This window comes from Mustela putorius, unplaced genomic scaffold, assembly GCF_011764305.1.
Source record: "Mustela putorius furo isolate JIRA1106 unplaced genomic scaffold, ASM1176430v1.1 tig00000450_pilon_pilon_pilon, whole genome shotgun sequence".
NCBI lineage: Eukaryota > Metazoa > Chordata > Mammalia > Carnivora > Mustelidae > Mustela > Mustela putorius.
Genome location: NW_025421385.1, coordinates 7,244,063 through 7,509,016, shown reverse-complemented (window position 1 = coordinate 7,509,016; position 264,954 = coordinate 7,244,063). Strand labels below are relative to the sequence as shown.

Here is a 264,954-nt window from a genome sequence, read left to right as displayed (position 1 = left end):
AGTAGTTCTGGCTGACACAGATGTAGTCACTAATGATGACATTCCCCAAGTTTTCCGGGGGATGAGAGATGGCTTGGGAAATGTGCGCATGCAGGATATGAATATGGGCTTTTTCAGAATTCTTCTTTTTTCAAGATCTAAGATAATATCATTTCAGTACGGACAGAAAAATCTCGGTAAGAATGGCTGTCTACGAGAAGACCTTTGGACGGGTAAGTGGCGATGTGTGGAGCCGGCAGAGTTCTGGGTTACGGCCGTTGATGTGGGAGTCCTAGCTGGTGCCTGGTGGTGGGAGCCAGGGCTGTCTAGGAGCCTCGGGGTACCCGAGCACTTACATGATTGAAAGCCCGGGCACAGGGATGGAGGGCTTCCCAGAGCTCAGCCGGGTTGGTTTCCAGGACTGTTGTCCTCTGCCCCCACACATCATTCAGTAGCAGAATCCTAAGATTCTGGGTCACAGAGTGCAGGTCTCCAGATGGGGGGCCAGGAGAGGAGACTGCTTAGTCAGAAGGTAGGGGAGAGGGGAAGAGAGGCAGCCCAAGGACAGGGGAACCTGAAGGTTTAGTCTCCGTTTTGCCAGGACTAGTCTTGATAGAAGGCAATCCTCCTGTGCTCTGCACTTGAGGAAGAGCGTTCATGATGTAGGGTTTGTTGTGTTCTAGGCTTGGCAGGAATGGTATGAAATCATACAGTCGTATCATACACTGATTTTCATACATCGGTATCTTGCTCCACACCTTCCTGTCTTGAAGAAATTGTTGCTAGAGATGTCTAAATGTGGATGTGAGCCTCAGATCCATTTGTCTGATGATGTCAAGTAGAGTTGTTGCCACAAAGAGGTCTTTGCCCAGTCACTTTTGATTCCAGAATTTAAAGGGGTCACTCAGGCTCACAGTTTCAGCGTTCTTGTTATAGATGCTAAGATTTACCAAAGAAAAGAGAAGTGTTTTATTCTTGGCATTTGCTCAGGGTAGCTCTTGGACACATTGTCTTACTCATTGAGACTTGTGTGAGAAAAATAAAGGTAATTCTATGTTTTACTTAAAATATTAGCACTTGGGCTCAGGAGAAGCTGGAAACTGGCCTCTCTACTTAGCTGGCTCACAGGATTTTGCCTCCATGATGGTGGTTAATTTTGTGGGTCAGATTGACCGGGCCTTGGGATCCCCAAATTAAACATTATTTCTGAGTGTGTCTGCAAGGGTCTTTCTGGGTGACATTAGCATGTGAATCAGTGAACTCCATAGACTGTCCCCTCCTCAGCATGGGTGAACATCACCCAATCTGTCAAAGGCCTGAAGAGAACAAAATGTGGAGGAAGAGAGCATTCCTCCTTTCCTTCATGCCATCCTCTCTTCCTGCCTGCAGGAGCTCAGACATGTTGCCCGGGGAAGGGCACCATCAGTTCCTCTGGTTCTCAGACCTGCAGGCTTGGACTGAATGAATGGCACTGGCTTTTCTGGGCCTCTTGTTGGCAAATAGATCGTGAGACTTCTCAGACTCTGTAATGATGTGAGCCCATATTTCCTTTTATGTATAGATACAAACATACAAAATTGTACTGGTTTATCCTACATGCATACATCCTATTGGTTCTGTTCCTCTGCAGTACCCTGACTGATACATTTCTCTCTGTAAAACCACCTGACGAACCCTCAGCTCTGGCTAGGGGGCAACATTCTGGAATATTCACCCATCTGCATCTACCAGCTGAGTTATAGGCTGATCAAGAGCCAGTTACATTTGTTCCTACCTCTGTTTTTTCTCACTGAACTTGCTATAATAAATGCCTAATTTGATGACATTATGTAACCTGATAAAACAGGAGTGTAAAAAATGAATTATATTTTTATTGTAATTTGATTAAAGTAAGTCAATGTTTTCCTGATATTCAATAAAAATGAGTCACTAAAAATGTCTAAATGTGAGCGAGTCAAATGTAAAAGAAAAAGTATAGTAAAAACCCTGGACTTTGCATTTTAGACCTAACATTTAACATCATTGGAGCCAGTTGTTGGGTACTGAGATATCAGTTCTTAGAAGACAAAGATTTTGAAGAGGTATGGGAGGAAGGAATACATTTTATAAAATGTTACAAGAAACCCACAAGTGACCTTTGAACAGTAGGAGTGTTAGTGTGCTAAAAATCTGTAATGGACATTAAGGGAGTTACCAGACAGAGAGAAAAAGAAAAACACATGAGCTTGCCCAGCAAGGATTGCAAGAGATTTGGTCCTTATCAGATGGTTGTTGCAGTTTACATTCCTTGTTGGAATGTATGTTGAACCATACTCAGCAGGTGTACGTTGAACACCTCTGTTCATGGTCAAGGCAGGATCAGAGGCCATGCATACCGACAACTGATCTATTTTCCTCTGTCTTTTTCCATGACTAGATCTACTGCCTTGTCTTGATTTATAAACAAAGCCTGGAAAACCTACAAAGAGAAGTGTTTTGTGGTTTATCTAGGAATAATACAAAAAATATTGCTGTTATTTTTGGTGAAGAAAATCAATTTTGTATAGTTTATTTCAACTTAAATAAAATGTGAACTTTGTTTAAAGTTCAAAAAAAAAAAATCCTGGACTTTGGATTCAGATTGTTTCAAAGTGTTCTGAGTGCTGGCTCTGCTTTAAAGAAGGCAGAATGCCAAATTATAAACAATGTGTTATAAGTGTGGTTTATGCAAGAAGAGCATGGGGAACTCCCATCAGGAGACCTACTTTTATTTATATATTAATTTATTTTAAAAAATTTATTTATTTATTTGACAGAGAGAGAGAGATCACAAGAAGGCAGAGAGGCACGCAGAGAGAGAGAGAGAGAGAGGAGGAAGCAGGCTCCCTGCCGAGCAGAGAGCCCAATGCGGGACTCGATCCCAGGACCCTGAGATCATGACCTGAGCTGAAGGCAGACGCTTAACCCACTGAGCCACCCAGGTGCCCCAGGAGACCTACTTTTAAAGAAACACCATTCATTAAAGAAATATAAATATATTCTTTTTGTTTTAGGCTAAATTAAATAAAATTTCTTTTTACTAAGTGGGCATTAGGTAATGGAGATTCTACTAAGCGTATCTTGAATAATATGGAGAGAGGGGTCTGCCAGCCCTCCACTTGCAAGTCACCTCTCAGAGTCTGCATGGCCAACCCCTTTTTTTTCTTGTGTGGGGGCCTTTTGGCATCACCATGCCCTGAGCACATCCAGAGGTCCCTGGTCCTAGAGGTGGCAGCCCAGCTCATCTCAGTGCTGTCGGGAGAAATCGACACAGAAGGCCATGCCCCCAGAGGGCTGAGCACAGCCCACACACAAAGGTTCTCCATAAATGTGAGCAGTTTTTCCTTCCAAATCACTACCTTTCTATCTCCTTGCCTGCTTGCCTGCTTACAGAAAATGACGTTTAATTCCAGGCACACAGAAAGAGAAACTCAGAGTCTAGAATATTAAGAGTATCGCCTTCTCTGTGCTCTTATTATTTTTTTATTCCAATACTCCTTCTGGCTTCTAGAGGTGGAGTTCTACCCAGAGGTCACCAAATTTTCTCCATGAGGGGCTGGGTAGTCAATATTTTAAGATTTGTGGGCCAGAGAATATGAAGCTATTCACTCTGTTGCTCTGATTATGAAACAGCTGTAGACAGTCTAGAATGAATGGACTGGGCTGTATATCAATAAAACTTTACTGAGAGAACAAGCAGCAGTCTGGATTTGGCCTATGGACTGTAGTTTGCTGAACCTAGTATCTATAACAAGCATTCTGAACTGAATGAGAGATCAGGAAAATCTGGGAGACTGTATGCAGATTTTGGGTATGTATTTTTCTGTACAGAGGAATCATAACTTTCTTCAGATTTCAAAAGCATTTTAATCAAGAACTTTAAGAAACATTGCTCTAAAGAAATGGTCTCTTATAAGCCCCCATGGCATTTAATTTTTAAAAAATACTGTAATTTTCATGATCTGTTTTTGAAACTTTATTTTGAAATAGCTCTAGAGTCACAAAAAGTTGTACAGATCGTAGAGAAGTCCTGTGTCCTTTTCACCTAGTTCTCCCAGTGGTTACATCTTACATAGTTACAGTATACTATTGAGACCAAGAAATTAATGTTGGTACAATATGTGAGTATAGCTCTCTGACATTTTATAACATGTGTAGACTTACGTAACCACTGTTGTAATCATTTTCCATCTCTGTAGATATTTTTCCTTTCATGAATGACCTTGTGAGATTGGCTTTTATCACTCTACATAATACCCCTGAGATCCACTCAAGTTGTGTATCATTAATTTGTTCCTTTTTCTTACTGAATCGTATTCCTCAGTATGAATATACCACGGTTTGTTTAACCATTCACTCATTGAGGAATGTTTTGGTTATTTCCAGATTTTGGCTATTATACGTAAAGCTGCCATGAAAAATTGTGTATAAGATTTTGTATAGACATACATGCCTACCTCTAGGATAAATGGCCGGGTGTGCAATTGCTGGATCAAAGGGTAATTGCATATTTAACTTTTTAAGAAAGTGTCAAAGTGTTTTCCAGAGTTAATAATTTATTTTTAAAAATGGCATGAACATATGTCATGAACATGCATAAGAAAACATAAAAATGTAAGAATTTATATCTAACAGAAATAAGCCTTTCCTTGGGATGCCTGGGTGGCTCAGTTTGTTAAGCATCTGCCTTAGGCTCAGGTCATGATCCCAGGGTTCTGGTATCAAGTCTCACATTGGACTCCTTGCTCAGCATGGAGCCTGCTTCTCCCTCTGCCTGCCACTTTCCCTGCTTTATGCTGTGTATCTGACAAATAAATAAATTCTTAAAAAAAAAAATCTCTCCTTATGCACTGTGCAGTCTGGGACTTCCTCTTCCTAGTTCATTATTTCTGTATTATTATTCCAAATGTTCTTCATTGTGGGGGGTCTTTCCATAGAGTAGATATAAATTGTTTTCAGTCCTTTTTAAATGATGAGTAGATATACCATAGTTTATTTGAGCATTCCTCATATTTAAAAACTGGTTATTTCCAATTTTGGCTGTCATCAGGAAATGACGGAACAACTTTCTCTGAGATGCTTCTGTGTGCACACTTGTGTTTCTCAAAGGCATACATTTCTGATATTATGGATGCTACCAAAGTGCCTTCTTAAAGACGGTATCAATCATGTATAAGTGTCTTCACACCCACATCCACCCTCAATATGGACTTTATTAATTTATATTAATTTTATTGATTCATCTGAGTGCAGAATATTTTGTTGTTATTTGTATTTCCCTGGTTAACAACAAGGTTCCACATTTTTTCTTGATAACTTAATTAACCTTTTTATGTTACATCTGTAAATAACTATTTGTACTCTTAAACAATTATTTTTTCTCTTACTGTCTTTTTCTTATTGATTTTAGTAGCTCTTTATTTCTGTTGGATATTAACCTTTTGGAAATTTTTTATATATATAGTAATTATTTCTTCAAATCTGTCACTCGACTATTGAATTTGCTTTTGGGATGTGTGTGTGTGTGTGTGTGTGTGTGTGTGTTCATGTGATATGTGTGAGTTACACAGCCAGCATCATTTAGTTTAGTTTTGTTTTGCATAGTCACATAGGTCAGTCTTTTACTTTACGTCTCTTAGATCTTATTCTTGCCCAAGAAGTCCTTCTTATTTCAAATTATGGAAATATTCCTTTATATATTTTCTAATGTTTCTGGCCTGAAAACTACTGGAACTAATGCCAGGTGTTTCACCTGGTACATTAAACCTGGAATCTTAGATTAGAGCACCCATCTTGACAAACTGGACCTGATTCAACATTATTTCATCCTCCTGGGCTTGGTATCACTACAATTCATTCTTAAATTTTTCCCCAGATTTCTGCCGATGTTACAAAATCTTGAAATTCTTTTTGTGTGTAAGGTATCTCTTCCCCAGACTTCTTATTTCTCCTCTTGAGACATGCTGGAATCTACTCTAGGCATATTTGGGCACAATATGGTGGGTGGGCTAAAGGTGTCTTGTCATCCCCTCAAGGTCACTGTATAAGATGAGGTCATTAAAACTCTTCAAACAAGGGAAAGTGGTTTTGTTTTACAGAAAGGAAGAGAAGCACTGCTTCTTTTGGCCAAGGAGGTTCAGGGGACTTGGGGGCTCAAGATTTTGATTCATTTGTGTCCACTTACAGCTTCCATTTCATTGCTCAGGAGTCCACTCCTTCCCATCCATTCTGCAATTCACATTTCAGAGGCATGTCTAGGCTCTGAATTTAATCTGAGATATAATTCTTAACACATAAGTTTAAATTTTGAGACTGCTTTTCAGTGGTATCAGCCTTGCCTCTACAAAACTCAAGGTCTCGAAAGGCCGTCATAAGGACCTCCCAATTTCTCTGGCAATGCCTCAACTTGACACTTGAAAGACTAAAGTTTTTATGTTCTGTTTTAAAATTTCTCCATTGGAGTCAGAAGCAATTGGCTCTATCCCAGAAATTCTGTGGCAACAGACTCCAGTGTGGTGATGAAATCCAGCAGACCCTTGGCCTCCCAAAGTCTTGCTTTAAATAGGTTCTTCATTTCGGGTAGTCACAGCTTAAATTTAAGTAACTGTTTTGTGACTGAATGTCGTAGATAGATACTGTCAGTATCTCACTTTTCCCTGGCGATTACGGCACCAATGTGTTCAATCCCAATCACATCATTTAACAAACTACAGATTTTCTTATTTGGATATCTATTTCCTTGGTGTGGTCCCAAAAAGAACATTAATTTGTGCTGAATCAACAAAACAGAAACCACTGTAGGTATTTCAGAGAGAGACAATTTGATACAGGAACTCACTTACAAAATTGTTCAGCAAAAGAGAGAAAGCTATGCTAGAGAGAGAAGAAGGTGTATACATAAGACCGGGAAACAGCAATTGTTCCTGGCTGAAGCCTGAGACCCTGTTCTTTTTTTGTTTTTTGTTTTTTTTAAATCTTTTTTAAAAAAATTTATTTATTTTCAGAAAAACAGTATTCATTATTTTTTCACCACACCCAGTGCTCCATGCAATCTGTGCCCTCTATAATATCCACCACCTGGTACCCCAACCTCCCACACCCCCGCCACTTCAAACCCCTCAGGCTGTTTTTCAGAGTCCATAGTCTCTCATGATTCACCTCCCCTTCCAATTTACCCCAACTCCCTTCTCCTCTCTAACACCCCTTGTCCTCCATGCTATTTGTTATGCTCCACAAATAAGTGAGACCATATGATAATTGACTCTCTCTGCTTGACTTATTTCACTCAGCATAATCTCTTCCAGTCCCGTCCATATTCTTGCCTTGAAGTCAATGAGGCAATGATGTTCCTGCTGCTACTGCTGTCAAAACTGCCCCACTACCATCGAGCTGTGACCAGGAACCCACATTCCTTTGGTTCAGGTGGCCAGCAGCTGTTACTGCAGCTGCCCAAGACACCTTCATGATATGGAAGAAAGACCTCTCTTGCTCCTATCTTCCTATCTGGCCAATGCTACCCATTGGTAGAGCCTTATAAGAAGCCAGGTGGCAAAGGGCCAGGAATGTGTAGTTGTAACACCTAGTGTTACAGAAGAGAATTTAGGACAAGTATGTGCTCTTTCTCAAGACAATACTGGGAGATGTGATTCCTCAAAATGAGGGAGAAGACCAAGAATGAGGAAGACTTCTGACCTATGACACAGGGAATCCCACCCAAGAAAGAGGCACCGGGATTGCTCAGGAAGGTGGGGAATGGAGAGCCCAGGACAACAGCTGGGCAGTAGACCTTAATGTCAGCCAGGCTACACTGGACCAGAAGGGCTGCAGGCTCCAAGTGTGTTTAGAAAGTGGGAGGGCTCCCTGGAAGAAAGAGATGTGTTTGAATGCACTGAGAGATCTATTGTTTTATCAGAGAATTGGGGGGAAAGTGATGGTGCATATATAGAAAACAAGCAATAAAAACCAAGGCCCAAGAGAAATAAAATGCTGTGAAAGAGTAGAGGTGATCATTATATATGATGTGGCTCAGCTGTTAAAAATAGTGACACAGCCATAACAATGTGAATGTCAACTTTTGATTGAATAAAAACGTGATAACACAGAGTTTGAAGAGAAGAGAGAAGTTGTGTGTTGGGATGAGGAGAAAGCTGAAGAAAGCTAAGCTTTTATATTTTATATAAAAAGATCAATAGGTAATGTAATATTTAAACCTAAGAAGGCAAACACTGTCAATTTAAAGCTAGTTATTCAGCTATATAAAGATAAATGACAAGGGGGAAAAAATACAGCTAAAATAGTTGAAAATTATTCCAGAGGCATTGATAGAAGAAGAATGGAGTAAGGAACTTCCGTTTTTAATTATAGGCTTTGAAATATTTAGCTTCTAAAAGCTTTTATTTACTATATTATCTTGGTAAAATATTAATATAATTTTTTAAACCACAAATTTAGAGCAATTTTTATCGGAGTGAAACATTACTGTGTTGGTTTAATAAGCCAACTTCAATGCTGCTCTTTGTCAAAGTCTTCTCAAGATATTTTGTAAAAAGCACACATTTGTACTGATTCCATCTAAATAGAGGAGATTTAGTGATTACTCAGGTTGCATTTCTGATTCTTTCACTTTAGGTTCCTTTAAAGTATAACCCAGATAATAATGAATGTATTTTAAAAATTTTCACACATGACACTGAAAGGCCAATTTAAAGTTCCTGATGTTCCAGACAACTTGATATTGTTTAACTGTATTATAGGTTTAAGAAAACAAGGTCTTTATGTTTCCACTTAATTGTTTTTCAGATCTTTTCTATTTTGTTTTCCTGGCCCACAATACCCCTATGTGTTTTGGTTTGATACCATTGTGGAGAAAGGAATAAAATAAAGAAATACAAAGATGAAAACAATTCCTAGCACCCCAATAGCACTGTCCTGGGAATGCTGGGAGTGAGCTGGTAGGGTTTGGTAGGATCTGGTCCTATGGGAAGATTTTAATACAGTAGGACAACAAACTCTATTTGACTATAGACCTAAGTTAGTAGGGTTCAAAGGGGAGTGAGGTTGAGTTCCATTGGCTCTGTGGTGCTTGGAGAAACAGCTGTTCTGGACTTGTATCATCATAGCAAGGCCATGGCAAGAGTGGTCTCTCTTCTTAGTTTAAAGGAATGTCTAGTTTCTTGACTTGGAGATAAATCATCTTTTCTTTATTATTTCTTGGTCTGCAGTAATAAAAAAAAAAACATGGAGAGGGGATAAAGAAATTGTGAGGAGGCTAAAAACCAAAATAAAGAGGTAAGAAATAAATGGAACAACAAATGGATGTAAACTTTGTCTAGGCACAGTATTGCAGTGTTCTGAGAGGTGATTCCTAAAAAGAAAATAGACAGAGCTTGGTGAGTAATTTATGTGATGGAACAGTTCCAAAAATGATCTTCTGGAAATAGGACTGGCCTATGTTCCTTACTTAAAGTGGTCACTTTTCTATGTAATAAAGGAGGCAGATAATGACTACATTTAATCTTATATCAGTTAAAAATGATGATTGCAAAATCTAGACACTGTTGTCATCAGTCTTTGCAAATACAATTTTAGAAATTATTCTTACCATTGCTTATTTACTTTCCAACAGTTGGGCAAGTGAAAAATCAAATTGCAAATTTTCTCAATCATCTTATCTTTATGAATACCAGGAAGTTGCAGATACTCATTATAGAAATGCTGCTTTCTTCATCCTGCTGTTCCCTGTCATGCCCTTTGGACATGCTCTGCCTGATAATAGTTTTAAAATCTGGAGTGGGTCTGCTCCCATGTTCCCCAGCTCCTCACAAAATTTTCCCCACCTGGTGGTGCTTAGTCCTGTCTCAGCTTCTGGGCCAGTCTGAGACAGGGAGTATAGCAGCAGCCCACCCAAATCCCCAGGCTATGCTGGGGTTCTCTCAGGCTCCAGATTTAGGGGCCCAAGGAAGTTGGTGCTGCTCCCAGGGTCTCTATGTCAACAACAGTAACAACAAAAGCAGCAGGAGCAACAGCAGAAACAATAATTACAACAGGAAGACCAGCAACAACAGAAATAATGCCAGAAACAGGAGCAGCAGCAGTAACAATAGTAACAACAGTGACAATAGCAGCAGCAATAGTAACAATGGCAACAACAGCAGCAACAATAGTAACCATAACAATAGGAAAAACAAGAGTAACAATAGTACTAATAACCACAGCAACAACAGGAGCAGCAGCAGCAACAACAATAGTAACCGTAGCAACAACCATAGCAGCAACAATAGTAACAAGAACAATAAAAACAGGAATGATGGCATCAATAATAGTAATAACAAAGCAACAATAGCAGCAATAATAGTAACAACAGGAAAAACAGCAATGATAGTAACAACAGCAACAACCGGAATAATAGGAACAACAACAGCAGGAACAACACCAGGAGCAATAATAATAGTAACAACAGTCAACAGAGCAACAACAGCAGCAATAATAGTAACAACAGGAACAACAGCAACAACAGGAGCAACAGTAATGATAGTAACAACAATAACAACGACAGGAATAATGGCAGCAGTAATAGTAATAATAGGAACCATGGCAGAAATAATAGTAACCATAGCAACACCAGCAGCAACAACACCAGCAGCAGCAGCAACAATAGCAACAGCAGCAGCAACAACAGCAACAGCAGCAGCAGCAACAGTAACAACAACAGCAGCAACAGCAGCCATAATAACAATAGCAACAACAGCAGTCATAGTAACAACAGCAACAAAAGCAACAACAGCAGGATCAGCAGTCATAGTAACAGTAACAACAGCAGCAGTCATAACAACAATAGCAGCAACAACAGCAACAATAGCAGCAGCAATAGAAACAATGGCAGCAACAACCATAGTAACCACAGCAACAACAGGAATAGCAGCAGTAAGTACAGCAGCAGCAACAGTAACAATAACAACAGCAGCAACAATAGCAACAACCGTATTAGCAACAATAGTAATAAGAACAACGACAATAGGAACAGTGGCATCAATAATAGTAATAACAGGAACAACAGCAATGACAGCAGCAACAAAAGGAACAACAGCAGCAGTAGTAGCGGCAATAGTAACAACAGCAACAGCAACAATAGCAGCAGCAACAGCAACAACAATAGCAGCAACAGCAGCAGTCATAACAACAGCGGCACGAATCTTCATAAAAGTATCTGTAGATCACAGAGAAGATCTACACATAAAAGTATCTGTAGATCACACCAAGAGAAGGCATATAAACCAACAGCAGGAATAATCTTGGTGACATCTCCCAAACCAGATGAACCAGCCTGATGGGAAACCTCTTACAAGTAGACATGTCTGTGTCTCTCACAGAGCCATGCTTCCCTATCTCAAAACCATTCAGAATATGTTTTAAAATTTGATTTCCACTCAGTCATCTAGGGACAAAGTCACCTGTTTCACAAAGCAGCTATGGAAACTTCCATGAATAATAGGATGGCTATTGGACATTTCCAAAGAGCCAGGCACTTTCCATGCATGTATCTCATTACAAAAATCCAATGAGTAGAAACTGTTGTCCCCATTTACAGATGAAGAAATCAAGGCTTGGAAGAGTTAAGGCCACATGATGGGAAATGTCAGGACCTGGCCTAACAGGCTCCTCCTCACAACACATTACTGCCTTCCCAGCTTGGAGCTGCTGCACAAGCCTGGAGAGTCCACGATTAGAGATGCTGTGGAAGGAGCTCAGCATTTAGTCCACAGCTCTATGGGAAGCACCTGGTCTGTGCCGAATCCTAGGGATACAACAGTAAATGCGGTATAGTCTGTGTCCAAAGGGAGGCTCATGTGCATGGGAAGGTTCACTGAGATAGAGATTTGGGGGGCTGGGGGACAGTTGGTCTAGATCAAGGATCTCAAGCTCAAATGTCTGCATGCACCAGGCAGAAATAATAAATGTGCTAGGCACGAGATAGCAGGGAATGTAGCTCTGGGCCTCCTCCAACAGGCATGACCTTCCAAGCCTCCAGCCAACCCTCAGCTCCTGCAAACTACCAGTAAGAGGAAATGCCTGCTCTGGGTTACCAAATCCCTGGAATTTTTTTCTTTAATAGATCCTGGAAATCCAGCTTATGTGGAATTTCCCACTTTAAAAATACCATGTGTGTCAAGCAAAGCCCTTGAGGCCCTGCTGTCTTGTGGGTCACCAATGTGTGACCTCTGGCTGAGCTCAAAGGCCTTTTGTAATGTTGAGCTCCAAGTTCTAGGAAAAACCTTGGGCCACAGCTATTCTTTGCAGCGCCATCTGCATGGGTGCCGAGTGTGTTAAATGGGAACATTGTGTAGAATGGATAAAATTCAGTTCAGTTCATGGTCCCAGCAAGCCAGAACTGGAATACAATTAAAATGAGTAAAAACATCTAAGCATACCGCATAAAGAAATTGTGGGCAGTGTGTCCTATGTTTCTCTTCATTAGACTTTCTTAAGTTTAATTTTTGAATAGGTTCCCATGGTCCAAAATTTGGAAAGTAGGAAAAGGTATGCACCGGAAATCCCTCCCACCTGTGTTCTACAGCCATTGAACCCACAGACTGCCAACATTCTGGCTCTTGCATATTCTTCCAAAGACACAGGTAAAGATACAGGTAAATATATATATTTATCAAGTAGTTGCCATATGCCGCATGGAGGCCGATGTGGGGCTTGAACCCAGGACCCCAAGATCAAGATCTGAACCAAAATTGAGTCGGATGCTTAATGGACTGAGCCACCCAGGTGTTCCCCTTTTAGTAATGTATCTTAGGGGACTTTCCTTATCAGTGTGTATAAAGCTGCCTTCTTCTTTTAATGGTTGTATAGTATTTTACTAAATGACATACCATAATTTTTATAACTGGACTCCTAATCAATGTGCATTTAGGTTGTTTCCAATCTTTCGTTACATAAAAAAATTGTCTTTAATAGTAATCTTGTATATATGTCATTTTGTACATGTAAATTCCTGGAAGTGTGGAATTGCTCGGTAAAAAGGAACACACAGGGGCACCTGGGTGGCTCAGTCGGTTAAGTGTCTGCCTTTGGCTCAGGTCGTGATCCTGGGGTCCTGGGATCAAGCTTTGCGTCAGGCTCCCTGCTCAGTAGGGGGTCTGCTTCTCCCTCTTCCTCTGCAGCTCTCTCTGCTTGTGCTCTTTCTCTCTCTCTCTCTCTCAAATAAATAAATAAAAATCTTAAAATAATAAATACACATTTTTTATACTTTTGTCAATTTGCCATCATAGAGATTTCAGCTGTGTATTTCCGCAGGCAATGTAGGACACTGCTTCCTCACATTCTTCCCCAAAACAATGTTACCAAGTGGTTTGGTCTTCAATAATCTAAGTTGTGAGGAGTGGTGTTCATTCGTATTTCTCTTGTTATGTAGGAAGCGAGCATATTTTCATATCTTTAAGAGCTGCTTTTATTTTCCTTTCACTGAATTATATGTTCAAACCCTTAACTCATTTTTTCTTTTGTGTGGTTCTCATATGGATTTGTTAGAGCTCTTTCTATATTAAGAAAATTAGTCCCTTATAGAGGAGTAAATATATTCTCCACATTTGTTATTATTATTATTATTAGTAGTAGTATTTTAGCTTCTGTTAGTTTTTCAATGCAGAATTCTTTGTTTTTATAAAAGCAAACTTATAGATCTTTTTAAAAATGAGTCCTGGATTTTTTTTTTCTGTACTTACAGAGAGACCTTCCTCACTATGAAAGCATGAATATTTTTCTATGATATGTTCATTATTTTACTGTTTCTTTGTCTCTTTTCCAGTCTTTGATCTCATGTGACTTGATCTCAATGGATGGTATGAGGTATAAATTCGACCTCAGATTTTTTTCCAACTGGCTACAGAGTTGGCCCAGATGTGTATGGAGGAATTTGAGCTCCCTACCTCTGCATGTTTTCAGCTTCGTCAATAGTCTCAGGCAAAGCCTTCCCTTTGGTCTCCGGGAGCAGCAACACCAGTCCCCCAGCAACCAAGCCAACCACCCCTGGAAGCCAAACAGACGCGAATCACATTAAGAACTAAAACATGCAGGCTTTATAATAGGAACTTCTTTTAAAAATTACTACTTCTTAAAAAGATTTTGCGTGTGTAATTTTCTATACTTACATATTTCTCTTTTATCTCTGACTATCCTATAAATATTTTGCTGATTCTAAACTCTGTTGGATTATAATTCCTTATAGGGAGATGGAATACTCAACATTTCGAGTCAGGGTTATTCTAGGCTAGAGAACATTGCCATAATATTAAGATGCATTGGAGTTAGAAAATAACTCAGAAAAAAAAATCAACTCTAAGGAAAGGAAGAACATAACGCTGCCAGTATAAAGCACTTAGTAATGAAAATTAGTCAGAAACTTGGAGCACGACGGGAACCCAGAAGTCGTGAATCACATATCACTATATCATGGCTTTTAAAAATCATAGCCAGGCCTATACTTTTAGTTCTTATTCGGGTGTTCAAGCAATTCCTTTTGTTCCTTTTTCCTTTGTCAGCAGCTGTAATGTTTTAACACATGCTGGGGAGTCATAGTAAACCTTCGAGTGTTTATGTGTCTTTAAATTCCCATTAACATTTTGGGATTTTAAAATTATGTTTTATGTTTTGTGGTAACAGAATGCAGGAAGTAGATGTGGAGCTTTCACTGGTTTTGGAGTTCCAAAAAAATGCACACTGGCCTCTGTTTTTACATCTTTACAGAATGACAGGAATCGGGGCCACGGAGAGAAGTTGCGGACTCTGGCGGCGCTCTGGGTGTCGGAGTTCTGAGCCCCCACTCACTGGTCTCAGAGCCCTGGGAAATTTGGCACCAGGCTCGTGACCATAAAGTGGGTTGATACTCCCACCTCACACGCTTGTACTGAGACTGAAATACACGCCTGCTTGTTACATGGCAGAACTTGTCACAGAGTTATGAATGAAGTAGCCACCTTCAGAGTTTCTCCAAACATGTAAAGATTTACTTGGTTGTAACTTGTGCAAATTTTACACGTATTTGCTGGCTTTGATTCTCTGCAGTGAGTGAATTAGGAAGAGAATATATAATAGATTCATTGAAGGATCATCTCTTTAGCTTTTTATATTTGCAAAGATAAGCCTCATTAACCAGGGTATTTAAAATTTTTTTTTATTTTAACTTTTTTAAATTTAAATTTTATTTTATTTTTTAATTTCTTTTCAGTGTCATGGTATTCATTGTTTTTGCACCACACCCAGTGCTCCATGCAATCTGTGCCCTCTCCAATACCCACCACCTGGTTCCCCAAACCTCCCACCCCCCGCCCCTTCAAAACCCTCAGATTGTTTTTCAGATTGCTTTCACATCTACAGCAGTGGAAAATTTCTCCCTCACACATCCCTTGAGAAGAGGAATGAGCAGAGGTACTTGTGTGTGACCAATGCGTGGCATTAGGAGAAAAGCCAGCTGGAAGTGCCCCCAGTGTGCAGAGCATCTTGTCTTCCCTCCCCACAAATTAAGTGAGGGTTGAGGAAAACTGTTCATGTCTGTTTAGACCCACTGAAAGAAGGCTGAGCTGGGTGTGTTGAGGCCTTCTGGCTAGCTCAAGGAGGCGAATGCTGTGTGCATGATTCCGGACACCCCTTGCACCCCTCTGTGTGGCCCGCGGGGAAGGTCTGTCCCATTGTCCACAGCTATGGGGAAAAGAATGGACATGAACCAATGGGAGTGTGCATGATTCCCAGACACCTTCCGCAGTCTATAGACGTCATGTTCAACATTGGCCTCTGCATGTTAATTGCTGAGAGTTAGGTTTGTCCCTGTCACCGTCCATGCTGCAGGTTGGGCAGTGAGGGGAGAGGGAGGGCTCCGCCCTGGTACATTCCTTCAGGGCTGGAGGAAAGGGCTGTGCCAATCCTCCTTAAATCTAATTGCCCAAGGGATTTGGGGAAGGGGCACCCAACACCAACACAGGTTTGCAGTGATGCCGATGCATTTCCTTAATTGTGGTCTTTCAAAACCCCCTGGGTTTTAACCACTTTTTGTTGAAGTAATGAAGTGAAAAGTTTTGTATTTTCCATGTTTGGCCATAAAGGAGGCAGAAAAAGTGAGCTCTGTGACAAAGAGACTCAAGCAGGGGTAGAAATCGGTGAGGAAAGAGTTAAGGGTGTTCTTCAGGCAAACAGCTTTCCACCTCTCTCCTTCTTGAACTTTGTATCACTGAGGCTGGGAGTCCTAGTGGTTCCCATACTTGAGTCTTAGTAGGCACCAAGAGTATCACCTATGCTATTACTAACACTGAGAGAAGTCCTAATTATTATAACTGAATGCCAGTTATAATACTGGCACTGATACCTATTTTGAGATGGAACAGTGGAGGTCCCTAGAAAAAGAGGTTTTCATTTAAAGATATGTCTGAGGATTTCTCACCAAAAACCACCAGCGGGAGCTCATGCCAGACATCAGTGAGCCGGTAGACCAGGAACGGTGTGATGATGCCACCGATGTCACACATGGAGGAACAGACAAGGACACCCAGATTCCTGAAATACAGGCAGCTGATTTAGTTTCCAGCTTCTACCATAGAGTACTTATTCCCGCCCCTCCCCCAAATAAATCCTCCTCAAATCGCTAAAGTGCCGTGCACTGAAAAAATGGTGTTCACCTTGTTTTCAACACACATAAATGGTGCATGATTCATAATTCCACTCATATTCTGTTGTACTACTTTTATATTAGCCTTTTTTGAAGATTTTTAATGGGGGGAGCATTTTTCACTTTTTATTTTGGTCATCTGTCTTCCCTGTACTGTTCTAGGGTCCTGTTCATACTGTTTTATTTCTTTTCTTTTCTTCCTTTTTTTTTTAAAAAAAATATTTATTTGAGAAAGAGTGAGTTGGAGAGACAGAATGAGCTGGAGAGAGTGAGGGCCCAAGGGAGAGGGAGAAGCAATCTCCCTGCTGATCAGGGAACCTGATGTGGGGCTCGATCCCAGGACCCTGGGATCATGACCTGAGGCAAAGGCAGACACTTAACCTACTGTGCCACCCAGGGACCCTTGTTTGTGCTGTTTCTGATCACTATTGCCTATGGCCATTTGGTAATACCTCTCTTGAAATCAGTATCTTCTTTTCTCACTACACAGTAACTGTATTTGACCCTACCCTGTGACTGTGAGATGTGGTCTGGCTACTGCCTTTAAATGTTCTTACCCTCTCTCGCCCTGCGGTTTGTTTTGGTTTTCAGGTTTTCTTGCCCTGTGTTTTCAAAAGGAAGGTGCCATCTGCTGGCACTTGTAGTTCTAGCCCATAAGCCAACACCCCACCCATCTTCTTCATGTTGAAGAAAATGTGCTCACCTGATGAACGTGGGGTAAAGCTCTGCATTGACCAGGCAGACCATTTCGAAGGCCATTGTAATCCCCATTCTACCCAAACACGCAACTGTAACTCTTAGCCAATGGAGATCTGAAGGGCAAAAATGCACCAATCACACACATCGTACACAATCCCTGGTCTGCAAACAGTGCTCCGGATGGGAGAGTCCACATTCCAGAATGGGATGAGAATGCAATATTCTTCTCTAAAATCAAGACTTTTGAGCAAAATTTCCCATCTCTGATAGTTGGAACCTTGGACAAGATTCTAACACTCCCTTTAGACCTCAGTCATTAATGACAACTGGATTATACCAGTTTACAAAGCACCAACTCTAATTTATACAGGCCATCCCCCCCAAAACAGCAAAATATGGGCATATTTTAAATAAATGCTCATAACTACAGTGCTCAAAGAAAGCTCCATGTTGCCAATAGGATTCTGTTGTATAGGTTTTTGCTTCTCCTAATTGAGAAGGCATTTGAAAAGGGAAGAAAGGAACTGAATAATTGTGCATTGGTTACATTTCCTTAAACTTTCTTATTTGTTCTGCAGGATGGTGCAGGGAGTTCAAGGGGGGTTACCTAAATAGTATCTGGAAAATGCGGGTATAAGACTTTAAGCCTGGGCCTGCTCTACCCCAAAGCCTATGCTCTCTGCTCTGAGCCAGATCAATGGCCTACGGCATATGTCCTCTTAGTCTCTTGTTATAGCACATTAGAGAACAATCGTGATTATATCACAGCAAGCAAATGTTAGGTATAATTGTTCTTAAAGATAGGGTGACCATATGAGTTTGCTCAGGAAGGTCCCAGATACTGTGTTCATTCTTTCCAAATTGACTTGGAGGATGAATTACATCATCTTACTATCAGAAGGTTGTGACACCCCCTCTTCTTGGGGTCTTGGAAGACAAGACGCCATCGTGGCTTGACACTTACCATCAGGGATGAAAACTGAGGCGAGACAGGCTGCCCCGGCCACCATATTTGATGCAGCCCATGGATACCGACGACCTATACGATCAATGGTGAGGATGATGATGAGGGCGGCTGGGAATTCCACCAAGGCAGAGAAGAAGAAGTCCAAGTAGATATTGCTCCCCGCAAGGCCCATGTGCATGATGAGGCCTTGGTAGAGAACAGAGCTCGTGAACCTGAGCAAAGAGGAGAAGCTCAGGTCAAGCCAAGCTCCAGAAGCAAGTCATCAAAAAGGAGAGGCTTCTGGAAAAAGAAGAGTTGATCATGGATCACCTTTCTGTGTCATCTTCTTATTGCTCTTCCCTTCATTCTACTGCTTTTACATGATCTGGCCCACCACAGTGGCTGACTGGGTCCCCAGAACAGGGCCAGGAGAAGCAATCAGAATAGCACTCCCTGGCCAAATTGAAAAGTAGGAAGACATGTCTTTCTGAAGTGACTTAGTTGGTAAAACTGTCTCAGGTTATTAGTGGTTGTTAATTATTTCTTTCTTGGTGGTCTTCTAATGGAACTGGGATCAAAGGGATGAGAGACCCAAATGGGTACCGAATCCCCAAATGGGTACAACGTCCCTTCTTGCTGATTTCTTCTCTAACACAATACATAGCATTTTGATGGTGGTTTTTGGTTGTGTTTTGTTGACTGGAAGTGTTCCTTATCTATAATGACAAATAAGAGGATGCTGGGCAAGAGTCACAACTATCCAGAAAAGGAAAGAAGGGTACAAAGCCAAATTTCCTGGCTGTATTTTAAAGGCAGTATTGATAAGGTTGCTAAGTGACTTCCTGTGGAGCCTTGCTTCTGTCTGTGATTCCAAATCTTCTTGTGGCCAGCATGAATCCTGGGACACACTAAAAAGAAAGCGAGCTGCACTGAGGAAGGCTTGGTGCTGAGTGAACGGCTCACAGCTCTAGGAACAGCCTGCAGATAGCAGAAATGATCCGGCATCACCACTGGACTGTAGAGCTCGTGGATTATTCCTTGTGGTTTTTTCTCCTTCGTAAGTTTACTTCTTTCTCCAATAGACAAGAAAGGGAAAAGAACCTTTTCTTGCTAGCCCTGTGCAGTAAGGAGAGATCTATACTCATTATAGGTGTAGAACCAGTAGTTCTCAGGTTGGGCTCTATATCAGACTCACCTGGAGAATGTCAAAATATTGGTGCCTAGACCCTTTTCTTGACCAATCCAATCAGTATTTTCTGGGGCTGGGGTGGGGGTTCTGGCGTTGGTATTTTATAATCTCGCAGGAGATTCTAAAGCAATGCCAAGGTTGAGAACATACTTATCTATGCTTTGAGACTGTAAGCTGATTTCAAACGCCTATCTCAAAAAGTGGTCTCAGAAAAAGGGGCTATAAACGAGATCCCTTGCTGTCCACTATCCATACTTGTACTGGATCTAGGCTGTGTGACAGGGCTTTCTTTGCTCCTCCCCTAATGTGGATGATAGGGATTTAAAATCAAAAAAAAGAAAGAAAGAAAGAAAGAAAGAAAGAAAGAAAGAAAGAAAGAAAGAAAGGGATTTTAAAGTAAAAATTTTTCCTTACCAGTTGTACATCAAGATCAAAGTATGTTTCCTTATCTGAGGGGTTCTGACCAAGTCAAGAAATGAAGGATTCAGCTTCTTGTCAACTTCTTCATCAGGTCTGAGGCTCTAGGATAAAAAGAGCAGGAACAGCTTTGTGTGGTGAAAGACGGTATCCGTGGGTAAGACAGGGAATCACGACAGTACCTGCCTGACACCTGCTGAGGGTTTCTAATGAGCCTTTTACACTACTAGCTCATTTAACCTTGGCTATCCTGGAAGTTCATTTCCATCTTTTTTTTTTTTTTTTTTTTTATCCCCTTCCAGAGAAGGGGAAGCTAGGCTAGGGGGAGTTAGGACACTCATGCACATATGTCCAGCAGCACTGGTCAAGCACAAGGGGGCAGAAGGAAGCCCGGCTCAGGGGTCCTGAGGGCTGATGGCACTGGGCATGCTCTTTGTTGGACCAGGAGGCTCTGCTCCGGGACCTTGGCATTCAAAACGTCTCCGTATCACCTAGAGCTTGTTAGAATGAAAGACCCGGGGCACCTGTCCAGACAGGCTGAACCACTCTGCATTTCTGCAAGGTCCCCAGGGGCATCCTGTGCACAGATATTAATTAAAGTTTGAGAAGCTCTGTGCTGTAAGAAAACAGTAGGTGGTGGAGTTGAGATTCAATCTCCAGGGTTCGGGAAGCAAACCTTTGCGAAAACCACTCCTTCCTACAGCAACATGGGTGTGGTGGTGGTGGGAGGGGGGGGGGACTCTGCAAGTCTGAGGAGCGAGGCAAGAACGTTCAGCAGACTCACGACGCTCATGTGAGTGAACTCTGCACGTTGGCCAGACAGTGATTCACGCGTGCTTTAGTCCCTGACCGATTTCTGAAAGGATCTACAACTTAAGAATCAAGGCTATGCTGGTCATCCAGGGTAAAGAGGATCTGCCCAACCACCCAGAAACTGAAGAGGAAGTTTCAAAAAAGGGGGGCTTTGAGTCCCCAAATGCTCACTCTGAAGTCATGAAAATCATAAATGCTTACAGGTAACCTAGCTTAGCTCCTGGCACAGAGACGATTACTCTTACTTTGATGGGGTTTTCTAATCAGCTTGATTTTCACTTTCCCAGCCCCAGTTGGATCAAAAGGCTTCAGCTAAAGACGATGAGGTCTTCCAAAGGCAAAACCACGAAACGTGGAGAAAATGGACGGACACCCCCGGGATATGTTTTATTTCAGAAGGCAGGAGACTGCTCAGAACATTCTGGGGCAAGTTTCTATCAAAAATATTTAAAATTCCAAGAAATTATTTCTGTCTGAAGACTCTTCCCTCCTGGAAAGAGCCCCCTCCCTGAGCATATCAATGAATACCCAGGGGAGGAAAGACACGGGGTACCTGGGTACCAGTGACCCCACAGCCTTGGGCTGCACACAATAGAAGCTTCGCATTTGCCTTTAAGTGATTTTTACTTTCCTTTTAGTTTTATGTTTTTGATTGATTTAGAATTTTTGACCAGGAACCATGAAGCCTAGTACAACAGAACTACCCTATTGCCTGTGGTGAGCCCCTTCTGTAACTCCCCACTGAGAATGGCTTTCTCAGACCCTCCTGTCACTGTTCCTTGATATGAGAGTTCAGCTGCTTGCTCACCTGAAGGGAGGCAGGCAGAGGTTTTCCATTTTTCTTTGCGATGTACTTCATGACCCTCATGGCTTTAGCACTTTTGTTCTGGGCGATCAGCCACCTTGGAGACTCCGGGATGCACCTAAGGTTTAGCACAAGTGTTATCAGTGCTGTTCAGTGTGGGATGTAGGGGTCTTCCTGAGCCTCTGTCCCTGTGAGAGATCTTACACAGTGAGGTTCGGTTGGGTCTACAAAGGAGATAAAATTGTGCAGGAGCTGCCCAGCAAAGGAGAGCAACAAAATGAGAAAGCAGCCTACTGGATGAGAGAAAATACTTATAAATCATAGTAAGGAGTGAATATTCAAAATATACCAAGAACTCATACAACTCAATAGCAAAAAAAAAAAAAAAAAAAAAAAAAAAAAAAATCTGATTTAAAAATGGGCAGAGGAGGGACACCTGGGTGGCTCAGTGGGTTAGGCTGCTGCCTTCAGCTCAGGTCGTGATCCCAGGGTCCCAGGATAGAGTCCCGCATCGGGCTCCTTGCTCAGCAAAGAGCCTGCTTTTCTCTCCCCCTCTGCCTGCGTCTCTGACTACTTGTATGTTCTCTCTCTCTTTCTGACAAATAAACAAATAAATAAAATCTTTAAAAAAATGGGCAGAGGATCCTAATACACATTTCTCCAGAGAAGACGTTCAGATGGCCAACAGATGCGTGAGAAGACATGCAGCATCACTCATCACCAGGGAAATACAAATTGAAACCACAAGGAGATGTTACTTCACATCTCTTAGAACGGCTAGAATAAAAAAGACGAGAAATAACAAAAGCTGACAAAGGTGTGAAGAAAGGGAAATGCTTACACACCACTGGTGGGAATGCAAACTGGGGCAGCCACTGGGGGAAACAGTGTGGAGGATCCTCAAAAGATTAAAAATAGAGTTACCATGTGACCCAGCCGTTCCACTTCTGGGTATTTATTAGAAGGACATGGAACTACTTAATTCAAAAAGGTATACACACCCCTGTGTTTCTTGCAGCATTATTTATAAGAGCCAAGTCATGGAAACAACCTAAGGGTAAACAACCTAAGGGAAACAACTACACACACACACACACACACACACACACACACACACACACACACACATATATATATATATATATATATATATATAATGGAATATTATTCAGCCATATAAAACAATGATGTCTTACCATCTGTGACAACATGGGTGGGCCTATAGGGTATTTTGCTAAGTGTGTAAGTCAGAGAAAGACAAATACTGTAAGATCTCACTTATACACTGAACCTAAAGCAAACAAAGCTCATAGATACAGGGAACAAATTAGTGGTTGTTAGGGGACAAAATGGGTGAAGGGGTCAAAAGGCACAAACTTCCAGTTACAAAATAAATAAGTCCTAAGGATATAATGTATAGCATGGCGACTATAGTTAATAACACAATATTGCAGGGGGTGCTTGGGTGCCTCAGTCAGTTGGGCATCTGCTTTTAACTCAAGTCACGATCCCAGAGTCCTGGATTAAGCCCCACATCAGGCTCCCTACTCAGCGGGGTGGGGTTGTAGTATGTGGGTTTTTCCGTCTTCACCTGCTGACTTCTACTCAGCCTTATACAGGAACCTTGCAGGTCCCCTCTTCAGAGAGTTCCCAGTTGGACTCTGCAAAGCAGAAGTCAACTGAATATCCACCCAGCCCTGTGCTAGAGGGAGGAGAAGTAGGTTGGCTTGGCTAGAGCTTGGCAAGTGCTGAGAGGTGACAGCTGGGGGGCAGGGGTGCAGGTGGAAGGATGCAGTTCCATTCTGGGGGAAAGCAAGCATTTGCTTTACATCTATTATTCTGAGAGCTGATTTCTCAAAGAAAGGGGGTAAGAGTTTGAGGCAAGCTGGTGGATCTGGCCAGACAGGGAATCCCTGTATCTCCTTGAGCAGGATGCTAGCTGCTTGGATCTGTGTTTGGAGAGCACTCTTGGAACAGCTGCTCTGAGAGATGGGGCTTAAGGGAACTCAGGATGGAAGTTTGTGGGAGTGCAATGGAGACAGGAATCAATACAACTGATTAAGACTTGACATTAGGAATGGAATTGTGGTGAGCTCAGCCACAATCAGTTCACAGCTCACAGAGTACATCCTTTCTGTTGAAACACCATAGCGTAAATTTCCTAGATCACATTTGGTGCACAGGTTCAGCCCAGTCACCCACACCTCAGGAAGCAGAGTCAGTTCAGCCCTTTGTTGCATGAGCTGAAGGGCCAAGGAGGTGAAAGACTTGGGAACCAGATCAGAGAAGACAGGAACCATAAATGGCCAATCCACAGGGGGAAAGTCTGGGCGGACTCTTAGAGGCATATCCAGATTGTTCAAGAACTTCCTGGGAGAATAGAAATGACTTTTTTTGAAGCTCTAAGTGAAGAATTTGTAGCTCTGGGTACAGTTTCTGGGAATGTAACTTCTGTCTCAAAAAGAAGTCTCTGGAACATGAGCTTTGGGTTCTACAGTAAAGTGGCTTGCTTGAAGATGAAGTAGGAGTTAGCCATAATAGTGCCCAAGTAGAGAGTGAATAATCATCTGCTGGGGGCATGGCTATGGGGCTCTGGCCCTGGACAGGAAACTGAGCCAGAGGGCCCCTAATGTTACCTTCCCTCTGACAGCTGACAGCCTACTGGGACAGACAGACAAGTCTCTCAATATCAAGTGAACAGTGGATTCCCAAAAAGCAGTAAGACATGAGGGTTACAGAGATGTGTGTGTAATGTCACTGGGCAAGGGACAGGAGCCCCACCTGGGCAGCCTGATTAAGGCCAGCCTTCGAGGAGTCCCTCCTCTGGTGACTGCCACATCCCCTCTGCCCCCGTATCTCCCCCCTTCTCATCATGGTAACCCCCCACACCCCTGCCTTCTTCTGTCCTGGCTCCTCAGCGAGGCTTTCAGGATTTGGCGTTTTTTTCATGATCTACCCCATTCCCTTCCTTTCCTGACTCTGCTCACTTTCTCTGAGTGATTGCCTCCATCCTGTATCTACAGCAAAGTCGGGAATTTTACTTGAATTCCTGATCTTTAAGTTCAACCGTGCCTGGCTACACGCACGTTCATATCCTTTCCATATCTCCAATCCGGCATATCCCAAGTTTGCCCCATCATCCCACCTTCCAAACCCACTCCTCCTCCTGTGTTCCTCATCTCTGAATGGTGCCCCCAGCACATACAGACACACAAGCCTCTGCTCCACCCTCAAGGCACCTCCTCTCTCTAAATCCTCACATTCAGTCTCCACCAAGCTCTGTCATTGCTACCTGATGAAATGTATTGACAGTGTCCTTCACTCGCATTAATTCAGGTCCTGTCCTCTTTTGCAAGGATTATGGCAATAGTCCCTTACCTAATCTCTTTATCCCCACTCTTCCCTGCAAACACCTGTTTTCTACTCTACATCGCCGGTGATCTTTTAATAATGTGGTTGCATCATGGAGGTTGCCGACTTGTAAGTAAATTAAATTTGATTCTGTTGAGTAAAAGTGGTAAGAAGGAAGGCTCCAGAGGTGGTCAGAACTTAGATAATGGGTGTGTCTTTTCTGTTGTGCTAAAGCATCAGGGAAACAAAACTGTTGAAAGACTTTGAGGGCAGGAGAGGAACATGGTGGATCTGGATTTTGGAAATGCAGTATGAAACATGGATTGGAGGATGGAAGAGCAAATGTCTAAGAGACCAGAAAGAGTCCATTGCAGGGTGGCTTCGGAGCCATAAATGAGGAAGAATGGATATGGGAGGGGGGTAAGTGTTGGTCTCAGAGTTTGACCAGCTTTTGGAGGAGACAGGCTTCCTGGGAAGGGTTGAAGTACTTAATTCTTGACAAGACGACTATGGAAGAACAGGTGGATACATCCAGAAAGTAGTTTGTTGAAAGGGAGAGGGATTAGCTTGATAACCCAGTATCCATCTTGCTTTATTTCAGGTAACCTCGCATTAGGGATTTCTGATAGTTTTTGCTGTTTCCATTGCTTCCAATGTCCCTCAGCAGGGGTGACAAATGTATTTCACATGCCTTGGTGACTCTGATTGGCATGGTCTGTCTGGGGTGCCATATTGGCCTGATGTGGGATTGGGACTGGGATTGATTGGCGATGTCTGCCTTGGGCAGGGATGTAGAGAAGAGGTGACACAGTGCCACACTCCATCTTCTCTTACACTAACGTCTCCCCTGGGACAGAATAAGAATACTAATACTGCCAATCTCTGTCAAGGGCATCACAGTCACTAGAAGTTAACTGAAACACCACAAAAGTTGGGGCACCTTGGTGGCTCAGTCGGTTAAGTGTCCGACTCTTGATTTCAGCTCAGGTCGTGACCTCAGGGTCATGAAATCCAGCCCTGCATTGGGCTCTGAGCCCAGCGAGAAGTCTGTTTGAGATTGTCTCTCTCCCTCCCATTCTGTCCCTTCCCTACCCCATGTGTACTCTCTCTCTCTCAAAAGTGAATAAGTAAATCTTTAAAAAAATAAAATACACACCACATAAATAATGTGAAAAGATTCAAATCTAAAACTCTTAAGCTCAAAGTAAAAGGACATTCAATTTCCAGAGAGGGAGATCCATTGGCGTTTGTGGTTTTGTTATTGTTTTTTTTTGTTTGTTTGTTTTTGATTTTTTTTTTTTTTTTATCCCTGAAACATGGACTTGGGCTTTTCATTGAAAGGAAAGAGTGAACAGCACCTTGGAATTTGGAAGGATGGTGTGCATTAAGGAGGCAGCCTTCTCAGTAAATGAAATAGTTCAAGTTATTTCCTTTTTTTGTTCCAAGTGCGCTTACCAGTAATAGAGCACAAAGCAGACGTTGGGCAGAGTAACCGTGAGCTGCAGCCACCTCCAGTGCGGAAGCACGTAAGCCACGCCAGCCAGCACCAGGAGCCCAACAGTGAAGGCCGCTTGGTAAACAATGCCCACTGTTCTCCGATAGCTCAGCCCGACAAATTCTGTAACTGCAGAGAGAGCCCAGATGGTCAATGCAAGTCGGTATGGCAATGAGTTGGCTGTCCAACCTTGGGGAGACTAGCATGACAACCTCAAAAAAGAGACCAAATTCTAGAATTTTTTAAAACAACTTTCCAAAAATTTAAACGTTCTTTGGGTTCTATTACTGCTGTCACGTCAATTAATATAAGATCTTGTAATTCCACATTGGGTAGGGTGAGAGGATTGCTGATGTGAGCAAAATGTTGGATTTAGAGAATAATTTCAAGGGCAAATGCAACTGATTTTGGATACATGCAAAAAATTTTTCTGAAGCAATCCAAAGTTGTTTTTATTTTTTTTTGAATTGTCTTTGCCTTTTTAAAAAAAGTAATCCAGTTGTTTTTATTTGCAAAATTTTGATCTAGAGTAAGAAGGCAATGGTAGTTTAAGACCTGAATAAAGGGATCCAACATTGACTTGAGACTGTAGGTGGTTTTAATGTAGGTGAACATCTCAATATAACTCATTTTCTTATATGAGTTAAATATTCTCTGGGCAATCGTGATCATGTGTGTAAATGGCTTGGAAACCTGGTGGGTTTCCATACTGATTGGTTAGCTGGTACTGGCTTGCAAGAACTGATTTTTAAATTTCCAGGAATTTTACAATTTTGTTATTAAGCCCATTTTTGTCTTAAAGTGGGTTATGGTGGGGGTATTTACAATTTAGAAATCAGACAACACCAAAAATCAGGGGTTTTATTTTCCAAAAACCAGTTATCAGCACCCCACTGCAGGTGGTAAAATAATCAGCTTTCTCCCATTCCATGACTGCACCTTGACAGATGTGTGAAGCCCGCAGTACATGGATTTACGGGATAGTCATTTCTATATCACAAACATATTAGAATTTAAATTCCAGGTATTCCATGAGCCACAGACCTTTGGGTTTAAACATTCAGTAATCAAGTTAAAGACTTCAACTATTTATAAATCATATAGAAATGCACCTGAAAAATATTTCTATATAATACTGCAAATGATCAAAAAGTATTTAAAACAGAGTTAAACAAAAGTCTGTAAGAGCTCAATAAATAGAAATATCTTGAAGTGGTTGGATTCACGGACAAGGTCTGAGGGTCGTGGGGCAGAAGGTCAAACAGCAAGTTGTACCTCAAGGACATTTAGAAGGACTGGAGGGGAAATTAATGGGCAGAAGGCTGAAATTTATACAATTAACTTATACATATTTCCACACATCATGTGTTCTAAAAACCAAATTACTGATTGAATAACTGTACATTAATTTCTTTGCTGCCCTCACATAGATTAGATGCCTACCGAACAGCCTCCAGCATCCTTCTTCTGCATTTCACAGAGTTCCCTGGATAACCTTTACCAGGTACAATTTTAAGCACACTATTCTAGATCTCATGGATAATGAAGCCTTTATGATGGTGATGATTTCAATTTCAAAGCATCCATTTCCTTTCATATGCTATTTGAATGTTACCAAGGGAAAGATAGAGTTCATTCCCAAGATCTAATTAGGATGCTAATTTTTCTTAATATGGCTTTAAAGATGCTATGCTGTTAGGATTCAATTGTTCTCCTATACTCCATGGAGCTCCCGTATAACTCTGGCTACAGTAAGTGTTTCCTGGACAGACAAGTGGCTGGGGAACTTCGATTCCCCACAGAGCTCATATTCTCCCTTATGGTACATATAGTTTGAGGTAAGAGTGACTTCCTAGAATCCATTTATGCAAAGCAATAAAGTCCCTTGTAAATCATAACTCTCACTGCGAATTTTCTTTATGTTCAGGCATAGTAGGCTAGATTTCCTCTCTGTGTAACACCCCAGGGTACAGAAAACCTTTTCCTAAGAAGTTATATTAGACTCTGGGTGGTATGATGTTTACCCTCATTTCTGCCTTCATTGCTTTCTTTAGAGGAAGAATGGAAAATGAGTTGACTGAATAGATTTTAGAGATCCTCTGATACAGAAAAAAAAAAAAAATCTCTCAACATTTTTTTGAGGCGGGGTCTATTTTGGCCCCCTCCTGTCTCCTGAGCGTTTTGGCAGCAATGTGGCTTTGTTCCCACAGCCACAGCCACACGCAAGTCTTACTCTGGATGTAGCCTATTAACCAGCCTGCCTTGCTGACCAGCCCTTGGATCAAACGGAAAATTAACACCCATGTATAGTTTGGGGAAACGGCCATGAGAACTCCAGATGCAGCATTTATGAGGATCGTGACCAAGAGGCAGAGCTTGCGGCCAAACCTGCAAGGGAGAGAAAGAGAGAGAACACAGAATTAGATTAGATTCATGAGGATTGTAGAAAATGGCATGGAAGCTATGGAAATCTTAAGGGGTGGTTAGCTCTGAATTATGCAAACTCAGGAGGCTCGGACTGGTGCCCACCAAGAGAATCACTGACTTCAGGTCAGTTCGCTTCAATACTTTTCCCAGGGCATTCTGTGAAAATTCTATTCACAACGAGCCCCATTCAGCCCACGGCTAGCGAAACTTCTCAGTCCCACACTGTGGAGGGTATTCAGGCAGGGGGTGATTATTCCAGGCCACACAGTGCTGAATGCCCTAAGGGTCCGTCTGGGTCTTCCGTCATCATAGCAGCTGGGCCATTGCACTAACAGTCTCAACCAACTGCCCACCCAAGAGAAGTTTTTACTTGAGGAAAAAGAAAATTCCATGGTTAATGTAATCCCCCATCCATTTTCAACACTGCTTTTGGACTTTGTGGTATTTGCCCATCTCCATGGAAGAGGTCTCTGATGTCAGCTGTGAGGTGGGAGTTGGGGGTCTTTGTCATGAAGTACCCCAGCAGGTAGCTTCCACCACACCTTCAGTCAGAGGGACTTGGGTTTCATCAGCTGAGGGACCTGGAGAGTGTACCAGGACACAGAGAAGGGGAAAACTTAGAAATCTGGTTGAATCTTGGCTTTACTACTTACTATGACGACGGCCGATTACTCAACATTTCATTTCCTCATCTGGTAAAGACCTATCTGACTTAGCTGACAAGAGGATTAAGTGAGATACTACATGTAAAGAACTATACACTTGGTGTCCCCCATTTCCTGCCTTCTATCTGTAAAGTAGGGTCTCTGAAACTTGACTTGGGACAACTTGTTCATATCGTCATCATGTCCACCTTGTTTTGTTCCAATTCGTCTAATTGGCCATTAATGGATAGTTCAAAGATTCTTCATAGAAACCAGTGTTTTATTTAATCCTTGCTTATCTACTTCAAACTGAAGAGTCACGTTTTATGTCATTTGCTTTGCGCATTTGATGGTGGATGAACATTTTTTACTAGTTGCTCTGCTTGGAGGGAGCTTTGTTCTAGTGACCATTTCAATATTAACTGACTACGTGAATATAATCCACAACATCATTAACAATTATTTGGGATGTGAATGTTTTAAATCTGAAATTTAGAGATCACGTAGTCTCATGAGTAATTAATGTAAATTGATAAATTTTTAAGACCCTGTTTTGGCAATTCATTTCTTAATTTTCAGTTTATGGTTCCTTACTATAAACATCTGCTTCGTTGGCCTTTTTTCATTTTTTTTTTTTTTAAGAGACAGAGAGAGAGAGAGCGAGCAAGCAGAGAGAGGAGCAGAGGGAGAGACACAAGCAGACTCTGCCCTGAGCATAGAGCCCAACGTGGGTCTCAATCTCACGACCCCGAGATCATGACCTGAGTTGAAACCAAGAGTTAGAGCTTAACTGGTTGAGTCACCTAGGCACCCCTGCCTCCTTGGCCTTCAATTTAGACTTCCCAAGTCACATTTCAACAAAGTATTTTAGCCTTTCTTCTCATCTTCTCCCACCAGACCCCTTCCTTTTCCCTTTAGGAGTTTATAAACATTTGCTCAGGTGCTAGCTCTCTAGCTTCCAAAGTTGACTTGGGCATATGATACTAGTCATGCTCCTGTAGGTGAATAAAATCCTGTGGCTGATAAGAGAGTATATTTACCATCACAAACTTAGAGCATGGAAACCTTCAGAAAATCAAATCTATGATGAAAAATAACTTCAGTGGGGGACATGTTCCAAATAAGGACATAATGTTATTACAAAAATATGGAATGGCTGGAAGAAGATTTGGAGATCTGGGATTGCATTTTAAGACTTTTTCTCCCCACAGCAGAACCACATAAGTGATTAAATGAAAAACAAAGAGATAAAACAGGGGAGAGGGGTGGATTCCAGTACTGCTGGCTTCATAAGTCTATTAGCTACTTGCTACTCAGTGTGGCCCAGGACTTATCAGCATCACCAGGGAAAGGCTAAACACAGGCTTGGACTCATTCTAGACCCACTGGATTAGAATCTGATTTCTAACAAGATCTGAGTGGTTTATATGCACACTAAAATTGGGAGGAACCACTTTCATTTCACTGAATTTCCTCATTTGCAAATTAGGGATAAGAATATCATTTTTAAAAGGCTATTAGTGGTGCAAAAACAATGAATCTTAGAACACTGAAAAAAATAAAACTAAATTAAAGGTAAGTAAATAAATAAAAAATAAAAGGCTGTTAGGATCCTAAATGACATAGAACACATCAGGATGCCTAATACAGTGCCTGGCACATAGTCAGTGGTGGAGAGCTTATTTTGGAAGATTTCAGATAGTTGGGTAAGTTTGATGATGACCCTCTGGGACTCTGATTATGCTCTGATCTAGTTCCATCATGAAATATAGACAGAAGGTGCTGGCTCTTGATAGCTGATTACTAGGCTTTCAGAAAACTTGACAGCTAATTGTTAAACAGAATCATTGTTAAAAATTCTATCATGCACTTAAGTAAATTATGTTAAAAACATGTGTAATAAATATTCAAAAACATTGCTTCCTAATTATTTTACCATGTTTGAACATTATCTATGCTCATGAGATTATTTACCTCTGTCTGTTGTATTTGTACAGTGGAAATACTATAAAATGGTGCATATTTCTAGCCAAGCCTGTGTTCAGTGACCTCAATTTGGTAGCTAGAAATTACCATGGTGGGATTATATACACCATGGAAATCAGCAAGTGCTATACATCAGGGCTTTATCCTTCAGGAGGCCAGGCATTAAACTTTTACAGGTATGCCACTAAATACAGAACATATAATTACTGATCAGTGGAGTAACAAATCTGGAATTGTGAGAGATTACTTTTTTGTGTTAGGTGATACTACAAAAAATTCCTTAGGAAGTTTGAATGATGATATCAATGAGATATATTATAAAAGGCTTATTTTCCGATTCTCTACCACATTCCCATTCTTTCTTCCTTCAGTCTATTTACAAACTGACTTTCAGAAAGTTGACATGGTGTAAACCTCAGGATCCTTATTTACAACCTTTTCATAATATCCTTCTGGTTTTTCTCTTAAAGGTACCTTAATCACTGTTCATATGTTTTGAAAACATCATAAAAGACAATCTGTTTTGTTTAATATTAGTTTAATCTGTAGCATAAAATGAGCTTCCATGAGATTCTTGCACCCTTGTATAAAATCTGAATATTGGAGGGAGGTGGGGTTATGGACATTGGGAGGGTATGTGCTATGGTGAGTGCTGTGAAGTGTGTAAACCTGGCGATTCACAGACCTGTACCCCTGGGGCTAACAATACATTATATGTTAATAAAAAAATCTGAATATTGTCCAGAAATAGGCATTAAGTATGCAAAAGATAACTTGATCTTTCTTTTTCTCCCTCTGGCTGTTGTCTTGTTGCCCACTCTCACATGCATACCCGAGTAGAAGAGAAAAGAAGAGGCAACAACCACCCAAACTTCAGACAATTTAAGAAAAAGAAACGGAGTTTTGGATATTGTTTTTGGGGAAGGATAATGAGTCACCAGCTTTGCATAGGATATTTCAACAATAGGAACAAAGTAATGAGGTCATCCAAGAGGGTGGATAATTGACTGAGGTTTATAAAGCAAGAATGCACTGTCAGTGGGGAATTATAACCGGTCTCCTACTCCTTGAGTGGGATGAGAATAATTAACTCATTTATTTAACCAGCCATGAGGCTCAGTCACCTATTTGCTCACTTCCATCCTGGCAGCTAAGTGTTAGTATCTCCGCCTTGCAGGGAATGTGGGAGAGGAGAGGGGGTGAGGAGCCAACGGGCCAGACACTGCGGAGCAAGGCAGACTCTGGACTGCCCCTTGCCGGCAGCTCTCCTAACTTACAGAGTCATCTCCAAACCACAGACCTCACTTGTAGGGCAATAAAAATAAAAACCAATGACCTTCCCCTTTACCTCACAAGCCTCCCACACAAAGTCCCAGGAAGAACCCTTGAAGGAAGGCTAAGTAGACAGCTAAAGAAGTAAAGAAGTGTCATGTAGGACATGAAGGATGGAGCTGCCCTGAGGCCCAGTGGCCTCAACGGCCTCCTGCTGCCACAGAGGTGGTAGGTGGGTGGTGAGGTGAGCAGGTTGTGAAACTGCAGATGCTCCTGGGAGAGGATAGATTAAGCTATTGTTATTAACCTTTAACTCATTTGCAAGTTTTCCTCCAGCCTAAAAATACAGCGCAAAGAAAATATTCGATTTACATTTAATATAATGCTCATAGGTTTGGGTTTATTTGCACCACAGATATAGTTGGGGAGAGCAACAAGCATAAAGTGTATTTGCCTTTATTTCAGAATTAAATGTATATTTATATTTGTAATAAATGAAAATTTATCTTGTAACAAATATAAATTTATTAAACATATTAGACTATATATATTTATTCTATAGTTCTATATCACGAGCTCCTGGGTGACTGGTTATTAAAGAAAATGATACTGTCCAAACAGTTGAGCATGGTGCCTGGCACATGGACCACACCCAATAAATAGTATTATGAGTGCTAAAGTATCAACTACAAAGCAAATTTTTCTGTTCTTTTCCCTTTTCCTCAAAATATCTAATTGGCCATCAACCTGGTAAAGATACCTGTTATAAGGAACTTTCAGCACAGTTAATCTGGGATTCCAAAGTGATGAAAAAGTAAGACATAAAGGCACAAATGGATTCACATGACTCACTGAAAACTAGCTCCCTGAAGACACAGAACATCTAAGAGGACCATTTGCTGTATGTTCTACACAGGGAGGTCTTTTCTCATCTTTCTTCAGGGACACTGACGTTTTGGGTGTGGATATTTACATCTGTCACTGTAGATGAACCCAGTTTCCCTTTTACCAGATTGTGTCTGGGTTCCACACCTCTAATTACATCTGGAGCCTGGGCCCCAGTTCAGGACTCCTGCAATGCCAAGGGCCAGGCAGGGACACCCACAGGGAGAGGCTATACTGGCTCTGGGTATAGAAGCAGCAGGCAGTGGAGAGAGAGCTCAGGGACCCCACAGGCTCACAGATGGGGGTGATGATGATGAGGCCAATGAACTGGGAGTCACAAAAAGGATCGAGTCATCGATGACTTTCCCTTCTGACCCTAGGACTCTGAATAACCCACAAGGAGAAACTGCTGCCTAAGATAGAAATGGTCCTCTATGGCCCCAGGAAATTAGAAAATATTCGCATCGGTTGTGCTGGTGGAAGCAGGAGAAGAAACTGCAAATTGTCAAGATGACTGACACGAGGCCAGGAAACTGCGGTCTTCGTGTTTGGGGAAAGGATACTATTCAAGCAGGGGCAGGTGAACCCCAGTGCTTTCCAGACCAGAGGACGACTCAAAATTCCACCACGTTCGCGGGGCACCTACCTGTCTGCGAGGTAGCCGATACCCACAGAACCGATAAAAAATCCTACATTCACAGCCGACTGAAGCAGGTCCAGCATCCAGGAATTGGCACACACTAGGTTAAACTGCAGAGGGGTGAGAGGTTTCCCGGGTCAGCAGAGAAAACAAAGTCCTGTTAGATACAACTCAGCCCCGAGAACTCACTGAATATTCCTGCTGCATGGCATGGCAGAAAGCCAAGAACTCGTCTCTTGCTTATATGAATTTTCCTCAGACGAATCTGAAGATTTGTCCCGTCATTTATCCAGCATTCCCTCTGGACGTGTGTCGTCAAGCCAAATTCTGTTGGCTAAATCAGCTGGAACCAGGTGAATACTCCACTTTCCCTTTCTTTTTAAAAAAGATTTTATTTATTTATTTGAGAGAGAGAGGCGGGGAAGGGGTAGAGGGACAAGCAGGATCCCCACTGAGCAGGGAGCCCCAAGCAAGCTCCCTCCCACGACCCTGGGCTTCTGACCTGAGCAGAAGGACCTGAGCAGAAGGCAGAGGCTTAGCCGACTGAGCCACCCAGGTGCCCCACACCTTCCCTTCCTAACCTGAATACCCAGAAGCAAATGGGTGTGTACAGAGGATATAGAGACTGCCCCGAGGAAGCTGGGCTTGTTCAGCTTCCCTTCACTGTCTCTTTAATGGCAGGGGAAGCAGAAGCGTCTTCTCAGGCTCTTACATTTGCTCTCATTTGGAACAAGAGGCAATGTTGAAGGAAGAACAGGTGCTGGGCCGGAAGTGGGGGGATCCGATTTCTAGAGCGAACTGCTAGCTCGCACTCTGTGGCCTTGGGCAGAATTTTTCTCTGTTCTGGGCCTCAGCTTCCTCATCTCTGCACGAAGGGATGAGATTAAGCCCTGCTGGATAGCCTCTTTAAATTATACGGTGTTGTATCTCTGACCCAGGCCTATGGTTTCATGTAACTGTTGGACCCCTGAAGAGAGGCCGCTCTGCCTAAAAGTCTGTTCAAACAGAACGTCTTCTCATTATCCAAGCGCTCCTTTTAAATTAAGCCAGGCAGCTGGCTTTCTCTGGATTTTTAGAATAATTGTACCCTCCCATTTTTGCTTTGTCTCCAATAAAAGCAGGCCTCCACTTTTTTGGCTGTTTTCTCTATATTTATTAAAATGAGGCTTCATAATGAGATGCTAATATCAGCTGGAGTTTTTAATAAAGGAATTAGTGCCTTAGCAAAAGCTCCAGCCCTTGATGGTTTTATGCAAACGTTTTGAGCAAATCAAAGAGAGCAAAACAGCCATCAAGGGAAGAACATCTCCTGTCTCAGTGAGGCAACGTTCAGGTGAGTTCCATGAGTGCTCACCTGTCCATCTTTTGTACAGCTGCCAGAATGGAGGGCTTCCAGAAACAAAAGAGGAGGCTTGACAATTTTCCTTTCCCTGGAATTATTTCCAGGAATTCTGCTTGCTTTTGCTTGTTTCTTACCCCTGAAACTTGCATGCTCTGGAATCATTATTGTCAGAATTTGATGAAATTTAACTACCTCACCTATAGGCCAGGCAAATAAGAGGCTGCATGTTTTTGTTGGAAACTAGGATTTTATAAGATCCTCTGAGTCCAAAGAGCGTGTCCAGACATTGTAAGAACCAGGCCCTACCGGCCTCTTCCTTAAGAAAAGCTTTTTCCTAATGCAAAGCTTGCTCTCGCTTACCTCGGTCACGATGGACGAGCCGGGCGTGTCGTACACCCAGCCGTGCCGACAGGGCCCCAGCGGCAGGTGACTCCTATTGGCGGCCAGGCCGGCCAGCGGGTCCACGCAGCTGAGGCCGCTCCGGTTCCAGTCCACTTCATAGCCGTGGCACTGGTCGGGGAAGGTCTCACCAGCAGCCCCCGGGCCGGGCACCGTGTAGTTCAGCTCCTCCGCCAGGCTCCAGCCACATCGCCGGCTCAGCTCGGCCACCCCGGGGCTCAGGCAGCGGTGATCCGGGGTGAAAGCCAGGAAGACGATGCCCACGTAGATGGGGGTGAACGCTGCAGAGAGTAGAGCTAAGAGGAAAAATGTCTGTTTCTGGAAGAAGTTAAATTCCCCGATGTGCTCTAGAATGTCATCCACAGTTGGCATTATTACTGGAGACAGGAGAAGCCCTGACGCTTTTCCCTGGGCTGCTACGAGTGTCCTGACCCAGGCTGCGGCCAGCTCAGCACAAGAGTCAAATGGTGGGAGGGAGCTGACTTTAGAAAGTGCCCAGCCTTTGATCCAGACCTTTCCTTGCTCAGGCTAATTTCCAACCATGCCCTCCTCCGGGGGACGTGCGTCCTGCTGCTCTCCCGAAACGCCCCGAGCAAGCAAAAGGCCAGATGTTGTGTTCGTTGTAACATCACTCCCGGCAAATTTGTGTTACCTCATACCTGCACCACAAACAATCCCTCCTCTGTATCACTGGGGGAGCAATCAGAGAACGCTCACGTATCGCAGACCTGTTAATCTTTCCCTAGTCCACTCAGTGTCCAGGAAATTAATATATTCGTATCTCACCCACACAGCCAACCTTCTCTCTAAGGTGCTACAGAGAACGGACATGCATTTGCCTAGTGTAATGTGAATCATGGTCTTGGGTCAGAGCTCTCGTCTGCAAAGGGGTTTGCAAATTCTGCCCCGGGCCTCATTCTACAAACAACAGCGAGTACACTAGGGATCCCATGCTGTGGCTGCCTGTTTTGATTTTTTCCCCACAGATTTTATAATTCTGCTTAGTTAAAGATTTTAAAGAATGCCGATCTGGCATTCTTGCTTTTCAACCCTTAGGTGTCCGTCCCCTGACCCACTGGTGAGGAAGGAAGAAAATGTTCACTGCGCGTGCAGGTCAAGTGCGAGAGCCAGCCAGAGTATCTTCATTCTTCTTTGGTCCTAGCTATTTCTACCTGTGGTTTAGAATGGGGTTGGGTGTATCCAAACACAAGACAAGCAGCCCGTCTTTCCTGGAGTGCAAAAGGATCCTTACTATAGAGGGAAGCTGCCCCATAGAGAAGGTGGCCTGTTAACAGATCTTCAATTTAAAATACCAGAAATTTAATCCAGTTTTCCTTCTTCCTTTTCTTCTGTTGAACAGTCAGTGGGTATGATAGCCTAGGTCTAAAATTAGTGGCTCCTCAGGATTCTCTTCCTTGCTGCAGCTTTGAAAGTCTTGGTTTTCTTGAAAAAGCAAGAAGCAGGAGCCTGTCGGGCCCCTGTCAACATCTGTTGCACCTTCATTGGCTCACAAGGGCGCTCAGCTGAGTGACATCAGGCCAGGAGGATCACTACCTCTGCTGGCCCCAGTTTGCCACTGGCTAGGTGAGTAGGTTAAGCTCTGTAGATCCAAGGGTTTGGGGGAGTATATTTCTGGCACAAAAGGTATAACGACAAAGCTCATCAGCAATTATACCCACTGACTATTCAGTTGAAAACAGAACAAAACTAACAAGAATGGATGACATTTCTGGTTGTATCGTGACTATCCAAGGCCAGGGGTAGGCTGCAGAGAATAGGAATCTCACCTTCGGGAGATTTCCAGACTTCTGGAAAGCTGTGGCTCATTCTGTGGCCATTGCAGGTGCCGGAAGCATTTATGCAAGATGAGGCTCGTGGCTTCATGTGGCCATGAATCTGAAGCGCTGGAACTCCCTAGATGCAGAGATAGTTTTCAAATAAAAATAAAAAATCGTTGATAGACTAAAGGGAAGATAACGAAATAGCACCAACCAGCAAAAAGATAAGACAATGTTAAACAGGAAAAGTACATGTTTAACTTTTGCTTCCAGGGAAAATGGAGTAGGTGCACTTTTCTTTATTCTTCCCACTGAGTACAACAAAAATCCCTGGATACTGTTCATGAACCAGTGATAAGAGATGCAACGGTAGAAAGAAGGCCAACTGGCTATGGACCTCCAGGCCCAAAGACTCGGTGGTGAGTTTCCTCCCTGGGTTTTCTTTCTGCTTCCCATAAACTGACTGGGTGCTGGAGCAGCTGGCAAGCCAGGAATACCAATGAGCATGAACATCAAGAGCCCCAGGTAAAGCCTGCTCTCTCTAGAGTCCCAGGAATAGGTTAGGGATTTTTTAAATGATCCCTGTGGGCACCTCGTCTCTCTTTTAAGTGTTTGGTCATTCTTTTGTTAACTTCAAATCATGTTTCTCTCCTAAATGTCTCTTAAAATCATCTTAAAGGAATGTCAGAACTCCATAAACACAATATTGCATGAAAAGTTGCTCTCTGCAACCCTGCAGTGTGATCTAGTCATCTGAACAAAGATGCTGAGCACCATGAACGTTAATCCCCCTAGCTAGGAAGAATCAGCAGGGACCAGTTACCACCTAGACCAACCTCTGTCAAATGTATGGATCCCTCAGTAAGATCTTCAACACACACAGCCATTTGAACTTGGAGGCTGCCAGCTTCATTGTCCCAACATTTTTAGCTAATGGGAAAGTTCCATTTTAGATAACACTGGCGCCTGTCTCTGTACAATCTCTACCTGTTGGACCTCGTTGTCCCCTCCAGGATGACCAGAACCAGGACCCCTTCCTCTTTGATGCCCATCACATGATAGAGGTCTGTACCATTGCAGTGGCTGACATGAAGAGATTGAGGTGGTCTGTGGTTTCTCCTAGGAGTCAAACATGGCCAGCTGTGGCTTTGGTCTTAGCACCACAACCTCCACCTCCAGCCTCTTCTCTGACCCCAGGGAACTGATGATGGAAACCAGAGGTGGACTTAATGAGCACCACTGCTCATGGCTGCAAGCATGGCAGGGAAGAGGGGGAAGAGGGAGCTCCGTCTCTGGAGCATGTGTCCTGCTCCACACTGTCTTTGAGGTGTTGTGTTCATGTGACTTCTCTCCTGTAATCTGAAGAACATCCCTGGGTGCTGATGTGAATGCTCCTTTTTCACAGTCAAGAACACTGGGGATCAGAGCAGAATAGGAACTTCCTCAGTGTCAGCTAGCCAGTTGAGGAGGAGTCAGACCCTGATGCTGGGGTGCTCCCTTCCTCTGCCTCCCCTCGTTCACCAGAAATGCTGATAGAGTAGAGTGAGCTCTTCAAAAGTGACCAAGGTCATGACACTTGACTCCAATCCCAGGAACCCAGAGGTGGTCCTGACTGCCACTTACTAGCACATTTTACAAATACTTGCATCCTGGATTTGACTCATTGACATGATCCATTTCAAGACACCAGGTCTTCATGCTGTGAGCAAGAGGGCACCAGGTGAGAGGCAAAAATGAGTGTAGTTTGCCAAGGAGAAAGGATATTGAAATTCACTATGAATTACTTAGAGTAAGCAATCAGGTAAGGAGAGGTAAAAGCTCATATCCCTTACAGCAGTTGTTTGCCTGCCATCAACAGTTTTCCATTGACTACAAACATAGGGGCAAAGCCCACAGCATGGCTGCTGTAACATCCATCCTTGGCAGGTGACAGACTAGACTCCTCAGCAAAGCCATAAACAGTTGAACAACTAGATGAGAGAAACTACAGAATGAGGGTATGGGGGTGGTGTAAGATAGAACTAACTCAGAGTTACAATTTGAATCTGGTCTCTTGTGCACTATCACTCCTATTTGTGGTGGGGGGAGGTGGGGAGTTGGTGCTATACTTACAAGTATGATAAGGGGCTAATCTGATCCTATGGGGACTGATCATCTAATCCACATAATCTGATGATTATTGTAATTAATACCATAAGTATTTCTCAATCTTTTATCAGGTTCCTTTGCATGTAAATAAATATTGTCCCCAGGCTGCTATCTTCTGGAGGAAGGCTGCTTGTGTCTACACTAACTTTCTCAACTCTCCCTACTAGAGGACAAGAACTGGTTCAGGTGTTCAGTTAAACTCTTACCCAGCAGCAAGCCAGGATCCTTGGAAGTTGACAGGGCAGAAGCTAGTGACCCATTAGCAAGGGAGAGGGGGTTTCTTTGGTCCCATGCTATGCAGGATGGCTTTGACACTAGATACAGTGAAAAAGCAGGATGTGGTTTTGGGTCACCTCTGCCCCTTGGATATGTTGGTGTCTACCTGAGACAGGGATGGCTAAAGAAAGATGGTCTCACAGGGATGGGTGTTGTGTACTCTCTGTGGTTCATGGGGATAATGACAGGAGGCCAGGCGGGGCCAGGAGGGGCAAGTCCATGTAGCCTGGACTGTGGTCCAGCCTTGTCCTAGAGCATCCATGTCATCTGGGCAGTCTCCTAATTTGTAAACTAGTGACTGTACCCACATCAGAGAGCTGATGAGAAGGAACACACAGGGCTACTCAGCACAGTGGCTCACAATGGTCCAGAGTCACTTATGAGACCTCCCCCCAACCCCGTTCTACCCCCTTCTCCCTTCGTTCTCTCCTCCTTGTGCCCCACCCCATTTTGTACTTGCTGGGGTCTTCTGCAGTTCCCTGCTGCTCATCACTGCCAGCTGGTTAGGGATAGGCCCTGTGGCTAAGCATAGTGGCAAAAGATCTGCCTTGACCCAGAATATCCAGGTGAAAAGGACCTCAGAGGACATCAGAACAGCACTGTGCTTACATTCCTCAGAGACATCTGTTCCAAATAGTTCCACGCAAATGCTTCCTATGTCAGGTGAGCCTGGTCCATTATGGGATATTACAGATTGGTGGAAAGATCTTTCTCATATTGTATCAGAGCTTGTCTTCCAGAATCTTCCACACACATGGACATTTGCTCCCTTTTAAGGTCAGGTAAGTTAAGTTAAAACTCTCCAACACAGAACTTCAGAGATTTGAAGATGATTTTCTTTGACCTTGGCCTCTTCTGTCTTCTGGAGTAGGTCACCCCATTCCCACAGAGCAGGTGTTCAATTCTCCCCACCTACAGCCCTGAAGTGCACCATAGCTCCTTTCTTCCCTTAATGCTTTGCCTCTGGGACCCTGCACACAGCTCCATTGGTGGCCACTTACTGAGATCCACAGCCAGGTGGTTACTTTCCAAGCAGGGATGGGGCCGAGGCCAGCAGAGGAGGTCACTCCTCAACCAGCCCACTGTAGTGACTTTCCTGCTGAGGCTGGCTGTAGGAGGGCTGGTGGGAATTGCCTTTGGGCTTCCTTCATCAATGACGTCTTTCATTTTGTTTACCTTTATTGGTTCTCTTCCTTACAAAATGAGGACCTTGTGCTTATTTCTTTGAAGTACGGACGTCAGAGTCAGATGGGCATGAGGTCAGGAGACCTTGGCCAGGTGGGCGCCTTCCTCCTGTTGCACTGTCTCTCTCCTCGCGCATGCTCGGCGTCCATGCCCACGTTAGTAGCTGTGGGCGTCGTCACAAGAGGCCTAGACCCTGTGCTTCGAAATACAAGACACATGCTTGACACTGAACCGCAAAGGCAACAGGGAAGACTTAGCAGACTTAATTTGGAAAGCCACAGGGAAATTCTTTTTTTTTTTTTTAAATTAACATATAATGTATTATTCTCCCAAGGGGTACAGGTGTGTGAATCATCAGGCTTACACACTTCACAGCACTCACCATGGCCCTTACCCTCCCCACTGTCCAGCATCCAGCCAACTCATCCCTCCCCGCCCCCTACTCCAGCAACCCTCAGTTTGTTTCCTGAGATTAAGAGTCTCTTAGGGTTAAAACACCCAGACAGTTAAGTACTCAGTTTCCTTCTTCACAGACAACACTTGTCTTTAAAGAGTGTTTTGTTTCTTATGTAAAATTAAATGCAGAGTGTTGGTTTGGCCTTAGGCTCCTAAGTCAGGCTGAACAAGCAGCTTCACGCTTGGGACTTCAGGATTCAGAGCTCTTTGATCATCTGGCAGCTTAGGACCCTCACACAGTTTTGCTTGCCAAAGCAAACACCCGATTAATATCTAAATGCAATTAAAACTTTCATGGGTGTTTGACCCCTCCAAAATCCAGGAAAGAGTGAACTGGGCTGGACTGCTTTCTTCAAAGAGAGAGTGAATCCAGTTGAGATGTACATTTCCATAATTCTGAGGATAACAGCATTTGTAACCTCTCAGTTGCTTATGATGTGGGAATTTGGACACAGATATACGTGCCCTAGTCAAAGGGCATACCTAACACTAATTTCCATTAATCCCAAACTGAGTAAAACAGACAAACAAGCAGCACTTCTAAGACCCATCTTTTAATTCAGAGCAGACCCATAAGCTTTGACGCAGATACCTGAGGGCAAAGAAATCTGGTTAGAGAGGATGATATAATCAGTTAAGGTGAGGCTACTGGCGTAGGGTGGGCCCTTAAGCCAATATGACTGATGTTGTCCTGAGAAGAGGAATCCTAGGGAGAAGACCACCTGGAGACAGAGGCAGAGACTAGGTGCTGCTATTGCCAGCTGCCACCAGAAGCTAGAAATGGCAAGAAGAATTTTCTCTTAGAGACAGCATGGCCCTGCTGACACCTTGATTTCAGACTTCTCATCTTCAGGGCTTCAAGGAATACATTTTCGTTGTTTGAAGCCATCCAGTTTATGGCACTTTATTACATCAGCCCCAGCAAACTCATACAGCTAGCAAATGGGGGGAATGGCATCCATATGGCAGTTATTCTTGGTCTAGTTCATGTACACGAGGACCTGATGGGTTTCTCAGAAGTCTTCTGGACCCTCACACTTACACTATCTCTGTTTCCAGTGATGGAGCCCAAACTCTTCCCTCCTTGGCTTGCACCACTGCTCCCCTCTTGGTTAAAGAATGGAGAGAGACAAGTGGTACCCAGTGGCCCTAGATTGACACAGTTGACATATACGTCAGGGAACTTCCTGGGTTACGCCCTCCATTGTCCTCCAGCACCCTGCAGGCCTGCTTTGCCCCACTGTCCTCAGTCTTTCTCCTTCACTGTCTTCCACCTGACCCTCACCCATACCCAGAGAGTGAAAATGCCCTCCTTCTTCCATTGTACCCAAGTGAGTCCTGATGATAAGTTTGGATTTTGTTTTAAGGAAAGGACTTCCAATGTAGAGTGGAGTGTGGACCATTCTGACATGTCTACTCCATACTCATCGAAGTATCTATTCTCATAGCATTAGGTTATGAGTAAGAAAGCACAATAATATTTGGGAGAGGCAACATGTCTTATTAGAAAGTGTAGAATGAAACCACAAAAGACTTGAGAATAAGAAAAAGAAAAGCCATAGGATCCATTGACATTTCTAGAAGAACTTACATAATTTGTGTGTGTGTGTGTGTGTGTGTGTGTTTAAGATTATATTTATTTATTTCAGGTGCAGGGGAACATGGAGGGAAAGTGAGAGGAAGAATCAGATTCCCCACTGATCAGAGAGCTCAATCCCAGGACCCTGAGATAATGACCTGAGCCGAAGGCAGACACTTAACCAACTGAACCACCCAGGTGCCCCAAGAACTTACATAATTTGGTGTCAGCACTGGGAAGTTAGTCATACTCATTTTCATCTTCCCTGAAATATTCATCGAACTATTTCATAATGGTAGTTTTTTGAAAGCAGAAAAGGTTTTATCAAAGCACTTTTACTCTCCAGTATTTCCCAAGGTTTAGTCACAACGTTTAAAACACTTTTCTGTGTATTTTTCACTCTGCTATTCGGTATTCTTGCTAATTTTGCAAACTTGAATTCACAGAAGTCTCCAACATAAAAAAATTCTCCCAATTCATAGATCTAATATGGTGACTTTATTGTAAAATTAGTGAGAGAAATTTTGCAAAATATATTGTCTTTACTTGAGGTCCTGTAGCTAACCCAAGGGTCATACAGTAAGGGTTCAGTAAGTGTTTTTTGAGTGACTAACTGAATAAAATCCCAAAGTCCGGAGAGCTTGAACACAACGTCACCAGTTGGACAGCCTGTACTAAACATGGGACTTTAACTTCATTTATTTATTTGTGAGAGAGACCTGAGAGAGAGAAAGTAACATGTCTATTTAAACCATTGTTATTTTTGATCCATATTATCTTGCCACTTATCACTTAGGAAATTCCAAATGTCTCAGTTACTCATTTATCACGTCAATACTAATTCAGCAGCTCATAGTCTGAATGGCCATTTGAGAAAAAATTTAAATTGGGTATCAGAGTAATTCATTATAAAGTTTGGGCGATAGGATCAAATTCCACAGGGTTTTTGAAGTGATGGAAACGATTTGCTGATGTCCAAATTAGGGTTATGAAGTCAGTACCCAACGTTGGAGCCAAAAGGAGCCCAGTGAGCATTGTGTGGTACGAAGGTATATGTACTGGACAAGAAAAGAATTTGCCCTTTGTCCCAGATAGGCTATAACTCACCCAGTTATTTAATGGGTCTCAATTTCCTCATCCATAAATAGAAGAGAATGAACCAAATCTCTAGGAATCTTATAAATGCTATAATTTAAGGACTTTGTGATTTGCTAGTGGTAAATCCAATCTTTTATGTTGCACACAGATGAAGAGCCTTATAATGCTTACTTTGCTATAGACCTACCGGCACGGCATAAGTATATCTCAATACTTCCCTCTTTCTCTCAAACTTTCACTTTAACATAGGGAGAACCAAGTTGCTTTGGGCAAGGTGTATGGGTCAACAGCTACTCACATCCTCTTCATTTCCTTGGATTATCACTCTCACTAATTAGGAGAAAAAAAATATCAAGCATATCACCGATATAATTCCTTCCTCCAGAAACTCTTCACTTTTTTTTTTTTTTTTTTTTTTTTTTAAAGAAAGACAAATTCAAGTAGAAACGTAGGAAAAATCTGTGGACTTCCAGTTGCAGCAAGAGAGGATGGAAAGTGATTGAAGTGTTTTGTTTGTATTTGAGATTCCCTCAAGACCAGATCTCAGAGTTTAGATTTCTTTGATTCAGGAATAGAAAGAACAGAGAGCCTAAGGCCATAGTTTTCATAGGATTGGAAGAAAATTAGGGGATCAGCAAGCCAAATCCATTTACCCAGAGCAAGCAAGAAAGGAACACGATGTGAAGTGTGTAATGGAAATTTTAAAAAAAATTTAATTTTACCTCTTTTCTTCATATTAATGGGTAATTAGTTCTTTGAAGAATTAATTTGTTCTAAAAGCTAAAATCAGTAAGTGTGAAAATGAACAAAAACCACCCAAATGAGAAGAAGCAAAGGTTACTGATTCAGCGCTTGCTTGTAGCAAGGGAGTCAGCCACCATCACTTGTGATTTGGTTCAAAGGCAGGAGAGTGGGTTTTTCATAGATGGCTTTGATGGTATTGAGGTATGTGCCCTCTATCCCTACACTTTGAAGAGTTTTGATCAGGAAGGGATGTTGTACTTTGTCAAATGCTTTTTCAGCATCTATTGAGAGTATCATATGGTTCTTGTTCTTACTTTTATTGATGTGTTGTATCACATTGACTGATTTGCGGATGTTGAACCAACCTTGCAGCCCTGGAATAAATCCCACTTGGTCGTGGTGAATAATCTTTTTAATGTACTGTTGAATCCTATTGGCTAGTATTTTGTTGAGTATTTTCGCATCTGTGTTCATCAAGGATATCGGTCTATAGCTCTCTTTTTTGGTGGGATCCTTGTCTGGTTTTGGGATCAAGGTGATGCTGGCCTCATAAAATGAGTTTGGAAGTTTTCCTTCCATTTCTATTTTTTGGAACAGTTTCAGGAGAATAGGAATTAGTTCTTCTTTAAATGTTTGGTAGAATTCCCCCGGGAAGCCGTCTGGCCCTGGGCTTTTGTTTGTTTGGAGATTTTTAATGACTGTTTCAATCTCCTTACTGGTTATGGGTCTGTTCAGGCTTTCTATTTCTTCCTGGTTCAGTTGTGGTAGTTTATATGTTTCTAGGAATGCATCCATTTCTTCCAGATTGTCAAATTTATTGCCGTAGAGTTGCTCATAGTATGTTCTTATAATAGTTTGTATTTCTTTGGTGTTAGTTGTGATCTCTCCTCTTTCATTCATGATTTTATTTATTTGGGTCCTTTCTCTTTTCTTTTTGATAAGTCGGGCCAGGGGTTTATCAATTTTATTAATTCTTTCAAAGAACCAGCTCCTAGTTTCGTTGATTTGTTCTATTGTTTTTTTGGTTTCTATTTCATTGATTTCTGCTCTGATCTTTATGATTTCTCTTCTCCTGCTGGGCTTAGGGTTTCTTTCTTGTTCTTTCTCCAGCTCCTTTAGGTGTAGGGTTAGGTTGTGTACCTGAGACCTTTCTTGTTTCTTGAGAAAGGCTTGTGTACCGCTATATATTTTCCTCTCAGGACTGCCTTTGTTGTGTCCCACAGATTTTGAACCGTTGTGTTTTCATTATCATTTGTTTCCATGATTTTTTTCAATTCTTCTTTAATTTCCCGGTTGACCCATTCATTCTTTAGAAGGATACTGTTTAGTCTCCATGTATTTGGGTTCTTTCCAAACTTCCTTTTGTGGTTGAGTTCTAGCTTTAGAGCATTGTGGTCTGAAAATATGCAGGGAATGATCCCAATCTTTTGATACCGGTTGAGTCCTGATTTAGGACCGAGGATGTGATCTATTCTGGAGAATGTTCCATGTGCACTAGAGAAGAATGTGTATTCTGTTGCTTTGGGATGAAATATTCTGAATATATCTGTGATGTCCATCTGGTCCAGTGTGTCATTTAAGGCCTTTATATCCTACAGCCACATGCAGAAAAATGAAATTGGACCATTTCCTTACACCACACACGAAAATAGACTCAAAATGGATGAAGGACCTCAATGTACGAAAGGAATCCATCAAAATCCTTGAGGAGAACACGGGCAGCAACCTCTTCGACCTCTGCCGCAGCAACATCTTCCTAGGAACAACGCAAAAGGCAAGGGAAGCAAGGGCAAAAATGAACTATTGGGATTTCATCAAGATCAAAAGCTTTTGCACAGCAAAGGAAACAGTTAACAAAATCAAAAGACAACTGACAGAATGGGAGAAGATATTTGCAAACGACATATCAGATAAAGGACTAGTGTCCAGAATCTATAAAGAACTTAGCAAACTCAACACCCAAAGAACAAATAATCCAATCAAGAAATGGGCAGAAGACATGAACAGACATTTCTGCAAAGAAGACATCCAGATGGCCAACAGACACATGAAAAAGTGCTCCATATCACTCGGCATCAGGGAAATACAAATCAAAACCACAATGAGATATCACCTCACACCAGTCAGAATGGCTAAAATCAACAAGTCAGGAAATGACAGATGCTGGCGAGGATGCGGAGAAAGGGGAACCCTCCTACACTGTTGGTGGGAATGCAAGCTGGTGCAGCCACTCTGGAAAACAGCATGGAGGTTCCTCAAAATGTTGAAAATAGAACTGCCCTATGACCCAGCAATTGCACTATTGGGTATTTACCCTAAAGATACAAATGTAGTGATCCAAAGGGACACATGCACCCGAATGTTTATAGCAGCAATGTCCACAATAGCCAAACTATGGAAAGAAACTAGATGTCCATCAACAGATGAATGGATCAAGAAGATGTGGTATATATACACAATGGAATACTATGCAGCCATCAAAAGAAATGAAATCTTGCCATTTGCAACAACATGGATGGAACTAGAGCGTATCATGCTTAGCGAAATAAGTCAAGCAGAGAAAGACAACTATCATATGATCTCCCTGATATGAGGAAGTGGTGATGCAACATGGAGGCTTAAGTGGGTAGAAGAATAAATGAAACAAGATGGGATTGGGAGGGAGACAAACCATAAGTGACTCTTAATCTCACAAAACAAACTGAGGGTTGCCGGGGGGAGGGGGTTTGGGAGAAGGGGGTGGGATTATGGACATTGGGGAGGGTATGTGATTTGGTGAGTGCTGTGAAGTGTGTAAACCTGGTGATTCACAGACCTGTACCCCTGGGGATAAAAATATATGTTTATAAAAAATAAAAAATTAAAATGCAAAAAAAAAAAACAAAAAACAAAAAAAAAAAAAAAACAAAGGCAGGAGAGTGGGAAGGCTTCTTAGGGAAGAAAGGAATGTCTTTAGGCATGCACTGAGGAAGGCTGCTCTGTCTCTCACAAACTAGTCATTTTTTAGAATAAGCTTTAGCTATTCTATGCAAAGAAACCAAACCAGCATTGGCTGGGGAGACAGAACCATGTGATGGGGTTGTGGTCACAGAAAATAACATGGTGTCATGTTTGGGGGTGTGGTCTTCAGACCTCCTGAGAAAAAGCATCAAGAAAAATACAGATCTCAGAGTAGAGAGAATTTGCATGGAAGCAACTTTCTTCTAGTCTCTCCCAGACTTTAGGTCTCTGAGATTGTAATAATGCAATCAGGAATCAAATTCTCCTGTTTCACTGAAGAAAAAGAGCCCTATCAATGTGAGGGGAGAAGTCTGGGAGGGGTCTTGATTCCAAAAAATTCTCTACCTTTTTTCCCTTCAAATATTACCTCTTTCCCCCCCCCCCTTTAAATATTATTTCCATTCCATCTCTTAACTGGAGTCTTTTCATAAAAATAAGTTGATGTTTTTCATTCTTTCCTTCATTTAAAAAAAATTGTTTTTCCATCTTATTTCTCTGTATTAAAGTCTGTTATGTTCTCATATATATTTTCCTCTGATTAGTTTCCTCTTCGGCCTCTTCTGCTGTGTTTATTTTACAGTTTAACTTAAGAAATTTTATTTTAATGGCTAAATTTCTGTTTGGTACCTTTTCAAGTTCCTTGTTCTTTTTTTTTTTTTTTTTTTAAGATTTTGTTTATTTATTTGACAGACAGAAATCACAAGTAGGCAGAGGGGCAGGCAGAGAGAGGGAGGAGGAAGCAGGCTCCCCGCTGAGCAGAGAGCCCAATGTGGGGCTCTATCCCAGGACCCTGAGATCATGACCTGAGCCAAAGGCAGAGGCTTTAAGCCATTGAGCCACACAAGCACCCCTCCTTGTTCTTTTTAATGTTATTTTGCATTCTTGCACTTGCAATATATATATATATATATATATATTCACCTATATATATATATATATATATATATATATATTCACCTATTCAAAATTTTAAAACATATGCATTTAAAAGTATTTTCTCCTTATTTTTGTGTTTCTAGGGGTGAATTATCTCCCATTTTTAGATTTATTTTGGGAACTCAGTTTCAGCTGCTCATCACATACAGGGCTTAAGTCCACAATTTGCACTCTTCCTTAGGCAGTAAATTCCAGTGCCAGGGGGTTTATGGTACCCCATGGGTTCAACTCATGTTGAAACTCAAGAGCCACGTCTTTGATTTCAAATTCCTCGGTGACTCAGGCCTCTAGGGATATCCTTTCCTTGCTTTTGAGCTTGGCTCCCTACCCAACAACCCCATCCAACATTTCTCTGTGCGAGGAGCAGTGAGATCCACTAAGTCTGCCTTACTGACCACTGTCAACTAGTATTTATGGTGTGGCTGCTGTAGACCTACCGTAGGTGCAGACGGTGAGAAATAACAAAAACACAGCTTTCTTCCTCAGGACAAGCAGAGTCCAGAGAGCCAGGCAGACAAGTGAAAATTTTATAATAAATACAAGAAGTCTAATGCTGCAAATATCTTGGGGTGGACCTGGGAGCGGGGTATCTGACAAAGAAAATGCATATTTTTCTAAACAAAGGCTCGACTGGAAAAGATGAAGGTGTATGACATTTGGTAGGGAAAACATTTTCAGCTTTATTTTATTTTAGAATCTGTGTGTGGGCCCAACACCCACAATCCCAGACAGAAGGTCTTGCCTCCCTGGATCCCACAGTCTGGATATTCACAAGCTTCCTGTTTCTTTCAGCACTGAAGATATTATTTGATGACTCATTCATTTGGCGAATATCATCCCAACAACTATTAAGGTAACTTCCCAAAGGATTAATTTTGCTGCTGGGATATAGGTTGCATCCTGGAAGACTGAATCATTGCCAACTGTCACTAAATATTTATTAGGAGGATGTTCCCAATGACTATGAAGCTTTATTCTGTTGTTGCTGTTAAACATCAAAAAAGCACTTATTATGCACACATTTTTTGGTAACATGTGAAATTTAACATTGTTATTGAAGATAAATAATTTGGGACAATTTAAATAAGGGGTCTGCAATGGAAGAAATATGTTGAGCTGTCTCTAGAACCAGAGGATGTTAGTGCTGGATATTACTTTGTTGAAAATCTGCTCCAATCTGGTTGAAACCAAGGTTTCTCAATCTAGCAGCATTCCTGGTCTCTTACCTACTAGATGATCTCTGCTCTACCCACACCCTAAGTCATGACAAATATTCCAGACACTGCTGTATGTCGCCAGTCCCCAGAAGCTTTTTTTTTTTTTTTTTTTTTAATTTTACAGGTGAGAAATGGAGACCCAGGGAGGGTAAGTGATGAGTCTTAGATTTTGCAGCTAGTTGGAAACAGACCCTGAGAGAGGCACCCTGGTCTTCCACTGCCTCTCCTCAGGCTGTTTGCACAGAAATTGCAACAAGAGCTGCCATCTAATATATTGTTAACCAAGCCTTCCCGTCTGTATCAGAGCCCTGGGTTCAGACCCTCAAAATACCGTCACTTCTACTGAAAAACTCAGGCTTGGCAAGTTTGTACTATTTGAGTTATCTCCAATTCACTTAAGTACTAGGTTTTTTTGTGAAATTTCAATGAGACTCATTGAGTTGATTCTAAGTAACCAGAGTGTTCCTTCCAAGGTCACATTTCCTTTGTGAGAAAATATCTCTTCCCTACTCCTTCACTGGAGAAAAAACCAATGCCCTGAGCCCGTCTCTGAGGATTTTTGTATACCTGATCATTTTCCATGGGACTGGTGATTGGGGGACTGTATGCTCACCGAACGGTAAATAAATCCGTACCCAGCTTCTGTTTATCTGATACATGGTTGTAATAAATACAGAGTTAGAGTTTGTTTCATGAAAACGCCCCGTTTTAACTGAGGTCTTGTCTTCTAGTCAGTACATTCAGATGCCTAGGGGGAAAAAAAAAAACCCAAATTCACATTTTGAAGCCCTGAGGTCCTGTCATTTGCTTCTTAGTCACCACGTTGACGAATAAGGCAAGGAGACAGCAAAGGGTGAATGAAAGCAGACTCCAGAATGTTCTTCCTTATCCTTAGAGATCATACCTCTGTGAACCAGCCTTCCCTGTTCAGTGAGAAGCTTACTCGCTTCTAGGTTGCTTGGGGTCACTTGGCAGGCCCGGCTTGGATTCTGACACCGCAGAGCTGTTGTCACTGACTCCAGAGGCCTGCGGCTGGTAAAGACCGGCAGTGACGTTCTAGCTCTGCTCCAATTTATGTCAGTGTGCCAGTGACAAAATTCACAACTTTTCCTCTGCGCTGGCAGCTATCTGTCTGACGGGGCAAACACTCAGGGACAGCCAGTGCCAGTGGCCACAGCAGGTGCTTCTTGCCCTTCGCTGAAACGGCCTGCAGCTCCGGGAGACAGCTCAGGAATGCTGCTGACGCCATCCAGGGCTCAGCACCCTCACCTGCTTACACTGCAACTCTGCCCGTCCGCAAGAGGAATTGCGTTTCCATATTGTGAGACGTCCTCATCGCACCAGATGATGAATTCTGTGCTGGCTTTGTGCAGAACCCAGAAATATCCAGAGTCAAATTGATGTCTGCTGGTGGAAACACGACCAGGTCAATGCTGCATGGTCAGCAGAGCCAGAGGCCCTCCAGAGCACCCATCCCCTTCCCCTGAATTACTACATTCTCGGTGCTGTTCCCCGAACCATGTTGTGCCTGAGGTCTATCTCCTGGTCTCTGTTCAGGCATAGCCCAATCTCTGATGCAGTAATGTGGCTCCGTGGGAGAGCAGGAGGATCACGAATGGAGACTAAAGGTCTGGATTCCATTCACGCTCGGACAGTTTTTATGAGCTTGGGTAAGAAGCTCAGTTGCTGGGGGCTGTGTTTCCTCTCCACTGTCTGGAACTGTGGCTTCTCACTGCTTTGGAAAGTCGAGTGTGCTAGCTCACGCAGCTGGGCCCTTCCCCGCAAGAATCTGGCCAACAGTTAATGTCACTTCTTTGGCTTCTGAAAATGTGGTTCGTTCAGACACTCCAGTTCCTAAGATTGTAATTTCGCTGCTTTATTTTATGTCCACTCAGGGTCACATCACATCTTTCGTGAAGAGCCAGCACTGTCGCTCCTAGCCCTGCACCGCAGAGCCTTTTCATGGGGACATGATATATGTATGTATGTATGTGTGTGGAGCTATGTTCGCAATGTAGAAATGTGGAGATTCTTGGTAATAAAACCTTCATTGTGAACCAAGATTTAGAAAAGATAAACATTTGGGCAAAATGATATATCTTCTGGAGGCTTGGGAGCAGGAGTCCGGTCCTGATTGTGTGAACGTGGAGTAAGGACAATGCGGCCCTTACTGGTCATCTCTCTGATACTCTGGAATCCTCCCCGCACATCCATTGTGACGATGTGTCTTGGCTTGGAGAGCACCTGATCACATGTCACTGAGGTCACTTAAAAATATGGGGCAGCTGGTCTCTGCCCCATGGAAATTTTTGCAATGACTGCAGTGTGCTGTGTGTTTGGTATCCAGGATGCTAGCAAGTGGCCGCCAGTAGCTATCGACCCTTGAGATGTGACAAATGCAATTGAGGTACCTGGCTTTAAATTTTACTTAATTTTAACTAATTTAAATTTAAAGCTATACAGACATGACCATACTGGACATCTGTACTATTTTTACTGTTTTCTATTTCATTGATCCGTTGTTCTTGTTCTGATTTGTAGTATTTCCTTTTTTGGCTTACTTTGGGGTTAGTCTGCTCTATTTTTTCTAGTTTTTTAGGCTGAGATCTGAGGTCGTTGGCTTGGGAACTTTAATCCTTTCAAATATAGGCATTTAGTGTTATAAATTTCCCCTAAGCACAGCGTTGGTATTAGTCCACAGAACTGGTCTGTGATGTTTCCATTTTCATAAAGTTCAAAATAGTTTCTAATTTTCCTTTCGACTTCCTTACTAATTCATGGGTTATTTGGAGAGATCTTATTTAATTTCCAAATATTTGAGGATTTTTTCAGTGGTCTTTCTGTTACTGATTTCCAGTTTAATTTCACGATGGTCAAAGAACATACTTTGTGTGACTTGAATGCTTTTAAACTTATTGAGATATATTTTATGGCCCAGAATAGGACTGTCTTGGTAAATGTTTGGTGCATACTTGACAGGAACATGTGTTCCATGATTGTTGGTTAGTGTATTCCATAAATGTCAACTAGGTTAGCCTGGTTGTTAGAGTTTTCATGTCTCATATATTCTTCACTTTCTGACTGCTTGTTTAATCAGTTATTGAGAGAGTGGTACGTAACTCTCCGACTATAATTATAGATGTGTCCGTTTCTCCTTCTATGTATACCAGATTTTGCTTCATGTTTTTTGAAGTTCTGTTGTCAGATATAGAAACTTTTAGGATTGTTATAGCCTCTTGATAGATTAATCCTTTATCGTAATGAAATAACCTTTTCATCTCTGGTAATACTATTTGCTCTATATAAACTTATTTTGTTTGATGTTAGTATCCACTCTAGCTTTCTTTTGACACTGTTAGCAAGTCATACTGTTTTCCACCCCTTTTCTTTTCACCTACTGTTTCTTTATATATAACGTGTACTTCCTATAAGAGCATTTAGTTGGTGCTGCTGTATTTTTGCACTCTGACAGCATGTGCCTTTTACAACTCTTTTAACTGAGCTCTTTAATCATTTACATTTAATGTGATCACTTCATTGCTAGATTTAAGTCTATCATCTTTCTCTTTCTCGTCTTTTTGTTATTTTCCCTATGTTCTTTTTTCCTTTGGATTATTTATTATTTTTCAGTTTAATATATCGTGTTGACTTCTTAGCTAAAACTTCTTGTTTTGCTATGTTAGTGATTGTTTTAGAGTTTACCATCTACATACTTCAAGAGATATTTTGTGACTCCCATTTAAGCATGTTGATACAGTACTATATACAGAACTCTATTTTCCTTTTCCTGTTTTCATGGTATTGTTGACATACATTTTTACTTAAACCCTAAAACATGAAATTCACATTTTTTGTTTTGTAGCTATTAAAATGCTAAAAATATCTTTTGTTTTAAAAGTTGAAAATTTAAGATTTAAATTATTTTTGCCTAAAAAGTCAGCTATCTTTTAGAATGATTCTTTTTAAATAATCTCTATGCTTAACATGGGGTTCAAACTCACCACCCCAAGATCACCCCCCAAATTAGCTATCTTTTAAAGAGATTTAAATAATAAGAAAAAAATCTGACATATTTACCAATGCTATAGCATTTATGGTGCCTCTCATTTTTTTGTGTAAATCAGTAGTTCTCAACTGGATGTGATTCTCAATTGGGTGTAATTTTGCCCACTGGGGACATTCAGCAATGTCTGGATAAAGAATTATCCATCCCCAAATGTCACCAGTGCCAAGCTTGAAAAAACACTAGTATGAATCCATGTTTTCGTTGTTTCAGTTTCCTTTAGCCTGAAAGACTTCCTTTAACATTTCTTATAACGTGAATCTGCTGGTGAGGAATTCTTTCAACTTGTTTAGAGTTTGGTTTTTTATTTTGCCTTCATTTTTGAAAAGTACTGGGTGTAGAATTTTAGATTAAGGTTTTTTTTTTCCTTTTTTCTTTTAGTACTCTAAAGATATTGTTCCACTATCTTCTTCTTTACATTGTTTCCAAAAAGAAATCTGCTGTCTATGTGTCTGTTTTTATGCCAGTACCATGCTGTCTTGGTGCTCACAGCTTTGTAGTAAAGCTTGAAATCAGGTAACGTGATGCCCCCCCGTTTTATTTTTGTATTTCAACATTTCCTTAGCGATTCGGGGTCTCTTCTGATTCCATACAAATTTTAGGATTATTTGCTCCAGTTCTTTGAAGAATACTGGTAGAATTTTGATCAGATTGGCATTAAAAGTAAAGATTGCTCTAGGCAGTATAGACATTTTAACAATGTTTATTCTTCCGATCCAAGAGCATGGAATGGTCTTCCCTCTTTTTGTGTCTTCTTCAATTTCTTTCACGAGTGTTCTGTAGTTATTCAAATACAGATCCTTTACCTCTTTGGTTAGGTTTATTCCCAGGTATCTTATGGTTCTTGGTGCTATAGTAAATGGAATTGATTCTCTAATTTCCTTTTCTCTATTTTCATTATTAGTGTATAAGAAAGCCACTGATTTCTGTACATTGACTTTGTATCCTGTCACGTTGCTGAATTGTTGTTTGAATTCTAGTAGTTTGGGGGTAGAGTCTTTTGGGTTTTCCGTATAAAGAATCATGTCATCTGTAAAGAGAGTTTGACTTCTTCATTACCAATTTGGATACCTTTTATTTCTCTTTGTTGTCTGATTGCTGTTGCTAGGACTTCTAATACTATGTTGAACAAGAGTGGTGAGAGTGGGCATCCTTGTTATGTTCCTGATCTCAACGGGAGGCTGCAAGCTTTTTCCCATTGAGGATGATATTTGCTGTGGGTCTTTCATAGATAGATTTTATGAAGTTCAGGAATGTTCCCTCTATCCCTATACTTTGAAGTGTTTTAATCAGGAACGGATGCTGGATTCCTCATCTTTGCTACTGATTGTGTCTTTTTCCTTTGGCTGCTATCCAGATTTTATCAGCGGTTTGTGCAGTTTGAATATGAAGCAACTTTGTGTGATCTTTAAATACTTCTCATTCTCAGGATTAGCATCTTGAATCTGTCAATTTACACTGTTCACCAAATTAGGAAAATTTTCATCTAATGCTCTTTGAAATAGTTTTTCTGTTGTCCGCCTCTCTACTCTTCTTTAGGAACTCTAAATATATGTATATTGGGTTATTCGAAATTGTCCATAGTTCAATGATTTTATAATTTTTTAAATTTCTTTTTTTCATTGCATTTTATTTTAGCATGCATTGCTATGTTTTTGAAGTCACTTACCTTTTTCTTTTGCAATGTCTGTCTGATCAGCTGCTAATCACATCCAGTATATTTTTCATTTAATAATTTGTAGTTTTCATCTCTAGAAGTTTGATTTGGGTGTACTTAACTTCTTGAACATCTAGAATGCAGTTATATGTAGTACTGTTTTGTGTCCTTGTCTGCTAACTCTAACATTTAATCAGTTCTTGGTTGGTTTGGACCAGTGGGATTTTCTCCTCATTATAAATACCTTCCTATTTCTTTGCTTGCTTGGTGAATTTTACTTTGGTGCTGAATATCTTTGTCTATCTGTAAACATTTTTAAGCTTTGTTTTGGGAATGCAGTTAAATCACTTGGAAAAAGTTTGATCTTGCATTTAAGAATTTAAGAATTTGATCTTGCATTTAAGAATTTTGGATCTTGCATTTAAGAATTTAGTTGGAACAGAGCAGCATTCAGTCTTAGGCTAATTATTCCACACTATTGATAAAGGACTACTTTGAATAGCCTTTCCAATAACCATTAATTATGAGGCTTCTAGTCTTGCTGTGGGGCAGGCACTTTTTTCTGGCCCTGTCAGAGTGCTTGGCACTTTTCCCTCAAACTCCTTCAGACAGTTCTTTCTCCCACCGCAGAGTTTCCCCATGTGCATAAGCCTATAAGTACTCTGCTGTATTCTTGAAGGGTTCCCTCCATATATCTCAAGGATTCTCTCTCCCCACAGCTCTCTCTTCTCTGGCACTTTATTCTGCAAACTCAATACACCTTGGTCTCTTACATTTTCAGCTCTGTTTAGTCAGTAGAGCTGTGTTTACCCAGGGAGTCCTTGGGTACCACCTGGATTCCCCATCCTGCACTGGGGCCTGCAGACTCTCATGGCAGTGAGCTAGGGTGATCATAGGGCCCACCTTTTCCATTTTCCATCTCTCAGGATCACTCTCCTTCATTGTCTGATGTCCAGTGCCTTGAAATCTGCTGCTTGATAGATTTCATTTGATTGTTTCTGGAAGCAACCTGGTCTCTGTTACTTCATCTTTGTTAAAAGCGGAAGATACAAACAAGTTTTATTTCCTTCTAACAAAGATGTATGCATGTGGTTATGATTTTACGTTGTACATGTTTTTAAAAATTGATGCTAGTTTTTTACTGGAACTGAGCAGATGAAAATTCATGGGGTTTGTCTGCCAGGTAAATCACACCTGCCAGGTACTAAATACATTAGAGACTTCTGTATCTGCAGGTTGTTGGTTTGCATTCAGAAACCTCTTATCCTATGAAGGGAATTATTCTCTTCTCAATGAAATTCTTCTTTGTTCCTATTAACTACGCAGTTGAAATTTACTTAAGTTCACTCTAAAATTTCACAAGTAAGTGACTCTCTCTGCTTGACTTATTTCACTCAGCATAATCTCCTCCAGTCCCATCCATGTTGATACAAAAGTTGGGTATTCATCCTTTCTGATGGAGGCATCATACTCCATAGTGTATATGGACCATATCTTCTTCATAAGGAATAACATGGAGGACATTGGGAGATGGACAGGAGAAGTGATTTGGAGGAAATCAGAGGGGGAGACGAACCATGAGAGACTGTGGACTCTGATAATCTGAGGGTTTTGGAGGGGAGGGGGTTGGGGTTTGGGTGAGCCTTGTGGTGGGTATTAAGGAGGGCACGTATTGCATGAAGCACTTGGTACAGTGCATAAACAATGAATTTTGGAACACTGGGGAAAAAATAAAATAAAAACCATTGTCACAACAACAACAACAACAACAAATTATCAAAAAAGAAATAAATTTCTATTGTTTATTAAAAAATAAAGTAAAATTTTAGTTTTTGATCTTGAGAATTTTATGAACTGACTTCTCTTAAAGGGACTAGAGCACACTTCTAGTTTTAAAAATTTAAGCCTAAAGTAGTACAACTTCTCAAAATATGCTTACCGTGATAAAATTCTCAAGCATGGAAATGTCTAGATATTTTACATAGATATTCGGTAAGTAAATGGTTCACATGTCAATGGTGGGATTTCCATGGAAGGTGTTCCTATGTCTCCAGGGGGTACATGGGCACAGTGATCTTGGAAGCAGAAATAGGAGCAGGACAGACCATACCAACACAGAAATAGTCTGTTCTCTGCAGGAATGGAGACCAAGGCAAAGCCAGTACATTTTAGGAAGTTGCAGATTTATGCCAATGATTTTTTCCCAGCTTATTTTTGGTCTTTTTATTTTAAGAATTTTTAACTTACAAAGGTAATTAAAATTTAAATAGATATTTTTATTTTATTTCTTCCAGTGTTTTTGTGTCTTGACATTCTTTGATTGGGGTGTGTGATAAGAAAACAATATTTTATTTTCCAAAATGTCAAGAAATGTTCCCAGCATTATTACTTTAAAAATACTCATCTCTATTGATTTGTTCCTTTTTTTTTTTTTAAAGATTTTATTTATTTATTTGACAGAGAGAGAGATCACAAGTAGGCAGAGAGGCAGGCAGAGCGAGGGGAAAGAAAGCAGGCTCCTTGCTGTGCAGAGAGCCCAATGCGGGGCTCTATCCCAGGACCCTTTAACCCACTTTAACCCACTGAGCCACCTAGGCGCCCCTCTATTGATTTGTGTTGCCATTTTTGTAAAATTATACTTCTTGGATATACTAAGACCTGTTATATTCTCATTCCTTTCATCTATTTTCCAGGTGCAATTTATGTTCAGCTTTTTCAGGTTTGAAAAAGAACCCACTGTTAATATTTTCTTTGGGATTAAATGGAACATCTCATGTCTTTGGGAGAAGAACATTCTTACAATACTTTAATCTTCTCAATCCTCCTATTCAGAAATTTGTGCAACTTGGTTATGTAAATATCTAAAATTATCTTTATACTTACTGAAATTAGTGTATGTTTCCTGTGCATTTCTTACCAGCTTTTCCCCCTGTGTTGTTTTTGTTATTATTGATAGTGTGGCTGAGAACTTTGGGTTTTAAACTGATTTTTGCTGGTTGATAGGAATGACATTGATGTCTGTATGTTTTCCATCAGATCACTTTAATCATTCCCTTTAATGTTCAGTAGGTGCTAGGTGGTGTTTTCTTTAATCAAGAGGCCACTTGAAACTCTTAATATTCTCTTGATTTAGATTCTGGGTAATGGCACCAGGGACCTCTATGAAATGCTGAGCTGGAGAGGGGGCCAGCACGAGCAGCAAACTTCTGAAACCTCCTCACTCCGTGATGCATTTTGCTATAAAGATCCTGGAATTCCTCAGGGATGAGTAGAACTTAAGGTATAAGAAGTTTAACTCTTTCATTTTCAGAGACCAAAACATAGTCATCAATATGTAGCTGTTGTAATGCCAGATGCTGGGAGTGGGGGCAGGTTGGAGAAAGAAACATTAGCCCCCACCTTATAATGAGCCATCATCACAATTCCAGTACATTCCAGTATGGTTACACTTTTAATGTAACCATTTTTTTCCTTCAGTGATTTCAGCAGAGCCCCATTTTGACTCAAAATGCAGAGCAGAGGCAGAAAGAAAGGTTCCACTAGCTCCCCCAGGCTGTTTTTCTAGGCTGTTTTCTCAGTCCACATGCCATGGGAAATCCTTCTGCACTGGCCACATCTCAGGGAGTGTCCGTGATGGCCAATGCAAATAGACTATGAACCTGCAAATAGAAACTCAGTGCTCTAGAGTCACGTTTGTCTGGGGGCTTGGGGGTGGGGGAGGGTGAGTGGAACTCAGGCCAGCCCCACAGGAATAGACCCTGATGGGAACTTGTACCCTTAAAACCACTAAAAATCCTTTAAGGACCTCTGCGTGTGCACACCCTGAAGGATGGGGAAATTCAGATCCCCGGGAGGGAGCCAGCTTTGCACAGTGGTTGCTGAGAGCCCAGAGATCAGGACACAAATAAGAAAGACTTTTTCACAATCTCATCCTCTTCACATCATCTTTGCTCCTGTTTTGGTTGAAACCCCTCTGAAAAAAAATTTCCTGGAGGGAGAAATGAGCTGATCAGGGTCAGCCAGGCTGCCCTGTTGTCCCCGAGGACACCTCATTTTTGCAGCTTAACCTCCAAAGTTCACAGAAAAGGGGAAAGGAACAGGTTCTCTAGCTTCATAGAAAGCATTCATTAACTTATTCAACAGCTACAGAGTGAACTTGTTATGTGCCCAAGACTTTGAGGTACAGAGGACGCAGGAGACCAGGTCACAGGCATCAGGGGAATCATTAACTAAGTGTGTCCAGGAAGTAGGGAGAGATCCCCATTCAACTCCAGAGACTTTATTATTTCCACCTGTAAATGCAAGTGTTGAGCACTGAGTTAGAGGTGAAACATGTACAGTTAGGGGGGACTAGGTTATCAATGAGCGCAGTGGCCCTTGTGTATGCATACCACGTGGGGAGTTCATAACGGGCGAAAACTAGTGGCATCTATCCGAACACCAGGGCTGAAATCTGTGCTCTTACCACCCGTATGATCTGGAACACCTGGACGTCAGTTTCCTCTTCTGTAAAATGGAAATAATTGCATTTATACCATAAAGCTACGGAGACATTTATTGAGAAAACGTGTGGGTAAGAGTTTTGTAAACAGAAGCTCCCCCGCCAGTATGGGTCTGAGTGGTAGGTTCTGGCAGAAATAGCTTAGTTCAAATTCACCAACATTTGCTGTCACAGTGCTAACTACCATCAGAGTGAAGCTCCTGGAAGTGTATAATGAACAATTGGTATTATAAGCGTTTGCGGCAATTTATTTTCCTAACCACAGGTTAAGATTATGATCTTATATGTATATTTTACAGATACATATATGTATATACACATAGGTCTATTTTACAGAGCCTGTGTATATAATCTCTATTCTGCCAGGCTCAATAAAACTTCCCCCGAAAGAGCACACATCAGTCGGGTAAACCCTGGCTTTAAGGGTTTAGAGGGAAGACTGACTATTTTGGTGGCTGGTGGACCTCGGTAAAGTGTATACAAACCATATGCATGTGTGCCAAGTGGCTCCCAAGTGGGTTATGTAAGGCAGGATGACTCAGGAAGACGTGCTGGGAGAGGTGGTTTCTGGCAGAGGTGAGGGGGGCAGAGCCCGGAGGAAGCCTGAGACACACACTCGCACCAGGAAACTTTCTACTTTTTTCTTGGGGTGGTGGAGCACGCCCTCCACACTCTGAGACAGGGGTCAGTGTCCTGGTGATGGAGTCATTCAGACACTTGGCACACAGAGTCCCCTTAAAGGTACAGGTATGTGGCCATCTGTGCTGTTGCCATCTTCAATTACAAAGCAGGAAAAGAAGTGTTTTCCAATGAAAACAAAGAACCCAGACTGTGGTTATTAGCCACAACCAGGACTCAGCCCTTCCTGCTTAAGCAAACTTTAGAACTTGAGTGTGTTGTTTCATGGATTATCAGAGACCTGGCCTCAAGGTCTCAAAAGAAGAATTGTCTCCTCCTATGGGTCCATTAGATTGGATTATTCCATAGCCTGTACCTCTAAATATTTTTGATGAATAAGTTAATATTCCAAATTAGTATAAACCAACTGGTTTTATCTGTATACACCCATGGAGTATGTGTTGACTGTCCATGCCTCCTGGGTCACCTCTTACTAGATCCTGAGCCGGGCGAGGGTGGGCAAGGTTGATGCTGATCACCTGTGTGCTCAGTCCGGACCACTGCGCCGGGAATGGGGTAGGTTTCCATAAAGGTCTGAGTGAGAGAATGTGGAGAAGGTAGAAGAAACGGGGCACGTTCCCTGTCCACTGTGAGCTAGTGGCTACTGGGCCGCGCTCGAAGTGGCGGCTTCACGCATCTGGTCTGGGCGGCTGGCCGAGCAGGGCGGGTCTCCCTGCCACCCCACTTTCTGCAAGGTGCCGGAGGGTGGTGATCACACGTGGCAGGGAGCCTGCACTCTGCTCAGGGGCAGAGCTCCAGAGCTCTCTTTCTGAAGGAGGCTGAGCCCTTGACTCCACCGTGTGGTGTCTGCGGAGAAGACCCGAGGGGAAGCAAACACAGCCAGAGGCCACTCAGGAGTGCACTTTCCAGGGAGGAAGACTCTCGAGGAGGAGCTAGGGGGCCAGTGAGATTTGGTTACAAAATTCCAGAATCCAAAGCTCCCAGGAGCTGTGGGCTCTGCTCCCCTGATCTAACCTCACGGAGCAGCGCCCCTGGTGAGATGGCCAAACAGGCTAGTAAAGGGTGCGGGAAATGCTGTCTGATGTCCCCTGGAGAGTCCAGCGGTGGAACCGACTGCCGTGAGGGTGGCTTCCCTATCCTCGTTTTCCCAGTGAGTGATCTGAGGGTCAGAAGAAAGTGCTGAGGGAGAGGCGGATGCCGGGGTCCCTGCCTTGCCGCCAGCCCCCACCTCTCCATCACATGACGCACCCCTCACCTCCTGTTTGCAGGAGGCTCTGCCATCAGTGGGCTCATTCGTGTCCGATCCACAGCCTCACTGGCCGTCCAGTGCAGACATAAGCAGGAGCGCCCTTGTCCACAACACAGGTGCGGAGCTGGACAGGTGGGGTCGTCCATCGAGTGAACGGCAGAGCGGGGCTAGACCAGGGCCAGGGCTCTTTGGGCTCCGCCAGAGGCTAAGTGTTTGGAATCCATCCGCTCCTGCTGCCGTGTGCCCTCACAAATCATCCACACTCCCAGCCCCTGTTTGGTTTGAAGAATGAAACAATATATGACCGGTACAACTTCGTCTACTTAGCAGAGCTATGTGGGGGACTCGATTTCCGTCTACTTTGGGGATGGCCCATTCCACTGGAGAGACTGCTATAGGGAAAAGGAGAGAACTGCAGGTTTATCAGAGACATTTCTCGGGCCAGCCAAACTCTTCCCACATCTCTGCACATATGACAAGACAGGGAACTGAGACGCCGTAACACCAAATCCACAATGAGCATTCCAAGGAAAATGCAGATTTTGTTTTGTTTTGTTTTTAATAAATCAGGCTTTGGAAACTGTGTATTTTCTTTCTTTGGGTTGTGTTGGGCTGTTCATTCAGCATGGGTGTATGTGGGACTTTGTTTTGGGAGAAGATAGTTCCAAAGGCATAGAACTGACCTAGGCAAAACCAAAAAGTGTAGGGGAAAGAAATCTAGGTGGGGACGGGGGGCATGAAGTTGTCTTGAAGATCTCAGAGAGCGATATACGGGACAAAGGCATGATAAGAGCAAAGGTATAAACTTCAGGGCAAGTTGCACTGTTATTGAGTGGCTGACTTGTGACCTCCCACCATTTCACCCCAAACAGAAGAGGACTCTGGCTGTAGTTTCATAAACGTCCTGTTATCAGAGAGGACTACCCAAACCCTCATCATTTACTTAGTCTGGATTTACCTAAAATGAAGAAAGACTCACTATTGCTTTCAATTGGAATTAAGAAAACTCAGGAAACAAACCTGTAAAAATATATCTTTTTTTTTTAAAAGCACAAGTCACGGGGGTGCCTGGGTGGCTCAGTGGGTTAAAGCCTCAGGTCATGATCCTGGAGTCCTGGGATCGATCCCCGAATTGGGCTCTCTGCCCGGCGGAAGTCCTGCTTCCTACTCTCTCTCTGCCTGCCTCTCTGTCTACTTGTGATTTCTGCCAAATAAATGGATAAACTTTAAAAAAATAATAAATAAAAGCACAAGTCACCAAATCTTTTTCAACAAGAAATCCAGAACTAGTCCTAATGGATGCTTGCTCAGACTGGGAACACACGGGTTGATCAGGCCCGCGTGCGCGCACACTCACACGTATTTGTACTGATTTGGGCTGGGTCCTGTCCCTCCCACATTTTTCTGTGGAAGTTCAAACCCTTAGTACCTCAGAATGTGATAGTGTTTGGAAACAGAGCCTTTAAAGAAGCAAAAAAGAGGCTATTAGGGTGGTGTTTTTATAAGGAGGGAATTTGGACACCTACAGAGACCCTGGGGTTGCACATGTGTGTGAGGAAGGACCGCGTGAGGGGGAACACAGAGAAGACAGCTGTCTGCAGGTCCAGGGGAGCCCTTTGAATGACACCAACTCTGCTGACACATCAATATTGGACTTCCGGCATCCAGAACTATGAGAAAATAAATCCATGTTCAAGACACCCAATCCGTGGTGTCTTCTTTTGGCAGCAGACCAGCACACACACATTATTTTATATTAAGTGAAGATAATGATGGTTTACACAACACATTTTAAATTTTTAATGTCGTCTTCTTCAAGTTCTACTTGTGCTTATTCCTTCCCTCTTTATTCCCGCTGCCACCCAAGGTGACCCGTACAACTCATCACGTAGGAGTCCATATTTCTCTGTATTGTCTGCATTGAGCAACACATATATCCTTGTATCTGTTATGTGATTGCGGGTCCCTGTTTTACACCGTTAGGATCATGTTTCACACAGTTTTTAACATCTTGCTTTGAATTACTCTTCACATCTTTTATATTTTGAAGCAATTTCAAACTTACCAGAAGTTGCAAGTGCGATACAAAATATCCATTGTTGTTGTCTGTAAGCCCTGATCCGTTCGGACTTAGGGGCAGCCGTGATGGCTCATCATGTGAGCTTACTTTGGTGCGCGTTTCCTGCGAACAGGTTGGTGTCGCTGGCAGGAAGATTACGGAGAGGATGAGGGCTCCTCTCTCGGAGCCCCATCTGTGGCGCCCGGGTGCACGGACCGTTACTGACATTCACTTTGATCGCTGGATCAAGATGGCATCTGCCAGTATTTTTTCTTTTTCTTTTTTCTTAACCATGCACTTTTCTCCTTTGTAATTAATAGTTTGTGCAGAAGCATCTTGACAATGAGTAAATATCTTGTTTCTCGTCAAATGTTCAGTTTATTCATTTATTTATGTCACAGGATTCAGTTTCCTTTTGTATTTAATAGGTCATAATCTGTTAGCTATTGTTATATATTTTGACCTTCCTGTCTGTGTCCTTTTGGCACATCCTATCTTTGGTTGAATACCTTCTTGTTTTCTCATGCAAGATGTTTCCGGCCCATCTTGCACTTTTCCCCAGCGTGGGATCTTCCCCTTCTCTAAGGATCTTCGCTTCCTTTTGCAGAGGTGGTAGTTAGAAGCCAAGATCTGGGAATGCTTGGGTAGCTCATTGGTTAAGCGTCTGACTCTTGATTTCTGCACAGGACATGATTTTGGGGTTTGTGAGACGGAGCGCTGTGTCGGGCTCTAGGCACTGGGAGTAGAGCCTGTTTAAGATTATTTCTCTCCTTCTGCACCTCCTCGCTTGTGTGTTCTCTCTTTCTCTAAAACAAACAAACAAACAAACAAACAAAGTTAAACAAAAAATAAATAAATAAAAATAAAAGCCAAGATCTGGGTGCTCAATGCTCATTGTTACAGGTGGGTAGCTGTCCCCAGTCAGTAGAGTTAGAGATTACATATAGATGTATAGATGCACACACACACACACACACATGCATTCATATAGAAGTGCACACACATATGTATCCACAGATACACACATTAGAATCTATATTTATCATGTATATTGACAACCACGAACTCACATTAAGACCTCTGCTTCCAATTTAAAACTGCTGGGTTTACTGCAGTTTCTGAGGATTCCTATCTGTAAGCCCCATCTCTTACAGGGAGGAATATTCTCAATATGCCTTCTTGGGTGACAGGTCCCCTTGCATGTAAACCGTCTCCCATTGTGCGTCTACATCCTCACTCCCCACCTGCACACCACATTATGCCCCTGCCCCCTCCCCCAGCTTGGGGCTCCAGCACCCACATGCTGGGCAGACTCCCTCTTGCCCCATACTGGGACACATCCATGCAAGCTCTTCCTCCCCCTTCTGGGGCTCTGAGATCCCAGGCCAGGCTCCCCCTGCTGCAGAACCTCTTTTCCACTGAGTCTCTGACACACCTTGCCAGGGTAACACTTGTAAATAGATGCTCTTCTCACTCCCTGAGGTTCGGACCCTCCCATTGGGCCACCCCCTTATGTGTTCACCCTCCTCTCTCTGCGTAGGGTCTCCGGTGCATGGACATCCTCCACTCTCTGTTCAGAATCTGACTTGTCCCACAAGGATGCTCTCCTCCCCTTGACCAGGCCCCAACATCCCAACATGTGTGGCTGGCCGCCCACCGTGCTCAGCTCCACCAAAGACTTTAGGGCTGATTGCTCTGGAAGAGACGAGAAGGGCAAGGGAAGGGAGAAGCACATCTTACCGCTCCCATTCACCAAGATGTCAGGCAAATCATACCCAGTCCCTTTGCGGAGGTAGGGCAGTCCTCTCCCCAGTAGCAGGTGCGCCCTGTGGTGTGGATCCATCACAGCGGCTCTGTGTGGACCCATCAATAGCATTCCTGTTGTTTCCAGTGTTTTACCACCACAAACGAAGCTGCAACAAACATCCTGGCTTATGACTATTGTTACGTACTTTTATTTCTATGGGACAGAGTCTCAGGAATGGGATTTCTGGATCAAAGCTAAAGATTTTAATAATGTCTGGCTATCGGGGCACCTGGGTGGCTCAGTGGGTTAAGCCTCTGTTTTCGGCCCCGGTCATAATCTCAGGGTCCTGGGATCGAGCCCCGCATCGAGCTTTCTGCTCAGCAGGGAGCCTGCTTCTGCCTCTCTCTTTCTCTGCCTGCCTCTCTGCCTACTTGTGATCTCTGTCTCTCTTCAAATAAATAAACAAAATCTTTAGGTTTTGTTAACTGTTTCCTTTGCTGTGCAAAAGCTTTTGATCTTGATGAAATCCCAATAGTTCATTTCTGCCCTTGCTTCCCTTGCCTTTGGCGATGTTCCTAGGAAGATGTTGCTGCGGCTGAGGTCAAAGAGGTTGCTGCCTGTGTTCTCCTCAAGGATTCTGATGGATTCCTTTCTCACATTGAGGTCCTTTATCCATTTTGAGTCTATTTTCGTGTGTGGTATAAGGAAATGGTCCAACTTCATTTTTCTGCACGTGGCTGTCCCATTTTCCCAGCACCATTTATTGAAGAGGCTGTCTTTTTTCCTATGGACATTCTTTCCTGCTTTGTTGAAGATTAGTTGACCACAGAGTTGAGAAAATCTTTAAAAAAAAAAAAAAAAAAAGTCTGGCTATCCCATGATGGTCTCTGAGAAACCGAGGCTTCAGTTCTTCATGTGGGGACACTGCAGTGCTGAGAGCTGTCTGAGATCCTTCGTAGCCATCGAGCCTTGGTAGTGCATAAGCCCCAGAGATGCTGGAATTTTTTCCAGTGGCCATGCCGGCCAAAAAGGGTTCTCTCTAATCCTTGTAGGTTCACAATAGGGGAAGAATACACCCCCCACTCCAACATTCAGCAGACTGTGACTTGAAGGCTGACTGAATGCTGGGCATGGAGCTGGGCACTGGGGAACAGACCTACAGGCTCGCTGCCCACTGGGGAGGTTGACCAGCAAGCCAATCCTTGTTCCTACCTGTGCCACGACTATGGGGATGCAGGACAGGGGCAGGTGAGATACCAATGCTGGCAGCAAGGTCAGCGCGGGCTCCCTAGAAGAGAGATGCATGATCCTGGTCTTGAAGATTGGATAGGTGCCAGCTGGGCAAAGGTAGACGCAGGGTGTGTTCCTTGGAGCAAACAGGTGGGAGGGAGCGGTGGCCCAGGATAAACGCAGGGTGTACACCCTCTACTGAGATGCCAGGGCCTCAACCTCCTTCTGTACCTCCCTCCACCTGGGCCCTGCTCCTCAATGACCCCCGAATGCAGTAGCAGGCACCCCTTAGCCTCCCGTCTTTACTCCCACCTTTCTTCCCAAGCAAAGCTACTTTCCCAAGACTTGGCTCCCAGCTCTCATGTGAAGCCTTTCCTGGCTGCTGCAGGTCACACTTATCTCTTGGCCCTGGAACAGCGAGTCCAGTGCCTGGCACATGGTGTTTATCCAACCCTGCAGCACTTACCCTTGGGAACTTGCCTGTGCTGCAAGGCGGGTTTGAGGTTTCCTGCTCCCCAGCTAGAGAGAAGCTCATTGAGAGGCCAGCCGTCACTGTGCGCAGATGGGGCTCAGCTGGCTGGGTGCTGAGAAGGAACAGCCCAGTTCAGTCATCTGTAGACATTACAGACGCCTCATCTTCAGAGAACCTTCTACACTGCTAGAGCTTTTGCTGGGAATGTGGATGCAGGGGCTAGAACCTCCTCCAGCTTTTGTTGTTTGCAAAGTGATCCAATCCATCTTTCCATCCAAAGGGCTGGGGAGGGGAAGCAATGCTGCAGCCATGGAAAGAGAAGAGCAGTTTTCCTTCGTGGCTTCTCTTCCAACTAAGACATAAAGGAACCAAATGTTGGTGAGCTGAGAAATCCCTACCTCTCATGAGCTTGTTAGGATTCAGCTTAATTATTTGGCTCAGGGAACTTTCAGGAAGTTCGGAAACACGTTGTGAATACAGCTTGTCGAGTTAGCACAACCCCAAACTGGTGAGTGGAGGAAGCGGGGTCAGGAGTAACCCCACTGCTGGGCTCCTCTGGTTCCAGAGATTTCCCTGCACTGTGCGGGCAGCCCTGTGCTTCCAGTATGTCACTGTTGACTGACCAGCCGCTGACTACCATCTGCCAGTGATAGTTGAGGACAGCTGGGACCTACTCATACTGCTGAGACAGAGCCCATCTGGCATTTTTGAGGTCTTCCCTTTGAAACGGTTACAAAACTTGTCAGTAAATCTGACTTCTAAAGGCCATTTTCTGTGGTCAGTATTTTACGGTCTAAACCAAAGTTGCACTGTATCTTAAATTGAAATAACAAAAATAAAGTCCAATTTGTTGGTGGAAGTCATAGCATAAAAAGGAATAAGATGTTTATGCTAAGTATGTGCATCTAGGGCACTGTGGTTTGAAATAAGTGTGTTGGGCTGCTCAAAAGGATTAATGAACTTTCTGAAATTATTAGACATTGAAGGCCTATTCTATTCAGAGGGCAGACCATTTGCAGGTGCAAAGTGTGTGTGTGTGAGTGTGTGTCTGTGTGTGTAGGGGGTATGATTTCAAGGATCCAACTAAGGACCTGCCTTAGAAATGGCTAGCTCATGGGGCACTGGGTGGCTCAGTAAGTGAAGCAACTGCCTTTGGCTCAGATCATGATCCCGGGGTCCTGGGACTAAGCCCAATCCGGTCTCCCCGCTCTGCAGAGTCTGCTTCTCCCTTTCCCTCTGCCTGCCCCCTCCCCTTGCTTGTGCTCACTATCTCGCTGTGTCAAATGAATAGATAAAATCTTTTGAAAAAGTAAAGAAAGAAAAAGAAAGAAAGGAAGAAAAAAAGAAAGGAAGGAAGAAAAAAAAAAAGGCTGACTCAGAATTTTGATGAGTTCCAGGAAGAGGCAATTCGTAGGAAACTGCTCAGCCTAGTAGCCAATCTCTCTGAGGACTCTTTATCTGAGAGGCGTCACCTGATTAGATTCTGAAACACCCAGTAGGGGTTAAGTCGGTGCAGTGAAACCAGTGGGAGTTTCTCCTGGAAATTGTGGTGGGAGAGATGTGTGCGCCCCGTCACTGACACTGGCAGGAAGAGATAGGCGGCTGGGGCTAGTCCCTGCTTTTCCCTGAACCAGCTTTGCAACCTTGGGCATATCACTTAGCCTCCAAGACTTTTTTCAGTCCTAAATGTTCTGATTCATTAACTTTTCGGAGGCACTTACAATGGATTGTGTAGGGGAAAACACGGCTGAGGAGAAAAAGAGAAACGTGTATTCAGTGCAGGTTTTGCTTTCTATCCCGAGCTGGTCCCATTTCTCTGTATTAATGTTATCAGGCTGTAATCACGTAGATTACAGTGACTGGAACAGGGTGCAGTAATTCAGGAAAGGACTGTGATAATAAGCAAGTCTTCACCTGAGTTTAGAGAGAAGGGAGGAGCCTAGCCTGGAATGGGAGGGATATTCCAGAAGGGGATTAGTTTATCTGGTGCCTCGGAGAAGCACCAGCCTAGTGGGTGCTAGGGTTTGAGTGAGGAGGGAAAGATTGAGGGACTGAGGTCATAGTAAAAGGCCTTTAGTTAATTTGCTGAAATAGCACACAGACTCGTTGGCAACAGGCAACAGTGGACTTGAATGAGAAATCCTGTGCTTTAGATTGAGAATTTCTAAATTCTAAATGAGAATTTAGAAAAAGAATAAATGCAGCTCTAAAAAATTTCAGCAACATTGATTTTTCATATCTTGTTCACATTTTAACAGAAGTCAGCAAAAGCTGTCAGAGGCCAGCCCCATGATCAAAGTGACCCATTTTACAGACAAACCGAAGCTGGGAGACAGACTCTCCCACAATGTACCTTTACTTTCATGTAAGTTCTCCAACTTACAAAGCAAGATCTCTGAAAAGAAAGATGTGTCTGGCTTTTATTTGCAGGAGATAGTTGCGGCGGGGGTGGAGGGGTACTTTGCGAGAGATCTAGACTTCATACTCTCTAGCTCTAAATCCTGAAGTATCTGGTAAAGTCAGAACCTTTACCATAAGACTTGTGTAACTATGGAAATACGCAACCTCGCAGGTCTAGTTTCTCTTCTCATTTAGTGGATGATGAGTTGATGGAGCCTGTGGAGATGTAGTCATGGTTGGTTCACCTTGGTTTCAGACCCAGAGCTGGACATGCAGGCCCACACCAGAGCTCAGAAGCCATGTGCTGACCACTGGTGTTACATTAAAATGATTACGATTAATAGTTGTGGGGAGGGGGAGCATATCCAGTTGGAACTTTTCTATGTGAATGCTTATTGTAGAAACACATTAAATGGAGGATAGTTTAAAATCATTACAGCAGCACATTGATATCTGTGGAAGAACTCTAAGGTAAATGTCCCACAATATTGATGTGCTACACTAACTCCCTTTTTAAAAAAAAATTTTTTTTAAGATTTTATTTATTTATTTGAGAGAGAGAGAAAGTGCACAAGCAGGAGGGTGGCAGAGGGAGAAGCAGTCTCCCTGCTCAGCAGGGAGCCCAGGGCAGGGCTTGATCCCAGGACCCTAGGAACATGACCTGAGCTGGATACAGATGCTTAACCGACTGAGCCACCCAGGCTCCCCAACTTCTTAATGGAGCTGGCTAAGGACTACAGGCAGTAGCATAGGGGAGAGTGGACACTCTCCAGCTCACCTGCTGTGTGTTCCCTGGGGGAAAGGACAGGGGCACTGGACAGTAGGGGCAGGCAGGTTGATCCCCCAGGATGCCAAGCTGGGTCTGTGCCAGCTTGCAGCCAGCCAGACAACCCAGCGGGGCTGTGGAACTTTCATAAGAACAGAACACAGAAGGATCATTCTAGGTCTCCCCCATGGACTGGAAATCGTTACTCACACCACACGCTGCTAAAGGAAGCCCTGCCTTAAAAAGAGGAACACTTTAAAAATAGCAGTCATACCTCGTGCATGGAAAGTACCTCTGCTAGACTAGACACCATCACATCTGCCTACTTATTTGATCCCCACAATGACCCAACAATGTTGATAGGGGCGTAGAAGCTGTCCAGGAGAGGGAGTAACCCATTTCTGGGCCAGGTATCAGGCAAGAGCTCGGCTAATGCTTGAGTAAAGGAAGAAAGGGTGGGAGGAAGTGAGGGAGTGATTGAGGATGACACTGGTGTCCTGATTTTACAGGGGAGGAAACCCCCTCGGGAGAAGGTGATCTACCCAGTGTGACACCACTGCTTGCACGGGGAGCAAGGTGGGGCTGTGGACTCCTGGTCTAGTGCTCCTCTTTCCCAGGACCCTTCCAACGTCTCTTAGCAATTTGCTGACAGGTGCATTTGGGGTGATCTTTTAAGTAGTTTAGCCCACAGGGTCCCATGTCTGGGACTGATGTCTGTTAAGGGGGTAAATCTACCCTTCTATAAAGTACACAGAGGCCCAGCTGTTCCCAGGAAATGTCTCAGAGAGAGCAGCATGGTGGCTGTGTGATGTGACCAGAGGATTTCAGGTTATGTCCACTCTGTGATATAAGTGCACAGTGTGTCTTGCCAATCTCTGACCCTCTCCGGGTCATAGTTTTCTCAGGGATATAATCATGACCACCATATTCTTCATGACCACCATGTCCTTTCCAGTCTCCATCCTCTGCCTCTAAAGTCCATCCTGGGTGCCTTCCAGAAGTGTTCCATCTTGCTGATGGCCAAGTCTCCCACACTCTGCCCAGCATTGACCCCCGGAGAATGCCGTGTTGGTGGGGAGAGAAGGCTGCCCTATCCTTGGGGTGCATATCACCATCACCTCAAAAGTGTCTGCTGCCCTCCCTTCTCCTGTGGCCTTTTTGGCGTAAAAGAGATCCTGCAGCCAACAATCAACATCACTGGTCCCCACAATAAGATCGCTTAGTGTTCAGACTTGTATATATAAAATATATGCAAAAAAATTAAAAATATATATACAAAAAATATAAAAGAGTTTTTAAAGATTTTAAGATTTCTTTTTTTTTTAAGATTTTATTTATTTATTTGACAGAGAGAAATCACAAGTACACTGAGAGGCAGGCAGAGAGAGAGAGAGAGAGAAGGAAGCAGGCTCCCTGCTAAGCAGAGAGCCCGATGCGGGACTCGATCCCAGGACCCTGAGATCATGACCTGAGCCGAAGGCAGCAGCTTAACCCACTGAGCCACCCAGGCGCCCCAAGATTTTAAGATTTCTTAAGGTTTTATTTATTTTTTAAAGATTTTTATTTAAGATTTTAAGATTATATTTAAGATATAAAAAATTAAGATTTATTTTTTTTAAGATTTTTTTTTTAAGATTTTAAATTTCCTGGAAACTCATTGTATGCTGGGTTCTGAATGGACCCACAGGAAGCTTTCACACATGTGGCAGCCTTCACCTTCACAGAGTCATGAAGTCTTTGGCCAAACAATAACTTGCTTATGAACGGAGTAGAATTTATCAGCCTGAGAAGCTGCTGAGAAATCTGAGCTCCACAAAGATGATGGAGAGTGGCTGATGCTGAAAGTCATGGGCAGCCAGGCAGCCAGAGTAGAGAGAGCTCACCGAACATCCTTGCTTTCAGCTAACGCATAGGAAAGGCCACACTTACAAGCACGGCTACTCTGGTTAGAGTATGGGCTACTCTAAACTCATCCTAATCAAGTTTCAAATCAAGCCTCATAAGAATCAGCCTGATCTACCAATAAATTAACTGCCTATTGGCACAAAAATAGATAGTTGCTAGATGAAGTCATCAAAATTTGGAGTCTTAACAATGCCGCATTCATAATTCTAGCATAAAGTCATAAATCAAGGGACATGTGATAAGCAGGAAAATGTGACCCATAATCAAGACAAGAGAAGCCAATGGAAAATTATCCTGAAATAACCCAAATGTGATAACTAGAACGAAACAAGGAATTTTAAAAAGCCATTATAAATATATTAAGGAATTAAAGGCAAAATTGCTTATAATAAAAAGATAGTTACAATATTTCAGTAGAGTAATAGAAACTGTAAAAAGAACCAAATGGACATTTTACAACTGAAAAGTAAAATATCCGAAATGAAAATTGGATAGACCTAAGCGCAGATTACATGAAACAAAATAGTCAGTGAACTTGCAGATTGATTAATGAAAACAATTCTAAAAAAACAGAAGAAATGGACTGAAAAGATGTTAACTTGTGAGATGAGATAAAGCAATCTAAAAATGTGTAACTTAAGTGCTAGGAGGAGAAATGTGGGGCAAAAAGATATTATTTGAAAAACTAAAAATTGAAATGTTTTCAAATTGATGAAAACCCATAACCTTATAGATCTGAATAGTTCAGTGAACCAAAGATGGATGAATACCAAGAAACTCACACCTTGGCATGTTGTAGTCAATCTGCTGAAAATCAAAAATAAAGAGAAAATCTTGGAAATGGAAAACAAACCAAAAAACCAAACAAGCCCACAATTACTATAGGGAAGCAAAAATATGAATAGTGACTGACCTCACAGCAGAAAAAATGGAGACAAGAGTATAATGGAGCAACAACTGGAAAGTGCATAATAAAAATACCAGCCAACCAAGAATGAATGAATGAATTAATTAATTACTACCCTTCAAAAACAAAGGTGAAGACCCTTTCAGATGTCTGACAATTGACAGACTCTGTTACCAGCAGATCTACATTATAAGAATTAGAAGATGTTCTTCAAGCTGAAGAGAATTGACCCCAAAGAGCCATTTAGAGCTACAGGGAAAAAAGAGAGAGAGAGAGCACCAGGAATAGTAAATATGTCAGAAAGTATAAAGGAATACCTAGTTTTAACTCTCTTGATTTCTTTAAAAGACTTAATATATGTACCCCTGTGGGGGTGGTTATAAAGGATGTAGCTGTGACAACAATAGAACCAAGGATGGTGCTAAATGGAACAATAGTGCAACAGGGTTCTTATAGGTTCTAAGAAGTGGTGGAATACGAACTCTGAGTAGATTGTGAGGAATTTAGGGTTTGCTTTGTAATCCTACGGGAACAGCTGGAAGAGAGAAAACCAGTGGAGGACTGACAGATGCTGAGCTGTGACTCCTACCTGCCCCTTCAATGAGAGGCTCATTGCCCCAGGGGCTGGGAGTGCCATTGGCAGATGTTACCTACTGAGAGCCGACTTGCCCTCCCCTTCCTTGGGCAGCACATGTGAAATGACTGATCAATTGAGAAATATAAAGTTCTGGCTAATTTGTCCCACTCAGGAGAACTCTGGAGGACCAGTGTAGTTCTAGAAGTTTCTGCGGGTCTTCTGAGGCTGCTATTGGACCAGCAATGCAGCTCAATCTCTCCCTATGCTCCATTCTTCTTCTTTCTCCTTTCTTCCCCAGGCATCGCTCTCACGGGCATTCCTGAACAAGCCCTGTGCAAGCTAGATTTCATCACAAAGACTTTTCCAGGGAACCCGATCTGCAACAATCGGTAGCCAGAATGTGCTGAGCAAACAGGTGGGAAAAGAATGGAGTTTTGGAGTGGGCACACTCACTTGTCTGGCTGACAGTGAGGACCCCTCATAGCCCCTGGCAGAAGACAATAGTCTAATGGTTTAAACTTTCTCTGGTGGTGGACTAGGTTGGCATAATAGGAAGAGAGATGTGCTATAATATAGGTGATGTGGTATATCAGGTATTTAAGAGAAAAATACAGACTGAGATTGCTTAACAAGCAACTGAAAACCACCTTGGGTAACATACCAAGATGCTCCCATCTCCTGCAGCAGCAGGGAACACAAAGCTGAGCTATGACAACCCAAACTTAATTATCAGAGTAGCTAAGCTCCAGAGAAGGTTAAGTGCAAACCAAGGCAGGATGTAATGCCAGACTTGGGAAACTCACAGGAAAGAATATGACCAGGCAGGACTCATGGAATAAGGACAAGAAGTCAGTGTTCCTCCAAATATTTTTAAAATATAGATCAAAACATTTTTTGGAGATAAAATCGCCATCATAATGATTTTGAGTCTGCAATTCAGTGGTATTTACTGTATTCAAAATGTGCATCCATCACCACAATCTAATTCCAGAATATTGTCATCATACCCAAAAGAAACCATGCCACCCCCAATTTCCTCTTCCTCCCATGCCCTGGAAACCCCTAATTTACTCTCTGTCTCTATAAATTTGCCGATTCTGGACATTTCATACAAATGGAGTCTTATGAAATGTGATGTTGGAGCTTCTATCATGTAGCATAATGTTTTACAGCTCTTCTAGGTTGTGGCATGCCCCGGGTCACTAAAAATTACACCCACATTTCCTCCTAAGAAGTTTATGATTTTAGGTCTCTCTTGAGGTCTCTGATTCATTTTGAGTTAATTTTGTATATGGTGTGAGGTGAGACTCCAAATCCATTCTTTTGCAAGTAGATTTCCAGTTGTTCTAGTGCCATGTATTAAAAGATTCTTTTCTCCTTTGAAGGTCTTGGCATCCTTGACAAAAATCAGTCTATCAGATGTATGGGCTAATTTCTGGACTTTTCACTTCTATTCCATTGGTTTATGTGTTTATTTGAAACCCATATCACAGTATTTTGAAAACTGTAACTTTTTAGTATGTTTAGTATGTTTTGAAACATATTACTTTGTTCTTTTTTAAAATGTCTTTCAGGTAATTGGGGTCATTTATATTTTCCATGTGAGATTTAGGATCATCCTGTCCATCTGCAAAAAACATATTGGAAATTTGATAGAGATTGAGTGGAATCTGTGGGCAATTTGGAGAATATTGTCATTCTAACAATATTAAGTCTTCCAATCCACAAAAGAGATATGTTTCCATTTATTTAGTTCTTCTTTAGTATTTTGCAATAATGTTTTATAGTCCTTGACGTACAAGTTTTTGGCACTTTTGTGATTACATTTATTTCTAAATATTTTATTATTTTTGCTGCTGTTATAAGAATTTTTTAAACTTCATTTTTGGGTTGTAGATTGTTAGTGGATAGAAATACAACTGATAGTTGCATATTGACCTGGTATCTTGCCACTTTTCTGAACTCACTTATTACCTCTTAATTTTTTTTTTTATTTGTCTGTAAATGTTTTTGACAAATGCTTCCAGAGAGTGGCTTTAACTCTAGGTGTGTTCCAAGTCAGGCCCCATGAGGGAAAGCATTTTGAGCTGGTCTTCCAGGGATCCAGCAGACTGATCAGAACAATTAATACAATTCTTTGTGAATAAGTCTGTTCTGCTCCCGCTGTACTGTGGCAGGGATACAGGATGGGGTTCTCAAGGCTATCACTGGCCTGGGGCATGGTGGGTGGGATTTGGCTAAATTTAAAAGCCACAAAGCTTGTCTTTTTTTTTGGCCAAGATTTAACTGTTTTTCTTGAGTAAATGTTCCCTTGGTTACTGCAAGCTTTTCGTTAGTTTCCAGAGTTCCGAAACGCTGATTCTGCTAGTTTTTGTCGGTTTTTTTCATTGCTTTTATGAAAGGATGGACTTTTGGAAGTTTCTGCTCCACCATTTTTGCGGAGATCAAGCTCCCTGCCACGCCCCTCCTCCCCTCACCCCATCTTCCCTCATCTTGAATCTGGATTCTTGCGGATTCCTCTGAGCCTATGGAAGTGGCTTACCCTCCCTTTTATTTGCAAACAATGAGGAGGCTGCTGCCTCATAAGACAATATGTGGCCCCTCAGCTCCATAGCCACCTCCCCTCCTAGCACCGGGTCTATAGCAAGGTTCAACTGCAGAGCACAGAGACAAGGGGTGCACTGATTCTGATGAGGGAGGAAAGGGATTACCCCAAAGAAGAATGATCAGCACGGTAAATGTGGGAGCTGGAAGGGGACACCTAAGACTAGATTCTGTGGTTTTGAGCAAAGAGGCCAAAACCTAAGTTTGGACAAAGAAGAGTTCATTGATTTTAGAGCGGTTTTCCAGGTTATAAGATTTAAGACTCTGGCAAGGACCTCAGAATATAGTGTGAACTCACTACTGTGGGGATTCCAAGAAGCCTGGAAATAGTGATGGTCCATTCCAGGTGATGGTCAAAGCCAGTACCATGGCTGATGTCGGAGAAGATGGAAAGGCTCAGAGAAGTGGGTAGGCTGGGGTGGATAGACTCTGTAAGACGGGGAACCCACTAAATGTAAATGTGCCATGGGATGGTCTTGCCGATTTGCCAGGACCATGAGGAGTGCACTGATGAGGGGCACCAGGGTCACTGACAAATCTGATGGACCCCCTCCGTAGGCCAGGGCTGATCTGGGGAGAGGTTGTGACAGAATTTGGCTCACTGTATCAATGGGGAAAGACCCCAAATTGGTCATCCTCACTTTCAAACGCTAGCGGCCCACTGAGAGATTTGGATGGCGAGGGACTTGTGAGGGAGTTCACCTGAGAATCAGAGAGATTTATTCCTCACTTAGGAGTCGTCCATGTCATTGTCCACATTAAAGGTCTTATCATTCTTGATGGAGGGTAGTAAAAAGGTGAAACATTAGGGTTGGAGAAATGCCAATGGTCTTCTGTGGTTGAGCCAGGAGACATGCTCTAGGATTCTAGGACAAGAAATAGAGACGAATAGCTTTATTTAAATAGGGAAAATGAAATTATTCTGTAGTCATAAAATACTTAGAAGATTATGGGAGAGGAATACTTTATCTTTTGCAGAAGAAGAGGGTCAATGGACTCTGCCAAGATTTGCTAAACAAGAAATGGAAGCATAGGCTTATAGTTGCACATTACAGTGGTAACTTCCAGTAGGACTGAAAATGGAAATCATTAAAAATGGTCAGCTCTGGGGGACATGGAAGGGTCATGTGGGGAGATTGTTCCCCCTTTCCCTTCTGTATCATTTAATTTTCTTCCATGTGTATGTATTATTTTAACTAAAAATTTTTAAATGAAAAATTCCAATGGTCAAGTGTATTTTGGGGGTAGAAGTAAAAGGTCAGAGGAGGCAGTACAGTCATGAGTCGGGCCCCCTGGCTCTCCCTCCCAGTTCCGGGTATCAGGTACCTGTCCTCAGAAAGGACAACTTGTAATGGGCTCAAGAATTCTTGGAAGGTTTTCAGTGTCATGGAGTTCCTGGTTGTACTTATGCTCAAGAACCCACATCTCACAAAGCCACCTTTGGAAGCACCAAGGTGTATCCGCGCAAAGCCTGGGCTTGGATCGCCAATCTGTGAAGACAGGAAAAACAGGAGAATTTACAGATTGACGAAAGCAGCCCTTGAATGTGGGATACTTGTAGATAAGAATAGCTACCCTGGTGAAGTGTAACTGCTCCTGAGTTCATTCAAGAAGATACCACTGGCATTAATATTGGTAGCATTTATGGGCTTGCAAGACACCAGAGAACCCTGGATATTTTTGACATTGGGAGGGCTAATACATTTATTTAGAGAAGAGTAATTTCCATCCAGTTTCCTCCGATTTTCTCTCTTCCTCCCCACTCCATTTAGATTTCCTTTCAGAGGTGGATTTGGAGACCTAAGTTTAATTCATTGGGGGCTACGTAGTTGTGCCTATCAAGCACTGAAGTGAATGGGCCTTTCTACTAGAGGCTGCAGAAGCATGAGTCCAGAAATGCAAGGATCTATGTGTTGTGCAACACTTTTGGGGGTGAAATTCTATTTTCTGTATTCTTGGCCAGGTTGACTCGAGAATTCAGGAAGTAGCAATTTGTCATTTAGAGCAGTAAAGGAGGACCTTTCCTGAGACTGAGCCAAACAGAGTGTGGCTGACATCGGCAGTGATCCCTGGGCTTTCCCTGGGGCTCTGTCTGAGTCCCTTTTGGTCAAACGTCAATTACTTTGCACATGTAGAGTCAGGAACTTGGGAAACTCATGGTGAATGTTGATAAAGATACAAAATAGACTAATATAAAAAGGACTTTGAACTTTGGTTGCAGACTTATAAAACTGAGTCTGAATCTCAACACTATCTCTTACGGATGGTTGAGGAACTTCAACCATCTTGTTTGAACTTCAGTCTTTCTGAAAGAGAAAAAATAGCACGACCAGGTGGGAAAGCCATCAGATTTAGAGTCTGACAGGCTTGGATTCTGGTTCTGTCCTTGTTATGTTTTGGGTGAATTAATGGTCTCTAAATCTTGGTTTTCTCTGTTAAAAATAGCATAACAGTTTAAATGAGATGAAGTGTGTGAAAAATATCGAGAACATTCCAGTTTCTATTCCACCAAAAGTGGTAAGAGTAGAGGGAGTACAAACAAACAAAGATTCTGCCTCCCAAAATGAGGTAGGAAGAGGGAGTGTGGGAGGAAGAGAGTGGTGAATCTGGGGACATGAGAGGACAAGGCTCTGAGGTGCACCTCGAATGTACAAAAGCAAGCACTCATTAGCTCTGAGCCACGGTATATTTGGGGTACATTTGCTCCTGCAGCCACCACTGCCTTAATATGAATAGTTGGAGCCATGGGGCTGTTGAGACTGCCCAAGGAGAGTTTTAGAATGAGAAGAGGAGAGGAATTTGCAGGGAAGCCTGTGGCATGTCCACGTGGAAGGAGGGGACAGGAGGAAATGACCCAACAAGAAGTCTAAGGAGTGGGTTTGGGGGCCTCACAGAATCCTAGGGAAGGAAGTGCTTCCAGAAGGAGGAAGGGTTCAGTAGCACCGAAGTTGGCTAGGAAGTCAAAGATGAATGGAGTTCTTATTCATTGGATTTAGCTGAAAAGATTTTGTAAAATTCCGGTGTAGTTAACATACAGTATTATCTTAGTTTCAGGTGTACAATATAATGATTCAACACCTCCATACATTACTCCACACTGGTCGTGATAAATGTCCATAAACCTCCATCGTGTATTTCCGCCATCCCCCCGCTGCCCTCCCCTCCCCTCTGGTGACCATCTGTTTGTTTTCTATAGTTAAGAGTCTGTTTCTTGGTTTGTCTCCTTCCCCCACTTTGTTTGTTTTGTTTCTTAAATTCCACACATGAGTCAAATCATAGGGTATTTGTCTTTCTCTGACTGGCTTAATTCACTTAACATTGTACTTCCTGGGTCTACCCATGTTGTTGCGAGTGGCGCACCCAAAGGAGGTCCTCAATGATCTTGCCATCACAGTCTTAGTGGAGTGGTGAGTCCCAGGGAAATGACAGCAGTGGAGGGCTGAGTTGGGGAGAAGGGGCGGCCAGGCCCAAGGAGGGGCAGCGCCCTGGAGGAATGGGGTTTTAGGAAGCTTGGCTTCTTCCTTCTTCCTCCGCTCTTTTCACCCTTTTTCTTCTCTTGATTCCCTTCCATCTCCCTCCCTCTTTTCCTTCTCTGAGTAGAGAGACTTAAGCATGTTTAAATACTAATGAAAAAAGAAATTGAAGATATAGGCAAACAATTTCCCAAGCTCTGACCTGCTACCCAGACGGCTTTCTCCTATAACCCGTAAATTGCCAGTGAAAGAGCTCCATCTGGATGGAGCTTGAAGTTCAACATGCCTACAACAGATTTTCCCCTTCTCTCCTAGCTTCCTGCTTTTTTAGGCTCTTGACTGGCACCACCATCCATTCCCCCAGCTGCCGAGTCGAATGCCTGTGGTCACCCCAGATTCTCAGTGCCTTCCTACAATCTCCTCAACATCCCTCCCGTCCTTCAGTCTTCTCTGTCCCCGCTGCCATTCCTAAGTGTAGCTCCCACTTCCTCTCGCTTCTCCCTCGGACCCCCTAAATGGCCATCTTGCCTCAAGTCTCATATCCTTAAAGAAATTTCCCTCAATTTAGCAACCTCATCTTTCAAAGGAATTTCTTCATTCTGAATCCCAGCTGTAGGAAGAGTTTGCAGCCTTCCAAATGTGACATGTGGCTTCCTTGTCTTTGCCTTTGTATGTGCATCCTCCTCAGTCTGGAATGCCCTTCACCCCATGAGTCCCACGCAGCTGCAGGGGTTGTCTGACTCCCCGGGCGGAACTAACTGACACGCCTCCTTATGTCACCTGTGCTCCTGCCTCTGATCTGAGGTCACGTGCCTCTCATCCTTTCTCCTGTAGAGAGTAAGCTCCTTAAAGTGAAGAATATTATTTTATTTATCTCTGTACCTCCAGCACTTGGCCCAATAATGGGACTCAATGAATGAGTGAATGAATGAATGAAAATGAAGACAGGGCTAATTGTGATTTTGTGGAACTGATTCCTCATCTCCCTTTTTGGGCTTGGTTCTCTAACGAGCCATAAAGCCACCAAGTTACATCGGTGCTGTCCCGCCATACTTCTCTTACCCACAGGAGACTGTCACAGACGGTGACCTTATCAAGCTATTTGCTGCATTGTGTGTGTGATCTGTGCTAGAAGGATTCCCTAGTCAACATAAGTAGCCAAGACCATGCACACCACATTCCCCTCTTGGTAATATACAATGCACCCTGAGGGCCCTGAGAAGTTTTACAGTAAAAAAGTAAAACTGGGTTAAAAAGCCTGCGCAAATTTATTTGAATCCTTTTTTTCCTTTCAAGTCACACCTTGAAATCTTAATATCTTTTAAAGCTTGCCTAAGAGAGTCTTACAGTTTACTGACACAGTGGGGTTATTCTAGTAACATCAGAGGTGATTTGTATTTGACTCCGAGCCCCTGATTTTTTAGTGGCATCTGGCAGTTTCTATAATATCTATTTTACAAAAAGCAATGTATTTTGAGATTATGACAAGTTTCAGAAATTAATGATTTTTTCCTCCATTAGGAAGAAACTATGCCTACCCAAAAGATTCCACTTATTTTGTAAAGTTTGTGTTTGTTCTGTACAAAACTTTTTGTTCTTCCCAATGGCTTGGGAATTCAACAAAATAAGATCTATAAGGTTACTATGTTGATTTATTTGAAATGTCAGTGGGTTCAAGTCAGGTCTTGCCTCCTTTGGGGTTTCACGCCAGCCTCCGTCAGAAAGGACAAGAATTATTTTCCAACATGTCTGGATGGCAGACTTTAAACCTAAACATTTTAGGTATTTAAATTGGAGATTTCGGAAATCTAGGGTGTATCTACATGTGCCTCCAAAACCATAATCCATAGATCCTGTTTAAAAGTTGAAAGGTACTTCATCATGTAAAAAAATCCACCCGCCTAGCTGATTCCTACCGGTGAGCTAACACCGTGTTAAATGGCTCACGCTCTTTATTCCCCCAACGCCGGGACCGTCTCCACTGCGCCCATCCATGAGCAGTGCTTTCCTGAAAGGATAATGCTAATCTCAGCTCCCACCGCAGAGCTAGTAGTTCAAGCTCAGTTTCACATTTTTTTTTTCCCCAGGCCACATTTCCTAAATATTTGTGTTAACAAATGCCATGAAGAAGGGACTGGCCCTCTGAAAAGTCCTCCTCAGAATTATGATTCCCATGGAGTTTGCGTCACCGAACATCTGAGCTGGGATTATGCTAATCACTTCAGACAAACATCTGCGGAGATTTGTTTGAGGTTCTCCAGCGGAGATTTCACAGTCATAAAATAGCCGACTGGGACGCGTTCTCGAAAATCAGCTTGTCTGTCGTTGTATCTGGTGCCTAAAAGGCGCTCCTCTCCACCGACATCTACCATCAAGGCAATCGGAGGACCTCCCAGACTGGGTCTATATAATAACCTGCAAGGTTGCTAAGGCATAAATCACCCGGCGCCCTGCCAAGTTTCCTTTGTAACTTGTTTTTTGGCGTTACCAACTCATGACGGGCAGATCAGAAGCACATCAGAAAACGTCAGTGGAGCAATAATTAGGAACAGCGTCAGGCATCTGGGCCCATTTTGATAATGTGAGCTCATGGCTTTCTTGCTCTTGGATAAACAGGGAAGCCTGGTCTCTGGAAACCACAGAGGACTAATTTGTTTTTCTCACTTGTATCTAGGCGAAAGTATTATTAAATCAAAGTCTTAAAAAAATAGTGTTTCAGAGAATATGAGTATGCGGAACGATTAACTGAAGGGGTCATTCAGTTTCCCTTAAAGAGGCACAGAGACCCAGTGGATTCTTTGTAGAATACCTTGTGAAAAGTCCAGCATTACGCTGGGAAATATATACGAGAGAATTCCAGAATGCAGTATTGTTCGTCAGGGAGGTTAAGGAGACGCTAACAATTTGCAGGGCACGGTTAGAAACAGTACCTCCTGCCAGGTGCTGGTATTGAGGGTGGGCACTAGGACAAGGCGGTAAATGCCCCGGAGTCCAGAGAAGTAAATGTAGGTAGGAGACTGGAGGAGGCAGGATTGAGAGCAGCCTAGAGAACAGTTAACATGGAACCCTTCCTTTTGTCCAATGCCGTGCTAAGCAGTCAGCTTCCAGGTTCCTTTTATTTCTCCCTATAATCCTGTGGCCTTGATACTGTTCTTTACCCTCATTTCAGTAAGAATGGCGCTGAGACTCAGTGGAGGTCTGTGATGTGTCTGAGACACCCAGCAAATAAATGACGTAGAATTATTGTAGGGCCATTTCTAGAAGTGAACTACCTTGCTATGGTAGCTTGCTGTGTTATGAAGGACATGGGGATGTGAATAGAGATGTGTGTGTGTGTGTGTGTGTGTATACACAACGTACCTTGTACATATATATTGGATGTGTGTTTGTGTGTATATATAATGTATATAAATATATATCCTATATATATAGGATGTGACATAGGCAGAAGACAGTGATAGAGCATTTCAGATGTAAAGGAAGGATTAAGCGTAACTAGGAGAGTAGTTGGCGTGGGTCTGAGGAGGGATCTCTGAGGACACTTCACTGAGTAACTGGAAAAGAGGCCTTGCCTTGGGAAGGATTAGAGGCTGGGGGTTGGCTTATGGAAGACCCAGGCAGAAGGCCCGCGTTAGCATGTGACAGGGAGTTTGGGCTGCGTCTAGAGCTGAGATTCAGGTATGTACTGGCTGGCCAAAAAGTAGTCATCCTAATTTGTCTGTGCGCTTTGGACACATGGACAGATTATTTAGGGACAAATGCCCTGGCATGCCCTCTGATTTGACTGTACCACAGGAGACCTGTGGCAAAGAGCTTGAACCCTGACTGTTTGGAAGGATAAAACACATGCAGACCTGAGGGATAAGGCAGAGGTGGGGAGCAGTGGAAATCAGGGGGAAGCTGACACTTGCAGAGAAGCCCCATCTAGCCTCCCCTCAACTCTCACTCAGGAAACAGAGGCCTCCAGTGAGTCTGGACCAGTGCAGTGGTCCTTCCCTGGTATTTGCGAGCTTCCCAGGGGCACACATCACCATTCTCCTGCTGTAGTTCCCAGCAAGATGATCCCGCAGTGCACGCCAACACTCCACTTGGTCCCCGACCAGAGGAACCATCATCTGATCTTGTTCTGGAGCGCCGAGAAGACTCTCAAGCAAGATTTTTGACTATATGCTCTTTCCTCTGTGTGCTCTTTCTTGAGAACAGAACCTGTGAGTAAGATGTACTTCTCCAGTGAGAATGCCCACCCCACCCTACCACAGTAATAGAGATTCTTGCGGGTACACGAAAGGGAAAGTTCCAGCACTGCCAATATGGTCTGTGGGGTGCACATAAAAGACAGCACCCAGGGATTCCCAGAAAAGCTTGGGGTTGGGACCTTCTGCAGAAATGGGGGTGGTGGTGGCGGTTAAGGCTGCAAAGATAATCCTGATGGCTGCATTGGTGAGCCCGGGCGGAAGATGCCCAGGACAGCCAGCTTATCAGATACAAACTGTTCTGGTGTGTCTCCACAAAACCCTACATACATGTGTACGTAAGGACAGCGAGATCACCAACGCCAAGGACTGCCACAGTCAAAGAGCAGAAGCAACAAAAAGACCTTTTTTAATTTTTTGTTTGTGCTTTTGTTTTTTGGTCACAGACTTCTTCTAAGACTTGGGCTTTGACAAGATATAATTGATCACCTATTGGCCACCCTTCCTTCTTTGTCCGTCCCAAGACAAATGCTCATTTCAAAACGGAAGAAATCCATAGCTTATGGTTTTGGTTTCACTTGCCCTTTGCACTGAACCCAAGGTCACACTCAAGACAGCACACACACAAAACAACCCTCAATTCACAAATGGGCAGGGCTCCTAAAGCGCACTTGTAAATTGGGCCCCGGAGCACAGGAGCGTTTCCTCAAGGACGTAGTGGTAAGAAGGAGTTCTCCACTCTAGGCCAGCCTGTACCACTCTAGTTAACCCCCTGAGGTTTGAAGTTGGTTCCTCGGGAGACAGAGGATGGAGCTGGGCCAGGGAAGGGGGGTGCTGGGTTTGGAGTGCAGGGATTGTCCTGTCCTTGAAAGGAAGAACTCAACGGCACAGTCATTTTGGACACAAAATTTTCAGGACCAGTTGTCATAGCAATATATCAATACTTTTTCTAAAAATAACTTTTTATTTTGAAATAGTTTAGGACTCATGAGAAGTTGCAAAAATAGGACGGAGAGTTTCTGTGTTCCCTTCACCCAGTTTGTCCCATGATCATACCTTACATAACCGAGGTGTATTGTCAAAACCAGGAAGCTAAGGTTGTCACAGTCCTACTCACCCAGGTAGGGGGCTTACTCGGATGTGCCCAGTCATCCTTCTTCCCCACCTACACAAACATAATGCTTTGGAATTACTAAACTCATTTTATTTTTCTACTGTTACAAATGCTAAGAATCTTTATTTTTGCAACAAAATCTCCCATTTTTCACCATAAAAAATTTAACTGATAATGTTATTTCAATGAAGAATGAGTAGGCTTTATAGTCATACAAATTAATTTTGACATTGAAAGGCAAAGATTTTTAAAGTTTCTAGAATATGCCATATTGGTAGTCAAAAGAATAATTTATGAAATGACAGCTTCACAAGATAAGCTGAGTCAGTGCTTGATAGGAGAGTGTGGGCCGGGGTCCTGCTCCCAGCGGTCCACAAATTGAATGAAGTCCTGTTAGCTGAATTACTTATCTCTTTGGTCCTTAATTACTTGATTGCAAAATAAGGAAACTGGACTACACGACTTCTTCTTCTTCTTTTTTTAAGATTTTATTTATTTATTTGATGAAGAGATAGAGCTCAAGTATGCAGAGCGACAAACAGAAGGAGAGGGAGAAGCAGGCTCTCCGCTGAGCAAGGAGCCTGATGTGGGGGGGCTCCATCCCAGGACCCTGGGATCATGACCTGAGCCACCCAGGCGCCCTGACTACACAACTTCTAAAATGTCTTTCAGTTAAAACAGAACCCCCACAATAGCTTTTGTGAGAAGTCTTGTACAGAGATCATTATAGAAAGCAAAAGATGGTTTTACTTAAAACAAAACAAAAACAGATCCAGGTCTAAAGCAAAAGCAAAAAACGTCTTGTGCTCACATGAAGGTCATGAGAAAAGTACAAAAGCAAATTGCGAAGGCAGCATCTCGGCCATGGGGACGAGGAGGCCCATCTGCAGGTGGCCGGGGACGCAGTAACAGTCTGCATTCCCCGTAAGCTGCTGACACTTGGGGGACATTTGGACAAATGATGCTCATCTTTCCAAGCCTATGTTTTTCCTCTGTCCAGGGACCATATTCCTGGGTGAGTGTGGTTCTCAGGAGCAGAAGGGATGTAGAGGGGAAAGCCACAGCTTGTCCTGGGCAGAGTCTGGGTCCATAAATGTTACCAGAGAGCCTGAGTGTCGGGGGTGAAGGGGTTAAAGACAGGCTGGGAGAGGTTTTCATTTAGATGGAAAGACTGAAAAGGAACAGTAGCCTGCCTTTTGGTGCAGTGAGCTTCCGTGGGGAGCCTCTCGAGGACAGCATGTTATGGGGCCCAAAGGGGGGTGTCACCCTGGCCACTCACTGAAGCCGGAGTCTGAGCTGAGGAAGGTGACGGACCTTCCCCCACGAGGCACGAGAGAGTCCCATGGTCTCAGCGACCCTGACCTGGCAGAGAGACAGAAATGAGTAACACAGAGAGCTCTAATCTGTTTTTAGGACAAGTAAACATGTCCCACGTACTTTTTATCTCACTGTATGTTCGGGATTAGAATTTAGACTCCAGATTCCAGAGTGTGAGACATCTTAACAAGAAAACGCATCGAGATTTATTATCCTCTCTCCATCTTGCTGCTTAGACGAGTTTCCTATCTATGAACATCATCTTTTCCGCCTGGCCTTTTCTCCTAATATTTATAGTGGTGTCTCAAACACAGCCACGCAATTGCTATACTCAGGATAGATGGTAAAATCACGTAGACCACAATTAATTCAATAAAAATATAAGAAAAAAACCCAGAAATATTTGTGTATACTCCTGTCCAGGAGCCATGTATCATTTATATAAAAATTTCATCCTGGGAATTCTTATACTCCACTTATTATTCCTTTAGGCCACAGTTTAAAAAGGTTTCACTTTGAATTTTTTGGGTAGCTTTCACCTTTTCATGTTAAGACAGAGCTTTAAAATCTCACAAAATTGGATATTCTATCTAACAGCATTCCATAACCTGTCTTAGAACACCAGGGTTAATACACACAGGCAAACTGCACTAAAAAGGACCCAGATAACTGCAATTGATACATTTTGTCTTTAAAGGAATTATTCAAAGGAAAGGAGCACTTGAACTCATTGCATCTTAGCGCCAGGAAAAGATCTAATGATCTTCATTTTATTGTACTTTTAGAAAGAAATCACTTATCGGCCCAACCAGAACTAGAAATTACTTATTGACTTCAGTATGGACTGAGAAAGTAAACATCTGTGATTTAACAAACAAAAATTAATTCCAAAAGGAAAGTAATCTACACATAGAAAGCCTTTAGCTCAGGGAGCCTGGGTGGCTCAGTGGGTTAAAGCCTCTGACTTCAGCTCAGGTCATGACCTCAGGGGCCTGGGATTGAGCCCCGCATTAGGTTCTCTGCTTGGCAGGGAGCCTGCTTCTCCCTCTCTCTCTGCCTGCCTCTCTGCCTACTTGTGATCTCTGTCTGTCAAATAAATAAATAAATAAAATCTTTAAAAAAAAAAAGGAAAAAAAAGAAAGCCTTTAGCTCATGAAATCAGCTAAGCATTCAAATGCCCTTGGTGTGACTTTGTGAACATGGAGATCACCCTTCTTTCATGCATATGTACACTCTGGAGATTTTGTTCAATCCAGAAATACTTGCAGGAGGCCTGCAGTGTTAGAACATCTATTTGTGTACCCAGGGTACAACATAGACCTCTCACGGAAATATAAATATAATGTTATTTTACCAAAAACTGGCTGCGTAGACTATACTATTAGACCCGGTCTATGAATTGCTGCCTTCAGTCTGCATCAGGTTGGTACAGAGACTGGGAGTAAGCCTTTAGAAACTTTTATACACTCTGACATCACCATGAAGTGAGTGACTAGGCCTCACAGGCCTCCTTGAACAGGGTGTAGACCAGTCCCGATGTTGAATTTGCCTTGGGGTTGTATGTGCTGTGAGCTTCAAGCTACTCATGCTCAGTAAAAACACATTTTGGTCTGCGATAGATAGGAAACAGACAACCACAGGGAGGTCGAGGAGCACTGATCTCAAATGCAGTCTTCGTCACCTGTGTCTTCTATGGAACGGGTTGTGGGCATCCTAACTATGTTTCTAGAATGTCATTTTCAGTGAAAGTGTTATTCTTCAGATTTTAAGTTTGATTCATTGAGAGGTGACTTGAGTTTTAATGGACACTTGCCTCTTTCCCAAGACTGCCTGCTCTCATTTGAAGATTGCATTAATGGGATTTATGTTTGATGGTACTGAGATTCAGAAACAGTGTGTCTCTCTTGAATGTTCAGCCCAGGGGAACCACTTGCAAACTATCAAAGGCACCCCACTAAAGGACAATTTCATCCATGAGGAGGTTCAATAGCAGAAACCTCTGGATGATATTTTAGCAATTAATCGCTACAGTGACCTTTCATTAAGGTGGAGACCCAGAGGGAGTATTCTGGCAATTTGGCACTTGTCAGGCTGCACTGGCCCAACAGAAGGATGACCACTGTTTTACACTTGTACCCAGTCCCCCTCTCCTGTATCTGACATTACCAATCAATCATGGACTGTTTGGGACTCAACTTCAAAGTTGTCCTCAATAAAGGTATCCTCTAGATAACTTCTGCCAAAAGATGGGGGAGGGGAGGACATAAGAAGGAACCCACTTGCCATTCCTCGACTGAAACCATTTCTGATGAAAAGGTTTCCAAGAGTTGCAATGCACTTCACCTTGCACTTGTGAGAACAGCACAAAACGCACAAGTACTGGAGGGGAAGTGGTGAAGGGTTTGCTGCCGTATACATTAGCAGAGTAAACAGGAACTCTCCAAGTCTCTGGTTTCACTAACTTTTTCTACCTTGTCAAAATTCAATTCTGGAATATTTCACCAGATTTTTTTCCAAGGCTATACCTTCTCTAAAGAGGGTTTTAAGTCTAAGTTCCTAGATGATCAAGTATAGAATGATCATTGATTTCAAAAGGATAATAGTATGTATAATGGTTCCCCCCAAGCCAGAAACTTTCTTATAAGGAAGTCCAAATTGTAATCAACCAGCAAACTGTAATCAACCAGCAAGTAAACCAGCAAGAGATGGATCAGAAAAAGACCCATTGAATAGCGCTCAATCTAAATCAATGTTAGGGTTGGTATTTAGGCCATATAATAATAGGAGTGACTTGTAGCTTTTACTACATTCACAAACTACATAAGTTAAAAAATAGCTACTCTGTGCCAAATATGGTAAGAATGAGAGTGTTTCAGATATTCTTACCTATTTATTAAAAAACAAGAAAGAAAATACAATTCCTATTTTTTTTCCTAAGCCCTGAGCACATGTACAAATTCCCTTGCTCAATTTTCTTTCAATGTACCTTTTTGAAAAGTTTTATGTCAAGATTTACTATAGTATTCTTTTTTTTAAAGATTTAATTATTTCATTTGACAGACAGAGATCACAAGTAGACAGAGAGGCAGGCAGAGAGAGAGGAAGGGAAGCAGGCTCCCCACCAAGCAGAGAGCCCAACACAGGGCTCAATCCCAGGATCCTGGGATCATGACCTGAGCCGAAGGCAGAGCCACTGAGGCGCCCCGAGATTTACTATAGTATTCTTAAGTAAACCAATTTTTTTGTGCTTTACAAATAGCGTAAATGTCACTATAACATATTTTAGTACCTCAATATGGGGTAAATATACTCTACTATTTGGTATATCCACTCGAATGCAATAGTAAATTCCAACCTTAAACTTTAATGTGAAAAACCCCAAAAATTATCTTTTCAAGAACAAAGTCTGTATGTTTTAAAAAGGCTGAAGATTATGGGCCAATTGATTCTTACTGTGTCTCTTCAGGAAACATTTAATGATCACTGTGTCTAGATCAGCCTGCCCAACAGAAATTCCTGTGGCGATGGAAATGTTCTGTATTGGCTTAGTTCAATATGATGGCCATTAGCCACATTGACTATTGAGCACTTGAAACATGGCTCATGAAGAACAGAATTCTTTATTTTACTTAATTTTAATTAAATTACATTTAAATAGTCACATGTGCAGATAGAAAATAGATACCAATGGGTTAGTATAGAAGGATGAAAATGATTTGGAATTTCTCTCAAAAATCTACAAAGCAATGGGAGAAATAGCATGCAAACAGAGTTCTACCTTGAAATCCCAGCTGAACTTTTATGGTCCTTAATAAAGTAGAGATTTTATATGGAAGAAAAAAGCCCCCAAATCACCACGATAATTCTGAAGAGGAACAAGGTTAGGGAGAGGAGGTGGGACTTGCCCTACGAGATAATCAGAGTTTTTCTAGAGCTCTCATAATTAACAAGGAAATATTGGCACAGAGCTAGTGTAGTAGAACAGAATGAGAATCCAGAAACATTTATGCAGGATTTTCTTTTTTTAAGCAAAGTACAAAAAAAAAGGGCTATAAGGAAAATTAATATATTTTATTATATCTGAAAAACTATTTGTAGTTAGCAAGACACTATAAACAAAGTTAACAGACTGAGAAGACAGAATCTACACTGTTGGTAAAGGAGTAGAATACTTCCTTCCTTCCTTTTGTAGAATACTACAAAAACTTCCCAAAAGTTCAATAAAAAAAAAATAACAAAGAGAATGCAGGCAGAGGATATGAAAGGGCCTCTCCCAGAAGATGAAACCTGAATGATGAGTAAGCATGACTATATCAGGGACTATATCAGGGACATGCAAATCAGAACAATGAGACTGCGTATTCTACCCAGAGCATCTGCTAGTGGGCTTGAGTTTAACAAAGCCAAACGTCAGCACAGATGTGCATGCTGGCAGAATGCATGATGGGACCACCCCTCCGAAAGCAATTTGGCAATGTCCGGTGAAACTCCAAATATGTGCACTCTAGGCCCTGCTAACCTATTTCTAGGCATTTGCCTTCTGTCAATTCTTGCACAAGTGCACAAGGGAACTTGCACAACAAGTTCACTGCAGTGTTACTTGTAACTGTGGAAAATTAAAAATGAGCTAGATGTCTCTCAGTTGGGGAAGGATAAATTGTCGTGAGGTCATTCAAAAGGTTGACCCATAGCAGATGCCCATAGCAGGTGGAGTAAATGAGCTGGATCCGCGTTCATCGAGGGTGATGGGTCTCAAAACTATAATGTGCTGTGAAGAAGAGAAGTAACAGGAAAAAATAGGAAGTATGGGACCACTTTCATAAATGTCAGAGCACCCCAAGTACTATGAATTTTTCGCATGGGATACCTGTGTTTTAAAAGGATGAAAACTGGACAAGATGAATATTAACAACTTCATGATAGCTACACCTGGACAAGAGAGGTCTTGTGCCTTTGGGAGTGGAGCTCTGACCTTCCAGGGCTAAGGGGTTGTACCCACCTGAGGCCCATCTCCGCTCCGTCTCTGCAGTGCACCCCTCCCACTCCCACCCTGGGAGCTGGAACCCCCAAGATTCCCTGTCCAATGGTCCAAGGCCTCTTCCTGGGCCTGGGTAGGACTTTCCCCCTGGCCCACCTTCTCAAGAAAGGGCCTGGAGTCTGCCTCGGAGGCAGGGGCAAGGAACAGGATCTGAAGGCATCTGAAGGAGACTTCAGCTGTGTCTAGGAATGTTAGTTCTTCATAACCATATACCTAAAACAAACACAACAACATGACCTTGCTAATTCTGGGGGTAGGGATTGTTTTTTTTGTTTTTTTGTTTTTTGGCTCTTTTTAATAGCTGACTCATATATATCACTTACCATGTTTCAAGTACTATTCTAAGTGATTCACCTTTAAAATTAGATAGTTTATTACTACTCAGTTTTATGGAAGACAACTAAATGACTTGAGGAGGTCACTCACTGCAAAAGGAAGGGAATCTGGACCCAGTAGGTTTGGCTTCAAATTCCATTATATTAGCTATATTCTAGGTCTACTTGACCATACACTACATTAAAAAAAAAAAAAATTAAAATACTCGAACAAATACAACCCAAAGGAAAAGGTAGTGAAATTTTGTGAGAAGGTTCTTAGATGTGTGAAGAGCACAGACGAAGAGGGCTTTACCTGGGAAGGAAGGCGGCCGCGGGGGTGGGGTAGGCTTCATGGACCGGCTGCCCCCTTCCGGCCCGGCCTTGCTGGGCAGTGGGCAGGGAAGGGCAGGCGAGTGATATGCCAGGAAGAGGGAACTTTGTGTATACAGGGATCAATTTAGGAAAGTTCAAGAAGGATTTGAGGATTAGCAAGTAGCTATGTTTGGCTGCTACAGGAGGGGACCAGTGGTGAGGGACATAGGTTGGGACCTTTAAAGGGAGGGTGAGACAAGATTTAACCTGGAAGGCAAGACAGGCTCCGCGAGCTACACCGTGGCCGTGGCCCACAGGCCAGCTGCTGGTGAGGAACCCCCAGGGGCTCTGGTGGGGGACCCTGAGGGGCCGAGTCAAGAAGCAGTCAGGTATGCTCACCTCCGGTGAACCGGGCATTCTTCAGGTGGTGGGAGCATGGAGTGAACAAAACAGAAGTTTCTGCCCTCACAGAAGCTGCATTCTAGTGGAGGAACACAGCTAAGATAAACACGTGGGATCTACAGCAAACAAAGGGATAGGGAAATGCATCTGCGAGACGGAGAAAGCAGGGAAGGGCGCTAGGAAGGACGGCCTGTGCGCGTGTGTGTGTGTGTGTCACGCGTGGGGCGGGCGGTGGAGCGAGCTGAGGTGCGGCTGGAGGAAAAGCCTGCACACTCAGGGGGGCTGCGAGGGTCCGGAGACTCAGAGCCTGGGGCTGGGCCACCGTTACACCACAAGGAGGGGCAGGAGGAAGAGCTCGGTGGGAGGAAGACAGATTGAGTCTGGGGCCCAGGGGGGCAGTTAAAAATAGGGGCCAGAGCCCCGAGCGTGAGACACATCCACCCAAGAGTGACTGCTAACTTGGTGATGGATGGTGATAGATATGCTTTATTTTAGTAGCTAAGATCAAGGAACAAGAGAGCAACAGAAACCGGCAATCAGAGCATCCCCGCTGTGCGCCCCCCATTCTCTCGGGAGTTTTAGTCCACACAGCACCTGTAATGCTAAGGACTTCCCTGCGGCCCACATAGAGTTAATTCAGCACAAATAACACCAGCAACAGTAGCCCACCCGAAACAGGTTATAGACTACATGCATGAGACACTTTCCCGGCCCTTTATACATGTTATAATATGTTAATTCATTCCGTTTTTACAGAGACCCAGGAGGGTACTCATTGGCCTCATCTGACAGGTGAGAATGCCCCGCTGGCCCGGGGAAGTTGCCCAAGGTCACAGGCTGATGAGGGGGTGAGGGAAAGGTTGAAGAGAGCCTCCTGGCTCCAGAGTTCTTGTTCTGGAAGGAGGGAACCTCTCAGCCCTCCAAGAAAAGCAAGCTGAAGGCACAAAGCCTTTTTGAGGATGGGGCGTGGGTCTGGGGAGAAGAGCTAGAGAGATTCTCAGGTGACAAGGGCGAGCGAGGAGGCCGGGCCGGGCAGGGAGAACGCGGTCAGCTCTGCAGCCCGGGGGCGGCCCGCAAGCCGGCCGGCGAAGACCGAGCACCGAGCACCGCGCACAGCAGCGCAAAGGGACGCAAGCAGAGTCCCGGAGGCCGGAGGCCCGTGCGGACGCGCTCTGTGGACCTCTGGGAGCGGATGAAGAAGTGAAAACCAACCCTCAAACCAACCAAACACCCTTTCTGAGCGATTTCAGGCCCGGAAAGTCAGTCTGAAGGCCCCGGCTGAGAAAACCTGTTTCCCTCTGGAGGTCCCTTGTCACTTTGAATCTGAACGAGAGGCTTAAACTCTAGATTGCCCAGCTGCGTCTTTGAAAAAGTTGGGCGACCTCTTAGATGTGACCAGAATCCACCCCCGCCCCCGGATCCGGCTCGGCAGTGGGTCGCCAAGCGGCCTTTGAGCACTGAGGGCTGGAGGGGGTGTCCCCCGGGCACAGGCGGGACCCGGAGCGCACGTCCTTCGTCCCCCGCCCTCCCGTGCGCCCCCTCCCCCCGCTGCCCTCGAGACCTCCGAGAGGCCGCGACCGAGGAGCCCAGAAAGTCGTGGGTGACCCTGGAACTTTCCGATGGGGCGCGCGACCCGGGGCGGAGCGCAGAGCAGGCTGCTGGCAGGGACCGAATGGAGCTCCGCGCCAGGCCGGAGGCTGTGCCCGTCACTCGCAGTCCCGGGCCGGGTGGCCGGCGCGCGGTGGCGCCGAGCCAGGCCGCGCCGCCCGGGCACCGCCGCGCGCCCACCCCGACCCCGCCGCCGCCGCGTCCCCGGGGAGCGCCGCCCGGGCCGCCGCGGGCGCCCGAGGTCGGGAGGCGGGGGCGGCGGGCGCGAGGGCCCCGGGGGCCGCAGGGCCGGCGACGGCTGGCGCGGCGCCCGGGGCTGTGAGGCGGGAGCGCCGTGCGGAGGGGGGTGCGGGGGGGGGGAGGTGGGGAGCGGCAGGGGTGAGGCGGCGGCCGGCGGGGCCCGCGCTCACTCGGAGGCCGGGCGGCCGGCGGCAGGACGCGCTCGCGGAGTCGGGCCCGGCGGCGGCCGGCCGCGCGCACCATGCCGTCCTTCGACGAGGCGCTGCAGAGGGCGGGCGAGTTCGGGCGCTTCCAGCGGCGCGTGTTCCTGCTGCTGTGCCTGACGGGCGTCACCTTCGCCTTCCTCTTCGTCGGCGTGGTCTTCCTGGGCAGCCAGCCCGAGCGCTACTGGTGCCGCGGCCCGAGCGCCGCCGCGCTGGCCGAGCGCTGCGGCTGGAGCCCGGAGGAGGAGTGGAACCGCACGGCGCCCCCCGAGCGCCGCGGCGACGGCAGCTGCCGGCGGTACCTGCTGGAGGCGGCCAACGCCAGCGCCGCGCCCGACGCGCTCAGCTGCGCCGACCCGCTCGCCGCCTTCCCCAACCGCTCGGCGCCGCTCGTGCCGTGCCGGGGCGGCTGGCGGTACGCCCAGACCCACTCCACCATCGTCAGCGAGGTAAGCGGGTGGGCACGGCGGGCCCGCGCGACGGGACGGCGCCCTGCTGCCCCCCGGACGCGGCGAGGGCGGGAAGCCGGCCTCCGCGGCCGCCGGCCCGGGGAGGCTGGCACCTGTTGTGGCCTCTGGGGACCGACCGGGGGCAGCCCGCTCTCGAAGCGCCGCGCGCGACAGGCCGGGGCAACGTGTCGCTGATTGCCCTCTGCGAGCGAGCGGACCGAGAGATGCTTGGCTTTCGGGTGTGAACCACGGGTGGGGACAGGGGCTAAGTTCGCGGATGCTCCGCACGCACCTCCTCGGGCATCCGAGCGTCCCGTACGACGGACGTTGTCGTCGGGGTGGTTAGGGCAAAAGTGGGAAATTACGGTCCCACTCGCGGTGGAGACCCGCGGCCCCTGGGGCGAGAAACTTGGTTGGGCCGGGCAGGATTGCTCTGTGGTCTTCAGGGGCTAAAGGAAGGGCGGAACGTCAACTGGTTGCCCAAAAGATGATCGGAAGTGCACGGGGACAGAGGTCAAGACTCTCCGTGGGCATGATTTTAGCAAAACTGCTCTGGGGCAAAGAGCAACATCTCAGAGAAATTGGGAAAGCTGTGGGTTTCCATGAAGGGTTTTAATTTTAATTTAATTTTTTTCGTGTTAGTAAATTACAGGAAGGCAGCAGAAAGGGCTACAACCTTACAAGGCAGATCCCCCTTCCCAGGGTAGCCGCCTGGCTGTGTTTGGGACGACAGCGCGTTGGTTAGCGGCCGCTCAGCCTTGGCCGAAGCACTGTTGCCACGCTGGGCTGGGATGACAGTTTCTTCCTCATCTTTGTGCCTTAGCTGTGGGGACTGCCTCCATGGAGGCTGGGTCACAGGAACCAGCCGTTTCTTTGAACTTCATGGGCAATCAGAGATCAATTTAATTTCCTAAAAAAATGATTGAATGCGCTCTGGCAAATTAGGAAAGAAACATTTTTATCTTCAGTTATTGTCATAAACGTTTTTTAAGCACTTCCTTGAATAAGAGGGAAAACTCTAGATATGAAATTAGTGATGCCTCTTCCATCACTGTTCATAGTGACCTCATCTCTCTGGTGTTGGGATTCTAGATCTTTGAGGTCACGCATGTTCTATAGTGCCATGTGTGTATGGTCCTATGCTGAGTGGTGTGGAGATAAAACCTGTGGCCACCCAGCCAGGCAGTGTGTCTGTGTATTCGGGGTAAAACCTGTGGCCACCCAGCCAGGCAGTGTGTCTGTGTATTCGGGGTACTTTAATTTCTACTTGATCTGTGGGTAATGATGGCAACTGCTTCATAAACTACGTGGGGTTGCTGTTAGGGATTTCATAGATGAAATGGACAGGGTGTGGACTACAGTGGGACCGGGCATTATCCCTAGTACTTCCTCCGAGCTGTTTGATGGCTGCTGGTATCCCATTTAGCATGGCTGCTTAGTCCTTACTTCCCAGGAAAGTTAGAAGATAAGCCTTGGAGAGAGGACACCGGATTTTTGAAGACATTTAAGCCTCAGAGAATAAAATGAGCCCTCAAAGCGAAACGCACATGCGCTCAAGTGGGGTTTCTGTGAGCCAGTGTGATCCCTGGACATCAGAGAAGGGAGACATAGAAATCTGTGAGTTAGTGCCCAGACAGATACTTGTGAAATATTCTGGGGTTCTGGGGTTGTTTCAGGTGACCTGGGGTTATTTCAAGGAGGGACAGGTGATCTTATGAAGGTCAGTGGCTCCCAAAAGGCAATGTGGAAAGTGGAAGGTCAGGAGACCTGGTGTGGTACTGTCTGCAGCTAGTTGTGTGGCTTGGTTAACCTCTCAGGGCTTAGCTTTCTCATCTGTAAAATGAGAGGCTGGACTAAGCCCTTTATAGTCTTACAGATGCCACCGGTGTTATGGCTGCATGGATGCTCAGGGTGCCCAGAACAACAATGAAAATTTTCAAGGAAAAGTAGAATGGCACTCAGCATGCACTGCTGAAGGCCACCAACAGGTCTTTGAAGTATATTGGAGAGATTTTTTTTTTTTTTTAATCCCAAATTGGTCACTTTTTCTGGTTTGTTTTTAATGCTTTGATTCTTAGGAGAACCCCCTCCCCCACCATCCATTCAGGAAATACAACCATTCAGAGCAACTCATTCTCTCTCAGAGTTCTGCCTGGCTCTCACTTCACTGGCTTTGGTTTTGAAGATGGTCCATTTAGTTTTTGTTTTTTCATATTCCATCGGGATTAAAGGAACTTTACTTCTATCTCTGGTTCACACTGTACCCAATGTGTTTCTACAGATTTAAAGATTAAGGTATTAATCATGGAAAGGAGGTGAATTGAAAGAGTTTCGAAGATGGAAGGGCAGACCAGATTCCAGAATGTCCCCATATGGCTATTCCACTTCATCCTTGCACCCGTGGGGGGAGATATCATTGTCCTAGCCTTGTAGAAGAGGTACCTGAGTCAGGAGATGTGGAAGGACCTGCCAGAGTCCCAGACCTTCTAAGTGGCCCAGATGGGTTGAGATCCATTGTCATGAGGGTGAATCCTTCTCCGTTCCTCTAGGTAGTGCTCAAAACCTTGGGGACGAGTCCACCCAAAATAAGCACGCGCACTTTAGAAGCTGCAGGAAATTACTTGGAACCTTCATATTTACTTCTTTCTTCTGGCCAATCTGCCATTGTATTTCATTTCGTAGCAGGAGGAGCACAGTCAGCCATAATCATCCAGACCAGCCAGGAATGTCTTGCTCCTCTTGACATGAACAGTACTGAGTGGACACCTGAAACTCACCCACTGTTTTTCCATCTTACAAAGCGAAATGGCTCCAAGGAATGAAGTCAAAGTCAATGCCTAGTGCAGGGCTGTTTCAGTCCAGCCCCTCTCTTACTCCTCTTGCTCAAGATGAGGCAGTAGATTTTTCACTGATAGGTAACTTCCTCAGGGCGGACTTTCTAATGTTTGCATCTCAGCCTTGCGTGCTTGTCAGGTGCTGGCCAGCGTAGAGCGTGACAGAACGCAGGAAAGTCTGAGCCTCCTCCACCCGCACACTTCACTTCCTTGCCTAGGAGTGAGTCTTTGAAATGGATGTTAGGACTTTTAAATGTCTGCTTGTATGCCATAAATGGAAATTTTTTTTTAAAAAGGAGAAAAAGAAGGAAGGAAAGAAAAAGTGCCTCAGTGAACCTGGGTTCAGAGCACGTTTTAAAAATAGTCCGAATCAGTCTCATTTTTCCTTTCCAGGTCATTTCCCCCCAGTAAAAGGAACGCCCTTATGAGGGAAGTAGCTGCCACACTGGAGAGTGGGGCAGCTTGGCTTTGTAGGGCTTCACGTGTCTCTGCTTTGCTCTAACTCGTCTATCCCACGACACAGGCCAACGCAGTCGGTTAACCCACAGACATCAGAGGTGCCAGCATCCTCTCTTTCCTGAATGTCAAGCGTGGCAAGTCTCTCCAGACCCACATTTTAGTCTGGGCTCAGTCTCTGCTATGCTCTGGGCACTGGAGAAAGATCTTGCTTCGGCACCGCTTTTATTGCTAGTTATTATTGGGGCCTCCCTCGTTTCTTGCTGAATCAACCTCACCAGGAGGACATCTGCTTCATCATTACTTCTAAGACCCACATAGGTCACTGTTCCTTTTTATCTCATTAATTTCTCCTCTTTATTATTTGCTCTTGTTTCCCAGATTGACTTTTGGGATGCTTCTTTCAATGGAAGTTTGATGCATATCTCAGTTATTTTCAGCTTTTCTTCTTTTGTAGCATAAATATTTAAAGCTATAGATCTCCTTCTGTGTACTTTTTTGGCCATACCTGACAAGTTTTGAAATGCAGGTTTCAATTATTATTCTATTCTCGGTATTTGTAATTTCCATTATGTTTTCATCTTTGGCCCGTGACGTTTTTTATCTTTTTTAGTTGTTACCTTGCAGTTTAGCTTTGGTGTGTCAGAGAACATGGTCTGTGTGATGCTGCTTCTTTGGACTTCATTGAAGTTTGCTTTTTGGCCTTTAAGAGGTCAATTTTCATAAATGTTTTCTGTACATGTTCTAGAAGAATGTGCAACCCTTAGCTATTGGGGGCAGGGTTTATAGACATCCCATATTTGAAGCTTGTTTCTTGTGCTGTTAAAATATTCTAGATTTTAATTAACTTGCCGTTAGCTTGGTCTGTTGAGATTAACAAGTACTGGAATTAGCCATTATGTTGGAGCATCTGTCAGTTCCTCCCTGTATCTCCAGCAGGCTTAAAAAGTTACATACATGGGGCAATTTTATTGGGTGTGTGTATCTACAAATTTAGATTTTGCTTGTAACCTACATAGTGAATTGAACCTTTTGTCAGTGTTTGGAGACCCTGTCTAAAATCTGTGAATTATATTGTCTTGCTGTGTATTTTGTCTCATACTAATGTGGCCACTTTACCTTTCTTTTAGTTAATATTTACCTGTTGGATCTTTTGTTTCCTGTTACTTTCAAACTTCCCATGTTCTAAGAGTTTAGATGTATCTCTTATAAAATGCATATAACTTGATTTTGTTTTCAACTGGTACACATAGTCTCGTTACATTTATTTTATTCATTGATATATTTGATCTTGTTATATTATTTTTCATATTATATAATATATAGAATTTTATATATTATTTTTGTATGTTTTTCATATTTTCTCATATTTTTCTTATATCATATTATTCTACTATACATATTATTTCTATGCTTTTTTCCTCCCTTTAAAAAATGATTTTTCAATTTGTTTTTCTTATTCTATTTTGTTCCTTCCTTTACTTATTTGGAATTTAGATCCTTTATTTCAGCTCTTTTAGTGGTTATCCTTGACATTTTACTATGCTTACTTAACAGCACCTAAATTTAATACTGCAATCTTCTCAACAATTTAGGAAGTTTCAACACTTTCACTCAGTCTCTCACCTCGTGTATCACAGGTGTTTGTAGCCAATATCCTAGGTCTTTCTTTTTAGTCTTAATTTATGGGCTCTGTGTAGATCACACATGCTTGGGTTTACACTGCTCATCATTTCATACAATATCTCCATTTCCCCCTTCCTTTTGATATAAATCTTTAAAATTTTTCTTTAGTGCATATCTCTAGGTGGTCCATGTTCTCAGTTTTTGTTTATATGGGAATGTCTTTGTTTCCTCATTCTTAAAAAAAAAAAAAAAAATAGGTAATCTCTACCCCAACATGGGGCTCGAACACACAACCCAGAGATCAAGAGTCACATGTTCCACTGACCAAGCTGGCCATTATTCACCATTATTCTTGAAAGACTGGTTTTGCTAGGAAAATAATTCCATGTTGCCAACTGTTTTCCCTCAGCCCTGTGAAGATGTTAGTTCTGTCTTACAGCTTTCATTTTGCTTTGGAAAAATCTGCTGTCAGTCTCACTGTCCTTTCTGCTAAGGTTGTATTTAAGTGGGTATTTCTTTTCTTTGCCCAGATTGGTGCATATTGCCCTAAAAGGCATCTGGCACATAATAGACATCCAAAAGATAGTCACTGGATGAACCAATTGTTGTATTACCTTTAACTGAATTTTGGGAAATTCTCAGCCAGTGTCTCTTCTGTGTTCCCTTTTCCTGTTCTCTTCTTTCCTTAACTAGACATAAGTGGGACCTTCTTTAGCTATCCTTCATGACTCTTAATGTTTCCCTCATATTTTCCACTTCCTTATCTATATATATCATTGAGATGTTTTTTCAGACCTACCTTCTAGAATACTGCCTTCATATTCAGCAGTATCAGCTCTGCTATTTAATTCATCCACTCAACTTTGTAGTTCAACAATTATCTTTCTCATTTGTTGAAGTTATATTTGTAATCTATCAAATATGCCTGGCCATTTATTGGTAGTCTCTTATTTCTTGCCCATTTTTCAATTTCTTTAAGTGTTTTATACATGATTACTCTAAAGTTTGTATCTGGTACTTATACTACTTGAAACCCTTGGGGTTCTAAATCTTTCATTTGCTGTTTGTCATATGTTTTGTGATTGGTGTTTGTTGATTGTAAGCTCTCAGGCAGTTGATCTCTTTGGGAAACCTGAGAGGATTTTCCTGTGGGGGAAAGGAGCTGGGGGGCAGTACTGATCTGGAATCATTTTCTCCCTTCCAGACTTCCTGGGTGAGTTTACAACAGCTGAATCTATCACTGTTGTTTGTTTATTTTTATCAGAGGTGTGTGGTTTTCCCCCACTTCCTGAAACACCAGTAATTCAACACAAATTATATTTTATGCTGAACCTTATTTTTCATCACCAGTGAGGTGAGGTGATAGGTGTAGTGAATGGATACCTTCTGAGTGACTATAAATCAAGGCAGAATGGGCACTGACCTTGACCTCAACCTCAGAGGACAAGGAGGAATGGGAGAGGAATATATGAGAAACAGGATGTTCATTCTCTCCCTCTCTTGTCTTCATTATCATTTTCCCTGTAGCCATTTATTAAATGCCCTCTGGAGCACTGGTTGGTGTGTATTCCTGGCACCCACCCACAGAGAGTTGGAATCAAAAGATTGAGGTGGGGTCAGGGCATCTTCATTTTTCACAGGCATACAAAGCCCATGCAGGTGGTCCATGGGAACTCGTGGAGATGCACTGGGTGTTTCTTTATGAGGAGTGTGATGAGAATGTCGTGAGTGGAACTGCTTTATGTGTGACTGAAACAAGTGCCGGTTCCCCTGAACTCACTCTGTAGACTTTGGGACAGAAGCATCGTCTCTTTACCTGAAGGCAGGAGCCCCAGATTTTATCTGGTGAAATGCTGCCATTCACCTACAGAAAGCTTGAAGCTATCTACAGATAGCTTCAAGACCAGAAGTCATGTGCAGAAGTACTGGTTTCTGTTAACATGTACAGACTCTTGAGCTGGGTAGGGGTAATGGGCAGAGAGGGAGGGAGTGGTGTGCGGGCTATAGTTTGCTGAACTCAAATCTATCAGAGACGGGCTGGCCAGATATGGCTGACCATAAAGTCCTGTAATTGATGAGAGTAGGGTGCCCACAGCTGAACCACACTCCCGGCGAGTTTTGGCACACTGTAGAGTGGAGCTTTTCACAGAGGCAGGGGCACAACTAAGTGGGATATCTAACAGATAAGACATTGATATATGTCTATATGTTTTGATGTATCTTTGGAATTCAGTAGATCTGGCCCTAAATGTCAGCTCCTCTGTATTTCAACTTCAAGGGCAAGTCACAGAACCTGCCTCAGCCTTGGTGTCCTCAGCTCTAGAACGGAAGTCATAACACCTACCACAGTGCTTGGTCTGACATCTACATCAGAGTGCCTGTCATTGTGCCTGGCCAGAAGTCATGTGCAGAAGTACTGGTTTCTGTTAACATGTACAGACTCTTGAGCTGGGTAGGGGTAATGGGGAGAGGGGGAAGAAGTGGTGTGTCAGATCTGACCCTGGGGCTATAGTTTGCTGAACTCAAATCTAGCAAAATTAACTTGCCTTAAATATTTAAACAAAACAAAACACATCTCTTGGACACTAATTTGCCCTTAGTGCAGAGAATACCCTGCATTTTACCTTCCTGACCCAGAACCAGGTCGTATTTCCCAGCTTCTCTTGCCGCTGGTGGGTCATGAGGCAGAGTCCTGGTCAGTGAAGTTGGGAGAAGTAATATGGGGCACTGTCAGGCCTGCAGCCAGACAGCCTTCCTTCTGATAATCCCACTCTCTCCCTTGCTTCCTTCACCTGCCAGCAGAAAGTGCTGAAGCGCTCAGATGTGGTGGAGTCCTTAGACAGAAGGAGATCCATTCCTGAAAGCCTGTGGGGAGGGGAGTCCCGGTCCTCCTCCCTCCAGCTCCCCTGCATGGGAACGGGAAATTAATGAGAAGTAAACTTTCTTGTATTAAACCACTGAGATTTGGGGTTGTTTGCTGCAACTCTTAGAGTGAGCCTACTCTGACTAATACAACATTTGGGTATATTTCCTGTAGGCTGCATGCACCTGATTAAATGGTATGGAAGCTTGTTCCTTCAAGACAATGCTCCCCTTGGTCTGGTCACGGGGCCACCTTGTCCTGGTCCATGGGCGTCTATGGCCCGACAGGCCCCTGGCCTCTTCAATGCCCAGTGCTCCAGCCCCTCTGGGACATGTCCAGCTGCTCTCCCCAGGCTTTGGAACATGCTGTTTCTTTTTCTCAAAATACCTTGTTTCTTTCTCCATATGACCATTCCATTTTTTTTTAAGCTTCTTAAAAATATATTTTTAGAGAGAGAGAGCAAGCAGGGGGAGGAGAAGAGTGCAGAGCCTGATGCAGGACTCGATCTCACAGCCCTGAGATCATGACCTGAGTCAAAACCAAGAGTCAGACACGTAACTGACTGAGCTGCCCAGGCGCCCCATGACCATTCCATTATGCAGCTAGGAGTTACCTGTTCTAGAAGTACCTTCATAATTTCCACCCGCCCCCTGCAACCCTCCCCAGACACCTGCTGATTGTGTTCATCATGACCTCCCTTGTCAGACTGCAGGTTTCTTGAGGGTGGAGACCATGTTCAGTAAGTATTTGTGATGAAATTACATGGTGTGTAACAATTTTTTGTGGGTCAGTTAGTGAGTCAGTGTGAAAAGGGTTAGGTGACAAATTTGACCCCTTTTATAACGTTGGTTAAGCCAACCCTGAAATTGTTTAATCTTCATAGATTAAAATAAGCTCTTCTCCCCAACAGGGCTGCTCCTTGTTCTTTCTCTTTCACAGTACTTCTATGTTTTGATTTAGAGAAAATGGACATTTTAACAACTTTGATATATTGAATGTGATATATTTGATATCATTTGAATTGAAATATTGCTGCATTTTCTTAGGCATAATTCAGTTTCTCTCAGCAGTGTTTTGTTTTTTCAGTGAGGATCTTACACAAATTTCACTACTTTTATTCCCAAGTGTTTGCTGTTTCATGAATAGCATTGTACATACGGGCTTCCCCTCACACCCGTGATTTCTGGCAAATCCTCAGAGGCTACGGCCCTGTAGAAACTGCCTCTTCCCCCCAACCCCCACCCAGAGCGGAGGGGCAGCAGACCATACCCCTGCCCCTGTCTCTTGTCCCCAGAATCCTAGTTTGGGGGATGTGACCTGGAACACAGAGGGAACCAGGGACTAGAACTGCTGGCTCTTTGGGGCCCTAATTGTTATGTGCTGACGTTCACTGTGCAGAAAAGGCTATGTGTTCAGCTGTCCCGGCACTTTTTGGCACATCTGTGTCTTCAACCTAGCCACACTCCAGAAGCCTCTGGGCACAGGCACAGGGCCCGGGTCAGCAAGGGGCATACGGGGGCCTGGCTCTCAACAGTTCAGAGACCAGGTGCTAAGCCCTCCAAAGCTGGCGGGGGGGGGGGCGGGCAGACACTGCTTACCTCTCAGAACAAAGTAAAACCTTTCTAACACTCTTCCTCCTTTTTTCCTTTGTTGACTTGTAGCCAAGGAAGGACGTTTATTTCTCCTCTAGGAGGAAAAGGCAGAGTTCCTTAAGGTTCCTGATGGAGCTTTCTGAAACGACAGATGTGGTCCGTGCCATGGTGTCTGGCCGAGGAATCCGTAACATGGGTTTTTCAGGGACTGGTCTGTGTTTGGAATAAAACAAAGCAATTTGGGGCCTGGCACTTGTGTGGTATCAAGAGGAGCATTGTGGGATGCAGTTTAAGGGCCAGTAAGGCGAATGAGAGACATGATTTTCACAAATTCTTGCATGAAATTCTGCAGGTAGTGGGGGTCCTGTGAAGCACATGATTCGAAGTGTAAGATTGATTCAGTAATATAACTTCAAAAACTGTGTTTAGGGGAAATTAAAAATGAATGTCAGGGAATAAGCATAATGATTATTGTTGGATATTTTTAAAAGCTTGGACCGAGGCCTCTGATTACTCATTGAAGCTGATCCAAGACTCAGAGCCCCATCTCGGTTTACTGCGGGCTACTAGGGACAGTGGGCAACATCAGCAGGACCTCTGCTTCCTCTTCAGAGGAAAGCAGTCAACTGCCAACAGATTTCCAAGGTTCCTCTGTCCTGGTTACTCTAAAACCAAATTCACTTTTGGGTTCCTGATGTATTTAATTCCTGAGCTCACAGTTGTCACATTCACACAAGAGTGGGAATATGTCTTAGAATGAAGCTCACTTAAAGCCTAGAGGTGTTAGTTTCTGGAAATCAGGATGGATCCCCCCCCCCCAGGGCACCTTTCTTCCTGGTGGGCACGGTGTGGTGTGAGTGATGTCTGCAAGGAGCAGAGGGGCTGCGGGGGATGTGTGTCCCTTCCCTCTGAACCAGGTGCCCATCCTGCCTTCTTTCGCTTTGACTTTAGTCCCTGGGGCCTCGGGGGGAATCTGAAGGGGGTATACCATGGGCCACCCACACACTGAAAATGCCCACGGGAGGTAGGTTGGACTTCAGAAACGTAGGTGATTAGGATGCTGTCAGATCCTGTCTCAGGAGGCAAGTGACTCCTTGTAGGATTGCTGTAAGGCAGGAGCAGGGGAGATAACCAAGTGACAGGTGCATCTCTGGCTTTCCATTTTAACAGCGATCCCTGGGGTCAGAAGTGGGGACAGTAATATGGAAAAATGAACCGGAGTTTCACCAGCCTGTCCAGACTCACAGCCTTTGGCCTCAATTATCTGATCATTAACACTCAGCCATTAAAACTTAACACTGAAAGCTCAACATGTTAAAACATTTAAGTATTTTAAAGAAATTCTGCCAAGGTTTAGAGGGGAATATAACATTTCTTTTCTGGGTTTTGTTTACTTATGTTGTTCTTATTTGTAATAAAAGCTAAAAATAAGAGTGGAAGTCTGTGTTTTCTAGAAAATAGTTATGAGACAAGCTTCGGAGGTTTCAGAGAACATGAGTGTTTGATGCACACGCCCTCCCGGGTACAGAACATGAATGTTTGATGCACACGCCCTCCCGGGTACAGGTGACAGGAAACCAGCACTCTCTCTCTCCACCCAAAGGATCGGGGAGTTTTCTCTTGTTGGGGTGCTGTCAGTCATTTTCGCAGTTCTGTTTTGAGATAGAATTGTTAATTTTTCTTGACTTCATAATGCAGAAATAAGAGTTTCACCTCTAAGATTTAAATGAGCATCTCATCGTATGGGATACCGTGTTATTTTCTATGGAATCAAAGTGTATTTTATGGCTGCTTGCATAACACAGAGGCAGGTTTTTGAAAAACGGTGGTTTTCTATGAAATGCCATCAATCCAGTTATACCCGGCTTGAGAGGCCCAAGTAAGGTCTCTCTAGAAGTTAGAGGAAGCTAAGGCCTTGGCAGGTGAGGATGGGAAAGAGATTACTAGCCCTGATTCTTAGGCAGTAGGGCCCACGAGGCTGTTGGGTATTAACAAAATCTGAAGCCTCTGAAAGTTTTTGCTGGGGGTGTTGTTGCGATTCTGGAATCACAGGCCACCTCCTCTTGAGCTAAAGAGGCCGAGGGTAGTGCAACCCTCCCGAGAGAAGACAGGATATCCATGATGTGCTTGGGTACCTGGACAGTGCGTCCCTAAAGCCACCCAGACCCCCTCCCAGGAGCGGGATGGAGGCTCCCCTAGGAGCACAGCTCCTGTCTTACGTGTCCTCCTCATCTTCCCCGCTTGACAGTGTCTCATGTCTCAGACGCCTTTCTCAGTTGTTGCTTAGGTCCCACGTACGCACAGGGCGGCTCTGATTTCACGGGGCTTCTGCCAACTGGACGCGTTGCGCTGCCCACGGCACAAGACGAAAGACAGCGTGTGTGTCTCCACTCCCCGGGAGGGACGCCATAAGCCAAAGCCTCGGAGACACAAACAGAAGGGATGGGTGCCAGGCCCTCCTCTTCCGAAGATGGATTGTAGTACATTTAGGGGAATTGAAAGAGTGTGGGAGCAAACAGTGTGTGCATTTACTAGGGATGATTTTCTAGAATCAGTGTTTTATAGACATCTATTGAGAAATTAGTTCCCTTTCCTTGTTCTCAAATGAGTGTTTTCAAAACAAACACTCATATGGAAGTCATGGGGATAATTAAAAATATTAACTATCCAGGGTAGAGGAGAAAATTATTTTGAAACGAAAATTAATGTGGCCTCAACTTTTAAAAAGTCAAAGAAAGAAAGAAATTTTGGAATTCCTGTAGAATAAAAGAACTTGTTCCAAGATTCTACCCCACAGAAGTTCTTTGTGTCCTGGTAACTTTGTAATGAGGTGATAGATTGATCTGGGGCCTCCTTTTCTTGGTCACGCAGCAACCTAATAGGATTTCTGTGACCCCTATCCGGTATGTATGTGTATAAGGCACACGCAGAAGAATTTTGATTTTAAACGAAACCAAGTGAAATGTGTTATCAAACCACATGGGATTGCCTTCTTATTTACTGCTGTATAAATGCTTAGATATGACCATTTATGGTTGCAAAATTCTATGAAGAAATGATCACATTCTAGATCTGAATGGGCTTAGTGAGGCCTATCTCGAAGGCATATGAGTGGGTGAGAACATCGCCTTGCTGGTTGTGTGAAGATGGGCAGGTTGCTGTTAGAGATGTTGCCAAGCTCAGATTCTTACAAAAGGGAATCCTAGCTGCTGTGTGCCATTGATGGGAGGCTTATACACTTCATGCGGGCACAGCGCTTGTCCCCTTGTCAGCCCCTCCCTCCCAAGCGCTGAGTGACCAGTTGTTGATGAAGATACTTAGGAAACTGACGCAGAGACGCAGCTTGGGTCTGGGAATTAGAGGGAACAACACACGTGTAGGTCCAAGGAAGCTTTTGTTGGGCAGGCCACCAAGATTCCAGCCCTGAGAGACATGGCAGGGATCCACTGTCTGGAGCTGCTACAGTGGGGACTTAGTAATAAAGACCAAGGAAAGATCCCGGGTGCAAGGTCAGAGCTACCAGCTTGGGCAAAACTTCCCAGGGCTCCTTGTTCCCGTCTTGACCTGGAATTGACACTCTCCAGCCCCGTCTCAGTGGCTCAGGGGGCTACTCCAGGTCCTGTGCTTAGGGAAAGCCCTGAGCCTACATCATCCCCGACTTCTCACTCTTTGTCGCTAAATTGACCCCCAAGTCCTGAGTGTGCCTGGTCTGGGCCGGGGGTTGCGGGACCCAGAGTGACTCAGTCTCCACGGGCTGCTGCGGACAGAGCGGAGAACCGCTGGGCTGGGATCTTGAACTTCCCTAAAACAGGGCACGGGCCGAAAACCTGGCAGTATCCAAGGCTGGTTTAACGTGCATTTTTTGTAAAAGACCTTTCCCGATTGAGGTTGTAACTGTTTTATTTGTTGCTGTTTGTGGGTAGGAGGCGTTGTTGGAGGCAAGTGACGGCTTGAGCTGTGTTGTCGGAACTGGTGTGTTCTGTGTCCCCACAGGGCAGGTTGCTGCCCAGGGAGCGTCTCTGGTGAGTGTAGGCAGATAGTCAGAGGCACCCACTGCAGCCCTCCGGCCCCAGGCTAGAAAGTGCTTCTTCTCTGGTTCTCTGGCTGGGTGGGATGGTAGCCTGGCACCTGGGATGTCCACAGCGGCCAGTTCCCTAGGTCCCATATAGCTCTGGGGGGAGAGGAAGGTCACTGTGCATGGTCACTCAGAGCCGTGCACACAACTCTGCCGACTGCCACCTCCCCTGGCCCTATTTCGAGTGAGGGGTTTTGAGAAGAACTAAAGCATCATCATAACATGAAGCCTTCTCCGTCACATGCTGCCCTTTGTAAGTACCAGAAATCCTTCACTAAATATGCACAGTAAAGGTTCCCTAAGAGGATTGTGTTGGAATGCACCAGTGCGGGTCATGCTTACTTTCCCGGCAGATCAATAAGACAAATTTGCTTCGGAGCGCCTGGGTGGCTAAGTCGGTTGGACATCTGCCTTCAGCTCAGGTCATGATCCCAGGGTCCTGGGATCAAGCCAGTGTCGGGCTGCTTGCTCAGTGGAGATCCTACTTCTCCTCCTCCCTCTGCTGCTCCCCCTGCTGTGTTCTCTCTCTCTCTCTGTCAAATAAATAAATAAAATCTAAAAAAAAAAAAAAAAATGAAAGAAAGAAAGAAAGATTTGCCTCATATTTTTGGGCAGTTTTCAGTCGCTGTCTCGTGTCACAGTTTGCTTGTCCTGTCGTGAGAAAGTGGCCTCAGAGAGAAAAGACCAAAGGAGTATTCCCCAACCTCCTGCCGACTATGAAAAGAGCACACGACCATGGTGGGGGGCAGTAATCATAAATACTGGGATTCGGGTTGGGGTTGAGGTGAATTTGGACTAAATTGCTTTATATATTAAGCAATCCAGTCTCTTGACATTGAATAGACACTAAAATCTAATCCATGAAAGTAGCATAATTCCCAATAGGGACACAAAACCATACTGTAATCTACTACATATAACCTTATAGTTATTAGTGCACCTTCCTGCTTGGAATTTTTTTTCTTATTTAATTACCAAAAACATTAAAACATAGTAAATAGCCGACTCACTTCATCCTCATGCACCTTCCTTTGTAGGGAAGGAAAATAGGATACAGGAAGATTAAGTAACTTGTCCCATATATGGAGCTCTAGAAGGGAGAATTGGAAAAAATATTTTTGATGTCTGAACCGACAAGAGATTCACTAATGTCTCTAGAATATAAAAAGGACTTCTATAAATCAACAAGAAAGAGGTAACAAGTCTTATAGAAGAACTGACAAAGAGTATGGACGGTTTTCATGAAAGTAGATCGTGAAGGCCCTTAAGCATAAGAAGCAATGAAGATCCATTCATGATCAGAGAAACAAAAATGCAAACAAGACAGTGCTTTGCATGCATTAGGCCTGTTAGAAACTACAGAGCCCAGCGATGACAAGTGTTACAGGGTAGCTGCTAGAGGACGTGTGCAGCTACTTTCCACAATAGTCCTGAATTACTGATGCCAGTCAGGTGTCCACATATGTGTACTGTGATCCTGTAATTCCACTCCTGTGCATAAGTCCCAAAGGAAATTCTCAAACCCACCCATCCGTTCGTCCATCCATCCGTCCGTCCATCCATCCGTCCGTCCATCCATCAGGAGTCAGACATGTTCTTTGCAGCATTACTTGGGTGACAGAGAGTTGGAAATGATCTGGGAGAGAGGGAATGTCAAATGCAGTGGGTACACCCCATGCAGTAGGCAGAAATGATGGGTTAGATGTTCACATAGCATCACGGATGGCCTGTAATGCATAGGGCAGAATAAAAAGTAAAAAATAGAGTGAGGTATAGGATACAATATCATTTACATAAAATTGAAAGTGTATGCGTATAAAACAGGATCAATTCTACAAGAAGACAAGCAAAAGATACACCTTAACACATCAGGATGATTGCTTCGTGGGGATGGAATGGAACTAGGAATAGCAATAAAATGGAATCAATCTATAAAATAAGATAGGGGTCTTCTATAACCAGTGACTAAAATACCTTATGATCAACTCAACCTTCTTCCCTTAAGACTATTTTTGTGTGTGTATTATGTTAGTCGTCATAAAATACATCATTAGTTTTTGATGCAGTGTTCCATGATTCATTGTTTCTGCACAATGGTCCGTGCTCCGCGCAATCCGTGCCCTCCTTGATACCCACCACCAGGCTCACCCATCCTCCTGCCCCTCTCCCCTCCCAAACCCCCAGTTTCCAAGTCCACAGTCTAACATGGTTCATCTCCCCCTCTGATTTCCTCCCCTTCGTTTTTCCTTTCCTTCTCCAAATGTCCTCTGTGCTAGTCCTTATGCTCCACAAGTGAGTGAAACCGTATGGTAATTGACTTTCTCTGCTTGACTTATTTCACTCAGCATAATCTCTTCCAGTCCCGTCCATGTTGATACAAAAGTGGGGTATTCATCCTTTCTGATGGACCACATCTTCTTTATCCATTCATCTGTTGAAAGGCATATTGGCCCTTTTCACAGTTTGGCTATCTTGGACATTGCTGCTATGCACATTGGGGTGCACATGGCCCTTCTTTTCACTACATCTGTATCTTTGTGGTAAACACCCAGTAGTGCAACTGCCGGGTCGTAGGGTAGCTCTATTTTTAATTTTTGAGGAATCTCCACACTGTTTTCCAAAGTGGCTGCACCAACTTGCATTCCCACCAACAGTGTAAGAGGGTTCCCCTTGCAAAAGACACAAGGGGGTAAAAAGAAAGAAATGGATTCTTTTGCAAAAGACCTTGAGGGGGTCTTGTAAGACAGATTCCTTAGAAACCACCTGGCCCTTGGCCTGTTGGATGGGTTGGCCTGTAACTTAGAAATCTAGATAGGATCTCGCTAGGGTTGTTGCAAACTGTGTTGGTCCAATCTTTGGCTTTGCCATACCCACCTCTTTCAACAGAGTAATTCTACTTCTACCAATTTTATTTTGGTGGTAAGATTGTTTTGTTTTCTGAGGGAGCCAGAGTTCTTCTGTTCCGAATAACACGGGATAAATCTTCCCCAGGATCCATTCCTGACCTAAAATTCTACATTTTAATTAAAACAACCAATTTAACTAAAAGTGTCTTAAAACTTGGAGTCTGAAGTGTCAGGCCCACATGTGTTTGTATAGAAGACATTTTCTTGGGATGGTGTTGGGCACTCACTATTCCTAAAGTTTGTTCCGTTTCTCTCTGTTCCAGGACGCCATGGAACATTATCATTGAAAGTGAACCTCTGCATAGATTTGCACCTTGGAGACTAAATATGTCTCAAGTGTCCTGAAACGGCAGGTCTCTTTGTCCGCTGTGACAGCTGGCCTTACATGTCGCCCAGAGCTGTCTACCTGTGCGGATCAGGGACAGCGCTGGTGAAGGACAGAGGGGACTCACTGGTCCCCTGGGGATGCTGTGTCCCCAGATGCAGACCACTGGGGCAGACAGAAGGCCTTTCCTGAACACATCACATGGAAGATGTCTCTCGGTGTCTGTCTCAAAAGCCCAATATAAAATGTAACAATTCAATCAAGTCTAATAGTGGCAGTCCCAACATTGCTTTTAGTTAATCCACAGTTTTTATTATGCTTTTATGTGTTCTCAGATATAGAATTCAAGGCATTGCTTTTGTCTCCCATGATCATATAATCTTCCTATTTAGGAAGACCAAGGAAGAAGATACTGTTCAAAATCTTCAGGAGAACTGGGTTCTCAAAGTCCTGTGACTGGGAAAATCTGTAGGCCTTCCAGAAACAAGACGTTCTGGCCTGTCATTACTTTCCTTTTCATCGTCTTTGATTCTTCAGTGAGGGACTGTCTTGGTACCTCTGAGTTGCCGAGAAAAGTCTGAGACGAAGGTTTGCGTATGCGCTATTTAATGCGTTAAGACAGCCAGGGAACAGAAGTGGGGGAAAGAGAGTGAAGTGAGAAGGGAGTATGCCACCTCACCATTACATCTTGTAAGCCATGTGCCACCTGTCCCCAAGAACCAGGCCAAGAAGGGGGGAACAGAGAGCACTGAAAGAGAAAAGGGGAAGACTTCATCCAGTGGCTCCTGTCTCCCAGTGGTCGGTTTCCCTCTGCAGGCATTAACTTGCTCAGGCTTTAAGGATACCAGGCAGAGAGTATGGGGTAGCTTGGAGGTTGAAGGAGGTTGAAGGTTGAAGGTATAGGGCAAGAACAGGAAGCCGGGAGCTGGGAGAGGGAGCCTGCATCAGGCAGTCAGAGCTCCCACAGGGCCGGTCAGGAGGCAAGTGAGCCTAGAAGATTGGAGGGGTGCAGAGAGAGTCCAATCCCGAGACCTGTAGATCATTAGGTCCTGCACAGATGCTGTCCTGAAACCGTAGTGGGGCCCTACTCACTGGATATTTGCCTCTCTCGTCCCAAACCTGGGTGTGGTAGATCCCGGCCACCATCTTTGGCCCAACTTCCTGTTAGACTCCCTTGTCCCCCCCCACCCCCACCCCACCGGCCTCCTTGTGGAGAGCTACCTCGGATCCCCCAGTTTTCTTGTGGAAACTCTGGAGTTTTCCCCTTATAACACTGTGATCTGCATTCCAGCCCCTACTTTGTTCTACCGTTTGCACCTGGGGCTCTACTAGGGTGACCAGCTCTCCCAGTTTGCCTGGCATTGAGGGGGTTTCCTGTGATGTAGGACTTTCAGTGCTGGATCTGGCAGAGTCCCCAGCAAGCTGGGACAGTGGGGCATCTCGGGTGCTCTACAGGCAGAAAAAGTGATTCACAAAAGGTATAAAAAATGAAAACCTGTGAACAACTTGGTTGTGTAATAGGAGGGGATACAGTTAAATAAACACAGTGTCCCATTTGATACACTATGACAGAGATGATAAAACTGTGTTTACAAAGTAATAATGTGGAAATGCTTATGCTACAGTATCAAGTTAGGATATCAATATATACAGTATCAAGTTGGGATATCAGTATGAATCTATTGCATGATTTCAATCATATATTTAAAACCTCTGCCTAGAAAATCAGTTGTTGAAAAGCAGGGACTGCCTTATGCAAAGGCCTTGGAAGGAGAGACATTTATTGCTCCTTATATTTCTTAATTGAGATATTCTCTTGCCAAAGTCACTGCTAAAGTGAGATAAAGCCAAGTTGTGGTCATGCCACGTTTAAAATTGATGAGCAAATGAATGTAGATCATTCAAATTAACTACAGTGTTTTATTGTTGTTGTTGTTCAACTTGATAGGATTGCTGAGAAACAAGTCAGACTGCAAAAACTTAGAGCATGTGAGTAAGACTAGGTTTTCAGCAAAGGAAAAAACCACTATATTCCTTCTCAATAAGGCCCACTTACGAGGGGTTGTGAAATCCTATAGCTAGTGAAAGAACACTATTCATAATTTCTTATCCAAAACAATTATTTTGTTGCTTACTTGAAAACCTCCAGAAAAGAGGGGAAAGTTTAGAGAAAATAGCCTGGGGAGAACAACCCTCTGGCTTTGCCAATCCAGAAACTGTCATATGGTGACAAGAGGACTTTTCTTCACCCAACACAAGATCAGAAAACAAACCTAAACCTGTACTTGCCTCGCTTGCTCTGAATTATCAAAAAGGGGATTGCTTCACTTAGCAGGAATTAAGGTTGAGTCAGACCTAGCTTTAATATCTAATCTGTTTGCATGTGTCAGAGACCTTATATTTTGCATCGTCCACTTTATATCATTTTATATCAGTAATTTTTTTAACTGTGTGACAAGCCTCCTTTACTTGACTCATAAACCACTTATTTATGTGTTTGAGATTGTGTACTATTTGGGGTGATTTTGGTTACCGAATTTTATTTCCGTCATGAAATCGTAGTAGCTAAATGTGTTCTGGGGGCTTTGAATATATTATGTTAGCGTCAAAATAGTCTAAATGATGGAAGTAGTTATTTTCCTGTTGCCAAAGGGTGGAGTTGCCACTGTGAAGATAGGCCAGTGTGAGCTGGATTCCTTCTGAGGTCAGCCTCACCCAAACCAATGACATGTCCCTAACCACCTGTCTCCAGAACAGTGGCTCGCAAAGTCTAGAACCACCTGGAAGGCATGTGAGGACTGAGACTGCTATACTCCACCACAGAGTTTCACAGAGAGTCAGTTGGGCTAAGGAGGGCCTGAGAATCTGCATTCTCAGAGACCAAGTCTCCATGTATTACTGATGCTGTGAGCCCTAGGACCACACTTTGAGAACCACTTGGTCTAGAAGGAGGCTGGCTTTAGCTCATGATTTTTCATTAGGTGATGACTGGCTATCATTACACTTGAATGAAAAACATGACTCTTTTTTTTTTTTTTTAGATTTTATTTATTCATTTGATAGGCAGAGATCACAAGAAGGTAGAGCAGCAGACAGAGAGAGAGAGGGGGAAGCAGGCTCCCCGCCAAGCAGAGAGCCCAGTATGGGGCTAGATCCCAGGACCCTGGGATCATGACCTGAGCCAAAGGCAGAGGCTTAACCCACTGAGCCACCCAGGTGCCCCAAAACATGACTCTTTAAGTAAGCTTCGTATGAGGTTTGGTTCTTCTTAAAAATGCAGCTTACTGCTGCTCCTCGATGTGGGTTCTTTCTTGGTGGTGTTCCCTTCTAGCCCAGCGTGCATGTCACCAGATGAGTCCCATGCACACAGCATATTGGTCACAGCATGGTTCTATTCACAGAGCCACCAAGGCTCCCTTCTGTCCATGAAACAAAGCTCAGGTACTGGAGTCTGGCGTTGATCTCACATGCCTGTGAGTGGACGGTCGAATGTGATGGAGACTTCCTCTGCTCTGACAAGGACCGTGTCCAGGCCAGCTGCACTGCGCCCAGAGTTCACCACCCAAGCTATCCCAGGAGCCCTGTATCCCCTGGAATGTGGTTCTGGGGGAGATATCTACAGAGTGGCCAATGTGGGCCAGATGTGTCCTGGGTGCTGGACGCCCCTTGAGCAGGACATGTGGACCCTCACCTGCACACCTGTTGTTACAGGCTCCAACTTCCACTGGGTCTCGAGCCTCTGGTACTGCCTGGTCTCCCTCACTCTGGAGACTCCTCCCAGCTGTTCTCCCCATACCCACCCTTGCCTCTCAGTCCTAGCACTTTCCACTTTCTGGACATAGAAGACTTAGAACAAGACACTGCTTGAGTATTCTACCGCCCATATAAGAACTCATCCATGTGCGCTCTTGTCCTTTCCTCCTGACACCGTCCCCAAGGAAGGTTGCACCCCCCCACTCTGGTCTTGCCCACTTCTCAGGATTACTGCCTCCACCACCAGCCTGTCTCCTTGTGTCCTTCACTAGCATTTTTGCCCACCCACATTGAAAGGTGCTCAAGTGTATCTCGTCTGTAGAACACCCTTTCCAGTGCCTGAGTCTCTCCGCAGCTGAGGACCCATATTTCCCTGCCAGAAGCATATTTCCGGAAAGGACCGTTGTTCTCATTGCTCCGCATCCCCACTGCTCTCTCTGTGCCCGCCATCTACAGAATCAGCTCTTACTGAGGTCTCCAGGGACCCTGGGGCTGCTGTTCACTCCACCCTCATTCCTGGTCCCGTGTATCACACCAAGCATCATTAGTGCTTGAGGGAGGGGCAGGATTTGTACTCTCAGTGACCCTGCTGTCATGGTCACCAGTTCATATTTCACTGTTCTGCGCATCCTGTACCCTTAGTACCTCTGTCTAACCTCTGCCCGCTCAGCCCACTGTCTGCTGAGGCCAAGCGCATCCACACAGATGGGCACAGCCAGGCGAGGGGCTCCCATCTGCTGCCTCCTCCATACTCTCAGGAACCACGATCCGAAATCTGGAGACAGTCCACAGAAAATATTCAATTCAGTCGAAGTAATTAAGTTAACTATCATGGGTCTTGCTATCTCCACCATTGCTGATATTTCTGAGTGCCTGCTGGGAACGTAGATGCTCTTAGGAGATTTTCCTACTGATGATTTCATTTTCTTACTGTTCTTTACTTTTTCATTAACACTGCATCTGTAAACAGCCCAAGCCACAATGACTGACTTAGCGTATTAGCGAATTATCCCCAAATGCCTGTGTTTACTTGTTTAACCTTCTCAGTGAGGCCAAAATCCATTAGCATTTCAAAAAAATCTTGTAAATCATGTTGCTGTAGCATGCTGACATTATCCAGGCTACTAGGAAACTCTTCCATTCATGTATAAGGAATGGGAACCAAGACGGGACTACCACTGTGTGGCACCATTATTGGAACAATTCCATTGACAGGTGCTTGGGACGCTACGGGGCCACTTTATGGAGACTTTCATCTCCATCACTGAGTCCTTAAGAGCACAAAATAAAATACAAAGAGCCTTACATGTGAGTCTTTTGGAATCTGTTTGTTTTTTAATGTTAGCCTTTACAAATTTAGTGGAAATTCTGGTAATTTGTATTTTTTGTAAACTTTTCAATGAAAAAATACAAAATTTTAAACATTCACGTATCACTGTCCAAAACGAACAAATGTCAGTATTTTGTCATATTTACTTTAGTTTTTTTTTAAAGAAATAAACCATTACAGACCAGTGTGAGATCCCACTTAATACTGCTGTTTAAGAAATTATGCTAAAACCTAGTGATTTGTGACAACCGTTGTCTTGTAGTCATAAATTCTGTGGGACAGAGGTTCAGAACAGACCCAACAGGGCATGCTCGTCTCTGTTTCATGTTGCGTGGCTCCAGATAGGAAGGCTCGCAGGCTGAGATGACCTGATGGACAGCCCCAGGAACCCTCTGGCAGGTAGAAGTGGAACCAGAAATCAAACGGATGAGAAACCCACCCCAACAGGGGTGCACCGTTGCAGCTACCTAAAGACTGGCCCATTTGTAATAATTGTCTGACATAGGTGGGCGTCCTCGTGAACGTCTTCTTGTTGTATCTCCATCTTTCTAAAAATGAATCCCTGAGAGCCATGAACAGCCAGGCATCGTTAGTGCTCTCACATCAACCATGGCAGGGGGAGCGTAGCATTAATCAGGTCATACGTACATCTGTCGAATTACACTGTATTCTCTACTTTCCCACACTCTCTATCGTTAGTAAAAGTATTCCTACCTTAGTGTAGTGTTTTACAGTGTTTACACGACATTCACATTTATTTCTGCAGTTGAGGTTTGATGAAAACCAAAGTCATTTGAATCTTAAGGCTTATGTTTGAAACAAAAATGATGGAGGATAAAACGCTTTGGGAGCTGTACAGAGCTACGAAGATGCCCCTTGCTATTCAGTCTCTTGGCCACGCTTTCTGGCGAGTGAGGTCTGCACTCCAGTCCTGCCCGACCCTTCCCCTCCGGTAGCTCCTTGCCGGCCCCGCCTGCTTCGCTCCCACCACATCTCTGTGCACCCACCTACGGCCAGCTATTCCTGGCCTGGCTCAAATGCCGTCTCCTCCAAAGCGCCTTTGCCGCCATGTGTGTTCCAGCTGGAACTCGTCTCTGTGCTGTGCTTATGCAGCGTTCTGTGGGTCTCTTAGGGCATTTAAACACATTCCACTTTGTGTTCTCTTTCTTAGACTGCATCACTGATGCTTCACTGGAAGCTTCTGGCAAACCAGAGCCTAGCCATGATCTCCTGTCAGTGCACAGCAGTGTGCCTCACAGCCCGGAGCAGTCCACAGATGTCTTTTGAATGAATGAGTGAGAGAAGGAATGAATGAACCCTCTTGATACCAGGCTTAGCTCCCTTGTACCTCTCTCAGGCTCGGACCGGACAAGGGCTGGGAATATTATCACTGTGGCGGTATCTGCTGGGACACAGGAATCCTCCCTGGCTTACCCCGGATCCCACAGCTCTAGTGAAAATGTGCTGGCTTTTCTGACACCAGCCTTTCCCACGGCTCACACCTTCCCGGCACCAGGGCTCTCCTCTCTGGGGGCTCTGGTTTCCAGTTTGGAGTAGATGTGGATTGGGAAAGGCCACAAAAAAGAAAAAAAAGACTTGGGAGCTGGGAGGTCATTTAGGTTTTCTCTAGGCTGGGTGCCAACCTCTGGTTTAAGCACTAAGTTATTAAAGGAAATGAGTGTGTGTCTTGTCTCTTCGCACTTGTGGCCTCTGCGGCGTCTCAGTGTCCCAGGTACAGCCCAAGTATTGACCACGAGTGGAGGCCACGTGACTAGCTTTGGAGGTCCAACACCTGCTGCTTTCCCAAGTGGGTAGGCAGACAGCACCACAGGAAAGACCACAGGGTCACCTTACACCTTGGTGGCAGCATCTCTTTCCAGGAATCTATCAGACCAGATAGGAATCAGATCTGGCTCACAAATGGCCAGATCCACCTCCGTGCCCAGAGCTAGCATGACCGCCTTTCTGAAATGCCTCGTGAAGTTTCAACATTATAAATACAGCCTTACAGATGCCTGTAAGCATCTGTAAGTCAAGCCTTTCTTGACTTCTGGGTCAAGAAAAAGATATAAACAGCCAAGGTGACACTCTACTCTAGACCTTTCTCTCCTTTTCAAAACAAACGTAATTTTAAGACCAGGGTGCATAACTCTTGTAGTCAAGGGCTTGCACCTTCTTTCCCCCAAGCAGTTGGTTCTAAGAGCAATATCAAGCTGCTAGAACAGCATTTGAAGATAGTGAGAAACCAGGCTGGTACAATACCAACTTTTCTTTCTTTCTTTCTTTCTTTCTTTCTTTCTTTTTTTTTTTTTTACATTATACCAGTTGCAGAAAATTTTAGAGCAAATATGAGACAATAGTCATTTGGCAAAAATATGATGGCAGTAGCTCACTTACTAAGAAGAGATAATTTAATGAAGTCTATGTCATTATTAATGCTTAGTTATTTAAAGGAAAATGACAAGAGTTTTTTAAAAGTTGCCCAAACAAGAGAATTTGGGGTATTTGCTGCACTATACATCGATCCAAGTAAAACCAGTTTAAGAAGGATCTGTAGCACCTGCTTAAATAAAGAATGTATATTTCAGCATTTTTTTTTTTTAAATTTCAGCAATTTTTTAAAACTGCGTTTCCTTGTAAAAGGCTGCAGGGGTCAAGGGTTGGCTGTAGTCTGGGGTGTACTTGGGTGTGAAGGGGTGGGTTTGATAATCCGCCTACTGATTAGTCTGAAACTGCTGACTCACTTCCTGATCTCTAAAACCAGTTTCCTCAGCTGTACAATGGTGGTAATAATCACATCTAGCTCACGGGGTTGCTGGAGGGCTTCAAGGGGGCAGCGTGTACAAGCTAATCAAAGGCCTGGGGCACAGTGAATGCCAGGTGTCAGTGGCAATCAGTTTCAGCCCCTGGATTCCAGATGTGAAGCCTGCCCCCGTCCTATAGTCAGGCATTATCTGTGTCCTTACTCCCCCGGGAGCCTGGATGTGTAGAATCATGGGGCCAGGTTGTTGATGCTGCTTACTTACTCTGCTTACTAAATTACTATTGTGTGTTTGGGGGCTCTCTCTATCCTCAGTGATACCTTCTTGAAAGGCCTTAAAACAAGGTCTTTGTGAACTCCGTCTATATTTATGGTTTCAATAACTCCAAGTAATCCTATTGAAAACAATTTGTTTTAAATATGCATTAAGAAGGAAATATTTTCTTTTTTTAGATTTTATTTTATTTGAGAGAGAGAGAATGAGCAGTGGGAAGGTGCAGGAGGAGAGAGAGAGAAAGAGAGAGAAGCAGACTCCCTTCTGAGCATGAAGCCCGATGTGGGACTCGATCCTAGAACCTGGAGATCATGAGCTAAAGGCAGATGCTTAACAGACTGAGCCACTCAGGTTCCCAAGAAGGAAATATTTTCAACTCAGGGCCTTGTAAGACTAAACATAACGTTATCTTGCATCCCTCGACATACGAGAATGGCTGTCCTGACGCAGCCAAGGTCAAAGTGCATCCCAAGCCTGGAAGGGGAGCTGGGAGGCCTTTCATGTCTTCCTTCTAACCCTCTCAGCACCTGGGCAAGGACAGTGCAGGGAATCCTCAGCGCCTGGGGACAGACACTGCTGGGCACGGAGGGTGCATGTGTGCTAGAACACTTAGAGAGATAACCAAGTTGGGTCTGCACCTGAGGTCAAATAATTCTAAACTTGACAGTCACAACAAGGAAACCTTTGCAGAGCTGTGCTGTCCAGCAGGAGCTCACTCAATGATCCCTTTGTCCCAGGACTCCCCTGGAGCTCTCTACCAAAAATCCTGGCCAAAACTCTCCCAAGATAAAGCATTTCTCAAATCTCTTTCCTGAATCCCAACGACTGGAAATGTTATGAAAATAAATCTCTTGTCAAGTCCCATTTATTCTTGCTTTCAAACACAAACCACCAAGAGAACAAAAAACAAAGTAGAAGAACACAAGACACAAAAGAAGGCAGAGGCCCTCCGCACCGGCTGCTGAGAAGCTCGGGTTTGGCTCAAAGAGCTCCGGTTGTTTGTTTGAATCAGTTTTAACCTACTGGGAATTTGTCAACTTAACACAGACAACAGCTTCTGCTCTTCCCGTTGGTTTATTTAATGCTGTGTTTCTCCTCAAAAACTTTTCATTGTCAGTTTCTCTCCTAATCAAAGAGCAGTTATTTTAAGGATGTGAGTAATGTGGTGTTTCTCTTCTGACACTCGCTCCACATTCGCAGAATCGGAAACCATCTGAATAGGAAAGCTCAGACCTTCAAGAGTGTCTGTTGAGTGTCTCCAGTGGGAGGTGTGAACAAAACGAAAGCCTCGATGATTCTAGAATGGAGAGTCAAAATCAGAAAGGTGGTAATAGGATATTCATACCAAAACCCAGTGATTTTTTAAAGAAGTTTAAGAAAGATACATGTTAAGCTGGGAAAATAACCAAAGATTTAAAATCTGTGAGCTACCTTTCATATTTTGGGTAAGTCAATTCTTCTGTGGCAACGTTGCTGTGTTTCATCAGCTTGGCCAACTATGTCATAAGAGTGTGTTCTTAGAAAACACAGGCTTTGGCAGACTTTGAAACGTGTACATGTTACTCCATGTTCAGACTAGATTATGAAAATCTTTGGCAATCATGATTTCCAAGTGGAGAAAACATGGTGCCAACGATTTTGAAACACAGAAACTAAAATCTAGTAAAATGTGCTGGGTCTCCTTCCCCACCCTGGAATTTCTCCGTAAGGAACATTTGATGGGCTTAATATATATCAGGAAATCTTTGACAATCAAAATGGCAGATTTCTAAAAGGAACTAGAGTCTAGCTGTGCTGGGAGAGGCCCCAGTAGTTAACAGAACCCATATCACACCCTCATATATGAGGTGGGGAAGGGGAGTCTGTCTTTCTTTCCAAAGGACAGATAGAAAATGTATGTGTTTATGTTTCTCAAAAGGGATGGTAAAGTTCATTGTGGGATTTATCATCATTATCATTATTTGGTTTTCCTCTGTTGGTTTCACCCAACCTATACTCAGATGGCTTATGACATTGTTCCTACACCTTTCAGATGTCTCTTACAACCTAGAAAGCTGTCCAAATATCACTTTTGTTTGCATTTGAGAAAATTTCCAGTAGTGAAATATTTCTTGGTGCTGTTTTCAAAATTCCAAGTAGATGTGATAGCACTACTTTTGGTACCCATAAATATCTCCAAGCCTCTTACTGCATAATAGGTTAATTTGGTACCTTCTTTTTCTGAAACCAAAGAATCATAAAATGCAGCCAGACTTCTATTATTATGATTACTTTTAAACTTTATAATGTTTCTAAAGATAAATCCTGTGTGTTTTTTCCCCTTTAGTAGTTACAGTTATCAAACAGTTGGTCTATTTTTGTGCTAATTGTTGTGAGATTTCAAATACAAGTCAGTCCTTACTTGTAATTGCGGTTAGAGTTTATGAGCAAGGAGCTATGATTCATGCCAAACACTTGCCATTGTTTCTGAGTCTGTCTCATCAATCACATGCAGATAAATATATCAAAAGTATATGGGCTGAGCATGTCACATGTTTTTATTTTTCCCATCATCTAGCCTAGAGAGCCTGTTTCCAAAATATGGAGTCATTTCATAGATACTGATCATGTCCTTTACATGTCTTCATATCTCCTAATTATTTTAGAGGGCTATTTTCTCATTAAGGGTTATAGAATCAGTTCCAGGAAGAACCTGTGGTTCTCACTAACACTGAGACTAATCTGGACAGACCCTACATTTAAATTTTTTTTTAAATGGGGGTGAGAAGCTTTGTGAGGGAAAAATAGATTTCTAGGAAAATTGTGCATATTTTATTTAGGAGTCAATGTAAGATTTTTACCGAAGAATCCTTGATCCATATAAATTTTGCAAGTTACTTTACATAATCTTTTTAAAAACTTGTTTTATAATCATTTGGGATATGGGAATGTATTTTCTTTTCTCTGGCCTACTTTATTGTAAGAATATAGTACATAATACGTAAAACATACAAAATAGATGTTAATTGACTATTTATATCATTGATGGGGCTTCCAGAAAACAGTAATAGGCTATTAGTAATTCAGGTTGAGGGGAGTCAAATGAAATGAATTTTCAACTTCACAGTGGATTGTACCTCTACAATTTATCATACTTTGGTGCTAGTAGTAACATAATACCTACATGATAATAATGAATTTTCCACATTTAAAGACCACATGAAGTGAGCTTTCAGGCTATAAAATAATTGTAAAAGCAGTGTTTTCTTTTTTTTTTAAGATTTTATTTATTTATTTGACAGACAGAGATCACAAGTAGGCAGAGAGGCAGGCAGAGAGAGATAGAGGAGGAAGCAGGCTCCCCACTGAGCAGGAAGCCTGATGTGGGGCTCGATCCCAGGACCCTGAGATCATGACCAGAGCCGAAGGCTGAGGCTTTAACCCACTGAGCCACCCAGGTGCCCCAAGTGTTTTCTTTCATAAGAAGACTCGGTAGCGCCTATGGATAGGGATCTGGCCTTCACAATTTTCGATTTTAAAAATTGTCTCTGTTCCACTGGACTCATGGGAGATAGAATTGAAAGAAATGCAATGCAGTTACATGCAACATTTTATCACAGAGTAGAGAGCTTTCCAACCACCACAGAACCCAGCTAAAAGAGGCAGCTGCCAGCAATGCGATTGAGTTATCGTGTGTTACACTGAATTAATGTATGACTGAGTTAATGTATGTACATTGCAAGTTACTGTTCAGTGGCTCTACATCCCAGGGGTGTCAGAGTTTGCAGTGGGAGCCCAGATAACTTCCTACCAGAACAAGAGTCTACAATCCTTAGAGAGCACAGAGGATTCAGAGAGGCTGCAGTGACTACTACCTACCAGCTTGAAGCCCTGTCCTTTGTCATCTCGAGCAGCAAGACATGCAGAGAAACAGGAAGTGTGATCGTGCTGGAGGGCAGCGGGTGGAGAAGAGCAGCCAACAGAGACTCACTCTGATGGTCCCGGGCATTAGATGGAGCAGGCGAGGCCTTCTCAGTGACGGTTATCAATAAATACATTCAACCAATTATATGACGTTCAAAGAATTAAAGGAAAAGTGGTCTTGATGAATGAGCTGAAAATCTCAACAGAGGAATGGAAACTGTTTTTCAAAAGGAAATTCTAGAGCTGGAAAGTGCAATAACGGAGACGAGAAGTTCACGACACGGGCTCAGCAGCAGACTGGAGATGGCGGAAGGAGGAAGAAGTGATTGTGAAGGTGGATCAGCTGAGACAACATAGCCCTAAGAAGAGAAAGAGAAAAGACTGAAGACAAACAATGCCCCCAGAGACCTGGAGGATAGTATCAAAGGTCCAGTACACAAAATCCCAGTTCCGCCTGAGCATTAGGCTTCAGACCAGGTAGGAATGGCAATGAGAGCGTGCTGCGTTCTGCCATGAAAGCTCACTTTCCAGAACTGGATTTGCCAGGAATAAGAATGGGCTTGCCTTCGGCATCAGGGCTTCAGCTGAACCTTAGGAGAGGTTCTTGATTTGTGTTTCTGCATTTTTAATGATTTCATATATATATATATGTATATATATATATATATATACACACACACACACATATATATAATCTTCCCACCTGACTCTCACACATCCCTAATTCTATACTAGGAATTATCTCAAACATAATTACTGGGAAGAGCTCCCCACTCCACCCCATACCAGCCTTTGACAGACAGTGACATCCAACTCTGGAAACCCCTTCACCTTTCTTCCTCTCACCTTGCCGTGCTTACATTACTTCCCTCAACCCATCTCCTTCCCCACCCTTCTAATATGTAGCTTTATAGTCAGTATAGAATTTTTCCAAAGTGGGCATAGTTTTATGTTTTTCTAATAAAAGACATAAAAATAGTACATGCTCAATGCAAAAACAATTGAGAAAACACCCAAAAAAGTATGAAAACAAAATTACCTATCATCCTAGCACTCAGAATTTTTCAATTAGCTTAATGACATTTTCTGTACATTTGCATAAATACAGATTACTTTATGACCATTTTTGTATTTTATTAGACAAGGACGTTCAGAGAGACTTGATGCGTGAGAAGGGCTTGATACAGCATCACAGGCTTTGAAGGTGGAGGGGACCACACGGAAGGGGCCGGATAGTAGTCACTAGCTGCTGAGAAACAACTCTCGGCCTGCAACAGCAAGAAAACAGGACCCCAATTCCACAACCACAAAGAACTGGATTTTTCCAACAGCCTGGATGGGCACGGAAGCAGATTCTTCCCAGAGTTTGTACATGGGAGCCCAGGCAGGCTGATACCATACGTATGAGAGACTGAGCAGGGAACACAGCCAAGCCTGCCCAGACTTCTGACCTACAGAGCTGTGAGATAATGAATGGGTGTTGACCTATGCTGCTGAGTTTGTGGTTAATTAGTCACACAGCGACTGAGGACTAATGCAGTAAGCAAAACTAATACAGTGCCTGTGCATTCCTTTAAGAAGCCTGTAGCAATACCCCCTTGGCTTCCCCTTGGCCAACAGTCCATGTCAGAGTGTCCAATCTGAAAAATTACTAATGTAAACAGTATGTTAGAGTCTGTGTTTCTCAAACTTGAAATTATGTGCAGCAGAATCCCCCCAGAAGTCTCGGTCAAACACAGATTTTTGGACTCTACCCCAGAGTTTCTGATTCAGAGGTCTAAGGTAGACCCCAAGAATCTGCATTCACAAGTTTCCAGATGATGTTGTTGCTGCTGGTCCAGCCAGACACTTTAAGAACCACTGTGGTAGGTCACTTAAATTATGAAGAGAATGGCTTACCAAGATGCTGTTTATTTCTAAAGCTGTACTTCAATGGTTTATTTTCTATTAAAAAAAATATATCTAGTAAACTGCTCAGAAAGGTGCATTTCACTGTGAGCCTAATCCCCATGTGGCTGTTGCTCTATGTTATTCTTCTGAATTTAGTCATCTTTGCCTTTGAGGACTATAATCCCTCTTCTTCATTATTTTTATTTTCTTAGAAATCAGCTTTATCAGAAAGCGTGGCTATGTTATTTGGGGACATAGCTTAAGAAGTCAACAGCAATTATGTGCAATAAAAATAAACATCATTAAAATAAAAATTTACCCGATTGCAGTTATTTACTAAAGACCAAAGGTAAAAAGAAAGAATAAGTGCAAAGCCTCATTGTGTCTGAATAGTAAAGGTATGAGACCTGGATTGGAAAATATAAGACTAGCAACATGGACCTATGGGGCACTGGCTGTCAGTCATCCCAAGTCAAGAAGCAACTGCCCCCCCACCCTTAGGCTCCCACAAAAGTTAACGTGTTAGATATTCGTTAGCTAGTTCATTGTTTTGTTCATCTTCCCAGAACATCCATTGTCAAGTGACATAATGAAGTACCTGAGACTGTAGACACTCACTTGATTAAGAAGTCTTGTGACTTGGTTCTGACAGTTGATCTTCAATCATGAGACATTTCGTTTAAGTCTTATACTAATATTGATTGCCTTACACCATTTTTATTTTGAAATAGCTGACTGATGAATCAGTCAGTGAACAAACATCTATTGAGTGTTTGCAGAGTGTCAAGCAAGAAAATACCGGTTCTATCATTTAACCCTGAGCCCAGCTCAATTCAGGCCATGTGGTAGCTTTGGCGAGGGGAGGCAGAACACCTTGACTGATGGTCCCCATTGCTGTTCAGTGTGTGGGGCGGGGGGCAAGTTCCCAGAAGTCAGTCAGGCAGTGCTACCAGGGAGGCATGAATGGATGCTGGGAGGCAGAACAGCTAATGTGTCCTGCATGTGAGGCCAAGGTGAGCCTGGGCACCTATAATTCTGCTACGAGTCTCTTCTAGCCCATGGGTCTAGCAGGTCAGATACAGGTCCCTTCCTGACCATTCTTGCTTCCACTGTTGCGGGTGCTCATACACAGATGGTCCGAGCCAGGGTGAGTCATTTCCTAAGTCATGTCCTGATTTAGCACAAGGGCCCCTTTCTAGAAAGGGGAACACCTGGTAACATCAGGTTTGGGGCCACAAGATCTGCTGGCCAGCCTGGTGTCAGGGGATTTACTCCTGAATGTCCAGAATTGGCTCCAACACGGAAGGCCAGGAATCCAGAGAGTGAAGTCTAGAATGGCTGCTCCTGGATGAGACTTTGCATGGGCCTTTCCTCCTGGATGGAACTGCATTAAGTCAAAGTGGCGACTGAAGATGGTGAATTCATGGAAAATAAGAGCTATGATTGGCACTATTTGTTTCTGCAGTAATTCAAAACTGATGACTCACCTGTTAAAATGTATCATTTTGAATAGACTCCTCCGCACCCAGAATCGTGAATTTAAATAGAGGAGTGCTTGTTGAAAGGATCACGAGTTGCTGCCTAAGCATTCCTTAACCTGGGTTCCCTTGTCCCCTAGGACAAGAGCTTGCTTACTAATTCTTTATCAGGACCTGCAACCCCAGGGAAGGGACAGTGAAGGAGGAAAGAGAAGAATCAGGGACGGGGGAAGGGCTGTTCACAGGGGCGGAGCCCCACGCCCCCCACGCCGGCCACAGGTCCACAGCAAACATTGCACAGTGCTCAGCCTTCAGGTGTCTCCCCTGAGGTCATGTGGACCAGCGACATCTCAGAGCAGCCACGAAGGGGTAGGACTCCTCTCTTCTCCCATCTCCCACTCCGTGTTGGTCAGTCTGAACCAGGAGGCTTCAGTTCCTTCCCGTGTCTGGGTTATCATGCTCTCTCTGCCTGGGCAGCCAGCACGTTGGAAGGCTCAGGCTGGCCCCTGGGCGGGTGTACCACACTGTACACAGAAAACCTTCATGCTGGATTCCTCAGCCCACGCACCGTGGTGGCTGTCCTTTCCAATGAGAGAAGCATCCGTGCTTTCTTCAGGATGCTAGACCAGGGAAGCAAGATGGACCTGTGAGGGAAATGCAACTGTGCAGATCTAGATCCAGTACGAAGCTCACCCCTGAATTCCAAAGGGCAAGGATCAGGAAGGGAGAGCTGTCTTTTTTTTTTTTTTTTTTTTTTTAAAGATTTTATTTATTTATTTGACAGACAGATCACAAGTAGGCAGAGAGGCAGGCAGAGAGAGAGAGAGGAGGAAGCAGGCTCCCCGCTGAGCAGAGAGCCCGATGCGGGACTCGATCCCAGGACCCTGGGATCATGACCTGAGCCGAAGGCAGCGGCTTAACCCACTGAGCCACCCAGGCGCCCCTGTCTTTTTTTTTTTTTTAATGCTTCATCTTATGCGGAAACTTTGAAAATATCCCAATTGATATGTGTGTTAGTTTACTAGGGCTGGCATCACTACAATTAATACAGACTGGGTTGTGTTAACAGCAGAAATTTATTCTTTCATCATTCTGGAGGCCGAAAGTCTGCAGTCTGATTTCAGAGGTCTGCTCCCTCCAGTAGCTCTGTAGGGGAGAATCTGCACCTTACCTATTGCCTTCTGGTGCTGGTGGCTCTGATGGGCTGAGATATATTCATCCCCCCTCCCAATTCATACGCACCTCAGACTGTGCCTGTGTTTGGAGACAGACAGACTCTTCAGGAGAAAGCAAGCCGAAATGAAGTCGGAAGGGTGAGTTCTAATCCAGTGACAGTGACCTTATTAGAAGAGGAGGTCAGGACACAGAGACACACAGATGGAGCCCACACAAAGGCATGGGGAGGAGGGGGCCGTCTACAGGTCAAGGCAAGAGGCCTCACCAGCCCTGCTGATGCCTCCGTCTCAGACATGCAGCCTCCAGAATGCTGATAAACTAAATTTCTGTGGTTTCAGCTATAGCCTGAGGTGCTCTGTCATGGTAACCCCGCAGGTGAATACAGGTGATCCTTGGTGTTCCTTAGCAGCACCTCCTACACCTTCCCATGCTGTTCTCCCCGGGTGTGTGTCTGTGTCTGCTTTCTCTCTGTATAAGAACACCAGTCACGGATTAGGGCCCTCCTGATCTAGTATGACGCCATTCTAACTAATTACATCTGCAAAGAGGTCATATTCTGAAGATCTAGACAGACAGCAATTAGGGAGAGGCACTATTCAATCCAATATAATATGCAAAATATGCAAAGATTAACTGTCCCCCAGCCGCTATTTACATAGCTGAGAACCTTGACACCCGTGGGTTCCCATCGTGGCTACTCATTAGACTAGATTCCCACTGAATTGGTCTGGAGGGGGCTTAGACATTGTTTTCAGTTATCCTAGTGGTTCTAATGAGCAGCTTGGAAAACCGTATCTTAAAACCACCAGGAATGTCATTTACTAATTTTTTATCATTATCATTATATCATTATATCCCTATCATTATCATTATCATTATCATTATATCCCTAATCCTAATGCAATTGGTAACGTTTATCAGACATTTAATATATCTCAGCACTGAGTAAAGTACTCTATTTTATTTCAAAGACATCATCATTTCAATCCTTACCCTCATTTTATAGATGGCAACACAGAAGGTCAAAGAGGTTGGGGCTAGCAGTGGTGGACAACCAGATGGCTGACCCCAGCCTTGTGGCTCCTCTGCTCTTAGATGTGCACAAATGCAGAGACTTTCATCGTCCTCTGGTCTTAGATATCCTAGGTGATGTACAGAAATCATAAACACTTTAAGATGAGTAACTGCACATCTTCTCTACAAAGAAATAAAATGGTTTGAGCTTCTAAGATTGGAGAGTGAGTGGCGGAGCATAACTTAATAAACCACCAGGAACTATTACTATTAATTTCAGTTTTGCATTTTTCTTTATTTCACAAGCCCAGACAAAAAGCCATGCACTTAAAGAACATCTTTCCATTATATTTTGAGGTTATCTGGTTAGCTATACCTGAAGGCATGGCTACTGTCACTCTTAGAGGACAGCTTAGGTGACAGCCTGTATGAGCCTCTTCTCATATATGGTGCCTCTTCATGCCAGGTGATGTGACATGCCAGGTGTTCTAGGTGACCGTGGCAGATGTTAGCTTTCCTCTCCTGGTCTTGCTCTCATCTGCCTGGAATCTTGTGCTGTCTTGGAGCCAGAACATCTGCTCTGGGCTTTTCCATTTGCAACGTTGCAGATTCTTCCTCTGTCCTCTGGAACTTCCTCCTCCCTCTGTTCTGAAATCTCTTGATGTCTCTGGTTTCCTGAGAAAGAAACTTTCCCACTCCTGGGATTCGCAGGGCATTCCCTGTTGGGTGGAGGCAGTTCCTCAGCTTCAAATTGAAGCTTGACACTCCCAAGTGCTGTAAGCAGACCTAAACCTGTTGACATTCATGCTTCTGTGCCTTGGGCTGCCCATCACTCTGCTCGAGTACCTTCCCCCTTCCCCTTTTTTCCGTCTAAGTCCAGCTCATTATTAAAGAATCTGATTATATCCCACCTTCTTCATGTACCTGACTGCTTTGGACCCACCAGTCATTTCTTTTTCTGAGCCTCTCCTGCATTTTATAGTTAATCCCTTTCAGCAATACATTTGCCTCACATACGTTGACCTTGGCTCTCTGAACTATGTAATATAGGAATGCAAGCTGGTGCAACCACTCTGGAAAACAGTAGGGAGGTTCCTCAAAAAGTTGAAAATAGAACTACCCTATGACCCAGCAATCACACTACTGGATATTTACACCAAAGACACAAAGGCACTGATCCGAAGGGGCACGTGCACCCAAATATTTGTAGCAGCAATGTCCACAATAGCCAAACTGTGGAAAGAACCTAGATGTCCATCAGCAGATGACTGGATCAAGAAGATGTGGTATATATACACAATGGGATACTATGCAGCCCTCAAAAGAAATGAAATCTGGCCATTTGCAACAATGAATGGAACTAGAGGGTATTATGCTGAGCAAAATAAGTCAATCAGAGAAAGAAAATTATCCTATGATCTCCCTGATATGAAGAATTTGAGAGGCAATGTGGGGCATTTGGGGGGTAGGGAAGGGAAAAATGAAACAGGATGGGACCAGGGAGGGAGACAAACCATAAGAGACTCTTAATGTTACAAAACAAACTGAGGGTTGCTCGAGGGGAGGGGGTAGAGAGAGGGTAGTTGGGTTATGGATATTGGGGAGGGTATGTGCTATGGTGAGTGCTGTGAAGTGTGTAACCCTGGTGATTCACAGACCTGTACCCCTGGGGCAAATAATACCTTAAATGTTAATAAAAAACAGTTTTTTTAAACTATGTAATAAGCTCCTCACAGAGGCAGACACAAAGTGTACAAATCACTGGTCTTCTTCGAGCCTCATCTGTCTACACACACCACTGGAAGCTTCTGTAAATACCTAATGCTTAGTTCTTACAGCTACAGTTAATTGTGATGGTTTGTACATGTCAGAAAATCATTAACTGTTTGACAGTAAGATGCCCATATGAGGCCACTTAAGTAGCTCAGTCGGTTAAGTGTCTGATTCTTTATTCCAGCTGACTTTATTTCAGCTCAGGGTCATGAGATCGAGCCCTGCATTGGCTTCCGCACTCAGCACGGAGTCTGCTTAAGATTCTCTTTCTCATTCTCTGCCCCTCCATGCCCTGCTCACACTCTGTCTCTGTCTCTGTCTCTCTAAAAAGAGAGAGAGAGAGAGAAGAAGAAAAAAAAAGATGCCCATGTAAGTAATCAGATCATGTTAAAGAAATTTTCATTATGACCAGAATTACTAACAATAAATAACCTTTCCCCTCATGGAAGCCCAGCCCATATCATTTTCTTTATGATGACAATAAATTTTAACCATTATTAGGCTCTGTTAACGGTGGCTTGGTGTTGACTAGCAATGAAACCTTCCCGTGGAGATGGATGCGTAATTGGCCAATGCTAAATGTAGCCTGGGGCACCCCGTACCTGACATCAAACCAAAGGCACACATGCAGATTTGAACACTGATGAAGAGTTCAATGGCCACTAACTTCGAACTGAAAGTTGATTGGGAATGGTTTGATTAAGAGCTCTTCCTTAGAAGATAGGAACAAAGGCATATATGTCTGGTCATTTGACGTCAGAGACATCCCTTTCTCTCTCCCACAGCAGTATGAACAGCTCATGAGGACTGTTCCTCATGGATATGACTAGACTCAGATAATGTGTTGTCCTCTAGCCTTAGACCCTCTTTCCTGACAGTTTGTCCCATAGACATCTGTGGAAAAGCCAGCCTCTGTGTCCCCTCTCTGTGGCTTAAGGAGTAGGCACGCCCTTTCCAGAGTTTCTAAGTTTTTTTTCACACCTGCATTATTTTTACCTTGCATATTACCTTTGACCTTTGTATACTGGAGATATTCTGGTGCTCTAGTCTTAAGGATAATCTGGAAATCAAAACTTTAACATGTATCTAACAGTAACTTTTTCCAGCATTTTATCATTATAGCTCAAATTAACATAATGTCTGCTTGGATTGTAACAACTGGGAAAAGCAGAGAAATACCCCTGGTTAGAAGCCTTTCAAAAGTATCTCATTAGGCTGGAGTTGTGCTTTCTATAAAGTGAAGCAGTGTAATCCTTCTGGCATTACATGAAGAGTTATTTGAGTGTTTTATCCGATGGGCTTTCTGCTTATGCCAAGCAGAGTAATTTCTTTTGTGTAAAAGTGATTTTGAAGATTAGGAATGAACAGACTGGATACACATGGATTTATGAGTATTTAAAAATAATTTTTAGATGTCTTTGCATGTACACACTTAAAAAATAAAAAGGAGATATCTCACTTTTTTCTTGATAAATTGCCTTAAGAGAAAGACGTAAATGCTTGTGTCCTTGATTGAGACTTTGGTGAGTCTGACAAGAGGTAGGTTTTAGGTCTCTCTGGGAACTACAACAAACCTTATTTCAGGAAAAAATCCTTAGCCTATGAAGCTCGTGGTCTTCATTGCCTGTTAACCTCTCTTTAAACATGAAAACTTATCACAGACCCAGAGCTATTGCCATAGCAGGCAATGAGCTCAGAGCTGATCAGAAATGCCAGACCCAAGAGGCAGTGGGTCTCCCTCCTGGATGTAGGAGTAAGAGCCAAAACCAAGCCCCTGAATCCTTGCGTCTGCTGTGTTGGTCCCTGTACTAGAAACACAAGCGTGTGTTTGTGTGTGTACGCATTTCCTTACATGTACATAATTCAAGCTAATTTATTTTGTGCTTTGACAGATAGCAGGCTCCCAGTCATAAAGCCAGAAACCAGGCTGGGTACTTCAGGCCGGAAGGGATTTAGGAAAAGGATCTGGATTTGCGTTGTTTTGGAAGGCTGGTAAAGCACGGAGGAGGGATCAAGGACAGCACCTGCAGAGCCCTTGCCCTGCCCTCGCCCTGTGACCCTGGGCATTACAGAGCCAGCATCCCTTTGCTCTCATGTGGATGGGGAGTGGTTAGAAACGCTGACTGAGGGGCGCCTGGCTGGCTCAGTGGGTTAAGCCTCTACCTTCAGCTCAGGTCATGATCCCAGGGGCCTGGGATCGAGTCCCGCATGGGGCTCTCTGCTCGGCAGGGAGCCTGCTTCTCCTCATCTCTCTCTCTGTCTGTCTCTCTGCCTATTTGTGATCTCTCTCTCTCTCTCTCTGTCAAATAAATAAATAAAATCTTAAAAAAAAGAAAAGAAAAGAAAAGAAACGCTGACTGACCTCTACAGCCACCAGCTGCTGTTGTCACTGCCACTATTAGAGCTGGAACTGCTACCACATCCAGAAGCAGAAGCACCACTACCTCCTTCTTGTTTTCTGATCTTGCACTTAGTCTCCCCTCCCCAACTAGCAGAACCTAAATAGAACCTTGCAGGCAAGGGATTCTGGGAAACGTAGTTTCCATACCTCCAGCCCCTGGGCTGCAGAACAAAACACAGAGAGCTGACAGTATGTAGCCCAAATGGCATCATAGTAGTCTAGATATTGTTATTGCAGAACTTTGGCCACTTGGACATTTATTTTCAGTTAAAACATGAAAAATATTTATTTTAATATGAAGTATAAAAAATTCTTTTTGACAGTTTCTCTTATGGGAGAATGAAAAAGATAATCAGTTTTATGTTAAAGAATATTTTGTGTATTTAAAGACTATGGGAGGGATATTTTAACTCATACAATTCAAGAGCAGCTGAACAAATGCACTGAAAGGATAGCTTTTGCTGGACTTCGCTAGGTCATCCGTGAAAAGCTTTCCTGCCTCCCCGGCTAATCTGAAGTCCAGCTGGAGGAGGCAAATTCTGCTCTTTGGGAATTTCTGTTTGACACTGGCTGCTACTTTTCTGAAGCAAAATGTTTTCTCTGGCAGTTAAATTGCCTGTTTGGTTTCTGAGATGTGATATACTTTTATTCTTAGTGCATTTTTTTTTATTCTTAGTGCATTCTTTTGTGTGTTTGTTCTTATGAAGTTTGTATCTTAATTCCAGTGTAGTTAACATACAGTGTAATGTTACTGTCCGGTAGACAATATGATGGCTCAGCAGCTCCATACATCCCTGGAACTCAACATAACAGGTGCCTTCCTTCATCCCCATCACTTCACTTCATCCCCCATCCCTCCACCCATCTCCCCTCTGGTAACCACCGGTTTGTTGTCTAGAGTTAAGAGTTTGTTTCTTGGTTTGTCTCTCTCTCCCCCCTGTTTCTCTCTCTCTCTCTCTTTTTGTTTTGTTTCTTAAATTCCATATATGAGTAAAATCACGAGGCATTTGTTTTTCTCTGATTGACTTATTTTGCTTACCATTATACTCTCTAACTCCATCCATGTTGTTGCAAATGGCAAGATTTCATTCTTTTTATGGCTGCATAATATTCCGTTGTGTGTGGATACCACATCTTGTTTATCCATTCATCTATCAGTGGACTTGGGCTGCTTCCATAGTTTGGCTATTATAAATAATGCTGCAATAAACATTGGGGTTTATATATACTTTTCAACTAGTGTTTTTGGATTTTTTGGGTAGATACACAGTAGTGAATTACTGGATGAAAAGATAATTCTACTTTTAACTTTTTGAGGAACCTCCACACTCCTTTCCACAGTGGCTGCACCAGTTTGCATTCCCACCAAGAGGGTTCCTTTTTCTTTACACCTTTGCCAACACTTGTTTCTTGTGTTTTTGATTTTAGCCATTCTGACAGGTGTGAGGTGATATTTCATTGTGGTTTTTAAATTGCATTTCCCTGATGATGAGTGATGTTGAACATCTTTTCATGTGTCTGTTGGTCATCTGGGTGTCTTCTTTATTTATTTATTTATTTTGGATGTGTGTTCATGTCTTCTGCTCATTTTTATAATTTTTAAAATTTTTTAAAAGATTTATCTATCTGAGAGAGAGAGAGCGTGCTCAGGGGAAGGGGCAGAGGGATAGAGAGAAGCAGACTTTCCTCTGACTGTGGAGCCTGATGTGGGGCTCAATCCCACAATCCTGACATCATGATCTCAGCTGAAGTCAAACACTTAACGGACGGATGCACCCACGTGTCCCCCATGTCTTCTGCTCATTTTTAAATTGGATTATTTGTTCTTGGGTTTTAAGTTTTATAAGTTTTATATATATTTGGGGTATTAACCCTTTATCGCATATGTCATTTGCAAATATCTTCTCCCATTCTGTAAGTTGCCTTTTAGTTTTGTTGATTGTTTCCTTTGCTGTGCAGAAGCTTTTTATTTTGATGAAATCCCAACAGTTTATTTTTGCTTGTATTTCTCTTGCCTCAGGAGACACATCTACAAAAATGTTGCTATAGCCAATGTCAGAGAAATTACTGCCTGTGTTTTCTTCTAGAATTTTTATGGTTTCAGGCCTCACGTTTAGGTCCTTAATCCATTTTTAGTTTATTTTTGTATATGGTGTAAAAAAGCCATCCAGTTTCATTCTTTGGTGTGTGGCTGTCCTCTAATTGCATTCTCTGTGCATTTAATTCCAATGGGAAATTATTTCACATAATTAATCATCTGCAAGTTTACTTAAAATAAAACTGTTGTGTCCTGAGAAAGTAGTACCTACATGGATGATAAAAACTCCTTTAAATCACCACAGTTCCTACTAACGTGTGTATATGTAGATCTTTTTGACTTTTTTAATCTCCGTAAGTCTTTCCAGCAGCTCTGTGAGGTGGGCTAGCTACTCATGCTCCTGGTTTTTTCCAGCTGTGTTAAGTGACAGATCATTAGCCATAAAACCAAGACAAGAAGTTGGGTTCCGTAAATAAGTGTGACAGTTTGCTAATGAATGTGTATTTACTAAAGGTCTTCAAGCTGGGGCAAGCTTGCCATTTGGAGGTACACAAAGACAGTCACAGGGTGGAGCGTCAGGGTACTTTGAAGCGAGTCCATTGCCAAGAGCCTCAGCTCCTATAGGTCCAAAATGGATCTTCCTGAGTACAATGAAGATACAGGTCCTTTTTCCTAATGAGCTTCTCCCACTTTGCTAAAGGAATCCTACCTCTCTCCTGCCCCTCTGTGATGCACCAACCTGAGGTTTAAAAACCTGTGGGGAACCAAACAACAGGACAGTTTGGACTGTTGGTTTGGGTACTAAGAAGGTAAAGAAGAAAGTAAATTGCCTTAGTATTTGATGAAACAACTTTTTGTAAGTGTGGTGGCTTCCTTTTCCTTCCATGTAGCAAAATTATAGGAGAACTTAAATGGCCTGTTAGTTAACAGAAAAGTAAAACTGATTTTGATGAGCGATTGCTGTGTGAGTCTCAGCATGTACCTGAGAAGGAGCCAGAAGAACTGAATGATGTTGCTTTAACTAAACTCTCACCATTCTCATTAATTTACTTATACAAACAAGTTTTTCTGGCACACACATTTTTAAAAATGAAAAAAGGGAACAGAATTGGTGTTTAGCTTTAAGTGGTTCTGGTAATAAGCAGTGTCCCTCTGCAGATTACATGAACTAGCTGGAAAACCCCAGCTTTTCTTAACATTCTTCTAGAAATACAGAGGTACATTTCCAATAAAATGTTATTCCCATGCAATAAATCTTTTTCAAAATTCCTCATATTTTGTGTTTTCATCCATTGTGGCCTATTAACTGTAATTATAACCCAATGAGAAAGGATGCAGATATTTAGAGACAGTGTCACAGGGAAAATTTTTTAATTGAATGTCAATTTATGTACATAATTTTTACGCACAGAAGTATTTATTTACCTCACCATTAATGCCATACACATTAATGCAAAATACAATAAAACATGTTCTACTTATAATATTAGGATGTAAGTATGTGGGAACAAAAATAAGAATTCAAAGAGAAAAAATAATTGACTTCAGATTGAGAATATTGAATAGCTTGCTTTTATGGGGTGATGGTGGCTGGCTAACGGCTCCAGTATTTAGACTGTTGGATACAGTGAGTTACATCTTTGGCTGTTATTGAAACTGACAAAACATTTATATATCAATATAAGAATATGCATGCGATACATTTAAAGTTTTAAGGAGTGTTTGGGCAAATATTTAATGATCGTTGACTGAGACAGAAGATCGGGTGTCTTGAGGATAAGCAGGGTCACGTATCTCCTGTGTATTTGCTTTGTTTTCCCAGTTTGACCTCGTGTGTGGCAATGCTTGGATGCTGGACCTCACACAAGCCATCCTAAACCTGGGCTTCTTGGCTGGAGCCTTCACCTTGGGCTATGCTGCAGACAGGTAGGCGCAGGTGTGATAGCCATCGACAGCACTAGAACATGATGCACACGTGTGGAGGTGGAAATGTTTGATGTTAACCATTAGAAAACAATTTCTGCTAAACTTGGAAAAAGTCTTAATTTTACTACTTGGGACATTCATGCTGATTTGGTTGGACTAATTCTCTCCTGTTCAGCTCCATCTCCTCACTCCTTGAACTGCACAAAAGGATGGGGCTGCTCCCGGTGGGACTGCACGCATCGGAATGGAAACCCACACCAGAAAGGCAGTCGCTTCATCGTGGGGCAGATGCTGGCTGGCCAAACCCTGGAGAGTCGATTCTGTGTGCTTCCAGTCTGGTTGTGGCCTGATTAATTTAGCCAAAGTCTGCCCCTTCCAAATACGTTTTACTTAATGTTTTTTTCAAAGAAATCCCTGTATTTTATTCTACAAGTTAAACAAGTTAAAAAGTTAAAAACCCTACGAAAAGAGTTTTTCCAAAGACCATTAAAAGAATTTTATCTGTCATTTAATATTCGTAAATATACCGGTAATGGCAGACAAGGTAAGTGTGTATACTGAGGATAGTCATGCTTTTTATTCAAATATTCCTGTTTGAAACATTATTGATGTTGGTTATTTTCTTCATTCCATTCCTTTATGCCAATTCTAACTATGAAAATATGGGCAGTAGCTTATTCCTTCTATGTCCCTTAGGACAGGAGTAGGAAGCTTTGGCTATTGGCCGTGTCTGGCTGATTATCGCTCCGGTCAGGCTAGCCCAGCCCAGGTGGGTCCTTGTGGCCATGCTCGCGGGGCGCAGTGCTGAGGGTATGTCTTGGAGAACTGCCCACTGCTATTAATTAGCTCATTGGAGACAATAAAAATGCCCCAAATGTTTTAGCCAATCGATGGTCTGCGTGTAACCAGACCGGGACTTCAGAGCGGGTCGAAGCCTTGGTTTCTTTCTCTGCTCCTTCATCAGTTTTCTCTTGCAGCCCCTGACATCCTCTTCTGCGTGTGACTTTCTCTTTCTCTCTTTCTCTCTCTCTCTCTCTTCTTTCTCCTGCTTCTCTCTCACAATTAGCAAATATATTGTCCAAAGAAAAGTGACTCAATTAAAAGGAGGGCTTTTCCCACCTGTGTCCCAGCAGGGGACTGAGTGGCTGTCCTCAGAGATGACTCAGCGCTTTGGAGAGGAGGACAGTCCCATGGATGAGCTTGCCTCACCGCCGGCCAGCCATCCGTCGGCTCCTTCTCTTCTTCAGGTCGTTGAAGGAAAGGACAAGAAACAATTTAATAGACCACATAGCTAGGAGAGGACAGTGTAGGAAGGACAGACGGTGAATTTCAAAACCTAGATAAACCAGGACTACTTCTGTCTCCACTCCGCTGACCAAAGCAAGATGCTGCATATGTGAACTTGGCGGGAATTTCTATGGGAAATTTTTTTTTCAAATATCTGAAAGGTCGTGGATAACAGACTTCCACCAGCCAATAATTTGGCACAACTATACCGAACCACTTAATATCAGAATCCCAGAATATGGCACATAATGATCTGTGCCCCTTGTCTATGCTTCTAACCATAGTTATGTAAACAGTGAGGATAAAATGCCGAACTTAAGAAGAGCTCCCATTGTTCGTGAAGTCCGTAGTTTGTAAGGAGCTAGACAGCAGCATCTCATTTGAGCCTCTACACCCTCATTGTAGAAGGGGTGGTGGGGGGGGGCAACCCACAAGCAAACAAACAAAATCTGAGTCTTGGATTGTTGAAGACATGGACCCAAGGTTGCAGGGCTGGCTGTTGACTGAGCCAAAACGGAAGCCTGGGCCTGGAGCCTTCTCCCTTTTCCCCTTCCCACCCCACTCACAAAAATGCTATAAAGTGTTCAGGCTGTGCCACTGGGGGCACTGGACATGATGGAGAGCGGCATCTTTGTGGAAACTGCAATCCCGAAGATTGCATTCTGAGCCTTACATTTTGTCATGTCATTTCAGACACACGTGTTCTTATTTGCCCTGGTTTTGCTATAAAATAGAACGTAGAATTTTCAACAATCCTGTACCTTGCAGTAATGCAGTCTTAAAAACAAAATTTTTTGTACTTAAACCTCTTTTCACAACTTTCTAATGATAGTCTTTCTCACTGTGTTGAAGGAAACGTTGAAGGTGACTTCTTCCCCTCTCTTTCTCAAAAAGGTACGGCAGACTAGTCATTTACCTAATCTCCTGTTTCGGTGTCGGCGTCACCGGTGTTGTGGTGGCATTTGCACCCAATTTCCCTGTGTTTGTGGTCTTCCGCTTCCTACAAGGTGTGTTTGGAAAAGGGACATGGATGACCTGCTACGTGATTGGTAAGACATTGCTACGCCTCTGTGTCTCTGTGACAGCCAGGGGCAGGTGGCTGGGCGGTGCTGGCCAGTCAGCCCTCCTGGGGCTCGTATGTGGAGGCTTGGCGGCTGCCACTGTAATGATCTCTGCAGATAAGAAGGTGAGGGGGTGAGATTCTGACTCTTGGGAAACTAAACACCACCTTGCCAAATATGGAATATCACAAAGTACTTGGGTGAACCAACCACTTTCTAGCATGGCCGTACCACTAACACCTTACTGCTTTGCTTCATTAGAGTTCAATTTTTATAAAAACTTCAGTGGTTCTTAAAACACTTTTAATATGCATTTTCTGTGTATTTCTGTGATAGGGTTTGAGATGACATTCCTGTGTTCTCAGATACTATTTCTTAATTCTACTCCTTTTGCTCAAGTGGAGAACTTGTTACCGTGAAGGAGATCTGACCTAAAAACGTAACTAGAAAGTTTGACCTTCAGGGTATGAAAGAAAGAAAAACTTTCCGTTGCTCTTTGCTCATTTTATTGAGAAAAGTCCTGGCTGCTACTTTGCTTCTGTCTCTGGGGAGGTTCAGGACCAGCTACCTGCTCTGAGGGTCACGGCGGATTTGTGAGTAGGGAGATGCAAACGCTTGTTTTTGATTATTGCTCCAGATCGTTAGGCTTCTAGTCCCTTTCATTACTGCTAGACAGTTCATCCCCAAGCAGTGCCCACTTTGGGGGCCCTCTGAAGATCTTTTCATGGGGAAGGAGAGAGAGTGCTGGGCGGTTGCCTGTCGCCGGCTGGAGAGAAGGGATGACTTTGGAATGTGAAGTATTTTTAAGGAAATTTTAAAAGTTGTGATCTTAGGGCACCACTAAGGTAGCACATCCCAGGATTGTCAGAATAGAATGAATGACAGATACAAAAGGATGAGTTTGGGGGGATAGAGGGGGAGAAGGTATGCAGTAAAATCCCCCCATGTGATTTTTAAAGAAATATCACATAAATGGAAAGTCCAGTGCTGTGGGGAGAATTATCATTTAATAGAAACTATGTGGTGATCTTGAAAAAAATTATTTGTAGGATTATAATGCTCAAAAATGCTTACAAATAATCTCCTAAGGAGACTACAATAGGAAAATCTTTAGAACTACTGTGATAGAAAGCTAGCCAGTTGATTCCAGTTCTGTGTTGATAAAATAGTCATCACGTACGCTTTCCTAAAATCAACACATATGTTCTTTGTATACCCAGAAGAGTGCTGGCCTGGGTATGTGGGATGAGTGTGGCACCCGCTCTCCTATAACTGGCAGAGGAGAGAGGGAGCAGAAAGCATAGTGCCAGCACGTATGGAAGCCGTGGTACCTTTCAGAGTTTGGTAGCATTCTAGCAATACCAATGGATATGACAGATGTAATGTCTCTGTTTGTTTATTTTGGAGCTGGTCTTCAGCTTCCCTAACCTCTGTGTTTGTTTTCCTTCAGTAACAGAAATAGTAGGTTCAAAGCAAAGGAGAATTGTGGGAATAGTGGTCCAAATGTTCTTCACCCTTGGAATCATAATTCTCCCTGGAATTGCCTACTTTATCCCAAATTGGCAAGGGATCCAGCTAGCCATAACGCTGCCCAGCTTTCTCTTCCTCCTTTATTACTGGTAAAGTGGTTTTGGTCATTATTGAACTTATTCTTATTCCAAAGAATTGTAGAGTCTGCACTTCTGAACCACCATGAAAATGAAAGCAACTAAGATTTCCTAACATCTCCAGAGTGACTATGGGCTTTGAGTATTTCTAGAGAATTGAGAATTTATAGAGATTATTATTTGACTCATAGTTGTTATTAAAATAAATTAACAAAGTATCCAAGCAGAAAATCTAAATAAAGTGTTAATTATGTTTTGCTATCTTGTAATATCTTCTTGAACACTGTAAGGCAACATACCATATCTGCCAATATTTCAACATGCAGATTAAATGCAATGAAATTTATTTGCTTCTCTCTGTGTTCTATTGAGCAAATTAGTATTATTTGGGAATCTCCTGAGGAATATGAAAATGTTAAGAGCATGAGAAAATTAAGCTATCAGAAAACTACAGGTTATATGCATTTGACTCTTATTGTAGTGAATGTATTTTGATCATTCCTTTAATTTAATTTTAATATATAGGGCAATCAGTTTACATGAATTGGGTCTTCATCTTTTCCTAAATGCTCATTAAATCCCAGCTCTTTTCGTAATGTATAATCAAGGACACTTGATTATACATTATACATTTCATAATGTATAATCAAGGACAATGCAATATTGATTATTTTTATTACGACCAATGATTCAGTTATCAAGTGAGCATTTTTCCCTTCCATTATAAAATTTTTTAGATAATTTATGTTGCAGAGAGTTTATTCTAAACTCTCAGAATCTCCTAAACTTATACCTAATCACAAGATCCACTTTGATAGAGAAATTCAAGCCATTAACTTTTAGGTGTTGAAATTACTAGATAAAACTCAAAAAAGTTCTCTTCTTGCCAGGGTGGTTCCTGAGTCTCCCCGCTGGCTGATTACACGGAAGAAAGGAGATAAAGCATTAAAAATCCTGAGGAGCATTGCCAAGTGCAACGGGAAATATCTCTCACCAAATTACTCAGAGGTAATCTTACTTATTACTAGTAAGAAGCATTATTAAAGTGGGTGAATTGATTTGTCTCTAATGTACATATTATCAAAGAGCTGATTAAGTCATTTTTAGTTTGGCTTTAAAAAGGGAGAAAAGAAAAACCTTTGGGAAGAATCACAAGGTGCATTAAAGAAGACATGGTTGTGAAATGGTGATAGCACCAGAATGAAGGCCAGCTGGTCCCTTGGTCCATTTTTCAGTAGGTTGCACCACGTTCCTTGGATAATTACACTTACTGTGTATTTACTTGCTGTGGCCCGATACTATGAAGTCATTCATTCATCTTAATTTACACAAACTATACATCTTTTCTTGACATTCAGGGTAGTCTAAAGATTTGTCTTTAAATGTAATCTTGGAAATACTATTTGTTTGAATGAAAGCACGAGCAACGATGTAACATTCAGCCTTCAGACTCACACGTGCTGCTGGTCTACCTTCCCCACCTCCCTCCTTTTCTTCCTCCATTTTTTTCTTCTTTTTCCCAGCAAAGGCTTTTTTGATGTTTCTGTACCACTACACTAAGAGAAATGAGGGACTCAAGTTCATTCTTTGCTCTTGGGAAGATTTGCTATGCCTTTGAAGACAGAGATATATCTGAGGCCACACCTGAATAATTAGAGAATAATATATAAAAATATATGGCAGTGCTTTCCTGCAAAAACAAAGTAACAGAAGGATTATTATAAAATGAATATTAGAGAACAGTTTTTGGAAGATTGAATCTTTGATGAAAACCTTGAAGAATGTTAGGTTGCTAACATCAGTTTTTTTTTTTTAACCACTCAGCTGATTCTGATAGAACATTCTGATAAAAAAATAATAATAATAAGCTTTGTTAGTTTTCGTGTCATATCCCCAACCTCCCAGAACTTGGCCAGAGAGATCTGGATTTCTACCTTTTTCCTTCATTCTTACATTCAGTGGCAAGCGGTAACCTCTGTATTTACAGAGGTTTCAACTAATCAGTTGACATTGGATTATAAGGATATGCCTTGGGGTTTGCAGATCATGCGTACACAATGCAGTAAAGGTAAAACATGATCTGTTTTACCATGAAGATGAGCCGATCCTTGTTCTTTGAGCATATTTGGGCTGTGGATTCTTTTTATGGAAAAAAATATCCTGCTGCCTTCTGCCCTGGTCTCATCACATTCACCTCGGTCTTCCCAACTGGATCCAATGTATGATAATCTGCACTCAGTTTCATGGTCAAATAAATATTTTTGCTTTTCATTCAGCAGTATCCTGAAGACATTACACGCGTAATCCCAGAGCTAAGCATATGTCAGATCAACATCAAGGTTTTTAAAATAGAGAAAAAAACAGTGTGTGCTGGTGGCTTAGGAAGGCAAATAAATACCACTTAACTAGGCATGTGGTGTGTTGTCGTGAGTACTGCTGAGTGGTCACAGGATGAGTCCCAGAAGCAGCTGCTCTTACGTCCCCAGGTGTCTGGTTCAACGCTGCTCCCTGCCACCCACAGACCCACTTCTAATTCACAAGCACTCTAGAGACATTTCAGTGGGGAAGCAGTTCAAGGTGCGACCTGGTGGTGCTCGTGAAAGATCATGGAACCTATGGCCTCCAAGACATGTTAACTCTGGTTTTAAGCAGTTAAATGATCCCCATTTGAAAGTCAGGTTTGAAGTCAGACATGAGTTTCTCTTGGGAGTTCAGCACCCAAGCCACCACTATGCCTGTTGATTGTGTACTGGGATGGGCTGATAAACCTCTGGTCTCTAGTCGGTAGGTTCCTGTTCTTTTCTTTTCCTTGCAACCTTGGGGGTAAAGAATGTTAGAGTTTCTTTTTGGCTTTTTTCTGTAGACTTTTCTGCAGTCTAAATTGGGGTTAATTTTATCCTTAAGATCCTTTAACATGACCCTCTGTCTCTTGTGTTCCCTGACAGTCGGCAGGTAGATGTAGAGGTAAATCAGGTTTAGATGCGATCCTCTAGGCAATCCTCCTTCGTAACTGACTTCGTATATTTCCGTTAAGAAACATCTCATGTCTTCCCGTCTCTTCTTCTGCGGTGTAAGCTGCTGTGGATCATTGTTGCCTGCATTTATTAATTCATCAGAGGTTGCAAATGACAATATTGATAATATTCCCATTTTATCATTATGTCTTCATCTGTTACTGGAATACGCACATAAAGACTAACTTCTCCCATCATTTGTTTGGTCACTCTGAGCTACAGTTCTTACAGGAAAGGCAGGATACATGTGTAATTTCTTTTCAAAATAACGAGTTGGTTCCCTGCATTCTCCAACGGCAATCAGTGACTTGTGTGTTGTGGGGTTTTTTGATGCCTCCTTCTGAATGTCTGGATTTAAACCTATAATTCACTCTTTCACAGGTTTTGTTATTATCTTTATTGGTGCTCAAATTGCCCCATTTTTGGGCTCCTCTTTAATGGTTCTGGGGTTCTTCTGTCACACCCCTCGGAGTTCCAGAATGCTTCTTTGCTTCTTTAGCACGATGATATTTTTCCAGGCTTATCTTGTAGGGTCTTACTCTTGAAATCACCTACTTCTCAAAGGGTGCTTTGAGTTTTGGACCGATCCATCTTCAACTTTTTAAACTGTAGAACATAAGCAGAAAAGCCAAGTATTATCTTCACAAAGAGAAGGAATTAACATTTCAGTTTAAAACTCCTTGCTAATAGCGGAAGTCAGTCAAATTATAGGCTAAACCATGATTTTCTATTTCAGAGATCCCAGTGTTCCCACAAAGAATAATAATGTGCAAATTACCTCTTTACATTACTCAGGAGTACTGACCAATAGTGCAGGCTTTGTACCCCAAGGCCAAAATCAGTCATGTTATGACTTCTGCATACCACTATCAATTACTCACTTTTGGTGACTCAACTAACTAATTGACCACATCAGTGTTAGGGTCGTCTTGAAACCTTGTGTCTATATAGTCCCTTCAAACCTTCTGCATCCTTTGCTGCCTTAGCTGGTACCCCCGCTTCTGGATATAACCTTGAGGGCTCCCATGCTCAAGGCTAATTATCCAGTGCTCTGCCTTCACGTGTCATAGAACCTCTTTTCAATAAATCGTGACTTTTGAGAGAAGTTATTATCGTGTAAGTTACCACATCCTGCGAGACCGGTCCAAATCCCTCCTCATCCTACGTGTTGATCACCACATCACAGATTGCCGTGAGGCCAGAAGGAAGTGGAAAGGATTTGCTTGATGCACGTGGGAGGCCTGGCAGTGATGCTGTCTTTCTTAGCCACCTCCCAACCCCAGGCTGTTCCATCCCTGATACCAGTGATCCTCATCTATTTTAGGATGTTTAAATTGACTAGCTTAAATTGACGCTCTGTATTACAGAAGAGAACCTAAATTCACCACAATCTAGGGCTACACCGGTCCCCTGGGCTTTGTGAATAGGAGGAGGATATGGGAAGAAATAGGTATGATGGATTTCATTGCAACATTCAACCAGGTGGGTTATTCTGAGGGTTGGCCGCCCAGCAAATAATTTCAGTTATATTTCATATGGACGTTACTCGTTTCATGGGCGAATAAACTCTGGATGTCTGTCTCACTGGTCTCTAGGCTTCTATTTGCCAAAATTCCCAGCTAGCTTCCAACTTGGTTAAAGCCACAGCTAGAAGCTAGAAACACAGGTGATGAGAACGTCAGGCTCCCTGAATATACCAACAGTGCAACTATTATTCCCTGATGAGAAAAGTCCAAAAATGTAAAATCAATGCAAATGAGGCAGGTGGGTAGAACTTAGAGAAAGTTGAAGAAATACAGAAAAATGGAAAGAATCAAAGTGTATAGAAACTGGAAAGAATCGAAGGGTGGGCTGAGTGTCAAACACTAGGCAGTGACCCAGTGCAGAGGGACACTTAGCTCAGATACGTGCATGGGCGCCTTTGCAATGTTTAAGGCACACTTGAAAAAATAAAAGCAAACTATTAGCAGGTCAACTGTCCTTACAGCTCAGGCACAACTGTAGCACAGCAGTGTGTCCTGAGGCCTCCGGAGCATCACAGGCATCCTCTGACCCGGGGAGCATGTTGGGCATAGCCCTGTTTCCTGCCCTGGTGGTCCCCGCAGATTTGCTCATAAGGTAAAGTTCTTACATGTTGCAGTTAAGTTTCTCTTTAGCATCAGTTTGACGTACTTCCTCCCTGCTACCTGGAGTGCGCTGGTTCTTGCCTCACACCTAGCAAGTTACCGATCAGTCCGACTTTGCACGCTCACCCGGCGCCGTGTATACGATTGAACAATGCATCGCATGATGATGCTGGTCTGAAGAGACGGCATTGCCCTAAAAACTGAATGTGTATTTCTCAAAGTAGATGAGAAAGTGGGCAAGTATTGAAGAGTGCTTGGGCTTTTGATCGTAGTAGACTAGATCTCCGGGTAAGTAGTGGAGAGCTGGGGTTGTTGCTAAAGGACCTTTCCTTATCATGAAGTGGTGCTGTGACAGATGCGTTCTTGTTCCCAGATCTTCAGCCCTTTTTGTAGGAGGATCCCACACCCCCTCGTCGTGGCCATGGGACTCACAGCAGTGCGCCTCTGTGGGCACGTGGATTTTCCCCACTGAGTCAGGCTCAGCCGTCTGACTTGCTGGTCTGAGGCACCAGTTCAGAGCAGAAGCTGTAAAGGCATCATGTGTTTCTGACGCTCTCTTGCCCTTTCCATCTCCCACAAGAATAGCATACCCTAAATTGGTGGTGTTCCTTCAGTGTGGGTCTCAGAATGAGAAGAGCCACAACTTGGAACGGAGCTGCAGAAGCTGACCTAGAGCGGCCACTTGGAATGTGTCCAAGAAATAACTGTTTTCTCAGTAAACTACAGTCTGCAAAATGTGTCTCAGTGTGTTTCGGAGATTGGAGGGTGTTTGTCTTTGTGGCCAAAGCTAACTAATATAGAGCTAACAGCATTGTGTCAATTGCCAGGGTAGGGTTTAGTGATTCGACACATTTTTAGTTGTTGAGGTGACCGAGGAAGGGGCTTGTTTAGGTTATTGTTTGAAATATTCGTGTCCTCCCCCTCATTTCCATTGGATGAAAATGCTTCGGGGTTCCTTTGATATCGGGCATGCCAGTGTAACTTGCTTTGATCCCATGGTGGGTAGAATGTATGTCCTGCCCTTTGACTTTGAGCTTGACCATGTGAGTTGCTTTGGCTGTTGGTAGATTATCACCAGACGTGCTGCAGTAGAATCTTGAAATGTTCTGTGTGGTTGGGCTTGGTCTCTGTGCTTTAGCCATCACCATGAGAAGAATATTCCCAGGCTTGTCTCCCGGCCCCAGAGGAGGCTGAGAGGCATCCGGAGTAGAGCTTGTTTAGCAAAACTTCCCCAAACCTACATCAGCTGTCTCTCAGCCAACCCATAAACATATGAGTGAAATGAATGCTTATTACTTTATGTCACTAAGCTTGATGGTTGTTCTGCAGCATTATTTAACCAATATACGGGTTAAATAGCTTTTGTCACTTACAGACCCAGGTTATACAACTACATAGGTAGTAACTGTGGCTTGGTTTTGCTTTCATTTTTTTCTAAAGGATTTTAAAAAGCCCTTATCCTATATAGACCCCTCTCCTCCCCTACTCCTCCCCTTCTTTTCTTCATGTGGGATATGTTCATGGAAAAGAGTATGTTGCAGCTCCAGTTAACAAGGAGCCTCTAGCAGCCTAGAACTGAGTGTGTCCATATTTGTTCGTGGTATTGTTTTCCTCTGTTGGCCCAACAAACCTATAAGGCTTGACCATAATTTCCCTATTTTAATGATATGCCGATATAGTTTTGTTCATAGTTAGTCTGCAACTTATTAACATATAAGTACTGGGTGTCATATTGGTAGCCAGTCATACATAAACACACACCCGTCGGTGGTTTCCCTGGTGGCACGTTTAGGGAACATCAAGAACGGACATTTGCGCTTTCTGATCCCAAGGGGTCATCACTGATGATCCCACTGTTAGATAAATATATAAGAAATAGAAAATAGAAAAAGATTAAAACTTCATTAGGGAGTGTTAGGTTAAGTTTTAGATTGCCTCACTTACCAGAGAGACGTCCAACTCCTAATCACTGCCATCTTTATTGTATGGTAATGAATTGTCATGCTGACACCGATATGTCTACAGAGAGGGACTTTCCAGCTTTGGGAATGTCTGCTTATGACAGTTCCTTTCAGGGGAGGATTTTATAAACACAATTTTTGTTCTTCCAAAGAAGGAACCACACCATGATTCTGGCTGTCATGAAGCCCATGTGGGGTATGGTTTTGAGTCCAGTTATTGTACTGTCTTTGTGAACGCTGTATTTAATGGCCATCCAAGGCTTGGGATGGAATACTGTCTTCACTTAATTCATTTCAAAAGATCCAGAAAACGTAACTTAATCCCAAGCAGTGCCCCAGGGGGGCTCTAGTCCAGTTCCCGTTGTCAAGAGACAGAAAGGTGTGAGTCTAGAAACTAGTGAAGGATATTGGACAGAAAGTCACTGGAAACTCATACACTGCTTTCCCTTAATAGGATTAAATCTTCATTCTTTGACATCACAGAGAATAAATGGTGCTAATCCACCCAACAAAGCCATGATCCTCAAAAATGACATGTAAAAGTTGTTACTGTCTAATGCATGCTACCACATTAGCTTTCATTTAGAATATTCTTGAATGCTTAAAAACGACAGGACATGGGGCACCTGGGTGGCTCAGTTGGTTAAATGTCTGACTCTTGATTTCAGCTCAGGGTTGTCAGATCGAGCCCCATGCCAGGCTCCGCACTCAGAGCCAAGTCTGCTTGGGATTCTCTCTCTTCCTCTCCCTCTGCCCCTACCCCTACTCATGCACATGCACATGCTCTCTCTCTCTTATAAATAAATAAATAAAATATTTTTTAAAATGACAGGACACTTTATATAACTAAAACGGACCTTTGGAACTGAGAGTTAGTAGTTTTGTACCTAAATACGTTTTCACAAATATCCCGAGTTCTACAAATGGCCTATACTTAAATGGGTTGTTTATTTATTTCCTACACCTTAACCTAAAAAAAAAAATACAATATTGCATGAAAAGGGGAAATGCTGCTTCAAGAAAAATGCTGCATGAAAAGAGAAATAGTGCTACATTTAAAAAGCCAAAAAAATAGTACTGATGGACTTTTGAATCCAGAGTCAGCCCCTTTCCCAAGCTGGTGATTAAATGATAAATTCCTTTCACTAAAGGGTATTCTGCCTAAAATCTTCCTGGTCAGTAGACTCTCATTTAACCCATACAGGGGAGGGGAGGACGTTCCAGAGCGTCATGTGGCTTTAACTGAACTAGGAATCCAAGTGACCTATGTTCGCGGAATGAGATTACAGCCTTGGAGCCGGCGAGGCAGGTTTTCAGGACACCTCCCCCAAGAGCAGCATCTCGAGTGAGGAACCCGGGGGAGACAGGGCCTTCCTCCTCTACCAGCCCCTCTCACCAGTGCTCTTAAAATAATTGGGCCATTTACCTTTGTCAGAATCTTAGCTACTTCATCTAAATACAAGTTAAAGCTTGAAAAACATCCATCAGAAGTGTGAGAGGAAACACGCCGTGTTACTGGGACACACACTCCGTGTGCTCAACGCCACCCATCCGTCTGGGTGTTCGATGACCCGTCACTCATGCGTGATGGGATCTACAAAACCCTGGACCCTGGACTCAGGTGGTGACTCATAGGGTGACCAGCTGTACCCATGTGCCCAGAGCTGGCGGGATTCCTGGGAAGTGAGAGTTTCAGAGCTGAATCTGAGGAAGTCTCGGGCAAACTGGGACAAGCTGGTCAGGCCTCGCCTTCCAGGCTGTGCTCAGCGGAAGTCACCAAGGTTTACACTGGTGAGCTCAGATTTGCCTGTCTGCCCGCGGACTCTGATGCCTGTGAGGGATTCCTGGTCTCACTAGAGACTGGGCTCTGTTTACTCGTCGGACTGGTCCCAAAGTGTGACTCAGGCCGTCCCACCTGGGGCCTCTGTCTTCCTACCCCCTCATCAATCCCTAGTTTTGTTTCATTTCTTTTTCTTTTTCTTTTTTTTTTTTTAACTTTTATTGCCTTTATTTGAAGACCCAATGTGAAATGATATTCCTTTAAAAAAAAAAAAACTTTATTGACATCTGATAAACACAAAACACACACGCATATTTGATTTATTCAACTTGCTCACTCCCCAGCTTCTCTGCTAGTTCTTTTTTTTTTTTAAGACTTTATTTATTTATTTGACAGACAGAGATCACAAGTAGGCAGAGAGGCAGGCAGAGAGAGAGGGGGAAACAGGCTCCCCGCCGAGCTGAGAGCCCAATGTGGGGCTCCATCCCAGCACCCTGGGGTCATGACCTGAGCCGAAGGCAGAGGCTTTAACCCACTGAGCCACCTAGGCGCCCCTCTATTCTAGTTCTTAATCTGGTCCCGAACCCTCGCTTGTGGGACTGGGGCCCTGTCCCCTCTTAATTTCTGCCCTTCTTTCTCCTGAAAATAGGATCCTAGCGCTTTCCCCTTCACTTGTCCGCTGTCTGGAAGCTAGATGCCGCACTCTCTTGATGACTGGTACTTGTTCTTTCTAGAGACTGCTGCTCCTAAGAACCCCTTCTCCAGATGTGTCCCAGACCACAGACAGCAGTGCTGGCCCATAGACAACCTGCTTTTGACCTCCCCTGCACTGGCCTCTCCACCTACAGGCCCTAGTCCCATTCATGGCCAGGTGCAGAGCCACAGCCCCTTCCATTCGCACTTGACCTGGTGCCCCTACTGCTGAGAGTCCAGCAAACTTTCCAAGCAAGGCTGTATGGATGATGGTACTGGGGGAGAGCTCTGAGATTTACCTAGTGACATTCAGAGTCATTCAACTAGCCATTCATTAGTTATGTAATCTGGGAATCATGGACTCCTCCCTTTTTCCTTCTCAAAAGCTGACCCTTGCCTTTAAGAGCAATGGTCCGCCCCTTCTAGCCCCAGCACCGTGTGGGATGCAGAGGAGTGTTTGCCTCCTTCTGTCTAGCCCAAACCCTGGTGGCATTACAAACAAAATTAATTAAAATATAAAACAAGAGGAATGAGCCACACAGGCTTATTCTGTTCTGTTAATATTGGTAGCTCTCTTCTGTGGGCATTGTGACAATGCCTCCTTCAATTATTTTAATTCTGCTTCTCTCTCTCATAGAATAGGGGAGTGGGTTTGCTTTTTTCTTTTTCTTTTTTCCAGCATTTGCCAAGAGAATGGCCCTCTAATGCTGTCTTTGAAATGTTCACGCTCTGTGTGAGAGAGAAAGATGGTCAGCTTTTCCAAGTGTTTTGTTCCTGTGCCATTTGGCCCTTTCTTGTGTTTTTGGCAAAATCAGTTTCTGCAATCCAAATTGCTGTGCTTCCCTGCTGTGAATAAATGAGAAAATACTAGCTCTTTGTGAGCGCATTCCCTGCTGTGGAGGCGATGATGGATACAATGTCCAGAACCCTGCGTATCCAGCTCCTGGCAGGAATTCCCAGGCATTATTCCGAATCCAGAGCTGCTGTTACCATGACAAAACTGCTTGCTCGATCTTCGTCCCACCAGGAAAATCGCCCTTGTTTATGAAATAATCCTAAGAAAAGTGATGCAGACTGGGGAGCAGGTGAAATCATTTAAATTCTGCAAGGCCAAGTTGATTGCTGCTGCACACGGATGTGCTCCGTTGCTGCAGATAACCACAGCAGGAAATTGTGCTGAATAGTAAAGGAGAGAGCACACCAAGATCCCTTTGTTTCTGTCCCTCGAGGTCCCATCCAGGAAGATGGTAACAAAGATATCAGGTCCTAGATTTTTTCGTGGGACAAGTCCTCCTCTTCCTGAGAGGGCACCCAGATGGCCCGATGATGAACACTGGTCATGTTGCCATGGCAACACTCCTTCATGTGGTGCAGATGCGAAGGGAACTAGGTCCACACACTCCAGAGGTGGCTAGATGTCTTGTTTTGGGACAAATAATGCGGACCTGTGCTGTTTTCTCTTTTTCTTTGAATTTGGTGCTATTGAAGGGGGACTTGATTGAGAAGAAGCCTTCCTTCCGCATGTGGCGAACGCACTCCTCTTAAGGGGTCTAGACGGAGGAGGACCAAGAGTGTGGAGAAGCCTTTATGTCCTTCTCAGGAGACAGACATGGGGAATGTTGGGGGAAATGGCCAACCAAAGCCACTTCCTCTGCTAGAGGAAGCTTTCCTATTAAAAGCAAAACTTGGTCACTTTCCCTAGTAATGGGCATAGAGGGTGACCAGATAGAATACCTTGATAAGCAGGGTGGCTAACACACTCCTGTCACCCAGCAGCTGTAACTTTAGCCCCACGGTTGATGGGATAATCGTAAGGCAGTCTGTCCCAATGGGTCACAGGTCCTTGGGGACCATGGAGTTATCGCAAAAGTCCTCAAACCATTTGCAACCAAGCCTTATCTGTAGAGTGAGTTAATATATCTTGGGTAAATATGTACGATTTTTTCAGAATGAAAGTGGTTGTGATTGTTGTTAATAACTGATGAGTTGAAAGGTGTTATTAAGTTTATAATAAATTTATGTTATTATGTGGTCTCAATGAACAGAAATTTTTTTAAGATTTAATCTATTTATTTGGCAGAGATCACATGTAGGCAGAGAGGCAGGCGAGGGGGGGGGTAGGAAGCGGGCTCCCCACTGAGCAGAGAGCCCGATGTGGGGCTCGATCCCAGGACTCTGAGATCATGACCTGAGCCAAAGGCAGAGGCTTTAACCCACTGAGCCACCCAGGCGCCCCGTCAATGAACAGAAATTTAAAAGCACGGTTCCTGTCATTTGGACAAAACTGTTATATTGTTTGGTATTAGCCAGGAGTCTTCATACTCAAGAAGGAGAGGAGTCACAGATCTGTCATCACAGGATTAGTCTTCATCTGTTAAACGACCGTTGCCTGATCTCTCAGTTAAAGTTATACGATGTTCTCAGGAAAAGCCAAAGGACCTCTTCACAAACAGAGTTCTTGACAACTTCCAAGATTCGTTAACTTTTTGATTCAATAAAGTGAACTAAAGTTCATTATATTCTGCTCTTTCACTGGTCCTGTGGACAAGCTCTACATGCTAAGTAGGAAGAATTGAGTAACGGGGTGAACAGTTGCCTTACTACCTCTCGAAGGTGAATCCTTGTTTTCTTCCATTTCCAAACCAATACACCACTAAGGGTCTAGATCTTGAGGAAGACTGAGGAAGGCGTCTTGAATGAATGCTCAGCATGATTACTTTTATGCCACAGAGTGCAATAGAGTTTAAGTACTTAGCCTCATGTTTTGATCCATCTGTGCAGTCTCTAGGATTAAATAGTTGTGTTTGAGAACTTAGAGAAATTTTGCTAAAGGTAATTGAAGCATTCACTCTGCTAGTTAATGACAGTTTGTGTGCTGTATTGATACAGGCCGCTCTAAAATGAGCAGGGGACAGACTTTTTGATGGCAGCTGAGTGAACTGGAGGGTCTACTTCATGTAGTATTTTTTTTTTACCATATCATTTCTTCCTGTGTTCTGTAAACTATTTGGTAGGCTTTGTTCCCTAAAAATAACCAGCTTCTTCAATTCAACAAGTTCATTAATCATTTCAGTGAAAATATTTTTCACATTACAAAGTGAATCACAGAATATTGTACTTGGTACTCATATATTTAGAAAAATCATTTAAGGTTAACTGACATGAAGCTGGCTCAGAAATAAAGGGGCACCTACTCACCTGGTGTAGCAGGTGACTTGTACATCCATTTCATTTTCATTTGTACATGCATTAGTTAGCAAACAGCTACTGAGTGCTGGGTTCAAAACATCTGCCTTTTAAACAATCTCTGTATAATATTCCTTTTCAAAAATGTCTCTTGACATGCATTGAAGATGCTTTGTATTTTTTCCGATTCTTTGTCATTGCTTTTCTTTTTCTTTTTTCTTTTTTGAACTGTACTCAGTTTCCTCTACTAGTTCCCTGTCTGTTCAGCTATACTCACCTTCATGATATAGGAAAGAGCTAAATCAAAGTTCTTACCATTTAAAGTTGAAGATCAGCTGGGATCTCATATGCCGAGTTTGGAAACCATTTCCGTGTGTTTTTGTTTTGATTGCATTTGTTTCTAAGTGGAAAGGTATTCTAGGGGCACCCGGGTAACTCAGTGGGCTAAGCCTTTGCCTTCGGCTCAGGTCATGATCCCGGGGTCCTGGGATCGAGCCCCAAATTGGGCTCTCTGCTCAGCAGGGAGCCTGCTTCTCTCTCTCTCTCTCTCTCTCTGCCTCCCTCTCTGCCTATTTGTGACCTCTGTCAAATAAATAAATAAAATCTTAAAAAAAAAAAAGGTATTCTAACTGGATCTCAATCAGTATATCTGTTAATGATGAAAACTAACATCTATTTGTTGAGATATAAAAAGCAATTCATAAGTCAAAATTAGGGTTAAAAGTGAACACAGCCCAACATTAATGCACCTTACTATGGCCCAGAGTCAAGCCACGAGACTGAACATGCTTCACTCCCGAAATCCTCCAGAAACAGAATTCCAGGGATGGCTGGTGCCCCCTGCTCATGGCTCAGACAGAGAAGCATCTTATCCCTCGCTAAAGGCTCTTCTGTCTTGAACAATAAAGGGCCTACCAATGAGAAATAAGTAACTGTGTGCAAAAATATTTTGCAGATCAATAAAAGGGAGCCACTTGCAAATTGCAGAACACACCACGGATCGTGATGTTTATTAAGGTGCATTTCAACTAGTCTTTTAACTGTTCAGTTGTACTAGACTTTCATCAGAGAAGCTTCTTAGCATTCCCCAATGCGAGCAAATAAACATGAAACTAAGGATTTTCTGGGATATAGAAGGAAGCCAAAATCTGGACAGTTGGGAAATATGGAAGCTCTGAAAATGGACGAAATTCCAGCGCGGCCTCAACGTGGCTGGAGATTGGTTTGGTTATTGCCATTTCTCTTTGAGCGCAGCGTTGACTTAATCGTGCCTCTCTGCGCATGGCACAGCCATGACCGGGCCGTGCAAGGGTCCTCTGGTGTCTCATTTTACTTTCCCTTTCTCCTCTCTCCCCATGTCCACTCTCAACAGGTTTCCAACAGAATGTGCTTGATGTGTGCCCTTTGATATTTATGTGCCCTTAAAAACTAGAAGCTGTTGCGTGTGTGTTTAGGCGACATCGATAGAGCTGTGCTGCTCTAGACCTTGCTTTATTTCTTTTTCATGCAGCAGGACATTTTAAAGCATATTGATCCAATTACATCCAGTCAAAATACCTTTCTACCATCTTGCTCACATGTGAGAGCTGTGTGGTTTTCAACAGTATCATCTGCTGTGTTTCGTGTCCCCATCCTGCTAATGAGAAGCAGGTGGGTTGTTTTCCAGTCATTGTCATACGTGTCCCCTTGGAACCTTTGTGAGATTCCTCATGGAGTTTAATACCTTGAAGTGGAACTGTTGGGTCCTGGGATGCGTGCAGGCCTTGTGCCCTGAGTAATGCCACAGTGTTTTCTGTGTCCACCCACTGAGTGTCCCATTGGTCCACACATTTGGTGTTTTCTGATTTTCTATTGGGCCAGCCTCCTGAGTGTTTTAAGTTGCACATCTCTGGTTACCAGTGAAATTCAGCATATCTCCGTGCATGTCGCTTTGCTCTTTGGGTTCCTTCTCTGTGGATGGCCGTGCCGTATCCTCGCCCACGTGTATTGGATTTTATGGAATCTGTCTCCTTCCATTTATAAAACGCCTTTCATGTGTTGAATACCACCCCCTTGTTGGTTCTAGACATTGCAAGTACATACTCCTCAGTGTTTTAGCTAGTCTTTGGCTTTCCTACTTTTTTCTTCATTGGACAAAAATTCTTAAAGCCTTAAACTTATCTGATACAGGCCAATCTGTGTATATTTTTGGCTATTGATTATATTATGGGTTTTGTTCAAGAAATATTCTTCTAGGGGCATCTGGGTGGCTCAGATGGTTAAGCGTCTGCCTTCGGCTTGGGTCCTGATCTCAGGGTCCTGGGATCGAGACCCGCATTGGGTTCCTTGCGTGGCAGGGAGCCTGCTTCTCTCTCTCCCTCTGCTGTTCTCCCTGCTTGTGCTCTCTCATTCTCTCTGTCAAAAAAATATAAGTAAATAAATCTTTAAAAAGAAAGAAATATTCTTTTACATCCCAGGGCCACAGAGATATTCCCCTATTAGCTTATGGCTTTAGCTGTCTCAGTTACCCCCAGATTCCTCTGGAGCCCACCACCATTCTGACTGGGAAGCAGGGATCCACCTTGATTTGTGTCAGTGCTGAGCCAGGTTTTTTGTTTCTTTCCTTTTTTTTTTTTTTTTTTTTGAGATCTAGCTAATAAGCAGATTCCTCATTCATCAAGCTCCTGTTTCAGAGTCTGAATTAGTTTACAGCCCAAGAGCGGTCTACAGTTCTTAAGGAACCCCAATAATTCGCGACTCAAACATGTGCTTCTGTGCAGCAGACCTGAGCCAGGACACAGGCAGATTGCAGGGGACCCGTAAAGATAGCCTTCTTGGGAAACTCCGTATGGATGAAGAAATGGGTAATAAACCACTGCATTTGGACCCCAGGTCCATATACCGCTACCAGTCATCTTCACATTCTTGGCCTTAAAAGGTAGAAATGTTTTGGTTAGTAAGTGCCCCAAAGACTTCGCGTCTGCGGCACCCTTCATGACTCCGTTCCTCCCTGACATGAAGCAGAGCTACTCTTCAGAGCTGAAATGTCAGTAACGCGAAGACAGACGTGCTACGATCGTTCCTCCAAGTCCTTCTCATTTGTTTACATAATGAGGTTTGCTCTCTGCGACAGTAATGCCTGCCCCCTGTCCCTCTTAAGAAGGAGTGCTGTGGAAGAGCACACTTCTTAAATGTGAAAAGAGATCACAGTTTTTAGACCCACCGACACCTCGGTGAGATCTACCCAGGGCTGCAGTTTGATTGGTTAACTTTTCCTTTACCTGGGTAGCTGCACCAGCTCTCAGCCTTGGGCGGGAGGGCCGTTCTACCCAGGGTTCTCTCCGCCTCAGTGCTATACTTTGATGGTTAAGTTCTGTGATAAATTGATTAGTGCCTATAAGTTGAAAATGCAGAAGAAATAGTCCTCATTTCTTTTAGGAGGTTTTTTTTATGATTAATTATCTTTATTAACATATAATGTATTATTTGCCCCAGGGGTACAGGTCTGTGAATCGTCTCTTTTTAGGAGTTTTAATGGTGTGATTTTGTCAAAAGGAGTTATTGACTCTAAGTAAGAAATCGGAAAAATTTGCATTTTTTCAAAATTTAAATTGAATGGTCTAAGCTTAATTACTTCAAGTAGAAATGTAAGACTTAGCATAATAAATTCCTGTCGAGAGGAGGGGGGGACCAGAGGTTTTTTTGGGTAAACTCGAGAAATCCACAGACTATCACTCAAGATAAGCTAGGTGTGTGTGTAACAAACATTACCAAAATCTCAGTGGCTGTTGTCTCTGCCCCATAGTCTCACTGGGGCCTCCTCTGCTTGGAGCATGGTCCTCCCCCTATAAGCCACGTTGCCTCAGCAGCTGCTGCCTGGACTATCGAGAAAAGAGAATTCTAGGGGATCTTGCTTTGGCAATCAAATGCCCACAAGTCCGTGGTCCATTTGGGTAGGTGGTCCCACCCAGTCAGAGAGAGTCCAGAAATGCGATCTTATCCTGCCCCCAAAATGGGGTGAGGGAGGAGGTGGGGAAGCAAAAATATTCCGCAGACGGTGCCAGTGAGTGCCACCCCATGGGCCTCTTTTAAAAGAGAATGAATGATTAAGAAGACACGAGTCAATCTGAGAAACACTGACTCAGGAAGACAAATGCTTTTCAATTCAAATTATTGCTACGAAGTAGGTTTCACCTTCCTCACTGGTAAAATAATAATAATAATAATAATAATAGTTTAGTCAAAGCGCAAACACAATTTTAAAAGTTGTTATGGAAAAATACAGTGGAGGAGCGCCTGGGTGGCTCCGTGGGTTAAAGCCTCTGCCTTCGACTCAGGTCATGATCCCAGGGTCCTGGGATCGAGCCCCACATCCGGTTCTCTGCTCGGCAGGGAGCCTGCTTCCCTTCCTCTCTCTCTGCCTGCCTCTCTGCCTACTTATGATCTCTCTCTCTCGCTGTCAAATAAACAATTAAATAAATAAATCAAATCTTTAAAAAATTTTTTTCTTAAAAAAGAAAGAAAGAAAGAAAAATATAGTGGATATTATGAAGACCCATATCCTATCAGAGACACCACAGCCGCAGGGCCCCTTGGGAGCAGAAGGAAGGCCAGGCCAAGGGGGACAAATGCCAGGAGCCCAGGGCCATCAAGGCAGTGGAAGGGCGGGCAGGCCTCTCCTCAGGCATAGCCGGTTCAGGGTAAGGATCCAGACAAATGCCCTGAAGAGATGCCTGAGAACCCAGCTTAGCCCCGCGAGCTATGCAGGGACCCCATCTCAGCTTGCGGGGATGCTGTGAAGGCAGAAAGAGGGAAAAGAGGAGAGGGACCCAGGCCTCTGGCACAAATACAGGAGGCAGCCAGTGCCAGCCTGCAGGCTCTCTGAGAACACTGTCCTGGACATGCCCCATCACTGTGGCCCTGGGCACTTGCATGACAGAGTCTCATGTCGTCTGGCTGCCCTTGGCCTGTACAGAAAGGGCTGCCAAGCCAGAGGAGGGGCAGGAGCAAGCGCTTTACGCCCACAGGCCCGGGCAGAAACACACCTGCCAGGAATCTAACTGGGCCAAGTTGCCTTTTTACTGGCGTCCTGCAAACACCTGAATGCCCAGGAAAGAGAGCCGGCAACAGCTAACAGAACCCCGTGGCCACCAGCCGGTGAGGGGAACAGCCATTCCTGAGTCCATATCCGGTCACATTCAAGACCTCATTCTGATTCAGGCTATTTCAGAAGCATCCAGAAGGCTACTGAGAAATGATGCTAAGAATACTGGTGAGTGGGACCTGGGGTTTGGCTTTTGTTTGGACCTATCAGATGACTTCCTTTCACTCACTCATTAGCTTTTCCCTCTATTTAAAAAAAAAAAAAAAAAATCCTTGGCTACCTACTGACTTACAGATGCTCAGTTTGCATATTCATAGAACTAAAAATCTTGAGTGTTTGATCATGCTACTGTAGTGTGAGACTCTGGATGATGTCCTTTAACATGTGGTATTTGGAACTTTTCTTTTTCAGTAATCGTCACTGATGTTTATGCTGTTGGAGGGCTCCCTGAATTTAATTCAGTCCCTTAACAGCACATCTTGGTGTTTCCTCCCCCAAGTTCTGAGTCTTTAGGGTTAGAGTTGTTGTTGTTGTTATTATTTTTTAAGATTTATTTCTTTGTTTGACAGAGAGAGAGACAGCAAGAGAGGGACCACAAGCTGGGGGAGTGGGAGAGGGAGAAGCAGGCTTCCCGCCGAGCAGGGAGCCCCATGAGGGGCTCGATGTGGGACTCGATCCCAGGGCCCTAGGATCCTGACCTGAGCCAAAGGCAGACGCTTAACAACTCAGCCACCCAGGCGCTCCTAAGGCTTGAGTTTTAGATCTGAAAGTGCCTTTTCTTCTCTCTCTCTCTCTTTCTCTTACTTTAACACCTCCCCCACCCTCCCCAAAACTCTCTCAGTTTGTTTTTAAGAAATGAAAAAATGTTCCAACACGTGACCCACAGCTGCAACCCGTTAACCTTTGCTAATCTTAAGTCTGCACTTTGGATCCCTCCTGGGACCAAATGGATGGATGCACTTTGCTGTTCTAGGCGGTGTGCCTGCTTGGGGAGGGGAAGGGAGGGACGCTTTCTAGCCAGACTCAAAACGAGTGGAATAAATATCTTCTCTGCGCATCCTGATAGAAGACCTGGCTGGACCCCAGGTGCTCGCGAGCCACCGTGTCCACTACAGTCGCCGCTAGCCTTGTGCGGCCACATAGCCTTGAACTGTGGCTAGTCTGAGCCGTGATAAGCCATAAGAGGAGATCACATGGTGATTTCGTAGAGCGTGTAAAAGATCTCCTTCACAGTTTCTTATTAACTGCATGTTGAAATGGTAGTATTTTGGATAGATTGGAGTCAGTGGAATATTTTATTAAAATTAATTTTACCTGTTTATTTTACCCTTTTTTTTTAAAGATTTTTTTTTAAGATTTTATTTATTTATTTGACAGAGAGAAATCACAAGTAGGCAGAGAGGCAGGCAGAGAGAGAGAGAGGGAAGCAGGCTCTCTGCTGAGCAGAGAGCCCGATGCGGGACTCGATCCCAGGACTCTGAGATCATGACCTGAGCCAAAGGCAGCAGCTTAACCCACTGAGCCACCCAGGCGCCCTATTTTACCCTTTTTAATGTGGCTTCTGGAAAACTTAAACCGAACTCTGTGACTCGGCTATATTTTCATTGGATGGCACTGGTCTAGGTGACTGAGATTTGTCTTTAACTACTTTGCTAAGCTGCAAATATGCATCATGATTTTAATATAGACTTTTATTTATAATATGAACTCTGTATGGTAAATATTTATCTACTCTTGTTTCAAAGTATAATCAAGTTTTTAACAAGTCCCAAGGCACTATGGGTAGTTTGACAAATTGACTTTTATGGATACCAGGTAGCACTATGACTACCCAGAAGCTAGCCTAGGCTTTATAAGGTGCAACATTTACCCTTGGATCTTCTGGTGTCGGCCTTCGTCTCACTGATGGGGGCATCCGTGACGTGGTGGGATGGGGGCATGGGTCCCCCGGCAGTTGCCAGTGGCCTTCCTCCTACTCATGGACGTCTTCCAGCCCCTGATGCTTGTATGAAAGACCTGCAGGTAGTTGAACTTTGAAGATGGCCTCTGGTCCTCCAGATCAGTGAGCCCGAAATCCTCAAGTCATATTTTATTCCCCCTGGTTTCTGGAAAATTAAAGACTTCTAGAGAACAGAGCTGTAGGGAACTGGTGAAAATTATTACATCACAGGATTGGACTCAAGAACAGAGAAGTGACCCCTTCTCATCCGTGGCTTTGCTTTTCCTTGTGAAATATGGCAACAGACAGAAAATCCACCTCTTGGGAACAACCAGATGAAACCACCTGACATTGCCTCCCCCACCCCGCTGCCCCCACTGCCCTGGCAGGCCCCATGGAGCGTAGTTTGTCCTCTAAAGCCTGGGGCACTTATACTGCGTCTCAGCCTGGGAAGAATAAACACTAGGAGTCAGCTCTGAGGCAGGACAATTCCTTGACCATCAGTGCTTCTCACACAAGTCTCCTGGATGTTCTGAAAAGGAAGATGCCGATTCTCTAACCTGGGGTAGGGTGTGTCTAACGAGCTCCCAGGTGACAGCCAAACTGTTGATTCATGGACTGCACACATTTTGAGGACCACTCCCACTAAGTGTCGCTTGCGGGAACGTTCGCGAAAAGTTACCCAGCCTAAGGCATGGGGGATCAACAGTGCCAAACGGACATCAAATATACGTGGTACACTTTTAAAAACCAGTACAAAAAGAAATCCATTCTTTTAAAACAGAAAGAAAAAGGGGGGAACAATGAACATTCTTCTCTTTACGGAGGAACTCAAGTCAGGCGATCTTTATTTTTTATTTTTTTAAAGATTTTATTTATTAATTTGACAGACAGAGATCACAAGTAGGCAGAGATGCAGGCAGAGAGAGAGGAGGAAGCAGGCTCCCTGCTGAGCAGAGAGCCTGATGCAGGGCTTGATCCCAGGACCCGGAGATCATGACCTGAGCCGAAGGCAGAGGCTTTAACCCACTGAGCCACCCAGGCGCCCAAGCAATCTTTAAAATAACCTCCCCTTGGGGCACAATAGCGTCAGCTACGGTTTACTAATGAAAAAGATAAAGAAGTGCCAAGTGAGTCATCATCTGGAAGTTAACACGTCTCTGAAATGATACAAAACAGCAATGGTCATACTGCCCGCATCCACGATCAAGCTCTTCCTGTGTGTGGTGGGCGTGTGGATGTGTGTGATCCAGTGGAATCTCAAAGTACTAGTGAAGTGAGTGTTGCTATCCTCAGGCTCCTGGGGAGAGAAGTAAGGTTTGCAGAGTTGAGGTCACGTACCAGTTTTCTAACCCCGTGACTCTCTCCCGGTCCTGACTCGTGTCCTTCTTGACCAGAAAGCAGCCCCACATCAGGGGACTTCTTGAGCACCATATTTAGAACAGACAGTAATTTATAATGTCTTTCTCTTCCTTGGCAATTTAAGTGAAAACATCAACTTGAAAAAAGGTTTCCGAAAGGCACCAGGAAGCATGGTACGTGCAGCTAGATTAATCACAGTTAGATGAACAAAGTACATTTTCAACTCGGGCGACATCACTGTTAATGTAACATAAAAGTCTTGGAAGAGCTGAAAGACTGTTAGGAGGCAGCTGGAACAAACAGCAGGCAGCTCAGTCGATCAACATTAGGAGACTGACCTACGCAGCTTACCTGTGAGCAAGCCCTTTTCCTACGAGTGACATTACCAGGCAACAAGACTCCAGACACACAAATGTTACCATGAGCCTTTCCTATCTTCCTTTGCTCCAAACTGGAGCAGGCAGACACCACTTAGATGACAAAAACATACAACAAAATATCATACCAAGCTAGATACAAAAGACAACATTCTGTATGGTTCCATTTACATGAAATTCTGAAAAAAGCAAAACTGTAATGACACAAAGAAGACGGGGAGGGGGGTTGTCTGGGGCTAAGAGTCAGGGGAGAGGGTGACTGTAGAGTCGGGAGGAAACCTCCTGAGGATAATGGAGACGGTCCGTACCATGGTCGTACTGTGGTTGTGGTTCATCGACTCTACACATCCATCAAGATTCACTCAAGTGCACATGAACTTGCTGAATTCTATTGTATGAACGTTATATCTCAATAAAGCAAACTGACGTATGTACATATAATAACCCTGATCTAGCCTTTCTACTCTTTTGTATCTGACTCAGAGTAAGCGAAATTTGGTAACCCTTTGGCAACACAAAATAAACACGACTTAATTTCAAAATTCAGAGCTGGGAGTTGTTGTAGAAGAAGAATAGCTTCAGCAGCCACTGCACATGAGTTGCCAAGACTGTACTGGACGTATGCCCATCCCAAGACACGGCGTTCAGTCTCTCAAGGTCTTCAGTCACCCAGAAAGTGGGTCATCTTTCAGAATATCTGCGTCACTGTGGAGGACATGTCAGTAAATCAAAAACCAGCTGGATTTATTCTTAAATTGGCAAAATGCATACTTGCTTGGAGGTACTATTAATCCTTTCATTCACTGGACAGGGAAGATTGGCTTTTACAGTCTTGGTTACCTTTGGTTTTATCAATACCTCATATTCTTTTGGTAAAGGGTATGTGTTAGGGATGAAACTTGTGCTTTGGGAAAGCAGAGAACATGTGACGGCTTGATTCTCAATCTTAAAAGTTTGAAATGAAGACTAATAATAAATATTTTTACTGAGTAAGTCGGAACACTCAAGCAATTATTTTAATTCTTTAATACAAAATTATGTTGCCTAAAATACGCAATTATTGCAAAAGAATTGTTCTGGACCGAATTCTCCAGAAAATTCTGCTTTAGGCAACAAGTTACAGAAAAACAACTTAAATGGGCGTAAACAATAAACCCATTTCCTGGCTCATGTATCTGGAATTCCAAGGCTAATAGCAGCATTTGGGGCTGGCTGAACCTGGCTGTCAACAGTCCCAGCCGTGGTTTTCTCCCGCCCCACTCTGCCGACAGAGTGACTTCATCTTCACGTGTTGGCCTCCTGGGCGTAAGTTAGGTGCTAAATTCTACTTGAGCCCACCGTTTTCTCATTAATTCCCTGAAGGTGGAGAGAGAAGATTCCTTCAGGAACTGCTGACTTAAGGTCAGTGAAGGAATTTCTTTTTTTGTTTGTTTTATTTAAAGATTTTATTTATTAGAGTGAGCGAGAGAGAGAGAAGCAGAATCCTCGCTGAGCAGAGAGCCTCAGGGCTGGAGGGCAGGACTCCAAGAGCAGGACCTGAGCTGAAGGCAGGTGCTCAACCGACTGTGCACCCAAGGTGCCCCCAGTGAAGGACTTTCTCGAGACGATTTCTCATTGGTTCAAATTGGGTCTCATGCCCAGTCACTGGCACAGAGGGTAGAATTGCCCTTCAGCAACCAGGTCTCCCCTGCAGTTGGAAACGGAATCAGCTCCCCTGAGAAAGGGAATTGATGGGGGGAGGCGCAGTGAAGGTTCTATTAAGACCAAGAAAGGGAGAATGACACAGAGCCAACAACAAAAAAGGTACATTAGGGTCTCACTTAAATCCGTTATTTGAAAGGTGAGCTATAGTTCTTCTTGTTAGGAAAAGGCCTTTCGGTTTAAATGTTAATTTTAAGAGAATATTTATAGCAAAAAGGAAGAAAGTAAACCCCACCATAATCTTACTACCCTGTGAGGATCACTAATGATACAAGCATATTTTTCAACATTAAAATAAATATTAAACTCTGCCTACTGCAGACACAGTAGAGCGTAATGGTTAGTAACATACAAACGTGGGTGTCCACCTCCTGGTTCATCTACTTACTGTCTGTGGGTCCTCTGTGGGGAAGCTACTTATCTTTCCTGTGCCTCAACTTCTTCCTCTCTGTGATGGGTATAAGCAGATCATTTATAAGTTCCAACAGCACTAACCTTCTAGTTCAGAAGCCGGCAGTCTACAGCCTGCGGGCCAGACCTGGCTTGCTGCCCATTTTTATAAATAGAGTTTTATTGGGATCCGGCCATAGCCATCCATTTGTGTATCCATCTGTGGCTGCTTTCACACTGCGATAGCAAAGTGAAATAGTTCCAACAGAGACTGTATTGCCCACAAAACCAAAAGTACTTATAATCTGGTTCTTTGCAGGAAAAAAAAAAAAAAGTGTGCTGACCTCTGGGTCAGACCAGTAGGCCTCTATTGTCTTGTCAAAATCTATCATGTCATAATTCTGTGGTTGTGTAGTAACTTAACCAGCCTGAAGATACGATCAAGAAAAAGTGACATTGGCAGAGATACCACGAAAACAAGAGATGTGCAGTTGTTTTATCAGGTGGAGATAGTTCTAAGAACCGCGAGTGACTGAAAAAATCTACAAAAGTGCTGAAATGTCAAGTTATCTTCCTGAACTGACCAGAGATCTTGTAATATATGATACATGATTTCCTTTTAACTCTGGGGGTTTGACACTGGGACCTGAATGAAAGCGAATCTGTAGTCTTATCTAGTCGATAGAGGTCATAGCTGTGGGGAAACGACCCGAAGACTGAAGAAGGAATGAAAGAGAAACCATAACAAATTGTGGCAAATACTGCTTTAGTAAAGAAAAGATCGTCACCATCTGTGTGCTCCGGGGAGCAGTGGTACAGATGTGTGGACGGGCAGAGCGACCGGACCCGGGACTCCCTAGAGAGAAGGGAGTCGTCTGAATGAGCACAGTCAAGCTGACCCACGTCTGAGCGCGGAGGACCCACAGTGAGTGGAAAGAAAAGACTTCTTGGAAACAGTGAAATATCCATGGACTCAGCTGCGCTCGCAGTCTGGGGAGTTTTGATCTTGAATTTGAAGGTCCTCAAGCTCTAGATTTTAGTCAAATCCAACGTTTCCATAAAATTATGTTTTAACTAAAGGTTAGCTTTTTGGCCAAATGTGTAACATCCTTCCTGGAAAAGGAAGTGACCATCAGCTACACGGAAGTTTTCTTAAAAAGCCTCGAATCCATTCAGCAGCGATGTGATCAGTAAGAATAAAGGGTCCCCATCAACTGCCTGATTGCAGATCCCGGCTCAACCGCCTTCCCGTTAACCCTTCAAGTCCTGAGCCTCGTTTTTCTTATTTATAAAACAGGATTGATAACTTTGGAGGATTTTGAGAGAATCAAATGAAATAATCCATGTAAGGTAGTTAGCCCAGAATCCAACAAGTATTACATGCTTTTTAGAAATGAACCTTTTTTTTTTTTTAAAGAAGATTTTATTTATTTATTTGAGAGAGAGAAAGAGAGAACGAGTCAGGGTGAGGGGCAGAGGGAGAAGCAGACTCCCCACTGAGCAGGGAGCCCAATGGGGGGTTCAATGCTGGGACTCTGGGATCATGATCTGAACAGAAGGCAGACACTTAACTGACTGAGACACCCAGGCAGAAGTGAATTACTTTGACATGGACAAGATAGGAGAGTAATTGTGGAAAACATTTTGATAACCAACCATATAATGATACGTTGTTGTAATACCCGAAGTTCTTTCATTTTTGGTATTTCTGCCTTATTTTTGGAGTGGCAAAGGTCTTAAAAATTCTTAGAATTTAGAAAAGGAGATTGGGAAACATTTTCATAAACATTGTATTCATTTAGAGTACAGGTCAACTTGCTGCTGAAACAGAGACCCCAAAAATATAATGACCAAAGAAAAACAAAGGAAGAAAGAAAGAAAGAAAAAGCAAGGAGGGAGGGAAGGAAGGAAGGAAGGAAGGGAAGTGTCTTTCTCTTGAACGTGCTCACCCAGAGGTAAGCAGCCCAGCACTAGAAGGCAGCTCTGGTCCCTGAGTGCCTCCAGGACCCAGGTTCCAGTTATCTTGTTTCCACAACTGCTACCTGCAACAGGTTGTCAAGGAAAAGCTAATTCACCAGCATCTCCTTCCATCCCTTAGGAGAGGGAAGGCAGTGAATAAAGAGAAAAGTCATTCTTTTTTAAAGGATTGGATCTAGAACCTGCGTATCTGGCTTTTGTTCCCACCTCATTACTGAGAGCTTAATCAAAGGGCTGCCCATAGTTGAAGGAGAGGCTAGAAGATGTGACTTGGCGAGGTATCCACGTGCCAAACTGAAATTCGGTGGATTCTGTTATCAAAAGGGAGAAAGAAAGAATGGATGGTAGAACCAATGAGCAGTCTCCCGCAGGCCTTATCATGGAAACTAGTGTTGTGTCACTGACTCTAAGACCCTATTGATTGTAAGACCCGTCATTTTATGTACCACTAAGTAAGAAAAACCATGCTCTGAAACATATTATTAAACGTACTGTTTTCTTTTCAGCTCAGTTGTATTCATCCCAATTTAGGAAAGGTTAAAATGGGAAACATACGTATCTTGGGATAGAAGAGATTCCGGTATTGGGAGACAAGGTGATCCAAAGGCATTGACTTGGCAGTCTTCTTTTGCTTGGGACCATCCCTGAGGCAAGCAGACAGGAGATACCAAGCTTTGTTGATCTCATCCAGTGTCGTGCTTAGCCTCGGTGACTGACAAAGTACCTGCTTTTTGGCTTTGTTTCCCTTATAGTGCCTTCTAAATCATAAGCACCAGCAATATTTGTTTCATGCAGTGAAAGAAAAGACCAACTTCTTGGATGACCAAATAGAGATGAGCTGAATTTTCCAGGATCGAAAAGACACTTGATTCAAATAAATAGACCAAAGCAAACGGACACCTTTGGGGCCCTGCTTGCTCTTGAGTTTAAGACAATCTTATTTAACATCAGGTTGATAATTTAATAAAGAAACACTCATTTGGATCCCAGCTGCTTATGCCATTTTTACATTTGTTCTCTCCAGTTTAATAAACGCACACATGTGTTGTACTTTAAAACACACCTTTTGTCCCTGGTGAGTCCGAGGAGATTAACATACAGGACCCCTGTTCCTTGCCTCAAAACAGCCTCTCCTGCAGCAACCACATCTTTGTGAATCTGACCTTTTACGACGGCGAAGGAATCCAACTCTCCGTTCTCGGGTTTTAAGACGTAGTCATGAAAGACTTTGGTCGATTCAGTCAGATCATTTGACTTGGTGGCTTTGAATCTGGTCAATGAAAATCTATAATATGCAGGTGTGTCTTGCTGTATTTGCTACTGAAATCTGCTTCTCTTATATAGATCACTGTTACAGATGAGGAGGTTAGTAACCCATCCTTTTTAGATCTGGTGAGGACTCCCCAAATGAGGAAGTGCACACTTATTCTTATGTTTGCTTGGTAAGTCTGACTTGTGATGGGCTCAAAAGCTTGTATCGAATTTACAATGTGCCCCTTCCTTTGGAGCAGGCTGAAGTTATGCCTTACTTGGTCTCCGTTGTTTTTCACTGTTGCTCCAGGTTCACAAGCGCGGTGGTGTATCAGGGACTCGTCATGCGCCTGGGAATTATAGGAGGCAACCTCTATATCGACTTTTTCATCTCAGGAGTTGTGGAACTGCCCGCGGCCCTCCTGATCTTACTGACCATTGAGCGTTTTGGACGACGCCTTCCCTTTGCAGGAAGCAACATAGTGGCGGGGGTGGCCTGCCTTGTCACTGCATTCTTACCCGAAGGTAATAGTCCCCCAGATCTGTCAGGCACTCAAGAACGCGAAATAGTCCTAAGTCAAAATAATCAAGAATGGGGAACTTCTTGTCCTTCAAAAATGTACCACACTCAATATCCTGGTATCGGTCAACCTATAGTGATGTCACTCAGTTTTCTTCTTAAGTGCTGTAATGACTCTGCGTTTAGGGATTGGTTCTACAGATTTTTCTGTTTTCTCCACTTTAGGTTCATTTATGGATGGAATAGCTGTCATGCAGAGTCTAGCGTATAGTGATGTAGGTTATTACTGATCACTTTTATTCAACTGGCTCGCATGCAGTCCTTGACCATGGTTACTGTATTTTCCGATTACCTGCGGTATCGCTGGCCCCATGCAAAATACCAGGGTTACAAAAGGAAGAAAGGAAGACAACTGTTGACTCCAGAAGGTTCATAACCTAGGAAGGAGGATGGATACTCCATTTTTAAAAATTTGCTTTTCTTCCAAGTTCTTCTAACTAAATTCTAGTTAGTTAACATACATTGTAATGTTAGTTTGAGATGTAGAATTTTGTGATCGATCACTTACGTAGGACGCCCAGTGCGTTGAGATGTAGAATTTTGTGATCGATCACTTACGTAGGACGCCCAGTGCGCATCACAAGTGCCCTCCTTAATGCCCACCACCCATCGAGCCCCTCCCCTCACTCCCCTCCCCCCAGCAACCCTCGGTTTGTTCTCTATAGTTAAGAGTCTGTTTCTAGTCTTGCCTCTTTCCCCCTCCCCACATTCAACTGTTATGTTTCTTAAATTCTACATATGAGTGAGATCATATGGTATTTGTCTTTCTCTGACTGACCGATTCCACTTAGCATTATACTCTCTAGCTCCAATTACACCATTGCAAATGGTAAGATTTTATTCTTTCATTCTTTTACCTGGCTGAGTAGTATTCCCTTGCACGCGCGCGCGCACGCGCGCGTGCACACACCTCCCCCCCACATCTTCTTTATCCATTTATCAGTTGATGGACATATGGATATCTGGGCTCTTTCCATAACTTGGCTTTTGTTGATAATGCTGCTATAAACATTGATATAGATATTTTAATGCTTTCACAACTCCCTGTGATAAATGAAATAATAGAATTAGTTAGAGGTAAACCTTGTCATTAGGGGTAGGGCGTGCTGACTCATTACGTGAGCAAAAACCTGCATAGAACTTTCCACTCCTCAGAAACTGAACTGCTAATAGTCTACTGTTATCTAGAAGCCTTACCTTTAACAAAAGAGTCGACAAACGCATATTTTGTATGCCTTATATACTATATTCTCACAATGAAGTTAGGGAAAAGAAAATGTTACCAAGAAAATCATAAGGAAGAGATATATACCGCATTGTAGTGGAAATACTGTCTGCACGTAGGTGGACCCACACAGTTTAAACCTGTTGTTCTGGAGCCAACTGTACCAGATTCAGAAAAATAAAGCTCTCTGAAGGCTCTACTTGATTTAAAAAAAAAAAATAGGTACAAGGAGTCTTATGCATGGAGTGGTCAGGAGAAACCACTCAGAGGTGAGAACTAGGCGCGTATGAAAGAGGAGGAGAGAGGTACTGGAGAGGGGGGCCTGGCTGGCTCAGTCAGCCTGATCTCAGTGTCATGAGTTTGAACCCCACTTTGGGTGTAGAGATTACTAAAAATAAATAAATAAGCAAACTTTATAAAAGAAAAAAGAAATCCCCTTGACAGAAGGCAAGGGTAGGAGAGATGTTTTTTTCAAAGCAGAGCACGGCTCTCAGAAGTATGAGCCATCTTTGAGGGATCTGGAATCACACGTTCTCTGTTATTGCTCAAGTTTCCAAAAAAAAGGGGGCTGAAAGATAGCCTGCCACCAGCGGTGACTGGCCTCACGGGCCATGCCAGGAGCTTGGGCATGGCCCTGCGAGCTTCCTCATAGTCGCATTAGGTTGGCTGGTAGCAGTGAGGAGGAGGGATGTGGAGAGCAGGAATCAGTGTCATGGCAGTCGGCCCCGGGCGAGACAGGATGAGTTCAGGGATTTGTCAGAGGTCAGGGTTGCGCAATGACCATAGCTTGCTGCAGAGGGGGGCCGTGACCCCAGATGCATGGGTTGTACAACCCGCATCATCTCTGCCCCAGGACACAGCGGGCCCTGGATGGGGAAGCCCTGCCAAGTCCTATGGAATGTGCGAATCAGAGCAAGTTCATTATTTCCAGGTGCCACGCATGCGAGGTGGAGGTTCCTGAGAGGGCGGGTTCTCCCGGAGTCCTTGCGTCGGCCCCAGAGAGACTGTCTTTTCTTAGGAGAATCATCTGAGGGTCACGAAAGGAGGCATAATATTGTGGAAGTGAAAACAGGCATTTACAGATGACTTTATTAATTATATGATGGTTTATGAAGTCCCCAAACCCTACTTGAATAAAATTACAAAAATGTCCCTCTTCAGACCAGAAAATTAAAAAAAGATGTAAAGTCTTCAGTCTTACTGATTTGGTCGATGGTTAACAAAACTGATTATTTACACTGATCTCATTTTCCTCAAGTATACTAGTTTCTTAGGGCTATAGTAACCAAGTACCATGCCCTGGGGGGGGCTTGAAACAACAGAAATATATTCTCTCGCAGTCCCAGAGGCTGGAGGTCTGAAATCCCAGTGTGGACAGGGCCAGCCTCTCTCTGAAGGCTCATCTTCCGAACTTCTGGAGGTTGCTGGTAACCCCCCAGGCATTCCTTAACATTATCCCAATGTCTGCCCCCATCTTCATAGGACCCTGTCTTCTCTGCATCTTAACTATCACATCTGCAAAGACCCGTTTAGAAATACACTCACATTCTGGGTTCTAGGTGGACATGGACTTTGGGGAACACTATTCAACCCACTACATTGAGTTAAAACATTTTTCTAAGAGCTGGACAATCTGTGTAACATCTATTGGTCAATGCGTGTCTGTTTAGTATCTATGAGTGGCCACCACTAAACTAGGAGTAGGAACAGAGCAGTGAACAAGATGGACATAACTTCTGCCCTTGGCGATAGTGTTCAATTTAAGCAGAAGGGGAACAAATGGAGGATGCTGGACTTCACTGTTGTTTCCATTTTACTTTAACATTGTATCATTTGGGGTTGAATATCCTACCAGGAGGTCTTCTGTTCTCAGGGCACATGGAGTAAGAAGTGTTTGTTGCACATGAAATTAGGGAATGGGTTAAGGACTTATGGGTGGAGAAAGGTTAAGGATTTATGGATGGACCATCATTTCATGGTCTAACGTTCCCCTGGAAGATTCTGTCTGGGCTCAGACCGATTGGGGTGATTTTGACGTGCGCAGCGTTCTACATGATCCCAGAGAGCATTCTAGACCATATGCCCGCACCAACATTGGAGTGACTAGATGAACGGGAATCAGGCGATTGTGTAGAGAACACTTTCCTATATGGAAAAATGCAAGGCAAAGTACAGACTTTTCCGTGTGATCTGATCAGTTTTATTTTGAAGATACCATTTCCTGATTTCAGCTTTAGAATTGTTCTCAGCAATCCTGAAAAATAATCATTACGCTCTTATTCTGGACGCAGATTGTTTGTGCATTTCCAGATAGTCATATGTCAGTCGTGATGGGCAAGAATAAATTCACATCTTAATGCTCCTTGTGAGTACCCACAGTTTAGGGGCAGTTCTCACTCCTTTGGCAGCCCTTCTCCTGAAGGGAGCTTTTGGACTTGGTTACTTGGGCTCATGAATTAACATTAGAAAGACTTTTCCTCTCAGTCATTCTTGACGTCAGGAGCAGGAGGATGGCCCATGCCGAGAATGCTGATTAGCCTTTTAGAGGAATCAGCTCTAAAATTATTGAGAGCAGTTTAACTGGCTTCCCCTCCACTAAGCACAACTTTTTATGGCCTGAAGAATGAGATTCTGGAAAAAGAAAGCCTTTCTGGCTGTACGTTCACTTAAACCTCACTGCTTTTGACCCACATTTTTGAACTCTGATTAAAGTCGGAAGACTAGAAGGTTTTCTTTGTCTACAGTGGTCTGGCCTGAGTCTTTCATTTGGATTTGTTTGGGATGGCTACAGACCTAACCGCCTGGTTAAGTACCCCCTTTGAAACAGAAAGGCTGCCTTTTGCTTTTATTTCTCTCTTAAGTGAAAAACCAGCCAATGTACCTTAATTTACACATCTCTAGTACAAATTTTCACTACATTTTATTTCAGAACTCAAAGCAGATGGTACATTCAGAGGAGACGTCAAATGGCGTTTGTTTAAAATCCTGTTTCCTACTTTTCAAAACTTGCGGTCTTACTCCCAGTCATCTCCCGTCTCTTGACCAAACCCCTATTCAGAGGGACCTTCTTTCCCTGTGTTCTCGGGACTCCGTGGAGAGAGTGCCAGCCTCGGTCCTCATTTGTAAATTGTCCTGTGTTCGTCATTGCTACGAAAGGTGTCTACCCCCGCTCCAAGATGAAGGCAGCTTATCACTGGGATGATGGGAAGTTTCTGTTTGCGTACGTGATAGTCACACAACCTTTGTACTTCCTAACAAACTGCTTTCGGTTCACTCTCCGTGCCTCTGGTTCTCGTGTGTTATTACACATTTCACCCAGGTCTCTAGCTCCGTGTGGTTAGACAGTGGCCTCTGCTGCTCAGGAGTCGAGAGGCTCTCAGAGTCCGGCCCACGTGGAGGAGAAACCACGGCTCCTCCCGGGCCTCCGTGGACAGCGTTTTCTGAACATTGTACTCACTTGACTGGGCATTTACCTGTCTTCACTGAGCTAATCACATGTTTTATGTGCACACGTGTGTGTTTTCATTTGGTTTCTGGGTTTCTGTGTGGTTCTTTCCAGCAAACAGTTCCAGCCTCCGTCGTAAACTTGAACTGTCCTCGAACTTGTCAGCGGGGACTCCCTTACAGACTTGTCTTGATTCAGTAGGAAAAAAAAGACCTAAAACTTAAGAACTTAACCTGGATAATCAAGCTGTTTCCACAATAGCAGGCGACATTCTTTGCAGCCTGAGAGCTTTGAAAGGTGGCCTGGTCAGGCTGGGACCCAGGGAATCTGGGCAAGAGCTGCCACGTTCCTTTCCCTGGCCCCTGGCACGGCCCCACCTGCTCGTGGAGGCCTGGGGCGGAATGCATTTCCTGGTCCCCCTCCCTGGCCTTCGTGAAAAGGCAAAGCCTAAATAAAACACATGCTGACAGCCGTTCCGTGCCCGAGAGCAGACGGCAGCCCGGCACAGGGGCGCAAGGCGGACACTCCTCACCCCTGATGGAGCTGTTGATACGGGAGCGCTGCAGGTGCCGTCGTCCCGGAGAAACGTCAAGTCCGTCAGGACGTCCGCCCTCAGCCAGTGTGCAAGCAGAACGCAGTGCTGTAGTCATAAGCCGGAGCCTCCCAGCAGTGACCTGAAACTCTTTTTCTGTGCCGCCCTCCTAGGCAATGTAGTGTTTAGTGAGTTTTCAGGGGTGGAGGGGGTTTGGTTGTTGTTGACCGTTCCGCAGAGATTGCCCGTACATCTGTTACTCTTGATTCTCTCCCGTCCTCCTCTGCATCCATGCCTAAGTGTCCACTTAAAGAAAAAGTCATTGTTCACGAAGGGGCAGTCATTCTTCACGGACATAAGAGAGCCGTTTAGTGCGGAGCGAGCATGAGTATGGGTGTAAAAGGGAAAGGTTTCCTTTTCAAAGACGGAGTCAGAGCATCCTTCGCCTCGCTTTGGAGAGCAGACTCGAGCCTATTTGTGAGGTCACATGTCCTCACACCCGTGGCCGCTGCAGAAGGAAGGCGTCAACTGCGCGACCCTCAAGAGATTTAGAGCACTGACTTTGTAGGGCAAAAATGGTTTACTCCTTCTGCCCTTAAACCTTGAAAGAAAGAAAATATTGAATGAGGAACACTTGGCTTTTTCCACTAGTTACTGTGGAGAAAAGGAGAATTTCCTCATATAACCAATGCAACCCTCAAACAGTTCATTTTTAAATGAAGGAACCAGCTAATTTTTAAGAAGCTGTCTCCTCTGGGTGATTTCTTGGGGGAAGCAGCAAGATGGGGGACATATACTCTAGTGATCACACAAGGCATAGGTGTCCCCTTCCAAAGGTTCTGGTCCTCAAAGCCTTGGCTAGCCTTCAGAAACCAACACCAGCTTCATGTCCAGATTTCTCCTGGTCTGGCAGGAACAGCTATGCTGTGTGCTATCACTAGGCGTGGGAACGGAGAGAGGACAGATGGGTACCAGGCTGCAGTAATGGTTCTCAAGGCCCAAGTGAAGACCACCTTCCGGACAGACATCCAGTGCAGTCAGGCCCTCTAGGAAAGCAATGCCTGGAACACTGTTTTCAGTCTAGTGGCCATTCAAGAAACGGTTCTTGGATTATATTCCCATCATCTAACCCTGCTCAGAAAGGCGACTAGCACACAAATATTAGCTCTCATCCTGGTGGTTGCTGCTGTTAAAATTTGGCTATGATAGGGCGCTTGGGTGGCTCAGTCATTAAGCTTCTGCCTTGGGTTCAGGTCATGATTTCAGAGTCCTGGGACTGAGCCCCAGGTTGAGCTCCCTGCTCAGTGGGGAGTCTGCTCCTCCCCCCCCCCCAATTTGTGGCCTCTCTCAGATAAATAAATAAAATCTTAAAAAAAAAAAAAGTAATTCCCTGGAGAGTGAGATTATTGAAAACTTATCTCTCTTAAGTAACACTAATAATCGTGTCTACTGGGACGCTTGGGTGGCTCAGTCAGTTAAGCATCTGCCTTCAGCTCAGGTCATGATCCTGGGGTCCTGGGATCAAATCCTGCATCAGGCTTCCTGCTCAGCGAGAGGCCTGCTTCTCACTCTCCCCTCCCCCTGCTTGTGTTCCCTCTCTCGCTGTCTCTCCCTCTCTTTGTCAAATAAATAAAATCTTAAAAAAATTTTTTTGGCTACAATATTAGGAGGTATCTGTCATTTGTGCTTTAAATTGGCAAAGACTTAGGGCCTGGGAAAATCTCTAAGCAAATGCGTTCTGTTGATTTGTGGTATTTTACTGAAAGCAGACCCCTAACTGTTTCCTTCCAAATTTTCTGTGTTCACAGGAATACCCTGGTTGAGAACCACAGTTGCTACCCTGGGAAGACTAGGGATAACCATGGCCTTTGAAATTGTTTATTTGGTAAATTCAGAATTGTACCCAACAACATTACGGTAATTCCAACCTATATGTCATTGTTTCTCCTAAGTAATTCTGCAGCCAAATGTTTTGACTTCAAGGCCATTAAATTGTTTCCTTAACTGGGCGATATGTTAGCCAGGGCTGAATTCAGCCAGGAAAGAAGATGTGCTTTGAGTTAGGGCTGCTTTTTGCATTGCTATGTTCCGCATTTTTTTGATAGAAGTATTTCCCATACCCATACTCGGCTGTGGTTTTGTGGGATCAGATAATGTGATTACAGTACTTGCTTAGATGTGGGTTAAAACTGTCTGCATCAGCGTCATCCTGTTCAAAGGCTACAGCCTCTGTTCTGACCACACTCCCCGTCTTGCCGCTGTGAACCGCTGATTTAATAATGCAGGACAGAGTGAAACAGTGTGCATGGGCTGCAACGGCCTCCTTCCCTGGGGGAATACCCGTGGGCACACCTCACTGTCAGGTGAGGGAATCAAGTCAGCCCAGCAGCATCGCCGAGTGGGCTGGGGAGTGAGACATTGCGGGGAGGGTTTCCACCGCGCGGTCTTCACTGAGACTCAGCCTTTGAAATGGGACAGAATGGAAACAATTTGCTTCGAATGTGGGAGGAATCGTCATTTTCAGAGTTAAAAACTATAGAAATGGGGGATGCCTGGGTGGCTCAGTCGGTTAAGTAACTGCCGTCAGCTCAGGTCATGATCCTAGGGTCCTAGGATCAAGTCCCACATCGGGCTCCTCGCTCGGCATGGAGCCTGCTTCCTCCTCTGCCTGCTCTGCCGCTGTTCCCCTGCTCTCGCGTGCTCTCTCTCTCTCTCGGGCTCCGTTAAATAAATAAATAAAATTTTTTCAAAAAACTATAGAAATGAGAAATATTACTAAAATTTATTACTTGTATATCTGAGTATTTTTCTTATCTTGAATATAGTTAAATATATTTTATTTAAAACAATTTTTTTACCCTGCAGAAACTTTGGAGTTTCTCTTTGCTCAGGTTTATGTGATTTTGGGGGAACCATAGCCCCGTTTCTGCTCTTCCGGCTGGCGGCCATTTGGCTGGAACTACCTCTTATCATCTTTGGTAAGAACTCGTTTTATACGTTATTTCTAAATATGTTTATCTATATTCCCTGTAGTAATAGAACTTGCTGGTGATTATTCCGCTTGCTATTAAGGAGATCATTTAATTTTTTAAAGACAGCTGCTTGAGTTTTGAGTTTCCCATCTGATGACATGGCAGTGTGAAAGCCTAAATGCTTTTAATTTATTTTCTATCAAAGGGTCATGATGAATCATGTTCCATTTAGCTTCCTTTGTTTAGGTTCTGAGTTAAAGCCCAGTGCTCTAAAAGTCTTACGGTATTGGGGAACAGAGCCAATCATTTTCAGGGGATGATCTCGGACCTTCTGTTTGTTTCAAAATAAGCCTCAAATCTGATTATAGTTTTAAACGTTCTGTATCTCTTGAGATCACATTTTCATTGGCTTGGATGCAGACCTTGCTGTGTAGGAAGAACAGAGGACACGGAATCCCTTGCCCGAGTACCCAGTAACCTCTGTTCTGGCCCCCGGGTTCATACCCTCCTTCCCGCTCCAACCTCCACAGGCCGCACGAGGGGACAGAACCAAAGTTTAGGGGCAGGGGGCTCAGGATAACACAGTCCAGTGCTTCTTGGGTGCTGCTCCAACCTTTCTGCCTGGGTCTCCTACCTGCCTCTGCCCTTCCTTGGCAAGGAAGGACCTGGGGGTCCCTTTCTCACCTATCTTTCCACCACCTCCATGTCCTCACTCCTGGTAGAGAATGTTTTATGTTTTTCACTTGTTGCTCTGCAGTTTAAATTATAATGAAAATATCGAGTCCATGAGGCCATACATCCTGAGTAATGCAAAATTCCCAATGGTGCTAGCCAGGGATAGTAATGCTTCTAACCACTGGACACCACCAAATTCAGCACAAGATTATTTCCAAATTATTTCATGGGATCTAAAAAATTAGCTCAGTGTCGATTCTCGGGCCAGCACGGAAAAACAAAGGGTGCCATTGTTCAACCAAGACCAAGTGGTCGGGGAGTCCAGTCTCGGCCGGGGAGAGAGCTACTCTTTTAAACCTTCGGTCACATCACAGTGTGATAAATACCGAAAGCAGGGCCGCTGGAGGTGCGTAACACAGGGACTCCCCACCTGCCTGAGCCAAGGAGGAAGGAAGGATGTCTAGTTGAGATCGGAGACGAGTAGAAACTGGCCACGTGGGGAGTGTGGCCGGGGCTCCAGGCAGTGGGAAGGCCAGTTAGAGGACTGAGGCAGTGTGTGCGGTGGGGCCAGGATGGGAGGTGACGCCGTGAGCCAGATCGTGGTCTTCCTAGCTCTGCGATTTGCTCTTTATCCAAACAATCATGGAAGCTAAGAGCTCTAAGCTGGGATTCACAGTGCTAGGTTTGCATTGTAGAAGGCTGGCTCTGATGGCCCATCTGGCAGTAGGTTGGACGGGGACAGTGCCGGTCGTCAGCCAGGTAATCAGGTCAGGGCTCACGGCAGCGGGGCCAAGGGGATGCCACAGGGAGTGCTGGGCATGGAGAGATTCGGGAAATAAAGTAAAGTAAAACCAGCGAGAGGGATGACTGAGGGGGCTTGCTTGAGCCAGAGGAAGGTGTGAGGCCGGGCTCCCGGCTGGGAAAGGGGAGACTGCCGGGCCCCAGAGGCAGAGCCTGTGTCTCTGGAGCTCACGGGAGGAGGGCAGGAGCTCAGGGGCAAGAGAGAGCAGGCAGAGGAGAAGCCTGGCCCGCGGCGCTGAGTGCGGTGAGTGCCGGTGCTCGAGCTGGTGGCACCCACCTGCCAGGGCCAGTTGTGAAGTTTTCAGGAGTGTTGGAGCCCAGTGGTTAACTTAGCCATTATTAAAACACATATATCAAATAGGTTAAAAACAGGTAATAAATACCCCAAACCCATTTACATCTCACCTGAGGGTGATTTTTGCCGAGTATATCCTTCTGAAGGAAATGCCAGACACAGGGCATCACTGCACGGCCCTTCCCAGCGCCTCGTGTGGTGATGTCGGGGCACTAGCTCGGGGTGTCCCCGGGGAGAGCCCTTGCACCATGGAAATTGGCAAATGCTGTGCGTTGAGGCTTTATCTTCTGGAGAGCTGGTCGGCAAACATTCAGCAGCATAAGTGGGCAGAGTGGGGGAGGATGCTTCCCGAATTTCTGCTCTAAAGACCAGCGAAGGGGGGGATGGTAACTGGAGGACCCCGCCAGGTGGGGAGAAGGGCCCCTGCCGATGAGAGGCTCCGTCCCCTTCGGTGCTTCCAGTAGCTGGAGCCTGAGGGTTCCTGGGTCCATGGAGGAGCCCAGAAAGACTCTGAGAGATGGGGGGGGGGGTGCAGCGGGGACAAGTCAGACTGTGTGACGTGACCCAGTAAGGAAAGGAGGGGAGAGCAGGCAGTCAAGCTCGTGGCCGGGAAAAGGAGACCGAGGGATGCCTATCTGGTGGCTGCCATGTCCTCGAGAGGCAGAAGGTGGGGTCTTCTCTGAGGGGTCGGCACTGAAGCACCCGGAACGTGACTGTTTGGGGGAGTGAAGGAATGGATGTGCGGAGAGTGCCAGGATGGTGGGGCTGCCCGGCCTCCAAGGAGGGGGTGGTGGGGCTGCCCGGCCTCCCAGGAAGGGAGGGAACACTTCCCATAGCGGCAGAGGAGAGCCGGAGCCGGAGAGCTGGGGAGGGTGCGGTGAGGGTGCCCCGAGGGCTGCTGCGGCTGGCGAGGGCTGGTTACAGTGAGTGAGCACAGCTGCTGCAAGGTGGCCGGGGAGGGGGTCACTGGCGTGCCTTCCTGACGCTCTCCTGCCGCTCCCTGTTCCCTAGGTGTCCTGGCATCCGTGTGTGGTGGGCTCGTGATGCTTTTGCCCGAAACCAAGGGTATTGCCTTGCCAGAAACAGTGGATGATGTAGAAAAACTTGGCAGGTATTGTATAAATTTCAGTGCATCTTAAATAAAAGCAGCATTTCAAACTCCTGGGGAAAAAAATACATGGAGAAAATGGAACACTCATGGGGAGGGGAGTAATATCAATTCCCAACTCACATCCTAGGCCGAAAACTCAAAGCTGATTTAGGAAGTTAACGTAAGGGGTGTCTGGGTGGCTCAGTTGGTGAACCGTCTGCCCTCAGCTCAGGTCATGATCCCACGGTCCTGGGGTGGAGTCCCGGCATCAGGCTGCCTGCTTAGTGGGGAGTCTGCTTCGTGATCTCTCTCTGACTCTCTCTCACGCGTGTTCTCAAATAAATAAATAAATAAATAATCTTTGGGGGACAGGAAAGGTAGGCTAATATAAAAAGAGAATAGCCATAAAGGAATGTGTATTATTTTTTAAATGTGGTTAGGAAGAGGGAAACATTTCTAAGTAAGGTGTTAAAGCTCAGAGACAATCTACAGAGAAGGACAGCGAAAGGAAAGGAGAGGGAACGGACGTGTGCATCAGTAGGCGACGGGTGATGGAAATTCTAATGTGTTCCTGCTGTGGGTGACGATGTCGAGGTTAGAAGAATTGAGATGTATCTGTGTGGAATGACACGGTCGCGTCTTCACGATGGGTCCCAAAGTGAAAAGTTGCTGAACAGTATGTTATAGTAATTATTAAAAAATCGAAACAATAGGAAGCTTTCTCTGTAGCTAGATGGGAAGAGAGAGAGATGACGGCTAGGCGGACGGGTGGATGGATGGATAAAGGAGACAGAAGACCGGGAAGGAAAGAGAGGGAGAGATTATGAGAGAGAGAGAGAGCATCTAACTCATGTGCAAGGAAGGTTAATACCCAACCAGTACATAAACATGAAGAATTATATCAACAGAAATTCACAGAACGCAAATTCTAATTTCCTCTGCTTAAAATGCTTCGTAACAAAAAGAGGAAGAGTAGATATGGATATGAGAATGTGTAGCAAAAGATCTAATAATGTAATATAGACCCGCTGAGGATAGAAGTGAGTTGGGAAGAAGACATCACTTTTACACTCTGTAGGCTTTCGTATTATTTATTTTCTAATTACAACCCATGGCCTTGTATTATCTGCATAATTCAAAAAATAATGTAACAGCTAACTTTTAAAATAAAATCGGCTGTCTAAATAAAGACCTAGAAATTGAGGACGTGGATCCCTGAACTTTAAAAATTATTGCGTCAAAAATATTTATAAGAAGACTGGAACTGTGAATAACTTCATGGCTGTTCACTCGTAGATGGAGGACAGAGTAGATGCTGACATTTTTAAAGTGCCTATATGATCGCAGAACTTTCCTAAGAAAAACTTAATGTATTTAAAATAAAACCATCAGCTCATTCTCACCAGTTGACTTATAATAGGACTGGCCAGTCAGAGGACAAGGGGACCTTTGCCCCAGGAAGTCATCCAGATTCCGCAGCTTGCTTGGAAATCGAGTGACGAATAATGGCTTATTTCTCACCCAAAGCTCTATTTTTCACCCTAGAACAATGCTACCTGAAATTCGGAGTGAGATGGAAGATTCTCTTTAAGATCTTGCCATTTTGCCAACCAAAATTAAGAAATGTATAAAAGGTGTTAAAACTGTGTGGACTCCTCTTGTGTGTTATACCGTTGTAAGGTCCTGCCTCCTCCAGAAAAGAGGAACCTTTTGCTAACTGTGTCTTCCTAGACAATTGCTTGGTTTGCATTCGAGCTTGGGGGCCATGTCACGGTGAGTGGCATCCCGTCTAAAGAACGCAGATGCTGTAATGCTACTTAACCCCTGCCTAGCGACCAAAAACAGGTTAAAAAAGAGAGAAAAGAAAAACCCAGGAGACCGTCACTTTCGCTACCTTTGAATTGTGTGTTTATGCATGAGTGTGTTTCATGAAAAGCAGCTGTAACGTTGAGTAGTAGCAAGAAAACTCTATTGGAATGAGTTGTATGACATTTCATAAGGACTTTCTTTTTCTCCTTGTTTTCATAGTCCATATTCCTATAAATGTGGCAGGAAAAAGAAAACTCAAGTGTCCAGCTCTCACCTTTGAGGCCCGCTGCCAAAGACGAAAGGAAGGAGCTCTTTGGGTTGACCTCTCCCAAGGAACCGATGTGCCTTGCAGACACGTGTGTGTCCATTTCAGCTACGTCAGGCTGTGTGGCTCCAAGTGTTTGTCGTCCTGTACAAAGACATTCAAACTATCCAGAGTATTTTTATATAATGTGGGATGAATTAGGATTTAGAGTGCTATTGACGTTTCTGGGAACACGGTGTGTGGCTGGTTTAGCAAAGACAAGAGCCTGTTGTGTGGACATCGCTGCCTGAGTTTTCCTCTGAAGCTGGAGCTGTGTCTCTGACCCAGTCAGGGATAGATGGACAAGAGAAGCCTTCCCTGAATTCTCACGGCTGCTCACTCCGTCACGGAGGCAAGATGTTGCCAAGTGGGGTTCTGGGAACAGGATGCAGCGATGGGTTCATCAGACCTGAGCGAGGGACTAAAGCTCTGACTGGAGAGCTCTGAAGATTGGGGGAAGGTTGAAGATCTGAAAATTCCGTTCACGAAGAGGCTGAATTGAAGAACCTTGGGCCACACGATACTGAGCCTTTCCTTTCTCTTCTTGCTTCGAGCTCTGTAAGCCACCATGGCATCTGGCGTCTTCAAGCCTGACTCTGTAATTAGCAACAAAATCATCCGTCCAATTCGAATATTTGGCACTATTATTTCTTCCATCGGTTTTGGGCATGCGATGACCGGGGAGAGTTTGGGTCCTGCCTTCGTGAACATCTAAAGCCACACTCAGTTCTTTACAGAATGAAATCCATGAACTATGATTTCATGGGTCTTAATTTTGATCTTAAAGGGTTATTTATCTCGTACGTGTGAGTTCAGTTCTAGGGCGCTGCCCGTGGTCAAGAGTGAAAAACATGGACTGTTCAATCTCGACCCTTTTCAATCTTGACCCTTTTAACCTGTCTTGGGAAGAAGCTTACATTTTAATTTAAAAGGAAGGTCAGTTATATCCACGCATAAAAGAATTAGCAGAAGCTTTGTAAGTGATGTTACAGACACTAATAGGAGGGATCTGATCTTTGTTTTGTTACGGAGACTCGAAATGTGGAGCTACCATGCAAATATGCTCTTTTTTCTGTTGTTCTGCTTTATCTGGTACATTTCTTGTATTTTCAGACTCAGTATATATCTCATGCAGATTTTTGTAATGAACTATTTTGTGTGGACAGCAAAACGGGCACCAAGGGAAATCTGGCCAACAAAGAAGAAAATCCTACACGAACACGACAATTATGTACGATGTGGGTGCCGATTGCAAACTAAGATTTTAATCCTTAAAGCACAACGGAACTGAGTATGAATGTTTGACTTTTCAGTGAAATAAGCACCACTCTTTGAGGACTTCGCGCTGCAGTCACCCCTTATCCGCGGGCACGCACGTTTTCTCTCTCTTTGCAGCCCTCTTTGCTGTAAGATGGCTGTTCCTCCTTGATACGCTCACCTTGGAGCTGTACCCTGAATTGGTATTTTGGTTCTGGTAACAATAAAGAGTTTTCATTTGTCAAGTAACTTCGTTGTCTTTTCTCTCTCTTCCTGCTGAACACTGTCACTGGAAAACTGTCCCCACGTGACCGTGTGTATTTCCTATCTGGGCAGCCAATTAGCGAAGGAAATTAAACCATCCACCTTCAATTTATGTTCGTTGTTCCTTCACGGGCTCTTGGTCCCATTCCTGGATTCAGACGTGACCCAGAATAGCACTCAGCCTCTCTACTGCTCTTGTATTACACTTGTAATGCCTGTTCCCTGCACGGCGTACAGCTTTCTGCCCAGCATCCCCTGTGCTGGGCTCACGTCAAGTCATCAGTAACACATTTCATTCCCAAGAATAGAATTTGTTCTCATGACTCCCCATACATGTTGCAGCTCTGAAAACATCCGTCCCTTCATCTCAGTGCCAGGATAAAGACCTTAAAAGATGTATGTCAAGCCATCTTTCACAGACAAGGTGAACTTATGGGTGATTTACGGGACTTCTCTGTTCCCTTCTCTATGATCTTACAGGCTTCTTGGTTCTTTTTTGGAACTATGCCTTATGAGAAAGAGAGAAATCACCTACATCTATGAGAGGTATGTTATTTAAAACTGGTAGTATAAACAAAGAACATGAAAACTATGAAGTTCAAAAAAATTAAATCAAAAGAAGGACAGAGTTTATTTTCAACAAATGTTATAGATGTGTTACTTTATTATTACAGTATGCAACAGTCCACGGGTGGGGAAAACTTATCTGCAACACTACTAAAATACGTTGAGGTTTGGCAGTGGATGGCATAAGTACAGTGCCTTAGTTTGATTACGGTCAATGATTTCTGAGCACGCCGACTTCCCTACCCGTGTTCCAGCTTCTAGATACGTCGGGGAATCACTCTGTCTCCCATTCACTTAATTATTTCTCATTATTCCTTCAATCCAAGTAACAAACCTTGAAACACGAACATAGACACCAGGCTTATTGGGGCGGGCACAGCCAAGACCCCACGAAGTGACTCCTTGTAAAATGTACTTGTCCTTCTCAAAGCAAACCAGAGGCCCTCCACTGTCACCCTATACAGAGAAGGGGGAAAAAAAAAACACGTGAAGATTAAACCGCAAGGAACACTCCTACATTGTTGATGGGAATGCAAGCTGGTGCAGCCACTCTGGAAAACAGTATAGAGGTTCTTTAAAAAGTTGAAAATAGAGCTACCCTATGACCCAGGAATCGCACTACGGGGTATTCACACTAAAGATATAAATGTAGTGGTCCAAAGGGGCACGTGCACCCAATGTTTATAGCAGCAATGTCCATGATAGCTAAACTATGGAAAGAACCTAGATGTCCATCAACAGATGAATGGATCAAGAAGATGTGGTATATATACACTATGGAATACTATGCAGCCATCAAAAGAAATGAAATCTTGCCATTTGCAATGACGTGGATAGAACTAGAGGGTACTATGCTGAGGGAAATAAGTCAATCAGAGAAAGACAATTATCACATGATCTCTTTGATTATGAGGAATTTGAGAGGCAGCGTGGGGGTTCGTTGGTGGGGGGGGAAGAGGGGAAAAATGAAACAAGATGGAACCAAGGAGGGAGACAAACCGTAAGAGACTCTTAAGCCCAAGAGACAAACTGAGGACTACTGGGGGGGGGGGGGGGCAGGGATAGGGTGGCTGAGTTAAGAGCATCAGGGAGGGCGTGTGCTACGGTGAGTGCTGGGAATTGTGTAAGACTGACGGTGAGTGCTGGGAATTGTGTAAGACTGACGGTGAGTGCTGGGAATTGTGTAAGACTGACGGTGAGTGCTGGGAATTGTGTAAGACTGACGGTGAGTGCTGAGAATTGTGTAAGACTGACGGTGAGTGCTGGGAATTGTGTAAGACTGATGGTGAGTGCTGGGAATTGTGTAAGACTGATGGTGAGTGCTGGGAATTGTGTAAGACTGATGGTGAGTGCTGGGAATTGTGTAAGACTGATGGTGAGTGCTGGGAATTGTGTAAGACTGATGGTGAGTGCTGGGAATTGTGTAAGACTGATGGTGAGTGCTGGGAATTGTGTAAGACTGATGGTGAGTGCTGGGAATTGTGTAAGACTGATGGTGAGTGCTAGGAATTGTGTAAGACTGATGAATCACAGACCTGTACCCCCAAAACAAATAATACATTGTATGTTAATTAACAAAACAGAAAAATAAAAATAAATAAACAAACCACCATCCTTTTATTATGGAATGTCATCCTTCTGTTACCCAGGTGTAACTTTACCCAATATTTGAACATTCTCTTCCAATTAGAAAGGAACTCATTAATACATTATTTGAATATCTACTGTATTCAGTACTTAACAAAATGTATTTATCAAAACCCACACCATTTAGTGTCCCCAGGGAGAAACTCCCTTGTAAATGTTATACTTATCCCTTCCCGCATTAGGCTTTCTCTTAGGCAGATGAAACCCCCAAAGCAATTGCAAAGTGGTCTTTGTCTCACACTCTCCCTGCTCCCTGCTGGAAAGACTACCACACGAGTCCCGGCTCCCCACAGGACCTGTGGGCTGTGGCGGTGATGGTTCGTAACTCCTCCCTCACCATCGATCTGAAACTTAGGGCCCAAGAAATCCCCTTTGGGGATCTCAATCCGGATGCAGGGACAGACCTAAAATCTTTCTGGGTAGCATTTGGACGGTAGCCTGCAGTTGGTAAAGCCTTCCAGAATTTGCTGTTCGGAGGCTGAAATATCTAAGAGGCCAAGCCGGGAGACTGACATGGTGCTTACCTGACAACTGTCGGTGCCTCCAGCCAGATTCCCAGCACAGAGCTCTGTCGATTTGACTCTTCCATTCAGATACTCATAGCGATTACACACCTTGTTCTCAATCACAGGCAGCTGCGCTTCCTTGAGGAGCCCCGCGCCAAAGGTGCCTGTGTTTAAAAAGATCGAAGAAATGGTTATACGGGATCCCCAACGTGACCACAAGGGGACACCTTCCAGAACAGCAGAGCAGCAGTGACAGATCTCGTTTGTCCGTGAGGCTGTATAAAGCAAGTCGTCAGTTCCAGACACTACCGGAATGCTTTTCATTTTAACCTTGAAGGTACAGCTATTATGTAAGATTTCATGTTCCCAAGACCTGCATTTAATAATCTGGAATTAATATTTCTTGATGGTGTCTGGGGATATGTGTTATTTTTGTTTAACTATGAAGAAATATTTTGGGGGGCACCTGGTTGGCTCAGTTGGTTAAGTATCTGCGCTCAGCTCAGAATCAAGCTCCCCGGGGCCCTGGGATCAAGTCCCACATCAGGCTCCCTGCTCAGTGCTCCCCTTACTTGTGCTCTCTAGCCCTCACTCTGTCAAATTAATAAATTTTTTTTAAAGATTTTATTTATTTATTTGACAGACAGAGATCACAAGTAGGCAGAGAGGCAGGCAGAGAGAGAGAGAGAGAGGAGGAAGCAGGCTCCCTGCTGAGCAGAGAGCCCGATGCGGGACTCGATCCCAGGACCCTGAAATCATGACCTGAGCCGAAGGCAGAGGCTTAACCCTCTGAGCCACCCAGGCGCCCCAAATTAATAAATTTTTTAAAAAATATTTTTCAATATGTAAAGAGAGATTGAGAAATGTGTTACTATAACATCTATTCATTTTCAGTCTCTTTGAGATGATTTTTTCTTCTACTTATATGGCAAGATTTTATATCCTGATTGTTTTCACACAATGCTATATAGTAAGGGCCTTTCTAGAATGCTGCAATCTTCATAATCAGTATTTAATGGGGGAATGACTGCTTCAGGAGTGGGGATTTCCTTTAAAGGTTAGGAAAGTGTTCTGCAAACAGGGGTGGTGGTTGTACAACACTGAGACTATACTAAATGCCACTGAGCCATCCAGGCAGTCCAGTTTGCCCTTGATCACCCAGCGAGTCTGCAGAGGAGCTGGGATTTGCACTTGGGTCTGTGACGTCATTGCCCAATTCTTCACTCCCCCACTCCCAGGCTCCTACAGTGGCCTCCAACTTTCCACGTCTTTGTTCATGCATTTTATTTATATTCCTTAATATTTTCTTAGCTCTGAGTTCCCATAAATTATATAGACATATTTAGGGCTCCCAGTGACCGTTGCCAAATTATTTCCTAAAAGGGTGTGACAGCGTAAAATTTCAGTAGGAAAAAAAAGGCCACATCACCCCCCCATGTCTGAGTATTTAATATTTTTTAAATACCTGCTAATATAATAGGTGGAAATTATCCAAGTTCATTTCCTAATTTGCTTTTCTTTCCCAATTAGGAAAAGTAAACATTCTCCTATGTATTTAGTTTAATTGTGGTATTTGTTCTTTCAGGAAAAACTGCTTTTTTTTTTTTTTTTCCCCACTTTGGCAAATCAAAATGGAACACTTGCAAAATAGCCAGAGGAAATGCTGCTTTCCCAGACAGACACCCCCGGGCATATCTCCGTGTTTTCACAAATAATCCCATTTTCCAATTTTGCAAGCCCAACTTTAATGCATTCTGCGAAAAAAAATCTTTGCCGGCACGGAACGGCCAAGGGATGCAGTGCTATTTCTTCTCCAAAGACTTTGAATACATTTAGAAAGCTGTCTTCAGTTTGGAAAACTTGGCATTTGCTCTGGAGTTGACAGAAACACGTAGGAGGACCCCCATTTTGGAGGGAGAGGCTTGCCCTAGGGCCTGAGGAAGCACTGGGTTGGGAGTGCATGACTTGAGTAGATGCGTGCAGGGACCAGCCTTCTCAGAATCTTTTGCTGCGAGCTCATATATCCAAGTGTCTTGCTCCTGCATCTGCTTTCAGAGCAAGAAAATAGATCCTGATGCTGGTGACAAAACCCACCGGGAGTGGACAGGAAGTGGATGTGGTCTGTGCGGAAGTGCTGCCATCGTGTGGCCGCAGTGGAGACGGCACCTCCAAGGGCCAGGAGGCTGAAGGTGACCCTGCGACGGAGCCCGAATTTCAGGGCCGGCGGGGAGCAGGAAGCAGGAGCTCTGACCCCGCCCCGGACGGCTGATGGGGGGCTAACCTGAATGAGCCCCTGGCCCTGGACGTTTACCTTGCTTGGAAATATCAAAGTCAGGGAAAGCCTGCAGACCAAATGGGAGGACAGGCCAAGCTTTAGCTCACCGAGAAGCTGAGAACACTGATCTGATGTGACTATTGCCAAAAGATCCATAAGACCTGACTTCTTTTTTTTTTTTTTTTAAGATTCTATTTATTTATTTGACAGAGAGAGAGATCACAAATAGGTAGAGAGACAGACAGAGAGAGAGATGAGGAGAAGCAGGCTCCCTCCTGAGCAAGGAGCCCAATGCGGGACTCGATCCCAGGCCCCTGGATCATGACCCGAGCCGAAGGCAGAGGCTTAACCCACTGAGCCACCCAGGCGCCCCAAGACCTGACTTCTGCTTCGGGATTCCTCCCCGTTCAGTGAACGTACTGAGAAGGTCTTCTCCCCGTGGCTGCGAGGGGGAGGCCAGGGTCGATGGGGGAGCACAGTACAGGTCAGTAGTTTGCAAAGTGTGGGTGGAACAGAGGAACGGGTGGAACAGAAGGAACTGCAGATGGGCTGTGAGGGGTCAGGCCCCCCCCGGGGTTCAAGGTCCAGCTACACACGGGCTGTAGGTGTCCGTGTGCTTCCCAGGACACTGCCCTGCCCGCCTTGGAGCCTCGGATCCCTCATTTGCAAAATGGGAACAAACATATCAAAGTCACAGGGGTTTGTGGTGTTTAAATTTGTTTTGAGTGTGAAACACTGGCAGGGCCCGTCACCTCCACACGGATAGCGCCATTTGCAATGTTCCCCTTGACGTCTGGATGCTCACAGCCCCTGAAGTGCAGAGAAGGCGCAAGGGGGAACGTGCAAAACCCGGGAGGTGAGGTCTTACAGGTGCAGGGAAATGCGGAAAGGAGGAAGACAAACTTAAAGTGATTCAGACCAGGAGTTTCGAACCTTTTTTTAAAACCACAAGACCTGTCTTGAAATGAAAGCGAAAGCAAAAGAATAACGTGCAAACCACAGTTTGAAAACCCAGGCTTTACACAAGACTTTCTTCCAGGCAAACGGCACAAAGAGGTAAGGTGACGGGTCCGGTTTGCCCGGCGAGCGGCAGGGGCCCAACTACGTCTCAGAGCTCCCGACTCCCCTTCTGTGCCCTCCCCAGCACTTCTGAGAAAGCGAGGCAGAGATGGAAGACATCCTCACGACATTTCGAGGCCTGAGTCTGATGGGGTGCAATTACTATGAGGGCCTAGTGCAGAGAAGATGGGGTTCCCCAAAAGTTATTAGCGGTGCTAATGCAGGACCATGCGTGAAGGTTTCCCCTCTCACATCCACCCCAGCAACCAATACGAAAACCATCCTGGGGCTGGGACCCTTCTTCCTTTCCCCTAGCTGTCATTCTGTCCCACCACCGACAGCCTCTCCACACATATGACAGGCATGTGGGTATCTGGGGAGACGAGCTTCACAGGAACTTGTGTTTCACACTGTGTCTGAGAGCTCGGTATGGCCAACTTCACATGGAAAATAATCGAATGGCCTCAATTTGTCGGCTTGCTTCAGAACTTACATGGGGATGTGATATTAACATTGAATTTATGGGCCAACAGACTCAGAGAAACACTACCCCGTCCCTCACCCATGTCCCTTAATGGCTGATTACGGAGACTTAGGCAGGACCCCAGCCGAAGCTGGGAAAGGCGGACCTCACCCCTAGCAGACATTTGCACACACGGACATGATCTCAAGGAGACTAAACCAGTTCCTGTGAGAGTCACAGGATTGATCTCACCTTGGGTTTCTCCCCAGCCAGTGATGTAGCACAACGTCCGGTCAGCGACCACGTAATTGGCGGATGGCAGACAAGCTGGGATCACCTTCGAGGTGATGACGGCGGGGCTGAAAGAGAACATCCAGGGTTCCAGGGGCCTGCCCCACCACGGCTTCTGCCATCCACCCGCTGGTCGCTCCCAACACGGTGCCACGGCGCCCGTGTTCCTGCGCCTTGTTGACTCACCCAAATGGGTCTGTTCTCAGAATCGCTGTTCATTTTGCTTTCTCTACTGGGACCTGTTTCCAAATATCACTAACTTTATGTAACATAAGCAAATTCACCATTCTGTCAGACTTAGTAAAATTCTATTTCAACAGGGAAAATTAAAACAAGGACAGGAAGAAGAATCCGCGTGTGTGCACTGCGTGTGGATGTCTCCGTGTGTGTTTGTACTGTCGCTTTTTAAGTGCCCTGAAATACGTCCTTTCGCTCGATTTCCACCAAACACATTACCATCCTGAGAGGAGAAATGGCAACCGGCAGGACGTGAAGAATCCTCTGGTTGTGAATGTGTATCTGCTCACCAGTGAACATTAAGCCAGCGTTTCGGGAGTATGTCTTTCTCCGCACAGGGAAACGAAATCCCGACGCCTTCCCTTCAAGAGCACAGCCAGAACGGGGGCCGACCGGCAGAATGGGGCTGAGCCCAGATTTTCCCAGTTCCCCAAAGCCTCGTGCCTTTCATGTCCCCGCCCCCGCCTCCCCCACAACCCTGTGTCGTGCTGCTCTTCCTACATAAACGAATGTCTTCACTGATGCTGGGCTGAAGAGCATGGGTGAGCTCGTACCTGCTCAGCTTTATCAAGGCGATGTCCGCACGGGTGGGCTCCAGGAACAGCTTGGACGCCTCTATCTCCTGCACGTCTGATTCGAGATTGAGTTCTCGGTGTGCACCCAGGATGATCTTGTATGAGGCAGGCCTTGAGGATCTAGGAAAAGATGGTGACATTCGAAACAAAATAGCATACCAGCCCCTTCATCAAGTGCCCTTCTGGGTCATAAACATACAATCTTCTCCCCACTGGGCTAACCACCATCAATGACCTCTGAGTAGCAAGAAAGTTGTTCACTGTTTACCTAAATCTGGCCATGAAGGAATGCCCTTGGGCTGCTTTTGGCTTAACCGCAGAGGAAGAATGGAATCAATAGTGAAGTCAGTACAAGGACAGACACCCATCTCAGGAGAACCAGTGCCCGTCCCAAGGAGCAAGTCTTCCTGCCATGGACCCAGGCCTCCAAACCTACCGAACTGGGTTTTCCTTCTTTGTTCTCTATAGAAATTCTCCCTTCCTCCCTCATCCGATGGCCCTGGCAATTCTGCCTCAGCCTTCACATCTGTTCCTCGGTCCCTAGGGTCACTGCCATGGCGGGGAGGAGGAAGGGAAGGGGAGGGCAGGGCGGAGGGCAGAGGGCGGAGGGCTGGGGGACAGTGAGGAAGGAGAAGGCCAGGGAGGCAGGGCGTCTTTAAGACAAGCCCTCCTATCCCCTGTCCCCTGGACATACCTCTCCAGGCAGTGGGCAGCCGTCAGCACCCACTCTGGGGATATTAAAGTCCCTCCACAGAAGTGCTTTCCAAATCTAGAAGAAAAACGTGCCAGAAGTTTAGTTCAAACCTGATGGTATGTTGTACAGAAAGCCAGAAAGAAGAGTTCACTCGATTTGGATAATGTTGATGTTCCCAAAGGAAAAGGCAACCAGCCCATCAGCAGGATGCCCAGAACTTTGGGTTGGACTTCAACAGTGGATTTCCCAGAAGGTCTCATCCTCACCACACTTTAGAGGGTGGGGGAAGGCTCAGACACAGCTTGTCCATAGGAGAGCAAAGTCACGTGGTGGAAACAGGATGCCCACGTCCACGGGTTTGGACTTGCTGGCCTTCAACTCCAACAGAAGTGATCAGCTGAAGATCATCCCCCTGAGGCCTCTTCTATTTTTTTATGAAAAGACCTCTCTGCAAGGCTTGATGAGCCAACGGTGACCCTAAACAGCTGTGATTCCTGGGAGTCTTCTCATTTTACCCTCTTGGTGTGAGCTGCCTTGAATAAAGCCCATAGTAATAGCAGCAGGCAGGGTAATTAGCAGTCAGGAGACAAGAGAACAGCCCAGAAAGGGAAAGACAGAATCTGAAATAGGTAAAAGGTGAAGGCTGTACAGCAAGGAGCTAACAAATGAGGAGGTAAGGAAAGGAAAGGCAACTCAACAAAACCAGGACAGCTATAAAGCCCTCCAGCATCTTCAACACTTCTCCAGCGACACTGGGACGGGCTGTCCGTCACTCCATCTATAGATTTCGACAACAGCCGCCCAGATCAGGGAAACTACTCCAAGGTGGGCTACTGTCAAGGGAGAGAACCTAGAAAAACATAATGTAAAAAATGTTGTGGCCTTCCTTCCTCCTAAGATCGACTATAAAAGCAGGTACAGATCCCCGCGCTGTGTGGATTGGACGTAGAAAGGATGTAGAAAGAAGCATGAAACTAACCATTTCTGGAAATACCGTTACCTTGTTCTAAGGCTGATTTGCCAGGGCCAGGAATGTGGGTTGGCCACGCACCCGCCTACAACCCTTCCAGGACATTTCTTTGGCTCCACCTGGGGCTTCCCGCAATCGAATGAACCAGATGCTGCACCACAAAGTGGAAACAAGAGTCACATTTCAAGAAGGGAAAGCAATTCTGTCACACAACTCAAGAGCAATCATGGGCCACAGCCAAAGCACTGAGGTTTCGACATCTCAGAGCCCAAACTAAATAGCGAGATCATTAAGCACATTGAAGGACATTTTATTCTAAGTTTCAAAAGTGACAGTAGACAGCACAGAACCACCTTCTTACAGGAAAGTCTAAGGACTTCTGTATTATTTGTAGGGGAGTGGGGAGGAGAGGGACTAAGCAGATTGGTAGGAATAAGTGGTAGAGTGGGCGCTTTGCTGAAAGGACCTGACTGATCCCAATTATTATTCTGACTCATGTGACAGATCTAGGTTCCCGTCTTCATCCCCCTCCTCACCTTCTTTGTCATCATGATTGCCCCCTGAACCACATCAAGTTTACTGAAAATCATAGTTGTCATCTCCGCTGAAAGGCACCATGGGTATTTTTTAATGTGAAGCTCTGTGTGTGCATATATGCACACGTGTGTGTTTGTGTGTGACGGTGTGGAACAGAGCTAACCGTCCTGAAGGTCTCTCAGCCAGCTTCTGGACAGGACTTCCAGGAGCTTCCCAAGACTAACTCAATGCCCCGGGGATGACCGACATTTACTTAGCGTATGCTCTACCTACCTCCTACCTTCCCCCCTACACAATAGGGGTCGTGCCCCATCTTTGGTACCTCGCACTAATGCCCAAACAGCTCCAGCCTCTAGAAGGCTAGAGTATCTGGTGGTGGCCCAGAGCTGCCCCCGGGGAAGTTACTGTACTTCTCCTCCATGGGAATCGAAGAGTGTCAGCCCAGCTGCGGTGCCCGTGGCAGGAATGTCAATCCTGTCAAGCAAGCAGCCTGTCCAACACGGAGAACCTGGCCGCAATGAGGCAGCAAGGTGTTCCAGCAGGGGCAGAGCTGAGGATTGGGAGTGACCAGCTGAAGGGGAGGCACTAACCCCACTCAGGGCCTTTCAGATGAAGGGGCCACCAAGAGAGCTTCTACAGAACAGAGAACAGCCACTCAAGAAGGATTCGGCAGTTACCCTCACCCTAAATCCAGACAAGGAGCCAAGTGAAATCCTGCCCATCACCCTGGCCTCCCCTTCCTCCCCACTGCTCTACCCCGGGGTGGCCCAAGTGCAAACCCTGCAAAGTGGCTCCTGGGCTCTCCCCCACCATACCCCAAACTCCTCCCCCACCACCTCTGCTGGCTTGTCTACACTGCCTTTGCAGCTTAAGCTTCTCCCTCCCTCGCCCTAGCCCCTCCACATGGGAGACAAAAGCATCTGCAACCAAGCTGTGCAAAAGAGAAGACCAGCCTGGTTCTCTGTAACCAAGACAAGTTCTCTTTGCGAAGACAGGTCAGCAAAAAAGTAACACAGGATCCAAATCGAAGCGGCTTACATCCTTCTCCAGAAGTACCCATGGGTTTGTTATTCTGAACTTTTCTCCTTTCCAAGCTTCTTCCTCCCAGAAAATCTCAAGAGAAATGAGGAAAGAACCCAGACACGTTTTCTCTAAGTTCTGTGGGTAAGATATGGGTCACGAATAGTAATCTTAGGATAAAGGAGATTTGGGGCTTAGTAAAAATCGACATTCCTTCTCACTGAATTCTCAGGTTGACAATTTATAGGTTTACAACATACATTATACGCTCAGCTGATTCATGGTGTTGTGTATTTTCTGACTTCTCAAGCGCTGAAAGGGAGAGCTTTCGATCCAGGACTTCCAATTTGTTTCTCAGGCATCCCCCATGAGACACGGAGAGCTCGGTGAGAGCATCCTGGGGCCGACGGGATCACCTGTTTGCTCTTGTGGAGGACTGTGTATTTACGTTATCTAAGGTGTCAGGGAAGGGGGACTCCCTAGTAACTGGAGCCACCAGGAGGACAGATCCAAGAGGCCCGTGAGGAAGAGAGGGCAGCCCAGCTGAGGTTCTCAGTGTTCAGCTCTCCTTCTGCAAATCCGTATCCGGGAGGTGCTGCCGCATTTATGTGAGAAGTCATTTCCTTACACAGAGGAAGGCAACTTACCACACTGAGGGATATCACAGTAGTCAAAAAGCTTCCTCGGATTCATCGTGTAGCACCAAGGACCATTGACATCACCATCAGGATTACGGCAGTACTGGGGGAAAAAAAAAAAAAAAGACAGGTGTATAGGACACCAGGCGCAGGGGACAGAGAAGGGCAGAGGTGGTGTTCTGACAACATGCTCCTGCTGTCTGTAGAGGATGAAGGTAGCCTTCCCAGTTGTTTGCGGTGGGGGGCAAAGTTACTCTTGCTTTTGACTCAGCTTGTTCAAAGAAGCTGTGGGGGACTCCCCTGGAAAGAGGGGTCCTGAGGGAGGTGACATAAAGGGGCCTCCCCTCCAGCAGCCTGTCAGGGGGCCTCTGAGAGAGCAAGCCAGAGAGGACCATGGGCCATGGCTGACTCGTCTTGTCCCCGGTTCCCATCAGCCATCTACTCCCCAGTGACACTGGTTCGCTCTTGCTTCAGAAATTGTTCCCAAGAACTGTGCACACTCCAGGGGTCCAGCCACGGGAAGACAATGTCTATCTTTTCCTTTCCTATATGTACCCCCCCCCCAAGTAAACCATCCCATCGCCTGTGTGAGATTAGTGGAAACCCTACTGCGTGGAGTCCACATGGCCCATCCATATCCTTTTCTAGAAAAATTTGACTAAAAGGTCATGAAGGTCATCCTTGACTAAGAACGCAGACGACAAACACTAGAAACTAGAAACAGCACACGGTACTAAACATTGGCAGGGAATGCTCCAAACGCAAACAAAACGAGGAGCCCGAGGCCAGCAGTCATGGGCAGGAGGTCTCCTGGCCGTGCAACCACAGTCGCCAAGCGGATGCCAGTTCCACGGAGGCTTGTTCCCGAGCCCTCCCCCAGTCCCCTCTGCCGCCACCAAGGCCTGGGCTGGGCCGCCTTGCCGTGACACGGGGCCAATTCTGTTTGCAAAGACTGGTCAGCAAGAGGCGAAAGAGAGTTCCAGTCAAAGCGGCTTACGTTTTTCTCCAGACCTGCCCGTGGGTTTGTCTCCGGAGTGAAAATACTGTGACTGTGGGGCTCCTGGGCAGCCCACTCCTGGCAGGGGACACCCAGAACCGTGGTAGCCTTCTTGCCCCGGTACCCTTTGCCGCTCCCAAACATGCAGTCTGCGGAAGGAAGGAAAACTGGGTGGCGATTGTCTGACACAGACCAGGACGCTGGGGAGCCGCGGCAGCCGCGCTCCGGCTCTCAAATGACAGTCTCTGCGGTCACAGCCTGAGAGCACAAGTGACCAGAAACGCTACTGCCTGGGAAATAATCGCCAAGGCAAGATGTTAGCATAGAAATTCTGACCGGGACACGAAGACAGTCACTTTGATAACGAGCGGAGTGTAAGTCAGAGCCCCCGGAGGAGTCGCCTCAAACAGACGCCGCTGGGACCAGCCGGGTGACCGCGAACGCCTCACCCTCAACATGGGTGGGGTAAAAAGAGCAAATTGTAGAGAATTTTTTATAAAAGATAGTATTTTGGCTAGAGCTGTGCTGTGAGTTTCCACCCTTGGGGGTGAAGGGGCTCATGGAGAGACGTCTGGGGCTCCTCCTCCAAGCCCACCCCTCGCCCTAACCTCGGGAAAGGGGGCTTCCCCAAGTCCCCTCAGAGAACATGCTGTGGGTCCCCTGGGGAACCCAGGGCACCAGTGCTCTGACAGCCATCTGGAAAATCCAAAACGCAAACGCTGGGTCGGCTAGCCTCTCTGCCAAGGGCGGAGGAACCCCAGAGCTTGCCAGGACGGGGGTAAGGGGGTGATCTCCATGCCAAATGTGGGGCAGGCACAGGGGAGAACCATGGCTTGGTCGTCCCAAGTCTTACCCAGGAGGGACACCCAGATGGGCACAGAGCCCACAGTCTCACCGGGAGAGAGCAAAGAGATTCGGCACATTCAAAACCAAATCCAGCATTTCTCGTTCTCCACAGGGGAGGCAAGGATTTGCTGTTCTAGCCGTGCCGCCCCCGCTGCCGTGATCAGCCTCTCCAACCACTCAGACTCAAACTGTAGCCATCGCTCAGAACCGGTTCGTTTTCAAGTCCTAAAAACGCAGCCCACCCACGTGCCACCAGCCACCGCGGCTCTGGCTCCCCCGATGGCACCCGAGGCTTGCCTCCATGTGGCAGACCCTCGGGGGGGGCGGGGCGGGGGCGCTCTCCCTCCATAACGTGGTCCACCCCTTATCATCCCGATGCCCACGTGTCTACAGGTCTGGTCACGGACTTCCCACCTGACTCAGAAGGGTCATTTCCACTCGGAGCTTGGGGCACCGTCGGGGAGTGGGTGTCACTCTCTGCTGTGTCTAAGCACTTCTTCAAGTTACAGAACTCCCAGCGGACAGATGGGTCAGTGGTGTAACACCAGGGGCTTTTGTCACCGTCTGGATTTCTGCAGTAGTTCATGGTCAAGCCACTGTAAATTCCACAACACAGGCCATGAGAAGTGGAGGCCTTCTGGAGCATCCCCGCACCGGCACATTTTGTTATAACAGAGGGTTAATAAGTGACTTGGAAATATTTCCATTAAAGAGACCATGGGTACCAATTCTTATATAATGTGACCACCACAGACGGTTCTCAGCTTTGAAACAACTGGGGACATTTGAAACAGATTCTAATTTTTACTTAAAACATCAAAAGTAGTATGAGCTCCATATAAAAACTGAGATAGTATAAAAATGTGTAAATGAAAGTACCCGAATGTCTTCCTTTCCCTGGGCGTGGGACATACATTCTACAGGAATGACCAATATTGAATTTAAAGTGCACGTTTTACTTTTTTTTCTATGCACGTTCCTCTCTCTCTCACTCGCTTGCTCGCTCTCTGTATGAGTACACAGAGCTGTCTAAGTTAGAATTAAAACTTATTTCTCATCACATGCCAGTGTGATGCCAGTGTGATGCTTCTCTCAGACCATTCCCCTCCATCCACTGACCCCCAACGTTGCTAAAATGCTGTGCACTTAGCATGAACTGTAAATATCCCATCAGGTAGGTTTGCGTTTTGAAAGACTTATGGAAGCTTGCCTGGGAAACCAGCTCCCAGGCAGGACGTGTTTTTGAAGGACACCTTCCGGGGAGATGAGAGGATGGGGAGGGGGCAACACGGGGAATCCAGCCTCCCCGCCCTCCATACCCTGCCTCGCTGCAGCCACATAGGATGGAGGAATGCGGATGTCACTAGAGGAGGAATAATGGGGACATGTGGATGCACAAGAGGGGCTGAGACTTACGGGAAACTTGCCTCTTCTAGAACCTCATATAAATAGACTCACATAGTGTATACTCTTCTGGCCCTGACTTCTTTCTTTAGTGAGACTTCTAAGCTTCATCTGTGCTATTTGAGAGTATCAGTAGCTTGTTCCTTTTTATTGCTGAATAGTATTCCATTGTATGACTATAACCCCAACGACTGATTCACTTTCTTATTGATGGACCCTGAAATCAATCTTCAGTTTTGGGCTATTATGACTCAAGTTGCCATGAATATTCTGGTAGATATTTTTGTGGACCCATGTTTTCAATTCCCTTGGGTCAGTATTCAGGGACGGGACTGCAGGTATTTTAGGGTAGAGCATGTGTCTGCTTTTGGAATGTTCTTTTCTCTGTTTGTGTATCTTTCTGCCAGTACCTCTGTGTACTTTTATAGTTAAGTCTTTGAATCAGGGTGGGTAAGTCCTCCTTGATAGATTGTTTTGGTGAGTCTAGGTCCTTTGCATATAGATTTTGTTTCTTTTTCCGAAAAGAAAAAAAAGAAAAAAAAAAGCTACAGGAATTTTGCTCGAATGTAGGCTAAATCCAAAACCAATTTGGTAAGAATTAATATTGACTCTTTAAAGCCATAAACAGTGTATCTTTATTTATATCTTTTCAATTTCTCTCAACAACATTTTGTAGTATGTAGCGTGTAGTTCTTGTATACACTTTGTTAAATTTATCATTAAATGTTTTGGTTTTGATACCACTGTCAATGATATTGTTTTAAAAAATTTTCTTTTCTAACTAGTTATTTCAGGTGTACAGAAATACAATAGATTTTTGTATGCTGATATTTCATATCCTTTTGCATCTTTTGATTTTACAAAATTCACTTATTTGTCCTTAGGATTCTGTATCTATTAATGTAGTTGTCTATGAATAAAGACAGATGTACTGATTCCTTTCTAAACTTCAGGCTCTTTATTTCTTTTCCTTGTTCCCAATCTTACAGAGAAAGTGTTCATCTTTCCTCATTAATATATTAGCTGGAAGATTTTTACAGATGGTGTTGATCAAACTGAGGAAGTTCCCTTCTATTCCTAGTTTGCTAAGACTTTTTAAAATCATGGATGAGTGTTAAATTTTGTCTAATGTTCTCCTTTATCTATTGATATAACCATATGACTTGTCACTTTTATTCTGTTAACATGTTGTATTAAGTTGATTGTTGGTAAATGTTAAAACAACCCTGCATTCAATTCACTAATTTTTGTTAAGTTTTTTTGTCTACATTCACAACAGAAAGTACCCTCGTTTCTTGCAATAATTCTTGTTTACTTTTTGTATCTCAGTTTTTTGGGCCTCACAAACTGAGTTGAAAAGTATCCCCTCCTCTTCTATTCTCTGTATTGTTTCCTTCTTAAATATTTGATAAAATTTGAAAATTCTACTGGTTCATTGAACTTCTTGAGCCTGTAAGTTTATAATTTTCTTCCTATTTGGAAAAATGTCAGCCATCATTGCTTCAAGTAATTTTTTCTATTTCAGTTATTTTTTTCTCCTCCAGGGACTTGATTTAAACATGTGCTAGACCTTTTGATATTTTTCCAGAGATCCCTGAAGTTCTGTTTATCTTCTTTCAGTCTTTGTTTTGATTTTGTGCTGCAGGTTGTACAGCTTATACTGTATTATTTTCAAGTTAACCTTTTCTTCTGTCATGTCTAACCTGATGGGAAGACCATCCAGTGAATTTTTCATTTAATATATACTTTTAAAAACCCTATCTTTTCCATTTGGCCATTTTATAGCTTTCTTTTCTCTTTAGAACATCTAATTTTCTCTTTTATATTCATATTTTCCTTTAAATCCTTGAATATAATTATTATATCTTTTTAAATTTCTGGCTGCTAATTCCATCATGTCTATCATTTCTGGGTCTGCTTGTTTTGAGTGATTTTTCTCCTGACTCTGGAAACATTTAATGATCTTTGTATGTCTGGTAATTTTAAAATTTGTAGATGCCACATGACTGAGTGACTGGATTTTGTTGTTTTCCTCTAAAGAGAGTTGAGTTTATGTGTGACAAACAGTTAATTTACTTACAGATTATTCTGATCCTTTTAGGATTGCTTCTAAGCTTTGCTAGAAGCTGTTTCTAGAGTAGTAGAAGGTGTTTTTAGAGTAGCCTTTATTTTAGGAATACACTAATTCTACTCCTAAAGTGTGACTCTTTAAAAGTCTCTACTGAATGCTTATGGTATCCCATGAGGTCTCTACTCTCTGTCAGAATCTCAAATCTCTGAATACAGAGTCTCCCAATGCTGTGTAGGTTCTGTAATTCCTGTTTATTTCACCACTCTCAGTTGTTCTTTCCTCAGTAACTGTTCTTTGTCCTGTGAACCTTGTGGAATCTCTCCCTATGTGTGTGTATACCTTTATATTCAGCCACAGATTTAAGAAGAGCTGTGCATATTTTTTGATCTTTTTCTCTGCACAGATGTGTTCTTCTTATTATTTATTATTATTACCCACCCTATAAAATCCCAGCTGCCTCAGTAAGCCCAATTACTAATTTGCTACTAGTAATTTATTTCTCCTTCTAAAAGTTCTCAGTCCTGTGATACCTGTTGTCCATCATATGGACAGCTTATCCTCTACATTTTATAAATGTTTATGGCAGAAATTCTGGTCTTTGTCCATCTACCTGTCCAGTTTGCCTATCAGCATCTGTGTACTTCCTGACACTCATCTGCCCTCCTGCTTTTGCGCTTCATGTCCTGGCAACTCTTACCCCTGACAACAACTCATGCTCAAGACCCATGTGTCAATACAACTTAAGTGAAATGTACTAGATGATATACATTTTTTCAAATATATATATATATATATATATATATATATATATATATATATCTGTGATCCAATGACAAACACATATTTCTCTTCAGAGGTTACAGTTTGGAATGATAAAATCCCACAGTTCAAAGATTGTACTGATCTTTACCAGGGCTGGGGAATGGTACTGTTTCTGGTCATCAAGTTTTTGGTCATTTGTTCTCCTGAGCTTTCCGCTAGCATGTACTCAACACCTCTATACATCTCCTCTTTCTCTCACAAAAGTACCAGAAAAGATAGCCAGTCTCTAACTTCTCTTTTTTCAGAGCTTTTTCTCAAAAGCAAAGTGCCTAAGACATTTTGCCTCACATTCTGGAGTCAAGAGAAATTTGGTTCTAAGAAGTTAGTTTAAAGCGTGGACCTCCTCACAGAAATTTAGGTTGGCTATTGTTCCTCTCAAGTTAAAAGCAAAGACATACGCATCTGGGAAGTGTTGTGGGGTCTTCTCATGTCGGTGCGGTGTCATAGACGACCAAGACTGACATTTCTTTCCTGTGACAGTAGTGGATGATGTGCCTCGGTAACTCTGTCCATTACCGTGGTAGCACTCCTGGACCACAGGAGTTTGTTCAGGTGGTACTGAAGCAGAAACAGAAAGTAATCAACTAAGTAATGACTAGAACAGAGATAGGTAAAGCAACTGATGACACCAACAGAACAGTAGTTTCTGGAAATTAACTCTGCTTTCTTTTCCATATTGGTAAGCAAATGGACTTGCAAAGAAAGAAATAGCTCAATCACACTACAGAACTTTAGTCACCTAATTTTTCTTGTAAATATTTCATTTAAAACTCAGGGAAGAACACATGGATCAGAGTGCTCATAATTGGAAATTGCACTGATGTGCAAGTTCCTGCATATGGATGTCTACTGGGTATTCCTGAGAACAACTGGGTAGGAGCTCAGAAGTACATTCAGTGGTGCAGGCTGCATGTAGCAATTGGTTCCAGTGGGAGGCAGAAACGAGATCTTTTTGTGTTTTCTCACAAAAGGGAAAGCCTTTTCTTTTTCTTTATTTTTTTTTAAGATTTTTATTTATTTATTGGGAGAGAGGCAGTGAGAGAGAGCATGAGCAAGGAGAAGGTCAGAGGGAGAAGCAGACTCCCTGTGGAGCTGGGAGCCCGATGCAGGACTCCATCCTGGTACTCCCGGATCATGACCTGAGCTAAAGGTACTTGTCCAACCAACTGAGCCACCCAGGCGTCCTGGAAAGCCTTTTCTTTTCTTTTCTTTTCTTTTTTAAAGATTTTTATTTATTTGACAGAAGGAGACACAGAGAGAAAGGAAACACAACCAAAGGAAGTAGGGGAGGGAGAAGCAGGCTTCCCACCCAGCAGAAAGCTCGATGTGGGACTTGATCCCACGATCCTGGGATCATGACCTGAGACAAAGGCAGACGCCCAAGGACTGAGCCACACAGGTGCCCCAAGCCTTTTCTTATATACAAAGCCAAAGCCTTAAGCTGTTAGGAGGATGAGTCAGGAAACAGGTCTACATTCAAGAGTGCAGACAAAATATCCTTTGCTTCTGAGAGAGGGATAGAGGCAAAAATCTATTCCTCTAGAGGAGGGCCCAGGAATTATTTAGCCAAGATCCTTCACTGACACAGAGCAGAAGTCTGCTACTCTTCTCCTTAAGAACCACCACAGATACAAGTTAGAATTTAGTTCCATGGAAAGAAGTGGGAAGAACATTAAGAAAACACTGCCTTCAAAGCCCAGGTGCATCGAGCCCATCTAAGACAGCAGGGAAATCAGGAAAGTAGAGAGTGCTTACTGCCATCAAAAGATTAACAATGAGAAATAAGAAAAAGCAGTCTGTCATGAAAGTCTGGTTTAGAGCAAGACTGCTTTGTGGTGCAAGCATTCAGTGACTGCTGAAAATTGAGACTAACTTAGGAATCCTAAGAAAACTCTTGAGCACCTCCAAACAGTACGCTAAGGAATGTGAAGGAGTGTGAAGGGGAAATGAGAAATGAGATGCCTACTTTTAAAAAAAATGCAGTTGAAGTAAATCAAGCAGAGATAGTCAATTATCATATGGTTTCATTTATTTGTGGAGCATAACAAATAGCATGGTGGACATGGCGGGGTAGGAGAAGGGATTTGGGAGAAATTGGAAGGGGAGGTGAACCATGAGAGACTATGGACTCTGAAAAACAATCTGAGGGGTTTTAAGTGCTGCGGGGGTGGGAGGTTGGGGGAACCAGGTGGTGGGTGTAAGAGAGGGCACGGATTGCATGGAGCACTGGGTGTGGTACAAAAACAATGAATACTGTTATGCTGAAAATAAATTAAAAATAAATTTTTTTTTAAAATGCAGTTCATTCACTGACTAGATTGACTTAACCCACACAACATGCTCATAAAAGGAGGGTTTCCATTTCAAAGTGGAAGTGTAATCTGGAACTGTAATCTCTGCTATTCTGCCACACATCACGTCCAGTATTTGATGAAAAATCAGAAGACATACCAAAAAAAGAAAGAGAAATCAACAGTCATATTCAGAGATGACTACAGCAGACTATTAGAGACCATGAGGTAGCTATGATAAAATCCTGAAGCATTTTACACCAGAGGGGAGCGATATAGATGGATAGGTGAAGAATTTCAGTAGAGATGGAAACTATTAAAAAAAAAAAAGGAAAACAAGCAAGTGGTAGAAATAAAAACCATGGTATTACAGATGAAGAATTCCTCTGATGGGCTGATCAGCAGACTAGACACAACTGAAAAGATAATCAGTGAATTTGAAAATAGGTTAATAGAAATTACCTAAACTGAAATGCAAAGAGAGAAAAATAAGTGGGGGGAGGCGGACTATGACAAACATACAAGAGTAAGAGATAATATGAAAGGGTAACTGTGGTCTAAAAAAAGGAAAACCAAAAAAAAGAGAGCAAGCAAGCAAGGGAAAATAGTTGTATACTAATGGCTGATAATTTTATAGAAGTAACGAAAATCAACAATCCACAAATTTAAGAAGTTAAGAGAACATAAAAAATAAACCAAAAGGGGTGCCTGGGTGGCTCAGTGGGTTAAGCCTCTGTCTTCAGCTCAGGTCACCATCTCAGGGTCCTGGGATCAAGCCCTGCATGGGGCTCTCTGCTCAGCAGGGAGCCTGCTTCCTCCACTCTCTCTGCCTGCCTCTCTGCCTGCTTGTGATCTCTGTCAAAAAAATAAATAAAATCTTTAAAAATAAACTAAAACAGGGGCGCCTGGGTGGCTCAGTGGGTTAAAGCCTCTGCCTTCGGCTCAGGTCATGATCCCAGGGTTCTGGGATCGAGCCCCATATCGGGCTCTCTGCTCAGCGGGGAGCCTGCTTCCCTCTCTCTCTCTGCCTGCCTCTCTGCCTACTTATTATCTCTTTCTGTCAAATAAATAATAAATAAAATCTTAAAAAATAATAATAATAAAATAAACTAAAACAAACAACACATGAGGACATCACAATCGAACTGCTAAAAACCAAAGATGATAGAAAGCCTTAAAGGCAGCCAGAGAAGAAAGAAAGAATGAAATACATGGGAACAAAGATAAGATTTCTGGTCAGAAGCTATTTAGAACAGAATATAATGGAATAACATTTTTAAAGTGGTAAAAGGAAAAAATTTTGAACCCAGAATTCTATACCCAACAAAATTACTTTTTTTAACTGAAGGCAAAATGAAGACTTTTTTCAAACATACAAATTTGATATTAGCAGCATATCTGTACTACAAAAAAATGTTAAAGGTTAAGGTTTTTTATAGAAGGAATATGACACCAGACAGAAATTTGAATCTCCAAAAGGAAATGAAAAGCATAAAAAATGGTATACATAGATAAATAGATATTTTTAATTTACAATCACTTTGAAATGTGACTATTCAGGCAAAAATAGTACCAATATACTGTGAGATTTATAACATAGTAGAAATAAGCTCTTTGAGAACAGTAGTAAAACACTTTGGAAGAAGGAACAGAAATACGTCTAAGGTTATTACATTCATAGCATCACTTGAAGGTAGAATATGCTAAGCTAAGAATGTATATTCTAAATATTAGAAAAAAAAACCTAAGAACATCAAAAATGGTTTAACTAATAAGCAAAGAGTGCTAATAAAAGAATCAGAAAATACTGAATGAACACACAAAGGCAGAAGAAGATTTAAAAAGGAAAAATGTTCAAATAGGACAAGTCAAAACAAGTTTTAAATCGAATCATATTAACAATTACATTAAATGCAAATGCTAAACATCTCAATTAAAAGGCTGAGGAAAGGGGTGCCTGGGTTGGCTCAGTTGGTTAAGTGACTGCCTTCGGCTCAGGTCATGATCCCAGAGTCCTGGGATTGAGCCCTCCATGGGGCTCCCTGCTCAATGGGGAGCCTGCTTCTCCCTCTCCCTCTGCCGCTCTACCTGCTTGTGTCTCTTGCTCTGTCAAAGAAATAAATAAAATCTTAAAAAAAAAAAAGTTAAAAAAATGGCTGAGGATAAAAAGATCTCATACAAACACTAGTAAACATGGAATTGCAAGGGCTATATTCTTCAGGAAAAGTAGACCACAGCAGGCAGTATTTCCAAATACATTACATAATGATAAAGGGGGTCATTTCTTTAAGAAGCTATTAACAATCCTAAATATCCATATGCCTAAGAGAGTTCCAGAATAGATAAAGCGAAGACCGAAAAGATATGGACGAGTGGACAGCCAAAGTTGGAGATGTCACTGTTTATCTCTGTAATCAGTAGAAGAGATTTAAAAAAATAAAAAGAATAAGGATTGAGAAGAGCCAAACCATACTACCCCACCTGTCCTAACTGGCCTTTACAGAACACTCCACCCAACACCAGCAGGGAGACGCTCTTTCCAAGAGCACAGGGCGCATTCACCAAGATGACCACATTCTGTACCTTAAAACAAGCCTCAGCAGTGGAACAGAATTGAAACCACAGAAGTCCTCTGACCAGAACAGAACTGAACTCTAAGCAAAGCTACAGTTCATTGTGATCCCACAGGATGCCGAAACTGAGAGCACCCTGGGGCGCTCGGTCGGCTCTCGCTCCCCTCTCTTACCTGCAGCGTCTGAGGGCTCCGAGGTTAATGGAGGGGACTCACAGGACGGAATCCTGCAGTGCTCCCACCTCACCTCGCTGTCGGTTGTGTAACACCATGGGGCTGATTCTCCATCAGGGTTGCGACAGTAGTTTTCAACCAAATCTCTGAAAAAGAAGTGGTTGTGAGTTTGTCTTTCCAAACAGGCTCAAAGAATAATGGTGCAAGCATGCTTATTCATGGTAAGACTGGGGATGTGTCCCGCCGATTCTGCAGATTTACAAAAACCTAATGACAGGTGGAAACCAAAGAGGAGCAGGATCCCACAGGGTCCATGGAATCACAGCACTGACGCTGTCTGCTGGTAAATGATGGGAATATATGCCTTGACTGTGGGTAGAAGATTTAAAAGCAAAATCAATCTTTTGCTGTGTGCTATGTGCCCCGCTCCATGCTGAAAGCACAATGGGTATTCTCCACACCATGCCTGCCTTAAGGACACATCAGAGCCCTGGAACTGAAGTGTTCTCAAACCGCACTGTGCATTTAGTGGAGAGCTTCTCAGAACATATTGCTGGGACCCACTCCCGAGTTTCTGATTTTAGTAGATCTGGACAGGGCCCAAGAATTTGCATTTCTAACAAATTCTGCTGATGCCAATGCGGCTGGTCCGGGGAGTGTTCGAGGAAAATCTTTGAGAATGAGTGTTAGAGGAAAATCAGTGCAAAATTTCACACACACACACACACCGCCGATGACTTGGCCAGTTTTCATTCCAGAATACTTGGACGTGGGCTCTTCCATGAACAAAACCAAGGCCACATCAGTGGGATTTCACAAACCATTCAGCAGGCAGGGACCAGGACCAGAGGTGGACTTACTTGCAAGGGAAGTTTTCCGGGGTCCTGTTGTGCTTGTGAGGAGTCTGTTCACTCCAGCGCTGACATGTATGTCCAGATACAGTGATGGACACTGTCCCCCGGTAGCTCTCTCCTCTGCCCTTCAGACACTGATATGTTGGGCCAGAGGAGGGTGGCGGTGTCGCTTGGGGGGTAATACATTACAATGAATATTTTTACAGTGAAGAATGCACAGACAGATGTTGTAGAGGAATGGATGCAGGGGAACATCTTCTGCTCCTCCTCCCTTAGAATTTGGGACTTGAAAACTGTCTACTATCTCCAAAAGAAATTAACCTGGTAGAATCTTTGTTTATGAGATCATCTTATGAGGAACTCCTCCCAGGACAAGACCCTGGGAGCAGATGCTTCTTTCTGTATTTTCCCTGCTTAGTTCATCATACATGGTCAGGGTCACATATACCCATGATACAACTTCCTTTGCGATGAATCATAAAGGAGAGTACCCGATAACCTTCAGAGTCCCCAAGGATGATTGTCAGATCAAAGAACAGGAAGCCACCATCAGGGTCTCCTGCATCTTTTTAACTTTTCATCTCTGTCCTTGTCTAAATGTTGAGTCCTTCGCTACAAATTCTCACAGAAGGAAAATACAAAGTTGTTCCTTCCAAGTCATTTCTTCCAAGTCTCCCTTAACGCTATTCTCCTGCTACTTTCTCACAACTCACTGAAAAATGCACATTGGGAGAAGTTTCTTTATTTCTAAATAAAGCATCAGTTACAAGGAACTCTGATATGAAGTCTGTGTACCTGAAAGCCCGTATCTGCTGCCCTCTAGCACTAGAGAAAAGCAGGCTCTCAGAGCTACTTCCCGCAAACCTACATTCAACCGTACTCAGAAGAGGCAGGAAAAACAACAACAAATACATGACCAGTAGGAGCTCTGATCAGTTACCTAGAGTAACTGCTTTAGAAAAGCTATCACCTCCCCCAGGACGTGGAGGGCAGTTTTCAAGCACAGCACTCAAGCACTGACTCAAAAGTCTGCATTTGTTTGTTTTTTGTTTTTTTTGTTGTTGTTTGCTTGTACATTTGTGTTTATTCCAAGGAGAGAACAGGTGAGGATGCCGGAGCACTGGGTACAAACCATACTTACCGCAGCGCGGGATGTCACAGAACTCCCAGCGTTTGCTGGGATCCGTGGTGAAACACCACGGGCGAGGCTCCCCATCCGGGTTGCGGCAGTAATTCATCTTCAAGTTCTTGTTCGGAAATCTGAATGGGCAAGAAGGATTTTAATAGCACTGAACATTTACATTAAAGACTAGGAATCACTTGAGCACCTGCTGTGTGCAAGGTACAATCAGGCATCCAAGGAAATGACTGGATGCCAGCTATCTCAGAGAGACAACAGTCTAATTAGAAAGATTAGCTCGATATTCTAAGGGCCCTTTAAGAGTTAACATATGCAAAAATCACAGAACTTTATCATTTTGGCCATCTGGAAAATTAGTGGAAGCGAACTCCAGTGATTTAGTTGGAAATGACAGCATTTTTACAACACAAAGTATTCACTGACCAGGGATAGTCATCTAATACCCAGTATGGTCAAGAAGTTGACATCTTCATAACGTAAAGGGATGATCCTTCTTGTCTGCCAGGTTTTAGCCCTGCCAGCCTTCCAGCTTATAATTTCTTTTTCATTTAAATTCAATTAATTTCATTTTATTTAATTTCACTTAAATTCAATTAATTAACATACAGTGTATTATTAGTTTCAGAAGCAGAGTTCAGTGATTCATTTAGTCTTACATAATACCCAGTGCTCATGACTCCTAAACTGGGAGGCATAATTATGCTCCTGGGAGAGAGAGCCCTCAGCAGGGACCCAGTAACTAAGACTGGCACAGAAGGCCTGTGGCCCTCTCGGACGCCATAGATGTTCATTCGGGATGGAGAGCACAACTGGCAGTGGCTTGAGCCAAGCTCTTCTAGTCTCTGGAAAGTTAATTTACCCAGTGTGGGCCTTGAGGACTTTGCCCTACTTCTTCATTGAAGGAAAATGGCAAAGCTGTGTTTTAAGCTAGCTCTACGGAATAGGAGGTACAGAAATTCAGAGGAGCTGGTGAAATCTGTGGCTTGGTCCCACTTCTTATTTGTTTTGTAAGCCCCACTCTAGGGTCACAGAACGAAGACTGCAGAGCAGACATTTTCCAGTAAAATTAAGGTCCTCTACTGTAGGAACCATCATTACTTTCTAGATCGTGGATTCTACCTCCTACTATAAATTCATGGTCCCCTTTAAAGCTCTGCTGGAACTTGGGAATCCCTACCCCAGAAGAATGCATGGGATATGTCCATTTATACATAAAACATTAGGGGGAGTCACAAAATCCCTAAAGCCCATCCACAGATCACACATTAGGAAGACTCGAAACTCATCCGTGTAAAGGAAAAGGAAAAGAAGGAACAGTAGAGAGCACAAAAGTGAGATGTACCGTTATTTCTCAAAATTTAATGCGCCTATGAATCAGCCGGGAATCTGTTCATGATGCAAATTCGGACTCACTGCATTTCTAACAAACTCACAGACGGCATCACTCCCCATGAACCACGTTTTGAGGAACAAGAATGTATACCTCACTTGCAGTCACGTGGGAAGACACAAATTTTGAAATTCAAAATTTCAGACGCGTTCGATTCCCGAGGAATGCGAAAATATCCCACTAACATTAAATGTCGCGTAGAGCCGCGGCGTGGTAAACGTCGCATTTCCTTCCCAGCGAGACTTACTTGGAAGGAATATATCCATGAGCATGGGGGGTTTGGGAGTTCCAGGCTTGGCACTCGAGTCCAGACATGGTCTTGGAAATCTTGCCCTCATAATTCTCCCCACTGCAATGCATGCACTCCTCTGCACGGAAGAAGAAAGGAGGAAGAAAAACGGAAATGAATGAATCACAGAAGAGTAAGCCTAGCAATGTCTCAAATACCACCTGCGACTTCATTTGTTTTTTCCAGGAATCGCTTGGGAACGAAATTGGCCGTAAAGGCTCTTCGAACACAATCCCAATTATTGTTCCCTATTCCAATGGTAAAACCAGCATGCTTTGGTCAGTACCTTCTGTTCTAGTCATGACTTCATCCAGAAATTCCATAATGCTATCCTCAAACTGGGATGCGCGGGCCCTTGGTGAGTGGGAGGGGGATGGGGAGAAGGTGCCTAAGTCTCAGAAGTCTGAGACTTCGATCTTTGTTTCACTAGCAACCTTTAAAGGCATCTATTAAATCATTCTGATCATGAGGATGACGGCCTCCCAGGATTTCTGGGCTTGAGATTTGGTTTGTACCCACAACCTCCCTGGGGACCAAGACTCTCCTAAAGAGTGCCCCTCTTCTCCGGGGTGTTGTCTTCTGTGTATCTGTTACACGCAGCGAACTGCCGTCCGGAAGATGATCCAACTGCCGTAACATCACTATGCCTACCACACTGCCCTCACTTCCTCTCAGCACGTGGGCATGTTATCATCTCTCATCACCACAAAAGAAGGGAGAATACAGTCCCGTAAGACGTGGCGGTGGGGAGACCCCATTCACATAAGCTCCATGACGGCACACTGTCATCATCATTCTTTGTCCTCAGTTATTATTGCTCATCTCTTTCTATGCCTAACTGGTGAATTCAGCTTGGCTGTACGCACTTAGAGGGAGAGGAGACCGTGGTATCGACAGGGTTCTGTACTCTGCAGTTTCAGGCATCCACAACGGTCTCAGAACGTGTCCCCTGCGGATTACGGGCCACTCCTCTACCGAGAAGCATGCCTGGTTGTTTTTTTTTTTTTTTTTTTTTTTTTTTTTTTTTTTTTTTTTTTTTTTTTTTTTGCTTTCTTACATTATTTTAAAACTGCAACTTTGGTTTTGGAATTATCGGAATAACGTATAACGTGGTGCAGCAGAGGAATAAATGATTTGAACTTTTTTAGGTACTAATAAAGGACACCGAGGCAGATTGATACAAGCCTGTCTTCCTGTGTGGATTGAGGGCCGGATGACCTCACAACACCGCACACCAATAAGGCATCTGAGGTTGAAACAAAGACGGGAGACCTGAGCCGTCGCCTGGTGCAAACACTATCCACGCCGTCGCACAAATTCCTCCCTCATCCTTCCCCCTTTCCGCCAATAAACGTAGCAGAAAATATGAAATGAAGAAAATGTTTTCAATAGGAGGTGTTTAACGTTTTTAGCATTTACTCTCGAGGTACACTATTAAATTGGTTCATGAAGACAATGGGTTGCTGGTTTAAAAACTGGCTCATAGGGTGCCTGAGTGGCTGAGTCAGGTAAGCATCTGCTTTTGGCTCAGGTCATGATCTCGGGGTCTGGGATGGAGCCCTGCATGGGGCTCCCGGCTCAGCGGGAGTCTGCTTCTCCCTCTGCCCTTATCCTCCGCCCTGCTCATGCTTTCATTCTCTCTCTCTCTCTCTGTGTCAAATAAATAAACAAAACCTTGAAAAATAAAAAAATAAAAACTGGTTCATTGCTTAGCTTCGATAAAAGCAAGTCTACCATATTAGATTCATACATTTATTTGCATTTTATTGACTCTGTGGTTTCATTAAAAAAAAAAAAAGCTTACTTGAGACAAAGAGAAAAGAGAGGGGGCGGTTAGGGGAGCAAAGGGAGAAATACTCCGAGTGGTTCCTACTGAGTGCAGAGCCTGACGCAGGACTCGATCTCGGGACCCTGGGCCAAAACCAAGAGTTTGCCAGATGCTCAATTGACTTGCACCGTCCAGGTGCCCTGATTTGGTGGTTTCATCTTAACTACAGAATTACAAGTCTGTTTCTGGCTTATGCCATGTAAGAACTTTAAGCTTAAGAAATTGTATCTAGAATTTGTATCTAGTTGATTATTTGTACATATCAATGTAACATTTTAATGAAATAATTAAGTTTAAAAAGGAAGGGGGTCTGAGCAAATTTTCGGTCTTTTCTAAGAGGTACAGACCTCACACGATTTTGTCAAACGTGTCCACTAGTTGGTTTTTAACGATATCCCTGTATGGGAATCACTTTACAGCGAATTACAGATAAAGAGCAGATGTGCAAGCAGTTTCTAGAGGCGCGTCTGACCTTCACACTCTGGAATGTTGCAGTAGTCGAACCTCTGGTCTGGGTCTGTGGTGTAGCACCAGGGCCCCTTCTCGTCGTTGTCGGGGTTCCTGCAGTAGTTCTCCTCCAGTCCCTCCCTGGGGTACTTCTGGGGCGTAAAGCTGTGGAGGGCAGCAAAGAATCCCTCACTATCCAGTGGACCCCTGAACAGCACGGGTAGGAGCTGTGTGGCTCCAGTACAGGTGGATTTTTTGCAATAAATACGGTACACCGTTGTAATGGTTTTTTTCTCTTTCCTGTGATTTTCTCAGGAATATTGTCTTTTCTCTAGCCTACTTTATTCTAAGAACACAGCACATGATGCATGAAATATACAAATATGCTCTCTGTTGTCTGATTTCTGGTTCTCTGCTGGCAGGTAGCTATTCGTCTGGTAGCTAATATTACCATGATTACGATACGGACAGTAGAGTCTTACAAGTAGAGCTAAAGGGTTTTTATGCACAGTCACCAGAAATACAAAGGCCTCAAAAGCCTGCCAACTTCTTGATGCCTTCCAAACACCTGCTTTTGTCAGTTGCCCTCTCCGTGTAAAAATGGTCGTAGTTAATGCCGTTGGGTCTGTGACTCTGCACTGGGCAATACTGGAAACTTTCTACACACCGTCTCATTTAGCCTTAGCAAAACCCCTACTGAGAAGGCCTTATTATCCCTATTTTAAGAATGAGAAAATTGGAGCCCAATGTCAAACAGAATTTATCTTGCCTCAGTGCAAATACCTAGAAAGTAGCATCTCAAGTTGAATCCACCTGACTGATTCCGTATGTGTGGGGTCGGTAGAGGTAACTCACTTCCAGTTCTAGAAATGAGTTGCTGTGCAGAGATAAAATTCGATCAAAAGACTAAGCCTTAGAATCCAGATGGCAGATTTCGTTTCTGTGCTTCAATGCACCTGCGTTTGTCAAGTGCACTTCTCAGGACCTCAATGTCCTCCTCTGCCAGGGTCGAGACGGCCTCGACTGTCTCTAGAGCACATGACACTCCACGATTTGGAGTGCCATTTGGTTTCATCATTTTTCCTCTATGAGCTCTGTGTGTTGGGAACACTTCATCTGCCCGTCTCATAGAGATAATCAAGGCAATTTGATGGGGGAGGGGTCAGTGGACACTAAACTAACTTCCTACTTGATAAGCACTGTCACTGAGAATGGAATGCTATCCTGCAGGAAAGCAGAAAATAATAGGCACGTTGCGAGATCATCTGGTTTTCATCTGGTTTGCTCCTTCATATTCTATCTGCTCCTTTGCAAAGGTCTAATTGAGAGGAAATGGATCATTCTTAACAACAGAGGTGAACACGGAGATCAAAGTCTTACTTTGGTTTGTGCGGAGAATTGTCACTCCATTTTTGACAGGTAACGCCATTCTTCGTTTTGGACATTGTCCCCCTGTAGGCCTTCCCATTTCCAGTCTTGCACTCTGAAAGATAGACTGAAGGGGGGACCCACATGGTGGGCAAGCCCTCCCCAAGAAGCACCATGAAGCAGCTTTGCACTGTTCAGTTATGTTGAAAGGACTCGCATAGGAGACACCATTTCCCAGTCTCCTAAAAGACAGCCCTAGGCCTCTCCCATCTGAGGAAGGGCTGTGGTTCACTGAGCTACTGAGGCTATTATTTATTTATTCAAAACTACAGCCCTTCTGCGTACCAGGTACTGTGCTGGGTGCTGGAGACACACGGAGACTAGAACGGAGGCCCGACCCTCCAGGAGCTTATATTTTAGTGGACTCAGAGGGGCTGGCAGGTCACCCGGTATGAAACGAGGTAACCTCACAGGGACGTACCTACCAGAGAAAACAAACAGTATGAGGATGGGGTGAAGGGCAGTGGGGACAGGGGCTTGTCAGCAGACTTTTCAGAGGCAGAAAGAGATCCAAGCCATGTCTATTTTTTGAGGCTTTCGGTATTTTAAATATGAAAAACTGCCAAACAGAGTTACACAATTTAAATGTGGACAGTCGACACGCTCAAATAGCCTCCACTTAGCCAACTCACTGGTTAGCCAAGGGGCTCCAACCTATTTTTAAAACACACGGTCTGATGCTCACCCGTGTCCCACATGTGGTAAGGTGGACACCCGGGGCTGGCAGGTTGCACTTTTCAGTGTGCCCCCCAACTTCTGTCCCCACCAGGCGGGGTTTATGTTTACAAGAGTCAACTATTTTCATTGTCAAAACTTCTTATACAGCTACAGTAGATTAAAGATGATCTAAACTGAGAAATGAATGTGAAAAAAATTGCTTTAAAAAACAAAACCAAGGTGAATGCTCTTAAGGACTTGAAGACTTGAATAGTGTTTTAAAAGGCTGTCAAGTCCATTGAAGGTAATCCAGTTATATAGCTGGCTATAGAATTTTGGGTGGGCAATCCTAAAAATACAAAGATTTTTTACAGTCAGATTAATAGATGTTTCTAGACCTTGCTCTGCTTCAAAAAGAAGGGAACCAATTCTAGACAACACACACAGAGCATTGCTGATGCAAAGACAGATCATCGCTGATGCAAGGAATGCCCAGATACCAGCTGTCAGTGGCCCCGTATTCAAAGAAAGCAGCCTTTACATAAAAGGGGCCAGTGTAATTGCATTTCCTATGAGAACATAAAATATTTAAGGTGTATGTATGTCATCTTTCATGATTTCCCACCTTAGTCAAGTGTTTTAATTCATCGATCAATTACCTGGGGAGCCGTCTTCTACCATACCAATAGCAAACAAATGCTTTTAACCCTAGACTATGTATAAAGACTGCAAATGTGTCTTCCCTGAGACCGATCATTCCACTAGACGCATTACACTGATAAGAAGCGTAAATTCAAAGTACTTTGGGGGCCCAGGGGTGAGGGGAGGCTTTTCAGAGAAGGTGGTGCTTGAGTTGAGACGTGGGAGATGATAACAGAAGAGGGGGCTTGGCGGAGGGTGTGTGTGCCCGAAACGTGGGAGGAACGCACGCAACCCCAGTGTAGAGAAGCCTCGAGAACCCAGCAGATGGGGTGGGCTTAAACAACGCAGGCTCCTGTAGCGTTCGGTTAAGTATCTGGATTTTATTCTAAGGGCACAAGGAGTTGAAAACAGGGCAGTTACGGCCCATTGGCTAACATGGCCCGGCCAGGGACGGTGACCACTGAGACCCCAGTGAAGACAGCAATGGCCACGCGGGCCAGGGGCAGACGCAGACGGAGCTGGCATGGAGCGACCCTAGAAAAACCAGCAGCGGGTCGATGGGCCACGATAAAGAAGCAAGCGCCACAGAGTGGCTGACTTTTGACTTTTTACCTCTCTTCTGTTTGTATGTACCCACCCGAGTTTACATAACCCTTTGATCCTTCCTTCACCTTGAAAACCAGCGCCCGTCCGACTGTCCAAACTAAGCCCGGTGGTCACCTCCCTGTTCTTTCTGGTTAACAATTTACAAATGATTTATTCAAATGTTAGCATTCTGCAGGGAAGATCACACCAGCACCCCCCCCCTTTTTCAATCCAGTAGGTAACCCTATAGAACTCATTCTTTGCTCTTTGTAAAAATCAGGAACTTCGCCAGATACACTTTCGAGTTGCTCTGTGCTTGAATCTCAAGAATTGGGGATCAACCGTGATAGCAGGAGGGCGGCAGGCACACAGTTAATTCAACCTAAGAAGATGGATTTTAACACTGGAAATGTTAAAAAATGAAAGTAAGGATTTTGTCTATATCCAAATGTTACTGGAGGACTTAAGACACCTCAGTTTTTCTATTTCCGCAGGCTTCGGCCCAGAACCTAGGGCCCAGGGGCCATGGTCCCTGTAGCCCAAAAGCAAGATCCTGGGAACGCTTAGATTCCCCTATCCTCAAAAATAAAATAAAATACTATCGTATTTTCGGGGCCCTAGAGGTAGATGTGACTTTGTCAGTCCAATCCCTTCCTTTTCAAACCAAGAAGAATGAGATCTGAAAGGTGAAGCCGTATCCTCAACGTGACAGATGGGATTAGCGACCCAATCTCATCCTGAGTCTGAATTCCACCGCAGGCCAGTGCGCCTCCCTTCTCTGGTCTGATAAGCTACACGGACAGAAGAGGACCGGGAAGGAGAGGAGAAAGGGGAACCGAAGGGGGAAGGGTGGGGAGGCGCGGGGTGGGGAGGAGAAAGAAAACATTGTACCCACTTTTCTTTTCGAATAAAACCACATCTCTCATCCTTAAGATTGCAGACGACTTGCTGTTTTCAGCCATGATCACACACTGTTGCTCTTTGCTGTGATACTGGAATGACCTGCAGAAGAAAATCAGGAAATCCCCCCCAAAATGTTTTCTGCCGTTTAAGGAAAGTAAACTTCTGTTAATAATTAAGAGACTCCAAAGAGAACTGTATCTCTTGATGGGTCAGGGAGTTTGGAATGGTCACTTCCGTTACATTTGGCCCAGGCCGGGCAGTGCTGGAAAAGGACGCCCGCACAGGTCGTGCCTCGTTTCCTTCCACCTTCCCCTTCTCCTCCACCAAACACTCTCTCTCTCTGTTTCAGCCACTTTGCTCTTTCTTCACTGATGTGCTAGAATATTTGCTTTTGTGCTGGAAAGAAGCAACTCTGATTGCTTTGAACACTTTTCCAAGATGGTCTATGTTGACTTCTGGTCTCCTAGAATTTCCCTTTCCTATAAAGTCTTGACTGTAGCCTCTCCAGGTCATCTCCTCTCCCTTCACCTCACCCATCCCCGTGGTCCTGCTGTGAACACGCAGTCTGGCATCCAAAGCCATCCACGACGGTCTTTCCAGCCCCATCTCCTCCATGAGCCCTTCTGTAGCTGATGTGGTCCACCGGGTCCTGTTCACAGGGCCACGTGGCTCTCTGGGCCCAGAACACCCCCTGCCTGGTCAGTACATGGCACTCACCCTTCCAAGCCCTGCTCAGTGCCTCCGCCTCCCCAGGCCTTCTCCAGCCCTCTCAACCCTTAGGAATTTCTCTTTCCTCTGAATCTGGATAGAGCCCATAGGACTATGTCACTTATGGACACCTCACACCGCATGTGTTTTTAAAAATTTTTACATTTTATCCAACGTCCGTGACAACACCATAAATACAAAGAGGCGAGCGCTGGACTGTGCAACTACACAACGATCTGTCATATACAGACCAAGATCATATATATCCTGTATGTTGGGTCACTGTGTCTCTGCTTTTTTGTTCCTTAGGCTGGGACCCCCAGTCACAAGGATCCTCATTAAGTATTTACCAACAATGATATCAAAAACCAATGCTCAGAGTGGCAGTTGGTGATGTCATGGGTACCGATAACAGCCTTTGGCATTTTTTTCTGAAGAGGATGAGGGTAAAACTAACAACCCACTGTTCCTACGGCTTCCGACCCAGGGAGTAGACACGGATCCCCAACTCCAATCCCGTGAAATGCTTTTCTTGCCTATTAAATGCTGTTTTCATTAATAAATCCCCAGGCAAACTTCTCGTTACCAAAGAGCAGTGTCTCCAATGGGAACATTTCTGCCGGCCAGCAGCCCCGGAGAGAATACCTGCAAATGAACTCGGCCTCCTCCTCCTCGCACTTTCCCGCACATTCCTGTACGCTTCCCGCCCACAGCTGCTTCTTCGTGAAGCTGAGCACGGACGCCCCCTGCGTGCTCACGTAGTCATCCAGGGGGTCTCCGCGGCCTGCGAACAGAGGATGGAGTGCGATAACGGGCTGAAATTCATCAACACCACTGCTCGGTCAGCAGGCCTTTGAAATCCTCTATCTGCTGTACATCCACCACATAAAATCTGCTCCTTTCCTAGAGAGCAGAACGGCGATCATGAGTAAAACCATTGAGTCAAGACAACAGTTCTGCTCGGAGGTGGCACTGTAATAAAAGGGCAAGTGGACTGACGGATTAATCGATTAGGATTATTTAACAACTTCTGTAACTACGTTCATGGCCATGAAATCTTAAATAAGAATAAATTTATTTGCTGTGGCTTGCCACACCATGACAGAACAGTTAGAAGCCCACCAGCGGCCCCTGTGTTCGCCACTGCTGGTGTTGATTTGTCCAACCCTGGCTATAAACCCAACTTGGAGGCCATGACCTGACTGCTAACAGTATAAGCTTTGGTTGTGACTGTTTCTTAAGCTGATATGACATTCTCTGAATGATTCCACCACGAGATATAAAAATGTTGGTGAGTTGCAGGCCTGGAGACGGTGGCCTCCCTAATTTTAGTGACTGTCCCAGGGTGAGAAGCCAGAAGAGGTTAATGAAGACAGCTAAGCTGCCTAAAGTTTGCCTAAATGGGATTAGGCAACATGGCAGCCTTGACCACTGCCAGGGGAGTGGTGTGGACCCAAGCCAGGCTGAGCGGGTTGGAGAGTGACCAGGGGAAGCCAGTGGAGCCACATGAGAAGCCAAGGCTTCAAGAGCCTAGCTGGGAAAGGAGCTCTTCCCAGACGGCATGTGCAGTCAAGGATTTTTTTTTTTTTTTTCAAGATGAGACATTTGGGAGCATGTTTAGGTACTGATGAAAATTATCCAGTAGGAAGGATCATTAGGGGTCAGCCCCTCATTCGCAGAAAGGCCCGTCCTGCCCACCTGGAAACACATGGGGCACGGGGCCAGTGCAGAGACCAGTCCTCTCCCGGAGGCCACGCTCCCTGCCCCCTGCTCTCTGTCCTCCCCCAACTAAACATACTCCAAACCGGAAGGTGGCTCTTTAACAGGAAGTTGGCTGCTGTAACTTAAATTTAAGGTATCAGAAAGCACTAGGAAAAGGTTTCAAAAGATTATGGAGAAGTAGAGGTTTTAGACCCAGGTCCATGCCTTCATCCCGTATTTCCCCCCATTTGAACTCTCATTTCCAAGAAAAGGTGTATTTGGGTAAATTCTACAGATCAGGATGTGATTTCAAAAACAAACACGGTGGGGTGGGGGCCGGGGCGGCGCATCTGGGCGGCTCAGTGGATTAAAATGTCTGCCTTCGGCTCAGGGCCCGACAGGACTGAGCTGAGTGGGGCTCCCTGCTCAGCGGGGCGTCTGCTTCTCCCTCTCCCTTTACCCTGCCCTTGCGTGTGCTCTCTGTCAGATACATACATGCAGACACACGAACATACGTACAATCTTTAAAAAAATACAGCAAACAGTAACTCTGGAAAATATATCCTACAAAGACTTAAATTAGACTTTCCGAAGAGTTCTTAGAAAGTTGAGGAGGCTAAGGTAGAAATGATACCAAGGCAACAAGACTTCCATGTATATCCCCCTGTAATTAAGCTTCCTTTGATTATGTTATTATATTTCCCAGCAAACAGCTGCTGAGACCACCTTAGGAGCTGATATCCCAAAGAAATATCCCCAAAGACAATACATTTTTTTTCTTTGGTGCTTGAAAAGTTCTCCCGCATTATTTTATTTTCTTCAGCTTGAGGGCTCCGTGACAGTGGAGTGTCCTACAGTGTACTGATTGACCAAGAAATATTAGACATATCGTTTTAGTAAGAAATTATTTTTAGGGCACCTGGGTAATTCAGTCGGTTATCTGCCTTTGGCTCAGGTCATGATCCTGGGGTCCTGGGATCAAGCCCCACATTGGGCTCCCTGCTCAGCAGGGAGTCTGGTCCTCCCCCTCCCCCACCCCGCTAAGGTCTTTTTCTCTCCCTCTTTCTCAAATAAATAAATAAATAAAAGACTTTTAAAAAAGAAAGGTATTCTTATATTCAAGGCCCAATGTAGATGTATGTAGCTACCAAAACACATGTATTACATTAATAACGTGGGTTTATTTATCACCGTGGTGTGTACATTTACACCCACGATCACGCACTTGCAAAAAAAAAAAAAAAAAAAAAAAAGTCTTAGTGGTTTATGGAACTATGGGGAACAGCTGTAAAACGATTTCCTCTTTTCCTTCCACCAGTCACGTCTATGCCCTGGAAAGATGAAACTCGTCCACAGAAAGAGTAAATGCCTTCGTGTCAAAAAGAGCTTATAAAAGTCTCCCCCTTTGGCAAAAAAAAAAAAAAAAAACAAAACCTATGTTTATCCTGTAACAGAAGAGTCTGGTCTCCCATCCTGGTGTGAGCCACTGGGTGAGCTCACAGCATTTTGGATCCCGTTGTCCACAGGCTAACACACAGAGTGCACATACCCGACCGCCCCCCACCGTGGGCCACCACTTCCCGCAGAAATCTCTGTGCAATCCTCCGCTCTCTGTTTTCTTTGGTATTTCTTGAAATGGCTCTGCTGACTTCAAATATATTTAACTCTAAAGTACAGCTTACAAGATTTTATCTGGCAATTTATAAACTGAATTTCAGGTATCCATACATTGCTTATGGGAAGGGTTACCAGTATGTATGATTCCATTCAGATGAAATGTCCAAAAGAGACAAATCAGAGATAGAAAGCCACCTGGTGACTGCCAGGAGCTAGGCGGGGATGCGGGTGGGGGAGGGGTGCAGAGTTTCTTTCCAGGGTAATGAAAACGTCCAGAACGTGTTGTGCTGATGATGGCCCAACTCTGCAGACCACGGCTACATATGCTCGAAATGGGTGAACTGTATGTGAATTACATCTCCATAAAGCTGTCAAAACACCACACAAAACTCTAAGGACATGTTTAGAATATTTTTAAAGGAAGTTTAAACAAAGCTGAAAGGGGAGAAGAGCACCAGATTCCTTCCAGAAAACTTCTGGTTTACATTCTGCTATCCTCACTGCCTGGATTTGGGAGTTTGGTCAAAAGAGAGGTAACCTAATTATCCTAAGGATGGATTTCCTCCTCTGTTAAATGGGGGTGAAGACACTCACCTACCTACTGTATCAGCTGAATAAGCAAGTATTATCTAAGGACACACACTCACACACATATAAAAACGTGCCTAGCTTTTCCCAAGCACTATGTGAAGGTTTCTGGAATTCCTAGATGCATACATCATCTGGCAATCGACGCGTGTGGTTTCTCCAGGCATAAGGAATAAACCTAGACACATCGAAGGCTCACGTCAAGCCTCAGCAGGCAAGGACCCTTAAGACACTGGCCAGAGAATGCAAAGAAATATTTCACTGCTTTCATCTGAAAGTGAAGAGAATATGACATGCTAATGAAAATGGTCTCCGTTAACGGAACTGAGCACCAGGCAAGGGCGCCCCCAAATTTTTGGGTTGCTAGCTCTGCAGGCTATTGTTTCAACTACAACAACAGTCACTCTTGTCGATTTAAAAGGTCATTCACCATTTCCCCTGCCCACTGGTCTTTATCACGCATGAGGAAATTAAGCTTAATTACTTAAATTAAGTAATTTTTCTTTCTTTTTTTCTTAATGTTTATTGTTTCTTGTAAGATTTTATTTATTTATTTGAGAGACAGTGAGAGGGAGAGAGAAAGATACAGAGGGCTTGAGCAGGGAGAAGGAGCAGAAGGAGAGGGAGAAGCAGGCTCCCCGCTGAGCAGGGAGCCTGACGTGGGACTCTGAACCAAAGGCAGATGCTTAACTGACTGAGTCACCCAGGCACCCCCTTAAAGAATTTTTCAATCATACATGTAGATTTTGATTTGGGATGCTCGTGAATCAAAAGCTAATTTAAACTAGCTACACAGAAAGCCATCATGTTATCTATTTTTAGGACATCGCTAGGAAAAACATTTTAATCAAAAATTTTTAAAAATCCTTTGTCTTACCTGATTTCAGAAATAAAAGAAGGAGAAGCAGCACTTCCTTAAGTTCCATTTTGGGACTAGCCAGTGGTGCCCAGAAAACTCAGCGTCCCAGTCCTGAGATGTTATTGACTTACCTGAGAGAAAACACATCCACAAACAAGATAATCACAGGGAGTTAATTATTTTCTGAGACGCCCATTGCCAGTGCACTCTGAAGGGATCAAACATTACCTCGGCCGGCGGATCTTACAAAATCCCCATCTGTAATAGATGCTGGGAAGTGGTGAAAGCAGGCCCGCCCCTCACTGCCCCGGGCTGCCTGCTTGCTTTCCCCCGGTTCTTTCCATCGTCTTCTGGTAGCCACTTCCATCACCCTTAGATAGCCGCTTGCCTCTCTCCGTCTGGTTTCCTTCCTCTCCTTCTTCCCCAGCTTTAGGTAAAAAAGGAAAAACAGAAAGAAAAATCACACGAATAGCCAAACTTTGCTGAGAACTTGTCATTCCACAAGCAATATTAATATTTCCACTTTAATGAGAGAACTCGGGCTTAAAAAGTTTCAACGGTCAAGGTTACTGCGCCACCAGTGGTTGGGACCCCATAGGCCTGAAGATGATAAACATAAGCTGAGCCTTGTCCTTCTCATCCCCTCATGCCACCGGACAACGCAGAGATGACTAGAAAGTTTACATGCTTTATTACTATCAAAATGTCTTCAAGTCCAGTGGGCTCACAGGTTTTCCATAATTATAAATTATGTTGTAAAAATGTTGGTCTTTGCCCCAAATAAATTCACAGTGCGTTACATTCTCACCCTCAGGAAATAAAGCAAGAGGGGCAAAATTGGGTTTGAAGAGTCTGTGTGAAGTTTAATTGTTGGTTCTGTACTTTTCCTCTGACTTAAGGCCACAATCACCAGGTTATTACACACTCGGAAACTATTTTAGGGTTCAAAAATATTTAGGAGTAGTTCAGTGGATTCTATTTTACTTGCGAAATAAGAACAAGCAACCTCCTCTCTCTAGGCTATGAAATTTCTTTCCATAAATTAACTAGCAAAGTGTAGAGGTCAGCACCAAGCCTCCAACATAATTTCCTGGGATGAAAAGGCACTGTGCAGAATTCTCAAGAGCAAATTCTCTTCTCAGAGAACAAGACGGTAGCCTATTGTGAGCAGCAGGGATGAGTGACTCACATTTCCTGGTTTTCTACTGATCCTAGGTTTCTTCTCTCCTCAAAGTCTCCCCACTCACCTCTCCCTGTCCCCAGTGGCCTGGTGGACTATAGGGGACACAGTGTAGAAGCAAGTTGAGGAGTCAAAACTGAGAAGACTCTTTTTCTTAAAATATTCAAAAGGTCTTTTAGGGGGATTATGTTGACGTTTGAGAAAGTTCTTTGGGGGGGAAAACAACCCAGATTTTACCAATACATGATGCTTTCCATATGCATTTATTTCTATTTAAAATATTTTACTAGTGGGGCACGTGGGTGGCACAACTGGTTAAAGATTCAACTCTAGATCTCTGCTCAGGTCTTGATCTCACAGTTGGGGAGCATACTTAAAAATTAATTAATGAATTAGTTAATTAATTAAATGGTAAAATATTTTGGTCCTGCCTCATGCATGAAGCATCTCAGGAACAGTGTGATCAGAAATTCTATATCCATGCAATGTTCCTTTTCCTATTTTATTGCTTTATTTGGGTGGTGGTGGTAGGCATTTTGCCCCCTTTCCTCCCTGAAGCTTTTAGGACGATTTGATTCTGCAAAGGTTTCTTGGGAATCAGGTTGCCCTGCTATGGCCTCGTGACTACACATTCTTCACCCTCTTTGCAATACATTGGCACCATGAGAGCACAGAGAGACATGATGCAGACACACACTCAGGCGCGTGTGCCAACAGATACTGTCGTGTGTAAGGGGAAGGGCCCAGAGGAACATATGGAACAGTGTATATTGGAGTGGGAGCATGAAGGCCTCCATTAGGGCGCGGCCCTCCATGATTTAGCTCCAGGGCCAGAGGGTAGGCATGAAGCAATGGACTATTCTAGATTGTTCACAGGAACCCACAACAGCACTCTTGGATGGGTGTCAGGCTGTGGCTTTGCCCAACGCTTTGAAGAGAATTCAAAGTAAGTCATTTTCCACTTGAAGCAGTGGCAAAAACTGAGGAAAGAACTAAAGAGAGTTCACTTCTGCACAGTGTCAGCAGGTTGAACGGCTTCTGAGATGCGGGTTCTCACTGGATTCTACTCATTGAGAACTTACCACCTACTGTGTGTTGGAGTTTTTGGAGATTATAGAAAAGGTACATAGCACAGTCTCTACTTAAAGGAACTCCAGGAAACTTCTGGATCTAAGATTTCTGAAGGTGTCTCCTGCGCTCTGGAGCCAACAGTAAGGACATCAGGGTAAGACGGACAATGACGCTAACTTCCTTAGCTCGGCCCAGCACGGGGCGGACTGCTGAGACCCATTTGGGTTCCCACAGGGAAGAAAGAATTAGCACCTTCCCTCCGGGTATTTAAATTGCGAGTTCCTTGCAAGTCCCTTAGAGGTAAGTTATGAACACCCCGCGAAGACCACCTCACCAGGAGAGTGAGGCGGAGGTCCCCCCTCCGTAACACCTGCACCCACCTTGTCTGAAGGGGAAGCCATGACCAGGTCACAACTTCCCAGGTGACATGTTACCACAATGCTTGAACCTTGTGTTGCTGGCCTAACTTTTGCACCTGTCACCTTTCTCTACTGACTGTCCCCTTTCCTCCAGCCCCGGCAGAGTTCCTCCCAGCCCAGGCTTTCCTCTCCAGGACCTGTCATTCTAAGACAGCTCATCCCTTTACCGTAACCATCTTTGAGTATCCCCAATAAGACCTTTTTTTTTTTTTTTCAAAATGAAACTAGCCCCAAATTAATGAATCCATTAAGGATTCAAACGAAGTCTACCTTCAGGGTTGCAAGGGTTCTAAGCAGTTTTTCTTTGCCCTGGACGTCAGGTTGCAGACTGCCTTTACTGTGTGAATTTAGTAGGGAAGATCACCTTGGAAACATGGCCTCAATAATCTGACAGCGGTGTTCATTTCTGTATCTGACCTTTCTTTCAAATTTGTTAGCCTTTGTTCCTTAGTCTCTGGGACTGTGGAATGAGATCCTTATCAGCTCTCAGGCCTGCCAGTAAAGAGACAGCGGGGCTGCTCAGTTAGCACAGGGGTTAAACTGTAACCCGTCCGGGCGTACTTTCTAAGTAAGATCTGACTCACTCATTTAGTGTTAAGCAAGGTGATATTTTCTTAATTGAGTTGTGCTTGCAGAAATCAAGATGCTTATTCATTTTTGAAAAACAAATGAGTCTTTATCAGATGCAGAAAAGAAAATAGTAACTCTCAGATCATTTTCCAGCCACACCGAGTCGGCACTAGGACTCCCCAGAGACTCAGGCAAGCGTCCTTTCCACTCTGAGGTCCAGATTCACCACAGATCAGACGGAGAGAGAAACCAGATGGTCTTTCCATCTTCAACATTCATTGTTGTCTAAGTGAATCGTCACAAAAGTCTTCTTTTATAGTCCTTGCAAGGAACAAGACCTGTAGAAAACATTAAAATATTTTAAGAAAAAATGAGTATATATAAAAACAGGTGAAATCTGAGCAAGGACTGTGGACGAGTTCGTTACACTGTACAGACAGCAGTTTCCTGGTATTGATAATGAACTTTGGCTCTGTTATGTTTTTACCTTTGGAGGAGCTGAGTGGTGGGTGATGGGGATACCAAACCTCTTAGCATTATTTTTGTAACTTATGTGTTTATAATTATTTCAAAATAAAAAATAAAAGTATCTATCTGTATATGCATATATGTATATATTAGTATAGATGTTGATATATTTGTATGTATGTGTATATATTTTGTGTGTATGTGTATATACTTGTCTATACGTGTATATATTTGGATGCCCATGCATACATATTTTGGAATGTATGCATATATTTGGATATATGTGTATATATTTAGACATACATATATATGTATATATTATGCTTCCATAATATTAGAAAGTACTCCTGAAATATAGAAACTTGTCCAGGGAGAATCTAAAGCTTTCGAGTTTCTAAATACGAGTGCAGAGCTCAACCTCTGGCTGATTTCTGTGGTGGGGGGAAGCCTGAGTGGGATGGGAAAGCCCCCCTCCACCACCTTCACTACCCCCTCCTCCAAGGTCAGACCATTACGTGGCCTGGCTGAGCTCCAGGGCTGCAGCAGCCTCCCTGCCTGTGCGTCTCAAAGGCAGAGGCTGGAGGAGTCTAGCCTCCGAGGTGCTCAAGGGACTGGCGCCATCTCTGCACACAAGTAAAACACCACCCAAATGGAATGGACCCCACATAATCACACCTCCGTCGCCTCTCTCTCAGACCCCCAACTTCACAGTCCGGTAGAGGCGAGGCGTGAGAAGGTCCTCAAGTGAACCCTGAGGTTGGGGCGGAGGGTTTGGTTTCCACGAAAAGGGAAGTTGCGCTGGGCAGTCCTCCTGGGTCGAAGCCTTTCCAGGGTCCGCAGTGCTTAACGCTGTGCCAAGAGCAGGACAAAGGAGCCAGGAGCCCCCCCGTCAGGGAGTTGTCCACTTCATGGACATGGGGCCAATGTGCAGCTGTAAGTTGGATCGTGGAGCAGTGTGTTGAGTGCTCAGACCGCTGAGGTCCAGTTTCCCTGGAGCAGGCAGAGCGACGCCTTGCCTCGTCTTCAAGTGTGAGCTCACACTTCCCAGAGGGAGTGTCATCCAGGACAAGTAGGAAGGATGAGAAGTGAGGAAAAGGAATAAATGTGCCAAGTCCTAGAGGCAAGAAGTCAAGGCAGCTGAAAGTAATTTAGGCTGGAAGGGGGAACTGGTGGCTAATTGAGCTGGGGTCCAGTCCTGCTGGCCTCTTACACAGTGCAAGTGTTCCAGCAGAGAGCTATAGGATTTATTTTATTTTATTTTATTATTTTAGTCACCATACGGAAATTCATTAGTTTTTGATATAGTGTTCCATGATTCATTGTTCGTGTATAACACCCAGTGCTCCGTGCAATGTGTGCCCTCCTTAAAATACCCATCACTGGGCTCACCCGTCCCCCCAGCCCCCTCCTCTCCAAAACATTCAGTTTGTTTCCCGGAGTCTGTAGTCTGTCATGACTTGTCTCCCACTCCGATTCTCTCCCTTCATTTTTCCCTTCCTTCTCCCAATGCCCTCCATGCTATTCCTTATGCTCCACAAGTAAGTGAAACCATATGGTTATTGACTTTCTCTGCTTGATTTATCTCATTTAGCCTAATCTCCTCCAGTCCTGTCCGTGTTGATGCAAATAGTGGGTATTCATCCCTTCTGATGGCTGCGTAATACTCCATCGTATATATGGACCACATCTTTATCCATTCTACTGTTGAAGGGCACCTCAGCTCTTTCCACAGTTTGGCCATCGTCGATATTGCTGCTATGAACACTGGGGTGCATAGAGCCCTTCTTTTCACTACATCTGTATCTTGGGGGTAAATACCCCGTAGTGCAGTTGCTGGGTCATAGGGTAGTTCTACGCTATAGGGTTTTAGATTGGAAGAGTGGCACCGTCCTTCTGCGGGCAGCAGGGCAAAGGGTAGTGAGAAGCATGGGGCCCAAAGCGGGGACAGTGTTCTCAAAGAAGGCGGCAGAGAAAGAGAAAAGCGACCGGATTAGGGAGATGGTTAGAAAGCAGAATGGAGGGGATTTGGTGACTGACTGACTGAGTCTGGGTATGAAATGGAGGCTGGCGCTGCGCTTCTGTCCTGTGCCTCTGGTAGACGGTAGTATCGTTGGTTGAGAAGGCACACGGAGCCGAGAAGGAGACCAGTTTGTTCAGACACGCTGTGTTTGGGAACTTGTGAAAGTCTAGGGGGAAATTTCCTGAAGTACCAGGGTATTTGGGTGAAGAGCAGGCCTTGTCAAACTTTGCCTGCCCACCCGCGCCCCCAGCCTCCTGTGTCTGTAAATAATGTGACACGGATTGACAAAAAGCCACGCCCACCACTTGGCGCTAGGCCACCGCCTCATTTGCATAACAAGGAGAGAGCCAGAAGAAGGTGGAAAAGCAGTGGGAGAAGTCGAGTCTGGGGTCGCAGGGACAATACAGGGCACGGACAGGAAGGAGGGGGGCTCAGAGAGCCTGAAAGATGAAAGTGGCCTGGACGGACCCGGGAAACTCACAAACACCCGGAGGTAGACACAGCTCTCCAGGCGACCAGGACCAGTTAGCTGGAGAGGAGATGTGACCCGAGGTTCCAAGAAGCCAAGGGAAGGGAGGGCTTTTAAAGGTGGGGGTGGCCAACAGGGCTGAGCTCCATGCCCCACCCCCACAATGAAGTTCACTCTGTCCACTGCTGCTGCCACCAGATGGTACGAAACCCAGGAAAATGGCATATTTTTATCAAATTCATGAGCCACCTCTGTAATACTCTTTCCCTAACATGTTTGGCTGTGTATTTTTTTATTGAATCCTCATACAATAAAGGTTTTGGAACATCAGATTCTATGACAGAATAGAAAAATAATTCATTCTCTCCCTTGCATTTTATTATTGATACACTGTAAGTTTCCCTTCCATAGCTTATTATTCATAAGAAAAGATAAATGTTCAGGATGACAGTCAAATTTGGGAAAGCCTCTGTTGTACTATTTGTATGTATGAGCTGTAAGATCTGGAATATTCCCACAGACTCTCTCCTAGCTCGGTGCATTTTAAATCCACATATCATATACATGTAGTCACAACACAGTCCACGGTCCCAAACATTCCTGTTGCACCACCAAGCCCGGACGGTGGTTGTTTGGAATATTCTGGAAGCTATTTGCACTGGGGCAGCCGGTACTAACATACATAGAAGTGACTCCACAGCACACAAATACACCACCACACTGAGCCCAAATTAAATAAACCCCAACTAAATTTGTCTTAACCGAATTCCAAAAATGCCCACAGCCACTCTAATGCCATTTAACTTGAAGAGTCGGAGGGGAGGTTGGGGTAGAAAGAGACAGAAATTTTAACCAATTGTGGCTAAAATATCTTACTTTTGCAAATTTTACAAAAGCATGTGATCACATGAATACATTGCTAGGGCCCTTCCAGAGCCTCCTAGGGGCCTGCTAAAATTATTTATTGCTGTGGAATGAATCACCCACCACCAAACATGGAGATTTACAGTAAGAGCGATTACTTTTATGATGTCTTACAATTATGTAAGTTGGCTGGGCTTGGCCTGGTGGTCCTCTTACTTGGGGTCTCTCCAATATTGCAGTCAGATGGTGGCTAGGACTGGAGTCATCTCAGCGGTGTCCTCACTGCCACGTCTTGTAGTGCATCCTGCCCATCACTGGGACCACACCTGGGACTCTGGGCCAAAACACCTGCAGCTTCTCCATGTATCTTGGGCTTCCTGGCTGTGGGATTGCTGGGTTCCAAGAGAATCAGGCAGAAGTTTTATCTCCTTTTATCTCCTTTATCTCCTTTATGACCTGGAAAGTCACATGTGTCACCACCACTGCGGTCACAGACTTCTGGCATTAGCCCCTTATTCTTTTTTTTTTTTTTAAAGATTTTATTTAAAATTTTATTTATTTTATTATTTGACAGACAGAGATCACAAGTAGGCAGAGAGGCAAGCAGAGAGAGAGGAGGAAGCAGGCTCCCCACTGAGCAGAGAGCCCGATGTGGGGCTCCATCCCAGGACCCTGAGACCATGACCTGCGCTGAAGGCAGAGGCTTAAACCACTGAGCCACCCAGGCACCCCTAGCCCCTTATTCTGTCTGGAATCACAAGTCCCTCCAGCCTGACATCATGGTGTTGAGGTAGACCTTTGGTATACGTTCTTTCCCCCCTTTAAGGTACATTCTCTCTCAGGCATCCTGAGTGCTTTCCCGCAAATTGGTCACCGCTTTATATCCTTGACCGTCAACAGGTGTTAGAGTATAGACATCCCAGTATCTTTCTCCCAGGCAGCTCCTCTGTCTCCATGTCCATCCAGGAGGTGAAGACAGGGCAGGAGGGTCTCGCAGCTCTCCATGCATATTCAAGCCCCGTTGTAGATCCCTTGAAGGAAACCCAAACTCTCTTCACTCTCCAGTGCTGTTGGAGCTCCAACGCCTACCCAACCTCAATGACCCTTCATAAGGATAAGGACTGAAAAATGTTCATTGAGCTTAGCAACAAGAGGGTCAGCAGGGTGGTGGGAGTGGAAGCCGGGCCATCGCTGAAGCATGGAAACACAAACAACATGCAGGCAGCTCTTTCGTGAACTGCGGGTTTGCAGGGGGAGGGATGTGGCGGGGGAGCTGGAGGGAGCCGCGGGGAGAAGGCCTCACTGCAGGGCTGATGGGAGGGCGCGTGGGTGATGAGGAGGCCGGAACAGAGCGCCCTGACCGGGCCGGGCCAGCAGAGGCTGGGAGCCCGGCCCGGCAGAGGGGAAGCCCTGCCTGGTGATGGGGAGTTTGCCGTCCCTGGTTCAGGAAGCAGAGTGCGCTCCTTCAGGGCCCTCATTCCTTCCCAGGGGAGAAGGGCTATGAAGGGGACAGGCGGAGGCAGGAGATGACAGGAGGTCGGGAAGCCTTGAGCCAGTCCATAAGGAGGCTCACGGTGGGACCGAGAGGGACCCTGAGCTGGCCACCCGGAGATGTGGTCTGGACTCTGGAGTCCGCAACCCCTCTCACTTCTCAGGAGGATGTGGCCTAGGCTGTGGATCACATCATCAGGGGTGCTGTGGGCAGACCAATTTTTGGTTTTCAGTACGTTCCCCCCTTGCCCCCCGCCCCCACTGGAAACATCTCCGGGGCCTGCCTGAGCTGCTCTGAATCTGGGTTGGGGGAGCGGAAGCAGCTCAGAGGAAAGTGACCGTGAGTTTGGGTTTGTGTGGTTCGCAGGAGTGACAGTGATTTAGTTTAGTCATGACGATGCTTTTAAAAGCTGTGTTTGGCTCTGCTCGGGACTCACCGATCGGCCCGGCCCTCGAAAGCATCTGGGCAGCGAGTCCTGGTTAGAGCTGAAGCGGGTGAGCAGCGAGGAGGGAGGGACCATAAGGGTGGAAAATCAGGCTGGGGTCAGATGAGCACGCAGGGGGTTTGCTAAAGCCTGTGAGTGAAAGGAAAGGCCCCGACTTGAGGTACGTTGTGCCACACACTCGGGGAGCTCCGGGTTCCTCAGAAAAGAAAAGGATGCCAGGTGTGGAGAAAAGGGGGGAGAGTCCTTCCTTTTCTAGGCTCATCTGACCTTCATAAAAGATGAGTTTCTTGGGGGCGTGGTCTTAGAGCATGCATCAGAAAGTAGTTCCCTGGATTTTTAAAAAACCCTTTTCTGAGTCACTCCAACCTGGCCTCTTGAGTCCCTAAGGGTGGCCAGAGAGAAGAAGAAATCACGAGGTTGGGATTGCAATTCAGTCACTTGTATATGAGTATTGTCTTGAAAGGATATGCAGGTAAGGATTTACTAACCAGCATCTCACCGCAGGCGCCTCCCGCCCAGATCCTTCCAGAATCCTTCGCTGTCACCAAGGAGTGCCAGATGATAGCAAACTCTGTTCCGCGTTATTTGACCAATCTGATGAACCAAATGCCATATCTGAATAGCTCTAAGTGCTAAAAGGTTACAGCTGCATTTGGTTTTTCTGAGAAGCCTTTCTGGCCACGCAGGCCGTAATCCACGGTCATCACCATCCAAAGCCCCTGAGACGCTTCTTCAGAAATGACTGCGGACACAGAGAAAGTGCCATCGACAGTCACCGACCTTCATATCACAGAGTTCAGACGCTGGCAGTTGGCTAAGAATTAACTTTCTGCTAAGCGAATAGATGGAAAAGTGAAGTAAGACAAAGGCTCATGCTACCTCAGGGGACAATGTAGCCCTGGTGGCTGGGTCAATACATCCTTTAAAACACTTATTTTACCACTAGCTACCACTTACCGTAGGCCTGTCCACTCTGCACAGTGCGCAAATAATTCTAGGAATTCAGTACAGTATAATCTCACATCATGATCTAACCACCCTATTCATCTCTATTATAATTACTGCCATTTTTATAGATCAGGGCATTGAAACTCACTTGCCCAGTGTTAGGCCAGTGGAAATTGGCAGAACCCGGTTCCCACCCAACTTTCTGGGTCTCAAGTGATCACTTAATTCCGGCATTGCCACGCACTTGGGGAAGAAGGAACAGCAGTGGTAACACCAGCGTTGCTAACAACACTGGCTGAGTACTGGCTACTACCAGGCTCTGTCCCAAACACTCTGCAGACGGTATTTCATTCACTCTTCATTCTCACCCTAAGAAGGAGGGACTGTTGTTATCATTTGCGTTTTGCTGACGAAGAAATGAGAGGTTCCTACGTGGTCTGGTGTCACCCAGCTAGTGAGGCTGGACGGGGCAGGGATTGACTGGGCATTGCATGCCGGAGCCAGACCCTCCCACCTCACCGCGGCAGAACGCCTCCAGCGGCTCATCACCGCAGAGCCAGCAAGCACCGCGCCCAGAATGAGCACTTATGGAGCACCTACTGCATTTGCAGAACTCTGTGACCATCCCAGAAGCCAAGGCCATGAGGCCAAGCCCAGGACTGGTAGATAAAGCGGAGTCCGAACCCAGGTCCACTGCCTAATGCACGCTGTCTAGACCGACCTGGTCTTGAGCCACGGGCCAGGGACGAGCGGCCGGGTCGGCACCCTTCAGTTTCTGCACTGAGTCTGCCACCTGCTGTGCAGAGTGCGGCTGCTTTCCGTGTCTACGATGGACGTCCCCAGGCCAAGTCTAAGCCCCGGAGGACCCCCAGGGCTCCCGTTATTTCTGTCTCTGTCCCCAGGCCTGCAGAGGGCGTTTCGGTGCGCCAGTGAAACCCGATCCGGGCACCGAAGCTCCCTTTTCCCATCTCCTTCCTCAGGAGGTCGTTCACATCCACACGTGCGTTTGAGGGCATCCGTGGGGCGCGGCGGAGACTCCTCGGCCAGGAGGCAGCCCCGGCGGTTTTCTTTCGCCAGCCTGATCTGCGCGGCGGGCCGCCCTGGAGCCGGCCAGCCCGCGGCGGCGAAGCGTGCTGTTACCTGCCCCACGTGGAAGGGGGCTTCGGGCTGCAGCTGGGCATTCCCAGACACGCGGCCGTGAAGAAACCTCCGCTCGGGCGCTCCCGGCGCCGGGGGCGACCCCGCGGACGCGCGGATACCCGCCTCCAAGCCCCGGAGGCGCGCCGGCCCCGGTCTCCGCCGCGGACGGGCTCCGCGTCCCGGGCGCTCCCGGCCGGTTCGGCAGACGCGCGCGGCGGCCGGCAGGGGGCAGCAGACCCCGGCGTTTCCCGCCGCCGAGGCCGGGCGTCGCGCCTCCCGGGTCCGAGCCCCCCGGGTCCCCAGACCTGCCGCGGGTTTCATGCCCAGCGACTCCGGCAGCGGATGGGTTAATTCCCTTCTGAGGCTGCAGACCCCGCTGGGAGGTGGGGGCTGGTGCGGGCCCGGGTCGTTCCGGAGGACGATTCGTGCCTGGGATCCCGGCGGACGCCCCCGCGAACCCTGGGGCCGCAGGCCGGCACGTCGGGACACGTTCCCGCGAAGGGACGCGGCGGCGGCGGCGGGAGCCCGCATCCCCCCACGCCCCCACCAGCGAGGATGCGCGGGCGGGAGGCCCAGGTAGGAGCCCTGCGCCCCGCTGCGGGGTGGGGTGCGCGGTGCGTCGTGCGTCCGGCGCTCCGGGGGCCGCGCACCCCGCTCGGTCCGAGAGCCGGCGGGGGCCCGACCGCGCCCCGCGGGGCTGTGCACCGCCCGAAGGGGGGGACCGGGGGGCGGCTCCGGGGGGCGGGGCTCTCACCTGCGCGTGCGCTGAAGCGGGCGGGGGGCTCCGGACCCCGCAGCTTGCGTGGGGCGCGGCGGGCCTAGGGGTCCCCGCGCTCTGTCCCTCTCCGCTATGACAGCGTTTCCGTGAAGGTGCGCGGAGACCCGGGCGGGCTGAGTCGGGGACGGAGCGTCGGGGAGTTCGCGCTGGAGTTTGGACCCCAGGAGGCCAAACCCCGGGCGAGCGGGCGCCGCTCTGCGCCAGGCCCGTGGGACTGGGTCGTCGCCGGCTCGGGGCTTGCCTCGCGGGGCGGGAGAGCCGCGCTCCGGGGAGGCCGCGCGCGACGGTCTTGGTTAGGGAAGCGAAGAAGTAGCTTGCCGTGGGGGCCTGCTGGTCGCAGGCAAAGGGGATTTCTGTGCCGTGAATGAAATCTGGAGAGTTGTACGCTCGGGCCGCTTCGTGTTCCGTAGAACTACAGAGGAGGTGATTTTTTTCTGAGTGATTTTCAGAATTGTTCTATTGGGGGGGGGGGCTTGCTATTTTCTCTTTAAATCTCTCTCTCCTCGGGCCACCCGGGTGGCTCCGTGGGTTAAGCCTCTGCCTGCGGCTCAGGTCATGATCTCAGGGTCCTGGATGGCATCGGGCTCTCTGCTCAGCGGGGAGCTGCTTCCGCCTCCCTCTCTCTGCCGACTTGTGATCTCTCTTTGTCAAATAAATAAATGAAATCTTTAAAAAAAATTTTTTTTTAATCTCTTTCTCCTCATTTACAGAAGAGGGAATAAAGGAAAAACCTTTTTACTTCGACCCGTTTAACATTTATCCCCCACTCTTCTGAAGTTTAAGCTTCAATAAATTAAAATAATATGTAGAGTAAAAATTAATACTCTGAAAAATTAATACTCTAAAATACATACCCTACAAAATAATACTCTAAGTCAGAAAGCATTCCAGTTTCCAAAAATATTATTCCATCCAGTACTTTCACCCATTTGGTACACATGTGTTTGTGTGTATAATTACGCACATACCTTCATTAAAAAAGGTCCATTCATTGTACTAAGTGTATACTTTTACTGCCCATCACTAAACCCTTTTTAAATTAAAAAAGTAGACTATACAGATCTGTGAAATAAATAACAAGAAGAGGGGCGCCTGGGTGGCTCAGTGGGTTAAAGCCTCTGCCTTTGGCTCAGGTCATGATCTCAGGGTCCTGGAATCGAGCCCCGCATAGGGCTCTCTGCTCAGCAGGGAGCGTGCTTCCCCCTCTCTGCCTGCCTCTCTGCCTACTTGTGATCTCTGTCTGTCAAATAAATAAATAAAATCTTTAAAAATAAATAAATAAATAAATAGCAAGAAGAAAAACATTGCCTGTTTTTGTGATTACATAAACACACTGAAAAGGTGAAAGCAGTCATTGAGACTAGGGATCAAGCATTCATTATGTTACCACTATCCGCTGTCAGTAATTAAAATGCAGATAAATGCAAAAGACCAAATCCAGATACCCTTGCTGTCATACGTTGGAAATTGCTCTTTTGCACAGATTACTGGTATTTTTTCTTACTTGTCTTTCCTACAAAAGTAGGAAACAAGTGTAAAAAATTGCACTTAGGAAATGAAAATTTCACAGCATTCTGCTATATAGAAGGTGATCAAAAAATGTCTCAGTGATAAGGACCAGATGGACTGGACCAGTCTTCCCTCCCTCGCTCTTATAGATGACAGTCTTCCCGACATCTGCAGGCAGCTCCCAGACCAAGCATCCCCCAGGGTAAGAGATCTCCCATGTCCCTTATCAACATCGCCTAAAAATGCACCACCTTAGAGAAGACCGCAGCCTCTAGGCATGGTCTGGAGAACTAAGACAGAGCCCCACGGGTCTTTATTATGGATCCCATAATTGGGATACCCAATTTCTATGAATTTTGCAGACATTTTTTAAAAAGACCATTCATTTTAAACCAGTAGCTCAGTTGTCCTGTGTGTGAACTGCACTGAAGCTAGCTCTCCACCCCCAATTGCATAGCTAATTACAGAGTTCATTGTAATATGTTAATTTAAGAAATGTTAACTATACCAAAGAGTACAGATTAAAAAATACCAGAGCCATTTACCGACTTTCCCACAATCTAGAATGAACGACTGTGAACATTTCATCCTTTGAACATTACTTTAAAAAGCAAAAGATGACATCCTCTCTATTCTCCTACCCCATCTCTGGGCCCTGGGCCACAGTCTCATCTTGTTCCTAATCCGAGCCCCACAGTGCTGTCAGGATGCAGTGTGTACCCAACCAATCTATTTTGGCATGAACATTTTTCTTTTAATTTGGTTTTTAAAAACTCAACTTTTATATATGCACATAGTTTAGAGAGTCAAAAAGTTCTAAAAGAAGGTCTGCATTCCCCTCTTTCCAAAGGCAACCCTTAAACGGATTCTACTGGCATTCACCTTCAGATCTCTAAGTAACACTCCAATCCCAGTACTTTTAGATTTTCTTCAGTTTTAATCGTTATCTGTTGATTTCCCACTTTGCAACATTAGGATTTAACTCACTTATCAACATCACAACACACCACATACACACACACACACACACACACCTGCGCATGTTTCTTTTTCCTGTATACTCCCAATTATATAATTACATTGTAATTTTGGTTATAAATCTTCAGTGTTTGTATTTTTTTTTTAAGATTTTATTTATTTGACAGAGAAGTCACAGTGAGAGAGGGAACACAAGCAGGGAGTGGGAGGGGGAGAAGCAGGCTCCCCGCTGAGCAGAGAGCCCAATACGGGGCTTGATCCCAGGACCCTGGGATCATGACTTGAGCCAGAGGCAGACACAACGACTGAGCCACCCAGGTGCCCCCAGTGTTCGTATCTTTAACCACTGAAAATATGGTATTTTTAAGTGGGTCACGTAGGATACTTTAATGTTTCTCCCTAGAATTAATAATGGACTTTCAGTAAATTTTTTGTGTATTTTCACCAATTCCACCCCAAATTCTCTACCAATTTTACAAATCTTTCCCATATACACCCGGATCGATTAGGCAGTCTAGCGACTTTTCCTCCCACCTGGACTGGCGGCTTGGGCCTGCTGCACACTTTTCCCTTGATCTCTGTATCTTGTCACCAGAAGCTCCCTTTGTCTCCTTATTCGATCCCTGTTTCCTGGACCCCGCGTCTTCCTCTTTCTTCTTTCTTTTAATTACTTCTTCATTATATTGGAGCAAACAAATCTTCCAGTATCATTCTTAGAAAAGATGCATGAAATTTTTTTTTTAATTGAGATAAAATTCACGTAACAAAATCGACCACTTAAAGTGAAAAATTCATTGTCCAAAAAAAAATGAAAAATTCATTGTCAGTTATTATATCGTAGTGTGTCTCTCATGCCGGGCAACCATACCCTCTATCTGGCTCTAAAGCATTTCTGTCACCCCAAAATAAACTTCTGCACCCACTGAGCAATTGCTCTCCATTTCCCCCTCCCCCAGCCTCAGCAGCCAGGAACCAGCAGCCACTTAGCATAATGTTTTCCAGGGTCAGTCATCTTGGAGGGTGTATCAGTGTTTTGTTCCTTTTTATGGTTTAATGATATTATCTTGTGCCACGAATTGTTTATTGGATTATTTCCACCTTTTGGCTATTGCGATAGTGTTGCTATGAACATTTGTGCACAATTACTTGTTGGAGTACCTGTTGTCAGTTAGTTGGGGGATATACCTAGGGGTAGAATTGCTGAGCCATATGCTAATTCTATTTAACCTTTTGAGGAGCTGCCAAGCTTTTTTCATGGCAGCTGAACCATCTTACATTCCTACCAGGAATGAACAAGCGTTGTAACTTCTCTATCTTCTCATAGCACTTGTTATTTTCCATTTTCTTAAGCCATAGCCATCCTAGTGGGTGTGAAGTGATAGTTCATCGTGCTTTTGATCTGCCTTTCCTTCATGACTAATGATCCAGAACATCATTTCATCTACTTGCTAGCTATTTGTGTATCTTCTTTGGAGAACCGTCTACTCAAATCCTGTCTTTATTTTTTAAATGGGGTTCTTTGTCTTTTTGTTGTTGGGTTGTAAAAGTTCTTTTATTTTTAAAGATTTATTTATTTGTTTCTTGGTCAGAGAGAGAACGTACAAGCAGGGGGAGAAGCGGGCTCCCCACTGAGCAAGGAACCCAATGAGGGACTTGATCCCAGGACCCTGAGGTCATGACCTGAGCTGAGGGCAGACACTTAACAGACTGAGCCACCCAGGTGCACCCCCCCTTTTAAAGTTCTTTATATATTGTGGGTACTAGGCCTTCTCAGATGTATGATTTGTAAATATTCTCTCTCTGTTCTGTTGGTTGCTTTTTACTTTGTGGATAATGTTCTTTGATGCACAACAGTTTTTAATTTTGAAGAAGTCCAATTTATCTATTTTTGGTTTGTTGTTTGCGCTTTTAGTGTCCTAAGAATCCCTTCTCAAATTCAAGACCACGAAGATTTACCTCTGTTTTCTTCTAAAAGCTTTATGCTTTTAGGTCTTGTGTTTAGATTGTCCATTTTGAGTTAATTTTTGCATGCGGCGTGAGGTAGGGGTCCATCTTCATGGCCAGTGGTTTCAGCACCATTTGTGGAAGAAACCGTTCTTTCCCAGTTGGATGTCTTGGAACCTTGGCTAAATATCAATTGAGACAGTAGATTTTTAATATCTTCTATGTCTGAAAATGTCTTAACTCTATCTTTACACCTAACTGACAGTTTGGGTGGGTAAACATTTCATTTAGGAGATTAAGGACTGAAGCCAGTGCCTATGTAGATTTCAGGAGAAAGTTCCCCCAAAGGGGTGAAAGGTGGAACCCATTCACTAGTTAATTCTGATGATTGAGTTTGTCAGTGATAATGACAGTACATAATGGGCTGTGAAAGGCCTCATGGAGCACTTAGAAGGAAACAGGTGATCCCTCTGAGAAAATCAGGCAAGCGGATCCTGATGATCGGCAGGAAATAGTAGAGGGAGAATGGCTTTTAGATTACAGACTGTAATCTAAACCATGCAGCTGTTGAGTTAACTGCTTTATAACTGGATCTTGAAGTTGAAAATGGAAATCAACGTCAAAATGGTCAGTTCACTGGGTAGGTGTAGCCCCTAACTTCCATTGACCTTTGCTTGTTTGTTTTAACTTTGATTTGGGGTCTCATAAGGTTGTGCTTCCTTGTCGTGCTGTCCTGGCCACCCACCACACTGTCCTTAACCCTTTCAAGGAGGGCTCCTTCGGGGTTGACCCAGGCCACCTCGTGATTTTTCTCCCCATTGTACATTGCCTCCCTCTGCCTCATCCCTGTCTTCCAGGGCTCACCCCAGTGCTTCTCTTCGGAAGCGGGTCTTAGGCTTTGTTCCGTTAGAATGAGGAGGTATCACACATTATGGCAGTTTACTTCTCTTCTTGCAATTTCTTCTTTAGAAAATCTTCCCATTTATTTCCTTCGAAATGATTTTTGAGCTCTTGCTTTGTCCCACTCCCCTGGAACACCCTGGCTTGTTTACTTTGTCTTCTTTTGTCAAAATACTTTGAGCCGTTCCTCACGCTGACTCCTTATTTAGGTATGATTGACGCTTCTCTCTTCCCTGCACTACTTTTCCATGTGACCTTTTGACAGTCTTTCCGGAAAGATTTTCTTTCAGTACATGCTTAATATGGCCTCTTTGTAGATTTTTTTTTTTACTATCCCCTATTTTGATACATTTCCCCCTGTGCTATAGAAAGGAAGGTTTTGGTAATAAAAAGAAACCTTTAAAAATAAAATCAACAAGAGGTCAGCCTTCCCCATTTCAATAAGAAAATTGAGGGCAGCAAATTCTTGGAAGGTGCATAGAAAATGTTATGGGGTGGGTGCCTGGGTGGCTCAGGGGTTAAACCTTCTGCCTTCGGCTCAGGTCATGATCTCAGGGTCCTGGGATCGAGCCCCGCATCGGGCTCTCTGCTCAGCAGGGAGCCTGCTTCTTCCTCTCTCTCTGCCTGCCTCTCCGTCTACTTGTGATCTCTCTCTCTGTCAAATAAAAAATAAAATCTTTAAAAAGAAAAAAAAAAAGAAAAAATGCTATGGGGGAATGGTTTACATACTTTTTTTTTTTTTTTTTTGAGAGAGAGAGAGGGAGAGAGCATGTGTGTGTGTGGAGGGGGGCAGAGGGAGAGGGAGAGAGGGAATCGAGCAGGCTCCATGTCCAGCCTGGAGCTCATCTCAGGGCTCCATCTTACCACTCTGACACCATGACCTGTGCTGAAATCAAGTCAGATGCTTAGCCAACTTAGCCACCCAGACACCCCATATGTACTTTTGATTAAAGAGAATCGAGGCCTTACTGCCATAAACCATTGACTATTGACTGCTTTGCCTTTTGGGGTCAATATAACTATCAGTATGTTTTGAATATGAGAATTTTCTGTGACCTTAAGTATGTATTGGAGCAACTATTAACACTATGTAATCTAAGTCAGTCAGAGAAAGATGAAAGCTGTATGATTTCACTCAGACGTGCAATTTAGGAAACAAAACAAACAAGCAAAGGAAAAAAAAAAAAAGAGAGGCAAACCAAGACAGAGACTCTTCACTGTAGGGAACAAACGGATGGTTACCAGAGAGGAGGGAGGTGGGGGATGGGGGAGATCGGTGATGGGGATGAAGGAGGTCACACCTGGTGATGAGCCCGGGGTGTTGTATGGGATTGTTGAATCACTGTATTGTGATTCACCTGAAATTAATATTACACTATGTTAACTATACTGAAATGAAAATGAAAACAATTTAAAAAATCAAACTGGAGGGGAGGAGTCAAGATGGCGGAGAAGTAGCAAGCTGAGACTGCTTCAGCTAGCCGGAGATCAGCTAGATAGCTTATCTAAAGATTGCAAACACCTGAAAATCCATCGGCAGATCGAAGAGAAGAAGAACAGCAATTCTGGAAACAGAAAATCAGCCACTTTCTGAAAGGTAGGACCGGCGGAGAAGTGAATCCAAAGCGACGGGAAGATAGACCCCGGGGGGAGGGGCCGGCTCCCGGCAAGCGGCGGAGCAACCGCGCACAAAATCAGGACTTTTAAAAGTCTGTTCCGCTGAGGGACATCGCTCCAGAGGCTAAACCGGGGCGAAGCCCACGCGGGGTCAGCGTGGCCTCAGGTCCCGCAGGGTCACAGAAGGATCGGGGGTGTCTGAGTGTCGCAGAGCTTGCGGGTATTGGAACGGGAAAGCCGGCTACAGAGACAGAGCCGACAGTAATCTCGCAGCTCGGTGTTACCTTGAACCGGTCGCAGGCTCGGTGAGCTCGGAGCGCGGCTGGAGGTCAGGCAGACGGGACTAACTGGGCGCTGTTCTCTGAGGGCGCACTGAGGAGTGGGGCCCTGGGCTCTCGGCTCCTCCGGGCCGGAGACCAGGAGGCCGCCATTTGTATTCCCGTCCTCTGGAACTCTACGGAAAGCGCTCAGGGAACAAAAGCTCCTGAAAGCAAACCCGAGCGGATTACTCACCCCGGCCCCGGGTAAGGGCGGTGTAATTCCGCCTGGGGCAAAGACACTTGAGAATCACTACAACAGGCCCCTCCCCCAGAAGATCAACAAGAAATCCAGCCGAGACCAAGTTCACCTACCAAGGAGTGCGGTTTCAATACCAAGGAGAGCAGCAGAATTCCAGAGGAGGAGAAAGCCAAGCACGGAACTCATGGCTTTTTTCCTGTGATTTTTTTTAGTCTTGCAGTTAATTTAATTTTTTCTTTTTCATTTTTTTTTTTTTTCTCGCCTTCGGGTAAAATTTTTTTTTTTTTTTAACTGTTACCTTTTTTCTTTTTTAACGATTTTTTACTAGTTTATCTAATATATATATATATTTTTTTTTACATTTTTCTTAGGTGTTTTCTTTTTTAAAAATTCTTTTCTTTTCTTTTCTTTTTTTTTTTTTTTTTTTTTTTTTTTTTTTTTTTTTTTTTTCTTTTTTTTTTTTTCCTCTTTTCCTTTTTGAACCTCTTTTTATCCCCTTTCTCCCCACTCACGATTTTGGATCTCTTCTAATTTGGTTAAAGCATATTTTCCTGGGGTTGTTGCCACCCTTTTAGTATTTTACTTGCCCCTTCATTTACTCTTATCTGGACAAAATGACAAGACGTAAAAATTCAACACAAAAAAAAGAACAAGAGGCAGTACCGAAGGCTAGGGACCTAATCAATACAGACATCGGTAATATGTCAGATCTAGAGTTCAGAATGACAATTCTCAAGGTTCTAGCCGGGCTCGAAAAAGGCATGGAAGATATTAGAGAAACCCCTCTCGAGAGATATAAAAGCCCTCTCTGGAGAAATAAAAGAACTAAAATCTAACCAAGTTGAAATCAAAAAAGCTATTAATGAGGTGCAATCAAAAATGGAGGCTCTCGCTGCTAGGATAAATGAGGCAGAAGAAAGAATTAGTGATATAGAAGACCAAATGACAGAGAATAAAGAAGCTGATCAAAAGAGGGACAAACAGCTACTGGACCACGAGGGGAGAATTCGAGAGATAAGTGACACCATAAGACGAAACAACATTAGAATAATTGGGATTCCAGAAGAAGAAGAAAGTGAGAGGGGAGCAGAAGGTATACTGGAGAGAATTATTGGGGAGAATTTCCCCAATATGGCAAAGGGAACGAGCATCAAAATTCAGGAGGTTCAGAGAATGCCCCTCAAAATCAATAAGAATAGGCCCACACCCCCGTCACCTAATAGTAAAATTTACAAGTCTCAATGACAAAGAGAAAATCCTGAAAGCAGCCCGGGAAAAGAAGTCTGTAACATACAATGGTAAAAATATTAGATTGGCAGCTGACTTATCCACAGAGACCTGGGCAGGCCAGAAAGAGCTGGCATGATATTTTCAGAGCACTAAACGAGAAAAACATGCAGCCAAGAATACTATATCCAGCTAGGCTATCATTGAAAATAGAAGGAGAGATTAAAAGCTTCCAGGACAAACAACAACTGAAAGAATTTGCAAATACCAAAACCAGCTCTACAGGAAATCTTGAAAGGGGTCCTCTAAGCAAAGAGAGAGCCTACAAGTGGTAGATCAGAAAGGAACAGAGACCATATACAGTAACAGTCACCTTACAGGCAATACAATGGCACTAAATTCATATCTCTCAATAGTTACCCTGAATGTGAATGGGCTAAATGCCCCTGTCAAAAGACACAGGGTATCAGAATGGATAAAAAAACAAAACCCATCTATATGTTGCCTCCAAGAAACACATTTTAAGCCCGAAGACACCTCCAGATTTAAAGTGAGGGGGTGGAAAAGAATTTACCATGCTAATGGACATCAGAAGAAAGCAGGAGTGGCAATCCTTATATCAGATCAATTAGATTTTAAGCCAAAGACTATAATAAGAGATGAGGAAGGACACTATATCATACTCAAAGGGTCTGTCCAACAAGAAGATTTAACAATTTTAAATATCTATGCCCCCAATGTGGGAGCAGCCAACTATATAAACCAATTAATAACAAAATCAAAGAAACACATCAACAATAATACAATGATAGTAGGGGACTTTAACACTCCCCTCACTGAAATGGACAGGTCATCCAAGCAAAAGATCAGCAAGGATATAAAGGCCTTAAATGACACACTGGACCAGATGGACATCACAGATATATTCAGAATATTTCATCCCAAAGCAACAGAATACACATTCTTCTCTAGTGCACATGGAACATTCTCCAGAATAGATCACATCCTCGGTCCTAAATCAGGACTCAACCGGTATCAAAAGATTGGGATCATTCCCTGCATATTTTCAGACCACAATGCTCTAAAGCTAGAACTCAACCACAAAAGGAAGTTTGGAAAGAACCCAAATACATGGAGACTAAACAGTATCCTTCTAAAGAATGAATGGGTCAACCGGGAAATTAAAGAAGAATTGAAAAAAATCATGGAAACAAATGATAATGAAAATACAACGGTTCAAAATCTGTGGGACACAACAAAGGCAGTCCTGAGAGGAAAATATATAGCGGTACAAGCCTTTCTCAAGAAACAAGAAAGGTCTCAGGTACACAACCTAACCCTACACCTAAAGGAGCTGGAGAAAGAACAAGAAAGAAACCCTAAGCCCAGCAGGAGAAGAGAAATCATAAAGATCAGAGCAGAAATCAATGAAAAAGAAACCAAAAAAACAATAGAACAAATCAACGAAACTAGGAGCTGGTTCTTTGAAAGAATTAATAAAATTGATAAACCCCTGGCCCGACTTATCAAAAAGAAAAGAGAAAGGACCCAAATAAATAAAATCATGAATGAAAGAGGAGAGATCACAACTAACACCAAAGAAATACAAACTATTATAAGAACATACTATGAGCAACTCTACGGCAATAAATTTGACAATCTGGAAGAAATGGATGCATTCCTAGAAACATATAAACTACCACAACTGAACCAGGAAGAAATAGAAAGCCTGAACAGACCCATAACCAGTAAGGAGATTGAAACAGTCATTAAAAATCTCCAAACAAACAAAAGCCCAGGGCCAGACGGCTTCCCGGGGGATTTCTACCAAACATTTAAAGAAGAACTAATTCCTATTCTCCTGAAACTGTTCCAAAAAATAGAAATGGAAGGAAAACTTCCAAACTCATTTTATGAGGCCAGCATCACCTTGATCCCAAAACCAGACAAGGATCCCACCAAAAAAGAGAGCTATAGACCGATATCCTTGATGAACACAGATGCGAAAATACTCAACAAAATACTAGCCAATAGGATTCAACAGTACATTAAAAAGATTATTCACCATGACCAAGTGGGATTTATTCCAGGGCTGCAAGGTTGGTTCAACATCCGCAAATCAGTCAATGTGATACAACACATCAATAAAAGTAAGAACAAGAACCATATGATACTCTCAATAGATGCTGAAAAAGCATTTGACAAAGTACAACATCCCTTCTTGATCAAAACTCTTCAAAGTGTAGGGATAGAGGGCACATACCTCAATATCATCAAAGCCATCTATGAAAAACCCACCGCAAATATCATTCTCAATGGAGAAAAACTGAAAGCTTTTCCGCTAAGGTCAGGAACACGGCAGGGATGTCCATTATCACCACTGCTATTCAACATCGTACTAGAGGTCCTAGCCTCAGCAATCAGACAACAAAAGGAAATTAAAGGCATCCAAATCGGCAAAGAAGAAGTCAAATTATCACTCTTCGCAGATGATATGATACTATATGTGGAAAACCCAAAAGAATGCACTCCAAAACTGCTAGAACTTATACAGGAATTCAGTAAAGTGTCAGGATATAAAATCAATGCACAGAAATCAGTTGCATTACTCTACAACCAACAGCAAGACAGAAGAAAGAGATATTAAGGAGTCAATCCCATTTACAATTGCATCCAAAACCATAAGATACCTAGGAATAAACCTAACCAAAGAGACACAGAATCTATACTCAGAAAACTATAAAGTACTCATGAAAGAAATTGAGGAAGACAAGACAAAGAAATGGAAAAATGTTCCATGCTCCTGGATTGGAAGAATAAATATTGTGAAAATGTCTATGCTACCTAAAGCAATCTACACATTTAATGCAATTCCTATCAAAGTACCATCCATCATTTTCAAAGAAATGGAACAAATAATTCTAAAATTTATATGGAACCAGAAAAGACCTCGAATAGCCAAAGGGATATTGAAAAAGAAAGCCAACGTTGGTGGCATCATCACAATTCCGGACTTCAAGCTCTATTACAAAGCTGTCATCATCAAGACAGCATGGTACTGGCACAAAAACAGACACATAGATCAATGGAACAGAATAGAGAGCCCAGAAATAGACCCTCAAATCTATGGTCAACTAATCTTCGACAAAGCAGGAAAGAATGTCCAATGGAAAAAAGACAGCCTTTTCAATAAATGGTGCTGGGAAAATTGGACAGCCACATGCAGAAAAATGAAATTGGACCATTTCCTTACACCACACACAAAAAATAGACTCAAAATGGATGAAGGACCTCAATGTACGAAAGGAATCCATCAAAATCCTTGAGGAGAACACGGGCAGCAACCTCTTCGACCTCTGCCGCAGCAAACATCTTCCTAGGAACAACGCAAAAGGCAAGGGAAGCAAGGGAAAAAAATGAACTACTGGGATTTCATCAAGATCAAAAGCTTTTGCACAGCAAAGGAAAACAGTTAACAAAATCAAAAGACAACTGACAGAATGGGAGAAGATATTTGCAAACGACATATCAGATAAAGGACTAGTGTCCAGAATCTATAAAGAACTTAGCAAACTCAACTCAACACCCAAAGAACAAATAATCCAATCAAGAAATGGGCAGAAGACATGAACAGACATTTCTGCAAAGAAGACATCCAGATGGCCAACAGACACATGAAAAAGTGCTCCATATCACTCGGCATCAGGGAAATACAAATCAAAACCACAATGAGATATCACCTCACACCAGTCAGAATGGCTAAAATCAACAAGTCAGGAAATGACAGATGCTGGCGAGGATGCGGAGAAAGGGGAACCCTCCTACACTGTTGGTGGGAATGCAAGCTGGTGCAGCCACTCTGGAAAACAGCATGGAGGTTCCTCAAAATGTTGAAAATAGAACTGCCCTATGACCCAGCAATTGCACTACTGGGTATTTACCCTAAAGATACAAATGTAGTGATCCAAAGGGACACATGCACCCGAATGTTTATAGCAGCAATGTCCACAATAGCCAAACTATGGAAAGAACCTAGATGTCCATCAACAGATGAATGGATCAAGAAGATGTGGTATATATACACAATGGAATACTATGCAGCCATCAAAAGAAATGAAATCTTGCCATTTGCAACAACATGGATGGAACTAGAGCGTATCATGCTTAGCGAAATAAGTCAAGCAGAGAAAGACAACTATCATATGATCTCCCTGATATGAGGAAGTGGTGATGCAACATGGAGGCTTAAGTGGGTAGAAGAAGAATAAATGAAACAAGATGGGATTGGGAGGGAGACAAACCATAAGTGACTCTTAATCTCACAAAACAAACTGAGGGTTGCCGGGGGGAGGGGGTTTGGGAGAAGGGGGTGGGATTATGGGCATTGGGGAGGGTATGTGATTTGGTGAGTGCTGTGAAGTGTGTAAACCTGGTGATTCACAGACCTGTACCCCTGGGGATAAAAATATATGTTTATAAAAATAAAAAATTATAAAAAAAAAAAAAAAAAAAAAAAAAAATCAAACTGGAAAAATAAAATAAAATTGTTCTCAGACACTTAAAAAAAAATAAAAGAAAGAAACAGCAAACCATATGTGATCTATTGGCTATTTCACAAATGCATGTCCCAAAGCAAAAGAAGAATTTTATTTCTAGTCTATGTTCAGATCTTGTCTTACTTTGCCTGGACTTACAACCTAAAGATCACTTACAATGTCAATGTGCCAATAGCCAGGGGAAAGGTCAACAACATTATCAGTATTTCTAAACAACAACTGTTATAGAGCAAATAGTGGGATTTTTTTCTTTCTTGTCCTTAATGAAACCAACTCCCCTTGTATCACCAAATTTGTTTCCAGTCAGAAAGAGGACTTGACATCACTTGTCAAAACTCTCTCAAAGGTTAATTTACCTGATTCGTTTTTAGGAATCTATGACATCTAAAAATTTCAGATGACTTCTATTTCTTACTTTCATGGGTTGAATAGTTATTGCCCAATAGTTATGGGATAAATAAGTAGAGCTTCAATTTTTGTTCATTAACCAGGCTGTGAAAATGATCAGTTAAATCTGAGAGATGTTTTTACAGCTTTTTTTTTTTTTATTATTATTAACATATAATGTATTATTTGCTTCAGGGATACAGGTCTGCTAATCATCAGTCTTAACACAATTCACAGCACTCACACCCTCCCCAATGTCCATCACCCAGCCACCCTATCCCACCCCCTCACACCCCAGCAACCCTCAGTTTGTTTCCTGAGATTAAGAGTTTCTTATGGTTTGTGTCCCTCCCCAGTCCCATCCTGTTTCATTTATCCCTCCCTTTCCTCCATGACCCCCTGCCCTGCCTCTCAAATTCCTCATATTAGAGAGATCATAGGATAATTGTCTTCCTCTGATTGACTTATTTTGCTTAGCATAATACCCTCTAGTTCCATCCACGTCATTGAAAATGGCAGGAGGTCAATTTTTGATGGCTGCATAGTATTCCATTGTATATATATATATATCACATCTTCTTTATCCATTCATCTGTCGATGGACATCTGGGCTCTTTCCATAGTTTGGCTATGATGGACATTGCTGCTATAAGCATTCAGGTATATGTGCCCCTTGAGATCGCTACATTTGTATCTTTAGGGTAAATACCCAGTAGTGCGATTGCTGGGTTATAGGGTAGCTCTATTTTCAACTTCTTGAGGAACCTCCATAATGTTTTCCATGGTAGCTGTATCACCTTGCATTCCCACCAACAGTGTAGGAGGGTTCCCCGTTTGTCTGCATCCTCGCCAACATCTGTCATTTTCTGACTTCTTAGTTTTAGCCATTCTGACTGGTGTGAGGTGGAATCTCACTGTGATTTTGATCTGTATCTCCCTGATGCCGAGTGATGTGGAGCACTTTTTCATGTGTCTGTTGGCCATTTGGATGTCTTCTTTGCAGAAATGTCTGTTCATGTCTTCTGCCCATTTCTTGATTGGATTATTTGTTCTTTGGGTGTTGGGTTTGATAAGTTCTTTATGGTGGTGGCCTTCTGGCTAACTGCATTATTACTAAGTGGTATCTTAATTTGGGGAAGAATTTTAACTCACAGATAGAGGACTAACTAAACTGGAAAGACACATTTCTGGATCATCATGGTCTCTTTTTGTTTGATATACAAATCAAGATTTGCATTACACTCTGGTTATACTGACAGTGGCATATCCCATCAGCCCTCCATGGATAATTTTTTACCTCTCAGATATTTTCGTTTTTGGTTGAAAGAAAAATACTAACAAAATTATACAAAATATTTATTTCCATTATTTAATGATCCTAGCCAATGTCACTAATAGACTCATTTTAGCTAAAATCGTACTGTAAATATTGCTTCCCCTACTTACCTCATACCATTCCTATATCACATGTATGTACCCGAGTTCTCCCCCTCTTTCATTAACACAAAAGGGCCATCCTCAGTGAATCTACAACAAAGGAGGCGAGGCTATACAACAGGGAAAGAAGGTCCCGCCAATAAATGCTCCCAGGAAAATTGGACAGCTACACGCAAAAGAATGAAACTGGATCCCTTGCTTCTCCCACACACAAAAATAAATTCTAAATGGATTAAAGACCTCAACGTGAAACCATAAACCTGAAACCATAAAACTCCTAGAAGAAAACATAGGTAGTAATCTCTTTAATATCAGCCTCATCAACATTTTTCTAGTTAGGTCTCTTCAGGGAAGGGAAACAAAAGCAAATATAAACTATTAGGACGACACCAAAATAAACAGCTTTTGCACAATGAGGGAACCCATCAACAAAAAGTCAGCCTGCTGAGTGGGAGAAGGTATTTGTAAATGATATATCCAATAGGGGTTAATATCCAAAATACATGAAGAACTTACACAGCTCAACACCAAAAAGCACAAATAATCTGATTAAAAATGGGCAGAAGAGCTGAATAGACCTTTTTTTTTTTTTCAAAGAAGACATGCAGATAACCAACAGATACATGAAATGATGCTCAGCACTACTAATAGCCAGGGAAATGCAGATCAAAACCACAATCAGATATCACCTTATACCTGTCAGAATATCTAGTATTGAAAAGACAGGAAAGAACAAGTGTTGGCCAGGATGTGGAGAGAAATCAACCCTCATGCACTATTGGTGGGAATGTAAATTTGGACAACTATCGTGGAAACCAGTTTCCTTAAAAAATGAAAAATTGAAATATCATACCTTCCAGTAATTCCAGTACAGGATATTATACCCAAAGAAAATGAAAACACTAATTCGGTTAGATATACATAGCATTATTCACAGTAGCCAAAATATGGAAGCAATTTAAATGTCCCTCAATAGATGAATGGGTAAAAAAGATGTGGCATATATGTATATATATTACTCAGCCATAAAAAGGAATGAGACCTTGCCATTTCTGACAACATAGATGAACCTAGAAGGTTTTATGCTAAATAAGACAGCGAAAGATAAATACCATATGATTTCACTTATATGTGAGATCTAAACACACACATGCACACACACACACACACAAAAGCAAAAAGCAGATAAAGATCCCAAAATACAGAGAACAAACTGGTGGTTGCCAGAGGGGAGAAAATGGGGCAGTGGGCAAAATGGATGAAAGGGCATGGGAGGTAGAGACCTCCAGTTAAGGAATGAGTAAGTCATGGAGATGAAAGGTATTGGAATAGCCATTTATAATGACAGACGGGAGCTACACTTTCAATGAGCACAGCGTAACTATGGAGTTGTCCAATCACTATGTTGTACACCTGAAGCTAGTCAACCATACTTCAATAAAACGAATACAAAACGGAACAAAACCACAAAGGACCAGCCCAGGGCAAAGTAAAATCCTGGCCAGGTAGAAATGAAACAGCAAGGGAACATCTGCAAATCCGGTGTTAGATGCCAGAGAGCACTAGATACCCATAATTTTTTTTTTTTTAGATACCCATAATTTAAAAAGAACACAGATTTAGGTTTCTAGATACTAGATATTCTAGATACTGAAAGAATCAGATTCATTTTTCTTGATATTTTGTATATTTTTTGAAGTTTTACATTTATGTAACAAAATCAGTATTTATTATGTATACAATTTCTTGAAAACATTTCAGCAACAATTTACATTTTAGTTTTTGTTGAAGAACTTACTAAAGGCTTCTGTCTTTTTTTTTTTTTCTTTGAGCCAAAGTTATCATTTTCCAACCATGTGGTACAAAGTATGCGTAGGCAAGTATGAACCAACATACAATCACACAGCCTTAATATTTAAGGGCAGAAAACTTTTTTTTTTTTCCTGAAGACCTATTTTTAGGTGAATTCTGCACCAAACTCTATTATTTCTTTTTTTTTTTAAGTTTAAAGCAATACTTCACTAAAAAAATTTTTAAATAGATGTTTGAGTCTTCTTGAGAATAATCCAACTGTTTAGCTCCCCCTTTTTTTTTCAAGGTTACAGAACTACAAAGAGTAGATTCAATTTGTCACATAAAGGATATACTTAGAGAAGACTGGAGTTACTTCTAGTTTACCAAGTTCTTTGCCATTCAGGTAACAATTTATCACCATTTGACAAGATACGCTTTTTAAATTTGGGCTTGAGAAGGAAGGTCAAAAATAGCTCTGGGCGGAAAGGAAAGGCTCACGTAGAAGCATATAACATCATTCCATGTGATAATTTACTCCACACCCGTATTATAAATAAACACCACTGGAGTATGGTATAAAAGTCCTCCAGACACCCACTGTGCTGAAACGCAAGCAAGTGTGCTGTATATATTAAGAGAAATGGTTCACATGTTTGCATTTGTAGGCATTGGCTGCTCATTTTTTTCCCCATAGTGATTTTATAATTTGCAATTTGAAGTTCAGATTTACATCCGGTTGGAGAACAGTCACTTTTCATTTATAAAAAGTGTAGATGATCAGTGAACAGTGAACAATGAACTCTCTCTGGTAATCATTTGAAAGTCTAGCTGGCCTCAGTTTTCTGCCTACTCGTTTTCTAAAGTTTCAGTCCTTCCAGAGACTTCCCTCCATGTCCCAGCAGTGTTTACAAAATAGGAACCAATTTTGAAGATGGGGGAACCTACTCAGAGAAATGAAGGTCAATGGGTGTTGTGTCAGTTGTCTGCTGTTTTGGGTGGTGACATCCCCGGGCGGTGTGTCACTTACGGAGCCGAGCCCAGGTGCCTGGCTCCTACATTTGTTGACCTCACAGCATTCGAGAAACAATGAGGCTGTGACGCAGGACTTGTGCTGTGCTAGTTTTTAGCGCTTAGAATAATTTACCAGAGTACATACTGATTTTATCTCTTTAATAATGATAATCTCTTCTGATAATATAGACAGCTTTAGGTGTTATGATCTTTCTAACCAAACCCAGTAACTTTGAGGAAACTTAAATCAGCAATTCCACTTTGGGGAAACCAGAAACCTATTCTTTTGCTTCCACATGTATCAGTCTGGACTGCCTGCCCCTGGGCTGAGCATTGCCTACATGTAATTTCTGCAACAATCATTCTTGCCTTAAGCAAACAGGTATTGACATCCTGTTGTGTATCAGGACTGTGCTAGGTGCTGAGCATGCAAAGGTGAGTGAGGCAATCCTTGTCCTCCAGGAGGTAAAAAGCTAGGGACGGAAGGCATAGACAGATGGCCATAATTCCATGTGGACGATGCTGAGTATTAGGGGACAGAGAGAAGCATTCCTAACTTAGCTGCTGGGAAGTTTGCCAGAGGAAAGATAACTGAATTGAGTCAGAGAGGATGAACATCAGCGTGTCTCCCACCAGGATGGATGGGGGTGGGGGGGTGGGGGGGAAGGGGCAGTGACAGCAGAGACAGCCCTAGTGAGTGACAGCAAAGATGCATTAAACTTCAGGCTGGACTCCGAGGAGGTCAGAGCAGTAGGGCCTTGTTGGTCTGTCGAGTGAAGGAGATGAAAGCTGGAAAGAAGCTGGGAAAGTAGGCCAGGCTGACCCCTGGATGCTTTGGGGCCAAGTTGATAAGCTTGGACTTCATCTTTAGCTGGGCAACAGGGAGCTGGCAAAAGTTTTCAGAGTTGCATTTTAGACAGATTAATGGACAGAAGACAGGACTGAAGAGAGCAAGACTGAACCCCAGGCAAAGTGCTTTGAGACTCCACTAGGAGCTGGGGTGAGACGGGGACTAGAAGGTGTTAGGGATGGAGGAAGGAGACACCAATGGTGTTAGGGATGGAGGAAGGAGACACCGATGGTGTTAGGGATGGAGGAAGGAGACAGCCTCGAGAACGAGGAGCATCCGCTCTCCAGAACGTGAGGATTTCCTGGACGTGAGGGCGAAGGAGCCAGAGAAGTCAAGGTGACTCCCAGCATTCTAGCTCAGGAGTTCGGATGGATGGCAAGATCGGCAATAGGTAAGGTCTGTTCTGAGGGCAGATGATGAGTGAGGCTTTGCCTATACCTGCCACCCCCCTAAGCACACATGTGATTTTTAAATCTCCCACGGTGAGCACGATTTTTGCTTCCACGGGGCACCATGCTCCCCTACAGGAATGTCGTTGTACTTCATTTTTATTACTTGTTTAATTGTCATCTTCTCACGAGACGGCAGGCTCCTTGAGGATGGGAATCCTAACAATCATTCCCGCAGTTAGCAGGCTGCCTGGCACATAGAGGCATATGTATAAAAGGAATGAGTTCAGTTTTTAGATCATAATTAAGTGTGAGCCATACATTTTCAGTTAGTTTTCTACAACTTTTTTTTTTCTTTACTTTTTTTTCAATGACAGCCCTACTATAGACACCAGTCAGCCTCGGGTCCAGCCCCTGCTCTGCCCTTGCCAGCTTCGTGGTACTGGGTGAGGGATGTACCCTCTCCTGGGTATTGTTTCTTCATGAAAATACTCAGGAATTTGGACAGGTATGATGAATGAAGTCATCCCCAGCCCTAATGTTTTACAAGAAAGAGAGACATTTTATTGAACTGGCTAAAAAGAGTAAAATAGTAATACATTAAACCTTTTATTGAGCAGGAAATAAAAAACCCTCAGGAAAACAGAAAGCCCATGCTGTGTGTACAACTTACCATTAAATTATTCACGCTTTTCCAATCTTCTTGATGTATATGGACTTACTGAATGAAAGAAAGATTGACTCTGTGATACTTGTTCTGTGTCTCCATGTGTTGTAGCTCTTGCCCTAAGGTCTTACGGGTCCAGTGGTGGAACAAGTTAATGAATAGTTTCGACGACACCATTGACATTCATGGTGTGTCTGACTTTCCCCACAGCATCAGTGTATGTGCTGCAAACCCTCTTTGTCACCAATGTCTCTCTGTCCCTAAGAATCCCTGCACTGATTCCGCTTCTAAATGGTTTCCCATTGATTCCGCTTCTAAATGGTTTCCCCTTCTTGCCAAGCATCATTATACTCTGTAGGAAAGAATGCGAGCTCAGAGGCGTCTTTGTCCAAAAAAACTTTGAAGACAAATTCCTTGAACTTTCGAGACATTCAGCGGACAGTAGCTCCTTTCCCCATGGACGCATATGTTGACTCTGGCAGGAACCTTTGACATATTTTTCCATAGTTCATTTATTGGGACTTCCTAGAGACATTTGACTTTTGAAAATTTAACTAGATTAGGAAGTATGGTTTTAAACCAGCTTGGAAAACCCTTTTGTCTTTACGCTATATGTTTGATGATAACCTTTTTTTTGGATGATAACCTTAAGACAACCATGGTTATACCTTGTTTACATAAAACCGTGTGCTGAAGTGATGTGCACAGTTTCCGTGACTGGAAATATACTAGGCAAGATGGTTGGTTGCAGGAATTGGTCATGCTCTTTTCTAAAGTGAAAATCTACTTTGGGGCACCTGGGTGGCTCAGTCAGTTAAGCATCTGGTTTTGGCTCAGGTCATGATCTTGGGGTAGGGTTCCCCACTCAGTAGGGAGTCTGCTTCTTCTGCCCCGCCCCCTGCTCATGTACTCTCTCTCTCTCATAAATAAATAAATAAAACCTTTAGAAAATCTGCTCTAGAGGGAAGTCTCCTGACTTACCTGTTTGCTAATCCTGTAGACAGATCGAGTAACTGCTTCTCTTGACCTTGACTCTGATTCTCGGCATCTCTGTTTCTCCATCTGGATGATCGTTATAACATCGTGACTGGCCCTTTACTTCTGTCCTGGTTCCAAATCCAGCAGCCAGAATGATCCTTACATTGTCCCTACAATCCAGCAGTACTCATCTCTCTGAGGGCACCAGGCACACTTCTCTCTCGGGCTCTCTGTGCTGGTGGGTCCTTCCACCCGGAGTCTCTTCCACACACCACTGCCCTTCGGTCCTTCAGGATGTCCCCCCGTCTGACCAACATATGGACGCTGATTGAGACCACCCAATTTAAAACCGAAGTCTTCGATCCCACTCTGAACACTTCATGCTCTTTCCCTGCTCTGTTTTGGGCCTTACCACCTTCTGACATAGCACATTTTTGCTTATTGATTGTGCTTATTGTTTTCATTAATAAACCATAAGCTAAATGAAAGCAAAATTTTGTGTGTTTTTGCTGGGTGCTCTATCTCCAGTGCCTCGCACGGTGCCAGCACATAGTAGGGGCTCTAACTATTTGTGGAATGAATGCATGAGTCAATTGGGTACTTTTCATGCTTGCTCTCAGTGGAGTCCAACTTTTACTTTCTGTTTAGTTTAAATCTATGTGGTAAGGGTAAAATGAATCCACATGTATGTTTTTAAAATTATTTGTGACTGGCTCACAAGGACATTCTTTATGACATAAAGAATCACGAGGACGAGGTGCGAACTCAGGGAGGCATAGAAGATTGTAGATGGAGAGCACAGACTTAGGGCTTCGCCAGAGCCTTTGATCTCAGTGTTTGCCTCGGGGAAGTGTGCACAGTGATGCTTGGCACTGTAGGAAGGATCAGAGATAAACATATCGAGTGTCTGCTCCACAGTGCTGCTTGCCACAGAAGAGGAATCATCAGAACCTTTGTGTCTTCAGAGCATCCTGGAGATTGTCTGTCTCAGCAGTTGCAGTGACTTGAGGCTTCTCAGCACACAAACAAACAAGCCCATCTCCTGGCTGGAAGCCCTCAGTCCATCACGCCCCTGGGGGGCCCCGTCTGGGAGCGGAGATGAGCACAGCACAGAAGCTCTGCACCCACACTGCTCTTAAGAACAGAAAATGAGTGAAGGAACAGCGCTGGAGAAAGCCCAGGATAAAGCGGAAGCTTCCTTTGGTCCATTTTATACGCCTAGCATTTTCCAAGTGTGCAGTGCCTTTGAGGTTTGCAAGATAAGGAAGCGACAGTCCCTCAGTGCTGAGTTCTCAGTAGCTTGCCTGTGGGTATAAGGTGTCCTCAATGCCAGAAAAGTGTTCTTTTTACCATTTATAGCTTTCCTCCATTTATGCAATGAATATCTGACTGCTTATTGCACGCCAGACACGGTTCCCGGCCCTGGGAATACAATGGGGTCTCTGTCCTTGTAGAGGGCACATTCTAGTGGAGGGGGGAGCCCGTAAACAGACAGCAAGTAAACCTGCAGTGTGCCAGGTAGAGACTGCTGCTCTGCAGAGGAATGAAGCAGGATGAGAAGCATCACTTGTTCTCTGATACTGTTATCTGATGTTGGACAACTGCGGAAGGTGTCGTGGAGAAGGTGGCATTTGGGCAGAGGCTGCCTTGAGCTTGCAGACCTCTGGAAAGTGTTGCAGGGAAGAAACAGCAGGCACACAGCCCCCAGAGCAGGTCTGGACATTAGAAACGTGGCGAGGAGGCCAGAGTGGCTGGAGCTGGTCGGAGAGCGGGCAGAGGCCCAGGCCCCTGTAGAAATTTCCAGGCTATTGTAGAACTCTGACTTGTACTCCAGGTGCGATGCAAGCAGTGAGGGTTTGGGGAGAGGGTTATTCTGTTGCTGCGTGGAGAAGACTAAAGGGAGGCGAGGGGAGCCGGCGGAGCAGCTGGCGGCGGGGCCCAGAGCCTGTTGCCATGGAGGCGTGGAGAGTGGCTCCTTCTGGGTGGAAATTGCAGGTAGAACTGCAAAAATCTGGCTGAAAGTTTGGAAGTGGGGTTCAAGGGAAATAGAGAATCCCAAGCTCTTAGCTCAAGCCCCTGGAAGAATGGCGTTGCCATATACCCCAAAGGGAGAGATCGCCGGTGGAGCAGGGCTTTGTCGGTCTCAGTGCTCCTTTGAGGGACACAAGTCAAATCAGGAGTTCCATCTGGGGCTTGTGGCATTTATCCGATATCCGGGCGGAGAGGTCCACTCATGCATTGACTGGTGTGACTCTGATAGGAGCCAATGGCCTGTCTGGGTCGGAGACATGCATTCAGCTACATCAGTGTAGAGATGCTGTTTAAACCAGTGAAAGAAGATGGAACTCTCTGGAAAGACGGTGTGAACAGGGAAGTGGCGATGGTCAGAGATCTGTAGCACTCCAACATTTGCCAGTTAGCAGATGGCAAGGAACCAGCAAAGGAGGAGAGAGTGTGACCGTGGCGGGGAGAGCAGGGAGGGAGTGTCCAGGAAGCGAGGGAGGAAAATGAGGGGTGGCCAGACGCTCCCAGACGCTCCCAGATGCTCCCAGTAGGTCAAATGTCCAGAGGTGTGAGATGTGAACAACTCTAGCAAAGTGCAAGTAACATCAGTGGGCAGACAGTCTGTTCTTTCTCTTTCTCAGTGTCAGAAGTCCTGTTAAAACACAGTAACAACAGCAGGAGCTTGATCTTTTTATTTTTGCATTGTACTAAAAAGTTTGACTTCTAGAAATATATGCTTCATGTGAGAGCAAAGAAGTATGAAAAGCAAAGGGAAAGAAAAAAAATTGCCCATAATGCAACCATTCATAGACAGTTTTTAATGCATTTTTCTCATATATTTGAGACCATATTATGAATATATATTAGTGAATATGTATACTTTTCTTTTATAAGCTTAGTATTACATCATATATTCACAGGTCATTGAGAGTGCTGTGTAAACATTATTTGCAGTGACTGGACTGCACAGTACCTTACTGTAGATCATAATTTAATTATTCTGCTACTTCTGGCCATTTAAGTTCCCAAATTTTTAATATTATAAATAACACAACGTCTTAGGGGCTCAGTTAGTTGGTTAAATGTCTGCCTTCAGCTCAGGTCGTGATCGCAAGGTCCTGGGATTGAGCCCTGAGTCAGGCTCCCTGCTCAGTGGGGAGCCCGCTTCTCCCTCTCCCTCTGCCTCTTCTTTCCCCTGCTCATGCTCTCTCTCTCAAATAAATAAATAAAATCTTTAGAAAAAAGAAAAGAAAAGAAAAGAAAAGAACATCTTAGTTTTCATCGGAGGCTAATTCTGAGGCTAGCTAGCCAGAAATGATAGAAGTCAAGGAGAGTCAAGGGGTTTAGCATTTGAGAACACTTGCTGAGTATTGCCAAGTTGCTTTTGAGAAAGTTTGTGGGAAGATACACGCCCACCCAAAATAAGTGAGAGATGCTTTTTTTCTACCAGTTCCTTCTGGCAGTGAGTACTATTCATTGTGTTTTGTTTTTTTTTTTTTTATCTAATTATTAAAGCAAAGTCTTTTACTGAAGAAAACTTGAATCATCAGAAGTGAATACAGAATTTTAAAACAAACAAACTAATAGGACATTGATACTTTTGGTGATGTCTTTATGCTTATTATTTTTTTTTTCAAAATAAAACCAAGATGGTTTATTATCAAGGGGAATGATACAATATGTTTTTATGTAAGATTGAGGGTAGATTGAATATACAAATAAAATACTGGGCAGACTCATACTACCATTTCCACATTTATAGGGATCACTTTTCCCCTGTCACCATTAGACCTACCCCCTAAATTCTCTCAAGCCAGCATTTCCTAACATCCTGAACTGCCCATCATTAGGATGGGGCTCTTATTCTTTTTTTTTTTTAAGATTTTATTTATTTATTTGACAGAGAGAGATTATAAGTAGGCAGAGAGGCAGAGAGAGAGAGGAGGAAGCAGGCTCTCTGCTGAGCAGAGAGCCCGATGCGGGACTCGATCCCAGGACCCTGAGATCATGACCTGAGCCAAAGGCAGCGGCTTAACCCACTGAGCCACCCAGGTGCCCAATTTTTGACAAAATGTGTGTATATGTATATTTTTGTCTTCTCAATTTGACATTACTTCATGAAGCATTTTCTGTCTCATTATTTCAAATTCTCATCTGTGGAATCTGAAACTGGAAACAAACATCTGATTGTTAGGTGTTGATATCAATTTTCAGTATCATAAATAATGCTTGTATGGAGGTCATTGTGTGCATCTTTTGATACCTCAGAATTAAGTTTCTAAAAACAGAGTTACAAGGCCAAGAGTGAATATGTATTACAAATGTTCCTCTAGAAAGGCCAGACCAATTTTTGCTCCTCCTGGCTTTGTGAAAGAAGAATGCTCATTTTACCATGGCTTCACCAACATTGTGTCTGAGACGTCTTTCTTTTCTTTTCTCTTTTTTTGACAGTAGAGTTAGAATTATCAATGAGGTTTGCATTTTTTTCAGGAGCTTATTATAGCTTTGTATACCTTTTGTTCATGTCTTCTGTCAACTTACTTGTCAAAGTCTTACCTTTTTGTTAGTTACTTCACCAAACCACCAGGACAGTAAGATTTTGCCATATCTGGGGGTAAATATCTTCCTCGGCTGTCTGCATTTTGGTTTTATAATGACATTATATGACCGACAAAGTTGTAATATTTTACACAAATTGACCAATATTTTCCTTTTCTTTTAAATTTAGAAAATTATTTGCTATCTGAAAGTAATACCTATCTGTAGATATATAGATAGATAGATAGATAGACATATCTATCTATATAGTTTAACTCAAAATTTCTAAATTTTAAATGTTTTAAAGTTATTTATTTTTATGTGTAGTTAAAGGTAAGACCCTTAACTGTCTTCTTCGCCAGAAGTAACCAAATCTTTTCACCCAGCTCAGGAATTCCAACTCTATGTCCTATATTCAGCCTCTCTTTAAATGCTTCTAGAATAAGGCAGCATGAATAGCAAATAGTCTGTCCCAACAGTTCAAATTGCCTAGGTTTTTTTGGTCCCAAATCTCCTTCGATTTTATTTCCACGTTAGTTAGGATATAAGAGGATGTGCTGCAGCAATCTACAGCCCCTGGAAGTCACACCTGCCGCTGCCTCCCGTACTGCATTGACCAGAACTGGTCATGTGGTCCTCCTTATCTGTGCCCCGAAGCAAATGGAATGCTCGGGGTAACTGCTCCTTCTGTCCCAGCTTCCTGCCGCATGTCTAGTGTTGGCTTCAAGAGCATAAGACTTTCCCACACGTGCTTTCAAGTATTTGAAAAGAGCAGTCACATTACTCTATCCCACATGCACATACCCTGTGCCCTCCACAGTCCTCTGGTTCTTAGGAAAACGAAACTCTAATCTTCTGGTTATTCTTTCTATGACTTAGATTCTTGCCACCTTGTCAGCCCAGTTACTGTTTTCAGCCCATCATGACTCATTAATGTCTCTTATTAATACTCCAAATATCTTGTCATTTATAGAGATGTGTATAATAGTCTTGTATTCTTGAAGGCAGAACCATTATCTTCTTCTTCTTGAGATCCTGTGTGTACACCTTCCTTCTTTCCAGCCAGCACGGGATCAGCACAGAGTCACCCGAATGGCTGACCAGACAGTATGTTAATGGTTCCTATTGACTCAAGACCAACTTGAGATGTTGTATCCCGGAGCCGTGACCCAATTATCAGTTTCTCAAGATTCTCTGTTTTGTGATAGAGTTCGCTCCAGCCATGCAATCCCCGCCAATGTCTGTGTTTCTGCACTTCAGTGCTTTCTGCTGTCACATGCCGTTGCCTCGGCCTGGTGAACCGGGGCTGCCAGGAATAGCCCAGGGAAACAATGTCGCTGATCTGATAGTGGGTGTCAGACAGGTGAATGAGTGAAGACTGAAGTCTTCAGTCTCTGTGGACTGAGAATGGGGACCAGAATAGACTTCTGAAGGCTCTGTTCTCCAACTCCTTCCATGATGTTGAGATAGGAGAAGCTGCCTTGATGGGTCTTGTGCTTCTTGAACCTAAAAGCTTTCCTTTTTGCCACCCTTGCCTCACACCCAGAGGTTTCACTGTCCCTGAGAGGCAGACGGTGACAGTGGGCCAGAGGGCTCTGCAGGACTTCTTTACAGTGCTTCTGATAAGAAGATTGACTGCGGTGACATATGAGAAGGTTTACAGGACAATACAGAGTGGACTTCTGTATTACCTATTATCTGTGCCTTATCTGTCTTCACAAACTATCGAAAATGCTACATAGAAATACCTATACCTTACAACCCGTTAAGTGCTGTGTTAAAAATCTGTGTGATTGCTAATCTTGGGTACTATTGTTTGTCATACATGTGATAGCTAGTCACACATGTGATGGCTGGTCACATATGTGACAGCTTGTTATACATGTGAAGCTAGTCATACATGAGATGACCAGCCATATATGTGATCATCATACATGTGACAGCTAGCTACACATGTGATTCCGAGCCACACGTGTGATGGTCTGTCATATATGTGGTAGCTAGTCACACATGTGATCATGGCTAATCGTACATGTGATGGCTACTCATACCTATATATTAGATCCTTGTCTGGACTCAGAGATGTGGTTTTTTCTAAGACTTCTATGGGGACACTCAAGGATATTTGAGCCTAAACTTCATGTGTCTTTCAACATACCTAGTAGTTTCCAAATACACGTTCAGCCGCTGCCATCTCCTGCCTCCCTTTGCCATTATAATCGAACAATAAGACTCTTTTTCTGGAGTGAGGATGTCATGAAGCCTCTCTTGAAACCAGTCAAGTCAGACCCATGTCAAACTATGCTCATTAACCGCATGATGAGCAAATCTTACAAAGCCAACAGCTCCATGTGTTCTCCTAAAGGTATTTTCAAACTATTTCCAAAACGTGTTTTTATTCCAAGTAACAATGAACTAATTTCCAGCCAAGCCTGAAATATCCAAGGTTGCTCGCCAGAGATGACCGGACATTAAAGAGTGGGGACTCTTGTTTTAAAATTCAGCTGTGTTGATTTTACAATTTCAGGACTGGAAAATGGCCCAAAGACTGGATTAACCTTCTTTTCAATCTTTCCTAAGAATTCTCTTATATCTAGGATGCCAAGAATGCATGTTAAATCTGTTGTGCCTGAGGGAGGCACGCTGCTCTCAGTAGAGTTAGCTACAATGGGTAGGAGTTAGGGACGGGAAGAGCGAAAGAAAAAAGTCATTGTTTTAAGCCAAGGGTAACGCATCTGTGTCACCTGGCATCACAGTCAAGTTCAGGACTACCCAGGGGCTTGTGTGAGGCTCAAAAAGGAGGAAGGAAGTTCCAACACACATCTGCTGCTTGGGGCTTAGCCCCTGATTATTTGTGATTACTTTGTTTTCAGTCCATTCTCTCTCTCTTTCTTTTTTTCTTTTTTCTGAGAGAGTGAGCTCATATGCAAGCGGCGGTGGGGGACCAGAGGGAGAGGGAGAGACAATCTTAAGCAGGCTCCATGCTCAGTGTGGAGCCCAATGCAGGCCTCGATCTCACAACCATGAGATCATATCTGGAGCCAAAATCAAAAGTCAGTTACTTAACCATCTAAGCCACCCAGGCTCCCCTGCAGCCCATTCTCCTGACTAAAATGTTAGTTCCTATTACCTTGGCCTTCAGATTTATAGGTTGGAATCCTAATAGCTGTAGCTTTGCTTCTCCATTTCCGTCTCTCCTTGTGCCACAGGACTCTATCCCTCAACCATTCCAGCTCTGAGGAGGGGCTCTTCAGGACTGCACTCCCCAAGTTTAAAGTGCCTGCTCTTATCGCTCAGAACATTGCCGAGAAAACTCAGATAGAAGATCTGTCTCTTGCTTTGTCTCTGTCTCTCTCCCTCTTATTTTTGCCCCTTTGCTCATTTGTTTTGTCTAAAGTATTATCTATTCCTATGCTTAAACTTTGATATTGATTTCAAAGATCATTTTGTATCTGCTCATGCTTTTTATTTTTTTTTTAATCCCACAAACTTATTTGGCCAAAAGTGATACATTTCTACCTTGATCTGACAATGCCAATTTTTAGCAGGAGGAAGAAAAGTTATGAACAACTGTGTCTATTCCCCCATCTCACTTCAAGGAAAAGTGTGTGTTCCTCTTACGGTGTACATCCAATCAACGGTGGGTGTCGTGCTACATTTTAGATTCACGGCGCTCTGAATCTTTAACGATTGGGTCTGAGATTTAACAGTACTTTATTTCTCAGGGCACCTGGATGGCTCAGTGGGTTAACCACCTGACTTTGGCTCAGGTCATGATCTAAGAGTCCTGGGATCGAACCCCACATCGGGCTCTCCGCTCAGCAGAGGAGTCTGCTTCTCCCTCTGCCTCTCCCCCTGCTTTTTCTCTCTTGAATAAATAAATGAAATCTTTTAAAAAATGCATTATTTTATATCTCGGAGAGCTTAACACAATGTCTTCTTGATAGGGTTAATAAACTGATATTTGCATTAAAAAGAAATACAGAAATAAGCTGTGAGAGCCCTTTCAGGACAAGGTATGACTGGGCAAGTACTTTGACTTAGTTCAGCTCGGCTGGAAAGACATAAGGGAAAGGAGCTAGGATAGCAGATTGGCTCACTGAGTTACCAGATTGCATGTTGTTGGTAGTGACAAGGATCGTTTATATGGTCGATTAAAATGAATTATTTTAAGGGCTTGGTCTTTTTCCAAGTAATAAGTGTTCACATTGTTATAACCCAGCAATTTATTACATTTGTAATGCTGTCAAGTTGCCTCAGAGTTACTATTGATTCGTATCAATATCAAGTATCAATATCAAGTATCAATATCAAGTATCAATATCAAGTATCAATATCAAGTATCAATATCAAGTATCAATATCAAGTATCAATATCAAGTATCAAGTATCAATATTTCTGCAAGTAAATAGCTGTATTTTATCATTTTTTTGCAGATAGATCAGAATGATGCTAATACTTGTTAGTTCTTTCTCTACGTGTTTTATAGTGGGAAGAACTTCAGAGTCAAGTTTACATGGGTTCAAATCCTGGCTCCACTCCGTTGACTCACATAGTGACATAGGTAATGTCTCCAAGCCTCAGTTCCTAACAAATGAAAATGGGTTAGGGACACTTACTTCCAGGATATTTGGAAGGCTTAGATGCAATAATGCGTATAAAATGCTTACACCGTGCTGTGTGTGAAGTGGCTAACAAACACTAATTTCGGCAGCTAATGCAGCTGCATTTAATTTATTTGTCTTCTCCAATCGTCTTCTTCCTCCACTTCGCACACGAGCTTTAATTCCTAGATCCTTCTGAGTTGACTAGCATATTTTGTGATTTCATTTGTCTGCACGGGGCAAGACCAACCTCGAAGTGTCATCCGGGACAACACCTCTTAGGGATTCCGCCCATTGATGGTCCTTGCCGGCGAGACACACTTGCTGGCGGCACACCCTTCCCACCCTGCCCCGCCTCCAAAGCCATTGCTGGTTGGACCCGAGTTGGGCGTCCGACTCAGGGTAAACAGATCTGTGAGCTGGCCAGTGACATACGGTCTTAAAAGTTGGGTTGGGCCAAGACAGTCATCTCTGTAGCGAATGTGAATTGGTGAATGCTGGGGTAGCGGCTGGAAGATGTCATGGGCGAGGGTCAGGGCCGAGCAGTCTGAGGCTGTAAGTGAGAAAAGCTATGATTGTAGCAGAGGATGCTGGCCAGGAGACAGAGTGGCAGTAGGCCAT

The 264,954-nt window shown here is 44.1% G+C and overlaps 3 protein-coding genes across 3 annotated transcripts; 1 reads left to right on the top strand and 2 right to left on the bottom strand.

Moving 5' to 3' along the window:
• Positions 1-7,237: 7,237 nt before the first annotated feature.
• SLC22A2 (solute carrier family 22 member 2) lies at positions 7,238-36,611 on the bottom strand. Its single transcript, XM_004770842.3, has 11 exons — positions 35,932-36,611; positions 34,236-34,339; positions 28,609-28,763; positions 26,336-26,504; positions 21,533-21,647; positions 19,909-20,015; positions 18,324-18,538; positions 17,364-17,472; positions 16,436-16,548; positions 13,932-14,031; positions 7,238-9,212 (listed from the first exon to the last, which is right to left on the bottom strand). Exons 1-11 carry the CDS (start codon positions 36,340-36,342, stop codon positions 9,146-9,148), a joined length of 1,665 nt encoding a protein of 554 aa, XP_004770899.1. The 5' UTR covers positions 36,343-36,611; the 3' UTR covers positions 7,238-9,145.
• A 58,725-nt stretch (positions 36,612-95,336) lies between these two features.
• On the top strand, positions 95,337-184,252 carry SLC22A3 (solute carrier family 22 member 3). The gene is made up of 11 exons (XM_004770906.3): positions 95,337-95,829; positions 138,120-138,223; positions 140,405-140,559; positions 142,022-142,190; positions 143,069-143,186; positions 169,112-169,209; positions 169,329-169,543; positions 176,609-176,717; positions 177,666-177,778; positions 180,555-180,654; positions 182,662-184,252. The coding sequence occupies exons 1-11, from the start codon at positions 95,419-95,421 to the stop codon at positions 182,720-182,722; spliced, it is 1,653 nt and encodes a 550-aa protein (XP_004770963.2). The 5' UTR covers positions 95,337-95,418; the 3' UTR covers positions 182,723-184,252.
• A 659-nt stretch (positions 184,253-184,911) lies between these two features.
• Positions 184,912-222,734, bottom strand: PLG (plasminogen). Its single transcript, XM_004770841.3, has 19 exons — positions 222,579-222,734; positions 218,441-218,579; positions 217,080-217,186; positions 214,253-214,367; positions 212,898-213,037; positions 210,556-210,676; positions 208,919-209,037; positions 207,784-207,946; positions 206,924-207,069; positions 202,285-202,444; positions 198,004-198,185; positions 196,744-196,892; positions 195,756-195,849; positions 193,582-193,702; positions 192,582-192,656; positions 191,867-192,007; positions 191,037-191,143; positions 187,006-187,151; positions 184,912-185,290 (listed from the first exon to the last, which is right to left on the bottom strand). The coding sequence occupies exons 1-19, from the start codon at positions 222,625-222,627 to the stop codon at positions 185,129-185,131; spliced, it is 2,436 nt and encodes an 811-aa protein (XP_004770898.2). The 5' UTR covers positions 222,628-222,734; the 3' UTR covers positions 184,912-185,128.
• Positions 222,735-264,954: the final 42,220 nt, after the last annotated feature.

Bases quoted from the DNA above. Each gene is read 5' to 3' on its own strand.
- SLC22A3 (XM_004770906.3), top strand. From the start codon at position 95,419: ATGCCGTCCTTCGACGAGGCGCTGCAGAGGGCGGGCGAGTTCGGGCGC. The intron at 169,210-169,328 runs GTAAGTCTGACT...CTGTTGCTCCAG, and splicing joins CTTATTCTTATGTTTGCTTG to GTTCACAAGCGCGGTGGTGT. The intron at 176,718-177,665 runs GTAATTCCAACC...TTTACCCTGCAG, and splicing joins TTGTACCCAACAACATTACG to AAACTTTGGAGTTTCTCTTT.
- PLG (XM_004770841.3), bottom strand. From the start codon at position 222,627: ATGGAACTTAAGGAAGTGCTGCTTCTCCTTCTTTTATTTCTGAAATCA. The intron at 207,070-207,783 runs GTAAGTCCACCT...CTTCTTTTTCAG, and splicing joins CCGGAAAACTTCCCTTGCAA to AGATTTGGTTGAAAACTACT. The intron at 192,657-193,581 runs GTAACGGTATTT...TTTTTCTTCTAG, and splicing joins CAAATCAGCCTTAGAACAAG to ATTTGGAAAGCACTTCTGTG.
- SLC22A2 (XM_004770842.3), bottom strand. From the start codon at position 36,342: ATGCCAACTGTGGATGACATTCTAGAGCACATCGGGGAATTTAACTTC. The intron at 18,539-19,908 runs GTAAGGAAAAAT...CTCTTTGCTCAG, and splicing joins TTGATCTTGATGTACAACTG to GTTCACGAGCTCTGTTCTCT. The intron at 14,032-16,435 runs GTGAGAAATCCT...TTTGGCTTCCAG, and splicing joins GCTCCCGCTGGTGGTTTTTG to GGGTGGTTGGCTTGGTTGCT.